The sequence below is a fragment of the Nymphaea colorata genome, chromosome 1, assembly GCF_008831285.2.
Source record: "Nymphaea colorata isolate Beijing-Zhang1983 chromosome 1, ASM883128v2, whole genome shotgun sequence".
NCBI classification, from domain to species: domain Eukaryota; kingdom Viridiplantae; phylum Streptophyta; class Magnoliopsida; order Nymphaeales; family Nymphaeaceae; genus Nymphaea; species Nymphaea colorata.
Window position 1 is genome coordinate 28,888,817 of NC_045138.2, and position 236,513 is coordinate 29,125,329.

Below are 236,513 nucleotides of genomic sequence, written 5' to 3' on the forward strand. Positions count from 1 at the left end.
AGGTTATAGCAGCAGGGTTCCAATTTATTTTATTGTCCTCGGGTAGCTTTTTTAAAAACAAAAAAGCCGGTCTGACACTCATCTAGTAATGACTAATGGGTATCCATCGGGTTGCCGCTCTTTTCAAGTTTTCTGTGTTGTTGAGCCACAAGAGCCCTCCGTGAACTTCTATTTTTAATACTTTGAAAGAATTAAATATATGATCTAAGTTGTTGAATGACATACAAGTGGTGACTTATCTCAATTCTTCAGTAGACCACAACTGCAGGTGCCATCACACGACATTACATGCAGAAAATATGGAAGCATGTAGTTCATACGTATCGTATTAGTGTCCCTTGCAAATACGATACAGAGCGGATTCAGATTTTATACATTTTAATAGTTAAATCAATTAAAATATTTTCAATTAACTCTTTAATTCAAAAATGGAAAAATAAGATGATATGAGCCGATGGTGACAACTGATCTGACGTCAGTGGTGGAGCTAGAAAATTTCAACTAAGAGGCACTAATTGTTTTATTTTCAAGCTTTAGGGGGCACAAGTATATAAACAAAGAAAGATTAGTGAGACATCAATAAAGAAACAAAGGCAACTTTTGTAGACTGGTGTGGGCCACCTGCTTCTGCTATTGTCCGACATTCATACTGTTATTTCCAATACAGCAAATTGAATTTGCATCTTTTATAGCATTAACAAGATTCAACTGGTTGAGACAAAGCAAGGTAGGATTACTAAGCCAAGCATCTAAGTGCCCCAGGTCCCATTTGGGATTGATATATACTGCCAAAGGCCCAACTGAGATTGGGTCTTTCTGGATCCCTAAGACATGGAAGCAACACTAGGTCACAGCCGGGACATGCATGCATGTTCTGAGGCCGGGGATCCCACCCAGACTCAGACTGGACATTCAGAGTAAAGGGACCGTCTCCTTCTTAGATCTCGTGTTTGAGTTTCGCTTAATCCACATAAAAAAATCTCCAAGAAAATCTTTGCCAAGGAAATATTTCACCCCAAATTTAAGGTTGTTGAAGTGTAGAGCATGATCCATACTTAATAGGCTTCCCTAATGAGAGAGCTTTTAAGTAATTTTGTATTTGCCCTAATACCCATGTTTAAGAGGGGTGGTTATTTTTTCTTCTACTCATGCTTTATTGTGAAAGTGAAGAACTCTATGCAGACATAAAGGTAGTAGAACTTTGTCTTTGAACCACGTTAAAATCCTTGCATTCTCTTCTTCGTTTCTCCTCTTGGTGCGTGAGCGAGAGAGAGAGAGGGCCTTATTCCTGACAAATTTCTTGCTTTCTAATGACAATTTCAGAAATACGTTGATATATATAAAGTAGATAATAGGGAGAAAATATGGAAAATGTAAACAATGAAAACGTAAAGCTGTCGTTATCATGTCAATTGATATCGTGATAGAAGTAAGCTTTTCTAAAAGAATGTTGTCCTCAGAGTATGGCCACTGCTATCACATTGGTATTTGGAAAAACTTGCAGTAAAATATCTGTACCATTATGAAAGTACGACGATATTGTGACTATGATTGTCTTCAATTGAATTCAGCCACCTTAAACTAACTTGTGTTTGTGCTATAAATCAAGCAGCAATGTGCTATTTGAGTCCTGCATTAACTTTTGTCTATCATATGTAATCTATCTGCTTGTTGGAGGACTGTTTTAAAGTTAATAGTGCAGTTAAAGGGGCTCTACTTCTAATGTTCCAGAACCATTTAAACAGATTAGGTTTTAACTCATGACAATATCCACTACTTCTACTGTAGGAGTGAACTTTTAATGACAAGACAGATAGAATTAACAGGCAACAAAACTCTCTCTTAACTACCAATAATGGAAAATCAAAGGTTGGGACTCATTCAAAGGTACCTACCAATTTCTTTCTTTTTATCCTCTCTCTCTCTCTCTCTCTCTCTTCGCGTGCATGCTTGCGTGTGTGTATCATACACACACACTTACAATAGATTTGTATACCTACAGTATATTTAACGCCCAAGTAGTAAAATATCTATTTTTTTTGAATTTTCACACACATTTTGATAGAAGCTATATCGCGACTCGTACCAATCCTAATATCATGATAGTAAGCATTAAATACGGAGAAGATGAATATAATCGTCATGGCATTATACTGATCAGATTCACGTTCTAGCTTCTCTACGTACATACCGTGACCGATCCAGAATCTTTAAGCTATGGTAGAAAGTTAGAAAACCATATGAAAAATTCAATTTGCAGAAGGGCACAAAGGCAATCTTTGCCTATAAATATATGTGCGTCACCATATGCTTACAAGTTACAATATACTCAAATGCTTAGCAGAAAAGTTTTTTTTTTCTTTTCTGTGAATTTGTTGACATATTTCTGATGATCCACACCCTTTGTTCTTCAGTTTTAGGCAAGGGTTGCTACACTTCTCTGACTTCAGGACCACAACGTTTTGGAGGATTCATATCATTTCCAAATTGCCCCACGGGCGAGTTCTAAACAAAAGTTTCTTAAATATTTATGTTGAGTAAGCAAGTACGGCACGACAGATGAATCTCGACGATAGTCTTAACCAGCTTCCTTCAACATCATGGAAACAAATATGGCGGTCTTTAGGCGGTTGCACCTACCAAAAGCCATAGAAAAACCAGCAGCCATGAATTGGCGTAGGGAAAAAGAAACTAAATTGGTGGCTGATCCTTCCAAAATTCTAAGGTCTATTACCAAATCTCCATGATTGCTTCGCTCATTCCATAATCAATGGAGACTCCAACTTCCCAATAAGTTAGCGTGTGAAAGCCACCGGAATATCTCTCCAGTATATCTCTTCATGCAAGCCTTCTCTGTCCAATCATCGTAGCCTACAGGAAGTTCCCTTCATTTTTTATTTTTTAATAAACGATCTGGCGGCACGATTCCGGGATGGAAAGGAACAGCATTTTTTTTGTTTGTTTCTGTAGATACTTTCTTTTGCAATATGCATGATAACCTGAAGTTAAGCCTATCATTAATTACAAGAAATGTATACTGCCATGAAAAAAAAAGGATTGCACTAGTATCTCAACCAAACGAGAATTAGCCCCTTTGGACGAGCTAGTTTCTTCGAAATGCACGCTTCTAGCTTTTGTTATAGGAGAGTGTTTAATTTCATTTGTGCTTCAAAATGCACGCTTCTAGCTTTTGTTACAGGAGAGTGTTTAATTTCATTTGTTCACCAAAGGCATTTAGAAGCACGAAAAGAATGACCAGTGATAAGCGTGGCTTCGTTCAAGCGGGTTTCAATGGGTCCGGAATAAGTCCATTTGGCATTTTAAAGAGCTCGTTTGAACTTACGCAATGGGCCGGCTTTGTAAGACAAAAGAAGCAAACAACTGGTCAAACTCAAACTTCTGTGGGCCTTAGGCGCTGGTAGCTGAAGTTCAATGGTTAAAGTACTAAAATTTCAGATTCATTCTTTGTTTCATGCAATTGATCTAAGGCATCATGCAAATTTATGTGGTTAACAAGCCCTTCGAACTTGAGTGATCGTCTTGCATCGACATTCGATCTGTTACCTGCAGGTACGCGCGTGTTGGTGTTCAGTGTTATACATGAATATGTGTTTTTATGTATTTAAACAGGTGGCTTGCATGCAGAGTGCTTGCAGGAAGCATGTGTGAGTGCGTGCATGCAGAGTCCATGCAGGAAGCGTGTGTGTGAGTGCGTGCATGCAGAGTCCATGCAGGAAGCGTGTGTGTGAGTGCGTGCATGAGCACCTGTGGTTGTGTCAAATGAATTCGGTTGAAAACCATATTTCATCTTCTAATTAATGAAGAAAGACAGAGTTTGTGTGCAGGTGTATGGTGCGCATGTGGCTCCATGCGCTGAATGGTTATATATTAAGGAAGTTGTGGCAGAGCTAGAGAACTCTGGCTAAGGGGAGTGCTACTTATAAAATTCTAAAGTTTTAATGTGCATCAATATAATTACTTTCAACTATTAATATGAAAATAACCATTTTTCTTGGTTTGTGTGGACAATTGCCCACACAGTTTCTACACCTGTCTCCGCCCTTGCCAAGAAGCACAAACACTTGTGTGGCTGGGTGGGCCGTGTTTTCCTTTCTTCCTTTTCCCTTTTTCGCTCCTTAAATGCGTTGCATCGAACTTTTTTGCTTTGTTTAGCTTAGGCCCAACAGCAAACTTTGGAAACAAGAACAAACAACTGGCACTCGGACACTTTCTGTTTAGAGAAGGTTAAGCTATTTCAACCCAGAAGTTCAAGTACCATCGCGTTCAATCACAACCCAATAATGTAGCAAGTACTGTGATGGCCTTTCATTAAACAGTATTTTTATAGAAGGTGGAACGTACTCTTATCAAATGGTAAAGCACTAGATTTGGTCTCCTCTCTGTATAATCTGCTTGATCAGCTCATTTACCATGCATCCTTTGGAGATTACCCAAGAAGAAGCAGATGCAACATTATTATCAGGGCCACAACTCCATCCATATTCATCAACGCATGCAGATCAACATGCCCCCGAAGAATATCATAACGCGAGTCCATGACATGACAACTCATTCTGGAGAGTGAGGATGGTGCACGCAACAGATATGCACCGGGAAGAAAGAAGTAGTAAAAGTTGCGTGCGCCGTTATGCATGCACAACTTATGCGTGCATTAAAGGGATAATATTTTTGTAATTTAAAAATAAAGCATGTCATTTGGAATAATTTCACTTAGTGATTTTCATTTTTATCTTACCAAAAAACATGTCTCTTTTATGTGAATGAGGGGTTCTTTTGTCATTAACCTTTGTGGACCAAGTATGCTCATATAACCAACTTCAGAAAAAAAGGGGGAGAATTACAGTATTTTGGGGATTCTTTTTAAAAAGAAATGTCATTTTTTGAATTTTAGCCTTTTTACTGCCATTTTTTATCCTTTGTAAGGGACTCTTCTTTTTCATTGACCGGAAGGGTATTCTGATCATTGTACAACCAACTTGGCTCATTCTATACTTCTAATTTCCCAAAGGCCAAAGAAGACGACATCTCACATGAAAAAAAAGAAAAAAACATTATAAAGAAATCCCAAGTTGCCGATCACTTTCTTCTGTATTCTGTATGCCCCTTTCATTCTTAATGAAGACCTGATCTTGTTGTAGCCTTCAGGCAATGGTGGGTGGACTCAGACGCCCGCCCCTTCTCTTCTCTCAAGAGAAAAAGTGTGAGCACGCCAGTCATGGTGATACAGACATAAAGCCCATAGAGCAGAGATATTCCCAACGGGTCCTTAAATGGGTGGCTCCCCACTTCACCTAATATGCAAGTTATTGATCAACAGCGACTGACCATATAATGTTAGGCACCAGCAATATATGTTATAAACTGATCACATATATAAATGGGTGCATTGGTGCCAAGTGATTGAGTTCAATGATGTTATTTGTTATTATTAATATTTTTTTTGTAGTTTATTTGGTTATGAAGTGAACCACCTGTACAGGGCAGTTGGGATGGATTCAAAGTCTCAGTCATCCCACTGGCGGCAGGGGCATTTGATTGCTTCGGATCTTAGATCAGAGTCTGATTTTTAACGGTGGTCGCCTCTATCTGAAATCCAAAACTGTAGATTTGAAAGTTAGGCATTTAAAATTTTAGATATTCCTAGATTCACGAACCAAAATAATATCACCAAACATATGGTCCCTGCACATTTCAAATAATACAAGATTTCAAATTTTGGTTAGAAATTAAGAATCTTAAATCTTGGGATATAAGACCTTATATCACCTTGTTAGAAGCTTGCTTCGTCTAATTAATAGAAGGAAATTTGAACTGCAACAAATCAAATATAGCCCCAAGAGAACCAAGGTATATATTGAACTCCAGATCTCGATCCCTGGTTCCTTTTGGGGAGAATTTATGGGCAAAGTTTGGTCTTTCTAAGATCATAATAAGAAGAAGATTATGGATTTAGAAGATGCAGTGGAATCTTTCTAATCGAATTAAGGTTAACATGATCAGTAGCTATCTGGTACATGTATACCTTTAGAAAGCATCAAGTTGACCTGGCGACTCACAAGTTGACTTCTAAACATCGAGTCTCCAATTACCAGGATTTAAAACCTTGATTTTTGCAGCTTATTAGCTGTTTCTCTATTTATTTGCATTGTCTCCTCCCCACATACTGCATGTAAACATACTGTATTCAATCATCTTACTGATCATTTTAATGTTGTTTTCTTTCTCTTAGCAATTTTACTACCATTCTTTTGATATTCTTTTCCTACAACAATTGCTTTATGAACCTATCTTTCTTAAGTGAACTTTTTGACACTTGCCTTCCTGAATTTGCTTTCAATCTCATGTCTTGTATCTATTCGGCATGCATCTTGTGACAACGGATAACCTTTGGATCCGCAGTTCTTCTACAATAAAAATTTTTTTATAACTTATTCCATTGTTGATAAACAGCAGAGCTTGTCCAAACTAACATTCCTATCCACAAAAAACTCCACCCAAAAAGAAATAAGAAGAAGGAAATTGAAGTGAAGAAATTCAAAAGGGGAGAGGATAAGCACTATCAAGAGCCTACAGTGCCAAAACCTGTGGGAGAGCCCCTGATTTATTGCATGAAAGTAGCTTGGCTTAGAAAACGATATGCTCGTGTATATATATATATATATATATATATATATATACTTTCCTGGTCTACTAATTTTAGTTGGCCACTGCAAGCTGAGAGCGAATAGTGTATATCCAATTAATCTATAATAATCAATCACCATATATATCATCCATCGCATTTGATGGAGATTCTATCCCGACGGCCCGCTCATGGTTCCCACGTGAGGTGCTCACTACTTCAAGCTAAGTGCGTGTCAACGATATATAATTTGTTAATAAAATGATCATAATTGTCGCTAAAGGCACCATAAACCATTGCCCATCCGGCCATCTGGCAAGACTGAAAATTGTATTTTCATTAACAAAAAATGGGTGACAAGATGTGACCAAGTTTAAGAGACAAGCAGATGTGCTGATTAATTTAACCGGCTGGAATCATCCCCATTTCTGTAAATCTCCAGAAATATGCTCTAGAACAAAGTGTTTTCCGAGGAAAGAAAATTCCTCTCTTTGCCTTAAAAGAAAGGCCCTCCATTTCAATCATGTTGAGAACACAAGTAGGTTCATTTTATTTATTTTTTCCGGTGGAAGAAGTTCTCAAACAGGTTTGGAAAATATGGAGCTGAGAAAGATTCAGTCTCTACATCTTTTAGATGGTACTAAGGACGTAGATGGATTTGATTCAGATCACATGTTTAGTTGAACCGCTTTAAACAAGTCGGAGGTGAAACAAACTTAGCATCCAATTAAGAAATCAAATCAGATTCAGTTTTAAGAATGACATATTGTACCTGATTCGAATTCGAGTTCTATTTTACACAAAGGTTAGATTAAATAACAAACATCAATATAGCCACTTAAGTTTTCCTGGATGCAATGTGGAAGTTGGTTCCCAACATTATAATGCGCGTAAAATAAATAAATGGTGGATCAAAGAACAACAAGCTTCAATATGGCCACTTAAGTTCTCCTAGATGCAATACCTATACATCTTAACATATATATTATAATGTGGATATTTTACCAATTTGATTCGAGAATTGGAATGGGATATTTCATTCGTGAGCTTACAAGTAGGAATCAAATATGATACAATTTTTTCATGTAAATTGGACTTTGAATATTTCAACATCTTATAAATCCGACATGTAAAAGATGCGCACGATTCAAATCTGATCTTGACGTCCCTGGCTAATTGTTTTAACTCGGTGAGAGATGTTCTTTTCGTATGTCGAACTCTAGACCTTCCTCAACTCGGACATTTGTAAACAACAGTCTTAACCAAGTGTCCGGAACCCTAATTACTGCCCAGTGGCCGGATGAATTGTCTATGAGCGATATGGCTGGTGCATAACCACGCTAGGGAGGGCACGGGTCACTGTCCATCACATCCAGCACATCAATCAGCGGGGCGAGACAAATGCTACCAAGTGGGCCATTCCATTTGACGAGCCGTGTTGATGGTTGTTATTGATCAACTGGGCTGTACTAGATCAGGTCACCTAATCTAAGATGGTGATCAGTATAAAAACGATTCATTAATTTCCTATGGAAACAAGTCATTTTTATGATCACCAACACAGCTTGTTTCAAAAATTATTGCGGAACAAATGCATCATGGAGTTTGAATACAGTTAAGAAGTCAGATGTTGCTTGTTATTAGATGCTAAATTCCTCTAATAGACATAGTATAATTGGTCGGATTGAGGGGTGTGCTGTCGAGTTTGTGGGGGTTATTCTTTTGAATTGTAAACAGTAGCATGCACGGCACTTGAGTTGAATGGTGTATTGTAAGGCCACACACGTCCTGAAGCAGCTCTAGGCCGCAAGAGCAAAAGAAAGGAAGAAGACTGTAGCCTCTCACCCACCCGAAGATTAGATGCTAAATTGACTATTCTTTTCTTGCGTTTTACCATCAAAATGATGAAAAAAGGTAGACAAAAAAAATTATGGGAAAATGGAAGTTAAATAAACTTCACAAGTTATGTAATTTTTAATTTCTGACTTGATAACAAGGACAGAACATAAAGCACATTATTGGCTTTAGTTTAATTAAGGCATGACCTTTGTCTTTTCCTTTAATCAATATTCCTTTGATGTAATCATATATAACAAAATACACAACCCATTGCCAGTTGATAAATCATAGAATAAGGATGAATAATTGAGAAATGGGAGGTTGATGCGAAGTGGGCGCAACTTAAGAAATCTGAGAGTTTGAAAGGGCGAAGGTAAGCGCGTGTTGAAGGTCAGCAACAAGGAGTTAATTGCGCGAGAGAGACCCTTCATAATGAGGGCTACTGCTCCATTGCCCCCTATTTATTTGCGTCCCTTTCTCCTCTCCCTTTTTTCCCTTCTCCTCTCAGCTGCCCCTCCAACTTGTGACGTATACTGGCGATGACCCTCTTAAGAAGCAGCGCATACTTATCTTCTTCCGGTAACCTATAAACCCTAAACCCTAAGTGTGTATATATATATATATATATAAATAGGTGGGAACGCATTTAAGCGAAAGCGCATGCATGCATTCGAGCACATATGTATAGCATGCATCTAAAAAGATACAGTAGCCGAGATATGTGTGGGCTGGTGTGGGTGATTGCCCATGCCAGCCAACAGCAGTCCTTGAAAAATTTTATTAGGAAGAAGCTGAACTTGGGTTCACCTAGATGTAGTGCCCAACACTAAACTCACGTCAATGCCCATTAGACACTTTTATTAGGAAGAAGCTGAACTTGGGTTCACCCAAACATAACACCCACACCAGACTCACGTCAATGTCCATTGAGGCACCAAACTCACTAAAGCAACTGCCCTTATGTCATTATGTATGAGTGGATGTAGACATGGGTGCATTCGTAGGTGCGCATATAATACAGATTCACAAGCGTAATAAGTTAACATTCATTACTTACTCACATGAATGCAAATGCACAAGTGCGTGCGTGCATGGGCGACTAACATATGAATGTATATCGACCTTGAGACAGAGAGAGAGAGATGGTGCACACTTAAAGTTATTATCTTCCTAGATCTGACACTCATCCATGGAAGATAACTGGTGCTGTATTTTCTGTAGAAGCTTGTCAATATCCAATCTTAGAAGTGTCATTTGGTGTTCATATGTGATATCCTACAAGCTGTCACTGTAAAAGTTGAAACTTTTACATCCTTTTCTCTCTGTTGTCATTTGAATGAGATTCTTTTGACAAAAAGTTACATGCACCGGGTGCACCTTGTGTTGTGTAGTAAAGGAAGGACATTTTGATAATTTATTAAAAAGAAATGCTCTATATAGTTTTTTTTTTATTTTTTTATTTTCAATTTTGTCTTAAAAAAAAAATTTATTTTCTAGTGTAAACTAAGATTATTTTAGTCATAAACCAGTAGAAGGCATATAACCAAGTTCTTTTTTTTTTTACCTCTTTTGTTTGTCAGCTGAATTAGGATACTGTTCTTTCTCTCTCTCTCTCTCTCTCTCTCTCTCTATATATATATATATATATATATATATATAGAGAGAGAGAGAGAGAGAGAGAGAGAGAGGTTAGTCCGAACTGTCAGGTTACTTTCAATTGTATGGTCCCCAACTTCTTTTTCTGCCAATGGGCGTCAATACCACCTTGTTTCCACCACCAGCATTCTGCCGCCCGAGGGCGGTCGCCTTGGGAAAGATGGAGATCGAGAGAGAGAGAGAGAGAGAGAGAGAGAGATGTTAAGCTCAAATTATAAGCGAGAAGTCCTTGTAGTGCAGGAATCAAAGCCATGACGTAGACAAGACAGCTAATTATACAAAGCCAGCTACGTGACCATATGAGATGTTATGCATCAAAGAGAGCTTTTAGAGTTCATCCCCTCTGTGCTCTACAGACACAGTAGCTAAGAGTTTATTTTAGATTACATGTTTCTGTAGGAGAAGAAGAAAAGACTACGTCGACATGGGAGTAAGGGGAAGAAAGTTAGGTGAGAGAAAGGGAGCTAACAACGTACGCAGAAATTAAAGGGACCGTAATACTGGCCTTACTAAAACCGAGTCATTATGCTCTTGAGAAAATGCAGGTTAGGTGGATGTAGTCATGTAGCTGTCGAGGGAAAAGGAGATAACCACATGTAAGCTAATCTTTGCATCATGTTTACCATGTTCAGTTAATTGAATTTCTTTATGCATTAAGGTTAAGGTGACTCCAAGTTGATACTTTTAGGCCTATGTGATTTCAGGAATCGTCAGCAGACTTTTCTTTTCCATGACTCCAAGTAGAATCTTTCAAGATATTAGCAACAGTTGTACACTTTAATATAGTTGGTAAATTATGTCTTATATATCTCTTTACTTGCACATAAAAGGTAGCAATGAAAAGAAAAACATATGGTACTATGTGTTTCATAGGTGAAAACGTCGATCACACACAAACACAAACTTGGATTTCTCTGGCCAGGTTTTGGCTGGAGGGTATATATATATATATGCAGAGAGAGAGAGAGAGAGAGAGAGAAGGTAGCCCCTTTGAGTTGACAGCAACGGTTTTGATGAAATAAGATCGGGCTGTTGAAGTCGGTAGTACTAGTATCCAGATTTTCAGGTGCCCATATGCTAAGAGGAGAGAGAGATAAAGAAAGAGAGAGGACGACACACTGTATAACCACAAGAAGTAATTACGAGGGGTCATGCCTTCGCCATCTGTTGAGTGCTTTATGAACCGATTTAATCTTACAAATTTGCTTTCCATAGCTTATTTAGTAAGAAATTTTCTTACATATGATGTTTCAACATTGAGTTATACATGGCATTAAAGCATAAAAGCCAGCAAGCTAGAACATGCATCTAAAATGACTTGCATCACAGAAAGCCTTGATAGCCACACGAGCATAAACCATATGTAAATATAAAAAATTCATAATTGATTACATATATATGTATATATAACAACGCTTAATTAGCCTAATAGCAACAAATTAGAAATCGCTAATCAGCGAGAGCTTCATCTCAGGATGTTGTAATGATAAATGACTCTATTGTTTGCACATTTGCACAATGAAATTAAAAAGATGAAGCAGAAGAAGAAGAAAGTTAAAATATTCAGGTTCTGGACAGTTCTTCATCATTCCAGATGAAAAAGGACTTCTTTCACGCAATCTACAACCTGCTGATTCTCTTTCTTACCCAGTTTTTATTTTTTCTCGGAACAACTTTTAGCCATTATTTTCACTCTGTACGTGTCATGAAGATCGGAATCTTCAAAATTCTAGTACTATGAGCGAACCAATTGCGTCATAAAAGATCCCATTCTTAACTGCTTGAACTGAATTAGGCCATTAAAAGTAGAATCATGACCTAAACATATAGACCTACAAGTCAACAAACTTTTAATATCATGCTAATTTATATGAATTCGCAACGAATTCTCTTGAAGTTAAACTATCATTTGCTGGTGAGATCTACATATAGACGTTACCAAGTTTGCAGGACATTTATGAGGTCAAATCTCAAGGGCATGCATCCCTTACTGCAAGTCCGGCGCCGGTAATGATTTCCGGCTACCAATGAAGAAAAAAAGGCTGTACCCAATAGAGAAGGTCCAATTTCACCAAACCAACTTGGTGGCTTTACCAACTTGGGTTCCTGTCACGATCTATTAAAACTAATGGTACAACGCTTTGAATTAGATGAGCCTGCTCTGATTGTGCAGTTGGTGCCAAAGCTTCCCTCATTTCTCAAGCCTTTAAAGTCTTTCAAGATCAACCCATTAAATATAATCACCGCTCCTCCTTTTCGTCGTTTTCAAACACCATGGTGCTCGTACAGTTTTCAAATTTACGGCGGTGGATCACCTGCACAACCGGTGCCGTAATTTGCTAATGTCCATTTCACGATATTCCATTTCATATGTATGTTTCTTACTATGATTGCTAGCACAAGGTAAAATTCTTTGAAGCACTTTGAAATTTCCCAAACTTCTCAAGATCTTGCTAGTTTAATCTGTACTAGAGGAGAAAAACCAGTCACAGAAGCTCAAGCTAAGTAGAGTCACATGAGGTCCACATGCTATGAACACAATCTCGTACAAAGGATATTAACATGTCCATTTCCATTGGCCGGAGAAGGCGCCGGCCAGCCGGGAATTCACCCGCTGCCGTACATTAGCATGTCTTGGTAACGCGCCTCTAGCATTGCCGTGCGTCTTTGCGAACGCAGTTGCTCGTGGAATCTGGCGATGAATTCCTCAGCTTCCTTGTCGACACGATGATCGTCGTCGTCTTCATTTTTAAGGGGGAATGGGGAGTCTGTCACCCTCAAGGGGTATGGGGAGGCCATGGGACTTAGGGCATAGGCCGTCGATGACCATGATTCCCTGCCGGAAAAGCCGGAAGTCAGCATTTCTAGTGCTTTCTGGAAGGCGGCAGCCACGTGCTCGTCGTTGGAAGACTGAGGATATATACAAGAAAGGTAGTCATTTTGGTGGTGGCGGCGGCGGCTATGGTGGTTGCCGTAATGGGGTTTGCGCTTGTTGTTTCTGAAAGGGAAGGTGTAGGCAGGGGTGTTACTGCAGCTGTACTCGTACTCACCGGGGGCGTAAGGGACAACACTAACGCCGCCGGAGCGGCAACTGAGGTCGGAATAGTGGTTGGACATGAGATTTCCAATGGCTTTTCCGGCGTGCTTGCCCTTCTTCATCATGTCGTGGAGGTCGACCATGAACTTCCGCTTGGAGAAGCCTTTCCTTAGCACATAAAGGACTACCTTTGCTATGTGAGCACAAAGGCGTTTGGCGGATGCATGTGGGGACTTTTCTTCCATTTTAAAGAGAGAAAGAGAGAGAGGGAGAGAAAGAGAGGGAGAGAAGAAGAGAGAGATAAAAAGGGAGAGGCCTTAGAGGCTGGGTGTTTAGTGTGAGAAAGAAGGAAGAGGGAGGGCAGGTATTTAAAGGGTGGTCAAGTGGAATCCGTCCAGAAAAATGAAAATAATATTAGTGAACAAGGTCCACAAGATTTTAGTTACTTGCTTTACGATTAATGGTTATAGAGATTATCATGTCTTGATGATGTCTTGATATTTTTAAAGTGGTGTCTTGCCGTAGAGACGGAACAAGGAATTTTTAGTTATAAGAGTCGAACTATAGCTTTTTCAAAATTTAAAGTTAAAAATATAATTTTTTTAATTGTTATATAAATTAAACTAAAGTTTATATATAAATTTTAGTTTTTTAAAAATCTGAAGGAGGGTCATGACCCCTTCCAGCTCTCCTTGCCTTTGCTCTTGTGTGCCGGAAAAAGGATAAGAGGAGAAAGAAAAATGGTCGAGTAGCCATTTCATGATCGAAACTGGAAATTAAGCACTATCACCGTATTTTTTGAGTTTTTTTTTTTCTTACAGATCTTGAACAGGTCTGTATTGAATTTGCTTGGTTAAATTATATGTTGGTATGAGTGTCTCGCTCGTTCTCTCTCTGAAATTTTTTTACCAGAACACGACTTTTCTTCTCCAACCTCAGAAAAGGACCATAAGAACATGATTTGAATACTAAAACTGGTTTAGAAACGCATCTTTGAAACCAACATCAGGCTTCTATAACTGGTTGCCGGCGGGGTGGACGGGATGGTACTGCCTCGTTTATTTACCGGTCAAGATGGTTGGCGAAGAAAGAGTACAGATAAAAGAATCAGGAAACTGCAACTTTTGGCTGCATGTCATTAAATGAATAGCCGGAAAACGGGCCGGTTGAACTTCGGTTTTATCTCATCCTTTTTACCATAAACTTGTGAAAAAATCTATGGCTTGTATCAAAGGAACGATCCTTTTGGAATTTGCAGTTGTTCAGCTCTTGAATGAAACTTTTCCAATTATTGGCGTTGATCATTAATCTCATACTCCGCTACGTGTTCACTCCACGTAACGCGTCTCCAGCTTTCACATTCAATGATTGATCTGAGACGGCTTTTCTCTCTCTCTCTCTCTCTCTCTCTCTCTTATCATATATTATAGAACGCGTTTGATGGTTGCGAGCAATTCCATTCCACGACTTCCCATAAACTTGTCTTCTTAAAGACTTCGCCGTCTTTCACTGAGCTGGACTCTGGAAAAATCTCCATATCTTTCTCTCTCTCTCTAGAAGTTAGCATGTCTAAGCACGCTTTCTCTATATTGCTCATTTGATCTGATTTAATGTTAAGAGTATTGAGATTTTTCTCGAAATAACAGGAGTTTGTTAGGTTTCAGCACCTTTATTTTCTTAGTCAAATTTCCATCTCTTTCTCTCTCTATCAAGCCAACCAGTGCGTAGTAGAGTTGGTCGAACCTCCAGCAGGTGAGCAACAAGACTTAGGTTTAGGTTTGATTGCCATGAAAATTACGTTCTCTTTAGTCATTGTTATATTGTTTTATTTATGCGCAGAGGCAGTTCTAATAAGTTTTTGTCACGAGGCCCAAACTGTAATTTCAAAATTTTAATAGAAACCGAAACACTAATTTTCAAATTTTTTTATATAGGTAAAACTAAATTTTTTTTCCAAAATAATAAGTAAAATCCTGATTTTTTTAAAATCCCAAGGAAGCCCCTACCCCTACCCATGTATGGTGCAACTCAACCCCCTGTTTCTTAACTTCATAATTACTGATCTCATTTTGCTTTTTCTCATTTTTAATCTATTTTAACTATTAAACAGACTAAATAATTTAATAAAAAATGGACACTTGATAGTGATATATGTTGCATATGTATATCGAATATGTCAAAAAATATACAATATACAAAATGAAAAAAAGACTAAGCCAAATAAAAGAAAATTAAGATAAGCAGATGAGATACTAAGGGATGAGCATAAAATTCTACGAGCTTTCGGGACAAGGATTTCGGGCACCCCAGTCTTCTCCTCCCCCTCTTTCTCCCAGGTGGCAACTGTGCCAACTTTATCCTAATAAGTGTGGAGTTGGCTAGTTAAAGTGGAAACTATATTCATCTCCTACAAATTGAGCATAAATATATTTTTGTGAGTAATCTTGCACGTATCGAAGCCTGGGCGTCCGGCTGGGCCGCCAGCGGGTACCCGGTACCCAGCCCGGCCCGATCGAGCCCGAACCCGGGCCTCATGGTACGGCTCGGTGGCAGTCCGGCCCAACCCGTCCCCCATCCTCCCCTTCTTCCCCCTTGCCCCTCTCTCCCCTCCGCCTCTCCTTCTTCCCCCTTCCCCACCCCTCCTCCTTCCTCCGCCTCTCCTTCTTCCCCCTCCCCCTCCACCTCCACTTCCTCTGCCTCTCCTTCTTCCCCCTTCCCCACCTCCGCCTCTCCTTCTTCCCCCTTCCCCACCTCCGCCTCCACCTCCACCTCCACCTCCTCGGCCTCTCCTTCTCCACCCTTTCCCCCTCCGCCTTTGGCCCTCTCCTTCTTTCCCCTTCCCCCCATCGGGCCGGGGCCGGTTGAGGTCAACACCTATGGTTGCGTACAAAAGCTATTCAGAATATTTTCAATTGATTTAAAAAATGAAAAAAATAAAAAAAAAATCCATAGACATGTATCGGCCTTGTATTCTAGGAGAAGTAAAAACGTTTTCTTGAAATTAACCTTTCTCACGCATAGACACTCTGATCTCCTCAATTATCTCCACAGTATTTGAGAGTAATCATCTATCCATGAGATGGATAATTGAAAGAAACTGCCGATGATCCCTGATCCAACCCAGTGAGCAAGAGCCAAAGTTCTCTCAATTTTCCTGCCCTCATCATTCATGGTACCATGGCCCTTGTCCCACCAATCAAAATTTTTTTTTAAATGCAAATTTTTAACAATTGTTTATCTTATATAAAAATTTTGAAAAATGGTATTTCATTCTCGTAAAACATATAAAACTATAATTTGGTCATTCTTGGCTCCACCCCTAATTACTCCGGCATTTTTTTTTTAAAGATCAGATTAGCTGGAAGCGGCACAAAAATTAATGCACGCCAAACCTGAAGTTAAGTGAATGAAAGAAAATAATTTAACTAGAAAATCAATTGGGCGGTATAGTAATCGTTATGAATCATGGCGCCATCTTGCTTTTTATAACAATGCTTATTCATAAGACAAACATTCTGTGTTTTAAATACATGTTTGCAGGGTTTAATATATAATACCATATTTTATTTCAAAAGAAATAATATAGCGTATTGGATAGGATAGCAAGGTGATTCGACTCGTCTAAGAACTCAGGTTCAAGTTTTAGAGTAGTGACTGTCACGTTCTAGTATACTCTACTCTACGAAGACCCGAGAAAGCAGGCACAAGAGGTTGCTACAAGAGGTTGCTTATGAAATTTTCGTAATATAAATTTTGGATAAGCTGGAGAGTTGCTTAGAAAATTTACCTTTTTATAAAGGATTTACAAAGTTCTATCTCATATGGGAACACTAGCTCTCGGCATAGAAGAGGCAGATCTGATAAATGCTCTCGCCGGGTATGAACACATGCTCGGGTCGAGTACCTGGGGGTAAGCGTATGTGTTATAATTTGACGGGTCCCACCAGCAACTAAGCAAAAGGAAGTCATCCTAGGGTGTGGGTCCCCCGCGTTTTTGGGTGGGTGAGTAGTGCTCTTCTCTTGAGTACTAAGCACCGGATGCACCCTCCAAAACCATTATAATAATTCAAAGGGGAATCAATTTCTTTCAATTTAAACGAAAAGGCTTGAACTGGTTTATAATCACATCAATGGCAAATCGATTTAATGTGCTATATTTTATTATTACTTATTATTTTTTGAATATTTAAAGTATTTTATTTTAACATTTTTTTTGGGGGTATGGTATGGCCTCCTTGAGGAATAGTTTGAATGATCATTTTCTTTCAATTTATTATGTAGTCTGCCAGGTGTCGCAAAGTTTGCTACTCTGTTCCATAATTAAATCTGGTCACACTCTGTCAACAAGGTTAAAATAGGAAAATCCAATGGCGGCTCTGATACCACAACTGTTGCGCCTTTCTGGTGTAGACTCTCCTGCAACCGCCAAGCTGGTGCTGCCCTTGGACCTCCGTTGAATGCCGAGAAGAATTAGGAGGTTAACTCCCTTGCAGCTTTGACTCTGGCCAACAGGACCCCGACTTTCTAGCTAGATACCTAGTAGAGTATAAATCAATTCTTGAAATGCCAACCTAGTGAAAACATACATAGCCTTTCTTTGATGGCAGTGACAAAGGCATGTGTAAGCTGATGTGAGTGCCTTATATTGGCATCTATATAATTTTTATTTGTTTATATACATGTGTCTTTTAAATTAAGTTTAAAATTTGGCAACTTTAGGTATCTTGGATATAGAAACCACAAAACAAGGGGTTTTTAATGACATTTGAAAAATGTCACTAAGACGGACTTGAAGCGTCAATAAATGTTTTACTGACGGTTTTTGAAATCCCATCAGTGTATGTGGAAATGTGGTTGAAAGTTTCACTGCCGTTCATGAAAGACTGTCGGTACATGTTGGACATATACTGACGCATTTGGTTGTTATTTTCAATGGTTTACCAATGCTGCTCACCGTCAGTATATATCTACTATATAGCTAAAAGATGACAAATGCCCTTAAACAAAAAATATGGAAAAAGAAAAACAAGCTGCGCATAAAAAAAAGTTATTTTGTTCAACAAGTTGAAAATAGCTTAAAAAAAAAAGTTACCAAACAAAAAATACTAAAGAAGGCCTATGTTTCCTTGTGTCGTGTTTGTATAGGCTAAAACTTGCGGTTTATTGGCGAGAGTTTGTCGTGCTGCACGGTTCGAAGGAGTCGACCCCTGACAGCCTATGACATGTATGTTAAAGTTAAAACGATCAACCTCACATTGTTGTTCGAACCCTTGTTGTTTGTTTATTCTCCCGACTACTTGGGGAAAAAAAGAAAAGGCTAAGTCAATGAGTGATCTAGAATGGTCGTTTTATTTTGCCGTGCCCGCGCCGGTACAAAGATTTGTAAGGGATGTCAAATAATGGGATGTAATGACGAACAACCAACTCATGGACTTTTTGGGTCCATCTTACATCTGGGCAAGCTTTTTTTTTTTTTCGTCCATATACGCAGTTGGATACACCTTGTTGCTGCATCATATTCAGGAATCGACCGATTTATAGTTTTTTTTTTACTTACTCACTTTGTTTTTTAATGAAAAATTGAACGGTAACTCTGGTTTTTTAAAGTTAATCAATCATCTAATTAGGACTGTCCAATCCATAGATGGTTGAAAGAAAAACAAAAAAAAGAAAAGTAATGTACATTTTCGTCATTTAATATTACTTAACAATTTTTTTCTTTCAACCATGCTTTTGATAGACAAACATGGTTAGATGACTAAGTGATTCTTGATAACAAAAAGAATTAAAAGTTCAAGTTCTTTTACTTCTCAATTTGTGATTGTTTTAGCAATAAAATTTTAAGTATTAACAATCCAACAAATATCTCATATCTGACAATATTGGGTTTGAAAAAACCTAATTTTGACAAAATCTGGATTTTCAAAAAGCAGTGAATAGCGTATCCCTCCTCCAAGCTATTTACAAAGTTTGTGTTTTAGGTTTTGTCACTCAAATCAGAAAACCAATTTTTAAAAACTTATAAAAAAAAACTTGGTTTTCACAAAATTGAGTTTTTTTGAAGGTGTCATCCAAATGCCTCTTACGATTTTCCGTCGAATCGAAAATCTAATTACCAGGCTATCCTATTCAAGTTAGTTCTACTAGGATGGCACTCAGATATCCACTGAAAATTGTTCCTAGTGCTTTCGATGCCATTGCTAGACACTTGTGTTTCAGCTAAGCTGGTTATATGCATATTTCTTTGCATGCACAAAAGTGTGTAATGATCGGAATACTCTTGATAAAGTAAAAAAAAAAAGGTTTTAAAAATGAAAAAAAAGATTATAAAAACTAAAAAAATTCCTTTTGATAAAAATTTCTAAATGCCTCAACCGTCTCTCTTTTTCTCCTTTTTTAAGGGTGTATATTTGTGTATTTCAATGCCCGCGGTTAACTTTTTTTTTTTGGGTACAATGAAGTGGTTTAGAACCACATTAATTTACTATAGCACGAGGTGGAGCTACACCAACTAGATCCTCAACAATTAACCGATGCAAATGACCTTGCAGATTTGTAAAAACGGTCACTTTAAAGGATCCTTGAAAGACCCATGAAGCAAGAAAATCAGTACAAGTATTAGTTTCTCTCTACGTATGACATAAGACACACTCCCAATCTCATCTCAGTAATTTTTGGAACTGTTTTACAATCCATAATAAAGGGTCACGAGGCCGCACGCACTACTTTTAGAACCTTATTCACATCTAACAAGGAATATGATTCAACAATAATTTTTTACCAAAACCACGTTCCCAAACTAATTTCAAATTATGAATAATAGTAATAAGTTTAGCTTTAGTTATATAACCCGCACGACAAATGAAGCCAAATAACCATTCTCCATTATCATTGCGAAATAAACCATCAACCGCTAAGTCTCCTGGATTTGTTGTAGCAGCCAGATCAACATGGGAGGTGACATCCATGCAATAAAGGTACGACCTCTTTCAAGTTCTAAGATTTGAAAGGACTATAACATAAAAGCAAAGAGATTGATTTGTGGACTAGAAAATACAAAATGGCAGCAATGAGGCCATGGACTATTCTTTACCACAAGGTGTCCTTTTAGATCTTCTCATACATAGAGAAGGGAGAGAAGTTCTAGTACGATACTTTGATTTGTGAGTGACTACTTGATAATGACCCGATGTTGTTTGATTACAAAATATCTGCACATTTTAATTGCGAAGATGAATATTTAGTCCTTTCATTGCTTATTTTAAAAACTATTTTGGTAATTTTTAAGTAGTCATTTCAGTCCTAATAATTAGATTAAGGCCAAAAGCTCTTCCCCATCCTTTTGGTGCCCGTGTTTAACGTTTTAAGTGAATTTGTTCAAGTAGGAAGGCCTCAACTGTTGCAGCATTTTACAATAGAGATGCCAATATATCCGATTTAAATCAGATATTCGACCGATTCAATCTGAAAAAATCAGATATGAAAAAAAAAAAAATATATGATTAAGAAATCAGATCGGATTCAGATTTAATAAATGACATCCAATCGGATCCGGATATACATAAATATCCGAGTGAATTTGAATACGGATTCAGATAAGATTCATTTTTAGACAAATATCTTGTATCTAATGCTATTAAATTTTTGTAAGTTGGTAAAATCTGCTTCAAAATTCGGATATAAATATAAAAATTAGATTTAGATCAGATTCAGATTGTACAATCGGATTTTGGACTCATATTCAAATATGACTTTCCTTTACTCAAATTTGAATATGAATTCGAATTTGAATATGTGAATGTCTTAAAGATATGATTAAGGATATATTTGATCCAAATCTGATCCGTTGATATTCCTAATTGACAATATCTCTCACATTTTGAACTTCAGATTAATTTGAAAAAAAAGTATTACAAAGAATTTGCAATGCAAAAGATGGAAGGTCAATTATATGATTTAATGGGTCAAAAAGTTGTTTTTCTTTTTATTTTTAGAAAAACCCATGAAGTGTCAAACAATAATTTCGATTGGTAAGTAAAAACTAGGAGCGTCCACCTATGATATATATTTATAAAACCATTAAACACACCGTATTGTAATATATAGCTTGAGTCATGTGATCAATACTTGCAGACTTTGTCACAGGAATGCTTCATTTCATACCCATAACCCGTAGTTCCTAGATTATTTACTAAATTCATTGGATATGGGACAAAATTATGCATGTAGCATTAATATATAGATAAGCAATTGTGTGGCACTATGTGGGCAATTGCCCATACGCCCCCATGAGCAACTCCTCCACTGCTAATGACCAACTAGACGTAGTTAGGCACTGTATTAGATAGGCTTGGTGATCTAGACATGCTTGCAAAGCGTGGACTATCAACTACGTAGCACTTTAAATAAAAAGACCTCACTAGGCTTCACTGTTCATTTGCAATGGGCTCTGCTCATTTTCACAGTGCAACTAAGGTGAAAGGTGAAAAAGACTCGTAAGAGGGGCTCGAGCAATCATTGAGATGCCCAACCGGTCAGGATAAAGCTCGGCCCGTCATCAGAATGAAGCCCGGGCCCGTCGTCAGTTTGATTCCTCCAGGCATTACTTTTTTTTGTTTCGAGTTGAAGGGAGCAACTGTAAGTTCACTCAGATCTTGAAATAGCTTTGAACCCCGGAAACAGGGGGCTTTAGGGGTAGGTACTTTGGCCACTTCAAGGTATCTTCTTCTTCTACCCTCCACTGGAATTCAAATATTATCTTTCTTAAAGGGCCCTCCTTTTCTTTGCTGTTGATATTTGAGGAAGTTGATACAAAGAAAGATCCAAATGAATAACTTTATAGAATTTTAGTATTTTTAACATTTTAAACGTTTTTTAATATTAAGAGCTTAGAATTTTCTCTCTAGAAATTAAAAAATTAAAAAGTTTCCTGTTCTCAACCAAGCTTATGGATTTGGGCATAAGGTTGCGCGAAGGACACGATAACTGTACCAAATCGAGCTTGGTTTAATGGATCATCCCACCAAAAATTAAATATTGGATGACCCCCGGGTTCAGCGGATCAGCCTAAACAATGGCTTGTAGACAGACGGTCGGTCCGTGGCTCGAATCAGCTAGCCCATTTCAATTGATCAATCAGTGCAAGTGCAACTATTTAGATGCATCACCAGTGTTTAGCGGCGCTATATTTCATCTCTATTGATTTTGTTATATTGTTGTTCCTTGTAGTTTCATCTGATTAAAGTAAACTGATTGAGTAGGAGACCATCTAGCCACTTGGTAAGATTACAATTGCTTGTTAAGCCTTGAGGCGAATGTCTTCTACCTGAGAGCCAGAAATATTTGGCTAAAGGATGGTAATTCAAATTTTTTTAAACCTTCCAAATATTGTAATAACTCGATTAAACGACACCAAAAGTGGTCAGAGGCACCGATATGTAAATAAATAAAATTCACGAGACAGTATGGCAATTTCCAAAACCTATATATGCATATTCTAAAGCTCGAATTTGGCCGTCTGCTTGACGGCCAAGACCCACCTGCACTACGGCCGGTCTGGCAGTACGAGTTCGCCCTCTAATGTCGCCCGAGCCTTCAGCTAACCACTAAAGTGAAGAAGACAGGACTGTTGAAAAATGGAGCATGATGAGGTAGGTTTGAGAGAAAAGGTTAGATTTTGAGTGAGTAGATTGGTTAGTTGCTTCATACATTCTCTTACTAACATCTACAAATATATGAGAATTTTATCACCATGTGTAAATAATTAGATTTGCTCTGTGACAAGCATCAACCCTTTGCTCAAACTGAATCAGATATAGACCCAGGGGCCTGGGTATGCTTGGGCATCATGCTGGCCTGACACTCTAAACCCGGGCCTGGGCTTGGCCCAACCATTAAAACCTGGGCTCAACCCAGTTAAATTAAAAAAATATATTTTTAATATAAAGTAATACATAAATGTAATTAATTGTAATATATATATATATATATATATATATATATATATAAATTAATAATATAAATATTAAAAAAATATCAAACCCACACGAGCTTATTACCGGCCCAGTGTTTTTTTTTGGGGCCGAGTACAGAGTACCCGCTGGCGGGCCTGACTTGATGCCCAGCCTTAGGGCTAGGGTACCAGCTTCAGGATTTTTACGCCTTAAGCAACAAAGTTTCCCGGTCTAGATTCGTATACCAACAAAACTTTAAAAAAATTATATTTGGTAAATTCTACAAACTCAATTATGATTCATTTCTAAACTATTTCCTCTTTCTTACTATAGACAATCACCATTAAACATGTCAAATATGGAACGGATTCAAATTGAATATTTGATAGAACCTCCAGAAATTGATTTGGATATGAAAACATTTATCCAAATAGAGCGCCCAATTGGATTTTTTTTTAAAGTAGTTATTCAGCATAAAAACCCCAAAGCCATACTATTGCATCGTTCAGGTTCAGGCTTGCTTTGGAGCGTGGGTCGATCTACTTGGAACTGGAAAATCACATCTAATCTTAATACAGTTGACATTTGGTCGTGTATTTAAAAGTCGAATTCAGATTTAGAAGTGACATTAATTAGAAGTCGGATTAGGATTGTGAATTTAAAAATTAGATGCAAATATGGTGTAGATTTTTCTTTTGTCATTCATCATCCATCTAATTGGAAGAATATGTAAACATCCAATAAATCATAAGAGGGAAACGGTACATCTGGTTCCAATTCAATCTGTTGACATCTTTCTTTGCCGCAGATCATTGGCGGGAGAGTTGTTTGATGTCTCTATCGGGATGAACAAGTGCTCTTGGTGCTGTCTGATCCATGGCCGACAGCAGAGAAGAGGATAAGGTAATAAAGCCTAAGCCAAGCAGGTAAAATTCACGGTCAATGTCACTGTAAACATTAGTTGATGAGGTAAAAAATTTCTAGGTTAGGTTTTGCCATCGAGAAAATATCAATATGTTCTTTGGCATTATATGTCCATGATCTAAGAGACTCTCACAATTCCATTGAAGCGTGCATCGTTGCCATTATACATTCTCTTTTCCAAAGATGCATTACAGTACCTGTTTGTACCTGAGCAGCTAGGTGCATGAGTTAATTAGAGGCTCAACAACTCCACCCACTTGTTAGAGAGAGAGAGAGAGAGAGAGAGAGAGAGAGAGCCAATAAAATGAGAATATATATTAAAATTTGAGAACAAAAACTCTCATAAATACAAAAATTGAGGAGAAGAAGTCTCATAGTTACAGTAACAAACTGCAAAATAGAAGCAAAAGAAGAAATATACAATACAACTCACAAAAAACGAAATAAGAGGGGTGGGAAGAGAGTGAAAGGACTGAACGGCACCAGCCTAAGAGAGAGAGAGAGAGAGAGGGAGAGGTGCTTATACAAAATTACCCATTCACTTATAAGGGCTGTTTGATTTGATTGTGACGCATGGTTGACAGAAAATTAAAGAGAGAAAGGTAATGAATATTTAGTTCACACTTTTTTTTTGTTAAATTTTCTCTCAACCATCCAAGGATGACTCAAACGGCCCACATAAACAAGATGGGTGACTTTGGATAGCCAGAGTCACCATTCAATCCTTTGAGCAGCGTTGGAGTTAGGCATTTTTAGCTGACGGGTCTTAAGCGGCAGCAGCCAATTCTCTCGTTGGTGGCCGAAGGTGCTGTTAGGAACACATGACTGATCTATAATATAAAAGAACTCTAGAGGAACAGTCTAAGTCTAATAGAGGGTGAACAGTTGCCCACACAAGGCCACATGTGACGCTGCGGCTTTCATTATTAACCTACATTGCTTTACCACTTTCATTAACCTACATTGCTTTGTTGGATGCGCGTAGATAGAGGACGAAATTCAAGGAGAAATTATCTCATTCTTTAACGATTACTTCCCGACGCTTGTAAAGTTTTTCTCGCCTTAGCTTGGGATTACGTTGTATTGCACGGAGATTTTGTATATGTTAAAAGAAAAAAAGGTTTTTACTGACGCGGAGATCCAGTCCTTTACTACTTTCTGGTGGAACGTCTTTACTCATGTTTTTTTTTTGGTGGAAACGTCAGTAAAGCAGAATGCTTATTGACAACAACTTTTTCCACGCCTCGGTGAATACCCCTTTCTTTAATGCTATAAAAAATCATAGATCTGGATTTTTTTGTACTGTTGTATATAAGTATCTTTCCTGTGCATAATGAAGTAATAAAGTGATTTTTCCATCTCACGACTTTTTTTTATGGTATCAGACTAAAAAAAAAAAAAAACTTGGATCTAGTTATGCCCACAGGATTCGAGTCACTGTTCTATAGCCAATTGAAAAATTTTTAACCATATATTTAATTTTTTATAGAAAAAATTTTCTAGTTCCACCCTTGCAGACAACAACAGTCCTCGTCTTTCTTCCTGCACCACTCGGATAATCCCGGTCCAGAACTACTATCTAAAACATTGATGGGAGACAATTATTCAACGTAGAGAGTACTCAGTGCCAAGAATAAGTTCAATCACCAAGCTTGCCTCTACTACGAATGCCGACTATAAGGCTTAGTGTCATTGCAACAGCATGGTTCTTCTCTCTTGGATCTTTCATTCCCTCTCAAAAGCAATCGCCAACAGCGTCATGATGCGATCTGTCATCTTAAAAAGTTGATATCTGATCTGCATCAAGAACAAAATTAATCGGCACTTGCATCATATTCTACAATTTAGCATGTACTCGTGGAGCATTCAAAGAGTTTAGTTCCTGTCAGGATAGTGAATAGGTTGATCAAATTTTTAATGGATGTTAATGAAGTGTGTATTGGGTTTCATAGTCAGATTCTTTGTATGAAACCACAGTCTAACATTAATAAAGTTTTCCTCCATGGTTGTCCTTCAAGTCATTCCAAAGCAGGTACTACACTGGACAGTTCTTTGATTGGAAAATTTTTAGTATGATGCATATAACCAGGTTCGGTCATTTTGCCGCTTGCTTGACCGGCCTTCTCAATAATACCGCTAATTTATGACACATGAGCCTTGTTTGACACAACTCTTTCTTTGAATGGAGGCACTACAATTTCTAGATATAATCCACTTGAAGAAATTATGTTTGGTATTATTTGATGAGCTTTTATAAGTGAACACGGGCTTAGCATGGCCGTTCATATTCAAATCCCCAAGCTCAAGGCTTGGAGTTTGAGCAACTACTTAAGATTATTTTCATTGCTCCGTTCATGGTGGCGCCTTCTCCAAGAAAGAGAGAGAGAGAAGATGTAGATATCCAAGATTTTTTGTTCGCTTAAAGGTTCAAACATGAATTTCATACTTTAATTCAATGTCTCCCCTGAACTTGCGTCGAGAACATGATCGGTGAGGGGAGATCGTAAGATCCAACACAATCAAGAGTCGGATCGTAAGATCCAACACAATCAAGAGTCGGATTGAATTCAATACGGAGGACAAAACAAGCGGCCTACAAGGATAAAATGGAAAAAATGCAAAAAAAAAACTTTTTTTCCAATGAGAAATATTAAGTGACCTACATTTTGAGTTACTGGATCACAATAATCATTTTGGACCCTAATCACATCCAGTTAAACATAAACTGGATCGGATAATTTATTTTGAGTCTGATCCAATGTCTGTTGTCCGTGGTGGGACAAACACGTAGGGTTACCCAATGGGAAGCCGCCACGTTCTGGTGGATCACCATTTAACCTTGTGGGGGAGAACTCCCCTGCTCGTTCTGCCATAGTTACCAAAACTACCTAATATTTATTTTTAAGTACACATACGATCCCGCCGTCAATATATATCCATAGAAAATGTAAGAAAAACAAAAAAAAAAAGTTGGTAAAACCTTAATGGTAACAAAATAATGGTAAATCTTTTCCTAGGGTTCATTACGAAAAAATTCAAGCGGTAACAAGGATTATATATATATATATATATATATATATATAAAATGTAGAGTAGTTTTCAGTTGCTCCCTTTCACTTCTTTTTATTATGTTTTTACCGATATAAAAATAACAAAAAAAAACTTTCCTAATTGAATACCATTTCGTCTTTTGCTTGAAGATGGACTAAGGTTAAGAGTTACATACTTACATTGTGGAAAGTGCAAGCTTAACATGATATTGAGTAAATCCATGTCTAAGATTATATATTTATTAAATTATCAAGATAATTTTGTTGAGGACATACTTTTCTTTATATTTATATCTAACTTAATCAGCTGATATGGAGAAGGGTTTTCAATATTTTCTTTCTTCAATTTAAAGCAGATGAGGTTTTTGGAAAAAAAAAAGAAAAGTATGCGGAGCGCCATTTTCTGCCAAGTGCCAAGAGCTCAGCCCCCCGCTTTCGCCAGCGTTAAAAGAGGGTGTTCGGAATTTCTCTGCCACCATATCGGGAACTTGGGCTGATTTTCCGCCTGTCAGTTCCCGTTTTTCTTTCGAGTTCGCGACGCGAGTCAGCCGTCTGCTCCGGCCTCTCTCGCGTCTCCGACCTCTGCTTCTGGTGCTGCCCGAATCCGATTGCTCTCATTGTGCTCTTCTACTGCTTCTCTTTCATTGCCTCGTCCTCTTCTCCTTGTATACGTCATATTGTGAAGTGCATCGAGCTCTGGATAATATTTTCTTGCTGGTGGGTTCTCATTTCTCTTCTTCTGGTATCTTTTGAGCCATAGAAAAGCGATTTTGGAGCAAAGAATTGATGCTTCTTGATTCTTTCTGATCTCTCTCTCTCACTCGTCCAAATGTATCTGCGAATTACTTAGTTCTATTTGGCTGCATGAATAGTTTCAGTATATATATATATATATATATATATATATATATATATATATATATATATATACACACACACACACACACACACACAGATTAAAATCCATGGATTAGTTGCCAAGAGATAAAAGACTATGGACAAATTTTTTGTCTGTTAAAATGTCTGAAATAATATCCACTGTATGTGGAACAGGACAAAAATGCACGGATAAAAAAAAAAAAGTAACTGCTGCATTGTGCAACGTTGCCAGAATGGAACGTATAGACAGATTGGTATCTAATCACTGCAAATCCATTAGATGAATGAAGAGAAAATGCAGGTGATTTTGGTACACCATAATAAAAGCACTTAACAATAGCACCTATAGGTACAAGAGCAAACCCTTGTAACGAACGACATGAAAACAACATATATTGTTAGCTGATGACGAATTGTATGTAAATGTTTAGCTAAACAACAGGTATTAATCTTTCGTTTTGTGTGTTCTTGCTGTGTAAAATGCATAATCTCTCCTTTTCGTGTGATGCTTAAATACACAAATTAGACACAACTGATTTCTCCTTCGCCCATGTGATGCATAAATGTATAAATTAGATTGTCTGCTGTTGTTATCGCTACAGTTTTCGTTCCTTGGAAACCTGCGTAGCTTGAAGTGGCTACATGAAATTTGGAAATGAGAAAACGTTTGGAGTTTCAAAATTATTTCGAATACAGCATCATGTGTCCCTAACTGTTAATAAGTGGAATTTGTTTATTATCGTGCTTTTAATTGCAAAATTCAGATATTATATGCAAGAAGTTTAAGCATATGCTAAAAGATTTGCATGTCTAAAAATGGAATTAGATATTAAGCATGTAACAACCAGTACCTCAAAATCTGAGCACAAACTTTCATATCAAGAAGAATTTGAATTACAATAATTCTCGTTGGTATACATAAAGCAACCTCTTGGAGATCTCCTTTTAGTGAGGTTTTCATGCTAGATATGTCAACAGAAAAAACGATAGGGGTTTATTGTGAGGCTTGGAGTTCCTTCCGTCAACACCTGATGTTTAAAACCCCGATAAACCACCCGATCTGACAGCCTAATATACAAATCAGGTAGATGAAGAGGAAGAGAAAGACGGGGAGATGGGCCGGTGACTTCATAGCATGACAGAAGAAGAGAAAGAAGAAATAAGAGGAATAAGAAAAATACACGCAGGAGCACTAAGGGAACGCAAGATTAGAAAGAGAGAGAGAGAAAGACAGAGAGGAACCAGAAGATGAGCCCTAAGCTTGAGGTTTATGCTGTATCAGAACTACAAGCATACAATTATAAATTTACAACTAGTAGTAATATTAATTTTTGAGCTTATTTAATAGTAATGATAACTAGGCTTGTTTATCCTTGTTTTTCTTTCATTTAATGTTTTTTACACCAGCTGCCCAGCCGCAAAATAAGCGAAAAAAATAATGTCCTGACGAATGTTAGGTCTTCACAGAGTTCTCTGCTTTTATCATCATGCTGATGACGTAGCAAAGTGTTAATGAACGTTCATTTGGTTAGGTTTATTTAATGGTTCAATCTGTAGTGATTTCATCTGTGATTTTTTTTTTTCTCCGTTTGAGAGTACGGGTTTTATCTGCATATACCATTTTGTATTCTTTTATGATATTAGCACTTACTATTGATTAGGACGCCATCATATTGCATTCATGATGCTTACTAAAAACTGCATCTACAATTATGTGGTGCCTTAATATGAAGTTTGAATATCGCCTCTACCTTGTTAAGCAGGTCCGTTTGAATTGGTAGAAGGTGAGGCGTTCTTGTGATGATGCTTCTGCATTCTGCAAACCGGAGTCAGAGATTCAGAGGGTTCAAGGTTAAACATGTTATCAGAGCAATGGCGGTTCTTGCTGTATGCATATGGTTGGTCTACGAGATTAAGGGTTCAGGAGACAGTCCAAAGCCTGAACCAGAGATTAGAGTAACTATGGAGGATGGGGAGTCGAAGCTTCACTTTGGACCGAAAGAGATGGTCGACTTAGATAATAATGCTGCGAGGCTGAGCATGGAAATAGAAAAACCACAAGCTGGCAGTGAAGCGGACCAATGGCAGGCGAGTTTACCTGCGAAAAGTGAAATTGGTGAAGGTGGTGGTGATGTTGAAATTGTTCAGGACAGGGAAGAGGCTGGAAATGGTGATGCCAAGGATCTTAAACACAAAGGGGCGATCATGGAAAAGCAATTCTCAGGCAGTGGTGATCAGGGAATTGAAGAAGTCCAATTTGAGCAACAAAGCAATATTGAAACACCTGAGGTTACTAGTGAGGATGCCAAGGATCTTAAGGATAAAGAGGAAACAATAGAGAATGAGACTGTGGGCCGTGGCGATCAGGGAACTGAAGAAATTCTTGGCCAATTTGAGCAGCAAAGCAATGTTGAAACGCCTGAGGTCACTCATGAAGATGCCAAAGATCTTAAGGATAAAGAGGAAGCTATAGAGAATGAGACTGTGGGCCATGGCGATCAGGGAACTGAAGAAAATCTTGGCCAATTTGAGCAGCAAAACAGCACAGTAATACTGTCATTGGAAGGAGAGAATGAGAAGTGGATGACTGATGTGATTGACATTCCAAACAAGATGAATGACAAGGTGGAACAGGAAGATACAGAGAATACGAATGGGGAAGAGGATGTTGTGAGAGAACTTTTCAGTGAAGAATTTTCTCAGAATAGTCAAACATGGAACCAGAACACAGTGGAACAGGAAGACACAAGCAAGAGGAACGTTGAAGAGGATGATGGAAGAGAAAGTGCCAGTGAACAGTTTTCTCAGAACGGTCAAACAGGGAACCATCACACTTTGGGACAAGAATATGCAAGTCAGTTGAACCTTGAAGTGGATGATGCAAATGAAAGTGCCAGTGAAGAATTTTCTCAGACTAGTCAAACAGAGGACAGTGACATATTGGGACAAGAAGACGCAAGCAAGTTTGAAGAGGATGATGCCAGTGAAAGTGTCAGTGAAGAACTTTCTCAGAATAGTCAAGCAGAGAACCATGACACAATGGGACAAGGAAATGTGAACATTGTGAATAGTGAAGAGAATGATGTTATAGAAAGCATGCGTGAACGAATTTCTGATCAGAGTAACCAGAAACAGGACATAGCACTTGAGCTGAGTGATTCAGATGGTGAAACTCGCACTTTCTATGATGAGGATGGTCCCAGAGATTCTGACAGTTTTTCGCTTCCATTGAACAAAACAAGAAGCAATGGGGCTACAGATATCTTGCAACATGATTCTCCTGTAACTGCAGATTCAGAGGTCCAAACGAAAGTGGACAGCACCACTAGCACTATTGAGGTTTCTGAAATAGATCAAATCCCACAAACTGATGATGCAAATGCGAGTGATGGAAGACTCTCCCTGCAAAATTCAATTTAAAGATATCAGAGAAAGAAATTGTCCTCTTCCTACCAATCAAGACGGGAGGGCCTCTGGTTGAAATTTATCTCTACCATTTTTGTACCAATTCAGGAATGCTGTTGCACTTACCTCCTGTCACATGTTTTGCGTTCAAAGTCTGTTTGGTTCTCTTCGAGTCATCAAAATCACAGGGACTTCGCGGTTACTGTACATAATTTGCTGTAGGTTTTTTTCTACAGCCATTGGCCGATTCCCTGGTTCCCTTTCAAAACAAATTAAGAGAAGGTAGTGCTTGATTGTTCTCTTCTTTTCTGTTTGCAATATTTACCAAATCAGAATCATTGTCTGATTCTGTTGTTCATCAAGAGTAACCCAGAATTTTCTCTTCGATCCAACTTGTTTTTTCGCCGATCCTTTTTCTCTTGGACAGTGGGATTCTAAGCCCAATGTTTCTTGGTTATGAACTTTGTTGGTTCATCTGAAGCACCTAACCTTTCTGCATCTCATTTAAACCAAGTAATGTCCTTGGGATTGAGACTATACGAACTGCAACAGTAAGTAGAATGACTAATAAAGTCTGCAACTCATCTTGATGTATATTGGTCTTTCCACTAATTTTTTATTCATCAAGAATGATAATCAAGACTGATGGATCCTGATTGTATTAATGCAAGCACACACTGTCTTTCTCATTCTGCAATAAAAGTGGAGCAGAAGCCTAAGATGGTGTTTCACACTCGTGAAATAGAGTGAACCTAATCAGCCAATCTCAGCTTTGAAATAGTCCCTGTACTTTCTTAGCTGCATTAAATGATTACTGCCGCCAAAAAGAAGAAGAGAGCAGATGACACAACTGAAATTTTCTTTACCAAAAACTCGATACCACGGAATCTGTAACGCAACTTCAATGTGCATATCTTCACAGTTCACACCAAATTGAACGGTGCGTGTGGTTTCCCCTAGCCAGTTGTTGTATGGGGAATGAAGAACAAAGGTGCAGTCCGATACAAACGCTATCTGCAAGACTAAGTACATTTCAGCCCCTAAAATCTCACCATTTTATGTCATTTTGATCAAATTATTTTATAACAGAAGCAGTTTATATGATTGATTCGATGAAAATCTGAATCATCAAAATTCAACACGTATCTTTTCAACATAGTAAAAAAAAACCGTTCTCCCATTTTAAACGACAAAGTTTTTTTGGTATAATAGGGCGAGTTTTAAGAAACTAGGTAAAAATATGATAAATTTTTAAAATTTTAAAAAGTAGCAAACAATCTAAGTCGACCATCTCTTTCAATTTCAAAAAAAAAAAAAAAACTGCCATAATGACAGATGTTGCCAATTTAGAAAAACATATTAATGATGTGTCAAAGAAACACGATTGAAGGTTGATTACTATCAAATCGACTATATAAATGTCGACATTTGCATGATCAAAATTTGGCCAAAACAACAGGGAACGTTGGAATCTGAAGTGCACTTCCAGATAACCTTTTTATTGGATCCCAGTTGATGGACCACAGCCCCTTCACAAGGAAGGTGGCAAATGGCTCTAGAAACCGCAAAGTGTTTCTTCCACAAAAATTGGTGAAACATTTCATAAGGAAGTGTCAGCCTTGGAAAGGAAATGTGCAGCTGCACTAAGAGTTCGAGCTCGGCTTGCTAAAACTCGATTGAAATGTATGTTTGAAATGTTATACGAGTCGAGTTCGAGTTGTAAGAATTTATTTTGTTTAAACTTGACTCGGCTCCACTACACAATGAATATTGAATTATAATGAGAAAATAATTAAACGAGTAGCAACTAAACAAGTTAATCCAATTAAACGAGTACTGATGCTTGGCTGTGAGTTGAATACGTTAGTTTGTAGCTGTACTATAAAGTTGGTTTTGTTATTTCCTTGAATTTTTGAATCCCTGTGAATCCAGTTTTATAAATATGACTTCTAGGGATGTCGATAGATCAGATTTAGGTTAGTAAGTACCATATACGACTATGCGAACATTGCATTATTCGACTCGAAACAGATTAATAATTAATTTCGATACGCCCAAAACATATTTGATTTTTCACATGTAATAGGATTGAAATGTTCATAAAGATTGGATACTTGCCGCATTGATCAGTAAGAAAAATTCAAACCACGTCTGCGTCAGATTAGGAATAATCAAGTGATTTTTTTTGTCAAATACAACTGCTTGAATACAATTTCGATTCAAAACCAACATCGGCTCATTTATCCAAACTATACCAGTGGTGTGACATGAAGAATTAGGAAACGTTTCGATAGCCCATGATCTAAGCTGCTCAGGATTTAAGAATCGTGGATTTATGATCAGGTTCTCCCTCATTCGATCTTAATGCAAAATAAGGATTCAACTGTAGACTTTTTGGTCGGGCTTAAGATCCTTAGTTTGATGAACCATGAATTTTGCCGTAGATCTTTTGCTACATTAACAAAAGCATGTCACATAAGATCTATAGATTTCAAATGTGAAGTAATCTAACGCCCGCTTTGTCGAAATGGAATTTTTTGAAGCCATGCATGGCGCACACTGCTTGTGTCAACTTAATATTTATTGGCAATTTGGTATTCAACAGCTGAAAGCTACACATAGAATTTGTTAGGATAACTTACTGGCAGCTGAAGCTTAACTCCTTGGGAAATGTATCATTTCGGAGCTCTTTTACCAGAAGTACTGTCCATTTTAAGTCTCAAGAAAAACTGTGCAAGTGTTTTCCATTCAATATCAGTGATAGGGATACCTTCATCATGCTTAATTTTGTAGAAAAAAACGTACCAGATCGCTCAAACCTCACTCTTTCTAAAGAAAACAATAACTATGGAAGCTTAGATTATAAGAAATCTTGGGGTTGGGAAGCTATAAACATTTCATTTAAACCAATTATATATTCATTAATCTAAGGTACATTTCTCACTGAATAAGAAGTTGATTTCGACTGGCATTCTATAGGCGCAGATATTGGACCGACAAACGCGATCAACTACACGCGCTTCTGCCACACAACCTGAAAGGGGACCGAACGGAGAAAGCATCATCCGCCTTCTGCTTGGACGACAAGTAACGCAGAAAATTCAAGAACAGAACGCGTATACATTCCAAACGCGTTGACATTTATTCTGTAAATCTCACATTTTTCGCGAGGATCACGTCCGCCTTTTACAAATCTTCCATCACAGGAGCAGTACTGCGACGACCGCCCTTTCTTCTCCATTAATTCTGAAGATCTTCAGATGCCCTCTCATTTTCAATCACAAAGACACGTATGGCGCGCAATGACTTCTCAGAAAATCCTGCCGCATTTCCCGTTTCTGCACGTTTCTTCGCCTCGGACCTTTCCATCTACGGCAAAAGGGTGGTCGCCGAATAAGATTAGGTTCCTCTGGTGTTGGTTGCGTTTCACTATCGGTTCCACATTAATACATTATCTTGGTCTCGTCGCAGACCAGCGCCAACCCTCTGTCTGTCGCTAAGCAGTGATTTGCTCTTCAATGGAAACGCCTGGTGGCTCGTGGCTGCACACATAAACACACACACACAAAGCTGTTCATATTAAGTTGAACATCTGAGAATCTTTTGGAAATGCGTAACTTGAGAGTGGACTTTTTGCGTCCAAAAAATAACAAAAATTGAGAACAGAAGGATCCAAATATGTCGATGCCAGATGTTGCTGGGTAGATAAAAATTAAAAGTCTGTTGCTAAAAACAACTAAAAATACCATGAATTATTGTCATACTATAGCTAATGCTCATGTGGAAACTTTTTTTAATGATATATTTTAATTTTTAGCTGTCCTTTATCAGCCGACAGATTTGAGCTCTACGTAAGCTCGTACATGTTGCATGAGAAATTTATGTATTACTAGCTTCTTGCTTTTTCATGGATACCCGTAAATTACTTCAGTATATTTTTGAAACTATGAAGAGTTTATATATGCATATACACATATATTAGATAGATAGATAGATAGATATTGAGAGAGAGAGAGAGAGAGAGAGAGAGAGAGAGAGAGAGAGAGAGAGAGAGAGGGGGGGGAGAGAGAGATGCTCAACATTAACAGCAAATTAACTAGAAAAAGTCGCTGAAAGTGCCAAGGGGAAACAGGGGTAGAGGGCCAATGGAATTAGGTACGGTTGGGTTTAGAAAATTGATGCTAGTAAAGATCTTTGTTGTGAAATGATGGAGAAATCTTCGGATTATTCCTCACCTTTCTTGATGTTCCCGTCTATTTCTTGCTTGCTATGGTGACAAAGTGATGAGCTGGTGGAAAACGCCAACACCTTCTCAGCCGTACCCAAACAAACGTAAAGGTTAAAGAGACGCCGACCACTGTGGGCCTTTCTGCTTAAACCGCAGACAAGAAGCCTCAGACAGAAAACCAATGAAAGCAAAAGAAAAGCAGAAGCTTTCATTGATCACCACAACATCTTGGATACAACGCTTATATTTCTGATGTTATAAGATGAAGCCGGGGAATTTTTCATTGCAGGGATTGAACTAAGCGTTTAAAATTTAATAGGAATGGAAATATAATTTTCATATTTTTTATATATGTTAAATTAAAATTTGCAAAATTTACATGTAAATTATTAGAAGTAAAAAATAAGACCCATAAATAGTTGATTTCATCCCCATGTACACATGGCAGAAACCATTCACCTGAATCAGCATTGGTTCTTGCTACAATGATGTGAAAGATAAAGACAAAACAAGAGGTGCCGTCCTATGGTTGGCAGAACCACAGGAAACAAGAGCACATGCAACCCACTCAAACAGGAATATCTGCTTAAGTATATAGTTATTATGAATCATATTTTATAATCGTGATAAACAAAAATGAAAAGACTGAGTTATAGTAATGACATAACAAAATACTAGTATCATCACAAACATGCGGTCATCGTGATCAATTGTGACATTCTCAATGAAAAAATAAGGTTCATAAACTCATTTCATTAATGGAGGGTAGAGGGACAGCTGTGCACACATTATTGTCAAAGGTGAGTTGGGGCCAGTTACATAAATAATGGCTCCTGCATCGAGACGAAGACTGTTTTTTTTTTAACCTTCGCGGCTAATGTTTCTAACTTCGTCATCGCACGTGAATTGAATTTAATACAGTGAAATGAATGAATGCGTCAATTGCCTGCACGTTAGAGACAAATTTAAACATGTAAAGACCAATAAGACAACAGCAACGAACACGTTTTTTTCAAGGTTCCACGCAGGTTCTTCAAAATCAACCAATGTGGCATGTTTTTCTAATTGATTTATATATATATATATTAATTAAACATCTACGTTATATATATATATATATATATATATTGATTGATTTCGAAGGACTTTGGTAAAAGCCACACTTATTTAATTGTTGGGACGACCGTGGAATCTTGGGTTAGAGTAGGAAAGAGGAAGGAGGCCTCATATGCATATGAGAAGATGAGATTTGGTTAAGAAATTGATTTAATAAATTAGTTAAACGACATGACATACATCACATCTTTGTCATCCACAAAAATGACGTGCCCGTCTCTTCCTCTCCTCACTTTATAAAATCTCCCATGGTCTCTGATCAGAAACAACAAGATACAGTAACAGGGTTAAAGAGATCAGAGATTGGAGAGAGTGAGAGCATTTCCATTGCTTAGGGGAAAGCAATCATGGCGTTGCAGCAAGAGCAGGAAGCCAAGTGGGGAGGCAAAGTGAGCGCCCTGGTGGGAGGGGTGATGGCAGACCAGGTGTGGCCTCTGCTGGCGGAGTTCGGCCGCATGGACCGGTGGATGCCCACCGTCGCCACCTGCCAGCTCATAGGCGTGGCCGGGACTCCCGGCTGCCTCCGCTACTGCGCGAGCGCCGGCGGCGACCGATGGGCGAAGGAAGTGCTCAAGAGCATCGACCATGCCCGCCGGAAGATGTGCTACGAGATGACGGAGAGCAGCATGGGATGGCGATACTATGAGGCTTCCGTGGAGGTCGTCGACAGCGCCGAGGAGGGCGGCTGCCGGATCGAGTGGACGTTCAGGATGGATCCCGTGGACGATAGGACCGAGGAAGGTATCGTGCAGTATATCGGTTTTGCCCTGGGGTGCATCTCTAAGAGGATGCAGGAATTTCTGTGTGGTGGTGCTGGCGGCGACAGCGGCGGCGGTTGTGGTAACGATGCTGCTTGAGATTCCGCCTGTAGCGGCGGCGGAGATGGTGACGATGGCCAATGGTGGTAGTTAATCTCCTGCTGAAGACAGTTTACCCGCACTCGCTCTTCATCTCTGTATCTTATTATCGTCTTGCATGATCATCAACTTGTATTCAATAAGCATGGCTCATTTACCAAGAATGCAATGTCCTTCCATCAGACTATTTCGAGAATTAGTGAGTATTGTTTTTGGTAGGATTCAATTTCACTTCAATCGGCATCCCATTTTGTTGAAAGTCATTTGCAAATTTCAAACTCGTTAGAACCCAACCACATGTTACTGTGTTCAGATCACGTGCATCAGTGCATGTATGCCATTTATGTACCACACAAAATATAATATATTAGGAATCAAATGTATCTTATGTGTCAGATGATTGAAACTAAAAATTTGCCACTAAAACCACCACAAACTATTGTTTCACATGCTACCACTATTTTCTAACTACATATTTTTAATTCTTAGTCATCTCACGTTTATATGTGTGTATGAAAAAAAAAAATTTATGGTGTGTGTGCGTGTGTGCGTTTTTTATTTGTTTTCTAACGGCAGAAGGTTTTTATTGGTGCATTCAGGTGTTAGGCAAGCGTACTAATCGCTAAAAAAGGCAAAATAATGACGGCCCCGAGGAATAAACGTAGCTAAAAAAGGTTTTTGTTGGTGCACTCGGGTGTTAGGCAAGCACACTTGGCACTTCGGAAAGTAACCCGAGATCATGTGGTGTCATCTCCATATGGTTTTAATAATGGAGAACAGATCTGTACAAACTAACCGCAAAAAAAAAAGAAGGAAAAATTATTACCATATCTTAAACATCGTAAGTTGGTTTCATTATGGTTTAAGCCTAGAACGCTTCTCTAGCTTATGAATTTATTTTTATACGGAAATAAGATTAATATATATGACCTATTTAAAATATTGATGATAATAAGTTTTAGACCATGAAATTCATATTCATACGGTTAGACGAGAAACCATAAAATAGATTTTCAAAATCCAGCTTCTCTTTTTGCTTTTGGGGTTGCTACAGTTCATCCAATCCGTATTCCTATCTGGATGGCTTTCAGAATCCTGGCACATCAGAAGGATAATTCGTGGAATGGAACACTGTGTTCCAAAGAACATGGTGTACCCATATAATGGGCACCAGATGTTCGCAAATAGAAGGAGATGAAACTCGCCTTTGCAACGGTAGGACAACTGCACATTCAAACGGGTGGGAGGAACGTCGATCAGAAAAGAAGAGAGAATTTTGCGACGGAGTGGACAACCGCACATTCAAACGATCATAATACATCGGCAAAAGTCTGAACCCTTCTGACTATTTCCGTCGGCTGGATAAACTCCTTGTATCAATTATCATACATATAAATCTCTCTCTTTTTATGTATATATATAAAAGGAGTTGAAATCTTCAACCATCTTAAGCTCCTCCAATCACTACCACACGATGCAATGCAATGAGTGGGTGTGTGTGCTGTGAAAGGATCCAAAGAAGAAAAAATCCTTCATCCATATATATATATATATATATATATATATATATATATATATATAGTTTGTGTGTGCGTGCATGTTTTTTATAATGAGCACAATAAGATGAACTTTGTCCAAAAAAAATTCGCTAAGAGGTATTCATTTTATAATTTTAAATTTTTAAAGGACACTTGTATGTTTGAAAAAACAAGCCATCGAAAAGTTTCTATATATAAAAAAAAAAAAAACATTTTCTGTAGATGTAGACCTGAGCAATTACCCACACCACGCCCAAACAGCCTCCGTCCTTGGTTGGGACCATCGATATGTTTTTTCTGCAATAGAAATTCATACAGGTTGAACACAAAGACAGATGCACGACGGCCGAATAAAGGTATCGAGTTGTCATTTTGTTCCACATAAAATTAAAATACAGATGGCAACGTCAACCGACAATGGGCCCCTGTTTTCTGTGGAGTTCTGAACTAGGATACGACAAATGAGCAAAAGAAGTGAATATCATCCGGCTCACGTCATTTCATCACAAACTGATCTTTGTTATCTTGTTCTACAGCTCGAGCTTCATCAACTGTGCGATTAGAATAAGAAGCCATGGCTGAACTCCAACTAATTGTGAATGCCAATTGATCACGATGTTATTTGTGTGATATATGTTTATACAGAAATTTTATGCTGTAATCAGATGGTTGAAAATTAAAAATCTATTATTAAAAGAAAACTGTTGTATGAGCATTAGCTACGGTTTATGATGCAGTCATCAGTTCACGGTATTTTTAGCAAAGATTCATCGCCTTTTTTAGTGATGGATTTTTCAAATTATAGCCATTCAATGCTGATAACCATGACTCTAACATATATTTGTCAAAATAAACAGCTGTTGAAAACGGCCTGAACATTTTGATAAGATGGCTGCTTCTTCATTTTTTTTTTTACTGTTTCCTCACTCCCTGTATTCCCTGACTCACTCCTTCCTTCCCGCCACCATGCCCACCAGCGGCCACTAGGCCTGCCGCCATCGTCGGGAAATGGCGCATGTGGCCGCCTCCCACCCTTTTCCCGACTCTCTCCTTCGCCATTCCCTAACGCCGAAGGCACACAGGCACCGCAGCCGAACAGCAAGAGAGCCACCAGAGAATCGCCATCGGAGCCCAGAATAACCATCTCCGACGATTTTCCCTCTCGCCCGGCCGGGCAGAATCACATTCCAAATTTCTAGCCATCCCTTGACATCTTTCTCTTAATTTCAACAAATCACTGGCAAAGCCAAAAAAAAAAAGATGCTTTGCACAACGCACTGGCAACCCTCTCGCTCAACGGATTCATGAGGCTGTGGATGAAATTAAACCTGAACAACTCTACTCTGAACTGAAGATTTTTGTCAAATTCTAGTCTACTCTCCTCCAATCATGCATTTTGCTTTCTCGGATCTAATGAAGATTACGGACGCACTCTTGCTGTTGCTCCCTTCTTTTTTGTGTGTGTGGCTAAAAAAAACTGCACCCAAGCAGAGGGACTTTGGCTCTCCTCTAACTGGAAGCAAATTTCTATTGCTCTTTTTTCGAATCTTATGGTCAAATTGATCTTTTTATGGCATGAACTCTGCATAAGTAGTTGACAATAGGACTAACTCACATCTAAAATTCTAAATTACTCGACCCATCTCAATATATATTCTGAATTTATTGATACGGTCTTATATTTGGAAATGGACAAGCAAGGACATCTTTAAGTTAAAATAAAAAGTTCCAATTATGTTTTTTTTTTCTTTTTTCTTTCAGTGCTTCAAATCAGAGAAAAAATTTTCATGTTATCTACCTTTCTTTCTGAAATGCCTGGTTTATGTTATTTTTCTTGGACTCTGAGCTAGCTAGAGCAAGATGCATCCTGACCTAGAATATGAGTTCGATGTAACGTTTCCTTTACTATCTACAAAAAATCGGATGTTAATTTTTCTCATATTATGAACAAGACCGACCACATTTCTTCACCAGTTCCAACTTGGAACCAGATAAACCTCTATATTTCTGTTAGAACTGACCACCTAAGAGTTGGATACACCCAAAACCAGGATATAATTCAGATGCTTACGATATGGGACGTTAGTTTCTCTCCTGGAAAAGAGAAATTCCCATCTTCATGCATACTTTTTGTCCGTAATTTTAAAGAGGAGATAGACTTTTTGCGACTTCTCTAAGTACGGGCTACACTGTTTATGAAACTGTCGAATGAAAGCTTGAAGTGAACTTCCCTACGTTACCTTGTGAAATACAAAAATATTAGCTGCGATTTTCTGAAATTAGAAAATCGGTCTTGACTTTTTTCAATTATAGCGAAAGGTAGGCCTAAAAAGAGAAAATTTCCAAAAAAAAAAAAGTAAACAAGAGCGAAGAGGCGCTAGCCAGTAATTGTTTATGCGAGTATGTCACCCATGTGAACAGGGGAACAAAGAGCAGAGTACTTCCACTAGATGTCAAAATTTGCAGATGCCTTCAAGTTACCTACATGGTAGTCGTATTCTATGTGAATTTATAAAAATATTACCTGATATGACATTTCAGGGGATAGATGGTTCAGCATCGAAAATGAAGCAATTACACTCATATAGATCAACAATGCTTTATGTGGTCTTCTAAACTAACCGATCGAAGGAATGTGATTTCCATTTAAAACCTAGAAATCCACATTTGAATCAGTTTATCCAATGTGTAGGTCAAAGGAATTTATCAAAATTTATGACTTCAAACCTTACTGGCGCAGCCAAAAGAACTAATTTGTATAGTGAAATTGCACAAAACCTGCTCTAAGGAGCATGGTTCAAACTGGTGAACTTGGGGTGCATTATGCGGTGCTCTGAGGGGCATAGCTCAAACTGGTGAACTTACGGTGCATTATGCGGTGCTTTGAGGGGCATAGCTCAAACTGATGAACTTGGGGTGCAATATGCGACACCTTTCTGGGTGGGCATCAAAAAGAACTAATATGTATAGTAAAATTGTACAAAACCTACCTTAAGGGACATAAATCAATCTGATCAAGTTGGGGGGCATCTCTGGTTCAGCTCGTCGGAGATTATGTTTCTATTCTGTAAGGGGATCAAGTTGAAGCATGTGGAGATCTCGCCATCTGGTACTAACACAACTTTAGACTCTTTAGACAAGAGAAAAGAGGGGGTCTTCAGCTTTAGTAAGGGGGCCGGATTAAACCTCACCGGTCCGGAAATTGGACAAACCTTGTACAATTGAATAGCAGTGGATCTTAGTTCCGCACATAAGGCAGCTGCCAAAACTTTATGCCAAAGGAGTTCATCTGAGTTCGTCCTTTCTCAAAAATATCTAATGTATGATTTTCCGTAAACCATATAAGAATCAACACGTAAATTGCTCGATCATGAAGAATATATGGTTAGGTCTTGGAAAGGGATAAGACGCTTTCATTGGGACAAAAATATGGGAAGTACCTTCGACCATTGCATCTGTTCATGTTATTTCGAAAAAATGAAATAAGAGAAGGGAAAAAAAAAACCACCACCGGTATTTTTCGAGATCGGTTTCTCCAAGAAGAAACTAGGATCATCTGATGTATGGCCACGTAAAGTACACGCTTAGAAAATGACTAATAAGGAGAGAGTATCTGTCCACGTAGTTATTCTCCACACGTTTAGGCTTTTTGCATGGCAAGTTGCATAAAGCACAAAGGCTCAAACACAAATACATAAAGAGGTTATTGTAGGCACATGATCACTCACATGTCTCTCTCTCTCTCTCTCTCTCTCTCTCTCTATATATATATATATATATATATATATATATATATATATATATATATATGTGTGTGTGTGCGTGCGTGCATGCATGTGTGTGTCTGTGAATGGGGTTTCAATTGTCATCTATGTGATAAACGTGGACCAATCCAGGCCACTTCTCGTAGCACAATTGGCTGCTCTTAAAGTTAAGAATGTGGTGAAGAAGCACATCGAAGCTTGTGCTTCATATGAGTTGACCTCTCATTAACGTCCTCAACCATTCACTGCGAAGGGGGAAAAAGTGTTAAGTTTGTTCGTTGAAACTGGGCTTGAATCCCACTTTCATGCCCAATTCTGGAACTCATCAAGTAACTTATTATCTTGATAGAATTAAACTGCACCACGAATCCTACTTTCTTACTAGATTTATTGAACTCATGTTTGTACAATTAAGTTCCATTGAAAGTAGACCATTGATAGGCAGACAAAGTCAACATGCATGGCCAGCCATAATTTAATAACTGTTTAGTCAAGGTTATTTTCAATACAAGTTCAAGTCAACACATGAACTTGAGTTTTGAACTCTTGACTTCCTTCAACCTCAGGTGTAGTTTTTAGTTGTATTAAGTTTCAAATGTTATGTAACACGAGATACTAAAATCTTATATCTTAAAAGTTTAGATGTTTGGTATCTAAACAAGAATTTGAAATATATATCAAGGATACTATAGGTTTGTAAAGCCTGCACTTTGAAATCTACACATATAGATCTCAAGTCAGAGGTCTTCTATTCTACTTAAGATCCATAAATTTGAGACATACGAGGATCCCAAATTGATGTTTTTTGGATCAACTGTTTACTAGAACCATGGATTCAAAGTAAACCCGGTTGCCTCAAGGGTGTAGCATACCTGGTCGAAGACAAAAGCATGTTGATGGCACATTTCTATTTTGATTCTTGTGGGTATTACTTCTCTATGCCTTTAAAGGATGAGGGCACCCATCGAGCTAAAGACAACTGATTGCTCAAATTAGCCTCGATGCATCCCAAGACCCAGGAGGCAAGGGGAATGGCGGGTCTCATTTTCAGGTGGTGGGTTGTTAACCACCGTGGACGATGAATTTGTTGTCTTTCAAATTTGACATGTATTTATCTGTTAAGCGGTGCTTATGCCTCAAAACATGAATCTGATGTGGTGTATTTTGCTGATATATAGTAAAAGATCCACAGTGAAATTCATAGATCTTAAGTCAAACCCACGATCCATATCTGATGGGAGGATCCGATTAAATCTATGGATCTCAGATCTAAAGATGATGGGTAAGAGTACTAGATCAAAGGTAATTAAACACCCCCTTGTTATTACCATCGAGTATCTTTTTCAGGTTCAACTCTGGCAATTCGAAAATTGGTCTTTCACCAAACGGATCTATAACACATTGTCAAGGTGCATGTTGATGGAAACAGCCTGCAAATTAACCTGACTTTGGAATTTGAAGGTGGATTGGAGCCCATCTCCCACATCATTTTCTCTTCTTCCCCGTGCATCTCAGTATCAGAGAGAGAGAGTCTTTCTTCTTTCATTGTTGTGGTCAAGAGGTCAGGCTGATTCGTGGTTGAATCTGTGCCTGTTAAAATTGCCTCCACACTTTTACAAGAGCAAGGTAAGCACACTAGCCTTTACGTGCACTTGCTTCTGAGTTGTAGAGTGTGATGGAAATGGTAGAGAGGAAGGCGATAGGTGACGGATCACTCTCGATCTCTCGTGAACCTTTTTTCTTCGATCAACTGTGGGGTACCGAGATTGACGTCGGACCCACGTGGCTCCCTGAACGTATCTCGTGAGTTGCAGCAGCCTTCTGCTTCGTTTGAGGGTGAGACAAGGAGAGAGAGCGAGAAAGAGGCACGATTTTGCATGCCGCTTTATCAAATCAATTAATACAGAAAGCTATAGATGCTAAGTCACCTTTTCAACTTGTTCCACTAGCTTCGTGAAAGCAATGCAAGCAGAAATGGCTGCTAGAAAGAGAAGCCAGAAGCCAACTTCCTTGCCACTTTACGGCTGAAATTAATGTAAAAAAGCCAAGTCACCTGCACTTTGCAACTTGGTCCCTGCAAGCGGCGACTGACAATGGCTGCTGGAAATCATGTGGGTGCTGAATCTTGTTGATCAAAGATGGATAATAAATTTTGATGTGCGCATCATATATCCCACTAATATTCGTCTGGTACAACGTTGGTATCAAGCATGTGAAATCTCTCTCTCCCTCACTTTCTCTCTCTAGGTCTCTCTTTCTTTTTGCATGCCCACGTGGAAGTACGGTGACAACGTGAGCATATAAGGTTGAAAACGAATTAGAAGGAAAGAAGCAAATTTTCTACTTGAGGCTAATCAGTTCTCTCAGTTAAAGTACATAAAATGTCAAATTTATGCTACCTGAATTGTTGCATTGTCATGCTGAAATTAACAGTAACCAGAAGAGATGCTGTTAATGGTATTGGTTTTGGTAGTGATGCTGTGAATCTTTCTCTTGTATCTGTTTTTTCTAATTTTTTTTTTCCTTTGTATAGATCCATACAAAAATTGCATGCATGCTGAAAAATGTACATGAATTTATAGCATTTATGTGTATGAGAAACTATTTATACATAGTGTCACATACAGCTAGTGCTTGCCACATTAATCAGAGTACCAGCTACAAATGAGCTATGTTATAACCTTTGAATTCTTCCTCGGAGAAACCTTTTCACTAAAACAGCGAAAAAATGGTGTTTGCTGTGAACAACGAAAAAGTGTGATTAAACAACTCGTAAGGAAATTTTTTCTAGACCGTTCAAGAAAAATGTGGCTTTACCCACATGACACTCTGTTTTTTCCTTTCTGCCACAACTTTTCCCCTCTTATCTAGTTCAGTGCAGTAACTGTAACAAAAGAGACGACAAAGTAACCCACGTCCACAAATTCTACCTTGAGGTGACTCTATATATTACCTCCAACCCATGCAGTTTCTACCTTCCAAGTTTCAACTTAGAAGATTGCATAAGATTATCTCTCTTTCGGGGTTCTCCTCAAAGACCCAACGGCAATTCAATCTTTCTCATTCTTTCAACTCCAAATCCAGTCACACCATTTCATGGCGGCCCACACGCAAGTGTTACCAAATGGGTACCTCAACAATGGCTTCCCTAGGCCTTCTGGGCTGCCAATGGACACCCTTCAAAGGGCTGTCTCTGATCTATCTCTTGAGCTCAAGAAGGAGAATATTGTGGATCCAGCCAGGCAGCTTCCTCCTATATCAGAAGTCGAGAAGGCTGCCTGTGAGTGTTGTGGCATGTCCGAGGACTTCACGCCACAGTACATAAAGAATGTGAGGGAGAAGTACTGTGGTAGGTGGATCTGTGGGCTCTGTGCCGTGGCTGTAGATGAGGAAGTAGGGAGACTTGGAAAGGATGCCATTCATGAGGCGCTCAATTCCCATATGGCAGTCTGTGTTAGGTTTAATAGAGTGGCCAGGGCCAATCCTGCGATGTTCCTAGCAGATGGCATGAGGGAGATCCTTAAGAGGGGCATGCGCGGGAGGTCGCAGTCGGCCCGCGTGCGGAATTGCACCGGCCAAAAGCCGCCGCTGATCATGAGGAGCTCAAGCTGTATTCCAGCAATCTCCGGAGAGGAAGCCAGAGCTCATCTTAATTCTCATTGAAGTGATATAGATCGTCAAGCTTATTCTTCTTCTTCTTTTCTTTTCTTTTTTATGGCGGTTGGCTGTGGTATCGTTAAGCACAGAACTGGCTTCGTTGGTGCTTTGTTTTCTCCTTTCTTATGGAGTTTTGCATAGCGAACTGCCATATGAAGAAACTATAATACTTAAACTTGTTACTTCACTAGTCCTGCTTTTTCTGGTTCCCTGTAGGAATCTTTTTCCGTTTTTCTTTGGGGGGGAGAGAATTTCCCTCTTGTTGGCATGAGTGGATCACCTTCTGTTGGAAGTCCACCAGCGCTGTGTTCCTGTGCATGTATTGAGCTATGTACTCCAGAAATGTATATTTATGCTTTTTAAGTAACAAAGGTAGCTACAGACCCCTTGGTACATGTAAATCATCAGAATCGTTGTCTCAATAAAAAATTTCTTTTCTTTTACTCGATAGTTTGAGGATAAGTGCACTTTGTTTAAGGTTTTGCAACAATCGAGAATTCTTTATTGTAGACCTATCTTTTTTGTTTTTTTCCATTTCTTTCAGAATAAGAGACTTTTCGGTTTTCATGATGCATGAAGAGAAAACGATTAGTTTCTTGAAAATTCATATCTCATGTATATGTCACGAAAAAGAGAAACTCCAAAACTTGAAGCAAATATCGTGAAGATAATTGAGAATTGTTCTGCTTTCATAGTCTTAGGAGCCTTTCCCTCTATGTGATGGACATTCTGATAATCTTATAGTACCGATCTTGAGGCAACCAATCACTTCATTAACTAGTGTATATCAGAATGTGCTTTTGACCTTCTACAGCATTACCCGAGCTGCCGTTGTTGATGGCGGCAGATGCTGCTAGTATCAATAGTAATAAGCGTCAATTATCAGCCGTTTCCGATCTCTTTAGTGACAGGGTTGCCTTACTCGTTGTTAATGTTGCAGTAAGCGAGACACTTAACCTCTTAATATTCCATTTTGAGCTATGAAGCATTGTATATATCAACATCATGAACTCAGAAATTTTCCCTAGAACGACACTCATGGTAATTCTAGCTTTAGGCTTGGGAGTTTCACAGAGAGAGAGAGATAACATGATAAGCCAAATGCATTTATGACCAAAAACCAAATTTTTTTATTAGATCTTTCAAAAACCAAACCATGATTAGTAAGATTATATAATCAACGTATTTTCAGTTACGTATTTGGCCCTTCACTGAAATTTTATAAAATTAGTAGGGTGCTTTCTTTTACATAAACTTCTTGTTGAAAACGACGTAAAAAGGGTATCGGTGCAATATCGGTTTGCTCACCGATACAGCTCACCGGCCAATACTTATAACTACGTGTCGGCTAATTCGCCCACTTTTTATTGAATGAATTAAATGAAATTCTACAATATAATAATTTGATTTAGATATAAAAATTGGAAAAAGTGTAAACCCTTATCGGCCGGTACGCTCCTATACAGAAGGGTATTGATAATACGCTCCTATATATGTCTACCCAGTTCAAAATCTATCATGTATGAGAATGAGGCTTACAAGTTGGAAGGCAGAGCATGTCGTGCCCGAAACACATTAAACTTTCTTTTTTTTTTCATTTCAACAGTTCAATCTTTTCGTCAATGGATCTCCTTTCAGTACAACTGATGTTTTGTTTAGAAAAGGCATAGTTAGCAGCAACGGCACTTATCCGGGACTGGTCATCAAAACTATCATTCTATATTATTAAGAAAAGTCAGAAACATGAGACTCATATCTAAAAGCTATATAAACATGACGATTTTGAGCGGTGTTCCCATTCAACTGTAGGTTAATGGTCAGCTAACTCAAAGGCAATTCAGAAATCCACATTTAGAATATGTCTATAGATAGCATATCTTATACACATCATTTATATTTAAATTGAATGGTGTTTCTTCAGTTCTACTGATAAACTACACATAATTTAACATATAGTAGAAAAGTTCAACACAAGGCTTTTCTTATGAATCATGCATGCTTTGCTTCATACTTTCAAAAAATATGGTCTTGAAGCACTTTGAGCCGCTGTGTTATGTGTGTGTGTGTGTGTGTGTGTGGAGAGAGAGAGAGAAAGAAGACGTACGAATCACCAAAATACAGCGGGCTCAATGGTTCAAGTGGACTAACAAGAGGACCCACAAGCGCAGGCACTGACATCTCGCTAAAGTCAGACACCGTTGACATAGGAAGATAGTCAACATAAATTACTACTTTTCCATCATTTAATCGATCCCTTTACCCGTTTCTCGCGATGCACTTTTCTGCTCCCAATGATTTAAGGGAAGGGTCTGTGTTGGTCAACCATTTATGAAGAGAGATCAAGTCTACGCTTTTCGACGCAAGGTGCATGAACCAACAAGCAATATGTTTGAACGCAAGTTGATCGATCGGACAGTGACTACAAACTATGTAGGAAACGCTGTTCCAGATTCATGCACGGATTCTGTTTCATGCTCATATCTTTTGGAGATCTTCTTCCTTTCTTTTCTTTCCGTTCATGGTTAAACCTCATGAGTTGCTTTGAGAATTAATTTCGTTGCATGTTATTTCCTTCGATTTTCCTTATAGCCAGGTGGGTAGTAGAACTCAGTTGCTATTTGCTTCAATTCAGTTCGTCTTCATCTCTACCCATTTGCAGTGATCTTCCATGTCGAAAAGATGGCTCCCCAAATGATACAAAGTCTAGAGAGAGAAAAGAAAATGGAAATTTCATTGAGAGGTAATGAAAACGTCATGATCGAAGCAGAGAGAGCAAAAGAGTTTTCACTTTCTTTTTTTTTTCCCTGCTCCTGCTAAAGGTAGAGTGCTTCACGAGAAATGATTAGTGCAAATGAGTGGCTTTTTCTGGCAACGTAGCGTGTCGCTAAAACATTCTTTTAGCAGGGCGTCCTCCCTTTCACCAGAATGATATCTGAGCCATCAAAGGAAGCAATTAACCACCAACTACATTCACTGCGCACCAAAGCAGCCCACATGACCTCTAACTGCTAAGGGCGTTCATTGCATCTTGGTACTTGCTTTTTAAGTGCGTACCACGTTTTGCTTTATATATATATATAATTCCGCTCTTTTTTCTTTTCTTCTTAATATCAAACTAATCTTCAACACCTATATCTTTTGTCCTACGCATCTAAAAGCATGTAAAATAGCACATGAAACATTTTTTCTTGTGTGTGCATGCAAGGTTCTATAAAAGACCCATCTTCAGCCGCAACTCTGCATATTTAAGATAGATCAATCTCGGTTTATATGATGTCAAATATGAAGACCGTGTTTGTGGAGCTAGTTCTGTGCAAATTTTGAGAAATCCATCACACTAGATACGAGAATGGTTTGACTTTGTTTTCTAATGTATAAGAAATTAAATGGTAACATCTCATTATTAGAACAACCTGTATAATTGGATTTATTTTTATACTTTATTGAATGTTCATTATAAATTAAATGGTCACCGTGAAAATTTGATAGAGATAGAGATAGATTAAAATTAAGTTTTTCAATAGAAGATCATTATATAAAGTTGGGACCCGTAGTAAAATAAAAGTGTAAAGTGATGATGAGTTGGCGAAGCAACTGGATAGAAAGTGCGTCACTATCGTTTCCCCACACTACTATGGGCACAACAGTGCATAGGTCATAGAGGACACGGGCTGATCTAAGCTCAGTTCATGCACACATGGGCTCCTCCCTCATGCACCTACGTGTTCAAGAGCTCACCATGAGGAGGGCTCATAGATATTTTACACCCATCTACCCTACCTTACTTTACTCTGTAGACTTTCTACTAGCCATGTCTCTCGCTCCCAATATTTCAAGCAGGCAAGAGGATAAATCCCCCCAAACAGGAGCCGGGAGCCGAAGCATTCCTCCCCTCTTTTCCCTTGCCTTCAGGGCCCAAAACTGCAATCGGTAATAGCCGGTGAGATTTCGACATACTTCAAGTCTGTCACAAAAAACGTGTACGTATTAAACGGCAAAAAAAAAGATGGGTATAATACGGCAAAGTTCATATGTCTCGAGAATAAAACGGGAAAAATTTGATAAATTTTTAAAAAATTTTAAACATTTAATATATCTTAAAAATTATAAAAAAATAAAAATTAATAAAAATGGCAAAAAACGAAAAAAAAGTATAATATTTTTTATTTTTTTGATATTTTTTTAAAAAAAACACGTGTTTTAATAGTGTTTTTTTTTTAAAAAACGGCCCTTTTACGATGCACTGCATAACGTGCCCCAGCCCGCCTGTTTGTCTCTCCCAATATTAAAACCCAAAAAACGAAGCAAAACATAAAAACAAAAAAGAGATCTGAACAAAAATATTAGCATACAATCAAGTCGCCCAAGTAAACCAGTTCTTTTGATCATCAAATCGAACTCTATTCAGCAATCGGGGTTATTTAAAAGAAAATTGATTGAAGAGTTCATCATTCCAACCGGCGGCAGCCTTTACGCCGGAGGTGCATGCAACTGAAAGGTTCCCAATCTGGGGCAGCCAAATATAATGGAGGTTGGGTCATACTCCCATTTACTACAATGAAAATTAACAAAAACTCTTATATATTAGCTCGGAGTCTCGGACCCATATGCAAACCAGTGAGAAAGAGAGAGTCCACGTTGACCGTTGACTATTGGGACAATCCAGATTCGGTACAGTAGAAAATGACGAGAGTCGAGACCCTTGTGCCAGACCCGACCCGTTTGGAACCGAACTTTTAGAGAGAGAGAGAGGAAGCCACCACATTGACCGTTTACTGAAAGTTTTGGAGAGTGTGGGCCTTCAAGTGTTTCTGACTGGATGTCTCCGTCTGTTGCTGTGACGCAGCAGGGCAAGTGGATTAACTGGTAAGGTCCCTTGTCAACCCTCAAAGTCAAAAGCTCTAGCTACATACAAACTACTCTGTAAGAGATATTACAGAAACATTACACAAGACAACGTAGGAAACTAAAATACATTTAAACAGAAAATGAATTATTATTCAAACATGACAAATTAGATTGGAGTTCCCATAAATGGCTTAATTTTTCATCTTTCCCATCTTATAAATGGTTTAAAGAGAACAAATATAAAAGAAAAAAAAAACCATCTTAAGTAGGGCCAGTCATGCATAATTTTGATTTTTTTACTTCAAGATATAGTTTCTTTCCAAAGGCTCCCCCAATAAAGGGTTGACATGGAGTTTCTCAATCTAAAAGTGTTGAACTTTTTTTTTCAAGTACCTTCATTGATTAACATTCATTTGTTATTAATGTATGTGACTAAAACAAGTTGATTTTCACACAGATCGCCCCATTAATTCGTAAAAGTGCTCACTCTCTTCCAGCACCCATTTTTAGTAAGCAACGTCCCTTTCTCTCCTAAGCCGCATCTCCAAACCAGACCAATCACTCACGTAGTTGTCAAGGAAGAGATCTTTCCCTTTCCCTCCTGATCGCTACCAGTTTTACATCACAAGCCGTCCAATCTCTTCCCCCTGCGCCTTATAAATAAGAGAATCAACTCTTCCAAAAGCCACACACCTTTCGACAACCATGGCACTCACTCCCGCAACAGAGCGTTCCAGCCCCAGCGAAGGACTGTTCCCTCCTCCAAGGCCGTCGGTGAGTTCGTTAGCATCTTCTTCTAGATTTTATGATCTTGGTTTCTATCTGGACTTCATCTTCCTCATTGTGTATCTATACTGAGTCTTTTCTGATGGAATATGTCGGTTCAGATGAAGAAATCAATAGAGGGATTGCAGAGGTGCAAGTCGGACGTGACCACGAGCATCGGCGAGAAGCTGAACGAGCTGCAACTGAGTCCCATCAATGAGGTGGAGCAGGCGGAGTGCGAGTGCTGCGGAATGAGGGAGGAGTACACGGTGGGGTACGTGGGGGAGGTGAGGGGCTGCCATCAGGGGAAGTGGATCTGTGGGATATGCTCTGCGGATGTGAAGGAGCAGCTGGAGAAGGTGGAGAAGAAGGGGGACATGGACGAGGCGTTGAGGTGTCACATGGCGGAGTGCAGGAAGTTCAACGGGACGATGAGGGTGAACCCCAAGCTCTGCCTGGCGGGGGCCATGAGGGACATCGTGAGGAGGTGCAGAGATGGGGGTGGTGGCCGGGAGGAGGACCGGCGAAGTGGAGGCAGGATTGGCCGGACCAGCAGCTGCGTTTCGAGAATTAACCTGGAGAGGGATCGACTCCACGTATAGCTAACAATTTATCAGTTAGAAAGCAGGTCATATTTATACATAATTAAACAGAGGCCATAGTTATGCATCCTCTCTCTCTCTCTCTCTCTCTCTCTCTCTAAAAACCATGTGGGGTATCTTTATTTTAATTTTTTTTATTTTTTTATTGAAGAAGTATATTTTATGGTATAAAGTAAATATGAAGGATCTAATTTTCATTATATGTATTCGCTTGCGCTTGTCTGTATGTGGAGATCTGATACGAAATCACTACATCTACGTAGCAACGCGATGAAATGTTTGATTAGGTGTGTGTGGAGACTTGATGAACTAGTGGCTGGAGAGATTGAGATTAGAGATTTTCTGACACTTAGAAACTTGTTCCGACATTTTGGTTCACAGTGTTAAGTTGGAGAATCTTTTGAATTGCTTGCTTTAGCTTGATGATGACCATCGCTTTAATTGAACATCAAGTTGTGGCATTTTGTGATTGGGAGCTACCCCAACGCATGATCGAGCGTCTGTGTCTTTGTGACATGCATGTCTATAATTAGTTTCGAATCTGGTTTCCTCTTTCAGGCAAATTTATGGTTTTACATTTCAGAAAGTGAAAGGTACTTCAGAAAATCACTCTTAACGTTGTGGAGCAATGCCAAAAGCGCATGAATCTTAATATTTTAACTTTGACAGCCTTGTTGAAAACTCTTATAGATTTCCGCATATTTTTGTCACTCCACAGTAATTAGGACCTTTTACTAAAACATTGGCAATGCCATTTGCCGCGAGAGCGTCTACCACCATAGTAACAAAACTTGGCGAATCTCTTTTCAAAATTTCACTCAACGAAAGTAATAATCAGATATTTGTTACTGCTTCTCGTGAATAAATTGCAGCGCCGTTTCATGTCGAAAGAGCACTCAGCAACAAAAGTAAAGGGACTAAAAAGTAAAGAAGCAACACCCAATAACTTCTACACGGGAGAAGAGAGGAAGATCTGCATCCCTTTTCTGAGGAAACATAGATGCCCACAGACAGAAAGACTTCTTTTCAATAAAAAAAAAAAACCACCATTCCCATGTAATCGGCATGGTTCTCTCTCTCTCAATCGCTCTTTCTATGAGATATGAGATACAAGTAAATACTGGACATAAATTCACAACTTTTTTTTCCCTTCTTATACAAAACCTTACCGACATATTTTTGCACTCTTATGACCTCTTTTCTGCTTCGCCATAGTCACTATCATCAATATTCACGTCTTCATTGATATAGACGTCAATCCATAGGAAAACTTTTATTGCATCTCATACCAAATACAATTTATTTAAACCACCATGATGAAAGGAATACAAGAGTTTACCCACAGTAGATTAAATTGACATTTTATCTAAACTCAGTACAAGCTCAATTTGCTTTACAAATGAGCAGCTTGACCATTGTTGCATTATTCCATGCTCACACTCATAAATGACCAAACTTGAGTGGCGTTCTTCAAACTCCGCAAGCCTTGACATTTAATTAAAAACAATCAACAGTTTCACAAAAAAGAGTTCTTGCGTTGGAGAACGCTTACCTCGTAAAAAACCCAAGCTCTATTTTATTCATTTATTTAAAATACTTTTTAATTTTTCGAACTTGATAGAGGTGGGTCATCCTCTCAAAGTTGAATAGAGATACATACATGACCGAGCAAGTTTGCCAGAGCCCGCAAGTTCATCCATCTAATAAGCCAAGCTAGAATACTTTAAATCATGCAACACACAACAGAGAACTATAAATAATATATATATATAGGGAGGAGAGAGGGGGGAGAGAGTGGCATCAAATTACAAAAAACAAGTCGCCGTCAAGAACCTTAAAGCCTTTATCTTTGGGCACGTTGCCCCTTTTCCAACTGTCCGAGCGAGCGAACTGGAGTGTCCGGCAACTCAGACGGCTCCGAGGCTCAAAAAGCAGTAAAGGAAATCACTACCTTCCAAGAAAAAGCTAGAAACAACACGACAAAGAAATCACATGGAGATCTTCAACAAGTTGCACGTTGGCCACTTTTATAACATTTTAATGCTGTTGGGGCAGAAGCACTCGTAGGATTCTTGATACCTCATAGTTCCTTGTTAGGTGAAGTTTGAACATTGCCAACAAAAGCGTTCAGACGCACACCTTCCCGCTCCCAACGATGTAGACAAGTTGTTAAATAGCATGTCGACGGAGCAACATTCACATCCCCAACATTACTTCCTGGCTGATATCTCCAGACTGCTCTCTCCTTGGTGTCTTTGCAAACTATTTGCCGTTCGTAACTTTGAGAAATTTACAAGTATCATCTTTGTCATTAAACCATGATCAAAAGCAATACAACAATCCGTATGACATGCACCCTAATAGATATGCATCCCGATTTACAAGTATCAGTAATGATACTAAAGTAAGCTTAGCTTTCTTTTCTTCTCTGATAGAACAACTGAACAAATCTGTCTTTCTTTCTTTCTTCTTCTTCTTCTTCTTCTCTCTTCCTTTTTCTCTTTTCTTTTTTCTTTTTCTTTTAGGGGAACCGTAATCTCACCCGCTACGCATACCCAGTATTTCCTACAGTTATTTTAAGGCTAAGAAAGAAAAGGATGCCACTTTCATGAACAGAATGGTCTAACACTGTTTTGCTTTTTCTTGGCAGGTTGAAGTGGCATTCGACTATGTGGCGATTTCAAATGAAGGACCAATTCATGAACATGAAGCAGATGCAATGGGTGTTCTCTTCTTCATTCAGGACTTTCCAAGCTACTGCTTTCTCAAAAGATACAGGCCTTCCCATGCTCGAGAAGCACATCCCACCTTGCAAATATGTATAACCCTGTACATATGAAGATCAAGGAACACACCATTAGAGAACAGGGGGAACGCTAGAACAGATTTGAGATCAAACTAAAAATACCTGCTGCATTATCTGTGCAAAGTCGGTGCAGAGAGCCTTCCTCCCGTTTTCATCAAATATTTTCTCGAGTGCTATATCTTGTAGTGCAACCAGGGTAGTCTCCAGCATGTCAAGGCCTGCCTGGTTTGCAAAAGTGAAAACTGGCACAGGCTGCAGAAGAAGGTCAAGAGCAACTAGTTAAACTCAAAATTTGGTGGCTAGGATTCTCCTGAAATGCACGAGAAAATAGACCATATGTAGTGGCCCCTATGTGTGTTCAGTTAGACATTTTAAGTAGTTGAATACCAATTAGAGATCCAAGCATTTGATTATCATGCATAACCAATAATGACATCTGAGCTAATCAAATCTAATATCACTACCATGTCAATACTGCAGACCTGTCTTAACTCTTACCTTCACGCAGCAACACATGATAGCATCAGAATAATGCCAAAGTGTTTTAAGGATAGACTCTGTGCCTTCACTGGCAGGCCGAAGGAGATCTGCACCCAAATGAAGCCTGCGACAGAGCAAATCAAAGAAAGTTAGACAAGCAAGAACTAATACATGCTACTAACATTAGTTAGAACTCAATGTGAGACATATTAGAAATTTAGAAGACGTTTATAATATTGAAAATAAGAAGTAGCAAATGCTTTTCTAGAGCATGCATAAGAAAGAGAGAGAGTCAATCCTTGCCTGTAACTATGGCAGATCCAGCGAGCAAGTGTAAGTGCTTCAGGACTGCCAAGTGGTGGTCTAATTCCAGGATGTGCACTGAGTTGAGATGGAGTCAATGCCATGGCCACCCTCTGCACAGATGAAATTACACTTCGAACATACTGGCGGGCCATGGTTGCCACGTTGTGCTGAAGATGCTCCTCATACGTGAACTGAAATGCAATGGTCAACACAGACCTCATGTTGCATGAGCTCCCTGACAGACTGCCAAACATCTTATTGCCAGTTGGCCCAACCTCAAGGGCAGAAGCTAGATCAAGGGTCCTCTTAGGGCTGGAACCATCCTGTTGAATATACATTAAAAAAAAAAAAACCAAACTTAAACCATGTATAACCCAAACTTTTACAAAACAATAGAAGTCGATATTTGGGGAAAAAGCCCACAAACACCATGTTAGTAGAACTTTGTTAACACCTTTCCAGTCTTAAACGGACATGGATGAAAAAAATTATTCAAATCATCAACCAGCTTTAATAAAAGACGCACATGCATAAGAATGGGAAGAAAAACTAACAGCAATTCAAACACAACCTAATTCAATATCATGTCTCTAGAAACAAGTTCACATCTACCAACTGAAATTACAATGAACTAACTTACAACACCAGAATCAAGGGGAATGACTCGGAAGCCAGAGGGCAGAAGTGGTGCATCATCAGCAAATGATGAATCGATCGGCGCAAACACAAGCTCAGAACAAGCCCCAACAGCAGTTTCATCCACACCGCTGCAAAGCTGCCCACATCCAAAAAGATTATCAGCAGGAATGTGTATACAGCTTCACATGAATAGCAAACAGGAGGCAATGAAAACCTGCAAGAGAAAGATGTCTCTGGGCATAATTGCATCTTCTGGACTCTGACCATTGTCCAATTTAATTACCTCCAAGAACTGTTGGGGAAAAAAAATTATGCTTGCAATCAGAGAGACAATAATAGTAATATTATATACAGATAGTCCCACAAAAAAAAAGGGAGAATTGTATAGGGAGTATCTCTCACAATGCTAACAGTTGAGTTCAAATATTCGAAAAAATACTTCAGCTGTTTGTGTAAAACCCAATTATCATATATGCACTTCCAGATTTTCGATTAAGAGAGAGAAGCAGTTTTCTTACAATCAGTTGAAATCTAACTGACACATGTTATCATGCATATGGAACATTATATCTTATTCACAGCCAGAGTTTAACTGTTTTACCTGTAATTTTTCCATAAAAGAGAATAGTCTGACATTTCAACTTTAGTTAAGGAAGATGCAAAATCCATGAAATGTGTGAACTGTGAACTTTGTAAATGCAAAAGACTAATTCCCAATAAAGAGTGGATCTAGAACGGTTCATCTTTTGATATAAGTTTGATCAAATGTATCCTAGTACCCAACTCGTCAAAGGATCAAATGGCTTGGGAAGACTAATTAGATCATGTCACATTGTATAGAGTTCCTACCTACAAGCACCCATATAATCATCTTTCCCATTGAAAAGACAGGTAATCCTGTAGAGAGGATCAGGCCATGTGGTTTTGCAATGCTCTTTCCCACAAGTACTCCCTTAGGAGTTGATGTTCGTAGTCCACAAAAGACACACAGTACTCCCTTATAGGTTGATATACATAGTCCATGAAAGACGGAAACTCCCTTATCTTTCTAAATCCAACAACTCAGCAACAAGCATTCCCCTACAACGCTGAAGTACAGCCCATAAAAGAAACAAAGTCCCCTATTTTCGAAATCCAACATGCAAGCCGCATGCACATGACCATGGAAACAATGAAAAATCTAAAGGCAATATGTCAACTATCAAACCATCATTTGTGACGATCATGCCCCAGTACCAATCATTGTTTAGACCCTGAGAATCCCAAGATTTTGGCAACACAGAAACTAGAACTGCAAATAAATGCCAGTTCCATTATTTTGTATACTTTTTCTTTTTCCCTTCTTCATAGAAGATTAAACCAGACACCATTAAATATAGGTTACCATATTAAATAAGGCAAGTAAGACTAGATTGCGAATTTTGAATTAGAAAGTGAAAGGGTTGGCAGTTCATACCTCTTCACGCTCAAGTGTGTGGGCCAACGGCAAACTAACTTGACTTCCAAAAACACCCATCCGTGATGCAGTTGGATTACAGTGGCCAGTTTTAAGGCCTGCTGTGGAATAGGCATCAAGGCTACTGTCAGCCCATTCGGATCGATGCTCACGCAAAAACCTTATGAGCAAAGCAGGAGGTACGTTCTACACAAACAAATGAAAAAAGTAACAAGTTAATAACCATAATGAAGAAACATACATATATATATGTATGTATGCATGTATGTCTACATGCAAAAAGAAGCAGTCAGCCAACCACTGCAAGCTTCAGAAAGGCACAAGGCAAAGCAGAAAAACAAAACTAGGTTTAAATCTCAAAGAAGAAAAATATAAGAATTAGCACGTCTCTCTAAGAAGAATGGGTCTGTGGAAAGTGAAAACAATCGAAGCAGTTAACAATCTCAGGCTGTTCACACTTATGTCATGCAAATTAGGACCAGAAGATGAACATAAGGACAGCTAATATATTAGGCTTACATTATTGAGAAGACATTGGAAAAGAGAACTACAGAAATATCTAGAGAAATATCTTTTGTCAAAAGCAGAGGAATTGTGGACTAGGTTAAGCCCCAGGAAATTGGAATAGAAATGATGACCATCTTTCTGAAATTAAAGAATGTAATTTGTAGAACTGAGTCAAAAACATCACTAGCCACAACTAATAATTTTTGTGAATATAACCGTAATAAAAGAACGACATTATTGAAGGATGTTTTGAGTTCAAATGAACATAGCCAACGGAAAGATCACATTGTTTGGAAGCACCTATGCATCATGAAGAAGAGAGTATAAAATACAAAAATATGCCATGAAAAAACAATTGTACAGTGACAACTCAAAAATCTTTCAAGATCCCAGAGTAGAACAAATTTTCACAAGATTTTATTGGAGAAACTAACTGAACAAACCTGCAAGAGCATTGACGCTTTTGCACATAATACCGCATTTGTAACAGAAGAAAATCCATTTGCAGATGGAAAATTTGTGCCCATATTTTTGCTGAATGATGAGTTGACAAGGACTGTTATATCATCCATCCCATCATTACTCAAAAGGGACCATCCATCGTCTGGAAATCCATTTACAGCTTCATTGAAACCTCTGCAAGATTACATCTTTCAGATTATAAAATACAATATAACGCTGCAATTCAATGCTTATACTGAAGCTTACCTGCTCAGCCTCAGACCAAGGGCACGCAAAGAAGCTGGTTGTCTGCCCCAACCAACAACAGTCCCATGAGAAACCTCCTGTGCAATCTGCCGTAAGTGACGTAAAGCCTGTCCAAAATGGTTCACAAAATCAGAACAAAAGAATGAAACTGAACTTATACGAGAATGAAAAAGTACTGTGTTCCCCAATCCACAAATAATAAAGGTTCAATGTCAGGTCATTTTAAATATCCGTTAATAAGATACTATGGAATTATGTTTCATTTTTTTAGAAAGAAAAACGATAGAGGATAAGGAATATTTTACCATCATTGTAGTCTTTTGAGCAAGAACTGTTGGTGATTCATACAAAGGACGCAAGACTTCTGGTACACTCCATGGCTGCATCAAAGGGAAGGAATAGAAAACGTAAGCAATCTTCACGTATTTAATTCCAATTTGGAAATTCTGGGGTTCTGGACCCTTACATTATTGCCAAAGCATATCTGTACAAAAACATGTTTAGAAATATATACAGAAATACCTAAAACAAGCTTACCAAAATTGAAACTAAAACTAGAATACAAAGACCAACTTGCAAGTTCCATGTAGAAAGTGTTGTACCTCTAGGTCCATATGATCCACAATATGAATTATCGAGCCACCCCCTTCATATGGCCTTATCAAGTACCCACTTGGAAACATTTCTGCTCGAACAAAATGCTGAACAGGAGGCATACTTGGACCATCTTGGTTGCTTCTCAATGATCTCTCACAGACCTGAAATGTGAACATGAGCCAACCAGTTATAGTGAACAAGTACGTCTACAAGTAGGTGTGGATGCAACATCAAACATATGGATGTGTATGAACATGCAAGGTGTTTGGCAACAAGAATACTAACACAATGTTAGATGAATCGGTCCCAAAGATAAAAGCAGATCCATAAAACACTGGAATTGTAGTGTTCCATGAACTGACTGAATCTTTGAAACAGATTCATGAAATGCTGTGTTAGTGATTCTGTTGCCAAACGTTCCGTAATGTGAGTGCAAGTACATACGGCCCTTGTGTGCAATAAGTATGCCATGAAAGAGTGCCAAAGAAAGGTTTATGACTGAAACTTCAAACAGAAAGAAAACAGAGCATACCACCAAACTACCATCTTCCAGTACAGAAGTGTAACGCAGCAACCAAAAGTCACGAGCAGGTGCCAAGGTTGTCGGTGCATATGTCTAAATGTCCATTAGTTGACAAAGAAATTGTATTTCATTATAGAATCCAAAAGTCATTAGAATTCTACCACTATACTGTACAAATAGGAAGTATTTTGTATTTCATCATAGGAACCAAAAGTCAGTAGAGTTCTAGCAGTATACTGTACAAATAGGAAGTATTAGGTGACAAAATTTCAGCTACCTGCATATATATTAATTCAATGGATCCACCATTTCCAGTAGATAGGGCTGTCAAAACATCCATGGATCGGCAATCATGAAACCACGTAGACCGATCCTTGAGGATTTCTGCAACCTGAAGCGAGAATATGAGCAAACCTCCTAAACTCAACATTTTCTAATTTTTTCACATTATTGAAAGCTGAACCAACTTAAGCACAAAGAAAAAGCATGAATTTTGCATATCAGAAAGCAAATATGGACTCCGGAACATGAAACACAAATACATTGTAGAAAAAGAAAGCAAAAGAATTGACTTGAAAACAGAAAATTCAATCTCACCTTTGCAGGTTCTAGGCCTACAAGACCACAAGCGCGTGCAGCTACCCCTGAGCTACCATGTGAAATAGCAATGATTCCAATGGAATCCGGACCAGGCTAGACATAAGTGTAAAGCCATCAGTTTTTTCATCAATAAAGCAAAAAGAATCTCCATTTCATTACACCCACCTTCATCCCAGGCATTTGAATCCACTCAACAGCAGTTCCAGTAGCCTTTGAAAGAAACTCTGTTAAAGCCTCCTCAGCAATTGAAAGAAGTCTAGAAGATGGGAAATAAAAATAAATTGTCATTATCAGACTTAGCATTCACAGCTATGACAAACAAAAACAACAGCTGAGTAGTGCAAAAAAAGTGAAACATTAAAATATCTATTTTAAAAATCAGCTCAAGGAACACTCCTGAAAGAGAAAACATGAAAATCAGTAATATCAAATGCATCAAATTACAGAAAGCAGTAGATACCCACTACGAAGACAAATATGAACTTAGATCCAAGATAACATAATGCAACAGTCGCCACATTTTCTGAAAAAGAACGACGGCCATGAAGCTAAACGCCTTTTTACCAATCAAAGGCCAGTTACATAAAAAGAGTGAATAAAAATGAGAAGGAACAAAAGGAAAGGAAGTTATATGAAGCAGATGGAACGAAAAGGGAAGGAGTCTAGTTACATAGCGACACAAAATTAATCAAATATGCAACACGGGATGCTAATCTGAAAGGCAAGGTTAACAGAGCGGCAAGACATGTTCACTTACCCAGCTGGACTAGCATCCCTAGGAGGATTTGGTGTTGTCAAGTGGTGTTGACCACTAGTCACCACAGATTCACAGCTTGTATCTGTCGTAGCCACGGATGGCTGCAAGTACCATCAACCAAGTTTAGCGTCTGTAACAATCCTAATATCAAATATTGCAGAATAATAAAGCAAAGTAACTCGTAAAAGTTACAGCAATGAAGTTCAAGCATGCATGCGAGAAAAATGTCCAATCACCATCCCATATTTTTAGCTAAAAATATGGTCTAACAGGAACGACTAATAGTTTCTAAATACATTTTTGCAACTAGAAGTATGCCCAGTCACGTATTCCCTGGTTACTGAGTGCACGTCGTTTTATAAATGCGTGGAATCATTTCCTAAAATTCAGCTGCACATTTCGTCCTTGGGCGGAGGGGAACAGAAGTGAGCGGGACGTAACATCGAATAAAAGCAAACAAATAGGAACGCTGATTTTATTATGCTGCCTGCCATAGTTAATCGCGATAAATGCCACACACAAAATGAAATAAAAGCAAGCAATAATGACGCCTTTAGGAGGGCGGCTGAAAAAGGAAGTCCGCGCTCTGCCTGCTGAGTGCTGAGGCGCCTCTCTAAGCTTGGACCAACGTGTAGCTGATTCCAATGTGCACTCGTGACAAGCCCAGCAAGTTCGCCGGGACACCGATGAGTCACGGTGATGGAACCGAAAGGCTCTGGCACTTGAGGCACAGGACACCACCCAATAGTCGCTAAAGCTGCTACAGTAATAGCAGCCTTTCCTTTCCAAGTACCAAGGCGAGCAGATTTTTTTTCCCTTTTTTTGGTTTTGTCCAAAAGCCAAAAAGCCAGCAGACGATGAGTTGAAGATAATCATTGCGAACGCTGGTCAAAACACCGGTGAGAATTGGCAACCAGTCTCATGGTGCGTTTTTGCAACCACTTTGGCCTGTGAAACCACGCCAAGCTCGTAGATTATTGCCCCAACCTCTTCCTTGAGTACACACACACTCGCAGTCACAGGTCCTTTAGCTGAAAGCAGAACCGCACGCCCAAACGAGACGCAGGTTCGAAGTGGGTTCAAAGAAAAGGACCGAGTTGGAAAAAAGAGAGGCAGCGTTGTCCTTTCTAGAATTAGGGGACCTGGCGGCTGCGATGCCAGGAAAACACAAGTTGGATAGCTATTGCTAACTGGTAATGCTACTCATATAGTTACCATTATGAGTATAAACAACCAACCATAATAGTAAAATCTCATTGGATGCAACCATTCTAGTCCTAGTTGCCCAAATAAAGGGAAATGTTTTGGTTAGAGAATAGTTCGCATTCACTTGGTCATCCGAACGGTTCGCGTTCTTTCTTCCAGATCCTCGAAGTCAAGAAGTTTTGTTTGGAGGGTGCTCGTTTGTGATTTCGTCTCCACCCTTTGAGCGTTTCTCGATGGGAAAACAAAAAGAATAAAAGAAGTTAAGAGCACAAGAGAGGGTGACGAACATTTTGAGCCTGCTGGCGAAAATACCCATTCTCATACACCAATTGTGACACCTGCTTTTGGAGACGGTCGTTCTCTTCCATCAAAAGCTTGTTCATGGCCGTCAGTTTCCTGTTCACAGCCTGCAGACGGGAGGCCTCCTTCCGCTGTTTTTCTCTGCATCTGAAGGAACCAAGACAAAAAAAAAAAAAGGAACTAAGCAACCACTCAGAAAAACAAGATGATAAACCAATCTTCGTACACATTAACACCACCACTTCAGGCGACCAATAAAAAAACAAAGCAAGACAACAAAATAAAAAACGACTAGAAATATACACAAGGAAGCGCCAATCTCGTCGTAAGTGCACATGCCTAAAGAGAACCGGCCTCTACACAGTTGAAGGGAAAGGAGAGGGTGTCCACCGACCCCTTTTTTGTAAACATTCTAAAGAAACTCAAAGATAAGGCGGACAAAAATATCTATTTAAAATTTAGAGCAACAAATTTCTTTCTTGTAGCAAAGATTATGGATACATGGAGAACGCTCCCCTGAACAGGTACGAAGAGAAACCACATACACTTACTACGCAGCAAATACAATTTATTAGGCAGCGCAGTCGACAAAGAAAGCAAAAAAAGACGAAGGAAATGCAAGATTTCACCATTACCTTCGATTCTGAAACCAGACTTTGATCTGTTTAGGCTCGATGTTCGACAGTATGGGACACTCCCGAATCAACTGCTGTCTCCGGATGGCGCTTGGTTTAGGGCACTCATGGTAAAGCCTCTCCAAAGCCTCCACTTGTTCAGGCGTGTAGCGAACGTACTTCCCGGGGTCTATGGCCGCACCTTTGGAATCCTTACAGGAAGTAACGCTCATCATGCCTTCAGCAGTTTCCCTGATCAAAACAGCGGCCAGACAAGATACTCAACCCCTAGACTCTTCCTCAACTCCTCCTTTGGCTTTCGACAAGTTTTCTTTCCTTTTCCTCCCCAAAGTACACGTTCCTTCAGGCTGGAAAAACTTCACCAATGGATGAGATTTTGCTGTACTAATTGCAAAGTGTCACCATCCCTGCGAGTTTTTCTTAAGCTCCCTCTCCTTTTCTCCCTCCAAATCATCCCCTCTTCAAAGTAGCAACTCTTAAATAAAGAAAAGTCCTACAATGATGGTTTTCTTCTATCCTGGAATAATGACTCGAAAACTGAGTACTGAGACTACGAAAAAACACTGAATGCTGCCACCTCTCAGGAATCTGCTTTTTTTTTCTTTAATAATATATATGCGTCGCTAACCTCCAACTTCCTTGTTTTACTCAAGATGCTCGATCAGCATTTACAGGCTTCAGATACCAGAAGAATCGACTAATGCGGTCGCTTTCATCCCCTCAAAAACTTCCACCTTTTTCCGGCCAAGATATCGAAATCTGTCAAATTTGAAACAGCAGCTCTTTGGCCTTAGTCTCCTTTACCACATGCCAGAAAAGAAGCACGGAAACTATAGTCTCCGTCATGAGACCGGGTCCATTAACGGCCACATCTATATAAGTCCCGATTCTTGCCAAGATGACCAAGATATATAAAAATTTTCAAACACGTTGCCAAAGAAACAAACTGTAAATATATGTACCCTTCAAGCAATCGTGATGAAGACGGATGGTTGACGAACTCTTCACTCTGAACAGAGAACTAAAAAGAAACGCATTCTTCAGTTTTTTGAGTCCCAAAGAGAAATTCAAACCAGAAACAGACTGAATTTGGCCAAAATATGAAAACAATACTTTTTAAGGAATCGAGATACACATACTGGAAGGATGACGTCGGAGTCATCTTTCACAGGGCCATAGATCAACTAGGACGCTTAGGAGCAGAATGAGACATAAAGATCTTAAGAGGGACCTGGAGGAAGGGGGAGGGGAATGAAATAGGGGAATACTATTTATGAATGTCTGGTTTCTACCTTTAGTTTTTCAAGTAGAAATCCAAACTATCTAAGTTAGAATCATGCTGACTACTTTCTTTGATCTAAAATTATGAAGTCCGGCAAATTCTCCATTATTTTTTCCCTAATTAAACTTAAGAGACTGAGACTGACAAAACCGTAACCGCAACTCCTTTCTTTTAGGGTCACAAATTTTCTTCGACCAAAAACAAGAGTCGAACCAATGAGTTTCTTCAAACTTAAAAAACACCACAACAATTTTTGTTCAATTTTTTCGTCAAAATTTCACAACATAACAACAAGATATGGACGACAAGCGACCAGACCCTTTGCCGAACCCAGAAACAGATTATTAACTGGGATGGAAAAGCATTAACAGGAAGCATCTGAAAGAGGACCCCCAAACACCTCACTTAAAGCTAGGGACTCAGGATCGGAGATCTTCAGCCAAGCGGGCCAAGACTTAGCCTAGCGAAGGAAACGGACAGGGTAAGAGAAGAATGGCAACGCAGAAACCAGAAACAACACAGATCCTCAACCTAGAACCACCGATCCCTCTCACAACACCGAATCGATTACCTTTTAGAAGCAAAACATAATCGAGATCGCTCCCTCGCCGGCTAACGCCTACAGAGGGTCTTAGACTTTGATCACCAAGCTACGGGAGCCGGACTCTCGCTCATCCCGCGGAAGCTGGGCGTCCGTCGCCGGACAGAGGTTGGGAAAGTCGGTGAAATGAACGGAAACAGTAACAAGAGAAGAAGCAGCGCCTATGAGACGCATCGAGCGGCAGAAGACGTAACTCCGTGTCCCAGAGCTCTCTCCCGTTGCCCAGAGTAAAGGACGTTTCCTTCCTCCTGCCGATGGAGTTCCTCTTCTTCCTTCTTTCCCGAGACGCTTCCTCTGGCTCCTTTCAAGACTGAGTGAGAAATGAACGACCAGACTCTGCTGTAATGACAACACAGAGACTATGGCGGGGAATTTGCTTATATATACGCAGCCCGGCGACGGTTGGGAGCCACTGCCTTGAGCTTACCCTTATCTGATCTCGAAATTTCCATCATGCCATCCCTAGCCCTTGGTCCAACAGCGATCACGTTGACACCACTCTGACACGAAACGGCCATGGCTTCATTGAATCCTGGTTTGATAAGGAGATGGTTTGGAAGTTTTAGTCGTAAATCTGTGGGATGGAATGTCTCACATTGATGTCCACTTGAATTCCGCAAAATCGACATCTTTAGACGGGTAAATTTATCACGGATAAGTTTTATAAAATATTTTATTTTAAATAAACTGTCCCCACAAAAAGTTGGGAACTTGGGGTGTGTTTAAAGTGAATTGGCAAAAATTCACCATGATTAATCGATGAAATAAAGATACCCTTAAAACATAATACATATTCTTATTTGATACGTTTGATGAGATCAATAGTATAATGGGTTCATAAACAGTGTTTGTATACACCAAGGGATGGTAGGTAACCATTTTTTGTTTTGGATGTCAATTTTTAGAAATGGTACCAAGGCAGTGGCGGAGCCAGCGTGGGGCAGGTGTGGGCGCCTGCCCACGCCAGCTCAAGAAAACTCCATATGAAATGGAGTCTCAACCCAACTTCACCCCTGTGTTGCCCACGCCAATATTTGCTTTATTTTTAAAATAACAGAAAATTTTTTCACAAACTATGTACTAGTGCCTCATAGCCAAAAATTTCTGGCTCCGCCACTGTACCAAGGTCGATGCTTTAAGGAGACCAAGTGTTGGGTGGGAGCTTAACTCTTATTTGACTAGTATATCGACTCTGACATGCTTTTCTTTAAACATGGGTTGAGCGAGACCTTCAGCTCTTATATGAATAGTATGATGAAATACTATCCACGCTCTTTTTTAAACATGGGACGACTCTTGTCTTTGTCTTAAATTACCATGGTAAAAAATTACTTTTCACATTGTTAAGAAACTTTTTCAAAGCATAGATTGATTATATATCATAGATTCATTGTATTATTTTATAAAATGATTCAATTTCAATTCTAACACAGACACCTTTCTTCGATAACTGATTTTTTTTTTTAATATTTAACTAGAAAAATTTTGTTTCTAGCATGCAACCGTTTGGGTCACACCCTTACATCTATGTAGTTCTCAATTGTTATAAACTTACGTACGTTCAACTCAAGTATATGATACAATATTCAAAATGCTAATCCCATCTTACCGCCTGGTTACACTAAGGCCTATGAGGGAAGACATGTGAGTGAGGAATGTTAAAAGAGGACGGGTATAGGTCGGCTCGTGAACAAGTTCGAGCTAAGTCATTTGCTTAACGAGCCAAACTCGTGTTTATGAGTCAATTCGTTCAAATAATCAAGTTGATTATGAGCTCAACATGTAACTGTCGAGTCGAGTTCGAGCTTTAATCAAATCAATATATTCAAACGAGTTTATGAGTTTGTCAGAGTTTTAGTCGAGTGGAGCTCGAGCTCAACACGTAACGATGAATATCAATTCTATTCAAACGAGTTTGTCGAGCCTTAATCGAGTCGAGCTCGAGCTCAACTCGTAACTGCTGAGTTGAGCTCGAGCTGCTTCCATCGAGCTATATCGAGTTCGAGTCGAGTCGAACTTGAGGTTTCATTAATCAAACCGAGAGCTGATTGAATTTGGACTCGACTCGACTCTACTCGTGTTCACTACGACAAACAAACGGCACATGAAAGTTGTCTCGGGATGAGAGGGCGGTGTGGTGGTGGTGGTGGAGAGAGGCAGTAGGTGGCAGGAGGCGAAAGGGAAGGCAAAGTTGGAGGGCGTTTTGGTCACGGGAGGAAACGAGGGAAAAAAGCTGCGTGAATTGCAATGAAGGAGAGGGAGGAAGCGTGTGAAGCAGTGCGGGTCAGCGGAAGACAGAATTATGAGCGTTTGCATGCGCCCCGATTTCCCCCCACTCAACCCATTTCTTTATTATTGTTATTTCTTTCGTTTCTCCATCCCCATCCAACCTTCACATGCCATCATCCATCACGCCATGCCATCTCTGCCTAAATGGATCGATACCTGAACGACCGTGCCGACTTCGATCCGAATCTACTTGTTCGTGTTTGCGGGACCTTGCGATTAGCTCGTTCCGCATTCCCGTGGCGTTGATCTCCATGTTCTTTTTCTAAATTTCGTAACAAGTTCAATGGGAAAAAAAATTTTACAAGTTCCAACAATATCAGTCAAGAACTAATGGTTCTTTTCTTAATTATTTTTTCACTTATTATATTAATTTATGAATTTCAAAACAGAAGAAAAAAAGTTTTTTTTTTTTTTTTTTTTTTTTACTTATTATATCAGCTAAACTGCATTCAGACGGAGAACCGAGAGACTTTGTTGTTCAATAAATGGTGTAAAATCTTACTCCTATGCTTGCTTTGGTTTATAGAAGGTTAATAGTCACAATAATAATGCTGAACTAAAATTTTTTATGAGGGGATTAAATTATAGTTTCAAAAAGTTGAGAGGAACTGAAATATCATTTCTAAATTTTTTTATATAAAATAAATAATTTTATTTAATTTACATGTACATTTTAAAAATTTATGTGGAAAGCCAAGACCCTACTAGCCCCTTGGCTCCACCCTTCATAATAACCAAATCAACATATAAAAAATTATTTTTTAATATATGCACAAAATCTGTTGCTATAATGAAATATTTTTTTAGTCGGTGTGAGGCCTTCCCAGTCTTGCTCCAGTCAAGGTTGGTCGGGAGTCAATTTTTGCTCAAGTAAGTCCACTAAGGAGCCTCATTTTATGACTAACCCCAAGAATTAAGGGTGTTTTATTTTTAGTCTTAGGGTGCTTCATTTTCATAACTAGTTCTAAGAGGCTGACGCTCTTTCTCTTCTTGCGGCAGCTTTCCTTTGGGGTCAAGGTCTACTTTTGAACTTAGGTGAGCAGATGGTTACTCCGTTCAACTCAAGAGTAATGTCTACCATTGTTGGTAATTTAGAAACAGAGCGGCCACTGAATCAAACTGGTGCACTAACCCGACCGGCTACGTTATGCTCCTCGCAGAAGCCAAAGACGAGCTTGCATATATCAAAATTTTGTTTTGTACAAATATAAAACATAAAATAAAAGCTTGAAGAAGATCCAAGTATTTCATAATTTTGGAACAATATATAAAGGCTTAAAACGGCTCAATCAAAGTGAAAGTCTAAAAAGAATTTAGGAAATGATAGACAAAAACAAAATTACTGACGCCCTTTTTGCCCTAAATACCAAAATGTGGCCATGACCTCCCCCTTCTTTGCTACATATCTCAATTCTAGCTTTCCAAATATCAAGGTTTCTACCAATGGTAATCTCAATAGTTCAAAGTTCAAATCCGGATCTAAACTGAACTGGGATTGGTACAATATGCGAAACTAAGTTAATAAAAGGGATTAGATGTAAACATGTAAATTAGATAATCCAAATTTAGATGCAAATTGTTCGAAAAATCAGCTCATTAGAGCTAATCGAGACCGAAACGGGTTTGATTCGGAGACGGGCGCTGCTGGTAACGGATCTCGGTATTGGAATCCAGATCCAGGGAAGGATCAGATTGCACTGGGCTATACAAAGTATTCCAAACTATTTGAATATAAAATTTAAAAACCATTGGGATCCATCGAGTAGGTCCCTTGTATAGCACATGTACTAAGGCAATGGACGCGGTTTTGGTTCACGGCGTGCAGACTGCAAAAGGAGCTCTGTCACGCCACTAAAACTGTAAGGACGTGTTTGGTTAGGATTTAGTGTCCAGGCTAAATTTGTCCTTGTAATCCCGCAAACGACACTACTTGTCTACTTTAGGATTATTACTTTTATCCCCATCTACCTTATTGATTTTGTTGGATCTGACCAGGTGCTTGATGAAAACCTGCCAACACCAACCTTGTTTGATCGAATGCATGGGCAGTTGTTTGTTCTCATCTACCAAGAACATATATATATATATATATATATATATATAGTTAAAAGACAGTTGTTATTGAAGCATTAGCAATAGTTTGTGGCGCAGCAATGGTTTCATAATATGTTAGCAATTGTTTTTTAAATTTTAACCATCCAGTAACATCTAAAATGATCGCAATAATGTTACTGATGTCAAGTTGGTGATCGCAATAGTGTTACTGAGGTCAAGTTGGTCCGGTCATCAGGTCGACGCGTTCACATTGGTTGCCCACTCTCGGCTGTCGGGCGCCAGGTGGGCTCGAGTGCTGGGACAGACTGGACATATGGACCTCTGCCTAGGTGTTATCACACAAAATGCCGCGCCTTGCTCGTCTCATTCAACACAGGCTTTGAGCTATGTTTGATGGAAAGTAACGTTACCTTCTTGAATACTGGCAAGCCCCTGCCGAGCTAAGCCCAAGGCTTCTTGTACTGAACTTGTTTGAGCAGCAAATGTTCCATGAGTTGGATCATTCACCCACGCTCCTTTTCTGTCGCCTTTTGGGGATGTGATGCAAGTCCTGCCACGGAGCTAAGATTTTTTTCTTCGGAGGTCCAAACCATAGTCTCTAAAGTTTTATAGGGGCCGAAATTTAGAATTTTTTAAAACAGTGATAAGTTTTTCCTTTTGGCGACGGTGGGTTTGTGTTTGTGTTCCTCTTTAACATATAGTTCCATGAATCTACTATCAATCAGCCAAACAATCAGGGAACTTGTTTTTAAAAAAGTAAGGACAGGTTATGCAAGCTAAAAATGACTAAGGAAATCTTGTCCCTGAATCTTTTAGAAAAAGTAGGGGAGCCAGATATGGTAGCCCCTCAACTTTTTTTTTTAATATATATATTTTCAAATTAATATCTTTAAATATTTACTATGTTATGTATACGATTGGCCCTTTTGATGTGAAAATTCCTTTCAAAAATTTTTTCTGCCACTGTCCAGGAGCGTCGATGATATAATGAGGCAGGTGTGGACAATTGCCACACGGACCCCAAGAAAGTTCTTACATTGATATTGATATTTCTAGGCAATTTTTCTTGTTCTTTAAAAATTTTAAATTCAATATCTAGTGCCCCTTCACAAGAATTTCCTGGATCTGCCCTTCATATGATGATTTCATGAATGAGGTGAGTACCTTTTCGTTTCCTGTAAAACCATGCAAATTTTCAAAGACTATATGGAAGAACAAAAATTGAAGAAAAATACAGGTCAATCGACATTACGCCCAAATAATACACGATTTAAACATCTATGATATGTTGGTAGAGTTCCTTTTTCTTTTGCATGATTCTTTCTTGTGAGAAAGCAACAAAAATATGCAGATTATCTCTTGCTATGATTTTACAAAGCTAAATCCGTATGCCTTTAAAGAATAAAAGAAAAGGTATGCTTGTCTTTCTTACGCATAAAAGAAGAAACATGATTTTTTTTTTCTTTGTCATATTTTAAGGAGGAAGGAGACACCAAAACGCATAGGATTCCACCAAGTTTTGAGTCAAACTGAAGACCTGTCAGTGGTTGATCATGTTTCATCAAACACCCACAATCTCAAAATCCCATTGTCTTAATGTGGTAAAAAAAAATATTTGGTCATTTTCGAAGAGAAACAGTGTTGGTAATTCGTTTATTTACCATCCAATGATCATTTTTTGTCACTGTGATGGTGGTAGAAACAAAGCACGTATTTTCGGCACGGGCCTGCTGAGAAAATGGGCAGAACTTCCATTAAACATGATTCAAGCTATACAAACATGGGATGGAGACAAAAAATTTTAAACTATGAAGAACTTTACCTTACGAGTATATAGACATGACCTACTCGATTTCTTTGGAAAATTTTCACCCTCTATTGCCCTGTGGGAAGGTAAAATTTTTCCAGTTTAGTGGGTACCCTGAATTTTTTTTTCCTGATAATCAAATGTCCCCCCAAAGCGATGCAACCAAGGTGATGATACCCATATTAGTACACCTTCATAATGTACAATTTAATAAGCTTGATTGAGTATGAAGACATACATTATGAAGGTGTAAAAGTGCATTGGACAAGGCGTTGTTCATGTTCCTTGCACCCAGGGGCTTGGTGCACCTGGGTGGGCCAGCGGCTGATACGCGGCGAGTCATTGGTTCAAGTTCTGTAGGTGCCAGCCTATTGCTCTTGCGAAGCGTGGAACCTAGGGTGGGGGAATAGTTAGCCTTGGGGTTTAAAACTCCTGAGTGATCAGCAATCAAGTCTCTCAACCCAGAAATTCTACAGAGGAAAAGTTTGGATGTTTTTTTTTTTTTGGGTCGCTTGGCAACTGAAACACTTTGTTCAGGTTTCATGTACCTGTGCTAAAGGTTAGTTTAGATTTGTGAGCGTCTGGTTCTAATGTTCTATGAATTTGCTCCAATTTTTAAGATAGATTTATAGAATACTCACAAAGTATTCCAACTGTTAAGCAACTAACTTAAACTTCATAATTCACTTTTGTGATGATCAAGAAGAAAAAAAATGATTCCATCTGTAATGTGATTTATCAAGAATCATTACAAATTCTTATGAAGCAACAAATCTCTTTCAAGAAATGGTACTCCAAAGTAATGGATTTCCAAAAAAAAAAGAAAAAAAAAGCAACATAGTTCCCTCTACACACTTGGGTAGATATTTTGATCTTGTCTCTTTCGTGCAATTAGCAACAGACTAGTGGCGAAGCCAGAAATTTTTTGCCATAGGGCACTATTATAGAAATTCTCATTTATGAAGGGGCACAACCTACATAAATAAATAAATAATTGGAAGAAATCTATGTAAAAATATGTAAAAAAATAAAAAATTTGTTGCTGGCGTGGGCAAGCCGACTGCTCGCATTATGCATTGCGAATATTATAGACATCGAATGCCATGAAATGAGGAAGGAAAAAGAAGTACAAGTTTGGAATCATAACTTTTATAGAGAAAACAAACAACATAGACCGATGGACATGCAATTTTCTGAAAGCAAGCGAGGGAGGAGAGGACATTTACAGATCAGAAATATCCGAGTTCCACTCAAACGGCCCTACATTTATGGGCAAAAAGATCGTTTTATATTTCCTTTTCATTGTGATACAGATTTGCACATGTTCAAGACGTCCATATCAAGAAATAAAATTACAACAGATTGGCATCAATTTTAAGGACACGAAGGAAGGTATTATATACTCGGATCTACATTAGCTTTTCTATTTTGTGTAGATTCTAACAATTTGTTCGCATTGAATCAGCAAGCCTTAAAGGGCATAGTATAGCTGGTTGGGTTGGAGCCAATGAAAAAGAAGGTCTATTCCTACGAGTGTTATATCTTTGTGTTTAAGTGGCCAGTGTCTAGTACTTAAGTTGAATGATGCACCAGTGCCATCGCCTATGCTGATGCAACTTATCACCTTAGAGGTACGAGGAACGGAAAGCTGTAGATACATTGAAAAATGCAATGCTGCTACCAGTGATGCCGATGCAGCTCATGACCCGAAGTAGGGAGAATGGGAGGACCTTACAACTTTTCTCATTCTGAAAATTGTATATGCCTATAGAAAATTGACAAGTTTTAAAACTTAATATTGGTCATAGATAAAGGCTGAAAACCACCAGATGAAGTGAAAAGTTGGTCATCCTTGAGGTATCGCTTATGTATGCCAAAAAGATGGAAACCTCCAAGAAGATGCACAACAAAGAGGTGGCAAGCGCTTGGAAAACAAATAAATGGATCAAAATAAGGCAAAATATACATGAGAGAAGCAAAAGGCGGACAGAGAAGACAACAATATGTAGGGTTCGGCCCATCAACAAAGGGAAAAAGGACCACACATATATATATATATATATATATATATATATATATATTACATTTTGAAGTATCTGATATTTTGGTGAAAGGAATGAAGAAATGCAATAACTGTCTCAGCATGGACGATAAAAACGATCAGCGACATTTTGATTGCATTTTACCATTACTGACGTTGAGAGATGTGGGTAAAGGGGAAAAAACGTGAGTAAAAGCTTCACTGATGTCTCTTCTAGCACAAAGGAAAACATTGTGAAGGACATGGTTATGGTAATTTATTAGCCAAACAGGCACATGTAAGTGGCAATGGTAACTAAAAACACTAGAAATGCTCAAAAAAAAAAAAATCACTGAAAGGTAAATCGGCCGTTAAAACATTTACTTTTATAAGACTACAATTTGGTTATTCAACCATCTAATCAAGGTCGTCCATTTAAAGTAGATGGATGGTTGACAGAAAAACAAAGAGACAAAAGTGTGAACTACACCTTTTTCTTTGTTTTTCTCTTAACCGCCTATCATTATGTATCAAATGACCCTAATTAAATTGGTCGAGCAACTTTAGAAAGTGAGCCACCATTCAATTCTCTCTCTCTCTCTCTCTCTATATATATATATATATATATATATATATATATATATATATATATATATATATATATATATATATATATATATAAACATTTTCATTATGGTGGTTTATAGGCGCTTTAATCATTCATTCCAAGACCGGTGGAGTTGGTGATTAGATGATCATTGGCTTCATATGGTTCACATGGGGGAGTACTTGGGTGTCAATCCTTTTGGGTATTCCAATTAAGGCGAAAGAAGAAAAGAAAGAGTATGTATGGAAATAAAGAGGATACATTGGGTTTTGGAGGTGATGCAAGAATGGTGTGGAAAGAAAAGTTCAAATTGGCAACCGGAGCTTAATGCTTTCCATGTTCATAGAAGTTTGAACACATTAAAAGAATCATCGCCACTAAGATCTCATGCTTTCCATGTACCCGACATGCTTTACAACTTTGGGTTTCGCTTTTCGGTATAGATACAGCGCTCCTCTCCCCTTTTGTTTTCTTTAGTCCGTCCATGTTATATACATGCCCTCTTTTATCTTTTACATATTTAATCCAACTCTCTTTCTTCCTCCCTCTCTCTAGATTTGATTTGAGACCTGTAACTTTTGTTGTGCTTCACTTTGAAAATTTGAAGCTTATATCTAAAATTGTTAAGGAATTTAAAGAACTTATAAAAAAATTGTTAAATGGTTGGTTGTTTTTGGTTTCTACTCTTTTTCAAGTTGAAACTGAAATTTATAAGAAGCGGGTTAGAATCCCTCAAACCAAAGACCCAAGCCTGGTGAAAAAGTGAGCTAAATCGTTACACTAACATTGAAACCGATTCAGCACTTAGATATAATGTCTTACATGCGCGAACATGTGTACGACTGTAATGTCTTACTTTAAAAGAGTAGTTTTATGTTTAAATCTATGGAGAACAGAGTTGTTATATAGTTGGTTGTGCTGGTTACTAACTTTTTTTTAAATCAAAATCCAAGCTTCTAAAAAGTGAGTTGGGATCTGTGGCATGGTGGGTTGAGTCGTCACAACTGTTTTCTTTAAATCCATGTCAAAATTATTTGCATTTTTTTTCCTTGTAATCAACCAAGAAATATGGATATCATATTTCTCATAAAGGTTTCTTTTTAGAAGAAACGATACCACAATATTTAGATGAGTTTATCGTGTTGGATACATATGCAATTGACGGTGGAGTAAAAAACAGTGAGAATAAGTTGTGAATTACTACCTAAAATATATATATATTTTTCTAATTATTTATCTAAACTAAATCAACGGTCAAGATTATCCTACACGGGTCGCCTGGCACCAACCCATTCTCATATTAAGTAGGTGTTAGAGCCGAAGAAATAATTAATGGCTATAAGGTTAAAGTTTTTCCAGAATCGTATAAAATTAACGCCACGATGTATTGTTTTCTCGCGGGTACCTATCCAGCGCCCATGGATTCGCCGTGAACTGTGGGCAGATTGGCCGCTTGTGCGAGGAGAGAAGTCCGGCGGGCGGGCCATGGGCCATAGTCGCTGGACACCAACCCGGCCAAGACTCCAACAGGAGCTGGTTAAAGGGCTTGGCTAAGGCCCAGTTCAAGCGCATCCAAAATTTGGGCCGGGCCCAGGCCAGCGCATCCCGCTCGCCCTAGAATAGTCACCTCATTTAATTCAGTTTGTGGGCACCCACAGAGATCGAACCACCAACCTTTTGCCTCACTGATGTGACCTGCCCCCAATGCGCCACACCTTTCGTTACGAACAAACAGTGTTTCCCCTGCCATTTGAAGGTTAACTCCAAACCTCTGGCCCAACGGATGCAGCTTTTGTTGGCTCCAAAAACATCTTTAAAAAACAATAATAAGAATTTTTCTTACCTGAAATTCACCGGCCCAATTTCTTTTAATTCAGAAAAAAAAATGAAAATGACCTTTTTCGATGCCTAGATGTGCTCGTAAAGCTGTCATCTCAGAGTGGTGCAGAAGATTTTAAAGAAATAATGGAATAAGGGTGCAAGGTTGCAGCCATAACGCCAAATCCATAGAGCATCATGTGTCCCCTTGTCTCTTTTTTTCTCGCTCAATTCTTCTTCGTTTTGGGGTTCTCTCATTTTCTTTAACAAGGACAAGCGCTAGCGAGCCTTGATATATATCTCGAAGCAACTTGTCTTGTCTTGAAATGAAAATATAATTCTTCTTCTTTTGTTCATATTATTATGCGCTTTCTTGCGGCCAATAATTTCTCCTTTTTTTTTTTTCAGACTACGAAGAACAAGATTTTTTTATGTGATAGAACGGCTCCCGTTCCCACCCGCTAATCACTTATTTTATTTGTAAATTTAACACGAGTCGCCGTAAAAAGAAATTTATAAAGGACAGCAACAGTAAAAAAGGCCAATTCGTTGCTTTTCCCTAATGGTGCTTGTGCGGCCCCACGAAAAAGAAGAGCATTTTCCTCTGGATAAGCTAAGCCGTGAGATATTCTTTGTTTATTTGGGAAGGCGCATTTCTTCTGGCAATTATTTGCAAAAAGCATGCTTATCTCCAAAACGATGCTTTTTTTAAGGAGAAAACTATTGTGTGTGCCAGCAGTGTCCTTTCACTTTGGTGATGCATATGACAACAAATATCAGCTTTTTGGAAAATAGAAATGATTATAAAAATGATCTTGTGCGTTCAAAAGTAAAAACTCACCAGCACTTTCTTGACTAAAAAAAACCCATTGCAGAAAGATTCTTCAAACACCCTTTTCCCAAAGAATGTTCCTGGGAATTCCCCCTCTTATTATTCTTGCAAAGGACAACATCACTTTATCTCTCTCTCTCTCTAAATCTCTCTTCTTCATGTTCAGCATGCTTGAGAAAAGAATACCCAGGGCACTTAATTGCCCCAGATTTAAAATTCTTAGAATTTGAGAACTATGGATTTAAGACCCTACCCTTTTCCATCCCATTGTAAATCTGACATTTTCTCAACGTACGTAAGTAAGATGATGATTTTAGCTATAAATATTATGCTGGATCTGAGACGCTTAGTTTGATAAACATTACATTTTACCATGAACCTTTAATCACATAAAAGAAAAACATGTTAGATCGGATTTTGACTCTAAAGTAATCAAACACTCCCTTAATAATAATAAATGTTTTGTATAATTTCATTTTCCTGACAATCGATACCAAATTGAAATGGTGACAAATCTGTCTATTCAGCTTCCGGTGGATGCAAAGTTTTTTCGTTTTCTTATACGTTTTTTGAAAAGATAAATGCAACAATATGTCTTGTCGATATCAATTGAATCGACTGCTTGGCCGTTTCGATTCTTTTTCCTATTTTTCAGGACGTGTGTAACATGTGATTGTTTTTTCCTGGTGCGATACCACCAACATCACGAACCAAACGATCCAAATCTATATCATTCTGCTAGGTAAGGCCGTAAGTTTTTGGTAGACAAATGTCTCAGAAAGCTGGGACTTCAATGGATCCAATAAAATTATGAATCTTCTCAGTTTTTAATTGAGTAAATTAGAAGTTTTACATCAATTGGATTGAACGAAAAATCTTGGATCTCTTGCTATCGAGTTATGATATGAGATTTTATCCGATAACATCCGGTAGCCGGCTGATTTTCTATCATACTGCAGGTGTTTTATGCCTTAAATACTTTGAAATGCACATGTAGTTAGATCATACTTTTACAAGTGTCTAAAAACGTTAAGAACATTGATCGTTAAACCCAATGTTATAAATATCGGTTTTCACCTTGTACGCCAAATGTTATAAATATCGGATTTCACCTTGTACGCCATACTGGACGATACAAATTAACTTATATCAGGAAATTTCTGCCTAATAAAATCATTGCTGACATTATCATCATTATTTTTTTGAAATATTGGCTCCTACAAAGCTCTATTGATTGTCTATATTGGTTGATATGTGGCCCAAGTCGGCTCAATCCCAGCCGACACCGGAACGGCGGCCTGAACCGGCCTTTTGCCGGAGAGGGCCGGGGGGCAGATACGCACCGACAACGCTAGTTAAACCCCTCTTTGTGATCCTCCGGCCACATGCCAAAACACCATTTTTGTGCTAATTCTTATTTTTCAGCTGATTTTTTTTAATCAGGGCCGTTTATATGAAACAATGGATGGTTGAGAGAAAAATAAAGATAAAAATATATGGACTGTTAGTCATTTATAATGAATTGAATGCACGTGATTAGATGGCTAGGTGACTCTGAAAAACTAGAATCACCGTTCAACCCTGTCTAACTCGTCAGAACCTCGTTTCAAATGTATGTAAATGATGTGAATCTTTTCCCTTTCTTTGCTCAACCAGAGGAATATATGTTTTATTTACCTGTCTTTTTTTTTTTTTTTTACTGATCATAGATTCACGTAATCCAGTTCAACCTTAGTAAAAGAAAAATCTGGACAGCTTTCCCTAGTATTAAAGTAAATATTCTATCTGGCTCTAAAAAAAAAAAAAAAAAAAGCATGCTCCAGCGCTGGTACTTGGGATGCACGACAAAAGAAAAACAAGGCGTTTTGTGTTCAGTGCTAAGTAAAGTGGTAAAAGTGCAAGTAGCCCTCCCCCTCATGTCATGTACACTAATCATCAAACACTAAGCTTTCTGTTTCCTTTATTTTTTTTCATAGCACACTGCTTTTCATACAAATGTTGGATCGCCAATGCAGCCTTGACTCTTAATGTGGTCACTATTTTATGAACTCATCTGGATTAATTAACTCACTTGATCTAGAAGGGTCATCGGGACAGGCACTGGGCTGGGACAGATTAGGCGGATCCAAACTGAATTGTATCGGGTTGCAAGTGGCCTGGATCTGGTTTCAGATTTTGTCAAATTTTAAGGTGTTGAATTCGATTCTAGACCGACTTCTACGGTCTTGGATTAGATTCGATCTGTTTGCACACCATACTTTTGAGGAGTGTTTCGTAGTCTTAGATTTGAGATTCTAATGATGATTTGAGAACTGTGGATTTAAGACCCGAATCTCCTCCTTTGATCTTAAATCCGGTATTTTCTTGATGATGCAAAGAAGTAAATTTACGGATTTTAAGTATACGGACTTAAGTTGATGAACCATAGATTTTGCATCCATGGATTTCAAACATGGAGTAATCAAACACAATAAGGAACATTTTCCAGTAAATCTGATCGTTTTCAAGAATTTGTTCACATTGGTTTTGAATGAGAACGTTTTACATATTGAGAAAAAACAATGGGACTTGGAGGTCTACGTGATGAGCAACAGATCCAGAATCGGAGACCACCAGTTGAGATATCAAATTTGGATCTGGATGTAGAACCAGAAATGCCAGTAAGATTGAATATTCCACTGATCAGTTTTGAAATTCAAATGAACAACCGAATCTAATTCGGATTCAATTTTATGTGAATATCCGATCAAATGCTGAATTCAAAGTGTGATTGTTTGGATTTTTGACCATATCGAATCGGATCCGCATGGCATCGCCGCGAATCCGAGTCGACCCGAACGGGGGGCTGCCACGTTCGCCCACCGGCCAAGGCGGAGACCTATAGGGAAGCACGAGCGCGGGGCCCACTCTGGTTTCGCTTGGTTCAGAAGCGAGGGCCGGGCAGCCACGTGGGTGGTCCACCGGTGCGGGCCCTACGCGCTGTCCTGGTGGGACCCATCCTTCCCACGCGCTCCACAAAGCGGCAGCCTCCCCCCTCTCAGCCCGAGCGGGGCCCACCAAGAAGTGCGTGCGGGCCCCACGTGTGGACCTCGTAGACTGTGCCCTCGAAAAGAAAGTGAGTGAGAGAGAGAGAGGACCGCCTCTTCCACCGTCGACGCAGCGGCTGCCTCCGAAGCTCCCCTCGGTTCCTCCGCAAACCACGATACTGCCACTCAAGCTCCCCGTTTCCAGCTCCGCCCACTCCTTGGATCCAAAATCACAAGGTGAATACGAATCCCCTTAATGATTGGATCCGGGTCAACCGTTTGGATCGTATCTCACTCTTGACATACCCAGATCCTGCCGTGGATCTGATGCCAAAGAGAAATGTCCGAGATGGACAACTTTAAAGTTTAAACCCATCTACATCCCTAAATTTCCGCTCTATCGTATTCTGTTTTTGGGCCAAAATCCATATAGAAAAAAGTATCTGGATTTTTGTTGGCTACCCAGACGAGCGATTCCGGGTCTGAATCCAAATCCAATATGTGCAGACGTGATAAAGACCACTTAAATTACCTGGATCCGACTAATTGGATATGGGTCTTTTCTGGTAAATATGTTAGGCATCTTCACATCCGATTTAACACTTCATATCCGTCACGTAGATATCAGCACCGAGGGAGTCCCGGTTTAAGACAAGAGTGCATGATTTTTTTATGGGGACGTAAAAGGACGTGTTCTCTTAAACCATTGATTACAACATAGAAAACAAAGAGAATGTCACATTACTTGGTATAAAAAATGCACAACATCTGAAAGATCGAGCCTTGCCCCTCGATAGTGAAACCCAAGATCGCGTGTCCCCGTGATATGGTTTTGCAACAAATTTCTAGAGTCTTTACTCTAAAAAACATGCTCATTTTGCAGTTTTTTTCGCTTTGTTTTATGTTTTTTTTTTTCTTTCTTGGCAGTGAAGTTTTGTGGAATTTTCACTAAGTTTTATCACATTGGTTTCTCAACCAGACTTTGCTTCGTATGTGGAAGGCCCTTTGATTGATCCAAGTTTTTAATTAGGTTCTGTGGGTGGTGAGCAAGAGGTTAATAACTCATCCTTCAGACATATCAGGAGTCTTGGAAGAGAAAAAGAAAAGGAAAGGACTAAGAGCTGCTTCATCTCAAGTGAGTTGGATGTGACTTAACTGCAATGAGGCCACTAGAAAGTAGAATCCAACTCAGATTCACGAATGAGTATTGGTGCAAGCAACATATACATAGTTGTACTTTGAAAGCTAATGTTGGATGTTTCTAGTTCAAAATTATAACACCACGGATATACTCGATTCCTTTTAGTTTGAAGCTTAAGAACTCGAGCTTGATCAGTGTATACGTTTTTAGTCATGTCTGAAATCTCAAAGACTTTAGATCAATGAAATTTTTTTCTACATCTCCGGTTCCTGCTCGTCCCTTGTCACAAGTTGCATTTACAGGCAGATAAAAGATGTCAAGATCGATAATAAGAAGGGAAAATTTTGGCCTGAGGAGAGCATTAAGCTGGCGTTTGATTAGATCCTCGACATAATTTCATAGAGTCATTCGGTTTGAGTGCTACATGAAAAACATAAGTCGGATGATGGAATGGGGAGACCTAAGTATCGACATAATTTCATAGAGTCATTCGGTTTGAGTGCTACATGAAGAACATAAGTCGGATGATGGAATGGGGAGACCTAAGTATCGACATAATTTCATAGTCTTCATAAGTCAAATGACAGAATGGGGAGACCTAGGATGCAGAAGATCGTAGCATTGGTGATTCGGTCTTACATTAATACAAGTTCAAAGGTAGGCACGAATCAAACTTGTGGTTGGGTTCAAACTACACATCAAAGTAGGCATGATACAAGGGATGTTTGGTAATTGTTATGTGACTATTTCATGAATTTGTTTTAAATATTAAAACGAATTTTTATGACTCTGAGTTTCAATTTATCATGAATCTGCCTCAATTTTTAAGATACATTCATGAAAAACTCACATACTGTTCCGGTTACCAAGAAGCTCCGAAAGGGACACGACGCTACCGGCCTTTTTTATGTTATTTTTTTCTTCTCTGCAATATGTGGTGTGAAGCTAAATTGTAGGCAACGTGGGCCCTAAGTAACGGGTCGGGTCAAAAAAGACTTGGTTCTCGGGGCAAGGACCGTTGAGAAGGCCTATGTCAACTTGGAGCCGTCCCATGTGGCTGAGGGCCGATCCATTTGACTGGGCTTGGTCTTCCATACATAGAGACAGGAGACGCTAGCCAACTCGGCCCTACCTGGATATCAGATCGACTGACATCTTAGTCCTAAAGTCAGCTCATGAGCTTCAAATTCACGGCTCTGAAGACCAGTCCGGGCTCGAACCTTTATGGGCATGTGCATAGTCCCAGTTTCCAACTTGGCCTTGGCCAGAGAGGCCAAACTTAGACTAGGTTTGAAGGATCCGTGAACCACAACCCGACACGATCTTATTAAAACCAAGATTTATTCAGCTCCATGATTTCCATGCATTCGATCATGAAGAACCTTATCTGTATTTATATTGCCTAAAGATATTATTCAATGGTAGATCATTTCATCTGTTTCTCTGACAAGGTCTCTTAGATTAAAAAAAAGAAATTTGCAGTACATTCACCAAACAATTTGGAAAAGTTTTCAAACTTCTCATATTTGTTTTGGAGAATCTAGCCGGAAACGAAAAAGACAATATTAGAAGCTTGGCGAAATCAAAATCAGGCATTACAGCTGGGAGTTCATGTACTAAAAGATAATAATCAGATTCTTTGCGCTGTCAGTGTCCCCAATACACTCATCTAAGTTCTAATCAATAATGTCTGCCCCCCATTTTGTGACTTTATTTTATATATACATTGAAGATGATGTTAATCAGATATAAAAGTTTAAACATAGCGAAGATGTCACCCAATGATGAACCGAAAGAAAGTAGGATTGGATCTTAGAGAAGGGTGGAAGCTTCGACTCTTTTGTTCGATTGGCCCTTCCGGCTTACGGGACGGGACAGTAAATATATATAATTCTTAATCATTTATTTTTATGAACATATTTGTACAAACATTTCTGGCCGCCGTCAATCGTGCATTTTCAAAGTTTAGCGAGAAGTGTTTGGAACGGTTGATTGGATGTCAACGGAGGATTAGAATTTGGAGGGACAGAGCGTCATCATACTTGACATCGGGTTGGGTTCGGTTTCTAACACAACGATTCAAATTCGAACAAAAAGATACAAAATCTATCCAAATTTCTTGGTGCGGTTGAAATACCGAGTCAGTCAAAATGCGACACCTATCAACATAAAGATTTTTTTATACCAAACCCGTATCTGATTACTATTTGATCTGAGAATTTCCACGTTCAAATTCAACCACTACGCAGTATTGAACACCCTGGACCGGACTGTCCCGGGTACGAGCTGATTCGGATGATCCGACCCGAGGAGGTTCGGGACGCGAGATCCGAGAAGGAATTGACAAGCCTCTGAAGGAGTCCGTGAGGGGGGAAGGGCAGACCCGTGATATTGTCGCAGTAGAAGATCATTTTCCAAAGGGGTGGGGCTTTTGAGAACATATTTACGAGTATGTCGCGAATAAATAAAACGTGAAAGATGATGTTAGCGGAGGGTCATCTCGCGGTCAACTGATGTTGGTCATCTCACATGCCATGGTGTAACATGCCATGGATGGCATCATGGTAACATGCCATGGATGGCATCAGGCATACGCTTCCGCACGCGCCGGTGGCTTGGGGTCCAAGCGAGCCACGTGGCTTCCACGATGTACGGCACAGTGGGGGCCACATTCCGGTGGGGCCACGAACTTTTTTTTCCTTTCTATTGGTCAACCTGAATGACGTGGCGAAGGCTTTGAGAGTGCAAGGAATGGTGAACGGGTCTGCTGAGATCCGATCACTGACCTGAAATAGGATCCGTTTAGCCATCTCGTGAAAGCTTAGAAGGATCTTTAACTATAATGCACACGAATTTGATGTGGGGTTCGGGTATGCGAATCTGAATTCGAGCCTGAAATCCAGTGAGGATCCAATACGGTCATGCGTGTAAATATCGAGTTCGAACCTTGCTCCTCTCATGTCTGAATTTGGTTCAAAATTTCAAGTTTGCACCCCGGAATTCATTGGAGTTCGATTATGATGAGAAAGGATTCGATTAAATCGGAAACGGTAAAGGTGAATCCAAACATTTTACTTAGATAGAGCAGGGGCTGAGGGAGGGGGCCACCTAGGCCCTTGCCCCACCTCAGCTAATAGAAAAAAAAATTTACATTAAAAAAAAATTGAAATTTTTTATTTGCATAATCTATTTTTTGGATTCAGGTTTAGTTTGGTCTTACCCAGATAAGTTTGTTGGATCGTTTCGCCCACCCCTGAAAAAAATCTTCGCTCCGCCACTGATTAGAAGATTGAATCTTTAGGTGGTAATCAGACAATTAATCTGTCCCTAATTTTTGGATTTAGGAGTCAAAGCTGGATCTTTATTTGCCACCAAGCATCCAAATTGGTAAATCTAATTTAAAGAAAAACTGAGTTGGAAGCATGTAATGTTTGTCTTTGAAATGATTAGGTCAGGGTTTGCTTTAAGCATTTTTTTTTTTTGGGAAGAAGAGATCCTTGCAGGTCATGGCGACTGCGTTATGTTTCTTGATGTCTTTCTTTCAAGTGTTTGGAAGAGCCATAGATCCCAACTTTATCGAACAGAGGTGGGAATACGAATCTTTTGTTGAATTCACGACGCAATGTTGTGGAAAACAGGCATTCTTGACAATACGATGCTTTGGTGTTTGTTTTAAATATCGTGCACGCTATCGTGGAAGTTGACTGGAAAGAAAAGCTTAAGGGGCGTTTGGAACTTTGGATGACACCATATCTAACTCATTTTGTGAAAATTTGGTTTCATAAAGGCCAAAGTCTATTAATAAATTTTGAATACATGGTTTATTTGTGACACATTCAAAAGCTAGCCTTTGAAAATAACCTGGCAAAGGTCAGGCTTTCACACTCTATTATAAAACCTGGATTTGTCAAAACTGGGTTTTCCTCAAACCTGGTTTTGATGGCAGCCAAACACTGCAAAAAACATGGTTCTTGACATAAAATAAAGTTTTGCCTGCAAAACCTGGATTAAAGTGTCACCCAAACGCCCCCTTAAGTACTTGCACTCACAAAAGAAAATAGTCAAATTGAATTTTATTTAAATATGAAGAAAATACCAATTTTCTAGTGATCCAAGTAAAAAAAAAAAATTATATAATATCTAAATCATGCTTTCTCATAGCACAATGTTTTCTTATCAAACGCTCTCCTTAGAGTGTCAACTATAGCAGTTTGCGTGTTCAATGGCCCCAAAAGATAATTAAAGGCACATAAGCCTCGAAATAAAAGTGTAAGTCTTGGTCATCATAGAGATACTTACGATTCAATTCTCAGGATTATCTTTTCTTGTAAAAACCATGCCATAGGTGCACAACATAGCTTGAGGTCAATCCTAAGAGCATATAAGTCCGAGTTTCTTTTCAAAACAATTCAAGAAAATAAAACAAAGCTAACATCATTCGGTTCTATCCAGGAGCTAGGTATGGAAATGGAAGACTCGGGTCGGAATCCACACGCTTACCACCACTTTGAGATTAAGGTCCTATCTCATCTTTTCAGTTATATTCTCGACATCCATAAAGCAATACTACACCTGATAAGTTCATGGCAACCTCAAATTTACCGTCGTCATCACCGCCAATGGATAGAACAGGCATTAAATGGAACGTATCAAACACAAAGTTGCATTGGTTAGTTTGCCATAAGATTTGAAGCTTTAACAGGGGATCTGAGATATGTGGTTGTCAGATCCACAAGAATGCTAGAATTCATGAATTTCATATGATAAAAAAACCTGAGAGTGAGACCCAGATCCACAAGAATGCTCGAAGCCTATGAATTCCGTATCCAAAAAAAGTGGGGTCAGGCCTCACTATCGGATCTCAGATCGGCATTGGGGTTTGGTGGGACCTCTTCCCCATGATGACAGAGACCTCTGGCCAAGGGATTTGATCGGTGAAACCCTCAGCTAGTGTGTTCTTTTGTGATACTCTTTTGTGATACCCAGGCCTCTGTTCACTTCACAACCACACTCAAACATGATAACAACCACTCTAAAATTCGAACACAAGTTCCTATAAGAGGTAGACTACCTAATGCACTACAACAACCAACCCTCAGCCGGTGAAACATGAGAAAGAGAGAGAGAGATCCTGACCAAGGTTTAAAGAGAGGGAGAGAAAAAAAATCCAGGCTCAGTCCAGAACGCCACCAAACAGGTCTTAGGGAAGGCCCTCGGATCTGAGATCTGAAATCCCCTTGGATCTAGATCGATGGATTTCAACTGCAACCGAGATATCACATCTTCACACCACACCTGGAGGAAGAGACCAATAAGAAGCAAGCTGTCCTCCCAGCTTCTGGATTAGAATAAAATTTCAGAAGTGGGACCTGAAAATAATAGGCGAAACTCCATTGTTTGGGATGTCAGAAAGAATTAACTTCATAAGCAACAAGGATTTAAGAGTTTCCAATGCTTCTCTGCCTTGAGCACAGGAGGATGAACAAAGGCATTAAACAAATCACAGTTACGAGCAGATAGTGCTGAAATTCCCTTTTCCTTCTACATCTCATTATACAACCACCACAACAAAAGACAAAAATGATTGAACAGAAATTCGAAGAGAGAGTGAGGGAGAATGGATTGGACAGCCTGCTTAAACAGCTATTTGCTGGATGCATATTCAACAAGACGGCGATCAAGATCAAAATGTTTGCATAACTGCCGCTGCATCATCGTAACAGCAAGAGAACATATCATGAGCTACACACATTTTTTGTTAGAAAAAAAAGTGAACGTAAAAAGTCACCAATATATTTTTGCATTAAGCAACAGAGCTGAGGAAACAACATTTATTTCTGCAACTTGCATGGGTTGGTCCAAGCTTTGGAAAACTGGTTATACAACTGAAGCAAATTATTGACGCCAAGGAGGATCTAGGATCAGCTCAGTTGAATGAAAGAAGGACCAGTAACTACTGGATGACAAGGTTTTCGGTTTTATAACAAAAAGAAGCAATGAAGGGCCTACCAGCATTTGATTTTATGCACAAAGACACGCTATGAAAAAGAAAGGTAAAAAGGACAATTGAGAAGAACCAATTAAAGACGTATAAAAATATTAAACGGCACCTTAATTTATTATAATGCTATTGCAGCATTAAAATGACATCTTCACATATACAAACCTTAGTAATTACTGGTGAGAAGAACCTATACTCATTCTCCAGATCTGGGAAGCGAGCAATTTCAACTGCATTATCAAATAATATGTATGTAGGAAGCTGGCCAGTGCCCACTGCAGGAATAGGAGATTTTGCCAGACAATTAGTTGGGCAGGTATAATCCAGAATATCACATCATGCAAGATCTTACCTCCCAAAGGGATTGAAAATATATCTGCAGCAGTTGGGAACAGCCCCAGGTCTACCACCCCAAAAGAAAGACTTTGATTTGAATATCTAGGAAAATAGATAAAGAGTTAAAAAACCATGCAATTTGAGGCTTCCCCAAGATCATATTTGAAAAACCAAAAGCTACACAAGAGGTGGGCTCACATGGTTGACAGATCGGCAAAGGACTGACTCGCATGTCTGCATCTTGATGACCAAGGACAAGAAAATGTCACCTGCAAACCATTGACACATTTATAGTTCATAATTACATGCAGAAGCAATATTTTTGCAGAAAGGCACAATTTATTACATTTAAACGGTAAGAATCACTAGCGTGCAAAAATAACAGCATTTTATGTAATTCTGGCACCTACTAGAAAAAACAACAAAAGCAGAGCTGGCTACGAACAAAAATGAATATCAGGAAGGATCACAAGAACTTTTCATGTCAAAGATAACTCCTGAACAAGAATACACCATTTGTAATCATGTTTTCAGGTTCAATCTACACCCAGTAGTAATTTCCCGGTATATGGGAAGTTGAGATTCATCTACATTCAACTGGATATGCTTCAACAAGTCTCTCCTTCCTGTATGCGAAATGGACAAATTTACATTTTCTTTAGTAAAACCCTAAAATTTGGACAAGGTTGGATTTGGTCAAATTTGGTTGGGAGCAAATAATGGTGAAACAAAGATCAGGTGCATGGAGTGGACCAGACCCGCCACAGTCAAAGCCTTGTCCAAGCCCCCACCATGAGTCTGTACCTGTGTTCTGGAATGTCACTATGGGCTGTCACTCAAATATTCGCGTCCATATTACATAGCTGAATACCCAACAATTAGGTAATGACAACGTCGAACTAATGATGATGCCTGATACTAGCAAAGTTACTAGTGATCTAACAGTGTGAATATTGATCTAAAAGTATGACTAGCTGTTGTCAGAAACTCTAAACAGTGTAACAGAACTGCATAAAACTCGGTTATGATACTCAGTCCCTGTATTATGTGCCCCAGATTATGGTTTGAAAGCCCTGACAGTTTTACTATGCCAGTGTTGATTTTTCAAAGTCTTCACTGGAGAGCAGCCATTCACCTACTTCATTTATTTACTAATTAACCCTGATTTTATTTAATCAACCAGTTAACATGATGAGACCTTGACTCACAAATCTGTTGGGTTCAAATATAAATGTAACATTGTGAAGGCAGTCATTGTTTACTTCATTGCGGCAAATAGAAAAGTTCATTTTCACTAATATCAATATGAGATCTGGTATTTCCACATTCACAGGATGTGGTAGGTACTTTTCATTTTCCCTGTTTTTCAGTTCTATGCTCTGACCAAATTCAGATAGTTCCATTTTTCAGCATCAGCTCTTACAACCGACTTCAGTTATTCTTCTCTCTCTCTCTCTCTCCCCCTCCCTCCCTCCCTCCCTCCCTGCAATCTCCCTCTCGGTCTCTCTGTCTCCCTCTCTCTTGCAGTTTCTGTGTTCCTCTGCTTCTCTCACATGACTCTATTATGCATTATTGGTTTATATGATTTTAAGTTACAAAATTCACGAAATGTGTTGGTCATTTTTTTATATATATCTACCCCGTAACACCCAAGTTTTTTAAAAATACTCCATGCCAGCACCCATGTGACACAGGTAGTAAGAGGTTGAATTGCTCAGGCCAAGAATGTCATCCATATACTATTGTTCAAACTAATCAATTTAACTTTGAAGAATTGGCGATTCAAACAAGCACCTTATTAAATGCCAACCCATTTGACGTATATCAGCACTTTATGGTCTGACAACAATGAAATTGTCAAAAAATGTGTTTTTCACTGTGTACAACATGGTACTAAAAGCATCAGCAAAAAGATACAAACTAATGTAGGCTGAATAGAAAAGGCAGGATACAAACCAGCCAGAACCTTGAGGTGTTGGCTTCAGCTAGGACTGATTCCAACTGCAATGGAGTCAAATGATGTGAATGACCTATACAAGAGCGAAAAGAATAAGGGAACTCAAAATTATACCAGGGAAACAAGCATTCCTTATGAGTAAACTGTCCTCCATACATATAAGGAATCATTACGATCAGTTTTCCTACTTTTTACTCAAACACTAGACTCAAAATTTATTGTTTTGAAGGATTCTTACTTATTCATTGATAAAATTACGTACTGATGTTCAAAAATCAAATGCAAATGATTCTCCTGCACACAGAGAGTATATTTGCCCTTGTGTGATAATAATGACCATTAGAAACAATGGCTGAACTGCCATGAAAAGAATAGAGAAGACTAAAGTAGAAACAAGTAAGGTACTCCTGAAATTGGTTGATGTAAAATATAATTTGGAAACTGAAACAAATAGTTAGTGTTCATGTATACCTACTGACCTCTAGAAGTCCCCAGCCAAACTGACTGTTTCATAATGTCAAGCCTTTTCATTTTACCATACATGGTGGCAAAGTGGTTTCCTAGACCAAAGTGGTTTGCCTATAGCCGACATAAATAATCACTTCTAGTCATAAAATTTGCATTACATTCATTTCTGCAATCCCGCAAAGAATATGTGCTCATTGCTCAATATTCTAGCCAGTATTGCATCATTTGATACAGATTTAGCTTACTTGTAGGTATAGTTTAGCTTGTTCTGCAACTTGTATATCCCATTGATCGAAACTTATTATACAGTAAGCACTTAAAAAATAGCCTTGGCATGAAATATTTTTGCAGTATTTGTTTCCAGAACCACATTTCACAGCCAGCATCTTTGCAAACTAAATGGATTTCACCATCTCCAATGCAACAGTAATGTTTTTCACGATTCTTGAGCCTGATGCAGCACTAATGTTCTTTCCCAAATTCTGCCTTTTATTGACCTTAACAAGGAGTTATGTTATAGAGTACCAAATGTCTCAACATATTTTTTCACTTTTTGGAGACACTCTATGCTTAAACTCTTTAAGTTAACTTCAAATAGTCTAACACATAGAACATGTACATTTTTTTATTTAAATCTAGATCGTGATCTGTTATCTGATAGGGCCAAAGTTGCAGGTTAATCTACCATGTCAAGCAGATGCTTCACTTAGCATGTGCATCCAGCATTGGCATGATAAAAGCCACATATACTTGGCAAGTTGATGCCTTTGAGTTTTAAATTTAGTAATTTAGAACTTCTTTCCAAGGTTTGTGTTTGAAATCGTATCCACGTCGTGTCGCTTCAATTACAAACCATATATGTGCAGATACCGTCATGTCACCATAGTAACTTTTGACAACTAGGCCACCATAGATCATACCACATGCACTTGCATAGCGTCCCATTTTCACATCCATGGCTGTGAAACAGTTAATCTATGTGGATGGGTTGGTTTAAATATTATGCCCAACTTCCTTGTGCTAAAGAAAATTTCCATATTTTGTGCATGTAATTTTTTTTTTCTGTATATGTACCTGTAGGGAATGGAGCCATTCATGCTTCTGTCTCTTCCAGTAATTTCTGACACCATTTCAGAAATCTAATCCTACAACCTTTTCAGAATAGTCCATTTGTTAGGAATCATCACTTGGATTCTGCTTTTCAACAAAAAGAAGGATGCTCTATGCAGATCTCCATGAAAAGGTTGAGACCTTTGACTTTTAAGCCTTATAAAAACATTCTCACCCTTAGATGATGTAATTGTCAATTTCTATGAAGTCTGGCACCGCGGCACGTAGAACAAGTGCATCCACAGAATCAAATTTCAGAAGAAAAAGGAAGCACACACACACATGCGGATATCTATGTGTCTACATATGCATGAATGTATTTATGTAGGTATGGTATACACTGTCACTGACATGCATGCATATGAACCAAATAATACATGAACGAGATAATAGGTTCGAGCAGTATTTTCCTACACAGGCCTTTTCGATAGAAACAGAAACATATGCACTTAAAACAAATATTATAAGAGATTGGAAGACTTTGCCACACATGGAATGGTCAAATGTCACAATATTTTACTGTTATTTCTCTGAATAAAATGCTAAACCTATATTGTTGCAGAAAATTAGCACTATCAGTCATTTATAGCTTGAATCACTGCTGGCAGTCTCAGGCTTTTGCCTTCACATGTCCGGTAGCATCCAGAGGAAACAACTAGAGATTATTGGAAGAGCAGTAGCAGCAAAAATCAATTTAGGTTCTTTCATTCAACATGTCCACTAAGCATATCTTGAAGAAAATAAGAACCAAGCACAATAAAAGCTAATAACTGAAACACAAACAAGTATCAGGTCAAAAATCTTTTCCAGTACCTGATTCTTGATGATTTGGTTGTTGCGTGAGAATGGTGATAACTACAATGGAGGCAAGAAAAACTTTCTCAACTTCAGCCCACACAGAAAAAAAAAAGTAAAGTACAAAAAAAAGTATGATATGCGTCTTATTTGCTGTGAGACATTCCAAATTATTTCCACAGTAGCTCTCTTTATCCAAAAGTTTACAAGAACTAGATCATCCTCCCTTGCATAACCAACCACATTATAGGAAAAAGTATAGCAGTAAAATATATGTTTCTATAAAAGTTGAATATATTATGCTCAAGGGTCTACATGGAGGTCTAATAATGAATCTAGTCACTCAATGGTCAACAGTACATCCAACAAGAAAGAATCCCAGGGTCAAACACACACTTTCTTTAGCACAAAACAACAAGACCACAAAAGCAATAAAAGAATTCTAAAATATTATTGAACCACATAAAATTAAAAATCTATGGAAAAAGAAAGTGTAGCAAATATATAACTCTATCATCACCACTGAATGCTGCCATTTAGACAGTAAAATACTCAACATGGAGCATCAATAATGCAAAAAAGAACCCATAACAACAATCTCTAATGGTGCCAATAATATCTGCAGCAACACCACACCAATATCCTGACATCGTAAACGAGTTAATCGCTGCATTAGCGCATATATCATTGCAAATATCGTGTCTGACTATAGGAAACAGTCAACAGAAAGGAGAATACCTAAGAATCCTGCCAAATAACAGAAGGCCACGTGATAATCCAATAATGAAGCTAGTCCGACAAGAAGAACCTAACAGAACAAAAGCTGCATAAGTATGGCAATCAAAATATTTAGAAAGAAATCACATACTTAAAAGATGGTACAGGTGCTAAAACAGAAACCAACATCAAGTTACTAAATACCCTCCCAGTTTCCTCTATCAGGAATAACCAGCGACCACACTTACAAGACTAAAAGTCATTTACCAAAGAGTCCAATAAAATATAGCACTGATAATCCAAGTAATTCCAAAAGAAAGACAACAACCAAGCAATGAGTGATAAATAGGACATAAAATGCACACCTTAGCAAAAAGAAGAATATTATCTGTGAAGGCTTCCCAAGTTTCATCTCGAACTAACTGTACAAAGCGTCAAAAAGAAGAAGAAGAAGAAGACCAATAAATATTCAAAGTAAACCTCCCAGAAACTTACAGCATAAAGAAAACCAATTTTAGAACTTACAAATCATTGTTAAGAGATAAATTGAATCATTACTGTATTCGGACCATCCATATGGTCAAACTTAAAAGCCATGCCTATATGCAAGCAAAACAAACTTTTTAAGTGTAACTGTGGAAATGCAGACTGCAGCAAGACCACAGTATCACATGTCAGACACTAATTGGTTGTCTCAGAATCTCAGATAAAGATTCTGCGGTAGAACACCTTTCTAAACTAATTATGGTCCGTCTGATCTGGGACAGCTGGAAGCACATTACAAACATCAAAGGTCTAATCGAGGAATAACAATACTCGTTAAAGAATCCTCCCATGCCATTGTGACAGGACATTATGTAACATCCTTTCAGTAATTAATACAAAGTAATTGGTATTTCAACTACATAGTTTCAACAAGCAATGGTTCCATCCCCGTTTACGTTCTGCCTGCTTTATGCTACAGGTCCTACTACTGATTCCTGTGGATCATGATCTATAACCTGCTAGTACCTGGACCTAACATTAGCGCCATCGACAGGGAAGAAACGAAAGCAACATTTTGGTGCATTATCCAACACAGGAAATAAGTGCAATCCGTCTAAACATTACCAGCATCACACTTGTCAATTGTCATCCCAGTAGGGAAATCTACATTCTGATAGACCAAGTGGATTTCATAATCGCAAGTTTTGGGGGAAAAAGTTGCTTTTGTTTTGCGCCACAGAAGTGCAAGAAAGTTTCATAGGCCCATCAAATTAGTTTCTTGGGGTACCTCCTACTTTTAACTAGGTTTAGGTGTTGCTTCACTGCAGGCATCATAACCAAACATTGATTGCATTAATAGTTCCTATAAAACCTAACAATACTCTAAGCATCTTAGCTTTATTTATGGTGTTCTACACACACAAACACGCGCGCACACACACACACACACAGAGAGAGAGAGAGAGACGTAAAAACCTGTTCACAAATTCGTACTTGAAGGTGATCTGTATTCCCAGATCAAAATGACTGGCCAACTCCATCGTACCACTCAGGTGATTTGATCTATTCCGTCTAGATCCAAACGGAACAGAAGACTTAACTGACAAACTAAATCTATTCACATACTTGAACTAGTTGAAAATTGAGCGAATAATGTAGCAATAGGGATATGATAGCGCACAATACAGAATGCTGAACCAAGAGAAGAAAAAAGTGTTGCCTACCTGTCTAATCATCACTCTCGGCAACTGAAATTCAAAATGCCAATGTGCATGTAGGATCTCATTAAATAATTATCGAACAACTTTGATACTAAATCACGTCGCTGTGGTGGATAAAATATTTTTCTATGGAATTTCTGCATTTTACCCTGAAATATCGTTGATCGGACATCAAAAATTTATTCCAAAGCTATCAAACTGTAAATCATTCTAGTGCATTTCCAGGTTAAAGCTATTCTGTTTAAAGCACAATCATCAGATCAAGAATAGAAAACTAAATCTTCCAATAGGAAAACCAAAAACACCGGAATAACCGTGAATGCGCCAACGCTCAAAAGTGAATTTCTACTTAGAAATCCCCATCATCTTGCTTATGCAAATTCTCCTCACATATTTATACATATCGTCCGGATAAGAGAATTGTTTACCTTCACCGCGACAAAGACAAAAAACGCTAAGACCGCCTGAACTTCCTGCACAAAAATCACCAAAATCGATCAAAATCACTCGAGTACACACGGAAGAACCTAACTCTACTCATGAAAAATAAAAAATTCTCTCAATTCTTCATCCAATGGTCCACCGAGCGAGCCAAGCTAAGAAGCTCTCCGATCCCAGAAAATGCTCAAACCAAAACTATCGAAAGCTGCCAAAAACCCACGGGACCAATCGGCCTCCTCTTCAAACATGGAAAAGGAAAACAAGAAAGAATGAGAAAATCTATAGTTCCGAATAACCTACCCTGCGAAGGAGACGACTCGAGAAGTCCGGCGACAGAGAGGGAGAAGCGGATTGTCGAAAAGCCAAGTAAGAGAAGAAAAGGAGGAAATGAAGGAGGTAAAACGGCTCCGTGGTGAGGGCGTTCAGCCATGAGAAGGTCAAGGAATGCTTCGTCTTCCCCTCCATTGGAAGAGGACGAGGGCTCCTCCGGCTGTCTCCCGCACAGACGCTCTGATGCTTTTCCCGCACTTCAGCACGACCCGCCAAGAAAGAGAGACGGAGGGAGGCAGAACAGAACGACGAGGAATCGGTGCATAAGGGACGCACTCATGCATTGTTAGGTGAGACCGATTGTCCGAATCTTAGATCTGTATCCATATTCGCAATGCTGACACTATTTGGACACTGTGGACTCCAGAATGATGGCCTTACCTGTGGGAAGCACGGGCTTTGTCTCCTTAAAGCGTGTTTGATTGCTGAAGTTATATCTGACAGCCGGGTGAAATTCTTTCAATTTTTCCAACACCTAGGCTGTAGCCATCAAATCAAATCAGGGAAAAAAAATTAGGTTAAATTTGTCCCTTTTTATAAAGACATTTATATTACTTCTAAATTTCAATTGGAATCGTAAGCCGCAGACTATTTTTTCTCAAAAATATTATACACTTCATGCAACTTTAAACACTAGCACAGATGGTTTGGGCTATCAAATGCTATTCAAGCACTATAGGAAATGGATGGAATCAGTGACGCTGGAAAACGTCACAAATGACATTTGCTGACTACGTTTTAGCATTAGTGAGGCCGTCAATTAAAGTAGCATGGGTAATTCATTTAAGGTGACTAAATATACAATCGTCAGAAATAAAACTCATTTGTGATGATGTGACCATCGTCATTGAATTGGACTTAATGACAATCATACTGCAATTAGTATAGATGGAGACCATCCTTAATGATGGTAGGGCACCATCAATGATTTTTGTATTTTTTTTATTAACTTTTTATTGTTTTATAATTTTTAGAATCTATTAAATGTTAAATTTTTTAAAATTTGCTGAAATTTTTTCAAGATATCTCCGAGATATACAAATTTATCATATTATACTCGAGAAATTCCTCGCCACATAATACTCATACAATATATATGCAACAATGTCTGCAAGTATATTTTGAATATGTTGCATTATCAAAGCTTCCATGTAGGACGGACCTGTTGAAGTGCTTGTTTTTTGCAAAGAAACAGGCTTCTGGTTTAAATTGAACTGTTTATGGCTCTCAGAAAATGTGTTTTACATAAATAAGTCAGATTGAGCTGGTTCGCTAAGTTGAGAATATGCGTTCTCCCACTTTTAATCTTGAGACCATGCATTCTTCATGGAAATGCGGTTTCTTCAGCTGAGTTTGTATGGGTTTTATGTGCTTGAGCTTGTCCGTGATTGTTCCAAAAAGCAGTAGAGCTTGATATTTACTTCTTGTTCAGCATGTTAAACCCAAACAATTTTCTGATTCAATTTTTGGTGATTTTTTTTTTACCTGAACTGGCAAAAGTAAATATGACTTGCTTTATTTTGCGTTGTGAATACAATACAATTGTAGCTCACATGTGTGTGTGAAGGAGATGTGATTAACACTAGGTAAATGTGTTTGTTATATTGTTCTTGACTTATATATTTGTTATTTTGGTTGTTCTTTTTAATTATTTTATGGATGTCATATATTTCACTATTTTGATGTTCTAGCTTATGCTTCAATGCCTTGAGGCTTACCTCTTTCGCCTTCAACAACATTGGATTAACAGAATCGTAACTTGGTGCATCGGTCCTTTTTTTTTGCTTTTGATCCATTTATTATTTTGATTGTTGTTAGTGAGGTTGTTATTTCTTTTATTAATCATCTGTCAACATTGTTTTTCGTTGTGATGTTGTGTTCTAAAGTTATGAAGCAAAAACGTTGTGAATTGTTGTCTTATTTGAAGTTTTAAAGTTTTTTTTGTCGTTTGAGAAAGTTCCTTTTTCTTATTCATGGGGTTTTATCGTTTTCATTCCTATTTAGTCGAGAAATATCTTTTTTTTTTTCTTTTGATAAATAAGGGAGAAAATTGGAGATGTGTATATATCGGATTTGAATCGATATTCGACCTAGAAAAACATTCTATATGAAAAAAAATATATATTTGATTAAGAAATTAGATCAGAAAATTACATCCGATCGAATTCGGATTTGAATAGATTTAGACATGGATTTGGATAGAAATTATTTTTTAAACAAATATTTTATGTCTAGTGCTCTTAAAATCAGCCAAATTCGGTTCACGGATTCAGATTTAGATTTGAATCGGATTTGAATTGTATGGATTTCAGATTCGAATTAATTGGTTTTTGAATATCCAAAAAGCAGATATGCTTAACAGTACATTCAATTCAAATTTCATCCATTAGCATCTGCAGAAAAAACCTGTTTGTATCTGTAGATTTTTGTTTCTTCCTTTTGGGTGTTTTCTTTTTTCCAACGCAGTTCCCTTTTATGGTTCTGGTTGCCGTCCAGTACTCACAATTGTTAGTTGTATTTGCAGAGTTCTGTTGTTCAGTGCAGTGTTTTCAGCGTTCTTGCATTGACAAAGATGCTTATCTTAAGGAACTGCTCTCTCCGGCAAAATCTTCCATTCTGACAAAAATGTACTCTCCATGATGGATATCGTCTATCCAATTATGTTCAATTAGTCATGGCACCATGAAAGTGGTTCAGAAATGGCAAAAGGGGACGTCTGAAACTGTGAAACATTCTATTTCTGTTCTATCAGCTATGCCCGTAGTTTCCCCTCATGCTCTCAAACACGCCCTCTCTCAGAGATCGAGTTGTGCATCTACTTATGCTATTTGACTATCTTGACCATAGGGTGATGAGGTGATCCCCTCCCTCTCTTTATGCGTTGTCTCTCTTGCCCATGGCTGCCTACAACCAAGCAACGCCTTCTTTCTCGCTCCACCATCTCCCATCGTCGATCTTACCATTCTTCTTGGCTCTCTGCCATCGATTTCACTCACGAAGCATGCATCTCCCACCTCCGGTCTTGCACCAACTTGTCGGAACTCAACCAAATCCACAGCCAAATGATCAAATCTGGTCTTTCAGATGCCCCATTTTCTACCTTCCTCTGCAACAATGTCATTCGATCCTATGTTAGGCTTGGCGCTCCTCGGCTCGCGTTCTCCACATTCATTCGGATGAATCATGTAGGTGTATCGCCAGATAATTATACTTTCCCGGCCATTCTGAAGGCAACCACACAGATTTTTGCTCTACGGGAGGGCCGAGCAATCCATGGAGTCGCAATGAAAATTGGGTTGGACACAGATGTGTTCGTTGAGAGCGGGTTGATTCATTTGTATGCAAAGTTTGGCGAGTTCGATGATGCGCACCAAGTATTTGATGAAAGTCCTCATAGAAAATTGGGGTCCTGGAATGCCATAATTTCTGGATTTGTGCAAGGTGGTCGCAGCCATGAGGCTCTGTCGATGTTCTTCGAGCTCGGAAGGTCAGGATTGGTGCCAGACGATGTCACCATTGTGAGCGTTGTGCCAGCCTGTGCGAGCTTGGGCGATTTGGACCTAGCCTCTCAAATCCATGGTTGTGCAGTAAAACTGTGCCTTACCGAGTCTGAAGTCTTGACTCAGAATGCGTTGGTGGATATGTATGGGAAATGTGGTCGAATGGATCTTGCTAGGAAGATGTTCGATGAAATGCCCCAAAGAAATGTCTCATCATGGACTTCTATGATAGTTGGCCTAGCAGTAAATGGTCTTGCAACTGATGCCTTAAGGTGTTTTGAGCAAATGCTGATTGCAGGTGTGAGGCCAAACCATGTAACATTTGTAGGTGTTTTGAGTGCCTGTGTTCATGCTGGTTTGGTGGATGAGGGACTGAACTACTTTGATGAAATGGTGCATGGACATAAGATGGTGCCGATGATGCAACATTATGGATGCATGGTTGATCTTCTTGGCCGAGCTGGGCGGTTACAGGAGGCAAAGGAGATGATAGAAAGCATGCCCATGAAGCCGAATGTTGTCATATGGGGTGCTTTACTTGGTGCTTGTGAGAAGCACACAAGCGTGGACATTGGGGAATGGGTAGCCAGACATTTGCTGGAATTGGAGCCGGATAGTGATGGGGTGTATGTTGTTCTGTCAAATATTTATGCTAGTGCAAACATGTGGGAAGATGTTCAAAGTACAAGGAGGAAGATGAAGGAGGGAAGTGTTGCTAAAACCCCTGGTTTTAGTTTAGCAACAAACTCTTCCTATTAGCGTGCAGAAACAACCATTCTGTCCATAATTTGTACTGATTCCTTTGAAAGTCTGTCTAGGCATTTTATGGCAACTATGGACTCATATTGAACCTAATGAGGTTGGGAGCAGTGGGGCTAGCTGTAAGCATCAGTATGCTTATGTTTTGTCTCTTTATAAAAGGTTACACAAGCTTAGGTATTGCAGCAAGGAGTACTTTTGCAGTTGTCAGTAGATTTGAAATAGTTATGGGCATCACATTTTCCTTTTCCTCTTCTTAGTTATTTTTTTGCCTTGTTATCCTTTGTCAAGGTATTACTATTACCAGCCTGTTCCAGTTTCCTAGTAACATTTTTGTTGATACCTTCATTGGGTAACAAAATGTATGTGTTACTTTGTAATTAATTATCTCTCTCACCACAAATCGATTTTATGTAGCAAATACATACTTGTTACAAGTGGGGCAAGTGGATTGGTTTGTCAACTACTTTAAGTTGGACAGTTCTTATCTCAATTGAGATAATGAAAAAAATCATTTCATTTTTTTATTTGAAACTTTTGGCCTGATAGCACACAGGAATCAATAGTAGGACTTGTAGCATAAAGCAGGCAGGACATAAACGGGGGAAGGAATCATTTCTCATTTAAACTGTGAAGTTGAAGTACCAAATTATCTTGTACTAATTATTGAAAGGATGAGAGTGTGTGTACTGTCACAGTGGTGGGGGAGAGGTAATTTAAAGAGTATCAAAAGCTAAATCACCTCAAAAATGGATTTAGTATTGCTATGCCTGGATCAGGCAGGAGCATGATGTTTATAATGTGGTTTCCTCTGTCCCACCTTGCCATGAATATGCGGTCTATTACATTGATGGTGTCTGTTGATGTTCGTGAAGAAAGAAGCCAAAAAAGTTCCATTCAGATTAACCCTAATCTCTTTTCAGCGATTAGTAAAAAAGTTACATGGCGATCCTCCCTCCTTATTACATTATGTTCAAGAAATAAATAAGTCCTAAAATTTTCAAGTAAGTATCAAAAACAAATTAATATTCTCTTCAGCAGTCCCAATACATTTTAAATAAGGATTCAAATTATGTTTTGAGTTTTAAACAACCATTTCTAAGTTCTGTACTTGGCTTTCTTTATGCTGATAAGTTTATGAGAGCTTTAGTTTGAATCTTTAGTGGCCTTTTTATTTCCTTTCATTTTTTGTACAATTAGTTCAAGATGGATCATAGGAAGCCTTCGCAGATGATATTCTTCTATTTGCTAAAGTGTGTATCTATCTCTTATTTGTCACTCATTACTCTGGTTATGCCTTTCATTTGGACATCTTAGTAATTTGATGTTTTGGGCTTTTCTTTTGAATAACTTTTTCTTACATTTACACATTCATTTTTAAACATTTTGATTTGTGGTACTTAAACAATTGTAGCCCAACCAACTATACTATGCCCCTTGAAGCATGTTGAGCATAATATTTAAACCAAGAAACCAAGCCCAGATTCAACTTGGATGAGTAATCAAAGTTCATTAAACTAAGATGAAATTCAACTTAGTGCAACTAATTATGAATTTTAGATTGCAATTAATACAATGAGTAATCAAGCTCATGAAAGAAAAGAGATAAAAGATTGAAAATAACAAAATAAACATGACCATGTTTGTGTAACAGTTCTCACGAACGTTGCCAATTTTATAAAGAAATGCAACATAAAGATGGAAAAAATCGACAGAACGAAAATATCATGCTTTTTTTTTATGTTTTTCCATTTTCAGAAAAAAAAAATGTTTATAATTTGATTTGAAGGAGGTGCTATCGATATACAAGTTGAAGTATCCAGAGGCACCAAACGTAGGTCTGATACGATACTGTAGAGGATTGGCAAATGTATGAGACTCTTCTTGTCATCTAATGATGGAACTAAGCCTTGATTAAGTCTTCAAATTTCATGTTATCCTAATGGCATATGCTTATCACTTGCCGTGGTGATTCCAAACACTAACTAAACTATTAAATTTTCGTACTTAGCTTGTGAAGCAAATTAGCGCACGTCATGTAAATGGATTGGAATCAATTTTTGGGTCCCATAGTATGACAAGCCGAATTATATCAAGGCAGCTGGATTCTTGTTTGATGTATATTTTATAGTATCTAATGTATTGAACGTTCACGTATTTAAATTTGGATTCCAACGCGATTGAAGATAAGTCTATATCATATTCAAATCTGGCTTTTACATTGACAACCGAATTTCAATACAGAACTTCACTATTAAATATTAAAACTAACTTTCGAGATATATGCATATTGGATATAAGATATTTATTTAAAATTAACTCTGAATTTGAATCCAAATCTGACCGGATATTGTTGAATCCAAATTCCTCCCACATCAAGCTATTGCCCTAACCCCTTGGAGAGACTTGGTTTAACATAGTTGATTTAGTTGGATCTTACTTAATCAATTCGCTCTCCAACTGAGAGTAGGTGTTGAATTTTCATCACTGAATAGTTAACCAACAAGACTTTTTTGAAAGGTCAGGACTCATTGCAATGAATACAATACAAATTAAGTCTCCATGTAACCAGATTGGATCTCTATCGGATTTCAGATTCAAATTCGGACTCAATAGTCTGTTATTGAGCTCGGGTCCGATAAAAGTTCGGATTCATTTTTCTTTACCACATCCAATTAAAGGACTCCGTATAAACTCCAACGCCAATACGCATTCAAAATAAGCCAAAGGATAAATCCGGTCATTTTGAAAGTGCAAAGCTACTTTTGACGTCAGCCGAGGACCCTGAGACTGAGAGGCGATTTATATTTTCATACGTCTCATGGTTCCTTATCTCGGGGAGGCCGAAAACCTGCGTATTCCGGCGGAAAATGGACGCCGGACAGCCCCTAGATGTCAGGCCCCTAGCTGCAAAGGTGGTCGGAATATGCGCTGGCGAAGCTCATACGCTCGCCCTCACGGGTGAGTTATCGTTCGGATCTCAGATGAACCAGATCGATGATCTTGGTAGAAAGATTCCCGAGTTTCCGAGAACTAGCTGCGGTTTGTACTGACTGAAATCGTGATTTCTGGCAATTGCAGCCGAGGGAGAAGTGTATTCGTGGGGGCGCGGGACGTTCGGGAGGCTTGGAACTGGCAAGGAGGAGGACGAGACGAGGCCAGTCCGAGTTAGCTTCGTGTCGGGGAAGAAGGGCCAGGGCTGCTCAAATAAGCCGCCGAGGATCGTCGCCGTCGCCGCCGGGGCTTACCACAGCCTGGCTTTGGAAGGTTAGGGTTTTCTAATTTACTCCTTCGCTGTTCCTCGTTGTATTTTTTCGAATTTTTCAACAGAAAACTATCCAATGTTCTAGCCGGGAGTGACGCCGCTTTTGGTCCGGTTCAGCCGAGCTGGCAAAGAGTTTAGTTCCCCTCATAAGAAAACTTGACAAACTAGATATGAGCGACTAATGTTGGTAATAACTAGTGTGATTCAAACTTATTATGTAACAAAATTGATGTAAAACAAGTTCTTTGGCGACTTATTTTTTACAACAAATAAATTTGTTGGGCTTTTTTTTTTAAGCAAATGAGTTTAGAAGTTCTAATTTTGGCGGAAACAATTTTTTTATTTGTTTGAAATGATACCCAGCTAATTCAAACTCCGCTTTTCAGCTCAGTTTTTGTGAAGACATCATACTTAATTAATGAGTTTGCTCCTTGAGGCCCCAATCACCACGCTTTACAAGGGCAGCACCACGATCGTTTTAGGAGAAGAATAGCGTGAGAACGCTCAGAGTGCCAGGTAATACCATAAGAAATCCCGGGATGCAAAATGGCGTCATGAACTAGAATGAGTTTCCTTTTTTATTCCGTTGCGGCCTGTTTTTCTGTTGAGAGCCCAACCTTTACCGCCAGGCAAGCATGCTGTTTTGAAGCCTGACACGTTTTGCCATGTGGTTCTGCATTTGCAGATGATGGATCAGTGTGGTCTTGGGGTTACAATCTCTGTATCCTCTATCTAATGAATGATATATGTTGTTCATTATATATACAAGCTTGCACAGTAACAATACATTCTGTCAGTTGATTCCTTGACATCTACATGGATGGGCAACTTGGTGTGGATTCAGAGAATTCCTTGGTTCCTATTTTCTTGGATGAGTTCCTTGATCTTGTTTCACCCCGCTCATTGCAGAATCAATCAGATTCTCAAGGAAAAGCACAGTTGAAGGTATAATTTAATTTCATCTGCAACTGATAATATTATTCTTGTGCTTACATATTCGTAGAACATTGCAGATTGTTTCAATCATGGCAGATGGAATGATGTCATTTGCAATTGATAATATCGGAGGCCTTTGGATGTGGGGTAATTGTCCTCAACTTAGTAAGGATGGCGATGAACCTTTTAGTCTTGTTAGTATTCCCACTCCACGGCCTGTATGGTTTCTTCATGGTCGTTGTGTGGTGAAGGTAGAATGTGGAAATGAACATGTGGTAGTACTTGCTAGTCCAGGGGAAACAGTTTATGGAGGTGATCTCGTATGTTATGCTTGGGGTAATAACAATCATGGCCAATTGGGTCTTGGCGACAACGAATCCAGGTCGTACCCTGAAGTTGTGAAGTCCTTTGATGTGGACTCACCATGGAGTATCTACGAGATAGCTTGTGGGTCATTTCACACTACCGTTCTGACTCGCAGGAAGCCACATTCCCCTGAAAAGGATGCACAGGAATTGAGAAGAATGAGGCTGGAAGACAGAGCGAGTGTTTGCTGGACATTTGGACTTGGTGACAATGGGCAGCTTGGACATGGGAAGGCGACAAGCTCCTCCTTTCCTGAACCTGTATATGGGTTGCCAGAGGATGTACTGCTCAAGTCTGTTGACTGTGGATTGTTCCACACTTGTGTTGCTTCTGAGGCTGGTGAAGTGTGGGTATGGGGGATGGAGAAAGGACTTGGTCTTTGTCCTGAAGCTACCTTTTCTGGAGAAGATCCAGGTGACGCCCTTATTCCCTTGAAGGTCATTTGCAATGAAAATATAGATTCAAATTTTGCTGCACCTGTACAAGTAGCATGTGGTGCTGCCCATACTGTCGTTGCAGCACATGATGGGTATAGGATGTGGGCTTGGGGCCGAGGTCATAGTGGTGTTCTTGGAAATGGTAGCACAGCCAACAGCCTCGTTCCTTGTACAGTGATGTGGCCGCCACTTCAGATGGATTTTGAGAGAAAGGAAGTACTTGATCGGAAGGAAAGGGCCAAACCCTCTGAATCTGAAAAGATAGCTGGTGCGAAGAAAGGAGCATCAACCCTAGAGGATATACAAGATCTCAATACAAAGATTGCATCAATGGAGAGGTATATAAATGTATTGCATACTTATATACTTGGTGAAAGGTTTGAAGATCTTGGTCTTCCTCTGGGGCCAGAGAATTCGGTGGCTGATGTTCACAAGGCATGGTGGAAGATGTTGGATTCAGCAGACGATGGGAAGCTCAATCAAATGAAAAGATTCTATCAGAGCATGCTATCTGCTGTGGAAGAAAAAATAATGAAGAGAAAGGTGCACGAAATGGTGAGAGAGTGTTTAAGCTCCTTACCTGCAGACATGAAATCATCCTAGAGAATTCATAAACTATGTTATTTTATGTTATTTATAGAGATCAGGGTCCAAGAAAGCAAATATACACTGTTCAGGCCGGATGCAGGGAATGTTGTTGGTCTTGGGAGATGGCCTATGTTTATTTGCAACTTTTGTGCAGTTGTCCGTAAAATAAGTCTTATATGCTTATACATCTAGGCACACGTTTGTGCTTCCCCTGGATGGATATATGTATGTGCAGAGTGGTATTAGTACTATTGACAGTTGCATTTCCTACACCTAGTCATTGTTCAATACTACTGAATGCAAGACATTCTCTGGAAACTCTGTAACGCTTCACATCGAGTTCCTTCCTGCACATACACACACACACTTCAGCACAGTAGTCGCCTATATGAAGATTGAATTAATTGACCCAGTGGCAATTAATTCAAGTTTTCATTATTCTGTTTCTTCTTTCTTCCCTTGCTCTTTTTTACTGATGGAGTTAAAATAATTATAATAGATTATGCAAAAAGATGCACCCAGGTATGACTGCTGGTTTCGATTCAGACTTGGCTAGTATGCAAAAAACTGCATTCATGAGGCATCCGATGTAGCCTATAAAGGCCAAATGCCAGGTCTCTACCCAACAACTTCACCTCCCTTGAAGTTTTCTTATCCTCTTAACATATTTCACAAGTACCTCTATTGAATAACAGTAGAATAAGTTTTAATTTCAATATAACTTTAAAATCTTCCTACCTGACCTCACTACTTTCCAACTTGAAAACCTCTTGACCCTTCCAAACCTTAGGCAAGGGAAGGCAGAACTTTATTCTGCAGAAGCCTATATGAATAATGAAGTTTAAAACCACAACCAGGTCGCCTGATAATCAGGAAGTCTCTATTTATAGAGGATAGACACGGCCTTCAAGGTTAAAGGGAAAGACAGCCCAGAAGATTTTTTGGGTACGCATTGGAAGGGAGAATCTTTTCAGAGACGAAAAATCAGTGTTTGTGTGGAAGGCTGAATCAATTTTTACCACCAAGAAATAAAGTTCTCCACATGTATGATGAAATTTCTGAAAGTTTTGCATATTGTTCGACATGCGACTGCACTAAATGCCTAAATGAAGAATATGATGAATTTTCGCAAAAAATGTGGGAATTGAGCAAAAGAATGTGAACAGTTTATCTGATATAATCGTTTGGGGCAATCTCATTGAGGGCTCCACAACCAAACACACCCGTAGACTTAGTTTTATTGCGACAATGAGAAAGACGAAATCTGTATGTCCATGCCGCCGATTCCTTCTACAAACAGACACAGGCGAAACCATGGGAATGGAGAAATGGCTTTCGGTTTTATGCAGCACGCGCCGCAGCGTCTATTCCTCCCAAATGAGAAAGAAAATGCCGTTCTTAGTGTTTCAGTTTATATGTTTCCATGAATGTTACTGCTATTGACGAAAGAGCTACATTAGATACAGCAATCAAGACCAAGGGGAATACTTCCCCGAATTATCAAGGTAAGACCAACAAAACTGATAAGCAATCTGCTTGGAGACAATGTTTGCCAAAACTGATGAGCAAGCAATCTACCTGGAAATCATGTTTGGCGGGTGTTTGGATGAGACATATCTAACCTAACTTTGTGAAAACTTAATACTTGGTTTACCTGTTTGGGTGACACCTAAAACCTAGTTTTATGAATAACCATCAGGTTTAACTCTTTTATTTTTCCTTCAGTTTTGATGGCACCCAAACATTCCAAACCTGGTTTTAGAGGCAAATAAACCAAATTCAACTGTTCAACACATTTAACAAATAAACCAACATAATGAACCTGACATATTGCCCCAAAACAAGAAGTTTACAACTAGAAGAGAGCTTTTACAACAGCAAGTTCTTCAGTACCTTGAACCTTCTCTCCAGCGGCAGTGAGAACATCGTGTGTAAGCATACGCAGTTCACAGCAGCTTCTTCTAGTTTTCACATAGATCGATGGGATGGCATCAAACATGAATTACTATCAAATTAGCAGCGCATTCCACAATCCGCTTAGCCATATTCCATACATATCAATACACAAAAGTTACTGTTGACCAATCAAAAGACTGGTTTAAGAGCCGATCCATGACAAACAAATAGTTGAGCTTGAACGAAAAGTACTCCATGAGGCCCCTTCATTTTCCCTTGAATCTCGTTTTTGTTTTATTCGTGTTTTGCCAGCAAAAGGATTGATTCGCAACTCCTATTTTCATTTCTCCGTCCATTCTCAGAAACAAGCACCCCCTCAACCTCACTGAGAACCGAAAATACAGATTACTTGATAGATGGGTCTGGCAAATCCTCACCTGCTGGACAAAAAAAAAAAGAAAACCTTAATCTTAAAAAAGCACAAGAAATAGGCAAAAGAAGTAGCATCTGGAATTTTGGACAGTCATGTGAATTGCTGAAACAAGGTTTTGATAGAAAGCCAAGTATTAACAATTTCATTTTCCAACAAAAGATTATCAACCAAGACGCAGAGTATTCATAACCTTTAACATAACTTGTCTTAAACTACTTAAAGCCGCAAACACTATCCAGGAATAAATTGAACTATCGATGTATAAATATAATGTGTGTGTGTGTGTGTGAGTGTGTGTGTGTGTGTGTGTGTGTATATATATATATATATATATATAAGCAATGCTGTTGATTCTATAAATTCCTGTTCATAACAAACACATCAAATCATTGTCCACTATGGCAGTTCCAAAAGGGAATGCCTTTAGTTCCCTTCATTATGGCCTTTTAATTGTTTTCAACTCGACCAGCAGCACTTTCTGCTTTCTTCCAGTAGCATTAATACGATCAGCCAGTTTATATTTTAAATATATACATCATAATTAACAAAGTCAGTTTTTCTCTTTCATGTACCAACATCAATACCATCAAATTTTCAACATCTGTAGCACTATTGTCAGCTACAAACATTTTTGGTACTCCACACACAAACTGGATGCATGAATGCATGTGCAAGCAGATGTGCGAGAAAACAGAATGGCTGAGAAAGAGATCCTCGAGGCCCATTCATATGCATATGAAGCCAATAGAAGTATCCACCTTCCTCTTCGTCCACAAGTGGCTTATGACCAACATCAAGGGGTTGATCTCTGATTAGCAACAAAGACAACTTTACCAATCCGCCAGATTGATAGTGGATCCATGCACATGATAAAAAGATAAAAAAGTAGAGAACAGTTCTCAAATTGACTGTGGGTGTTAAATTCAAAAAGCTCTGGTGAAATCTGCTTTAACACCCAAACCCCAATGGTGATAACGATTTTTAAATATGAAAATGTGACAGGAGACAAGGAAAACAAGGAATGAAACCTCACCTGCCCTTTTCGAAAGCAATCCTGGTTCTGCTAGACCCTCCTTCATAACTTTCCCTCATTGCAGAGCCAGCACTGGCTTTCATTGTGCCCCCACCACCAATTTTATCCATTGCCTTCTTACCCTTCTTCACCTCTGTCAAGAACTGGTCCAGACCAAAAGGATCCGCTTCTTCTGCATCCTTTTCAAACTCAACAGGCCTATCCCTAGGTCCTGCCCTTTCACTGGTACCCGCAAAACTTTTATCTGGCTTGAAACGTTCAGTTTTGAGAATCTTATCCAGTTGCTCATCCCCACCACCGTACATATCCGCATCTACATCCTTCTTGGGCCTGTACAGACTAGACAAAGTGGGCTGTGCATTAAATAGACCCTTGTCATATATATTGTATTGATCATCTGTTGCAAACCCAGAGTCCATTCCTTTCTCCTGGTTAAAGAGCCTTTGATCATACATGACTTCTCCCGTTCTTCCAGCACCAACATTTGCCATTCCAAGAGCAACCTTCTCACTAATATCACGATCCTTGTCTCTGGTGATCTTACTCTTCTTTCCCATGGCAATATCCTTAGCTTCCAGCCTTCTCTCCCTCTCCCTCTCACGCCTTCTCTCCTCACGAATAGCTTCACGCTTCAACCGCTCTTCCCTTTCCTCCTTTGTCTCTCTTGGATTCTCCTTCAACCTTTCAGTTTCTACCCGCCTTTCACCACCACTACTAGAGGGAGCGGCAACAGATGCCATCCGCTCTGAAGCATCAACTCCTGGCTTCTCTACAGGACCAGCACCCGTCCTCTCCAAGCGAGCCTTCTGAGCCAAAGCACGCAGTTCCTGCTCCTTCTTATCCTTCTCCTTTAGTAAGAGTTCCCTCTGTATTTTCGACCGCATCTCAACAGCCTCCCTGGCCTTCTGTTCAGCAACATATAAAGCCTCAGATAGTTTAGCAAAGTTGTCATTGATCTGAACTTCCTGCAACCCTCTGCCATCTGCAGCCAAACGTTTATCAAGTGGAATCGTGTAACCTTTGGGGTTTTTCCAGTTAGAAATGCAAGGTGGTATCTTCCAATCTTGTTGGTCCTTTACAGTGACTGGACGAGGTGGTGAATGGAGGACCGGCACAGGTGGAGAACCAGATGCCTTTGGAACCCTCTTGTGCTTAAACTTGGGTGGCTCTAGAGGGTCAACTGGCATTTCCACCATCCGGATAATCCTTTCCTTGGCACCGGAATTAAACGCAGCCGATTGTTGGGATGGCTTGTATTTGATAAATGTTGGATCAGAGGACTGTACTGGTACATTCTTTGGTTGGGCAGCACTCAACCGAACATTGACAATCTTCTCAAGTGCCTCTTTTGTCCTTTGAGTTGTCTTCTGGATCAACTCATCTTCCTCTTCTTCATTCTCTGCAGCTTCCAAGCCTCCACCCTCACCTGGGAGCTTGGGAAGGAGATCCTTATGCTGAGAGTAGACAATTTTGGACGCATTCTCATTCTGCTTCACAACAGCATCATAGGCAACATTGCCTTCGGCATCAACATTGACGGGCAAGGTCTTTGCATCTGGTTTAGGCTCCCGCCTGCCCATATCAAGAGGATATTGAGCAACATGGATCTCAGGAAAGGCACCGCCATCCCCAAAATCCTCAGGCTTCCGTGGGACGAATCCAGCACGCTTACCATATGGTGGGATCTGCTTGGCCTTCACTGAATGGATAGAGGAATCGGGCTTCGATGCTGGGTCAAACCGATCCTTGAACCATGGATCAGAAGAGAAATCATAGGTAGCCGGAGTGGACGATTTAGCTGGAGGAAGCAGTTCCTTTAAAGATAACATCTTTGCCAATGCAAGAAAGCTAAGAAACACAGCAGCAACAGAACTCTGCAAATACAACAAAAAATTTGTGAATACCCAACAGCAACTAAAACGGTAGAACCATAAAAAGAAACAACGTTGAACAAATACAAACATGTTCTTCTCCCTAATCTATGGAAAGGGAAAGTGGAGAATCCAAAGAAACAAAAACTTAAAATTAAAATCCATAAATGTAAAAAAACAACTTTATCAAACGACAAAAAAGGCCTAAACTTCAAACAAAACGAAAACTCATGATGTTTTTGGCTTCAAGAGGTCACTTCAGAACAAAAACCACAATTAAAAAGAATGTTGACAGATAATCACTAGCACAAACAATAATCCTACTAGCAATAACAAAAATCATAAATGAATCAAAAGCATAGAAGATTGATGCAACGAGTTCGGTTTAAGCCTCAAAGAGACGAATCCCAAATCCAGTGCTGTTAAAGGTGATGAGGTGAAGTTGGATATTGCACCAATCATGAAGGGAGGCATAAGTCGTGAAGTGTTAAGGGCTTAAAGCGTAAGCTAAGGGACAACATGGTGAAATATAAAAAATTTGCAAAAAATTTTGAAAAAAGCACACAAAATAACGTATATAAGTGAACAATAACATTAAAAAAACAATTAACTTGTGTTAATAATCTCTCATTCACACAGTCACTTGCAAAACCAAAGTCAAAGACATATTTACAGTGCAAAATAAAAAAGTACATGCACAATCAGGAAATCATATTGAAAAAGGCTCAAAGAGACATGTGGTCATCCCTAGATGGACCTGTCCTAGCAAAACCTTCTAAACAGTGATATCTTTTTTATCCTTACAATACCTTCCAGGCAAAAAAAAGTCTCATGTACTAACATAGTTTAAATGGAAAATCAAAATAATAGAAGTCAAAAAATATACCAAGATGATCCCCACAAAAACCACACACAAGCTTCAAGCATGCCAACAACTCAATGAAAGACAAAAGAAACAAAAAAGAAACAAGCAAAAAAAGACCCTTATTGCAAAATCAAGATTGAAAAAATCAAAATAGCAATTATAATTACCATGAGACCAATTGACCTAGCTGTAATCCCCAAAATTAAAACCCTAAACACACTAGAAAAGCCAATTTGAGCAAGAGAAAAATAGAGTAGATATGCATAAGAACTGATTTCTCTTTTATAGGCAGAACAATTAGTTCTATAACTAGTAATAACCTGAATAAGGACTGGAACATGTCTAACTCTTGCTAGACAGAAATAAATACGAACACAAGATTGCAGTTTCAAGATTTCACTTGGGGCCTGTTTGATGGGCTGGAAATTTCCTGTAGCACAGGAAATATTTTTCAAATTTTCAAAATTTTTCCTCCTTAACAAACGTGGAAATTGTTTTTGAACGTTGAAGCTGGAAACGGAAATATATTTCCGGAAACTTTTTTCCAGCCAAAGAGGTGAAAAAATTTTTTTGGAAATTTTTTTTTACCGTTACGCCTCTTCCTCCCTCGCTCTCCGCATCCCTTCTTGCTCCACCTCCCTTCTTCCTCCCTCCTTCCCTTCTTCCTCCACCTCCCTTCTTCCTCCCTCCTTCCCTTCTTCCTCCGCCTCCCTTCTTCCTCCTCCCTCCTTCCCGTCTTCCTCCTCCCTTGCGTCTGAGGAAGAAAGAGGGGACGCCATCACCCGTAGCAGCTACGTCTCATGCCAGAGGAAGAAAGAAGGGGAAAGAGGATAACCCTAATCTTTTATCCATTCCGCCCCTTCTTCTTCTTCTTCTCCTTCATTTTCTATTTCTGCGTCATCCATGGCTATGTCCAGCAAACGTGCCCTTGAAGAAGAAGAAGGAGAAGAAGAAACTGAAAATAAACAGAAAAAACCAAATAACTTACCTTTGATTTTCCAGATGGACGGACTCACCGGTGGCTGGAAACTGCCGGACGCCACCGAACACTGCCACAGGCCGGTGATGGTGGTAAAGGAACTTCACGGTTGGAGAAATAATGGAGAGCACAGAGAAAAAGTTGGGGAAGAATGAGCATACCGTGACACATTAGGGCTTACATAATTTTTAAAATTGACTCACCAATTTGCTGAAATTTTCATAAACAGGTTTAAAATTTTTAATCGTTTATTCTAGCAACATATTCTAAGACTTGGTTTACAGAAAAAGGTTTTCTGCATTTTGCTTTGCAATTTCGATAATGCTATGTGTATAATTCTAGAAATGAAATGGGGTTTAACCTTTGAAAAAAAAAATTGCTACTGACCTACTCTCAAGTTTACGAAATTTGATTAAAAAGTGCTTAAGCAGTTTTAGGCTTTTGCACTTAGAAATTTTGTTTATGTTAAGTTGAAGGAATTTGAATGCAGCTTTTTTTATATCCCTTTTATGGATAATTGGATATATAGCTTACCTTCTTACATCTCACTAAACCTAGAAATATATTCGTTTATCATCAAACACAGAACAGTCATCACACACACACATCAAAATGGGAATCGAAAAGATTTTTGTCATTCCTTTAATCCAGAAAATATATTTCCAGAAATATATTTCCAATTTCAGATTTCCAATTCATCAAACAGCCCCTTGAAGAGTTTTGCCAGTTCAAGTTCAATAAAATTACTGAAAGTGAACCACAAAATGATTTGGGTATATTAACATGATGAACAAGCAGTAGACTCCAAGTACTACTGATTTTTGAGACAATCTTGGATGAACTCGGGCACATAACAAAGGTGTTCCACATAAACTCCGGTGGAGCCACGTCAGTTCCATGAAGAATGCATTGCTTCAAGATTAAGAATTCGTGATCTAAACTTAGTCTACCCGCAAGCCGACTAGTTTAGGGGAAAGCACGTTCTGCCAAAGATAGAAAGAGTTCTACTTGGACCTCGAGCCTATTTCTTTGCAAAACTAAGAACTTCAACAAGTCATCCTACATGTAAGCTATGATAATATAATGCTTTCAAAATGGACACGCAGATCAACAATTATGGTTCAATAGTGTAAGAAATTGACCGTCTAACATTGCAAACTTTCAAGAGGCACAAAACAAAACCATGAAAAACCCAATATGGATTGCAAAACAAGAGCGGATCAGGAACTAAAAATCTGCTTGTTCAATTAACTATTTAATTAAGATATGTTTTGATGACAGCCCTCCTTTGGGATCCCAAGTTCTTCTGCCAACGAAACATTCGTTAACTGTATGGGTTTTGGCTTGTGAAGTTATGAGCTTCAAATGAAGAAAATCAGATGACTTACATGTGGAGGAAAAAATCGGAATAGTATTATATTGGAAGATTTTAAATAGAATGATTATTTTACATATGCATAAACTAGATTTCTACCTTGTGTCATGGTGCATAGCTTTCTATGGTTTCCAAACAGAAAATAGAACCACAAAACGTCTTCGAACAATCTACCAGATAGATGCGGATCAGTCCCGCACGAGGTCATCACAACTTGGGGGTTTCTTAAAACATTTTAATGGGCTATCTCTCGTGCCAACTTGCCACCCATTAGAGAAAATGAAAAGCACATATCAACTTTGCTAGACGTATTTGTTTCTTCAAATTTCCTGACACCAACTTAGGAGGCAAGAACAGCGGTGCCGTAACCAATTAGAGGTATCTTCAACTAGAAATGGATTCATATAATAAACATGATTGTAATACTTCTATTTAACAACTACGGCATGCCTTCTATTTTTTTTTCACTCTTGGACTAAGATAAGGAGAGAAATAAACTGAGAGAGACTGAGGGAGGGCGATGGTACCCTCACCCATAGAGAGAAGGGAAGGGGAAGGAGGAAGAGGGAAAGACAGGGAAGGAGGGAGAGAGAGAGAGATACCTGCAAGTGGCCGGCGGTGAGGACCGAGAGCGAGATAGAGGGAAGGAACCCCTGAGAGGGACGCAGAGCTTCGTTTCTGGAAGGGAAGAAACGTGTTTTCTTCGGTGAAACCCTAGCCTCGACGGCTCAGGGACTAGATAGATCCGAAGACGACCAAGAGAGAAAAGGGGGAGAGATCATCGCATAAAAGGGAGGAAGCCTTTGGCGGTGTTGATATTCGCGCCAATAAGTAGGGACTCTGCTGTCAATTTACATTCTTTAAATAATTGAGAACAGACAAACGGATCGGGTCTGGATCCTTCTACTGATTCGACTTAGAATGAGATGATCAGCCGACGGGGCCGTTCCCTATTGCATTTGCACATCTTCTTTGGTTAAATATCATCATTTCAATTTATGCTTCAAATTTTTAACAATAATTAATGTGAAATCCACTTAATCAGAAATCTGAAATTCGGCCTTGGGCTGCTTTTTCTTCCATCTAATTGCGTGACCTTGTATTGTTAGAATAAATAATTTATCATCATAAATGTGTCCATGATATTCTAGATATTATGACGAATATTTTTGTGAATTATGTAATGCGACAGGAAATATTAATCGATATCGCCAGCAATGAATCAAGTACGATTTGCGAATCAGTTTTAGAATTACTACCATGTCAATCAATCCGATTTGCATCTGATATCAAACCGAACAGCCTAAAATAGTTGGATAAAAAAAAATTGATATCCAATAAAAATTTTCATTTTGAAATGACATCCCATTGAGTTCATATTCAGATTTAAGTAAATATTAATCATGTTCCGATTCAGATAGGATATAGTTTTAGATATATATCTTAAACTCACTGACTAGAATATGGTTTGAATTCGGTTTAAAAGTCTGGTTAGGTTCGAATATTAATCTAAAAATCGGATTCGGTTTATGAATTCAGATTCTAGATTTAAGTTGGTATTCGATTTTTCTTCATCCAAATTTGAATCCAAATATATACATATTTGAAAAGAAATGAATATAGAGGTGAACAACGAGACGAGCTACTCAAGCTTGATTCGTGAACAAGTTCGAACCAAGTCATTTGCTTAACAAATCAAGATCGAGTTCATGAGTCGACTCGTTCAGCTAATCGAGTTGGGTTTGAGCTCCACACGTAACTGTTGAGTCGAGCTTGAGCCTTAATCGAGTTTGTCGAGCCTTAATCAAGTTGATATATTCATACGAGTTTGTCGAGCTCGAGCTCCACACGTAACGATGAATATCAATTCTATTCAAACGAGTCTTTCGAGTCTCAATCGATTCGAGCTTGAACTTAACAAGTAACGATAAATATCAATTCTATTCAAATGAGTCTTTCGAGTCTTAATTGAGTCGAGCTCGAGGTCAATATGTAACTACTGAGTCAAGCTCGAGCTACTTCCGTCGAGCTATTCTCGAGATTGATGTTTCATTAGTAGAACCGAGCTCGAGCTGACTGAACTCGGGCTTGACTCGACTCGTGTTCACCCCTAATCCCTTGACAACGATCGTTAAAAATTAAAAATCCATTACTAAAACATCATAAACAGTATGAAAGCTATTGTTGCATCATAAACCATCACTAATGCTCTTGTTACCGACTCTTTTTAGCCACCTGACTTTTCATTTTTTATAATTTTGCCTCCACCATGCCCTCCACGATAAACATTTCTCTACGTACATTCTGATTTATCACACCACCGATGGCTAAGACATGTGTGGGCTGGTGTGTGCAATTGCCCGCACTAGTTCACAAAAATATCTTCATTTTGTATTGGCACTTCTTTAACTTTTTACTTGTTTACATTGGTTGCCCTTTAAAATTTAAAGGTTCGAATTATTAGTGCCCCTTAACCAAAAATTTATGTCTTTGTCATTGCACCAGTGTACACAGCTTTTGGCAGTTTCAAAGGCAACGGTTCGAATTTTCACTCCATGGGATTGCTAGGCAAGGGCGGAGCCAAGATTTTTTTGTCACATGGGTCAAACTGTAGTTTCAAAATTTTAACAGAAATTTTTCAATATATATATATTAAATTTTTATGGATTTATATATAAATTTTTAAAGTTTTTAAAATCTGAAGTATAAATCAAGGCCCCTGCCCTGCCGCCCACCCACTGACCCCCCTCCCTCTACCCCTGTTGCTTACCAATCCACAAAGTCGTTACAATAATTGTGAGGGGCGGGGGCAATCCAGATGAACCAAAACTCCTCAACTTGCATCTGAAATGTAGGGCTGCTTTAATACATATACATTATCAAATAAAGTGGTGTGTGCTTCATTATTTGCAGTGTAGAGGAGTAGCAGTCATAGGAATCAAACCGGCAACTAGTGTGTTTCGCGTTCACCATTCTAAATAGTTATATGCCCTTTGAGGCTTAAAAATATAGGAAATGTATACATTATCAAATAAAGTGGTGTGCGCCTCATTATTTGTAGTGTAGAGGAGTAGCAGTCCTAGGAATCAAACCAGCAACTAGTGTGTTTTGCGTTCACCATTCTAAATAGTTATATGCCCTTTGAAACTTAAAAATGTAAGAACTATATACATTATCAAATAAAGTGGTGTGCGCCTCATTATTTGTAGTGTAGAGGAGTAGCAATCCTAGGAATCAAACTGGCAACTAGTGTGTTTTGCGTTCACCATTCTAAATAGTTATATGCCCTTTGAGGCTTAAAAATTAGATGGGGGAAATGTGTGCCCAATTTAAAGTTTGACGAGATAAGTGTTTGGTGAAATTGTTAAGAGAAAAAAGGGTATTTGACTGTTGCAAGAAGTGCATGGCATAAAAAAAAAATAGTGGGGTTTACACTTTTAGTTGGAAAATTGAAGTTTTCATATTCATGTGATTTGTTTATAAAAGGAGAAATTTAACCTTCTTTTAATGCCAATATTTACGAAAGAAGGTTGTGTTTGATTCCCACAGATATCATATTAGAGGAGATATCATATTAGAGGAGATCTAAAATCCACAAACAGTTGTTTTCAGCATTCATCTATAGATTGTGTTTGATAGTCTCAAATCAGAGGCTGCAATCAAGGGTGTGCATTGGAAGAACCCAATATCTTATTAAAGTGGACCTTAAGTTCATATTACATGTTAAAAACCATGAATTTATTGGGGGGTTCAACTTCAATTCTATTGGTGTCATATCACCATGGATCTCAAATCTGCGGTGAAACAAGCACACATGGATCTCAAATTCATGACGTCGTGTAAAAAACATGAATTTGAGATCCCATTAAAGGGAGGGGTGGGTTTGGACCTCAAAATTGTAGATCTGAGATCGGTGATAATCAAATGCGACCTAAGGTTGCGTTTGATAAGAACCAAGGTTGCGTGTTTTGGAAAATCTAAGTTTAAAGAAAGCAAGTTCCAAATAACACAAATCTTAAATGGAAAATCTGCGATCTCATATCACCGGTGAACTGAAATCAGTGGTAAACAAACACACCAAAATAATTTCACCCGGGCCATCAAACGCCCTCGTAAAGGCCGCCAGACTTTGTTTTGCCGTGGATAACTTGTCCAGCATTCAGAGACGCATTAGTACGAGACATCGTCCGTCTAATATCGGGAAGGTGGTTCTCACCTAACGTCGCATGAGTGCGTCCCTTATGCTCCGATTCCCCATCGTTCTGTTCTTGTTCCCGCCACCGCCGTTTCTTCCCGGGTCATGTTAAGGTGGGGGAAAACAATGAGGCGTCCGTGCGAGAGACAGTCGAGGAGCCCTTCCCCTCTTCCCATGGAGAGGAAGAGGAAGCGATCCTTCTCATGGTTGAACGCCCTCACCAGGGAGCCCTTCTACCTCCTTCATTTCCTCCTCTTCGTCTCTTACTTCGCCTTCGCCAGTCTGCTTCTCTCTCTATCTCGTCCGGACATCTTGAATCGTCTCCTTCGCAGGGTACGTTCTTCGAAACTTTGATTTCCTCCTCCTTTATTGCGGTCCCTTTTTCATGTTTGAAGAGGCCGATTGCATGGGTTTTTGGAAGATCTTCGATGGTTTTGATTTGAATATTTTCTGGAATTGAAGAGCTTCTGAGCTCTCTCTGGTAGACAATTCAATGAAGAAGTGACGGATTTTTTTTTCTTTTTCATGAGTATTGTAGGTGCTTCCATGTGTTTCGTTTGATTTTGAACGATTTTTTATCCAGGAAATTCAAGCGATCTTGGCGTTCTCTATTAATGCCGACGTGAAGGTAAAGGATTCTCTGATCAGGACGATATGTAGAAATATGTACAGGCGGAATTTGCGTAAGCATGATGTCTGGGAATTTTTTGGGTTTAATTGTTCGCAGAGAAATGGCAATTCCGGTTTCTACTGGAACATTTAATTTGTATCCTTGAACTGACGATTATGCTTTAAACACAGTAGCTTCAACCTGGAAATGCCCTAGAATGATTTATACGTTGCTGGTTTGAATCAATAATATAACCAGCGTCAACAATGTTAATGGACAAGATATATATGATTACTGATTCAAATTTGAATTCCTTTAATCGGATCTGGTAAATGAATCTCAATTCAATTGCTTATCAAATTCTGATTTTGGTATTCGTCGTATAAGTGAGTTCAAATTCGAGCATGAATTCATTGTCAGATTTGTACTAGCGAGAAGCACAGTTCTCCTTGAGCTTCACTGGGTATTACAGTGAAAGCAGTTATAAGGCATTATATGAAGTTTCCTCTATATCAGATCAACTTCTTTATCGCCTCTCTAGACTATAACTCTTTTAGTTTCTGATTTTATCTTGCATCATTCTATTTATTTTGTTCGGAAAGCCGGGGATGACATTATGTTAGAAGACGCGCATTCCGAGTCTTAAACTCTTTGCTTCATCAACTTGAAGGTCTCAGATCATTCTCCTTATTCAAGTGCATATTGCGTGACAAGGTGATGAAACGCCAGAAGTCTTATCGTAACAATGCACTCTTCTTGTTTTGAATGTTTGTCCGTAAACATTTCGTCAAAAGAATTGTAGTTTATTCTTGCTTAGTTGCTTGTATCCAGCCCTGATCGATCTTAGGTGATGCAGTTTATGGTTGAGGTGTAGGATGCGTTTCTTAACCGTAACCCTAGTTACTAGAGAATTCTCTTCACGGGAATGCCTAGATATATAATTTCATATGCAACGAAGATAAAGAAGATAGGCCATAGCAAAGGTATATCACTGCAAAAAAAAAATCACTCTCTTTCTTTTTTATTGTAATTGAACACGTAAATTTATATTTGTGCAGGTGGTTAAAGCCTCGATGTTAGAATAATTATGTCGCTCTTTCATTTGAGGTGCTCCCTGGCTTGAAGATGTTTGGTGAATCTGCCTAACACCAGCAGGGTGTTAGGAACAACACACAAAACTCTCTTCTCGCACTTTCAAGATGGGGATAGAAGCAACAAGGAAGAAGACAAAGATTTACGTGGTTCGGAGCAATAATCTCATACGTCCACGAACGCACAGATCTTTCACTATTTACTCTCAGATGATCACAGACATTCTCAGAGAAAAGACAAAAAAAAAACTGCGGCCCCCCTCACAACATAAAGATTAGGGTAAACACGTATTTGTATAAATATTCTTTCGGGGTTAAAGCCCCTGAACCTCTATCCTTACGGGCATATGAGTGTCCAGTATGAATCAAGTTCCATACACCAACACAAGAGTCATCAAAGGCGAATTGAATGAAGGTTAACAATAGCCCTTGATGAAATGCTTTCTCTTTAAATGCGTATAATATTATCCTCATGATCACTGCCAGGGCTGCAATTCGCAGTCTAGTTTCAACCTCGGTGAACGCTCCACCGTTCCAACCGTTTCATATTAGATTAGAAGTTCCATCATTCTCTAGTTTGTCATTTGAGTCTTCATATCAGACCCTTCCATCTTTGATAATTGAATATAAGATCCGAGGGATTCAAAACAAAAAGTAATTTGTAAAAACAACAAGGCATCAGATTCATTTCTTCATTGGTTTTCAATACAATTTAGGTATTCAATAAATCCCACAATAACCTTGCAATTTAAATCACAAATTGTCCTGATTGGACAGTTAAAGCACAAAGTTAAAAAGTTAATGGTGTTGATAAGTTAGTGCACGAATGTTTGTCATGTTGGACACTTTTCTTATTTCACATTTCATGATTTCAACGTAAGCGTTAATTTATACTCGGTTTTTAAAAAGCCCCTTTCTCGTGTATCTAAACTTTGTAGGTGGAAAAGATGTTGGTGCATTACTCAGTCAATGATTTGGTTAAACTGGGTACCAATTTTTAGGCACCGACTTGCTCTAATAAGGAATTTATGTGGAGTACATTATGTTCTCAGAACACGTGTTATAGAAACGCATCATCCAAAAATTCCCTGTGTTTCAAATTTTCCCCAAGTATAATGGGATCATGAATGTTATTTTTAGAACTAAGTATCTAACAGTTAAATGCAGGGCATATTTAAATTACTTTTTTGAAACAAAAACATGTGCACGCCCAAAATGGCGCTTTTTTTGCCTCCAGAAACCATTTTGTGCTTGTTTGGGCACACTCAAAGTGGCGTTTTCAGAAAACCTGGTTTTGAGATGCCTACTCGAACATGTAAACAAATTTTTTTCAAAAATTCATTAAAATAATAATTTTTATAAAACTAATTGGGTATTTGGATGATACCCTCCTCTAACCCAGTTTTGTAAAAACTATAAGCATGTTTGGATGCATGCCCAAAAAAGCATTAGTTTTAGGGTATTCACCTAAAACTAATTTTTATGTAGCCCACCCAAACATAAAAATGATGTTTTTCAAAACTCATTAAGAAATCATTTTACAAAACCAGGTTTTCTGAAACTCAAGTTTTTTAATCAGTTTCAGAAATTTTGTTTCTTTGTTTGGATGACAAAGCCAAAACCTGGTTTTTGAATAACTTAAAGTTGAGTTTGATAGATCCGATGCTGCATAAAAAGGTGTGTTTTGTTAGATCCTCAATTTAAACAAATGAAGATCTCTTAAATTCATGCTACATCTTAAAAATCATGAATTTAAGGTTAGATGGGAGTGGTCTGATCTTAAATCCATAGATCAGTTTCTACATTACCGGGGATCTGAGATCCACGGTGAAACAAACACAACCTAAAGGCTTTTACTTCTTTTTACGAAACCAAATTTTGACAAAACTGATTGGCTTTGATGGCAGTCAAACACTCCCTAAATTTTAATAAAAATGAAAATTTTCAATGTGTTATGCAAACGCTACCATGGCATTTTGAAACATGTGCTCTAAGAATATGTGTTCAAGAATGTAACATTTTCTTGGCAAGCACCATTAAGGAGTTTACATAAAAATAAAACTTTTTTTTTTCCAATGATTCGTCACATTTGATTTATAGTCTGTGATCATCTATATCTATAGACCACTATAAGTTTCCTTTTCACAAAACCTATTAAAAAAAACACAGTTAAACAAATACATAAAATCTTTTAAATAAAAATTTATATAAATTATTAAAGAAGTGCACCCCTACGAATGTGGTTAAAGGTAGGGGCCCAGGTCCACCAACGACAACGTCCATTAAATTTTGTTCATTTTAGCCTGTGCCCATTCACATGGGGAACCAAAATTTCCTGTTCCGCCACTTTGCTTGAATAAACAAGTTCGACCTGACTTATAACTACATAATAGGGCACACCATCTCCAAAACCAATCACTTAGATTCAATATAAATGTATGTCTAAGAAGAGCGTTGTCTTTTCAAAACATATGTTCACATAACGCATGCTTCAATAAGATTGTTGTTATTTTAAGAAACATAATGTAATTATGTCCTGCGTCTATTTGTCGAATCTAAAAACAATGTCAATAGTCCACAATATATTTCACTATATAGAAACATAGTGTTTTAGATACATGTTTTGAATTAAAATATGGGGCTTCAAGAACATATGTTCTTATCAAATGCCGTCTACAAGCCCACTTGAAATTCAATTTGAAAGGTCAACATTAGGTTATGAAATAAGTCCTGAGCCCATGTTCAGTTCTAAGCGTAGTAGTTTATGTAGTGGGGGCGGCGCATTGGCAGACTGATAAAAGGTGGTTTGAGTATATTAAATTATATTTTTGGCCTTTTTCTTAAATAAGAACGACATATAAGTGATTCTCATGACTTGGATTTTTAATTCCGACACTGCTATCTAGTAGGTATATTCAATTAAGGGGCTAGGTCGGAAAGCGAATATCATGTCAATGTTTTAATTCCGTGTCAAATACTGACAGCAAAACTATGTCGCAATCAGACGCCAATGTTGACCCTATCTAGCCTTATCCAAGAGAGGCACAGCACCACGTTTCACACACTTGTGACATGTAACAAGTGGCAACATATTCCGCTACTTGCGACGAACTTCATATTATTCCGGAAATATCGCAATTTGTCACAGGTTAATATGTGAGAAAACATCTGCTTTTCCTTTGTCAATTAATCTATAGAAAAACTTTATTTTTGCCGGTGTAAAGCAACATGCCTTAGCTTATTGTTTTTTTGCCCGTGATATATATATATATATATATATATATATATATATATATATATATATATATATATATATATACACATAAAGGGAGAAAGAGAGGAAGAGATGCCAAAAGGGCTGTGGAAGTCCATGAGGCAAAGCATGCACCCACGCCCTTCCCCACATGAACAACTGTGGAAGAACCTTACCAGTTGTAATGTTGTGCTGACCAGCTCCACTGGTGGACAGGAAAATTTTCTAGAGGGGCACTGATTCACAGGTTTTCATACGGCACTAGGTTTTCATACGGCACTGATTGAGGAATTCCATTTCCACATTCCAATTTCAAGGTACAGCAATTTATGCGGCCGGCAATACGTGTTGTCTATATGTATATGTGCATGTGTGCGATCGGGAATCTATATATATGTACCATGACTAGGCCACACACACACCACCCAAAAGAAAAGAAAAAAAAAACATGTGAACCGTCACTTGTCCGCGACAGTTTTTCTGAATCTCTAAAATTTCTTGTGTTATCGAAGAATAGTTTGTTTGATACAGATTTTTTGTCGTAGAGTTTGCATATATTTATAACCAATTTCAATACTCGATACTCGGGTCAGTGACCAGAACCGCTTTGTTTTCCTAAACTTGAGGGCCCTTGACAGCACTCAGCCCGGTAAAGTGATCGACGTACATATGGTTGTCACTGAGTTGAATCCAGAGAACTTTGTGTGGAATGGATCCAAACGTTATCAAGAAAAGGGTCATGCTGAATGCTGCTGTCCCATATTATTTCATAATGCGCGTCCGATGGCAGACCAGGATGGCCCTGACCTTTTTGCCTTTGCATAATCTTGTCGCTTCCCGAGATCGTTGAGCTTCCGCATGGACCGTCGGAGTTCTATGCTCTTGTACCAAGCCAGTGGTGGAGCCAAGATTTTTCATCCGTAGGGCACTTGCATTGGCAACACAACTTTGCGGTAGGCATTTCATAAAATTTTTAAATTTTTGAGTCATAACAATGTGAAATGAACACAATATAATGAAATTTTTTATGGATTGGCGTGGGCAGTGGCCCACCCAAACCAACGAGCAGCTCCACTACTGCACCAAGCAACGGTTTGTCATACCAAACAGGATAACTTAACACAGTGATCAATTACAGATTGTAGACCCAAAGAAAACATAAGTTTACTTGGGACATGTCAAGTTTAAACATATAACAAGAGTAGTAGAAAGCATAAGTTTACTTGGGATATGTCAATTTTCACATAGTTTATATATATATATATAATTGTGTGTGTGTATATGTATATGTGTATCTGTGTGCATGTATAAATGTGTACAGAGGCTTGAACGACGAAAATCCGAGTGCGGAACTGAGTAAGTCTTGATCATAGAGGCCTACCAAATACTTGTACTTGGTGAAATTGGATCTGACAAAGACTGAGATTTATATATGGTTCCCAGATTGATCAAATTGATTGACATAAAACCTTGATGAAACTCGGGTCGAAATACAAAATGTACATTGAAACTCCGGCCGCCTGAGTTTAACCGATCTCAAAATTATTCAGTTTAGATTTGCAATATTATCAGACCCGGGTCCACTGGCACTGTCCACGTACGCTACGGAAACAGTTGCAAACTTGGCTACAAACTAAGTCTAAAGTTTTGAACTTTAAGGAATCCAATTCAACACGGGCTTTGTATTAGTACTTGTTTTGATAAATTACGCAGAATGATTAGTGATGTTATTAGCTAATTCATTCCATTGTTTCTGTAAATGATATTCTTTCACAGGAAGTCAGGGTTTGCTCCTTCCATCAATTCTTCATCGGAAATGGTAGGTCTTAGTTATCTTCTTAAATTCAACCAAAGTTGATCTTCAGCTGACAGAGCTTTAAATGTCACACGTTCTCTTCCTTTATAAGTAAATAATCTTCGTTTACGTGTGTGACTGCCTACGTGTATGCGTGTGTGTGTGAGAGAGACAGAGATGTTGGCGCCAATTATGAAAATTACGGGATTCTTGAGGCAGAAACCACAGGTGCAATTGAGTATTTGAATATGTTTGCCAAGACTTACATATTCGGGCCAAACATCAAAATAACGTTTTCTCTTCCTTCCTTTCCTAATTTTCTTCTGAAAGAATTGTGTTTAATTGTTCATCAAATTTTCATTGGTCACAAGGAGTCGGTGTTTTGAAAACTTTCTCACTCATTGTATTCACATGATACAAACTCAGTTTTCAGCTGACAAATGGTGTGGCCCATATTGTACAGGTATCAGATTTAAATTTTATACAAACTCTATATATATATATATATATATATATATATATATATATATAAAGAGAGAGAGAGAGAGAGAGAGAGAGAGAGAGAAAGATGAGTAGGATAGTCAGTTGGTCCGCCTGCTAAAAAGTAGAGATTAAATAAAATTACTATTACACTGCAACATAAGAATGGTTGTTTTTTTTTTTTAGTCATGAGCTATTCCGGAGGTAGTTAATTAATCCTCTCATATGATGAATTGTTCATTTAACTGAAAAGTCTATATATTTATGCCAAAAGTGGCGTCCTTTTCACCATGAATGTCCATCACTCTCCAATTAAGAAGATTAGTTGGAAACTCAACTGGAAGTCAGTGTTCTATTGGCATCAAACCAACAGATCAAGACAGATAAATGAAGTTTGCTTGTCGTATGGTCTTTGTTAAGTTGATTTTTACGGTAACAACGACTATACCACACTGAAGATAAGGTCGTTGCAAATATGGCAACTGTTTCCATCTCGCGGAGTTCTTAACCGTTCTTATTTTTCCAAGATAATCCTGGTTTCTATGGGGCAATCTGGTTATCCGGATATGAAGATTGATTGTTGGCTACGTAAGTCCCTGCTTGTTAACCTGTCTTATATATCTTAATGACATCAGAATTGAATCTGAGTTTTGTTTTCTAGAGATCGCATTGCCCGTCTTGGATGGACGACGTACTATTGATCTGTCACCACCTTGTACTGCTATTATTTAAAGAGAAATTTATTTGGCTCATTAAAAAGTAGCGTGCAGCTGAAAATTAATGCTTTCATTAAGCATGTGCTCTAATACTATGTATCTAGAGCACATATCATGAGTGATAATTTTATGAGTAGAAAAGGAAATACAATTTCTGGTCCACATGACATGCAAATTCACCTCCTTCCTCCTTGCCTTTAAGGTGTAGGAATGCTTCGGGACTTGGGTAGATTTACTGGATACCTTTCAACTGGAGTGATACCTTTCAACTGGAATGTTGCGCATGCCACTGTTGGCGGCCCAAAAAAATAGCACCTATCAAAATTAAACAAGGGATATGTTGTCTCTACTCGCCTCTTAGACAAACCAGTTATGCTTTATCCCTTGGAGCGCAAGTTCTGGTCCTTTGAGAGTCCTTTTTGTAATATTAAGATAATGCATGGCATTAACATGTTTTTTATGTGATTTGAGTTGTTTATTAAAATAGAAATTAAAAAGAAAACGCAAATCTTTCAATTTGGAAAACGTTGCTTGAATCTTTTTCCAAGGTGTAGTTTGTAAGATTTTTTTTTTTTTTGAAGTTTGGAAATTGTGTTGGATTTGGACCAGTGCCTTTCTTTTTTTTAAGTAGTCAGATTCCCCAAGAATGCTTTTCAAATCTGGGTTTCTATTCAGTTGGATATCTAACTTGGATCCCAATCAAACCGATGCCTGCTTTTCAATTTCACATCTCATAAATCGAATGTTTTCCTTGTAATAATGCACATAAAATTTCAAAACTACCGTACAATAATGGGAGGAATGCATCCTGTAACAATTCAATGATAAGAACTATGCTGCGTTAATGTCACGATAACAAGTATGAAAAAATATTTTTCTTCATCCTCACGATTAGTTGCTCGTTTGTGAAGTATAATCTTCGTCTTTCGAATTTATTCATTTTCTTATATTTGGAAAAAATTCCAGATTCATGGGAAGTGAACCCGGAATTTCTCGACCGCAATGAAGTTGCGGTTTGATCACAAAGCGGTTTAGAAAGCATTTGGATCAGAACCTCTGTCCACAGATGTGTGGATCCGAAGTGGACCCGAAATAATGATGAAGGATGGCCGGCGGTCAGGCGAGTGAGTGACCGTCGAGGAAAGGGGTTCCCCGTCGCCGGTGCACCCACCTCCTCACAGTTGGCCACGTGTCCTTGACCACCGCTTGTTAAGCCTTTCGACACGAGCAACCTCACATGCAGCGCCTGACGCGATCACATGCGTGCGGGCCCCACAGAAAACTCTTATTATGAAAAAGCCCATAATTTCCATTCGCTTTTTTTTTCTTAAAAATAATTAAAAAAAGGGAAAAAAAAAGGAAGAAAAGAGTGAGAAAACCTCTACGCCAAGCAACACCGATACCCCGGCTTTTTCCCCTTTTTTTTTTTTTCTCTCCCCTTTATCTCTTTTCTTTTCACCGTCGCTTTTAATCCAAGTAAAAACGAGAAAGGAATGATGAGTAAGGTCGTATGGCCAATAAAGCCCCCGGATCTTTCCCAATTGACATTTATTTCCCTGGTTGTGGTGGGTGCATTGCTAGGCTGCAACGGACTCGGGTTGGTTCTAAGCCGTCTTCGAGTCGCAGTGTGGACTTATAGACTTTTCTGACTCATTGAGCCAGCCGAGCAGAGACTAGGTTAGAGACACCGTGAATCATGCCCCTAATCAGGCCAGACCTTCGACCTTGGCCCGAAGGTTCGGCAGGCGAGAGCGACCTGTGATGGGCATGATGACAAGAGAAGAATTTGGTTGGGCTCGGCCGGGTTCCTGGCACGTACCACAAGTCAAACATGAGGTCCGTGAAATACTCGGCTTGGAGTTACACCAGGTTGGACCGAGTGGGGTTCGGCGAAGGCCTTGGATGCCATTGTTGTGGACAACGCAGGGCTTGTCATTATGCGCGAGGTTTCCACTGCTTGAAAACGGAGGTCGTGTCCTAATGTAAAGGGTAAAATGGTCAACCAAAAAATACAGGACACGTTGATGTTATGGATATTTTAATGTCCGAAATCGCTTCACATAGACGAGAATGACGATATTCTCCTCAGGGGCAGAAGCGTCAACTCAGTAACTGGTCGTGGAGGCCACAATCCGGCCTTTGCGATCGAGCAAGCGAGCTCTTCACGTCTTGACTCTAGGGGTCTCAAAGGTCATTCTCTGAGAAGATGGAGGACATGTGCGCCATTCCGGAGGACATAGCTGACGTCGCCACGAAAGGCGGGGCCCGCTTGGTCACCATTGGGGGCAATCAGGTCTCCGGGTCCCACGCCGCAACGCGCTGTCCGGGCCTGCCTGAGGAGCGACCGGGTCCCCCCTGGTGCCACGTGGCGCACTCTAACATGGTGACAAGGCGGTAAGTCCTCCACGTGGGACCATTCGCTTGAGGGAAAAAAGGGCACCAATCTCCTCCTCGTTGGCAACGTGGCAAGATCCGGGCCGTTGGAAGCCGACCAAGTCGAGCTGTAAGCGCGGTGGGGGAACGTGCGTTTTTATTTTTTAAACAAAGAAAAAGTGAAAAAAATCCTAGCGCAATTGCCGAGGGCCGAGTAGAGAAAAGCGCAAAAACAAAAGGGTTAAAATCATTTTCTGAAAAATCAGGACATAAGGAGAGAGGGTGACGGAGTCGAGCTGTAAAACTAACGCACGATTATAAGCGACAAACCAGGGTGATAAATTACAATCATGTCCTTAATTTCAGTTATCGATACCAAAAATAACTTCCCTTCTAGTTTTTCCATTGTGGTGTCCGGGCCTATCGAGTAGTTTGGTCGTTAGAAGACAAGGTCTTCCGGTTGTTCTCTTTTATTTATTTTATTGTATACAATTTAAGTAAGAGATAATGTAAATATATGAATTTTTATTTTAAATGAAAATGAGAAATCAATTTGACAATGCTTAAACGCATTTACTGTTGCATCATTAAACACACGCGATCATAATAATGTATATACATATATTTTTTGAAATAAGTGAGCTGGGATTAGGCAGGGAGACTCAACTGAATGAAGCAGCGTCTCGGAATGAGAGAAGGGCATATTCGTAGTTAAACGAGAAGGTGGCGCCATTTACTGATGCCCAACAATTATGGTGACATTTTTTTCTGCTTTTTAACATATTTTTCTTGACCCTCTCTTTTTTTGTTTATTTAATTTTTAAAATTTTTTCTCGCTCTCATAAGATGCCTCTCGAGTCTCCACCTTCATTCCCCACCATTTTAGCTGTCCTTGTCTTCCACCCCTCACCTTCCTTTTCTCTCTCTCTCTCTTTCTCTCCCCTGTGTCTCGCTCTTCCTTCTCAAATAAACCCTATCAGAACCCTCATTTCTGCACTGATTTCTTTCTCCTGAGAGCTCTCAGGTAGCGGATTCTTCAGGGACTCTTGAAACGGAATGGATGAGCCGGAGTTTCTCCAGGCAGGAGGTTTCCGAGCAGGGGTACCTCAATTCTCGCCGGAGAGGAAGGTCTGCGACTTCAAGAATGTCGATTTCTTCCCTATCGAAGACCTACTCGACTTTTCCAACGAGGATGTCTCTGGGGGCCTGGAGACTGGCGGGGGCAATTCTACCGACTCCTCCACGATCACCGCTGGGGAGACTGCCGGTAGCTGCAACTCGTCCTTCTCCGGCGACTGCGGTTATTTTGGAGACTCCAACTTTGCCGGGGAAATTTGCGTTCCTGTAAGCAATTGTTTTTGTCTTGCTTTGTGCGCAAAGCTAGGAGGAGTTTTTGTCTGATTATGTATGCTGGGGGTTTCTATTTCTTTGGACAGTATGATGATCTAGCTGAGTTGGAGTGGGTTTCCAACTTCATGGAGGACTCGTTCTCCAGCGAGGACTTGGAGAAGCTTCAGATAATCTCGGGGGCAAAGTCTGGGAACGAGGCCCCAGGTGCGACGGAGAGTAAGTTCTCAGCCGCCGGCGACTCGTCGCCGCCGGTCGAGGTCGCGCGTTCAAACCCGAGCTTCAACCCGGATGCACCAGTGCCAGCCCGGGCGCGGAGCAAACGCCCCCGATCGGCCGCGTGCAACTGGACGTCTCGGCTCGCGGCGCTCTCGCCGATGTCTTCTTCGTCGGAATCAACCGAAACGATGCTGCCTGCTCGGAAGCTTCCAAAGGAATCGGGGAAACCAGCGAAGAGAAGGGACGTCGTCGAGCACCCGGAGGGCCGGAAATGCCTGCATTGCGCGACGGACAAGACTCCGCAGTGGCGAACTGGTCCGATGGGCCCCAAGACGCTCTGCAACGCCTGCGGCGTCCGGTACAAGTCGGGCAGGCTCGTGCCGGAGTACCGCCCCGCCGCTAGCCCGACGTTCGTCCTCACCAAGCACTCGAATTCCCACCGGAAGGTGCTCGAGCTCCGGAGGCAGAAGGAGATGCAGAGATCGCAGCAGCAATTCTTACAGCAGGCGGGCGGAGTCTTCAATCTCTCGGCCGGAAACGATGCCGGGGACGAGTACTTGATCCAGACGGGCCCCGGTTTCCGGCACCTCATCTGAAGAACGAGATGCCGCGCCATTCTTTTCTAATTTTGCCTCTCGATTTTGTTGTCAGAAGGATTTAGGTCTAGCTTAGGCAAAAGAGGATACAAAATTGGAGTACTTACAGCGTAGCTCGAAGGAGTCCTTGCTTTTTTCTCTTCTCTGTAAAAGAGTCGAGTTCTTAGTCCCTTCCATTTCTTTCCCCCCATCTTTTCTTTTCCTTTCTCCTTTTTTCCTTGCTTGTATTTTTTGAATCCGGTTAGGGTTTTATTCTTACGGTTTTCCACAATAGGGAAATGAAAACCTACAAAGAATTGGTTCAACCATATTTGTTTTCTGATAATTTGCGGAACTTCTCAAGCATCCTGAAAGAATATCACACCGAATTTGTTTCCGTTCCATGAATTCCCTCCCATTAATGGAAAGAAAATGAGAAGAAGCAATTCTCAGAATGACAGGGTCTCTGTCTTTCTCTCTTTTTCTGGCAGTATCTCCGGCAAACAGTCAAGCGGTGAAATTTCGGCTATTTCTCCTCCCTCTCCTTTAATTTGTCGGCAGAAGACCACAACTCTCTCTCTCTCTCCACTTCTTTCAAGCGCAAGCTAAGTCTTCGGCAACGACAAATTATCACGAGACGGTGCTACCGATGAGACGGCTCCTTGAGTTTTCCGGTCCCTGGCGGAAGCTCTGAGGGCCGTAGGCCGGGCAGTTTCCGGGAACTCCGTCTCCTGGCAAAACGCCATGCCGTTACGCATGGGTTTCCGTTCTCCCTTCCCGCCCGAATCGGGACCTGTAAGGCACGGAATTTCTCGTCCTGGGGATTCGAAGCCTGCGGCAAATCATGCCCTCGATTCTCGCGGCAATCCGTATCGATTCCCTGGACGCTGCCTCACTGAGTCGTACGCTACTCAATGTCACCACACCTCACACCGCACTTTCCAACATGAATCGGGTTCAAACCGAGTCGCCCGATTAATTTTGATCGCTAGTCGTACTTGCTACGGATTGCCGGCGGTTCACTTTATCGTTGGAGGGGGGAATTTCCCGACTTTCCGTTATTGTCCTCAAAAGATTTCTGAAAAGACACGAATATACTCTGCGTAGTCAACTCCTCCTCCTCTCCTCCCCATCGCTCCTCTACCGGTCAAACACTGCACCATATTTTACCGCACTATTGGTTGAAGCACAAAAGACCGGTGGGCCCCCCCAGCTTTCTTCCAACGACCTTGATGTCCCAAACGCGGCGGCAGCATTCCTTGCGAGTGGAGGCCATGATGGCGGAGACCGAAGGGCGAAGAAAAGTGAAGGACGGTTTGGCGAATAGGAGAAAAGGAAAGGGACAGTTTGGTAAGTCAAAATGACGGAAACGTCCTCCGGGAAGTGCGGTTCTTGAAGCGGCCTAGGCCGGGGGATGTGGGTGCGGGTCATCCGCGCGGACATGCCTGCACGAGAGAGCACCGAGTGGTGCGCGCACGCAACTTCCGGGCTGGGGGTCAAGCACATGGGGCGGGGAAGGTGGTGGGCCGCACATGTGGCTCACGTGAGGCAAGGAGGCACGAAAGAGGACGTCGACCGCCCCCGGGATTGTCGATAATGCCTTGTCTCTCCCCGCCGACGCGCCCAATAAAGAAATCGCCGCCTGCGCCCCTCGGTCGCACCAAAATCAAATCCATGTGCCGGGGATTGGGAGGGAAGACCAGGGGCATTTCCGTCATACCACTCAAGCCTGAGTTTTCCTTGGAGTGTAGTGGTACCGAAGTGCTTGTTCACGTGATGCAAATGAATCCAATTAAGTGAATACGGAACGAGTCCAGATCCCCTGATCTGGATCTGGTATCCAAACTCACGTCCAACTCTGGCTCGTATTCGGATCCAGCCCAAAACTGGCTCTCCATATATTTAGTGAATCACTACCTGCATTTCGCTTCTTGATAAAGATAGGCGCACAATGGATATTGGATCCACTGCAGGCCTTCTTCAGCCTTGTTTGTATACCAAATCAGATTCAAATCCAGCTCTCAAGAATTTATACTAAATCAGATTCATGAGAAATGGACGGCGACGGGATTTCTGGTCCCGGCCGGCAACTTCAGGATTTCGGCGCCACCGGAATCCTGGATAGTTAAATATGGTGTAGACTGTAGACTGATTGATGTGTCCACCCAAATCAGACGCAATCGTATTTATGCAAGATCTACCAACGTTGCTTAGACGTCACAAGGTCTTTTTTGTTGCTTAATAATTGTACCATGTGAGGATTAGAATACTAACTAAGCCAAGCATAGGTGCATTATATTAGTGACATTATATTAGCAGGCACATGTGCATGGGCATTGGATGACAACCAGTGTGGTTCCTCTCTCAAACATCAGCAATAATAATACATTGTGGTTGTCCAGCCACCTTAATCAAGACAGATGGCCCACAATTGTCTGATATTGAGGCTGCCGTTGGAAAGCGGACGCCGCCGACAATAGCATGGCTGATTGCAGCACAGATTATGGTCAGTGTCGGAGTCAGAAATTTTTAGTCGAGAAGCATTAATACTTCAAAATTGTGAATTTTTAGGGGTCGTTTGGCCTGGATAATAAAATGTTAGTTTTTCAATGCCAAACAGTTTTTTAAGGGATAAATTAAAAAAGAATGAAAGAATGAATATCAAGCTATTGTTGTCATGTGCTTTACAGTTGCAGACTTTTCAGTAATTCCAAAGCACCATGGCTTATCCAGGGGTGGGGGCAGGTGTGGGCAGTTGCCCACATGGAGCCAACAAAAACACTTAATTTTGTATATTGACACTTTAAGACAATTTTTCTCATTTACATGTTGATTCCCTTAAAAAAACATAAAGTTCATTATTAGTGGCCTCTTAACTTCACATGTATCACCATTGAACTAAATCATACTCTTCAGCCCAGAAACACCTAGCACCTACTGAATCCAAGGCTCCCAAAGAGCTTCTTTCCCACTTTTTGAATCATATTCTCCAGAGTAAGTCTGGGATAAACATTAGAGTGGTAAATACCACCCTGCACTACATGACCTATTTCTTCCCACCTCCAAAATAGCAATTTCCACACCTAGGAGTAGTTTAGACTATAGTCACAAATAACGTTTCAGAATTTTAAACGGTAAGGTTTTTCTCGGATATAATACAGCGAGCTTGAAAAAAATGAGAAAAAAAACGGTAAATTTTTAAAAAATTTAAAAAAGTAAAAATAAGGAGAAAATAAATAAGTAAGGAACTAATAACACAAACATAAAAAAAGATAAGTAGATTTACAACTTTAGACCCACCCCCATCTGCAGTGGGAAGACAAATATTAGGCTAACTAGATACGAACATGACATCTTCTACCAGTTTCTGAATCCCCCGACACACATCAAATGCACAGTTTTTCAATCTCACGAATTACTTTCAATGGCAGTCTGAAAACTAAGAACCAGTAATTAACAACTGACAAGGAATGAAAATGTTTTTTTCCAACTTAATAATTTCTTCATGATTTTACTGCACAGCATCTCGGAATTACCATGGAATAGGAGCAGTCCAAGGTAGTCGTTTGATTGGCAAAGTTCCCTGCATTCAGTATCATTAATTTTAAAAGGAAAGAGCACCGATTTTTCATCCTGCCCTGGATTCAAATTTCACTTAACACCAGCAGTAGCCTGCTGATTGAGGAAGTGTCTGCATTTTGCTGAAGAGGACAATATCATCAGTGAAAAACAGTCCGGGCCCAAGTCTGTCATGATCTCTGAACCTTGGAATCTTAATTCTGCTATCAGCAATTTCCACCTTCAATGTTCTTGATAACAGTACTTCTGTCACCGCCAGAAAACGAAGTGGGGGACAGTTCTGTATTCATCTTGTCAAAATCATTAAGACACCATTCCTTATAACTCCATTCACTTTTAAGAGAATTCTCCCTTTGTTATTGTCATTTTTAACTGCTGCCTGGTAGTATCATGTGTTTTCGACGCCATTTGCAACTAGTTCACACGTCGATGCCCCCACAAGCCGCAAAATCAAGGAATCCAATATTTTGTCTATCATCATTCTGATCTCCCCACAATCTCAACAGTTCTCCAACCAACAATAAAACGATCGAGCTAGTTCATCAGCCTGCCGTATATTAGAGAAAAACATGTATTCCCTACAACTTATTCGCCACCTTTCAAAATTTGTTCCATTCATCATAGAGTCAAGGAAGAAAATCACATCAGGATTACCCTCACCATGCTCGGACGTTTTCTGATCTTTTCCAGATTTCTGCACTGCCTCCTTTCTTTTCCTGAAATCTCTCTGATAAGGCACCCTGTTTTTCAACTCTTTCTTCCTATCTCGGCTTTAATGTAGTGGTGATCAGGTGTGTTTTGTTCTTTCGTCTCACCTTCCCTCATTTTGGTCATTCATCTCTCCCAAAGATGGATGGTCCAAAGAAAAACAAGGAGGAGGAGCATAAGTTGTTAATTAATGGTAGATGACTCCAGTGAATTAACGTCTAGAAAAAGTGTGTGGTCGACAGAGAGCCTGTTCTCAAACACAGTGTTGGTGGAAAACATAGAAGCAATGGTTCTGTGAGAACGCAGGTTTCAACTCATTAAAGCTTGAAGATATTGGTAGATCTATAACATATCAAGCAACATTATCTAAGCCGAAGAAAGATGAATTTCATCACTTGGATTTTAAGCATATCCTAAAGGGATCATAAACGCGTTAGCAATGACGTAAATTTCCAATTTGATAAGCAATTTTGCTCAAAATGACTTTGGAGCATATGGAGAGAGGTCATATAAACAGAGACATTAAAGAAACAGTACTCGTGGAGTTTGAATTTGGATTCACGTTCAAATGTAAGAAGATGAGATAATACGGTGTGACATTCATTTTCATGCACATCTTATAGGCTAATGACATCTTCCAACCATTTTGGCTGTTGACATATATATATATATATATATATATATATATATATATATATATATATATATATATATATATATCTTTGATATATGATGTGAAAGTAGCAAGAGAAGAATGTCTCTGAACCATGTTCTTTTGTTACCCGAATTTTCTTATAGCGTTGTCCCACAAAATCACCTTCATTATGCGGAAAAAAATTAAAATTACTTGTAAATTTCAAAGATAAGAGCCATTTGTACGTCATGTCATCTGCGAGGGTAAGCATGGAAAAAGAAAATCCCGGACAGCACCATACGCGCCCATAAGTATGCCCTTCCTCTTGTTTCTCTTGTTCTTTTGCTGTAGCGACCGAGCAAATCGAGGGGGAAGAAGATGACAGCCCTAGTCGAGAACGGGGTCCAGCATGCCAACGGCGAGCGGTCGGAGCTAGGGCTAGGGTTTCATGCCGCCTCGGAGAACGGCGCGGTCTCGCAGAAGAAGTTGAGGGAGAGCGAGCGGAGGAGGAGGCGGCGGAAGCAGAAGAAAGAGAAGGGCCAAAAAAATGATTCTGAGGGGGCCGACGGCGAGGGCGTCACGGACGGCGAAACTCGCCAGAACGATCAGGTCGGTTGATGCCTACGGGTTTGAAACCCTTCTTTCTTTTTTGTTGGTTCGTTTCTTTAGTGATGTCGTGTCCATGTTTCAGTTGTTCCTGCTTTCCCGCCGCCTGAGTTTTGTGTTTGTGATTCTGGTGAAATGTCCCCATGGAATTGTTGCACTATCTTGTGGTGTACAATTAGTTATTTTGTTTGGGGATTGCAAATGCCTCTTATATGTTCTGTTGATTTTGGGGATTTGGTGTGCTTCTGTTGCATTTGCGCTTTATTTGTTGGTAAGAACAATTTGGGTTATGGCATTTGAAGAATGGCTGCGGTTGCTCGTTACTCTGGAAAGTTTTAATGATTTAGAGCGTATTTTGTGTGGATATTATGTGGTTTAATATGTGTCTTGGCCATCCAACCTTTTTTATTCTGGACCTGGAAATCATCTTTTACCGAATTCAAGTTGCAACTACGTTTTAGGATTATTTTGTAGAGCGTCTGGAAGCTTTTGACTTGGAAGTTTATGCGTATTCGTGCACTGGAAGTATGTGGAAGTGAAAGGCTCCGCAATTTCTATTTTCTGGGTTACTAGAAGTTGGAACTTGGTGCATCTTCATTGTCCTTAGTTTTCCTTTATCAATTGCTTCCCTTCTTTCCTTCTTTTGTTTGTTTACTTCTTTTGTGATACTGTCTATAACTATGTTACCGTTTTCACAATTTATGCTTCTTCTTTTTTTGTCGACTCTCTAGTCGAATCGGTGGTCGCTGTGATCTTCCTGAGACAGGTGTTCTCCTCAAGTTTAATGGTGAATCTAAGCTACTGTGTCATCATGTCTTCCCTCTACCTGTGTAAACTTGGCAAAGCGAAAAAGAAAAGTGGGGGAAATAGCCTATGATGTGAAAGGAAAACTTTTCATTGCAAATGTTTTTGCTTTTATTGGCTGCCATTTTTGCTCCATGTACAAGTACTTGTGTTATATAACTTTTTGTATTTACCCAGTTTTTGCCTTTTTTGCCTCCTGCTGTGAACGGGAAATACTGATCGCTTTGTGTTTATTGATACTTCGTGTTCTCCTTGATGAATATTATGTTACTGAGATGTGTTCATTGTTAGGGTCTGGAGAAAGTTGAGGTGGAATACGTCCCAGAAACAACTGATATAGATGATGATCTGCTGGATGATTTCAAAAAAGTATTTGAGAGATTCAGCTTCTCTGAGGCTGGCATAGCTGTGGAGGTACTGATTAGCTGCTTGTCTCTCAATTTCAGTAGAAGATCTGTGATAAAATTTGTTCCCTTTTTTTTTTTTGGTGGTTGAAGCTTTCCTACAAAGTTACTTTTTTACTTGTAGGATGGTGAGAAGAAAGATGAAGCTGCAAAGGATGCAGCTTCCAAAAAGAAGGTTGACTCCGACTCCGAGGAGGATGAACAGGACACACAACAGAAGGAGAGGGGAATTTCAAATAAAAAAAAGAAGGTTTGGGCATTTTTAGAATGAAGTGGTAGAAAATCTATTGTCTGCTCCTAGCTTGCTCTCATTGATTGTGCTTCTTCTTCTTTTTTTTTTTTTGCAGCTTCAACGTCGAATGAAGATAGCTGAACTGAAACAGATATGCTCAAGGCCGGATGTGGTTGAGGTTTGCTTTCTGTGTTGACTTTTCCTTGTCACGTTCTTTTTCAAGTCTTTCTTTTTAGTTTCTGAGTCTCTGACTGTAGTTATTTTCTGGATCAAATTTCGTAGTCTTTTTCTTTACTTCAGTTCAAATTATCTCCAAGCTTGGTCAGTCAGGGATTAGCAAAGCATGGCACTGTCAGGAAATTTGTATCTATCTAATTGAGAGGAAAATGAGTAAAGCAGTGGAACCTTGGAGTAGCATGTTATTGGAAAAAATCAGAGAACTAGAAAAATACAAACCAAAAGTATAATGTGCAAGCTGAAGATGGTGTATTTGAAAAAAAAAAAAACATCAGCATATAAGGTGCAAGCTGAAGATAGTGTATTTGAAAGGACATCAATAGTACACTTATATTGAATGGATAAAGTTTGAGATGAACTAGTGGTATGTTGTGATGACAATAAAAACGTATTACTTCCCCACTAGGTTGCTCTAAATCAACCCTGCTGGTGCTTGAGATGCCATAAGAAGAGAGAATTTTGTCTATGGATGTGCACGTGGTAAGATGATTTGTGGAGTTAACCGGATGCCATCACATTTCATCACACTACCATATGAGTTGCACTAATAAACGAAATGTGGTTAAAACTTAATTATGGTCATTGGTAAGAAAGGCTAGCTTGATACAAGTTGATGGGACTATTGAAGAAGGAATCTTGAGATTATGTCAGCAGTTGTAAAGTCACAAGTAAAAGGGGTGCAATGCCATCTATGCCATATTGTAGATGGTTCATTGTAGTTGAATTTAATAAAATTGCCTATGACCATATGGTAATGAGTTTTCCTGGACTTGGAGACAGATCTCTGAGATGATATGGCAGTTATAAAGTCATCAAGTTTATAGCTTTTGGAAATAAGATGCAGAAAGGCAGGTTGTTTGATAAGGATGTTTGCAGTTGTCAGCAGCTTCATGCTATTTTTAGGGCACCAGGAACATTGAAAGTGGATTTGAAAGAAAAAGATCTTTTATTGCTTTTAGAAAGTGTTTAGGTTTCTTTGTCACATGGGTACTGCTGTAAAGGCAGCGTACCCGTACCGGTCAGGTACGAGACCGGTGCTGGTACTGGTACTGTCTCAGGTGCCTCTTGGGTACTGGTCAAACAATACTGAATTCGGTCAACGTACCCAGGACCGTATCCGTCCGATTAAGACTCGATCAAAGTTGACCGAGTCATTTCCTATCCAGAATTTAGGATTTCAGTTTTGTTCTTTACACCATTTACACTCAGGAAATACATACAAAGCTGCGTTTACATTTTTTTTTTCAATAGTTTCTTCTTTAAAAACTATAAATTTTGAATAATGAATGTGTTATTTTGTTTGAATTCTTATTTGAAAATAGTCTGAACCAGTACCCGTACCGGCACCTATACCCGTACCTATGTGACATAGGTAGGTTTGTACTCTGTCATATGGATGCCGGTATGGATGCCGACATGTGTGTTGGTATGGACACTGGTGCTAGTGCAGGGACAGTGTATATGTATGTATATACACGTCGATTCATTGCTGCCATGTGCTGAATGTTGCCAGCTGGATAAAATTTGAAACTTTGTTGCTAATTAACAGTCAACTAGATTGTGATTAGCCAGGTTTATGGTGCGGCGATGTTTCTAGGTGGTTCTACTGATTATTTATGGTCTTTGTAGCGATGTGCCTTTTAGATTTTAGCTATTTGGCACATGGTGGCATTGAATTTTTCCATATATGTATATACAATATTTTAAGCAAATAAACACATAAGATTTGTTGTTTGTATTCATAGAAATATATGTTACTGAACAAAAAATACTAAATATATCAAAACGTATAAAACATACTAAAATATAGCAAAAAGTACAAAAGAAAAATTAAAACGGTTGTGTCCAAGCTGTGTCCCATACCTGGACCTATGTTGGGTTGCGTTGAGACTGGTACTTCTGCCTTCTGAAAGTGTCTGTGTGACTTAGGGAAAAAGGGACGATAGAACTATTTCTCCGTATCCTTCAATTCTTATATTTTTATTTGGAGGCTTTATACTGTTTCTGTGGCTACTAGGGACTTGGTCTTCCTGAAGTACAGATAAAATTTTATTAGTTGTCTCCTGGCCTTCCTTTCTCTTTCACCTTTTATCCCTTAAGTTCCTAGCTTGGAGTTGGTTGGTGCTGTTATGTGCTATGTCACATGAGTGTGGGGTGCGAGTGCGGGTGCCGGAGCAGCACATCTCAAAAAATTTAGGTGCGGCGAGGGTATTTTATTATTATTACTATTATTAATTTATTATATATATAACAGAATAAGCATGTATATATTGTAATAATAATAATTTAGTTATTAATGTATATAACATACTTGCATAATTATTGCATATAGGAAAATATCATAACAACATATATTACATATAATAATTATATATAGTAATTTAGTAACATGACATACTAACAGTCTAACATAAAACATAAAAAATTGATAGAATCATAGAAGCATAAATTAAAAATTTGAAATTAAAACTTCAAAAGAACACACTAACCACAGCTGGTCGGCTGCATGATGCATATATAAAAAAGCTTATATTATATATTATAAGTTTATAACATAACAATATATCACCATATCAGTTGTAAAGTATATATGCACGGCTGCATATGTACACGACTGACAATATATATTTGTTAGTTGAACTTTGAAACTTTTATAGTAGATTCAAGAACAACTGAACAAACATCTAAAATAAAATGCTAAAATGTATACAACAATAATACCAAATAATGGTACACATTTAGACCGGATGCGGGTTGACCGCACCCGACTCGAGTTTGACGCAAGTCAGGTGCGTGTCAGAAATGGACAAGTATAGTCTGGTGCGGCTGACCGCATCCGACTCACATTGACTGGGCTCGGGTGCGAGTTGGAGCCGCACCCATGTCCGGTGCGCACCCGACTCGACGCGACTTGAGTGCGGCAGTAAAATAGAAGAGTCCGTGTGACTTAGGGACTATGTCACATAAGTGCAGTTCCTGATGCACTATTTTTTGAAAAAAATGTAAAACATGGGTGTGGTTGCAGCAAGGATATATGCTTGTATGTAGCTTGTTTACGCAAGTGTAAAAGAAATATAACAAAAAGTATATGCATTTGATGAGAGCACAAAGTATAATAACATCAATGGACCCAAAGTACATCTGGTGCACCTGTAAACCATGTGCAGCAGCCTATCTGCAGCATTGATGCGACATAGCATAGTCCAAAGTTCTCCAAACAGCTTTTACTAAGAAGAGAATATTTTGCTTCTCAACAATTTTAACAGTTTCTTCCACTTTACCAGTCCGGTCTGTTACTTAGCATATGACAACACCATGAAATACCCCAAATGTTATCAACCAGAGATATATGCATCCAGATCAAGAGTTGAACTGTTAACATGATAAAAAAACTTTTGAACCCATGAACCATTCTACACGTCACATAAGTGTAGAATTGATTTCATAAGTACTTCAACTTCCAAAGTTATGGAATTTCATTGTTGTTTGTTTCTGTCTTTATTGGGAGGGGCAGCACATAGGTTGGTTGTCCAGGAGGGAAGGCATGGCTACTGGTTGGATAGCTAGTAACATTGTTTGCCAACACACACTAAGTCTGTACTAGGGCAGAATGATTTATTTATTATTAATAATGATTCTTCTTCTCGTTTTTTAATATGTTGGATTAGTTTGGAAAAATTTTGTCTGCTGGATGGTTGATTGATATGGTGCCTGGTTGTGAGCATTTTGGCATCAATTGCTTCCATACTCGGTCCTATGTAATTTTAGTTGAAAGCATAACATGTTTGCAATGTAAAGTAGTGTTGGTGTTCTTATTTTCTTCTGTTATTTTAGTTTTTCGCTACTGATAAGCATATAATTCCTCTATTTAGATCTGGGATGCAACAGCTTCTGACCCGAAGTTGCTGGTGTACTTGAAATCATATCGCAATACTGTTCCTGTGCCAAGGCATTGGTGTCAAAAACGCAAATTCTTACAGGTGAGGGAGATTCCAAATTGCCAATGCAGTGTAGATGTTTATATGCCTGAATGCTTGAGGGGTGCATATTACATTTTGAACAACAGGAGCATATAAGGGGGTGAGGGAGGATAGGGATCTATAAGCTTTCACCCTCTTATTTGTATATCTGGTTCTTGCAGGCGGACACTGATCACCAGCCATACAAACCATGGAGCCAGGAGTTATCATTGTTCACAAAGGGAGAACCTTGATGGTTTCTCTCTTGATAATAAATGTTAGGGTGGGTGTGGGTCTAGTGAGCGTGTATCATGCATTTTGACGAAATTTTCTTGTCACAGTGCTCATATCTGTTGATGGTTTTGCATTTGGGATAGTGAAATTTTGTCATGGAGCTTGGATTGAAACTTCCAGTTCTCCGCTACTCGACTGAATCAATTCTTTTTGCTATTGCAGAGGTTGTGGGCTGTCATCACCCTAAGATTCTCTTTGTAATGGGGCATGATGACTTGAATGGGCAATAACTACAGTTTATATCTGTTTCACAGATTGAAATCTGATCCTCATCATTTGTTGATTATTTTGCAGGGAAAACGTGGTATTGAGAAACAACCGTTTCAGCTTCCTGATTTCATTGCTGCAACTGGAATTGAAAAGTTAAGGCAGGTGGGTGGTCGAAATCAAACATGCAACTTTTTTATTTAAACCTACTTCAACCAACACCCCTTCTCTCTTCCCCACCCACCCTCCTTTTTCTTTCCTTTTTTTTTGGGGAGGTTTGAGGTTTTATCTCATCAAACTCTTGTGCAGGCATATATCGAGAAGGAGGACAGCAAGAAATTGAAGCAGAAACAGAGGGAGCGCATGCAGCCCAAGATGGGCAAGATGGATATTGATTACCAGGTATTCATTTTTTTTGGCTGTATGTTAAATTTGTTGAGTAAACTTTGGCCCTGTCAGTCTTGCATTTTCTTGACCATACTAACGCAGACTATCTGTCTGTCTGTTGCTATCTTATTTGTGGTTGGCACGGTTGATGCTAAAGATTTTTTTTTCTTCTTTATAGGTTCTTCATGATGCCTTCTTTAAATATCAGACAAAGCCAAAACTTACCACCCATGGAGATCTTTATTATGAAGGAAAAGAGTTCGAGGTGAGGCATTCATGCTTTGTTGTTGGTTCCCTGAAAGCTGCAGCAGTATGTTATTAAATTCCTGCCCTTCTTTTAGAACACGAAATGGATACAACATTTTTTTTTGTCCCTCTCCTATTTTGGGGTTTAGTTTAAAGATAGGCAACCCTTTGCAATAGGAGTTAACGATAAAGACAGGTTATTGAGAACAGCATATATATATATATATACTCAGGTTGTTGTAGCCAAGGTTGGAAACTTTCTTTCTTGAGGAAATATTGGAAATTCAGAAAATTATGACAGAAAAAAGATTAAGTGAATTTGAGTTTTTCTACTAATTTTTTTGCACAAACATTGTTAAAAAGTTAAAATGGTTGCTAAAATGCTAAAACAAACTTAAAAACTTTATTTTTCTAGAAAATGCAAGAGTATCACAATTAAACTAAAAAAAGTGTGATGTTTCATTTTTTTTTTTAAATTTTTCCTTATTTTCCATGTTTAGCATGATATTTTAAAAAATGATGATAAATCATGATCTCTGTTGCAACTATATATATGTACATACATATATATAGGAGGCTTGGATTTCTCAGTCTAGGTTTGGATGGAGAAATCCTCTGGCCTCTCACAGCACACTGCCCCATGCAGTGCATTGAGCGGCCATGATTGGACTAGTGTCTAGATGGCCGGAGATTTCACCTCCTCTCTCTCTCTCTCTATATATATATATATATATATATATATATATATATATATATCCACACACACACATATATAATTGCTCTTTCTAAATCTTGTCTTTATTGATTTATGTTGTTATTGTTGTGTGTGCTTTTACAGGTAAAACTAAGAGAAATGAAGCCCGGTATTCTGTCCCAGGAACTGAAAGAAGCTCTGGGGATGCCTGAAGGTGCACCTCCTCCTTGGCTTATCAATATGCAGGTAATAACACTGTCTTTCTCACTAGTCCCTTGCATGCTTCTTGATGAATGCACTGTGACTTACCGATTAGGCTGTCTTTTCAGAGGTATGGCCCTCCACCATCTTATCCACACCTGAAGATTGCTGGACTCAATGCACCCATCCCACCAGGAGCCAGCTTTGGTTACCACCCAGGAGGTTGGGGAAAGCCTCCTGTTGATCAGGTGAGCTTTGGTTTTCATGATCAACACTCCTTTTTTCTGCGTGTGTGTGTGAGAGAGAGAGAGAGAGAGATCCTATTCATGCAATACTGCAACATCTTGTTTGGCCTTTACATCAATTTTCTTTCCTATGTAGGATGGAGTTCCGTTATATGGAGATGTTTTTGGAGTCTATCAGCAAGATCAACCTAACTATGAGGTATCCACATTCATGATCTCCTTTGAAGAGTCGGCTCAAAATGTTGCTCAGATTATCGTTTCTTTCTCATGAGGCTTTAATGCAAGTTGTTCTGAATAATGCCTGGATGTCTGTTAGTTGATAAACTAGGGACTGGTCGGACCAGTTTGCTGCCTAATCGGGTTAGGCACTAGCGAGCCGGCCAGTCCATCCCCAAGTTGGCTTGACCCATTTGAGGGTTAGTTGGTTGGGTGGTCAACAACTGGTGATGAAGTGACTGGGTACTTCTGAAAGAGGAATGCCCTTTTAAATGTCAAATATGATTTTTGTTTTGTGTATATACAAATTTTTCAATTTTGTATGTTTGTATTTCTGTATATTATGTATTCTATACGTACTATGTTTCTATCTTTGTGTGTGTGTGTGTGTGTGTGTGGCTATACACACACACACACACACCATATTCTGTCTCTCTTTCTCTAGGATGTGAAGCTTCAAGTCTATGATTTTAGGTCTATATGTGTATTAATTTTATTTTAGTTGATCGATTTAGACCAACTCAACCAACTAGTTCCAGCTAGTTTTTTTAAGGTCTTGGCCGACCTGATTCCAATTTCTTATTTTTAACAACTAAGAGTGTCCTTAATGGTTGTAGGAAGAGCCTGTTGACAGAAGCAAACATTGGGGTGATTTGGAGGAGGAAGAAGAGGAGGAAGAGGAAGAGGAAGAGGAAATCGAAGAGGAAGAACTGGAGGCAGGCATTCAATCCGTGGACAGCCTTTCTAGGTGCAATACTATTTTTCTGGTGCATCTTATATTGCCTGTTCTGTCTTTGTATTTATTGCTGAATTATATTCTCTGTTCAGCACACCAACTGGTGTGGAGACCCCTGATGTCATTGATCTTCGGAAGCAACAGCGCAAGGAGCCTGAGAAGCCTTTGTATCAGGTCAGTACATTGGGCAGATTTTTTTGGCGTTTATTTTCGAGTGTTATAGTATATTTACCGTTATTTCTTTCTTTGTAAACAACAGGTTCTTGAGGAGAAAGAAGAAAGGATTGCTCCAGGAACCCTGCTTGGTACAACACATACGTAAGTGCTCACCCTTTAATTTAAGGGAAAAAAAAAGTTAGCCAGTTTTCGTTCTATTTTTCTGTCTATTCTGATGTTGGAGTTGTAATTTGTGACATACATTTCTAATGCAGGTATGTGCTTGGTGCTGCAGACAAAAATGCTCCTAAAAGGGTAAAGTATTTGGTCCATTATATGACAATTTTTTTTGTTTTAACGGTGCCTTTCCATAATTGTAGTAGAAAAATTAAGTTCCAGAGGAAAGGCATTAGACCACTGGATCAGATAATTTTACAACTTTTGGCACTTAAATTCTCTGTTTCTGAATCTGTATGTTCCTCATGAGAGCAGGTTGATCTTCTACGAGGACAAAAGTCAGACAAAGTGGATGTCACCCTCAGACCCGAGGAACTGGAAGCTTTGGACGATGTTGCTTTGGCAGCCAAGTAAGATATGCATCTCCATTATTACGGCGTTGCTGGTGAAAACGTGATTTTGGATTATGTTAAGTGTTAACTATTACTGTTGTCTCTGCAGATACGAGGAGGCAAGGGAAGAAGAGAAGCTGCGGAATCAAAGAGAGGATTTCAGCGACATGGTGGCAGAGGTGCGTTTCTGAACAAACATAATATTAGGACATACTAGTTTTTGTTTTGGCTTCTGACGGTGTTTGGCTTCTGCAGGCTGAGAAGAAAAGAAAGCGGAAGATGCAGGAGAAGGAAGGGAAGTCGAAGAAGAAAGATTTCAAGTTCTAGAAAGAGGGGAAATGCAGCATGGAATCATCTGGATATGGATGGTCCATGTCGAGCCTGGACTGGATCATTGGCGACGGTAGCAGGTCTTTAAAATCAGATGCATATGGCTTTTTGGAGGTCGAGTTGTGTAAGCAAGGCGTATGTCAGTCGCATCCCCTCCACGGGTTACAGCCATTTATTGGCATGCTAATATTGTTTCCCATAATCTTGTTTTGCTGGCACCCTTTAGTACCGTAGCGTAATGACCATTTCTAGACGCTGTTCCATGTACGAACGAATGAGGATGTGGAAAAGCTTTTACGCCTGGGACGTGCTGCCCAAATGTGGATTACGCCGCCATGGTTTTCATGATTGAGATTTGTAAGGCATGAATTGATCATTGGAATGAAATCTATGGTGCATTCGGCGTTGGTAGAATGCCGTTGCTATCTGGTTGAATCGGCTGATTTTTCTTTTCCCGCCCAGTGGGTGTATGCCATTTTATTGAGAGAAAAGCCGTTCAATTGAAAGGCAAGGATGAATATGTCTTCTTAACCGCCGCGACAATGAGAGAAAAGAAAAATAGTGGTGTTAGATTTGGTTTCGCTTGTTTAAACTTTTCACCTCAAGTCTTCCAACGTTCACTAATTCGTCCTTTCATTTCATCATAATTGCTAGGTACAGGTGACATTCGTGTGGTGTTTGCATGGCTCTGATTGTGATGTGGATGATGGGATCACGAGAATTCACTGGGTGTCCAGTGAATCCATCGCAAGTTGCAATTCTCTTGATGGAATTTTCGAGGTCCGCGTATTTGGATCTCGTTCACCAAAACATCAAGCTTAATTACATCCTGCACCAAAGGGGCACCTTGCTTTTGAGACTGTCATTATCATGTGGGTTTTGCTGCTTGAATAGGACCTGGAATTCTTGTGGATATGGCTGTTTTCAAGAATTGTGTAGTAGGATGCCTGCTTCCACCCATTAATGATTTTACCAGTTTTAGCTCGAAGATTCACATCAATAAGCGTGTGGTTGAAAACGCCAAAAGGAGTCGGCGCAGTGGCGCTGGTTGTGGCTGTCAGACAGGCAATCTCGATTTGACCGCTGATGCCAAGGAGCTGTCTAGTTGAGTGTCTGGTGGCTGTTCTCAATAGGGTTTCAGGTTCGAGTTTTACTTCAAAATTGCTTAGCACTTCAAATTGGTGTGAAATGGAGTTCTCTAGATTCTCTACATGATGGCAGGGAGGCAGGTGTGAGTACAGTGTGGTTAATTGCCAGCACAGACCAACAAAAATGTTTATTTTCATATTCGTACTTCTTGATAATTTTTCTCCTCTGGTACCAAATTTAAAATTTCATAATTAGCCAGAATTTTTTCGCTCCGGCGGATTGGAGGATGGGACATGATTGTCAAATGAATGTGCTCATACATAAAGCTGCTTTTAAAGACAGCCCGAGATCTAGAAAAATTAGAGAAACGGGAATGGAAGCCTCTGACATTTGCAGGACAGCAGGAACAATTTGTTTCAGCAGTGGGGGAAATTGGCAGTAGCCAGACTTGCAGGACGCCAAAGAACTAACCTTCTTGTTGGTCTGGTTTTATGTTCTTGAAATTCATGGAATACATCGGAGCTTGTCGTGTAGAGGAATGCATTGCTCAATTGCTGACGGGATTTCGACAAAGAAATTGGCTGTTCTGTTTCTGATTCCAACTTGAATCTCCATGTGAATCGTCTGTATATCCAAGTTCTTTTATTAGTTCACACCGCATAGCTGATGGAAGTTGAAAGGCTGCCCTTGATCATTAACAGCAGTTACCAGAATAAAAGCAACAGGAAATTTTCTTGCCTGAGATTCCTTTTTCTCTTTTGATGGTTTCCCATGAGAAAACGAGTCACGTGTTTTCTAAAGCAAGAACAACTTTCCAACTTGAGAGAAAACGACCTACTCTTTCATTTTCGGGTGAGAGCTTGTACAGGTGAATGAATATACGAACTCTAGTTTAAACGGTACCAGAGAAACTTATGATGGAAAACTATAAAGTACAAACTCCAAGCTCTCTCTCTCTCTCTCCTCTGACATTGAAGAAAAGGTCATGGTGGTCGCTTGCCAGAAGCTTCCTTGGTCTCCCAAGGATGTCTATTAAAATGCCGACTTTGGAATTCAAATTCAAATTAACGTGCTAAATGCTCTTTCACTCCTAAAGAAAAGGTTACACGAGGATCTTGGGGGACAAGGCATTACACTATCAACTTTGGTAGTTTTGCTTTATCCCTCCTCTATTTAAGTCCCAACCATCCGTGAGCCCATTACTCAATTCCACTTGCTTCCGAGAAGGAAGAAGAAAAAACTAAGGCGTCTTCTTTTCATTCTCCCTGCTGTTGCTCATACAGAGCAGCTTGCTGCTCCCATGGATTCATTTGATTGCTCCCTCGAAATGGAGCCAAGGACCTTGAGATCTGTGCAATTGGATGTGGCAAGGGTGGGTGAGCCCTCTCTGTCTCTCTCTCTCTCTCTGCTTTATCAGTTTCTCTTCTTGTTTCCTCTAGTGAAGGAAACCACCGAGTTTTTAGGAACATGTTGGTCCTGCTAACTTGTAAGATGCGTTTTTGCCACTGTTTCTCGCTGTCCCTAAGTTTGAGCAATGTTGGTCATAAAATGTTCTGTATCACTAGATAAATTCATGCTTGGCTAGGCTACTTCAAGATTAGTAATCCAACTGGCCGCATTAGTATGTTTCTTGTCTGTGTCTGTCATGGTTCAATCATATAAAATAGATATAAATGATAAATCTAATGGAGCTCATTTGCGTGTCTTTAGTCATGTTCAATGACAAATTAAACAGCCGTTTTCGACATAATCATGTGACAGCAATTCAAGCTCCACCTGTATATCTTTTTGTTGTACCTGATAATAATTGGTAGTTCGCGACGATATGTGTATGATTGGAAGATCAGCTGCGTTAATATATGAATTATTTGCTAAGGATGACCAATATATGAAATATAGCCTAAGAATTATGTCTCTTAATGGCAAAGTGCATGCATGATTTTATGATCTTGCGGGTGCTGAAAATTCTCCACTTGAGTTGTCAATGGAAGACTAACGCTGTTGATCGCCATGATTGGAACCATAGTGATATGCATTTTAGTGAGACATAAATTTAAAGAATCTCTATGGTCTTTTTGAGTTGGTGATTGCATGCCTCATAAACGGAAAGCCAAACGACTATTTTTCTTCTACCAGAGAATAACTTCTTCCTGAATGTAAAACCCATGCAGGAACAAGCAGCAAACGTCCTCAAGAGGGAGACACCTGAAGACGCAACGAAAATCTTCACTAAGGTAGTCAAGCTTCGCCCAACTTGGGAGATTTTTAAACTGTTTGGTTTTAATTGCAAAAAGAAAACCAGTAGAGTATGAGTCCTTCGAAAAGGTGCTGAAACGATGAACGGAATCTTCTGTTACTTTTGCCTGAAACTCACGTTCAAGGAAGAAAAGGTCTTACTCATCTCTCCCTCTACCTACTACACAATGACAGCTTCTTCTTGAAATGTTTGGTTGCCTGAGCCTCTGCCTACTCGGAGGGAGAGCAACCTTGGTCACTGATTCGCTCCATTTGTGGGATTCGAACTGTCCCTTCAACTTGGTGATGTTTCTTCTAGTGTCTGTCAAATGGGTTAAGTCCTTGCAATCTTGGGAATTCTGTCTAAGTCTCTTGGGTGATGACAAAACCGTACTCACAATATTCAAATCTGCTAGCACCAACCAACTGTTAAAACTCTTTATGGAAATTGGCGTGCAGGGAATGAAGCCAGTGGAGGACATGGGAAGGGAAGAAATGCTGGGACAATTGATCCAGAGCGTAGAAGGGAATACCAATGTACCCTGCGAGTTGTATGCTTCGATTGGTGATGGTGGAGAAGGAATCCTTGAGAAAATCCACATTGAAGAACCCCTTACTGCTCCGTTCTGAGATTCCCCTACCTTCGAAGATTTGTGAAGTCTAGACGACACGGTAGATGTAAAGCTCCTGTTCATAGCATGAGATTTGCTTACAGTTTAGATGTCAGAATTGGTACATGTAAGAGTTTGTGTTGCCACAGTATAAAGGTTTTAGTCTTTCAGATTGAATGATGAGCAACGTAGGTCCGGAATTTTGTTTCCCTATCGGAAGTATAATCAGTATGCTAAGTATTCTAGTCGTGAAATAAGCACCTCCCTCTGTTATGCACCAATTTTTCTTCTGTATTGCAATGATGAGACTTAAAAATCTGTTCTTCTTTTGGAGAAAGTCATGCATGTTTTTGTTTGGTTTGAAAATAAAAAACATAAGGTCCTTTGTTGGACCATCCAACGATTTGGTTGGCACCTAAGACTTTTGCAAATGAAGTTATATTTTCACTGTATCAAAAGCTTCAATTTCGTTGCACAGGGAAGGTGACTGAACTTAATACTATATAAAAGCTTCAATTTCGTTGCACAGCGAAGATCACTGAACTTAATATTATATAAAAGCATACTAAAAACATCTACATGGCTAGTTCAGGCTTTCATGCATAGAAATATAGCCGCTATATTTAATTTGTAAAGATGAACAAGATAAGACACCAATGACTTTCAGTGTATAAAAATTTGGTACTTTACGCAATCCTGATTTTATTAAGAATAAAAATCATTGGATAGAGCATAATTTTGACAAAGATAACCTGTTACCGTCTGATCTCGTGCGTTTATTTTAGCCAAACTAAATTATAACAACAGCAATTTCAACAATCTAAATTGTTTTTCTTGTTCTATTTTTCAAGCAAAAGTTTATTGTAGAACATTCAATATTGAAGATAGCGATGAACTTAGTCTTCAATGTGCTTGCATTCGTATAATCAGCATTTTGTTTTCCATATAAGACATATGAATGTAAAGCCCCTAGTTATCGATGTCGACATGCTGGCTACCCGGCCCAATGAGGCTTGGGCGAGGGCCCAAAAAAACCAGCTCCGGCAGGCTTGGGTCGGCTCGATAAAATTTTAATATTATTTTTATTTTATTAATAATATATATTTCATTATTAAAAATATTTCTTATATTAAAAAAAAATTATACTTTAAAAAATATTTTTTTATTTTAACTGAGCTAGGCCGAGCTCAGGTTTTGAGCATGGGGTGGGGCCTGGGCTTGGGTTTGGTACATTGGGCGGGCCCGACCTGATGCCCAGGGCCTAGCTGGCTAGTTTGTTTACTGGCTTGTATGAATCCAAGCGTACCTATGAATAAGAAAAAGTCAAAACTCATGTATATGAGTGAATAATGACTGCGGTTATCTAGACCTAGCCATCTAACTCATCCATGCACATGGATCATTAAAAGAAAAAAAAATGAGAAAAAGTATAAACTAATATTAGAAGATAAAAATGTCCATCACTTTTTCTCTTTATTTTTTTCTTAACCATTCGTCATGTTTGATCGGACGGTACAAATTAAACGATTAGATGACTCTAAAAAGCTAAAATCACCATTTAATTTTCGAGTGAGTAAATGATGAGCCCAACTATCTAAAGTCACCAAGCCATAACCAAGGTAGTTCATTTAAAGCAATGGATGGTTGAAAAAAAAAAAGTAAACTAATCTTAAAAGATGAAAACACCCATCACATTGTTCTTTTAATTTTTTTTTTAACTGTTCATCATGTTGGATTAATTTTTTTTTAACTGTTCATCATGTTGGATCAAACAATACAGATACTGATTAGATGGTTGGATAACTCTAAAAGACTAGAGTCGTCATCCAATTTTTTATATCTCGTTTATTTTCTTATATCTCCGTTAGTGCTGTTGGTCTACATTAATCATGCGCGTTGAAGAATCAAGCAAGAGATGCTAGAAGGATGAGCAAGTTCGGGCTTGATTTGGCGTTAAAGTGAACGTGGCGAAGTTGAACGTGGACCTCATAAAAACTTCGAGCATCAACACACGCTCCCTGACCCTCATATCAAGGTAACCCAAGCTCCATAACCATTTAAGTTACGTTTTCGCTTTCAACAAAAATAGGCTGCGCAAGCCAAGCCAAAAGAAAGCAGTTGAAGGAACTGGAGAGAGAGAGAGAGAGAGAGAGAGAGAGAGAGTTATGCAAGCCCATCAAAAATTATTGGTGTGATTTCATAAATTAATTCAAATCATTTTTTATTTCACTAGGTATATGAAAAAAAATTTGTTAATCATATAATCTAACTTCACCGCTACCAAATGTATTCGATCAGAAGACCTTTTATCCTCGTTTAACATCTGTAGTCTCCTATGTTGATCAGTTGACACGCGAACCGACTCCTCATTGATGGAGTATCACCTCCAAGGTTTGCTATCATCTTCATCTTCATAGAGTACTTTTCCTTGCTTTTATAAGTTTATCAGAATCCTTCCTCCTAGCCATTCCGACAATGAAATTGTCCAATGTCGATAAACTAAAAAAAGAGGAGCTTTGCTCTCATCTACTGCAAAAAAGGCAGCAGTCAAATAACTCCGCGTGATCATACAATATCTGAATCATCCTCGCTGAAATTCACCTAACGAGTAAACAGATGACGTTCAAACGCGAACAAAGTTCGCTCCCTGTACCTCGTTCCAGTAGGTTGGAATTGCCTTAGGAACATGTTTACTCAATGCAACTCCAAAGTGGATTAGCAGCCAAGACAGTTGGCTGCATAACCCCTCCGCATATAGAAAGATCCAACCACTCGTCCCATTGAACAACATATCACCAGTAATCCCCGCAAGAACATATGCCATCAATGAAATGATGGAATCGATTGGTGTCTCGGATTAGTATTTCTCGCGCCGCAATTCTAGATATATATTTTGCAGCAGCATGGCAATCACCGCAGACTCTCAGGTTCTTGAAAATCCTAACTGGTACTGGGTGTGTTGTAGAAATCAATCCAAATGCAATAGCCAATTTTTCACTGTGATGAAGAAGGCATTGTTCTTTGGACTCATCATCAACATCATGGAGCACAAAGCTTAAATCAGGTATGTAACCAGCCATCTTCATTTGTGGCATCAGCATGTCCAACTTGTCATATATCTCCTCCTTAAGAGGATGAAACTTGTCATCCGCCACAAATACATGAACCTTGTCTCTGACCTTTATCCAACTGCATCATGGCTCTTTCTCAAGATCCATTTCTTTCATCGAAGCTCTTATTCTTGTCACATCATCCCATCGATCCCTTGATGCATACATATTTGACGAAAGCACGTAAGTTGAAGGTTCAAATGGGTCCAATAGTAGACATTGATCAGCTGCACGACTGCCAACAACTGTATCCTTGTGGAGCCTGCAAGCAGAAAGGAGAGAACGCCAGATCAAAGCTTCAAATGCAAAGGGACAATTCTTGAGAAATATCTCTGCTTCATTTAGATGGCCAGCACGACCAAGAAGGTCAACCATACATGTGTAATGCTCGATTGTTAGTGAAATCCTATGGTTGGAGACCACCATGTCAAAGTATTCACGTCCTTTTTCAACCAGACCAGCATGACTGCATGCAAAAAGTACACCAATGAGGGTGATGGATGTTGGTATTATGCCAAGTTTTTGCATCTCTTCAAATAGATACAGAGCTTGCTCGCTATGGCCATGTTGAGCAAAACACATTATCATAGAATTCCACGAAACAACATTCTTTTCAGGCATAGTTTTGAAGACCCTGTATGCATCTTCCAATCTACCACACTTCGAATACATATCAATAAGAGCACTTCCAACATATACAGATGATTCGAGACCGGATTTTACCACATGTACATGGATTTGTTTCCCCTGTTCCAATACTGCACAACTAGCTGATGCCTTTAAGATACTGCTGCATGAGAACTCATCAAAGTTTTTGAACACTCTATGCATTTCACGGAAATACAGGACTGCACTGTCCTCCCCACCGTTGTGCACAAATGCTGATATAATTGCAGCCCAGGAAATAGAATTGGGGACACCAATACATTGAAAGGCCCTTGATGCATCATCTACCAACCCACATTTCGAGTACAAATCCAGCAAAACGTTGCCAACTGACACATTAGAATCTAAACCAATCTTAATGGAATGAGCATGAAGTTCACTACCTTCAGCCAATGCTTTCGACATAGAACATGAAGAAAGGAGGCCAGTGAATGTATAGGGGTCTGGCCTTATTGGAATCTTTTGCATTTGACAGTAAAGATTCAGGGTGTCTTTATACTCCCCTGCAAGACTGTATCCAGTTATGAGAGCATTCCATGAGACCAAATTCCTGTACGGCATCTCTGTATATACTTTCTCTGCATCCTCCACTAGCAAAGACTTTGCATATGCATCCACAAGAGCTGTGCCTATATAAACATCTGAAAGAAACCCACTCTTGATCACTAGTGGATGTAAACAGTTGCATAGTACACCATCTTCCAGAATGGCCACTGCCTTCAGAATGCTCACGTATGTTATGTTGTTAGGAATAAAACCTTCAAGGACCATTTGGCAGTAGAGTTCAATTGCTTCTTCACCAACACCATTCTGTACGTAGCCACTGATCATGGTGTTCCAAGCCACAATATCTCTATTGGCAATGTTATCAAAAGCTCGACGGGCCTCCTGCAAATTCCCACATCAAACACATCCAGATCAAAACCCATCTTCATTATGCAAGCGTGCACACTACTACCAAATTTTACGCAACCCAGACCAGCACAAGCCTTCTGGACTGTAGCAAAACTATAATTATTGGGTTGAACATCCCCAACCAACATTACTAAAAATAGCTCAATTGCTTCTCTGCTAAACCCGCTCTGCACATATGCAGCAATCATCGAGTTCCAAGCAACTACATCCCTCACAGGCATCTTGGTGAACACCTCCATTGCACTATCCACGCAACCTAAGCCCGCATACATGCCAATCAAGCTGCTCAAAACAAAGACATCACTGTAAAAGCCACACTTCACAACAAGGCCTTGCAATCCTCTCCCCAACCCCCCCTTGCTCAGTTCAGAACATATAGTAATCACAGTAGCAAAAGTATTCGCATTGGGTTGAACTCCTTCCTTCCTCATCAATCCGAAGTACCTCAAACCTTCCCCTTTTCGACCTTCTCCACCAAACGCAGAAATCATGGCCGTCCACAACACAACACTTCGTTCAGGCATTCTGCCAAACACGTCGAGGGTGTCTCCGAGACCACCACATTTGCTGTACATGCTGATTAGCGTGTTCCTCAGGAACAAATCCAGATTCACTGCATTTCTCATCAGGCAGGAATGGATCGACCTGCCTTCCTGGAGAGCATTGGCGCTAATGCATCTCCTCAAGATTCGAAGGCACGTTTCGTAATTGGGCCTAATCCCTTGCTTAGCAAGCTGGTCCAATACTTTCGTCACTTTTTTCATATCACCCTTCTTGCACAGCCGATGCAGATCATCGATGGTGGCCTTCCTAGCCCTGAACCTGAGCTCCCAGGGTGGAAATGAAAAGGAAAAACCATCTGGGTTGCGGCCATTTCGACGGAAAAAATCCCTCTTCTTCACGAAACCGGCTAATCAGGACGGTTTGAGCATTTAACAAGGCTCGCATGAGTGATGGGGAGGGTTCAGATTTCAAATTACGGCTTATAGAGAACGAGATACAGAAGGCAGAGAAGCAAAGAAAAAGGAAACGAGGCTTTAACTTTTTAAGCAACTGAAATATGAATCCTCCTCGAGTCTTAGTTCAATTTTTTGAAACTGTTTGAACAACCGACTGTCTGGAGCGTGACGATGGTGCGGACAGAGTGGGAGGTAGTCTTCTTCGTCGTATTTCTCCAAGTCCATTCCAGTCTTCAGTTCTCATCCGTACTCTCAACCAGGCAGGCCATGGCGTAGTCAGCTCCTTGAAGGTATCCACTTCCTAAAATTGTATATGGCAAAGCAAGTGGTGTGAAATAATATTCTGATGTTAGCACTGATCTACTGCATATATGAAGCTTGCTATTATTTTATAGAAGGATTACAAGTAACGTGGTGACGACTTATGATGATGTTTAAGTTGATTCTGCGTTACATTCGCGAATTACTTTCCATGCAAATAAGAGATTTTTTTGGGTAAGCTGAAGGATAATTCCATTGATGAAATGAAAGCGAAGCCCTCTTTCCCTTTGCTCTCCAAGGTCTAGGGCGGTATATGCGAGGAGACAACTTGTGTTCATCTTGACACTGCAGTGGTATAACCAGCCCAACCAGCTAAACTGGGCATGCATCAAAGTGATTAAAAATAAAGTTTTTTGGAAAAAGAATTGAGAAGTTTCACATATAAAATAACAACCTTACTTTGGTGACTCATAAAATTTAAATACGTATCTGCTTGGTAAGTTTGTTGTCTAAGCAAAAGCTGTAAGAGCCTCAAACCCCAATGTGAATCACCGTAGAAATGCATGAGTTCTCTTTCTGCAAAGTTTGTAATAATGACAGAAAAAAATGAGGTGAATGAAAAAGCCAAAGTCAGAAATTTGTACTTTTGTAACGAGAAAGGGCAGAAAGGCCTTGAACCTAAAATTGAACTGCTATTGACTGAACCGATTGACGGCCATGTTTATCAACCCCCAACCTGTTTGAGATAATGAAAAGTACGAGAAATTGAAATATCCGGCTCTATCTAGAAAAACCAAGTTTGTCAATAGAAAAATATAAAAAGAGGCTTCAAGCGGCGTGGGATAAAGGTATGTAATAATTTGATTTGGGTGCTTAGCGATCATTGCTGATGTTAATACTTTTAGGGGGCGTTTGCTCAAACATTTTAAAAAAATAATTTTAAACATTCGTAGGATGATTTTGTCTTTTCATGTAAAACATGGGAAGGTTTCAGTAACTTGACCCCGTTGGCAACCCGAACACCAACGGGGGCTTCCCATAAAATTCTTTCCCCTATTTCAAAAAACCAAAAAGAAGGAAATTTTTGGGGGGAAACTCTAAGAACCCTAATCTTTCCAACCAGTTCCCCCCAGTAAATCTTCTTCGTTCTAGATCGCCTCCCTCGATCTGCCATGCGATTTTCGTGATACTATAGAGAGAAAACCATCGGATAATCCCCGGAAAGTTTTGCTTTTGGTGCAGCTTCTTGATTCTTCAAGGTTTTGAGCCCAAAAGGAACAAAAAAAAAAAGTTCGGTTTCCGGGGATTTATTTATTGTTTCTTGTTATTTTTCATTCAAGTGAAGTTTTGGACACCGCGTCTGATCAGTGCGGTGCTTTTTAGTTCAAAACCGCAGAAAAGCAAGATCATTGTTCTGGGGTTTTTCCAGGTTTTTGCTGCTTTGGTGTTTTATCTTCGTGATCGGAGATGAGTACGCAGTTTCAGAAAAGCCCCAAGACTGGACGGCAGTCCTTGCTTTTCAGGGATCTAGCATCGCCCGTCTGCCAGAAAGGGAAATTCTCGACCCCTGGCCAGGCAGCCGCGGTATCTGCTCTGTGGAGGGAGAATTTCGGGGGTGCAGACCCTCCGCCGCCTCCGATTTATACTTTGGAAGATCGAGTCGACTTCTCGCCGGAGGCTGGAGTCGGAGACTACCCTACGTCCCCTGATTTCAAATCGGAGATGAGAACCCCTTCGAGGGATTCGATGACTCCGTTGAAAGGGAAATTGAGCTTCGGTGCGTCGACAGATGTCACACCTCCTCAGGGGCTTTCGGCGTCTCATAGCCCCGGTAGCTCGAGCTGGTGGTCACATGGGAAGGGCATTGCAAATGGTGAGGAGCAGAGGAAAGGATCACCGGTGGATGGAATCGTCCAGCACCCGGAGACAAGTACGGGCCTGCTTATGCTGCCGCCACCCAGAGAGGTTGCTAGGCCAGAGGTGCAGAGAAATAGCTTGCCTTCTGGTAGCTTGGATGAAGAAGAATGGGTTACAGTTTACGGGTATCTTCTGTATCGATTTTTAGTTTAGAAGATGGGGTTTTCACATTTAAATTTCTTATAGCCATTTTATACAGAACCCAAAGTTCATCACAATCCCCACCGTTGTGGAGTTTGAGAATAGCATAATAGTTATTTTCTCATGCTTTCAGTTCATACTGGCCTCTCCGTTCAACATTAGGGGTTGTTTTTATTTTAGTTCTGCAATTGATGATAGGGATTAATTGCTCACCATTCGGTATTTGGATCATGGACTTGACTAGCCATAGCGATGGAATCTCTATAGTGCTCTTTTCAGGCTATTCGGAGTAGCACAATATTTGGTGGACATTGCAGTCTACACTTCCGTTGCTTTGTCCTTCACACTCTTCTTAATGTTTCACCTTTTGCATGAGCCCGTAGGTTGATTTATTTCATTTTTTTCATGTAAATCTTGCTATGGTTATTATGTTAAATAAGTAGAGATTGGCATGTCGGCGCAGCATGTATTTATTCCTGGCTGGAAATTTCAGAATAGATTTACCATTAAATGTTTGAGTTCTTGCTGGAGGCTTGCATTTAATCAAGTGACTAGTTGACCATTTTAGTTACTGCAGAAGTTTATTACTTTAAATGTTGGATCTTGTTCGAAATGATCCGGTGAATTCATGAAAACTGAAATATACTGATCTTTTCTTGCTTCATTGTGAACTTAAATTAGATCTGAGGGCATATTTGTTGTCTTTTGTAACCTGAAAGTATCATGTGATGTCGTTCAATCTCTTTTGGAATCTCAAAGAAGTCAAGAACCATGTAGTGTTTTCACTTCTCTTGTTGGTTCTGTCTTGCTTTACCTTAATCTCATACAAAATCCAATGTTTTATTAAATAAAATAAGTGGGGAGGGAAAGATATGAAAGGAAAAAAAAGTGAAAAAAAAAAAGAGAAAAGAAGAACGGATGGGGTCAGCAGCACCCGATTCGGTTTGACCGAGTCGGGTGCCATGTTGGGCCGCAGTGCACCCGCATCGGTGCGGGTGCGTCACATAGTTGGCGCACCCGTGTGACTTAGCTTGGAGGCTGAACCTCAGCAATAAGCAGATAGAAACCACCAATTCACATCATGAAAAGGGAAAAAGAAATGAAAATTGTAATAAACAAGCTTGATTCAATGCGTTGTATATGACTATATGCCAGCTCTGTATTCCTTCTGACTTGGGGGTTCATAGTGAAAATTATCCTAAATAGAAGGTGAAGCATGATGCATCCTGTCACCTTTTTGTCTCTTGTAAGAACAAGTTGTTGCTAGGATGTAAATGGTTTGATGTGGATGTGTGTGAATATGTTGTATAACGGATCATATTGAATTTGGTACAGCTGAAAAAAAAATCATCTCCTGCAACCATAACCTAACCATTTATATCGTTAATTGTTTCATAGTGGTATGGAGCTTTCCAAACTAACCAATTCATCACAGAACTAGATAGACGAATTTTTTGTGTATCTTGCCTATAAATGATGATGGACTATAATGATCATGTTGTCATGTTGTCTTTTGATATATTAGCTTTGTTATTTTCCTACTTGTCTTTTCTGCAGTGATGCTTTGTGGATAGTTAAATACTTCATGGATATATTATTGACTGACCCTGGGTTAATGCATATGTTTTTGTTTTGATCATTCTGTATATTTAGCATATTATACATGTTAGTGTATTGATCAAAATTTTGACATCCTCAGGTTTGGTCCAGGGGACACCAATCTAGTATTAAGGGAGTTTGAAAAATGTGGTATTATATTGAAGCATATCCCTGGTCCAAGAGATGCAAACTGGATGCACATTTTATATCAGGTATTTTTCTCTTCTATTCGATGATAACACCTAATTTCATGCTCCAGCCCCTTGTATTCTCAAGGTTTCTGGAGGCATAAGGCTTCATAAGCCACTCCCAAGTAGGAATGAGGTCCTACCCAAGATTACACATTTGAACCATTTCTACTGTCAAATCAAAAACGGTCTAGAAAGGTCTTGAAAAGAATGTTTATGGAATATGACTATATAAGGAACAAGAAGATATGTTTTTCTTTCTAAGTAAATAGAAATGGCATGGGTTAAAATTGCTATCTCCAGATCTTGTCAGTGTACTTAGAGCCTGGAAACTCCTTGTGTGCCTTGTAGCATTCCCATCTTTCATATGTTATGTGGATCAAACCCTTGACGTTGTTAAACTTAAGATATATACTGGCAACTTGTCTATGGGTGCTAAATAGTTGTGGCGTTAAAACTTCATAGTATTTATGAATAAGTTAATAAAACCTTAATGTAATTACAATGACAAAAGTTCTAAGTGCGCAAACATCATGTAATATTGTAATGGTTATTTTGATAATTGTATTGGTCAGTTAATTGGTTGATTTAATTTAAAGTGATTTAAACATAAGAATACCACCGACGTTTAGTGATCAACAATGCAAACTATGATCATATGATGCTTAAGTAACAAATCTATATCTCATAGGATGGTTTTCAGTTGTCCTTGGTGCAGAGGCCCCTGGTATCACTTCCTCACTCATTTTCATCCTTATATGAAGGAGCAAATATATATGTTGCTGCTTTATGGAAGAACAGTTTCCGGTTCTCTTTTTTCCAAAGGCACCTGGTATCACCACCCCATCGGTTTTCTTCGTCCGATGAATTAGACCTCCTCCAACCTGGAGACGTGAAGGGAAAACCCATCTAGACAGGTTGTGGAGCCCTTCTGGGCAAACGTGAAAAATGCTTGTCACAAAAAAGGAACTAGATCATTGATCAAGTTAATGTGTCAATGTTGCTGTGAAGCAGGAGGTTTGTAAAGAATGGTTGATGGTACATAGATAAAGAGTTGAAATAAAAGTTACCTATTCGTCAAATTGCTGTTTGTGTTGGTCCAAATTAGGGGTTTCTTTTCCTCTTTGTGAATATTTTTCTTTCATGTTGCAGAGCCGGTTTGATGCTCAGAAGGCTCTTGCAAAGAACGGCTTGCAGATAAATGGCCTTCTTATCGTCGGGGTGAAGCCTTTGGATCCAATCTTGCGTCATTCCCTGAGCAACAAACTCAGCAGTCAAGGTTTCATGGTTTTACCGCCACCATCATCTGATAGAAGCTCAGGTACAAGTCATTTGAAGGCTTCCCCCCGGCCATATTACCCACAACCTGAAGATAGCAGCCGCAGTTCTGTTGGTGCCATTGCTTCACCTTCAAAATCTGTTCTGTCGAGAATTGTGGATTTGATGTTTGGCATTTGAGTTGCTTCTACAATCTTGATCAAATTCTGCTGCAACATTTTTGTTTGTGTTTGGCATATATTGGTGGTGCTAATTCTATAAATCTTTCTTTTCCTATTGCAATCATTATTTTTCTGGTTCTTCTGCAAGCTTTGACAACTACCTCATTTTCTCCGTTGTCCAAAAAACTTCTCTTTTTCCTCAGAAAACTGTATCCTTGGGCTTTCCGAAGAAGGCTATAACTTTTGTTCGCGGTACTTTCTCCAGAATCTCCACCTTTAGTTCTGTTGTTTCTGTTTGGGGTTGTCTGGAAGTCGGGCTGTTTTTATGACAAAATTGGACATAGCAAGGCGATACTGTACTGCTAGTGGAGCGTCATGGTGGTCCTAGCCATTCTTCTCTTTACACTTGACTGGTTCATCTCCTCTCAAAGTTTCTGCAACTCCAAAAGTCTGAGCAATCCTTTCATGTGTGAAGCCTTGGAGGAATCAGGCCTCACATTCTGCAGGGTATAGAAGAGCAAATCTCTAGACGGATACATATCATAACCGACACTATAGGAATGTTTTGATTTGTCATACGGGGATTGTATTGAAATTTGCCTTTTTTCACACTGTTTATTGTGGGATCTGGTCCTAACGCGGCTTCGCACATGGATGGTTTCCAAATATGAGAGCATCTTGTGGGATGTATATTCTTTTTTTGCTTGGAATCCAAGCAAACCGGGACAGCGGTTGATGCTCACGGTCTTCCGCAAGTGGCAGGCCAGGCTTATATTCTTGCAGTTGGTGAGATTCTGAGCTAAGAAAGGAGAAAAAGCTGCTTGTTCATGCGACCAACTTCAGATGTAAGCTGCTTGTTGTAATACGAGTTGTTTGTGTTTCGCCTTCGTACTTCCAATGAAGTAACATGAGTTCCGTCTAAATTAACGGATTAATGGACTCTTAGTCTTATGATGACCTTCAAGCTGAAAAAGCTTAGGAGTTTATATGAAAGAAAAAATCCATGATACTGATAGAAAAATAAAAGCAAATTTCTCCGGTTGCACTAATTATGCCTATGTGTCTTTTAGTTGACAAATGAACACGGGAGTTGTTCAAAATTGTCGCTACGAAAAGACGATTCCGAACCCAACCGTCCATTTAATACACAAAGTTGACAGCCATTTGCCACTACAAAGTCTACGAGAATTTCTGCATCATTTTCTCCTTCTATTTCTGTAAATTCAGCGACAAGAGAATGGCAATGGGCGCCTTTGGTTTTGAATAACTTGAGAACCATCGATTCTCTCTCTCTCTCTCTCTCTTTAACGCAAAAACTGAGATCTGATTGCAGGTTTTGGTCTGCAAGTGAGTCCATGTGTGTTTTTGGAGACATCTGATAAAATTGAAACGATATAAGAGCTCATTTGTCTCTCAATGGGAATGGGGAGAGGTGGGTTTCCGCCATCTTTTCTCTAGGCTGTGATGGGAATTGTAAACCTCTCACTGAAAATTTACTAAAACAACTGTCCATCAACATCAAAGTGACCAATTGTGGGAACACAAGTGTCGGTGTAAGCGCGTAGTGTGTTGCTTACAGATTGGAAAAAAAATGTGTATATATATATATATATATATATATATATATATATATATATATATATCAGAGTAAACCAAAGCTGCAACCATTGACTACTGTTAGGTCGGTCTTGTGACCAAGCAGAACCATAAATTGCTGTTCTAAGACGCCACAAGCGTGAACCTCAAATTTAAACGGGTCCCAACAAATGTTGTAAATATCGGTTCCTACTTCACATCAAAAACTTCAAAAAATGATATTAGAGAAGTATTTTGAATAGGCAGCCTCTAGGGAGTTGTATTATACAATTTTTTATTTTTAAAAATTACAATATTTAATAGAGCATATTCGTTTTTCTACACTCAGTTAGCATTATTCCAGTTTGTGACTGATAGGATAAATATCAGACGATACGCCGCAGATTTTGACAACTTATATGAACTTTCTCATGTTTCAATGAACTTGAGAAATTTCTAAAGCAATAAGGGTAGAATCCTGAGAAAATTCAATAACATAAGGCGTTGAAAAAGTGAAATTAGATAGAAAGACTCATATCTTGGAAAAAATCAATGAAGTTATTCATCTATATATTTTAACAATATAAATTGTACAAATTCAAACAGTTTGAGAAAAATATAGGCAGGAAGTTAATATGTCAATAAATGCCAATATCTTAATATTGGTCCACTCTTTGAAAATATCGGATACTTGGCATTTCATCGACTCAGGAGAACAACGAAATAAGGTCACTGTATTTTCAATAAAAACTGGTTTTCTTTCATTTCAGAAATCTAAACGACTGGATTTCCTGAATAAGATTTGTTTTCGAGAGCAAAAATCGAAATGATCACATGCAGTACGTGACCATTTGTGTGTTTAAAAGTATGAAAATTAAGAAATCCGTGATAATATCGAGATGGTACCGGCCGGTTGTTCACTGATTTCTAAATGCAGAAAAAATAGCGATATTTTCATGTTTCTGCAATCGTCACTGCGCATCTCAAAGATGCCTCCTCTTCGTCTCCATCTGCTTTAAAAATTTCACTTTCCTCTTCTTCCTTTTCGTCCTTCTCTTTCCCCAAACGTTCGGCAGACTACTAACCTCGATAACCTATTCGCGTTTTTAGTTCCTGTTTGTGTTTTCTGGATTTTATTTACCACTTTTGAGTTCTATGGAGGAAGCGCACCCGGGGCTCCATGAAGGAGCTGCAGACGATTCGTGTGGGGAATGCCTTGATCTGACAAGCTGCCAACTCCATGATCTCGATGGGATTGAGATCCCCAGGAGCCTGGTGGAATTGGAGTTGACGGCGAATCGACTCTCGGAGTTGGACCCAAGAATCGGCGAACTCTCTCTGCTGAAGAAGCTCTGCCTCCGCCAGAATCTCTTAACCGACGAGAGTGTTGAACCTCTCTCTCGATGGGCTGCAATTTCCGGGCTTCACGTACGTGTTATATTCGATGCTGCCCTTTATCTCGTTTGTTGATGTCTATTTGACCTCTTATCGTTGTTTGTATGGTTGAAGTTTCCTTTTTCCCAGTCAGTGAGGATCGTATTTGTGGTTTTTAGTGGAATTTTGATTGCTAAGTATATGATTTTCATCTCAAGATTGAGATTTTCAGAATATTGGTGCTTGGGGATTAATGAAGTGCGATAAACAAGTATACCATCCAAACTAATCCGCCCAGCTTCCCTGTCAACGGACGGCCTATTTGGCATTTCACTTTTCGAGGCTTAATATGTCTTTCTTTTCCAGTTGATTATTCTCAGGTTCCATGGTATTCGATATATGGAATTAGTATGTGTACGTTTTACCTGGGTTTATCGATTTTATGGATAACAAATGATGGTACGTGCATCTCATATGATTCGAATTCATGTGGTTCGAAAATCATGTGATTCCAAATGGTGCCGTCAAATGCAGCCTTGATTAACAGGAGGAGCATGTAGAAGTGGCTGCTTGTGTGATTCAAAATGATTTCTCTGAATTTCCATGCTTATGTCGTTACAATAAGTTGAGCACTAACTAGAAAAATCCTAACACATTGTAGAGAGAATGGTTCTATTATGAGAGTATGCTACTTCTGTCTTCTAGAGGTAGGTGGCTTAACTGCTACAATATTGTCCTGGTCTACACCGACCTAGAGTCAACTAAGTGTTGTTTCAGACAGAAATTTGTTGATAGTTTCACCCATCCATTTCTGTTCTGGCGATATAAGAACTTAGCTTAAAATTTGTTACTCAAACTCTCACCGTTAGTTTTTCTAGCTAGAACGAGACGTCAGTTCAGTGCCTACTTGCACATGGAGACTTGTGATGCTCCGTTCTGCATCCGGCTCTTATCATTAAGGTCCTTCGCATCAAATCTGTTCTCTGTTGATACTTTTCTCTGTCAAAAGGGGGAAATTTCCCAATAAAACCCATCTTCTGATTTTACCTTCCAGAAACAGCAGTTGATTTTGTGGTTAAGTTTGTGCCAATCATTTTCAACCTTGCAACAGCAAAATTGCTTTCCTTTTTATTGTTAATGACTACTATTCCAAAAAGAGCAGTTTAAATTTTAAACATTAAAGGACTGGTCATATGAACCTTACAGTTAACTTGAACCAACAAGTTAGGTCCTTATCTTTCCTTTTTGTCAACAGCACTAGTCTTAACATTTCTATAAAAAATTGCCTGTTCCTGTCATTCAGCAAAAGCATGTCAGTTATACTGCTCTCTCTATTTCACTTGATAATTATATCTTTTCCTCGTATGTCATTGCCATTATACCAAAATAAGTTTTCATGTTTGTCTGTCCTGAAGTCCCAAGTGTCGACTGGTGGTTCTGACAAGTGAACTTGTTACTCCTCAGAAAGTGAAACACAAGTGAACTTATTAGTTATTACTTCGCAGTTGATCCTTCTGACTGCTTTACAATGTAGGTACCTATAGTTCATTTCCATGACTGTCTACTCTATAATTTGACGTCCTATTTTTAGCCTTGATTCAAACTTCTTGAGTCTATTCAAATTTACGTTACCTTAAGAAAATCTAACAATAAAAGTATAATGAAACTCAAGTGAAAAAAATCCATCATTCTTGCTTGAGCTAAAATGTCTACTCTAAAATATGTCTTGCTTAATGAAAGAGCACTTGAGAAGACCTGCACTTCCAAGCAAGCAAGTGATTAGACTATGTCAGTAGCAAGCAGTATTTAATTTTCTTTTTTATTAGTCAAGGAATCAACTGATCTATAAGAAAGAAAGCATATAAAAGCAATCTCGCTTTTTTCTGTTGTAAAGTTTAACACCAAAAAATAGAGGCATACTTTTCATGGGCAGCCTCTTTTTTATGTTTGTCTAATTATATGTGTTGGCATTTAGCAGTCCCATATATCTTATTTGCATGTCTAGGAGACTAGGAACTTCATCCAGTTCACTGTTATGTTCCTTTATCGCAATGCCATTAGAAGAGGGCGCTTAGAGCTTTCATAAAGTTTCATTGACTTATTTTGTGGATTTTCTCGCATCTCTCTGAAAAGAGAACCTTTTTTTGTAATGCTGCAGGAGCTTGTTCTAAGGGATAATAAGCTTACAAAATTACCGGATGTCAGCAATTTCAAGAACCTTCTGCTTTTTGATGTGTCGTTCAATGAGATATCTTCCTTGAATGGATTATCTAAAGTATCAAACACGCTTAAAGAGCTCTATGTTTCCAAGAATGAAGTGACTAAAATGGAGGAGCTGGAGCACCTGCATGAACTGCAAATTCTTGAACTTGGCTCAAATAGATTACGAGTAGGAACTCTCATACTACTTGAATTATAAACTTAGAAATCATAAATCATTATTTTGTCCTTCCATGCCACTGCTGAAACTGACATATTGATTGATGTTCTATTTCAGGTAATGGAAAATTTGCATACTCTGAAAAAATTACAGGAGCTTTGGTTGGGCAGGAATCGAATACGTGCAGTAAACCTTTGTGGGCTACAGAACATACGGAAGCTAAGCTTGCAGAGCAACCGTTTAACGTCTATGTTAGGATTTCAAGTATGCAATTATTGAAGTTGTTTGCTTAGAAGATCCCCTTCTTTGTTTTCTTAAAGAAGCTGATGTTCGTATGCATGACTTTTAGAATTTAGTTGACCTGGCTATTTGCATTACTTTTTAGTTTGACTAGAAACTGTTTCCAAGTTATTTTGCATGACTTTAATTTCATCTCCAGTATCTCTTTTTTCTTTTTACTTCTTTCCTATCTTCCGCTCTGGGAAATCCTGTATTGTCTGAATCAAAATTTGGTCTCATTATAAGCTTACTGGAGAAAAAGGGGAAATTTGGGATTTGAGATTCTTGACAGTGTTGTTACAAACGGTTTAAAAGAAATGGAACAGCGGAAACTTCATAATTGTTGGTCATGAAATTCATGGACATATTATTATTTTGTGAAAACCAATCAATGTTGTGTCCAGAATTGCATAAAGCTATTCCGAGGTAATCTATTTGCATTAAAGCTTTGCCTATATTTTGTTGGATTACTTGCATCATGCTTGTGGGAAATCAGAAAATTATATTGGTAAATGTAATTAATTTTTCTGGAGGAAGAAATTGCACAAATCATTATACTCCCAAAATTCATGAAGTGGCATCTTATTGAGTGGATGGATTGTTTTTACTTGTGTTTGTGATATCCTTGTTATATGTTTTAAAATGTCTGAAATCTGCATAATTGCAGTCTGATGTGATTGATAATATATGCATCTCTACAGGAGTGTATTGCTTTGGAGGAGCTGTATCTGAGCCATAATGGCATATCTAAGATGGAAGGATTATCCACATTAATTAACCTCCGTGTGTTGGATGTGTCGTCAAATAAAGTCACAGAAATTAGTGATATTGAGAAGTTAACAAGGTAGGAACATAAGATCATCCGATCTTGCAAGTTGCAAGTGGTATAATTTTGTGCGTTTGACTGACACTGACACTTACAGATTGGAGGACTTATGGTTGAATGACAATCAAATTGTCTCGTTGGAGGGCATTGAGTCAGCAGTTGCCAGCTCCAAAGAGAAGCTTACGACCATATACCTTGAGCACAACCCATGTGTATGTCTCCTTGATCTTGGTTACAATTCTGTTGTAGTAATCCTCATTAGGGAACGCTAGAGTGCAAAATTGATTGGCTCAACTCTTCCAGCAGTGGGTAGCTCACTGATTAAGGAAAGCAACCTTTTCTTTTTTCAAAGGCTGATTAGCAGGATTTCATGTGTGAGGAGCAAAATTAAGTTAACTTGCAATCACATGATTTGCACTGATCCTCTTGGATAGAAAATCATTAAAATATGGTGTTTCTTGGTTTGTACAGGCCAAGTTGCCGGACTATGCAAGCATGCTGAGGAATGTGTTTCCAAATCTGCAGCAGATTGATTCTCATGTGTTTTTGTAGGATTTGATTGTTTCTTATTAGTTATTTTGCTGAACCAGTGGATTTTACTTGTTCATGTGGTATACCTGATTGTCATGTACTTATAAATTTTGTCAACTATTTAATGGTCCTATGTTTTTGTTTCGATTTTGGACGAAAGTCTGGAACGGGCAGTTCGTGGCAGCATTAGTTGAGACTAGGAGACAGTTTTCGGACTAGCAAAAAGAAAAGGTGCTACACTAAAGCATGTACATCATTGTACATCACTGACGTTCTGCTGTGTTCAATAGTGTGGGCGAATGGTATATACTCAACCGCTGCTTAACTGGGAATAGGGACCAGACAAACTGTCCTGGTTAAATGTTTGTCTATTGCCTGCATGGCGGAGGAGAAATCCCTTTTTCTAGGAAAAGGGACACACAGAAAACCACAATGCATCCTGTTTTCTAATGAAAGCCACCTGTTCTTTCCCTGGATGAGGCATTTCACCCGCAACTGTTAATCTCTTGATCTGGGAGCTGTGTTCAGCTAGTGAGAGTGCTTGAATTTGTTCATCAAATTAGTTGTATGAGTAAACTGTGGTTTTTCTTATCCCAAAAGCGAACGAATCGGCTTCCCTTTTTGCTCCTACACTCCTGTTTTGTATTAAAAGGTCAGTTTATTGTACTGAGCTTGTTTATGAGATGTATATGAAACAGTGAATATTTGTGAACAATTATTTATTCTCAATGAATGAGCCTGAATAAGGCCAGCTCTTGTTTGGCTTGTATCGCAGCTTGCTAAAGTCCATTTCAGGACATGGGCCCTACTTGTATTGTTTCTCTTTATGGGCCCAGACCACTCAAACTTTGTCTTAAAACTATGTCTCTCATGAATTCCTGTGGAAAAGGATCTTTGAATGGGGTTTCCCTGACTTGCGGGCGCAACTTTCCCTTGGTAACTCTTGCAAATGGGGGTTTGCAAAAGCACACTATCTTACAGTGGACATTAAAACCATGAGCTTAAACGCCAGGTCTCCCACTTGGTTTCACCGTCATACCGTACAATAATTGGGCATATTTATCTCTTTGATACCGCTATTTAAACATGTATAGGACAAATAGTCACAAATAAAGAGCCTAAACGGCTGAATTTGGTGAACTCGGGCTGTTTATGTTAGACTAGTATCGACTGTTTATGTTAGACTAGTATTGACGCACAATAGTTTTTTCTAATGTTTATTTAGGGAAACAGCCTTCAACCTAAAACCCTCAAGATCATAGCCTTATGCCTTCAAAGTTCTTGTTTATTATGGGGCATGGTAGACTTACGGTACACTATAAGCTCGGTTGTCGTGCTTACCACAATTTGCAGCACAATAAAGTACCACACTGGAGGCGACCATTAGATTTGAATCTTGATGCTTTCACCGTTGTTATGTGCACGCCTTACTGAATGAAGTGACCTCTCCCGTCACTTTTTAAGTGTCGCTAGAAGTCCCACTAAGCCCTTCCAGCTTCCCCAACCCAACTTCTCTTCAACGACTAACAATTCTTGGCATGTCTATTACAAATGAGGACAACCGATGGTCTTTCCATTGTTTCTTTGTTCTAATAAATTCCTTTCTTTCTTTGTTCTAATAAAGGCTGCCAGCTCGCAGCTTTTCTTTTTTCCTTTTTTTAAAAAAAAAAAATTCTAAGATGCTGTTAAGTAGATTAGTTTTTTTCTTGATATTCTTGCTTTTGACATAGCTTGCTTTCTCCCTTGTTGTGAGATTCTAATTTTCATCATAGTATGCCATGTGTGTCCAAGTAGTCCGCTATAAGAAAAGTCATAATCATTTTAATTTTCTTTTCTTATTTAATTTTTTATTGTTTATATGTTTTGATTGAATTCATGTGATTTTCTATTGTATAGTGTGTCAGGTAATAGTTTATTAACTGTTTATAAGCTATGAATGGTCAACACGAGGTAAATATGTTTTTTTATATTATTGTAGCATATTAATTGTTGTTTTTCTTTTTTTATATTATTTTATGAATATTATATATTTTGGTCGTGAATCTTAGGCTTCGCTTGGCCTCATCTCATCTAACAACATTGGCTTTTACACCATGGTCTGCACTCATATGCATCAATGTCGATGACATTGCTGAAAAGAACTCTGGTTTCAAGCTCATTGCATCAATATCGATGGCATTGCTCAAAAGGATACTGGTTTCAGGATCATTAAGATTCGTACTCCGGGCAATTATCCAAAAGTCGACTCCGTGAAAACAGAAAGCCCAAGAGGAAGAGATGAACCAAGACGGAGAACGAAATTGATGCACGTAAAATGCTCAGCAGATGTTCTGTTTCTGAACCGAAGCCGTACCCAAGAAACAGGGATACGCATTTGAATCTAGAGATTTGCTACCTGAAGGCTCACTGTGGCATAAAAGGCTGGGTTTTCATCCGAAAACGTTCTCATGCCGTTAAAGAAAATTCACCAATGGGTGCAGTGTCAGATGATGATGTTGGCACTCACCAAGCTACCATAACTGCCCTCAACAAGAACAAATTCAGTCATCTGCTAGATCACATTCCTAAACAGATACGCCGTCGGATGATCTCGCCCACCAAAAAAGGCACGTAAACTTGTACCAGAATGGCGAGTGTCCATCAAAGGAATGAACAGCAGGAAAAAATGTGACTTCTCAAACAAAATGATCTGCTAATCTCGGCATTGGATCAGCAATAGCATACTGTGAAAGAACCAAAAGAAACATTCGAAATTTGAAAAACAATGAATACTACAAGAGACACACTAGTTGCATTACCCTGAAAAACGCCAGCTAAATCAAACCTTTAAGCTCATATGAATAAAAGAATCATCAATCATCAATCCATAAAGTCCCCAACATTCTACTATCAGATCAGCCCATTTAATGGTTCAGGCCAGTGCAAGCTGCAACAGTACCCAACATATGACCCGCTAAGGAGCTAGCTCTTATATGAATAAAAGAATCATCAATCCAGGTCGACCCCAACATTCAACAATCAGATATACCCATATAGCAGATGGTTCAGGCCAGTGAAAGCTGCAACATTCGCCCAGCAACCAGCTACGGGACTAGCTTTTTTCTTTTACAAATGTATCAGGTGGCACAAGGGTTGGTGAACCCTTCAGGAGAGTACCAATACTTTCTTCTAACTACATAATACAGTAGATACACACAGGACTGCCTGTGAACCTTGTAATGAAGGCAAACACTGAACACTACAGTTTCTTTGGCAGGCCGTAATTCTTTTTGAGGAATTTAGTAGCTGCTTCATCATTCCGATGACAGAGAACCCGCAGGACTGTGTTGGGGTCTGATGGAGACCAGTTATCAGGAGTTGGAGGGAGAGGCAGCTTGGACATGGCAGGACCATAGGCCCGTGAAACTACCTGCTTAAACCGATCAATCACTTCTCCTGTCTCAGCACGGAAAAGAGGAAGTACATTTGTTACAGGTGTTGCCGCCTTCTCGACCAACTCTGGTGGCAACCCATCACCGTCAGCCACATACAAGTTTTTGAGGGATGTGAAATCTTCTTCTATTAACTGAGAATCACGGCGGGAGAAGGCACGATATGGACCACCAGCAAGGAGCACCAGCAAGAACCCGTCAAAGGAGACTTTCATCAAGGCAGTTAGAACACGACTTCGGACTTTGTTGTGCACTGTGCTCGCAATTAACTCAAGCTTTGGCTCTAATTCCTTAAGGAATTGTTCAACCCTTGAACTTGCTGGTTCCCCAACATACAGACCGTCCCAGAGAACATGACTCAGATCATGGAAAACAACCTTGTATGCAGTTGCCTCAGAGAGTTGTTGAATTCCTTCAAGACAACCAGCAAGAGAAAGCTCAAACTTGGCATCCTTCCCACTTGAAATGGACATGGTAGTAGATTCTCCATTTCTCAAATGAGAGATTATTCTTTTGTCAAGAACCTCCAACTCCGTCCGGATCTGATGAAGAGTATTCATACGGACACAAAGCTGTGGCAGACCAAAAGCATGATCACCGTTTGCTGTGCCCACCTGTGATTTCTTTTTCATAGGCAACTTCTCTTTTTTCTTAAAAGCACCCAACTTTGAACTAGTCGTACATCTAGTCAATGCTGGTAGGGTGGGTAAGTAACTGCTCTTTGTTCCTACAAAGAATGGAAAAAATGAATCAGATTATTGCAGAATAAACATTAAGAGATTTTGCAGACTTAGTTCATACCGCAACCAGATTTCGTCTTTGATACATAATGCTGAAGACCACGGTCTAGGCCGGATACTAGATCTGGAAGTAAATCTTGATGCATGGGAATTGGTAGCTGAAAGAATGCCTCAATTGTCTCATCCATCATTTGAAGAACTTCCACGACAGAAGGAGCAAACCTATCCTTGTTTGCCCTTGGATCCCACACCTACAGAAAAGCTGAATCCTGTTATATCATGTCAGCATGCTTTTCTTGGGCAACAGGCAAAACTTCACTGGCACATAGTTGTCTAAATCAAAAACTAAAGCTGCTCATTGTTCGTTGACAAGAAACAGCACAGTAAGAAGATGAAATAACTTACAGTGCAAATGCTACAGATTAGATATAAAAGGATCAAAAATTGTTGACTATCATTCCTCAATATACCTAACAAGCCAAATTTTGCACCAGAAAAGCTTTTGTTTTGGTTTCTTCAGAAACTCCAAAGAAAGTAAATTATCAGCACTTAGTACACTCAGCAAGTTAATATCTGCACCAGAAAAGCATGCCCCAAATTTTCTCTTCAGTATAGATGCCCGTTCATGCAAAAGACTATTTCAAGTAAGCAGAACAATCTTTTCATGAATGGAGATTAAAAGGATAGGTTCGGAAGCAGTCGACACTAGCTGCCCATATCATAGTCCATTATCAGAACCAAAATGCTTATTACAGCAAAAACATCAGATCTACAATGTCCAAAATAACTTGTGAGATATGATACGATAAGTACCTATCGCTGCCATTAAGAAGAAACACGTAGCAGTTAATCATACAGGTTATTTTAGGCTTTTAACTATTGCTGCAATGAAAAAATGTAGATTTGTGTACATGAACAAGGTCATCAAGAGTGTTACAGTTTACCTCATGCTGCAAGTTCCTGTCAACCCATTCCCTCAGTCTATCAACTCTCAACTTTATCCATATTTTGGCCAGATTAGCCATTGCAGATTCAGCCTCATAAGGAGGCATCTCACGAATAATCGCCTTTCCGCCATCCTCGCTATCAACTGAGTCTTCTACAGCAATATTGACTAGGTCCTTCTCTAACTTGTCTGCTGACTTTAGGACTTGGACAGCATCAGGAGTCAACTCAGTTACACCCGACATAAATTGCTTTAGCTCTCTTCCATAGCATGCATGGAGTGTCGCCACAGCCACACCAGCAGACAAAGGATGCCACTTCTTGAATATAGGACTAAAGATTTCTTTCTCATATTTTGCAAGATCACCTATGTCTCTTGCAAGAACAGAAAGAACTGGAGATGGGTTCTTACTAGAACGCCTGTTTGAATCAACTTTTTCCATTTTCTGCATTCAAATAAATGTTATGATGAAATTAACTCAATTAAAACAAGAACTAATTTTCCAAAACAAGGTAATGTTCTATATTGCTAAACATGGAAAAAAGCGCAAATATGAGTGTGATTGCAAACATGGAACTAATCCTTGTCTCTCTTTTCTGCTTCCTTTTCCAAGAGGAGGATGACATTTCTCATTTTGCCCTTATTAAGAGACAGGCTGATGTAAGGGAACAGTAATAAAAAGGGAAATAAGAGGCATCTGAATCTGATTTTCCCTTGTAGGTCCCTTTCAGGGGCCACAAAGAAAAGACAGTTAACGTTCCTATATAACTTCCTCCCTCCCTCCTTCTTATTGTCGACCCCCTGTTGCTTTTTTTCTTGACTGAAGGTTGAATTGCCTCAAATGAACATGGAATTAGAGAGGTAAAGCTTTAAGATAGTCCAACCTCACAGATCCAGCTATTACATTAGAACAAATTGCAATCTGCTTACCTGTGCAAAAGCTGTTCGTAGAGAAGACCTGATGTAGGTCTCAATCCTGTTGCGAGCAACATCAACTTCCCCCCTCCTTTTACGCCTATACTCAGTTGAAATATCTTCAACTAGTATCTTTGCAGCCAAAACACCCAAAGAAACAACACTCTGCATCAACTCAATGGTTTCAGCCTGAAAGGTATCATGATATGCCAGAAGCCTCTTCTCAGCCCAACCAAGAATTGAAGACAGTGTTGAATTCAAGATTTTAGCATATAATGGATCCTTTGTCGTTTTTGCATCTTTTTCAACTTCTGCTAATTGATTCTCGGCAGCTAGTAGTAAATCATTTTCCACTTGCCCAGTTGCAACAAACCGATGAAAGAGAACCCAAGAAAAACAAAGGCTATGGAGCATTTGATTCATTCCAAGGATTGGCCACGTCTTTTTTATGAGATCTAATACCTCATCGAGCTCCTCAATAATTGTAGATTCATCATTACTGTCAAAACAAGCCTCTAACAGCATCTGGTAGAGTATAAGATTAAAGGGTGATCCATCCGCCCAGTGGCATGTCTCTGAGGGAAATGCATCAACTGATCTGCATGCAAGAGGCATGATAGCACTTCTCAGCACTTGCATTGATTCCGAATTTTTTCCTGTTTCTATTGACCTATCAAAGGCACCCTTTAGAACTTGACGAAGCCTCGCTGCACCTGAGTCATTTTTTTCCAGAGGTGAAACAGGATGCAGAAGAAGACCAGCTTCAATTATCTTCAAATTTCTGACTTTCCAAGCCTCATATTCTTCAGCGTCTGAGAAGTCAGAAGCCTTGAACTGCTGCAAGAATTCTAGAGGCAGAACAATTGCTTCAACACGCTTCCCAAGCTGTTACAGGCAATGAATACAGTTCAAAACTCATAATACAAAAAAGTACAAAAAGGAAATTCACAGAAATAACAGGCTAGAAGTTTTTATTGAATGGGCAGATCGGATCTTAACTTGTGAAGAATCCTTAAGCCATAAAGACACTGTCGGTAATTGGACCTTAAGTCCTTAACCCAAAAAGAAAAAACGAGCGGGAAGAATAAGATTCATTTTGAAGGAAGAATAAAGACCGTCAAGTTGCTTGATCTGTTGAGCGCCAAAATACAGTGATTGAGATATGAAACATCTTGGATATGTTCTCTGAAATGAAACTATACATGCTCTTGATTCATTCTTGCTTCTCCTAATAGAAGTTCAGGGTGGTGCCTTGGCCACCTTTTCTTTGGGAAAATTTTGATAAGATCGGTTTCTCTTGTCTGTTCATACCTTTTCAATCTAAGTATCCAATTTAGAAAAAAAAAGAGTATCATTGACGTACGACAATTCCAAATCCCAGAATTTCCTTGGCCTTTGCATATCAAACCAAGAAAGGTGTCAGCAGTTATTTCACCTAACCAAGCATTGCTTTAGGTTCCCTCTCCTAAACAAAAAAGGACACCATACATTACAAAGCAGCAGATGGACCCAGCACTTTTACATCAGCAAGCAAATTGTGAAGGTGGATTTCATTTAACCAAAATACTAACGCACTATATTATTTTTTCATCTAGCTGAGGATCATCGATAAACACTTGAGACACGAAGCAGTGAATTAACCAACTAGTAAATGAAATAAAGAACGGTAACTATGCCGTTGAAATTACCAGTTTAAAACACACGACAAGGAAAAATCGGAACAATTGGGCTGGATATTCTTAAAACCCACGACTAAGAAGCAGGATGGTAAGTAGGATTACGTCAACAACCAATCACCAGAAATTATCGGATCCAAAAGCCAAAGAAAATTTGCCCGGAACTATCACACAGTTCCAGTAAGCTAAACCACAACCAGAGGTGGGACTGAGTAGCGGCAGAAGCCATTGAAGGAACACTTAGACAAACATCTCGAGCGATACAAATGCCGATCATCAATCATGCCACATGTTTCAGAATCATAATCGATTCGCGATAAGTGGTACTTCACTGGATACAACACCGACAATTTTCAAAGCAATTAACGACCAAGTAAACCAATCACAATGGCATGGCAGCCAACATAGCTAAGACCCAACCAAGCTATTCACCATAGCATGATCAGATCTGCCGAAAAAACAACCAATAAATCAATAAAAAACCATAAATCGAGAGAATCCATCAAACAGAACCAAACAACCGCCACAAGCAACAAGACCAAACAATTGCCACAAAAAAAATCTACAAACAATCAAAGATCAAACTTTTCGGTCTGACTCACTTGTCCAGCAGCAATCCTCAAAAGTGCACGGCGAATTCGACCGTCCTTCTGCTCAGAGATCTTCATTTGAATCCTCATCAACTCTCCAACCGTCATCGGTTTTTTTGACGATCTCGACGGGCTCCCATCATTCAATGGACTCTTCTTCGAGGACTTCAACCCTAAGGCCTTCTTCATCGTACTTGCTGCAGAGAAGGTCAATGATCTGTGCAAGGGAGATGAAGAAGAAGTAGAAGAAACGGATAAGGCAGACGGAGAAGACGTCAGCGACCTCTCCTTTTCACCACTCCTCTCCGATTGAGAAATGTACGTCAAAGGTTTCCCTCCCGACGGTCTGCACGCAGCAACGAAGATCTCGTACGCCGTCTCCTTTAATTCTGAGGGCGAGATCTCCACACCCAATTCACCAAAAGGTGAGCCCAAATCAGAAGCACCGTTTTCTGGAATACCCATGTGTCTCTTTGACCCCCCAAGACTTCTCTCTCTGAAAAAGGGAGCCATCTACAGAAAGGGAAGAAGAAAACTCTCTCTCCCTCTGCCTCCTTCACTCCCTCTCCCTCTCGCTCTCTTTTCTCTCTTTCTACTGTGCTTTTATTTGGTAATATTTTTTCTTGAGTATTGAAGGAATCCAGCTCGCCATAGCTTCGATGAAGACAAACGTGAATGGAAAGGAGAAAAGGAAATAAAGGAGAGTTGAAAAATATTGAATGATGGGGAAGGAGAAAACGGGCAGTGTGAAAGCAAAGCTGGGTCTTGAGGTTTAACACTGATCTGATCTTAACGAGAGGCTTTTAGGATGGAGATGGCGAAGAAAGGTAAGCTTTGAAGACTCTCTGCAGAGAGAGAGAGGGAGAGAGAGAGAGATGCTTAGACTGAGCAGATCCCCCATCAATCTCTGCTGGAGTGGGGTCACAAGGAAGAGTACTGAAGATGGAAGTCCTCCCACTGATTGAGGGAGTGGAAAAATCTGCGGATTTGGTTCATATATTACCGGTTGAAAAAGTTTTTATCATGCTTTCTCTCTCTAGATTCTGCCCAACGCCGGAACCTTGCACCTGCAATTTGCAGAAATGAAAATGGCATAATTTGCTTGGTATGGCTTCTTCTAGATCTAAATCTCTGCATGTAATAAACAGTTGATGGCTGTAAGGTTTTAGTGCTTTTGAGAATTGGAGGTTAAATTCTGTTCAACTTCAGCAGCCTGCATGACGTGTTCATGCGTGGCTCGTTTTGCTAAAAGTTGCGCTTTGAACATTTTAGATCGTCGGCACATCATAAGAACCTTCTTTTCGTTTAATTTTCACAGATTATTTATAGATAATTCCATGTTTTACTTTCTAATCCTTTTTCCAGTTCGATGTATTAATGGTATTAAACGCTTTCTATCCTCTATATGCTCGCATCGCAGCAAATTTAGAAACACCTTGTTTGTAAATCATCGCTGCTGAGAATTGTGTTCTTCCATAATATAAACGTAATCCCTTGAATTGGAAACTTCCCTCATCTATGCCAATCTTGGACTATTTTTCTTGAGTCATGCATGGAATGGGTTCAGCTCACGTAGGTAAAGCCGTTGGAGCTAAAAAGGGTTATGTGCTATCGGATTTTGCTTGAGGTCGAAGTCACGAATAAAGAGTAGCAAGTCATGCTCACAACAACACATACATTTGCATCTCTCTCAACCTAACATATATTGACAACCCATTGTTAATATCAACCAAAGCTAGTAATATATATACATATATAAAAGAAAATTGAATGGTGTCTTAGTTTTTCAAAGTCACCTATCCATCTAATCAGTGTAGTTTTATACATACATATATATATATATATATGTAGAGAGAAAGAGAGAGAGAGAGAGAGAAAAAAAAAAGAGAGAGAGAGAGAGATTTATCCTCTTCCTCTCTCTGGTGGTATGGAAACCTTTTTTTTTTCCTAAGTCGAGTACGGGATCCAAATGAACCACTGAAGCCACTGCAGATAACAAAGTTGCTCTGCACTGCAGCTTCTCTTTTAGTTTCTTTCTATGTGGCAGTTGAATGACAACATTATTGGTCTTCTTTCTCCCTCGGACATCTCTGATATCGATTGGAATTATTGTAACTTCAGATTTGGCTCGTTTGGTGCCAGAAGAAAGATAAACAACAAGGGGAAAGGAAATTATGGGAGGATTTCATTATTGGCTCTCTGTCATTTACCAGAGGCAAGAGACTCGGAGAAGATTGCCTTCCTCCCTTGCTTCTTATTCGATGGAATTTCTGTCCTTACATTCTTGGTTGGTTTTGCCTGCAAATCTTTCACCTTCTCTCAGACTCTTGTTGCGGGCAAAGGACAAAGGAAACCGATGATTAAGACAGTGGAACAGCTCACAACCAGAGTAACATGCAACTACTGTACACCACAGCCAACCAAAAACCCTTTCAAAGCAAATCATGTTGCATGTGAGAGAATTTCCAATTAGAGCAGTGTCATTTGTCATATATTCCATCAGGAATCATATATTTTCTAAATTCATGTCTCAAAACCGAACTTGCCAATTATATACACCTGAACATCAAGGTTTTGAGATATATTTTACGGTTAATGTAAGTATACTACTGTTGTACTTCAATTCTTAGATTTTTCTTCTTTTGTTTTTTGTCTTTTTGTGCTTGTGGCTGCAAGTTTGTCGAACAAAACTTGAGATCTTAATATCGAAAAAAAGTGGCATTATTAGCTAAAAAATAGCATGGATTTAATTAGTACCGGTGTCGGTAACTTTTAATTTAATTAATGAGAAAAAATTTGGATGATTCTGAAACGTGCTCTTGGTCAAGTGAAGTTTATAAATTGATTGGCAGCAGACAGTTGAGTTGGATGTCGGCAATGTGCTTTTACAAATCATAGTGCCGCTTTTGCAAAACTTGAAAAATATGAGGACTCCAAGGAAAATCTTTTCCGTGAATAAATTATCATCCCACCAACCAAATAATGCAAAAGAAGCAATCCTTTTGACTGCGTCACGGTATTTACTGATTTGCCTTCTTGTGGTCCAATTATGCAAATTGTCTTAGATAATTATTATGATTTGTTATAGTCTATTGTTTTTAATTCTCAACAACTTTTCATTCTTCCATTATATTTGATATAAATTTTGAATGTATCAGCTATCTACTAATAAGGTTTTCCATCGAATTATGTCATTTAATTTCAAATTTATATGTTTTCTTTTGTTTGTTGTTTGATTGAAAAAATTATATCTGAGTTATAGGGCTTTGCTTTTGACTTGCCGTGACATGGGACTTTGTTGTTCGACCCGATAAAACCCCAAGGTTAGCACCCTCTGTAAGGTTCTATCATCTATGTCTGCTCTCTGACTTGTGTTATGATACCTATGAGAATCGAACTAGTGATTGGCCTTCTACCAGTTTGATGGTTTAAATCAAATTAATCACTTGGGACAACTTTGGACCTACAGTTGAAATTAGTACCTACAAATAATTTTTATGAAATGGACTTCGGACTTCATGTTCGGAAACTTTCAGCATATTTTTCAATTTATGTGCTTGTTGAAAAAACTTTTTACATAACTTATTTTAAACATGAAATCATTTGTGCATGTCAAAAAAAAAAGATGACCTAATGACTCGATTGTAATAAATTGTTATTGTTTTATAAATCTACTACAAAAAAAATGGGGCAGACTCATGGAAAATTGTGTTCAACTGTTTAATAAATTTACTCTAATTTTTAAGGTAAATTCATGAAATAGTAACAGTTTGTTATGGTTTTTAAATGATACCTAAATATTGATTGTTAAGTCTTGGTTGTAGATATCAATAAAATAAAATATAATATAATAAAATAAACATCATTGTGATGAAAATAATAATAATATCTTTAGTATTAGCAAAAACCATGAATGTGTAAATAATAATCTCAAAAGGAAATGATATAGCCTCGATGCACCAACAAAAAAAGTATTTGCTGTCCTCTGATCAGTTGGAGTGCTCACATGATCTCCACTCTAGTTGAGGATGCTTTTAATATTTTCTATAAAAAAAGCGAGGAATCTTGCAATAAATAAACTTTGCCATTGGAAAAATGGCATCACATGATTAGGCGCTCTGACTGAGAATGCCTAATGATGCTGAACACCAACTGCTCTTCACTTTTCTCCTCCTTTTCCTTTTCTGCAAGCCAAGTAAAACCTCTCATTATTGAATGTACTTTGGTAAGCCCATAACTGGTTGGACTGCTAAAAACTTCTGCAATGCTTTTTACTGGAGGAACATGTACTCTGACCCTTGATTTTGTAGTAAAATATTTCTTACTCTAAACTCGAAACCATATTTCTTGTGATTATTTCTTCCTGTTCTGCTTGGTAAATGAAGACAAATTGTAGTGAGGCCTTAATTTTTTGTTGTTGCCAACAATTGCACCACATTGAGTAATAAACAAGATTTATGCAACTAGAGGCTGATAAGTAAATTGAAGAGCAGGTTTAATTTGGTATTATTGAAGCAATGTCTTCTTCTGATCTGTTGTTCAAGTAACTAAAGGAACAGCATGAATGTTTTTCGAGCTACTTCGCTGGAAGGAAGGAAGCCACATGTATAAAGTTCTATATTTTCATATTGATGCATTCAATATTTTGCTTGTTTATGTATAATGATATTTTAATAAGCAGTTTGGCAACAATAACACATTGCTACTGTACAATGAAACTGCCTAAAAAAATATAACAGATATATCGAATTTTTGTTATCGTGTTTTATGAATCTGTCTCATTTTTTTAATAAAGTTGATGAAAGAATAACAAAGTGTTGCTATTGCGGTGTATTCTCAACGTCAAGGATGAAACCTATTCTCAAAGGCCTCATGAATGACTAATATTTCTATAAAAAAAATCTACTTTTTGTGTGTGTTTGAAAGTGTACTTTGCGATGAAACGTCTCAAAATATATTTTACATACATTTCATCTAAGTGGTTCCTGCAAATTGTGACAACTTGTCGTGTATGTTCCAATATTTAATATATTATAACGTGATGTCAAGGGTGGTGATAGAGAACGATGGAAGCCAAATTATACTAGTAGAGTTTATTTTGGAAAAATTCAGAGCACTAGCCCAAACATGGGACAATAAAATCCAGACTGTTTGTCCAGATTGAGGAGTATACCAATTGGGCCAATCAGTTAAATGTCATTGGCAATGGTGAAATTTGGAGTTCACATTGATTCATGAAGAGATGTTGATTATAGTTGCAGAAGTTTGTTGGGAATTGAATAGATTAATACATACATGCCCATAAGTCCAATTGACGTTGGTTGATGAAGAGTGATGATGACTTGTTATGGCCTTGTATTATTTATTGTTCCTTGTGCAACTAACCAAATGGAGCCAAATTATACTTCAAAAGCATATGGATTAATGTGATAGGTATTATTGGACACTGATGTGCCCAATAAAATATAATAAGACTATATATATTCTTATATATTAAATTGTGCATAGCATGTGCTTATATATCTATTTTAATGCAGTCCACTCATAAGAGTTTTGAACTCTTCAATTTATTAAAATCTTATTTGTGCGTCCAGCTAAGGTGATCAATAGCTTTTTACAAGTTTGGGCTTTTCAGGATGGGACCCGCCTGATTGGAATTTTCAAAAAAAAAAAAAATACTTAAATTATTTTTATAAGCGTAACGTCGTAACAATTAATGCAATTATATTACGCCCAATCTAATCTCCTACTTTGGGAAAACCATCCGAATTTTATGAAACATTTGATTAAATTTATATGAAAATTTGATAGTCTGACCTTTAAAGGCCATTAATGGCTTGGGCCTGAGTCGACCCAATTGGGCCCTCGAATTCTTAACGGCTTAAGGCTTGGGTTAGGGGTGAGTTGTAAATTGTTGAGATTGTTAAATGCATTGTAGTTTTAAATGTATATCGAATTTGTTTCACGTTGTAAAAATATTTTGAGTTTAAAAAATAATTGGGCATTAATTAACAGCACCAGATATGTTTTTTTTTTTTCCCGAAAAACAATCAAATAAACAAATTTCCCTTTGTGAGTTGGATATTGGACCCATGTTTGGTATAATATCAGGTTTGACCAGGCCCAAACTTGAGTCACATTCATAAGGGGCCGTTTGATAGCATGAGATTTGAGATCCTCATAATCTGAGAATCTAGGATTTAAGATCTGATCTGTCTCAAATCCAACTCCTTTTCAATGCAAAGGAGTAAAAAAATAATTTCAAGTGTGGATCTTGAGTCTAACATAGGATCCATATAGGGGCGGAGGGAGGGGGGCCCGCCTGGGCCATGGGCCCGGGTGAGCGCAGGAATTTTTTTTTTTTATATTGAACAAATCAAATTTTTTTAGTTTGGCCCGACCCGTCGCTTCTCTTAGCCCGACCTGTCGCTCCTCTTGGCCCGACCCGCGGACCGTTTGATCCGCCCCAAAAAAAAATCCTGACTCCGCATCGGATCCATAGTTCGATGAACCATGGATTTTACCATGTATCATGAATTCCAAATATAGAATAATAAAACATCCTAAAAAAATTTGAGATATATTTATTAGACACTCACAAAGTGTTATTGCTGTCACATAACTCCATAAAAGACTACTACCCGATTCCTGATTCATGTGAGTGTCTAAACCTACTTTGAATTAGATTCAAGCCGAAATCTTCAAAAGAAACCAAAGGTTTAATAGACTTTGTGCATATGTGTGTGTATGGACATGGAGGAAAATCACATAATATTAAAATGTGAAGCTGTTTCTTTTGCTGATAAAACCTTTGTCTCCTTTGGCCAAATACAAACCTTGCCACAATAAATAACATTAGGCCTCTTGGAGACCCTTTATGGTAAATAGTATGGCTTGCTTATATAGACATAAAACATAAATTTCAGATTCATTAACTTGCAAACAATATATTTATTTAACTAGGGAGAGCATATGGTAAGAAGCAGTCATGGTGACTGATGTGGGTACTTGTTCACACCAGCAGTTTCTTAAAAGTTTTTTATTTTTAAATAATATATATATATATATATATAAATGCGTCACCAGATTTGAGTATTTTTAAACAAGTGTTCCTCCAATGGTAAGAAGAGAATGCGAAACTAGGAAGAAAAGTAAACAAGTCGACAGGATCCAATACGAACTCAAAATTGGACTCATGTAATGCAAGTGAATTATAAGACTTCATAAATAGTATATGGTTTACGTATCAGAATTTGAATTCGAATACATTATTTTATAGGAATGCCACCCGATAATACATGAAAGTCGCCAATGTTTCGAATCTGAATCTGATTCACTTACTTCCTGTTCTTGAGTTGCCTGTTGCCTGGATCTGTGGATCCACGACAGTCGGGTTCAATCGGTTCCTTCTCGCTTTGAAACAGGACGCACACGACTCACACCACCAACCAACCAACTAATTCCTCCCTTCTCGTGAGGGACATTCTAGAGCCTTCCACAGCCAGACAAGATTGCCCGTCCTCTGAGCGAAGATCCAACGGTTCACAATCGCCCGAAGTTTCAAGAAACCCTCATCTTCTAAACCCTTAACTTCTCACCCTCAGGAACCCCCTCGAAGTCGTTTCTGTACTCAGCCGGCCACTCTATCCACTCGAAAGTCCGCTTCCATCCATCCTATCTCCGAGGTATCCACCCTCTCACCTTCCCTGGTTAACCCGCCTATCTGTCTCGTCTCTTGCCTCTTTCTAGTTTTCTGACTGGAAATCTTTATATGACCAACATGTTTTTCTCTTTCTGTAAATGGGTTTCGACCATTTCGGTTTTTAGTGGCCCTTTTGGTGGATTTCTGTTCATATTTTCTAGGATCGGATGGTTTTCTTCGTGTTTTCCTTCCGTTTGTCTTGTGGGTGTTCGTTTGGCAACGCCAACTTCATCATTTTTAGGATTAACACTTCGAAAGGATGGACCTTGCTGCTGTTAGTGTCACATGGACGGGACAATTCAAGCTTAAAATGAGTAAAATTTGTTTGTCTGGGCTGGCATTATTGGACAGATAATTGTTGTTGTACCGTATAAGGAGATGAGCCTTCTAGTGGGTAGTTTATTTTGTGATTGAGTTTTTTGGTATGGAGCGCTTTGTGACTGCATTTGTTAATGTTGAGCTGCACTTATTTTTTGTGTTTATTTTAAGTTGGTTCGCTGCTACTCATTTGTGGGTGCCTCTGCTTTACTATGGTTTTTTTGGCTGTTCTTCTAAACACGCATTGAAAAATAAAAATTGGTGAATTGGGTTTTGAAATACTTGTTTTGTGTTGGGGAGGAAATGCTGCTGTTACCGCTCGAAGAGGAACTAAGCCGTTATGGCTCAGTTTGAAAGAGCTTATTAGAATTTGTGGAATGGGTTCTGCAAACTCGGGCCAAGCATCAACCGTTCAGCTCGTATAAGTCCGTTTACTGACAAGTGCTTACATTTTTTTCGCCTAGTGTTAAGTTTCTGGTTTGCATATAATAAGACCAGAACTCAGATTCTACTGCTTACTACTTTGAAGTCTTTTTTATTGATGGGCTCGACTGATGTTGGCTCAGTGATTAGTGGCCAAAGTCTACTAGCTTTAGCGTCACAAAAAATGTTAATGAGCCTACTAGAGTTTCCTCTCGTTACTCTTCTCGATGCGATGTCTATCTCTCACTTTGGCTTGTTTACCGGCCCTAGCTGCAGTGCCTCAGTGACTCTCTTTCGCTCTTGTATGTAGGGCTATGATAGTTGGTGTACTGGATTCTTGTACTTCTAAGTTCTAAGTGAATTCGGTTTTGCGTTGGTGTTTTCTGCTTCAACTTTTCTTTTCTCTTTTGAAAACTAGTTTTCCATCTGCACTCTCTTACTCACTGCGTGCTACCTTCCCTTGTACAAAGGGAGGACAATAGTTTCTACTTTCTCGCCTTTTCTTTTGCAAGAACTAGTTTTCCATCTGCACTCTCTTACTCACTGCGTGCTACCTTCAATTGTACAAAGGGAGGACAATAGTTTCTACTTTCTCGCCTTTTCTTTTGCAAGAACTAGTTTTCCATCTGCACTCTCTTACTCACTGCGTGCTACCTTCAATTGTACAAAGGGAGGACAATAGTTTCTACTTTCTCGCCTTTTCTTTTGCAAGAACTAGCTTGTTAGGGAGTATCCGTGGCATTTCCCCACATGATTTGCTATTAGAGCTGGTAAAGGAACTCTCTAGAAGGGAGTCAGATAGGATTGTTGGTGATTGAAACTGGATATATATATTTTTTTGTCTCGGATAGACATTCCTTTTGGCCGGAGAGGAGTTTCTGTCTCTTCTTGCTATTTTATTTTTGGGTACTTATTGACTATACTCATATGTTAAGCTTCTTTCCTTTTATTATATTTCTCAAATAATTTAATTGACTTGAGAAATATGAGGGATTGAAAGTTTGAAGGCATCGCCAACATTTATGCATTTGTGTTGCCATCTTTGTTTCTGTTGGGTGTGGTCTGGTTCTTGGTTTGATGGTGTATAAAAATTGTGTTTGTTGTAGTTTTAATCGAGAATGGCATCAGCTTTCAGCACCATGTCTACAGTTGGATCTTTGGTGGCTCCTGGAAGCCTTGGAAGGGCCTCTTCGGATAGGTTCTCGTCCCTTTCATCAATATCTTCAAGTTCCATCTCTAGTAAGGGGCAGAACTTACGGGCGCAAAGGAGGCGATCTCTAAGAATAAACTCAATGGCTAAGGAGCTTTACTTTAACAAGGATGGATCTGCTATTAAGAAGCTACAGGTGTGTCATACTTCTTCCTTGTGATTCTGTGACAGTATTTTACTTTGTTTGTGAGCCCAAGTTGATTATGGTTTTGGTTGCAGACTGGAGTGAACAAGCTTGCAGATCTTGTTGGAGTTACGCTTGGTCCAAAGGGCAGGAATGTTGTCCTGGAGAGTAAATATGGTTCGCCCAAAATTGTTAATGATGGAGTGACTGTTGCGAGGGAGGTAAAATGTCGTTTGTACACAAACCCAGGGTCCCAGAGTGTTCAATGCTATTTGAGCCCCTTGTTAACTTTTTGATCTTTTTGAAGGTTGAGTTAGAGGACCCGGTTGAAAATATTGGTGCAAAGCTTGTAAGGCAGGCTGCTGCAAAGACCAATGATTTAGCTGGTGATGGGACAACTACTTCAGTTGTTCTAGCGCAAGGACTAATTGCAGAGGGTGTAAAGGTATGTGGTTATGTGCATTGTCTGCCTATTCACAGTCCTTGATGGATTTTGGAACTTACCAGCATTTTGTTTGCTTTTGTATGTTAATGACTGATCCATGGTTTCTCTGGTGCATCATGCAGGTGGTTGCTGCTGGAGCAAATCCTGTTCAGATTACCCGAGGCATAGAGAAGACCGCAAAAGCACTAGTTGAAGAATTGAAACTGATGTCTAAGGAGGTCTGTACTCCTTTTCCTTATTTACTTTTGATCCTTCCAATTTTGAGATGTACTTTAACCTTCACTGTTCAGTTGGCATGAAATACTTAGTTGCATCATCCCTTTGATGGTAAAATATCGGTTGCAGGTGGAAGACAGTGAATTGGCTGATGTAGCTGCAGTCAGTGCTGGAAACAACGATGAGATAGGAAATATGATAGCAGAGGCCATGAGCAGGGTTGGAAGGAAGGGAGTTGTGACCCTTGAGGAAGGAAAGAGTGCAGAAAACAATCTTTATGTTGTAGAAGGAATGCAGTTTGATCGCGGCTACATCTCTCCTTATTTCGTGACAGACAGTGAAAAGATGTCAGTCGAATATGAGAACTGCAAGGTATATTGAGACAGTAGATATGTCAATGTTGCACATAACATAGCCTCCTGTGTATTAAAGTGAAATTAAAATTTTGGGGGTGCTTTCATACAACCAAAATTTGAATTTCCTTTTTTTTTTTGTAAAAATATAGCTAATTTTCTATCCTCTGAAACAAAAAGTTTAAAGTTTTATTATCATTACGCTGTTTGAAAACTTCAAGAAGTAAGTCGTACACAGTGAAAATTTATTGATTTTGATACCATTTAAATATTAAGAGTAGTTTTAAGTGGTCAAAGTTAAATATTTTTAATGGCAACATGCATTTTGTAGGTTACGTATATTTTTTTATTTCATTTTGTTTATCCAATTCATTATCATAGCGAGATTTTTTTTCTTATTTTCCTTCTGAGCTTGTTTTTGGTACTTTTTTATTTTTATTTTAGATGATTTTTAATATTATGAAATCAAATTGCAATTTTTTCATCACCTTACGTTACATTATGCATCTTACTTTGGGTCCAGCAGACGGAGTTAGTTTACGTCTTTTACGATGTTGGGCTATATACTTGATAACAGTTTGCCCCATTTACCAATTTGTGCTTGTACTTTGTTCATGAGAATCTTGCCTTGAAACTTGGATGGTTTTTTTGTGAAGTTTTCCTATGCTAAATCTGAAGGAGACATGTTTCCTCTTTTACAGTTGCTCCTTGTCGACAAAAAGATCACAAATGCCAGGGATTTGATCAATGTTCTGGAAGAAGCAATTAGAGGAGGTTATCCAATCTTGATTATTGCAGAAGACATTGAGCAGGAGGCTCTTGCAACTCTGGTCGTCAATAAGCTGCGGGGTGCACTAAAAATAGCTGCACTTAAAGCTCCAGGATTTGGTGAACGGAAAAGTCAGTACCTTGATGATATTGCTATCCTCACTGGAGGTTAGTATTTAAATCAGCAAAGCTATTGGAATGACTCATTATTGTGTTCGTTTGCTGTTCTAAGGAAATTGTTCTTGCAGCAACTGTCATCAGAGATGAAGTAGGTTTATCTCTTGATAAAGCTGACAAGGCGGTTCTGGGGACTGCTGCCAAGGTTGTTCTCACAAAGGACGCAACCACCATTGTTGGAGATGGAAGTACTCAGGAAGCTGTAAATAAGAGAGTTGCACAGATCAGGAATCTCATTGAGGTTGCTTCTTGCAGAATGTGCTTGCTTTTGTGCATATGCTTCCTGGTTGCAATCCATCGCAATCCATTGTCTTGCAATGAAACAGCATAATAGCTGCACCATACCCTTCTTTTTAACATGTTTGGCTCTGTTTTTCTTTTTGCCATAGCTTCTCTTATGGATCCAGTCAAAAACCATGAATCTATCAAAAAATGATATTTTAAACGTATGGGTAAAATTTCTAAGATTTTAAAATCAATGTGCTCTGTCTTATTGTCTGCTTCAAAAACTCGTCTTACATTCTAGAAGACATGATTTTCTGTTGATATATATATATATATATATATATATATATATATATATATATATATATATATATATATATTCTCTTCCTTTGTCATTGTTCATGTCTGGAAGATTGAAGTGCATTTCGTTTGCTTTTTATTATTAGACCTTGTCATGCACGTGCTAACCTATGATTTAATATGATTTTGCAGGCTTCCGAGCAAGAATATGAAAAGGAGAAGCTAAATGAACGCATAGCCAAGCTATCTGGTGGAGTTGCTGTCATTCAGGTATTCCTAAACATGCTGCATCCACTTTTGAGAGAAAAGAATTTTCTCCATGCTGACGTGCATTAAATGTGCAGGTTGGAGCACAAACTGAGACGGAATTGAAGGAGAAGAAGTTAAGAGTAGAAGATGCCTTAAATGCCACAAAGGTACATTAGTCAACCTGATATCTCAACAGAGTGCATTTTAGAATGATGTCGGTGTAAGCTTTCATGAATATCTTGATGTAGTTGCTCGAACTATATGAGCTCTAATTACCTATTTGTGGTTTTAATCTTCGCAGGCAGCGGTTGAGGAAGGAATTGTTGTGGGTGGGGGGTGCACCTTGCTAAGACTGGCCTCCAAGGTGGATGCAATTAAGGATTCACTGGAGAACGATGAACAGAAGGTATAGATTTCACTGGTCTAGTTCCTTGTGCATTAGCAGTACAGGGATTAACGACTGGGGCATTAAATTCTTTTCTGCCTTGGAAAATTCCGTTGTTGTAGATGTCTTATTGGCCTCTTCTTGGCTGTTCTACAATTAACAGATCGGAGCAGAGATTGTGAGAAGGGCGCTAGGGTACCCTTTGAAGCTTATTGCGAAAAATGCTGGTGTCAATGGAAGTGTTGTTATTGAAAAGGTATGTTTATGCGTCTCTGTCTGTCAGAGAGATTGTTCGGTGCAGTGTGCTTTTGAATTGGAGACACGCTGTGAGCATGGGCATGGTCAGCCTTGAAACGTAAGCATGGTCTTGGGCCTGTGCTTAGGTTCTGTATATCCTTACAAGGTACTGAGCCTGTAGGAGCATATCTTGAGTTTGCATCCATGAGCTCTTCATCTTTGCAAGGATGTGGTTTGATTGCCATGGTTCCTGTCTTCATGAAAGACTAAAAACAACTTCCTGTACTACTTAATAAGAGTTGGAAGACGGTTGAGTTGCCTCATCTTGCTCATTTGTTGATATGTGAGCTTCCCTGAACTACAGGCACATTCACCGGGCTCAAGTACAGTAATTTATTTTCTCCAGAGTTAGCATCTTGCTGTTGTTGAGAATTTCGTTAATCTTTTTCGTTGTTCAGGTTCTGGCAAGTGACAACCCAAGGTTCGGCTATAATGCTGCTACTGGGCAGTATGAAGACTTAATGGCAGCTGGAATTATAGACCCTACCAAGGTATGGTGTGAACCATGTTTCGGTCTAAATATTGATAGAAGCAAAGATTGTATCATCCCCCATAGCACGCACCGAACTGAGGTTGAACTGAGGTTTTGATTTTTGTAAACTGATTGGTGTTTCACCATGATTGGTTTCTCTACTGGAATCAGGTGGTTAGATGCTGCCTGGAGCACGCTGCTTCCGTGGCCAAGACCTTCCTCACATCCGATGTCGTAGTTGTCGACATCAAGGAGCCAGAGCCTGTTGCTGCTGGCAACCCGATGGACAATTCAGGTCCGGCCTCACTATATCTAAGCCTTAATTAATTGCCTTGCTATGTATGTGGTATGTGAGTTCGTGATTATAATCACTTGGTGCATGCTACTCTTGTGATGCAGGATACGGGTACTAAATAGGCTGGGTACCAGGCTAGCAAAGGCGCCACTAAGGGACTTCCCTGCGGAGGAATAAGATCCATGAAAGTGTAGATGTGGGTCCATCTTTTTTATTGTACACTGGATTTGCGCAAGTGATTAGGCTGGTTATTACGATGGTGGTAGTGAGATTACAATTTTGGTTGGGTTAGCTAAGCCAGAATCCGGCGGAGGGAAAGGCATGGGAGAATTTGTTTTGTAGCTTGCTTCAGTGAATGAAAAAAATGTGAGAGTTGATGTTCTACTGGCTTCATAATTTTGTGTCCTTGAGATTCGACGTTCTACTGGCTTCAACGTTTTATGTGTATACCCATGAATTAATTGCCCCTTCTTTCAATGTTTTTTATGTGTTTAAATAGTTATGATATTTTACAAAAAGGAAAACTTCTGAATGAAACAAAATAACGAGCGCGGGGTTAATCTTGTTCCTGCTTAAATTGCACGTAAAAGACGCGGTTAAATGAAAGTAAATCAAACCGATTGTCTTCCTTTTGTTATATCACCAAAAGGTTCTGTATTTTTAAAATTATAAGAGTTCTGTACGAATTCTTGTACGAAAACGTAAGGAAACTATAAAGATTCGTACTGGGATGTGATTGTGAGTGGTTGAGTGAGAGAAATGAATATGAATGAAAAATCTAGGATGTAACAACGTGGAAAATAAATGAACTAAATTCACGAACAAATTTAGCACAGAAAGACCGTGATAAGGCCGTACCATGCAATGTATCATTGTGAGGTAGAAAGCTGGTAATGAGATACGAAATGGAATTGTAGGTTTAGACTGGGAGCTCGATCAACTCTTAAAGCCTAATAAACACTTACGCATAAGGCTGTGGACAAAAGGCATTTGAATTTTAATGTCAGAAGCTATTCTAATCAAACATGACTAAGTTTGGGGCAATCTGCAAGATTTGACGGAAAAAGGGCCTCCAGGTCCTACCCTCTTCATGTAAACAGAAGATGTTTTTACCTTAATTTTGACATTTTTGTGATTACCAGATTGTGAAACTGAAACAAAATCCTATATACCCAGCATAAAAGCTGCGAATAGGAGGATAAATTTGATTAAAACAGCTTAAAATATTTTAAATGTATTAAATAAAAGGTTCGTAACGAACTTTACGCGGCTATGTCAATTGATAAATTAGCTTATTTATATTTACTATTATATAGGGTCTAGAAATGCTGAGCCATGAGCTACTTTTTAAGAATATGAGAATGAAGATTATACTCCTCTAACCAATTTATTAAATTACTCACGGAAGTGACTTTCAATGACTAAAAACTCTAACAATCTCGTAACATACCAACAACTTCTACAAGTGGCGAAATTTGAGATTTTGTTTTCCATGGCTTCTATCGATTTTGATTTGAATCACAATCCACATTTTTTTGTAGTTAGACAATTGAGATCCGACAGCTCCTATTTCCCATTTTAAGAATAATTTTAAGAATACAAGCCCAATTGGAACCAGAATATTTTATAGTAGAAGTGGCTAAAACTACAAAATTTCTGCTTTTTTGCTGTTCTTTCACCGGTTAATAAACCCAGAGACACCGTCTAAACCCCGTTACAATGAAAGTAACGCCATTTTTCCAGTTACCAAATACCAATGAACCGTCTTGTTGTCGACTGTCTTCCCCTTACAGCCTCCGCTCTGTAGACTAGCCAAAAAACACCCATGCTCGCACGCCTTACAAATAGAAACTGTAAAATCACGTTCCAGTAGTCCACGGAGTAATGGCTGCCTTTTCTTCTTTTTCGATCAGGGCGTTCCTTTCTGCACTCAGGAAATACCATTTGAGGATTTGCGTTACCAATCCTAACTCCATTGCTCTTCGCTGTAAGCTCTCACTTCCCCCATGCCTTTGCAACACTGTTTGGAGTATTTGTTGGCAATAAGAGACTGAAATGAATGTTGTTGATTGTGTTTTTAGGTGTTGGGTACTTGGAGAGAACTTCCGTTTCTTCATTTGCGTCCAAAGTTAGCGAGACCAATTATGCTGGTGTAGCTTCAATCATCGGGACTCGAAGGATTTGGACCTGCCCACCAGTTTATATGGGCAGGCGCTCCAGCAAAATCGCAACTAGAAAGGTACCACGTTCTTGTGCAAATTTAGTTCAACGGGAAAAAGGCTTTTGTTCTGTTTTTGTTTTTCAATTTTTTTTTTGAAAAAAATTTTAGACTATGTAGAATATTCAATTTTTTGGTTGTTCATCATTTCCTTTTTGTATTGCAATATGAATTAGTCTACTTATAGCGTTATTTCCTTGAAAAATATGTAGTAGTCTTCATTAGCACTTCAGGGCTGTCACTAAGGTTATTCTACAAGTGAGTGTCTTACGTCGTTCTTGCCAGTAATTCTGTTGGTTTCATTTCAAAGTGGCATTAATGCCTTATAATTTGAGTGCCTGACGGGTTTTAAGGGAGCAAATGAAGTTTGAATGAATAAATATACGAGAGTTTGGGACTCTGGAACATAGTACCACTGGATTAAGTTGATGAACTACTCAGCACATTGGGACTCTTTAGTAGCTTTGTGGATTGTCACTGGAATAACAAGCAGTGATGGCGCCAGTTTTTAATCTGTAATGAAGTGAAAGGCAAAATCCACATATAGAATTGTTGATGTTAAAGCTCATAGAAGCTTGCATTTGATCGAAGGGAGAAGCAGATCTATTAAAAGAGGATTGTTATACCCAATGTAGCTTCTCCAACTCCTTGACCAAGCTGAGTGGCCAGCTGTGTTGCGATATAATCCCCTGGTTAGTGATTTTTGAAATTTTTATCACATCTCTAATAAGTTAGCCTACTGAATTTTTTGAAACCAAGATATTAGTCCTTAACTAGGCCTCCATTCAGATAATATATGGAGCGTAGAAAAGGTGAGCAATTTCTACCTGTGGCTCTTACTTTTCAGCAGTCTTCTTGCGAGTGTTGTTGTTGGTCAATGCATTCCATACTATTTAATATTATTTAGATAATAAAAAAATGCTCATGTTGCATGGCTTGGTTCTGGCCAGACACACGGACAGAGCAGTTGATGCTTATATGGTCCCACCTTGATCCTAGGAAGAGCTTGCATTGGGAGGCTGAGACAAAGACTAATGTCTCAAGGTTTCTGCACAAAGTTGGGCATCTTCTACCTGAAAAGGTTTCTGCACAAACTTGGGCATCTTCTACCTGAAAAGGTTTCTGCACAACGTTGGGCATCTTCTACCTGAATCAACAAGTGGAAAGTGTATTTGAGGCAGAAACCCTTAAAAACTGTTCAAACTGGCGGCACTGCCTCACTATGTATTATTTGGAGTTTCAGTACTAGACCCCAAATACTGAATTATACTGAGGGCACCTGCCTTTTCATTCATTGTGGTCCAAATACAGCTGATATTTTAATTTTATTTTCAATGACCATTTGTTTGAGTTATTTGCTTTGTCATTAGGCTGCTACTAGTTTTTCCAAATCCTGTAAATAATGTGATATTTCCTTTTTTTTTTCTCCGAAAAGCTTGCTTGGAAATATTGAATATTTTCTTGGGACTTGTGCAAACTTTTTCAATTGTGTTGGCACAACAACAGGAGGGACATACTCTGTCAAATCGTTGTCCTTTCCCCTTTATCATGTTGCTGTCATGTGCATCATGAAGAATCATCTTCATCTTCTGGTTATGTAAATTCTTTTAGAAGACTGTGCCTTTAGTGATTGTTCATTTATTGGAAAGGTAGTGAGCAATTAAGCTGCTTGAAGTTGATATATCTCATAGGCTATCATACTAGTGATGGTATTGAATGTAGACTTCATGCAAATGCTTATATAGTTACTTGAAATTAAGCACTTGATGTCTGACCAGTTTGGCCTTGCGTTCTTCATAGGCTTTTTGGCTTCTTGTTAATGCTTTTCTATATTAATGCATAGGAAAAATGCATTAAGCATTTCATCTGAAGTCTTGTGCTGGATGCAGGGAGCACAAGATGCAAAGAAGGCAAAGCGATATGGGAAAATTGGGAAGGAGATAGTATCTGCGTCAGTATAAGCATATGATTAATTATTCATTTGTTTTGCTTTTCAGATTTACCATAATAGCTGTTTTTCATCTTTATAGAAGTAAAGTTATTGTTTCATCAATTAAATTCAAAACATCCAATTTTTGTTGCTAAAATATACGCTCTATATGTAGCTCCTATGTTTTATAATTATATTGTTCTTGTTTAACTTATTGACTTGAGGAAAATATTTTTTGTGAAATTTTCCAGCGATATTTGCCTTTCTTCTGGTTATCTTTCATTAGTTGTTGCTTTGTTGTCTTACTTGTCACATTGTTATCAAGATGATTGAAACACCTCTAATTGGGATAAATTTCCTCATGCATAAATTCAGTGTGAGCAAAGGTGGGCCCAATCCAGTTTCAAATTCAGTTCTTGCTGCTGTCTTGGAAAAAGCTAGAGAGCTTGATGTCCCTAAGGAAATAGTGGAAAGAAACATTAAGAGAGCTTCTGAAAAGGGCCAAGAGGCTTATATCGAGAAGATTTATGAGGTACAAACTGAACATGTACCTTAACAATTTCCTGCCAACATATGTTACTTGCTTGCATTGTGCTATGGCAGTTCCATGATTTTTTGTTTGTTCAAGTGATATGATGGACCTTCACTAAATTCATTCATATTCAGGTGTATGGTTTTGGTGGTGTTAGTATGGTGGTTGAAGTCTTAACAGATAAGGTAAACCGATCTGTGGCAGCTGTTAGAGAGGTTGTGAAGGACTGTGGTGGAAAGATGGCAGATCCAGGATCAGTTATGTTCAAGTTTAAGCGTGCAAGAGTTGTTACTATAAAGCCCACTGATGTTGACAAGGATCAACTTCTGGCCATTGCCTTAGATGCAGGGGCAGAGGATGTGATGGAACCCCCAGCCTATGTGGATGCCGCTGATGACGACCAGTCAGAAAAGTAAGTTTGTTATCCATAGAAACTTTTGCTGTAAATTGAGAGCTGTAATAAATTTCGAGGCAAGTGCTAAGGTACTTCAGGTTTGGAGGATATCTTTTCTGCTTTCCTGAGTTGATTTTATGGCAGCTTGGTCCTTAAAAGTGAAGGCGTTTTTCTTTAACGGATCTTGGTCAAGTTGTCAACTATGTCAACTAAAGGATGCATTCAAGTACTTGTTTGTGCACTGTCATGATTTCTTGTGCATAATGACCTTCATAAGAACATGGGAATTGACCAGTTGCTGTCTGTTGTGGTGGTACCAAATGATTTCACTTTGAGAACTATTATGGAAGAGGGAGAATAGAAGTACATGAAAATTGCTGGTGATTAATGCACCTTAAACACGTTTTAATACTGCCTCTGCACATATTTATATCATGTTTTTCATGCATGTTTGCAATTACTAGAATACAAAAATTGCCATGAATCTTTTTTTCAATACAAGTGTTAGCATGCGAAGGATCATGTTGTGCTCAGGAGAATGACATGTAGTTGTAATGATTGATTTGGAGCTCATTTTAGTTTTTGATTCCTTTACATCCACATTGTCTTGTACAGTTGCAATGAATTCACAAGTTTTATGCTCAACTCAGGTGGGAATATCTTGGGAAAATTTGCTCCTTATAGGCTAGATATGCTCAATGGTCTGAAAAGCTTAGAGGTGAGATAAAATATAAAACCACCAGGAACTGAGGCATAATTAAGCAACATGGAAAATGACTGCACATTAGAAATTTGTGTAGATATGAGAGAGGAAAAACCTTCACATGATAAGTAACAATACACAACCTAAATCAGCTCGTCTTACATTTACAGAGCATGATATTTTCAAAAGTATTGAACCATAGAGAATTTCCTTGAATGCAAAACCTTACTCCTTTTCATCTTTGGAATCTTCTTTCTTAAGAAGCCTAAGCGATTATGATCTGTCATCTTATGTTTCTTGGTTATAACTGTAACAGCTTTCTTGCTTGTAAAGGTCTGTCAGTTTTAATTTATTTGTGCCATCACAAGACTTGGTTTATGAAACAGTGACTTAAAAAGAGGAACAAGTCTAATAGGACCATATTGCCTCAAGCAGGGTCTTGGATGGAGTCCCTTTGTCATGCTTTTCAGATCTGGAAACTTGACGTGAGATCATTTATTCTTTTCACCAGAATAAATTTCTGTATTGTGAATGTAAAGTTCCCTTGTCTGGGATAATGTAGATACAAATCAAAATTTTCAGATTTGATGATTTCTCCTTGCAAGCTCTTTTTTATTTTTTTTTGCAATTTTAAATTCCACTTTTAAGCTTAATCTTGCCTGCTTGTGCATGCATTGAAAAATCAAAATCAGCTTCCCATCACATCAATCCTTTGGAGAGTAATTGTTTATGGTGCAAACAGGTCTCCTACTTATTTCTTTTTCAAGTTGAAGATGATCCAGAGCAATATTGAACATGCTCTTGTTCTGAAAGGATGGCAATGAAATTGATTCCACCTGTTAAACTCAGCCAGCAGGTCCTGCAGTAGATGCTTAGGCCACTAATGTTATTAGTTAGGATTAGTGGCTGTTTGAAAACTGTAACGTTATGTTACTGTCCTATGCATCTAACCCAAAAATAGGTTAGATTCATTGGACACTTTAAAAAGTGGTCTATGAATCTACCCCATTTTCTGGGACAGATATATGGAACAGTAACACAGTAGCAGAATCTACCCCATTTTTCTGGACAGATATGTGGAACAGTAACACACTGTTACTGTTCCCAAACAGCCCCTTAAGTACTTGCAAGTGGCATACAGATGAGGGTGAAAAGATGGTGAATCTGATTTTCTTTTCATCTGATCTTGAAAGATCTGGGGTTTAACCCCCCAGTGTTGAAATTATACAGTGATGAAACACACAACTTTGTCTCTGTACGGTGCATGGCCTTTTGTGTTCCAGGGCTTCATGCAGACCGCCTGAAGCTAGTGCCTCATCTTGAGGTGCATGATTCAGGACTTTGACTCAATGCTCTTACTTTCGTTGTCTGTGCGTCATCTGGTGCATTGTAATATAATATAATTATTCAATATTCATAGATACTGACCAAATGCCGACCAAAATTTCCTGGCCAACACACAGCTGGGCAGCAGCTACTTTGATGGAGCTGGCAACTTCCAGCAGGTGGACATGTCTACCTTGCATTACTTATGGTATTCTAGCAAGAGGATTAAACTCGTGCACTTCTTCATATTTGAAGGCAGCCTTCACATCTGCCAAACTTTCTGTATAATGGATTCAGGAGTCCAATCGTGTTGGTAATATTACTTCTCTAATAGACATAAACATAGTTCCAATGCGGCCCTAGAGCTTGTTTCTTTTTCATTGTTTTGGCAATGCCAGGAATGGAACACTCAGGTCTGGCGTACCCAAGAACAGAATGAACATTGTGTGCCAGGATGGTCCACATTTGCATCACCCTTAATGGACATTATTTGTATAACATGGTGGATCCATTCTTGGGAATAAGATGTTCCATGGGAATGCTGCATTGCCGAACCTCGTGTGCCAGTGAGGCCCATGGCAGAGCACTTCACAGGCACCTGTTCTCCTTGATGGAACGGGATTGCAGGAACATCTTATGTTCTTCAATCCTGACAACAACTGGAAAATTGTGGTTATTTTTTGGGCTTATTTCTGTAGATATCTTAAAAGGAAATTGTATCAGCAGCATGAATCAGGTGATGTGTCCAACTCCAATATGTCAAATACAAAAATTTGCTTTCAGTTGGCCTCTCTCTCTCTCTCTTTCTCCTGTCTCCTTTTTGTCTTAAAGTAAATGTTTTTATATTTTTATTACCATTTCCAGGACTAATTTTTAGTCTTTCTGTAGCTGTTACAAGATCGTTAGTTCAGCAGAAAATTACTCAGAAATATTGGAGAAATTGAGAGATCAGGGAATAAGTTTTGAACCAGATGGGGGATCTGAGCTTTTACCACTATCTACAATTGAGGTAATATGTTTGCTGCCATGTTACTCTATTGCAATGCTCAGATCAGTAGTTTTTGTCATTTCAGAGCTTTTGAATTTCCTTCGAAGAATTTTCAAAATTTTTGACTGCCAAACCAAGTTGGAACGTTGCAATCCACAGTCAGCAATTAACTTAAAGCCAATTAGTCAAGTTCTTTATCTTAGATCTAGAACTATATTTGTAATTTTTCCTTCCCTAAATGGTCAATGTTTCCCTCCCTAAATGGTTAAACTTTTGTCTGGTTGACTAGTGATACTAGGGCAGAACGAAGTTAGAGAGGATTGGCTTATAAAGTATCATGCGTATCCTCTCCATTTTTAGTGATCAAATGCTTGATGTTGACCTTGGGTGGAAGTTCGAAAATCAGTGACTTAACAACCTCGATTATGGGTGCAGGTTGATGATGAAGCCATGGAATTGAACAAGGAGCTTATGTCCAAATTACTTGAACTAGATGATGTTGATGCTGTTTATTCTGACCAGAAATGATAGATGCCAAACGTGCTCTGAAGCTTACAGAATTGGATGCCCTTCCATCAGCATTCTACTTCCTGATTCAGGAAAGGTTTTTTAGTTATGTTGAAGAGCAATGCCACTCTTATCAAGAAAGGCAACTTGGGGTAGAAAAACCTGAGGTGAATGAGTTTGCAATAATATAGGAACCGGTGCTAAGTAGTAGAGAAATATCATTCTCTCGATGCCCAGATCCTGTAGGGTCCAATTTGTATTTTTATGGCAGCTGCGTCAAATTAATTGACTTCTGATTGAAGTTTTAAATTCATTCAATGCCATTTAACTCTTTGTTTTCAAGTGACATAAGGTAGTAAATTTGATACGTATGGTGTTCAGTTTTTTTCCTGGAAGATAATTTATCCTTGACATTTCTACTACTGGCATCACTCTGTACGAGTTTCTGCTGAAAGCTTCAAGGTCAACTTGGTTTATAAAAGCTAGCAATAGTTGATGCTAAATAGTTATATGGTGCTTGAGATACAAGGGAACACAAATGAGGGATTGGATGCTTGCTCCAAATCATCTTATATTGAAGTATAACTGCTTAAGTGATTACTTTATAGTTTATATACACAAGCTCTTGTGCATCTGGCAGCTGAAAGGATATTGCTTACATTTCTCACTCTTGTAGTTATCTGCTACCCATTACAGAGCTGTAATGTTCATATGGTGATCCGAAGTGATCTGATCGGCTGTTGAGAATCTCTTTAGTCATGGGTAGTGAATGACTGGATGCAGATTTCTTCTTCATGCTTTTGAAATCTAACATCTGTGGAGGCCATAAGGGAGACCATTTGGAGACCTTGGCCCACTATCTCTTGGAAGGTGGTGCCATCAAGTGACAGTGCATGTCCACCACCAGCTTCATTACTAACCATTGAAATGACTACTGCAATATTCATTCACGCAAGTTCTCATGTGGAGGGGCTTGTGCTTTATACTGTCCTCTCTATTTCTTAAAAATCTTCACCATTCCACGGTTTATTGTTACTATCTGAGGCAAATATAATGACAATCATATAACATGTTTAATTGGTTGAGACATAACATCTGGCCGACTGTAGTAGAAACATGCATTGGTTCTAGAGGAACTCTGATTTGTGGAAACGTGCATTAGTAGAAACTTTATTTATTCACCTATCAACATACGATACGGGGTACACAGCTATAATTTTCAGATGACACCCAAGTGATATAGTTGGCCATGATAAAGCTCTTCAGGCACGGTTGGTGGATGCAGGTTCTCTTCATGTTTTTGGTATCCAACACCCATGAAGGCCATAAGGAAGACCATATGGAAACCTTGCCCTTGCTATCTCTTGGAAGGTGGTGCCATCAAGTAACAGTGCATATCCACCACCATCTCCTGCACTGACCATGGAAATGACCACTCCTGCAAGATCTCAGTCATGTAAGTTTTCATATTCAGGGCTCATGCGTTGCTTATTCCTTTGTCTTCAAAGAAACATTTTATTGTTACTAATTGAGACAAAATTTTGACAAACATGTATTATTCTTAAATTGTTTAATCAGTGGAAAGTGGAAACATAAAATGCTGTTGGCTATAGTGAGATATGCTTGTTATCTTTTAGAGTATCAGACGTTTGTTCTTTCACGATGCACTGTGATTTTAACTGCTTACCATCGTCTTCTTGGGTAGCACCTGGTCTAGCCACGAAGAAGGGCTCAGATGGAATGCCTCCTTCCTCATGCCAACTGATGGCTTTCTTGCTCTCAAAATCAAGCTGACACAAAACCGGGGAAAAAAAGAACATGAATAATTCAGGCTTTCTTTAATATAAGAAACAGCATAATTCAGGTCTTATTGTTCTTGGTTATTGATTACTGTACTTTTGTGAGTGTATTTGGGAAGTAACAAGGTCGGTGGCCACCACAGGAGTAGGCATATCTGTATTTCTTCCCCAAATACGCAGTATTGAAACTGCACATGTCCATTGCTCTTCCATGTTCATTGGGGTCTAGTGCGTCCTCTAGCTTCCCGATGAGGCTCCCATCCAAGGGAATTGTGAAACGACCAACTCTGCAATAGTGGAATGAACAAACTTCAGAAGATCTCTGGTTATGGAATATGTAAATATTAAACAGCAAGCTTGTGGTCTTGTGTCAGTTAGGAGTGGTAAGCTAAGATAAACATGGTCGCTCATACCTTGGATGCCGATCAAATTAAGCACTTTGATTCTATAGTAAAATGTCCTGGGCTGGTTAGGGAGATCAGCAGAGAGCGCAAAGGCAGACTTAAGCAAATGAAGTTGGAAGTTTGCAATAATGTTTAGCCTTTCCAATCTGGCTGTTGACTGGAAACCGTTCCTCCATAGGGTTCATAGAACTATTATATGTCCAGTATTTCCATTTAGAGAAGGAACATGAATTCCTGGAAGTATGAGCCCTTGTCTGTTTTCTTGTGTTTGAAGTGATTCAAAAATTAAAATTTTAGTGATAAAAGGGAGGCTATTTTACTGTTAAAAATTTGAATTTCGTCCTATAATCTAATTTTGAAGTTCTTCGCTGTTTGTGAACATCTGGTTTTATATATTCTGAATGCTGCAGTTTCTTCTGTTACAGAAAAAATATATGGAAAGCAAAGCTTTTCTACTTCTCATGAATGGTCATGACAAACAAAAAAACGGGAGGAATGGAGTTTGATATGAGAGTAGTCCTTGTCCTTCTCATGGGCAAGGGATGAAATCATAATCCCTAACAGGAAGGAGAAGAGAGGTACCTAGCATTGGGTAGCACATCCAAGCCATGAGATTGTCTCAGGGTCTGCAATCTAAGGCCGTCCAGTATGGAGGTATCAGCCCCGTGCTCGCAGCAATCAGCAATGACGTGTGTGACCCTGCCCTCCTTGTCAGTTTCTTCATATGCATTGATGAAATGAAAGGTTACATACAATGGCATTTCTACGCTTGCCACCTGCATGGCCAAAGAGTTCTTCAAATTTTCAGCAAAATAATACAGAAAAGTAAAGGATGAGATTACAGGGTATAAGTAATACAGAAAATTAAAGGGTGATCAGATGCAGGGTATAACTGCAATGCTAATTAACTTCAAGACAGGAAAAACTCATTCCCAGCGTGAGTAGATTATCCATCCATCGCAATTAGAGTCGGTTATTTATCGTTTTTCCAATATCTTTTTGTTAACGTAGATCGAAAGTCTCAAGATCATCTTAGACAAAAGCCTTGATTTTCCAAAAAAATAATCTCGCTCATTTTTCTCACCATGCGTATGGAGATTATCCATGTGAAATGTATGTATGTATCTATCTAAAGAGTCAATGAATGTCACTTTAGAATTAATGGATACCAGGGAACACCAAACTTGAGCCAAACGCTAAACTTGAGTAGTCTGATCCATCATGTTGGCAGGGTTGGGCCCGGCCTGAGCTTGGCTCTTGCCTGGCTAAAATCAAAAATAATTTTTAAATACAAATTAATTTTTTAATAATAAAATATATATCATTATTAAATAAAAATAATATTAAAAAATATATCTGGCTGAATCGGGCTTTGTTGAACGGACTCAGGCCAGTTTTTTCGGGTTTGATACCCAATGCCCAGCTCTGCTGGATAACTTTGACTATCTAGAGTCATTATATATATATATACTCACATGCATAAGACATAGTTGCAGAGAATGAGCTTAAGTTCGATTCTAGTGGGGGAATGGGGAATTAGGAGAGGGAATGGGGAATTAGGAGAGGAGACAGAACTGATCCACTTTGTTTATAACATCTCCTTAATCATCCTTAATTTCAAGTTCGACACTCTTTAATATCATCTTAATTTTAATTTTAATATCAAGAGAACATCATAATAATGAAGAGTGTTGATATCTAGAGAGAGAGAGAGAGAGAGAGAGGTGCTTACCACTTTGCCGGTGGCCCTAGACATGACATGCATGAAGGCCTTGGACTCCGGATGCCACTCAAATGTGTAGAGTGTTGTCGGCTCAGCCCTTAGCAGGTTCCGGGTAGAGTACCTGAGCGGCATCTCCGGCACCACCACATAGTTCTCCGTCACAGGAAAGGAATGTACCCACCCAGGGGACGGCCTCCCTTTGCATGCGACCCTCCCCACCACCTTCCTTTCATTGCTCCCCGGCTCCATCCTCACCACCAAGTACCCAGGGTTCAGCAGGTCTGGCAATAGCGTCAAGAACTCATTATCAGTCACCACTGGGTGCGCCGAGTGGATCAAGTACCCCAGGTTGTCCGTGTAGACGAACCTTCCCTTGGTTTCCAGAGTAACTGGATCTATCTCGATGCTCCCTTTCATCGTCTCGGTTAGGCATATTACTCGTCCATCGCCGAGCTTCACCACGCCGGTGTTCGAGTTATCGGTCAGCGATGCGCCGGAGAAAAGGCTTGCCAAATCGCCGACGTATGAGAGGAAGTTGTCTTGCTTGGGCACCTCCGAGAACTCACGGTAGCAGAGCTTCTGGTTCTTCTTTGCTGCCTTGTACGCTTCAGAGTTGATCTGGCGGTGGCCGGCGATTAGTCGTCCGTCCTCGAAGTGGAGCCGGACGATGGTGGCATAACCATCAAAGAGGTGCCGGAAATTGTAGTCGCCGATATTCCATAGGCCGGGGCCATTCCTCAGGTACGTGCCATTCTGTGCGAGTGCGCCCACGAAAAAGGATGATCCCATTTAGCCATTTTTTCAAAAATTTATAAGCTTTTAGTATTTCACGAGTACAATCCCTAACATTTAAACTTAATATTCACCGCTTAGTTGAATAAAGTACCTCTCTCACAAAAACACATAATAATTATTTACACAAAAACTTAGTAATATTGTAAGAATTATTTTTACAGAAAAACTTAATCACTGGTATTATTGTTAACAAGCGTTACTACATACATAGACAATCAAGAATTATTTATACAGAAGAACTTGATCAAATTGTTAACAAGCGCTACTACATACATAGACAATAACGATTTCAAATGGATGCAGAGTGTACATTTTAAATTTAAAGAGAAGGCGGCCCTACCAGCCATCGCGGGATCTCGCCTTGCACTTCCAGTTCACCTTCCCATCTCTCCTGCCTTATACTTTCCCATGCCGAACATTTTCTTTCGGCGTCTTTCCCCGGCGCTGGCGGAGTTGTAGGCGCAGAAACACTCTGAACGAGCCCGCTTGAAAACCGGCCTCGGGCGGACGCGGGAAACAAGGCGTTGTTAGCTTGAGGGATTTCCTTTCCAGCGCCAGCACCAGGCTTGCCGGACTCCGGCGGCAAAGCCGGAGGCGTCTTCATTCCAGAGGGTCTCATAACAATAGATGCCATGGAGGTGAGCAGAAGAAGCATATGGGACGGGGTGAGTATGATCACTAGAGTTGAGAGTCCGGTGAAAAAATACGAGGCATGCGAATGGAAATATATAGGAAGGGAAGATTGGTCAAGTAGGAATCTTTGAGTAGCAGCGTTCCCTCCACTTGGGGACAATTATTACTACAAAGAACCTTTGCTGGGAGCGCACATAGGGACAACCCCTAAGATGCCTCTTCCAATCATCTTATCCCACTTTTTAATTCTCTGTCGACCGGAAACTTTGTTGTTGGATCCTTCACCTTCTTTCCCTCACTTAAAATTTGATTAATATTTTTTTTTTTTTAAATTTAAAATATTTGTTTAAAAAAATCTGTCTTCAACTTAAAACTCTCAAGACCATGCATTCGATTATTCTTACAGTATACTTTTCAATGAAAAGTCTGAATAAACTTATGGTATATAGTTCAACGGAAGGTTTATATAGGCTTACTGTGTATCCTTCATCTCAATACTGTGCTTGCCACCATTTATAGTTTAAAGATAAAACATATGAGCATGACAGTGACCATAAGATTAAAACATTGAGCTTTTGCTAGCTTCCTTAGAGATGCGTAGTTGTCGGTTTTCTTCAAAGATTTGGGAGGAAACTGGAGTTTCGATGGATTGGATATAGAGATTGAACCCACAACTAGTTTCAAGAAAAACGATGCCCAGTTCCTCTGATCTTATTTTATTTGTAATAAAATCAGGGCTTGATATAAAGGCGTTTCTCACTGGGAAAGAGAAATCTTATAGTATTAAGCAAATTATTGAACCAACATTTTCTTTCAACTTATTCCTTAGGTGCCAATGGATTAATTTTGCAGTTTTTTAGACTAATAATTTCTCAGTTGACGTCAACCCGAAAGTCTCAGTTAACTGTAGCTTCAATCTTTGTTGCCAGTATTACTGCGTATCGGCAATATATATATATATATATATATATATATAACGTTTAACAGCAAACTCCGTTCCTTGGGTGCTTGACCGTAAGCAATTTTTAGCTATTGATTTTGCCTACAGTAATCCATGAGAGAAAGGAGAAAAACAAGATATGAATTCATACTAAATGTACAAGTAAAATGATTTATCTTTTTTTTTTCTCTTAACCATTCATTGTGAGTAAATTAATGGTTTTCTTTTTGATGAATCTATCCCCAAATGATCGTTTCCATTCAACCCTGCTGAGGGATCCCTAGAAAATTTTTGTTGCAAAAAAAAAAAGGAAACAATATACCAAAAGCTGAAAAAAGAAACTCTACCTCAGGGAGAGAGTTTCCAAGGTTCCCCTAAAAGCTGAAAAACAAGGTCTTAGGAGGAAACAAACAACCTGTAATTCTGGGTTAAATATTTAAGAATATATATGAATTTGTACATCAAAGAAGTGCCATCTTCAAAATCTAGAGGGGCAAGTGAAATATTCTGACATTTGGAGCACCAGAATTGAGAACTGATGATGAGTCATATTATGAGTTCTATTCAGGGGCAGAGCCAGAAATTGTTAGCTATAGGCGCATAACTATAGTTTCAAAATTTTGATAGAGACGGAAATTTAATTTTTTGAATTTTTTTTTGTATAGGTTAAACTAAAATTTTTAAATTTTACATTTAAAATTTTAAAAGGTCTAAGGAGGAGCCATGGTCCTACCGGCCTTTCTTGCCTCCGCACCTAGCCATATTGGGTGTATTGGGTGTCAGTTCCAAGAAAGAGCTGCTGGGAAATAGGATTCCCACCTTCATTACCTAAGTTTAAAATGCACATAAGGAATTAAAAGGATGCATAGCTCACAGGTAATTACACATCACATATTGGGAATCAGTTTTGATATCTCCATAATTGGAAAGAATCCTCACTTACACCATGCGTGTAAAGTGAGTGAATATTTAAATTAATATTTCCATGGATTACAACAATTCAAAAACAATGATATACACTTGGTATGTACTAATAATAATTTGAATTTAAAATAGACATCCTCTTGTAGCTGATGATTCAGCACTCATGACACTTGTAGCTGGAGTTTTGTCTTCAACGGTTTGAGAAAGAGGTAATGTCGCCCTCCTTACACTCCTAAAAAACTTTTTTGAGATTCATTGAATATACTTTGAGACCTTTTTAAGATCAGAGCCCTTCAAAGTGGATCGCATTGCCACCCAATTGCACTATAGCCCTTAAGGCAATTGAACAAGTGTCCCTTTGATAGAGCATTCTGGCACCAGTAGAATCGATTGACCGTGAGAATTTTGGATGATGAAAAACTGTTTGGTGTACACATGTCCATGATTTTGCATTGCGAGGATAGTGAAATCCTCGCCCGGATGCTCAATGAATCCCTCAGGCAGAGTTGCTACGGAGAACCACACTCTCAGCTTCTTCATTTCTGGTGTCCTCATCCACACTCTCAGCTTCTTCATTTCTGGTGTCCACATCGTCTACCCCCCACTTGCAGCACTTCCAGACTTTCTCAAAGCATCCTATCTAAGGCAGCAGAAGAGGCAATCCATGAAGCACTCTATTTCTATGTTTCCACAAGAGCCCCACCACCATGGGCTGTCCCGCAACCATCCAACCTCTTCTAAAAGGCTGAAGTCTCTCACTGCAGGAAGTTGGTTTTGTACACACCCCCCTTGTATGCACAAGGGTGTGCAATGACCTAAATCACATGGGTACGCAATGACCTAAATCACATGGATACGGGTACTGTTTAGGTATGGGTATAGAGATACAAATTTGAACATAACAACTTTAGAGAAAATGTGAGTATGAAAGTACACACACACACATATATATATATATATATATACACACACGTAAATTAATATAAAAATATCAAAATGAAAGCGACATTTAAACAAACATGTGATTTTAAATAAAAAATTGCATGTTAATGAACAATAACTCTAAAAAGGAAATGAAACTTGAGTTGGAAAAAAACTTAAATCACATAAAATTAAACGATTTGGATCCGTTTTCTGTAAAAAGTATCTAAGTGTGTTCAAGTGCCCATTTTGGGTATGGGTACGGTGACACAGGTACATGGATCATATTGAAATACTCATGTGACTTAGGTAATGACTAGAATATCTCCATTAAAGTGAAAAAAGAAGACTTTTAGAAGGATAAAATGATGATTATGAAAATATTAAAAGACTAAAATGTATATAGCATTTAAAAAAAAATTCTAAATGCCACAACCTCATTTTTTCTTTTTCTTGGTGCATATTTGTTGCATGCAAGTTGATGATTAGACTTTCACCGGCCCATCAGTCCGACCAACTATACTATGCTCTCAGGACAGCCGACACAGGAGGAGCCTTACAATGCCAGAAACTTCCCTCCAATTATCCACCAGGTGTTGCACTCTTAGGAGGAATCTTCCCTCCAATTATCCACCAGGTGTTGCACTCTTAGGAGCTTAAAGACATGCATGGAGTTCTAGCACCTAATGATTTGATACTTACCTGCTTGACATGCATTTGAGTGCATAAAAGCCAGATCTTTAGGTGCTACAACTATGAGCAAGAATTTTAGCTGTTGTTTTTTTTTTTCACATTAACGGTAGAGAGGTAAAAGAGAACAAATTCTCTATTTGTTTTTTCTTCAACCGTCTATGTGTACTAAATCTATGTACAAGATTATTCATGAAAGATCTAGCATGTAAGGGTCTCGGCATCTATCCATTATTATATAAGAAAAATTGGTAGAAGCTAGATCCATAGGTTCTAGGCAAATAAGGAATAGTTTATGCTATATATCGAGTTTTGTCCAGTGACGGTTGAGGAAAAGGAGGAAAAAAACGAATTAATACTAAATGTCTAATTAAAATGTTTTATATTCTCCTTTTCCTTATTTTTCTCCCAAGTTTCTATGTTAATGGTTAAAATTATGCCTGATGAATTTATCACCTGTGGATAAGTGCCAGACTCTTAAGCAGGAGCTAAATTCATACGAATAATTTTAGCAATTGCATTTAGTTCTCATAGAAAGTCACCATGATATGGGAACGTATGATCCTATGAAAGCCAGTGCTAAAAAATTTCTCGATTGCAAAGACCACGAAGATTTGAACATCTGCATTACATGAAGGGACTAGGGAGAGAGAGCGAAAATATATAGGACAGGACTCCGGATTGATCTCCGACCGGTGGAAGTGGCCACGGGACGAAGCAGTACTCCTGCAACAATTGCTGCCACTCGATCGACGATTCCATTTTCACATCAACTCAAGGAAAAAAGCAAGAACGCATTGAGATGAATATAATACTATTCAATATAATAATGAAATGAATATATAATATTCAATATAAATTATTGAAGTGGAGTGGGGTTCTGTCACATTGAAAGTGAAGAAAGCAAGAATGTGAAGTGGGTGTCCCAGTGTAGTCAGAGGCACTGTTTCCCTTGGACAGAGTTCCAGCTTGACTCGCTTAGCCGAGTCTGAGCTATCGGTTAAGCTCGTGTCTTTTAATATATATATATATTGTAATTAAATTTTTTATATTTTTATTTAAGCCATTTTAAGTTTTTGTTTACAAAAATAAGTATTGCTGTTAAACGAGCTTAATTTAATTTAGTCGAGCTCATGCAACTCGGCTTGTTTACAAACTTGAGTAAAAGTTTGAATTCGACTTGCTTAACTTATGAGTGGAGCTCAAGTCAATCTTAACCAAGCGAGTTCGAGGAAAGCTAGAGTTAGCTCTACTAGTTCAACAACATTCCTAAGAGTAGCTTATTGGGGAGTGCCTCAAAGTCTATTTTAAGAATCATAGCTTGCATTGCATTGTGGAGCATCTTTGCCAATCACGACAGCTAGCCAGCACACAGACAATAAAGCAGCAAGCAATAAACAGATTCCTCTCATTCTTGGTCAAGGGAGAGCAGGTGGGCAGATTCTGAACTCTTGCTTTTTCACATTTTTTTTGCACTTTCACGAGTTCTTTCTTTTCAAAAACATTTTTATCTAGTTTCTTTATAGTTCTTATTTCATTTAAAACGACATAACTAATTTATTTCAATAATTTTAAATACCAAAAGTTAGTTGCTTTTCGAAGTTCAGGTCCGGTAGTCATGTCCATGCATGCCTGTCTACGAGGCAACTTACATAAAATGAAAATTATCACGACTTACGGCAATTGAATAAAGTAATGTTTCTAGATGAACATGTTCGGAGTTGGGTCCCTAATCCGCCGTAGGCGTTGAGGAAAAGAGGATCTAATAATTGAACCAAAGAACGCTTTTTCTCTTCCTTGCGAATGCAGTACTGCAGTCGATGATGAGCAAATTAACTCTCTTGCTGTTGAAAATCTCTAGTTCGTTGGATGAACTAGTTGGTTATTGGCCGAAAAGAAAAAACAATACTTTCAGACGGATCACAACCCGTATACCGCCGCGTATGTCTTCTTTTCAAGTATTTCGTTAGATTTTTCCTCGAATATCCGGCTTCTTCCAAGTTTATTTATTCACAATTAGTTGGCTATTTGGGTTCTGTCCAGCAACAGAACCTATTCTATTTGGTATCTGATGATGCATAGACATCCAAAGCAAAGCTGCTGGGGTTGGTTCCCTTCACATTTTTATTAGAAGGAATGAAGCAATCACAATCAAATACAAATAACATAAAAAGCATGCCATCAATTCGATTTTCATAGATGATACTAAAAAACATGCCATCAATTGTACACTGCAAATGGTAGAGTCACTGTCATCAACATCCAGAAGCATGCCCTCAATCCTAAGGACAAGAGAAGCGTTTTGGTTTCTCGGGTATCACCTTTAACACCATTTGAGCATGAAGGAGGCAGTTTGCTTTGTTGTCTATTGTATTTTTTTTTTTTTCTTTTTGAAGGACAGTTTTCTCATTTGAAACAATGTATTTTTTTGTAATTTTTAGAGAATCTCAAACGATCTTGGCAGCGGACACGTGTGCTGCGTCACCGTGTCCACGTCCTATCGAGGCTCTGAGTGCCCGTGAACGCAGAAAGGTGTGATTCCTTTCACCTCAAAGACGAGATTGTTCGTTGGTAGTCTTGTTCTTGCATGGACATAGGTTTGTGCATCGACATATAATATTATACAATATAATACAGTATCAGATTCAACAATCGGTGTGAGATAGAATATGTCAAACATCTAAATATTATATTATGGGCTCGATTTCCAGGCAACTGTATATCAAAACCATTGATGCAAATTGTGGCCAATCGCTAGAAAAGAACAAAAGAAAGTGCACAAAGACGCCATCTCCACTTGTTGGTGTCATGGAAAGATAAAAAATCATCGATTCAAAGAAAGCCCGTGTGCTTTTTGGGCCACTGGATACGAAGTGCAGTAAATCGAAGCATCCAGACGCGTATGGAACATAGCTAAATGAGATGAAGCAGATTTTCAGTAGTGATAAAACATCATGGAGGTGGCATTGAAGAAGTCATTACGTAGATCTTCAAGAAAAGTTGTGTGTGAAGCAGTTAGGAGTTTACCTCTTGTATGTCTTTCCAACGATATGGCTAATAAAAAGCGAACGTCCATGGTTGCAGATTCGTGAAAGTGCAGTCACAAGAAAATCACATATAGTGTGATGAAAAAATACATAGTTTCGATTCATGATTAATTAAGAAGTTTAATGGACCTAAGACTACACAAAGGCCAATCTAGTGCAACCCAAATCTCAGCTTGAAGAATTGATGGTAGGAGCTGGTTAGGTAACTAAACCTATTACTCCAAGGGTCATTGCTTTATGCTAAGCAGATTCAGTGGAGAGCGCATACTTCTGTTGATTGCTACAAACAGTCCTGGAAGGAGTAGAAACGCATGAAAGCCACAGGTTTTCTGGCTCAGGAATTCCAACTGAGGCCGTATCCCCGTTTGTGTGGTTGCCATTAGTAGCAGGCTTCATGGTAGAAGAAGAAGAGTCTGCTGTGTCAGCTTGTGTTGCAGTTGTAGGCTTCATTGAACAAGACATTCTGTGTTCCTAGCGGAACTACAGCGGGCCGATTTGATGAAAATAACACATCCCTTGATCATTTGATCCTAAAAAAACCGTTCTATGGTACATGATTTAATACAATCATTCATAAAATTGGATTCATTATCATTTCTCCGTCTGTCTGTCTGTTAGTATATAGGGATTTGGACGTTCATTTGTTAGTATATAGGGATTTGGACGTTCATTGTATCTGGTTTTGGAGGAAGAACAACATAAATTTACCATGTTAAATTTTTCCTGCGCATCAAACAGGATTAAATTTACCATGATAAATTTTTTCCGCCCATCAAACAGGGCCTCCGATTGGAGGAGGGAGAAATTTCATCATGTAAATTTCCATGGTAAATTTACCGCGCTAAATTTCACCTGCCCATCAAACGAGCCTTAAAGTAAAACATTTACACCTGATGTGTAAAACAAATTGCATAAAAATTGTCGGTTTAGAATGAGAATTGATAAAATCCACGTACACATGAGACTTGAATGAATGTTTCTTTGAGCATAGCAAGGTCCGTCTCATATAGACCCAAGAACGGCTGTGTGCTGGACTAATGTCACAGTTTGATGTTTTTAGGAATGGTCTTTTGTAGTAACGGTTGGACCACAATTCGTGTCCATATAAAATGTAAGAATCCAACAAATAGGATTCGGATCCATACAACTGGATCCATGTAAAACTAAAACTACAAAGTAGGTCACTATCCACCTGTCTTAAGCTTCATTCGAAGATAATTCAGATTGGGAGTTGAGAATAGGAGATTTAGCGTTTCCATTAGTGTGTCTATTTATTTTCAATTTCTTCCTTTATGTAAGTGAATCACTTACAAAGCTTTCTTTTGCTGCATTTTTCTTTCATTTCAGTTCACAGTATTCAAGGGCAGAGTCAAAAATTTTTCATGAGGTGGGTTGAATTAAAGTTTTTAAATTTTGACAAGGGCTGAAATACCATTTTTCAAAATTTTTTATATAAAACAAGTGAATTTTTTTAAAATTTACATGTAAATTTAATTTTTTTTTGGAGGTGGAGCCAAAGCCCAAGCAGGCCCTACCTTGGCTCCGCCCCTCATAATATTGGACTGCAGAGTTAGGGTTTGAAAATCCTATTCACCGCAAAACCATGCATTTCAAACAAAAATGCTAAACAATTGATGTGTAAAACAATCAAATAAATATTTTGGGATCACCATATATATAAAATCCAATGACTAGATCAGATTTGAATAATTTTCCTCCAACACACACACGCAATAGTTTTGGTAGATTGACATCCTTGTAGTTGATTTTACGGGAACTGACCACATTCCAACTGAACTGGCCAGAGAGTAGTGGTATATATATATATATATATATATATATAGAGAGAGAGAGAGAGAGAGAGAGGGAGCCGGCTTAGTTCAGCCATTTTCAGTTGGCTTTTTATGAATGAATCAATCATATATGTATAAGTACTGCATAATGTCCAAAAGTACTATCATTAAAGTCCATGTATCATTAAGATTAATGGTCATAGATTTCTCAATTTAAATGATCTAATCTTTAATATAACGTTCAATTACATAGTTAATTTTCTGAAGAAGGAGAAAAAATGCACTGTACATTCATAACCCTATTTGAGCAGCAGACATAATCCAGCTTAGGTTCAGCAGCTCAAATATGCTTCAGACCGTCCAAGGGACCTGAGTGCCTACAGTACCTGTGTTGTGGAGAACACAGCTAGAAATTGTGTTATTGTAATCAGACTTTATATATACATTTAGCTTGACTTACTTTATAGAATCGAAGTTTAATTAATGTTGTGATATGAGGACATAAAAGTAACAAATTTCAAATGTCAAAATTTGACACATTGTGAGCCATTCACTTTTCAAGTTATTAATTAAGGTATACTCTGCCAATCAAAATATAATAATAGGACATCCAATCTACGCTAAAATTTACATGACCTAAAACTTATTTTCTATTAAACATATACATAAAATCCTTTTTTGAAAAGAAAGTCTGTACTTGAGTGTAGGTGCTCCTCTCCGAACACTGAGCACCCACACCGCTTAAATTTAATATAAATTTAAAGAATGACTTGTGCCCTGCCCTTAGATTTTGTAAAAAAAAAAAAAAAAAAAAAAAAAAATCAACATCAGATCCAAATAAATTGACAATTTGAATCAGATCCAAATTCAATTTTTAAGCTCACAACTCAACCTGAATCTGACTTCTGAATACAAAACTGAATTCAAACCACATTATGATAGGTTAAGAATCCACTTTGAAAATATATAGATATTGGATACAAGACATCTATTTAAAACTGAATTCAAATCCAAATTGGATCGGTTAGTTGCTTAAAGCTGAATTCAAATGTGAAACAGATTATCTATCATTCTTAAATCGAAACCCAATCTCATTTCTTATTCAGATGTTAAATATTTTCTAATATCTGACTAGAATCCCCAAAATTGGTAGTTCTTTTAGATGGGGGCGTTTGGTAACATGAACACCGTGTTCTTTGGAAGACAATGTTTCATGAATCTGTCAAAATCTTTGTGACACATTCATAAAAAGCTGGTTCCAAAGAACAAACACTTACCCGATCATGCCCCCCCTAAGCCTAGCATACCAAATTTCACAAGGCTAAGATTTCTCTAATATGTTGAGTTATGCAGCTGACAATTTAATGCAGTCAATGCGTGGCGTCTTCCACTTTCATCTTGCTGTTGTTTGTGATATTAGTCTTATGCGACAAACTGTGAACATCAAAATTAGGGATGTCAATATATCGGATTTGAATCGGATATCCGACCGATCCGATCGGAAAAAATCAGATATGGATAAAAATTTAATATCCGATTAAGAAATCGGATCGGATTCAGATTTAATAAATGACATCCAATCGGATTTGGATACGGATTCAGATTGGATTCATTTTTATACAAATATCCTCTATCTAATACTAGAAAAATGGCAAAATCCGGTTCAAAATTCAGATTTGGATTCGGACATAAATATAAAAATCAGATTCGGATCGGATTCAAATTGTAAAATTGGATTTCGGATTCAGATATGATTTTGCTTTATTCGAATTCGAATTTGAATCCGAATCCGAATATATGAATATCCGAAAAAGTGGATATGATTAAAGATGTATCCGATCCGTTGACGTCCCTAATCAAAATCGACAGTCGAAATTAATCTGCAACAAAAAACTGCTGTCTATGCAACAAAAATTAATATGTTTATCAGGCATTGGGCTTAGTTGCTGGCACACCTACTTGAAGGGTCCAAATTTGCTGTAATTGGGCGTTGTGTAATTGGGCGCTGTCTTCCTGGGCATTGGGCTGGCCTGGCTCGATAAGAGTCAGGCCTGGTAGGCCTGACTAAATAAAAAAGATTTTTAATATAAAATAATTTTTGGAATATAAAATATATTTTTAATAGTAAAATATAGATGATTATTAAGATACAAATAATATTAAAAAAACATGTAGGGACGAATTGGGCCCTGATGGGTTGACCCTGCTTGGCCCGGTCTTTTCGGGCTTGAACCCAGACTCAATCGGGCCAGATACCAGGTACCCGTCGAGTACCCCGCCCCATGCCAAAGCCTAGTCTTGAATAAAGACACAATTCAGTTCCCATAATCATCATTCTTTGCGCTCAGGAGGTACACCTGGGATGAGCTCGGTTCCTACTCATTGAAGAAAAGAAAAAAAAAAAAAAAGAACAAAACTAAGTTCCCACTAGTTCGTTTCGAAACTAATCTGAAAGCTATCTTTGATCACTTGGTAGATCATGATCTCTCTCAGCTGAAGGGGTAAAGGATCATATTCCAGAAAAAATTTCAAATTCATGATCTGGACCATTTCTTCCCCCCTATACTTTGAGATAAATTTTATATCAAGTTCTTCGATGCATGGTACTGCTTCTTTGTTAGATTTCAAACCGTATAGTTCTCTATTTAGATAATCCAACTATAGTGTTGCATAATGGTTAGAGATATCATCAACTCTTTTCTTTTTTTATTGTGGATTTGAAACTTTCAACATTAACCAACTTCATACAAAACTAACCAAACGCAGAATGTCAAGAGCAATTGTTGTATCATTTGACAAATCTAGCAGTTTCTTCATCGCCACCACATAACAAGCGGGCAGCTTGGGTCCACGCCATTAATCCAGAATCCAATCTAAATTATTAAAGTTGATCATCTTTGTCCTTCATATTTAAAAAGGGCCCAGATTGACCATCTTGGTCTAGGTTTGGGTTTACATCATCTTTACGAATGCGATTGAAAAACTCTTTGAACGCAGTCGCAGGAGAAAGAGACCCTTGCAAAGGGACTCGTCCCTTTCACACATAAAAAACACTGTGCTCCAAACAAACAAGTCGGCGAGGTTGGCGTGCGTCGCAATCGAACAGCCCATGCAGCTTGAAATAAAAGTTTCATAAGTGTCACGAAAATTGTGACACATCGAAACGGAGATCGCCAAACTTAGGTGAATAAAGATGGCATGCGTATTAAAATGAGCTGAACATTTTGTCAAATTTTTTATGTATGAATCCAATTGTACTATCTTCTAATATGTTTAGTTCTTTCAGATCTGAACCATTGGCATCCCTAGCGGCGGATTCTTTCCGGCCTCCCCCTGACAGATGGAGGATAACGATTGGTCAACTTGTCGCGCTCCAAATCTATCGGGGCCCTGGACAGATACCCTGTCATGTCGAGTGACAGCATGTCGCGAGGTCGGCAAGGCCCGGAGAATGACTCATCTGCCTCTAATCATGGTAGGAATGATGGAAGCTGTTCTAAAAAATTTGGTAACCAAAATGGAAAATATCCGCCCCTTATATATGCATGTAAGTTGGATTCATGGCAGTGTCAGTTCTTTGGAGCCTTGATAAGTACTTCATACTGAGTTTCAATTTGATCTCAATCAGGAACCAAAGCCAAGATACTGAGTTTTTTGGTTGCTTTGTGCTTATATGGATTCAATCACAGAAGACATCTAGAGTGTTTGGTAGCATTGAGTGCTTCAAGAAAAGAGATTTTGGTTGGAGCTTAGTGCTGCAACAACAAGGGATGTCGGAGGATTGGATTCAGACTCGGTATTGGACGGATATCTGGATATCTGGATCTAGACTTAAAAAACAGCATCTGATGGGATTTACATTCAGAATTGCCTTCAAATCCATATCCACCAGATTCAGAATTAGATTCTAACTTGGATTCAGTTTCAAATATATGTCCTACATCTATATTGTTTGAAAGTCGGTTCCAAACATATCATGATGCGGTTCACATTCATTTGGTATCTAAAAGTTGGATTTGAAAAAAAGTACATCTGATTTGAAACTGTTAACATGTGATAAATCAGATACTGTGAAAAGTATATGGGATTCGAATCTGATTTGTGATCCCTAGTTCTGCCGCCTGAAAGTGTGGAAAAGCTTTCAAACACCCATTTAAGCTTTATCTAACAAGTTGAATGAAAATTTTACAAAATTTCACCGAGCTATCAAACACTCGTTTAGGCTTTATCTAACAAGTTGGATGAAAATTCTTATGTAGCTAGTGCTAGCTCATCAGATCAATCAAGCTCCTGCTTCCAAAATCAGGTGGTTTCAGCAATTTTAAATGAGGAAAGAAATATTTCTTAATTGTTAAATTTAGATCACACAACTAAATACGAGTGTAAGAAATTTTGCTGAGACGAGCCTGTCTGTATATATATGCATTGTGCATAGAACAAATGAGCAATCAATTATGAGAATAGAGAGTTTTTCTAAGGAGTGTACCGAACACCCTCGAAGAATTGCATTTGTTTGTTTGAGATGGAACAAATGCGCTTGCTGATCAAGTGATTACTGAGATGAACATTGTTGCTTTTATTAATTTATCTCCTATATTAAGAAAATGGCTGAAGATCTATGCGGCTGACTCTCTAAGGAGGTTTTTTTGTGAATGAATACTAAGATATCCTTGATAAAGTGGGAATTTTTTTTAAGAGAATAATAAGAAGAAATTGTAAAAATACGAAAAGTCTAAAAAGTACGCTTCATTATAAAAAAATACACCAACCCTCCCGCTTTTTAGCTGGGTGTATATTTGTTGGGTGTATACGAAACTCAATCTCGTCCGGACATTCAAAAGCATGTGATTCTTTTAGGATTATTTCATTGTAGAATTTCTTATATGATATTAAAATTGTTGTAGTGTGGACCTTGATTTATACTTAATAGACTTTTCTAATTTTTGTGAATCCATCGTAAGTACATTTATATACTTATACCTTTTGCAACATTAACAATGAGGACATTCATTCAATACCTATAATTTTTTTGGAGCACTTACATGTATAACAATCAAATATATCAAAACATTAACATATATATTAAACTAAATTACCATGTGTCTACGCTTGCTTTATAAGTTTGCTTAAGAAGGGAATGATTTCTTATAAAGCCTGTGGACATATGAGAACTTTTTTTCTGAAATCTAAACCGCATAATCATCCTTGCATCTTGGGCAGGTTTGGAAACTTCCACTGTGTTTGCGTGGCACTGAAAACTGGGTTTTTGATAAACGAGTTTCGAAAGGACGTTTTTTTGATGGTGAGGGACGGTGACAAATCGTAGAGAAAATTAAAGCATTATTTGAATGGCATCTCAAAAGTAGTTGAGCCAGAAAAATTTACTAGCTGACTCACAAATTTTCTTATCTAAAAGGACACTGACATATATAACAGAGTAAATATTTGATGAACTTAATATAAAACATAAAAAAAAATTGAGGGGCTGGTGTGGGCGGTTGCCCACACGAACCTATATGTGTTTCTCTAATAAATATTGCCAACTCATTAATCAATCGTCAATAAATTTGTCTTCATGGTTGGCAAGAGCTCTCACTTACACTTAAATTTCAACGTGCCCTTTTGTGATCTTTCGTTGTCGGCGCAGCTGGAACAGATACGTTCATTTAAATGGAAAATTAATTTCTAAGAAACTTATCTGTTTTGCTCATAAGGTGAATCTTTTAATGCCTATATCCCAAGTCGAACTTCATCTTAAAAAGTTCAATACTCAAAATCTCTTGGTTTTCGTGTTGTCATCCAAACACAAAAACCAGGTTCCAAAAGCTAATTAAAAATAGAAAACAAGGTTTTTTTTGTAAAAAAGTAACTAAACGTACATTAACTTAGCAACCAAAGTAGTAAGCTGCAATTTCACAATATTATTCTCCACAAGACTATATTCTCACCCTTCTTCACTCTTATCTATTCCTAATGTACCACAATACGAAAACAATATTGAAAATGATTGCACTTTTATTTTTTTTATTTTCAGGTGAATGAATGCGCCTTTATTTGACAATTTCTTCAACAAAAAGTATTTGTCAATACGAAAAAAATCATATAAAGAGCTGTTGTTTTTTAGTGTTAGAAGCAAAAAGTAATCCGGAAAATGAAATCTTCTTTCACATTGTGAAGAGCTAATTAAACACAAGAGGAAATTCAGTCTTACCAGAAACCACCCTCAACTTTAAAATATTGACATTTTCCTCCTAATAAATGTGTCCATGAGGGCCGCCCTCGGCAATGTAGTAGGGCTTTGAATGCTGCCTACTTTAAGAAATTAGAATCCAAAGTTCTCTCCTCCTCATCTTACTAAAATTGTGACCCAATCTCCTTTGACTGGTTAATTTATGGCCCTATAGAAACATGTGAACAATACAATTATATGCAATATTTTAATGTGTCCTTCATAAATTTTTGCAGGTAATTAACCATGACCATAAATGAGAGGGTCATGAAAGGGTGAATGACATATATGCAAAGGGTTCAATTACCAGGTTTTACCAATTCCTTTTTTTTTTTTTTTCCTCACCCTCTATTTGAATTGGTAAATTTTAGAAACAAAGCAAGAAGCAAATCAGTCAGCATCAAAGCAAAACTTAGAAAAGGAAAGTTGGGATGAAGACACTTTTCCATGTATTTGCATAAAAGATTGGGGCAAATTCATGAACAACGTATTATATTATATTCCGTAAGCAAATAAGTGAAACAATATGTTACTGTTCCCATTTCCAAACAACCCTTTCATGTCCATCTGAATTAGTTTAACTTGCTTGTCGGTTAGTTTTGAACTTTCGACATTCCATGTGTGTTCATATGAGGAACCGACGTTTGGTTGAAACCCTTTTGGAGTGCCAATTTTAACCATCTTGTGAAAACACAGTTTCGACAAAACAATGCTTAAGGAAGCGTTTGGATGACACCCTCTTCTAACCCAGTTTTGTAAGAACTAGGTTTTATTAAAACCAAGTTTTTTAACGAGTTTTAGAAACTTTGTTTTCCAAAACCTGCTTTTTTAAATAACCTAAAAGGGACCAGTTATTTCACTCCCTTTTACAAAACCCGGTTTCGACAAAACTGGGTTTTTTCCAAAGCTAGTTTTGGCACCCAAACACTCCAAAAACAAGGTTTTCAAAGCAAAACCAGGTTTTGGAGTGCCACCCAAACACACCCCTTAAATGAATAGCTTGATCTCCCGCCAAAGTGTTAGATGTATCATCCAAACACAAAATCCAAAATTCAAGTTTCAAAAATGATAAAAAATGATTTTTTTTTTTTTTATATAAAACCTCATTCATGTAAACTGTCATTTTTAGGGTGTTATCCAATGACTACCTTTACTCTCTCTCTCTCTTATATATATATATATATATATATATAGCCCAATGGGATGTGGAAGAATTTAATGTTGGACTGGGTAAGTGGTAGAAATTGCCGTGGAAAACAAATCCTGCTGGCTGTTTGCAGAGGACTGGATATGAATTTATTGGGGGATAGTCGTTAGGTAATGTAATATGTACGGTTGGTGGGATTGGTGGCATAATATAGTTGGACCATCCTATATGTCTCCTTCTCCTTCTGTTTCTTTATGGATACAAAGACGAGGGTTCACTCCTACTGATAAGCACAAGTCAATTGTGCCTCACCTAGGGAGGGACGTCTCCTTTTATTATTCATAGTGGTCCGTATGGCAGCGAGTCGGCCGATACTTATCACATTGGGCCGATTGCGGGTTTTAATATATATATATATATATATATTTAATTGGAGTGCACATGCAAACCTTACAGCACCGACTTTTTTTAACAACATTCCTCCCAATAGGCTTTTCTCTTCGAGTTTTACATATAGTGATATAAAAATATATGAAAGTTTCACACCCAACTCTTTGTCTGTCGCTAAGACATAAAGCTTGTTGTTCATGTTTGAATTATCTTTTGTAACATAGAAGGTTGATGCTCCTAACACTCGAAATGAAAGCTGGCCGCTTAGTAACTCCACATCAAACCATTGCGAACACCCTCTAAGGCAAGCAGCTAATTATATAGTAAATGGTTACTAGAAGCCTTAAAATTAATTATAATTGTATGCTTCTTTTGTGCTTGGAGATCTTGCTGCTTTTGTCATGAAAATAACCTGACGTGATAAAATCTTGCCTCCTACTTTTTATGTTTTTAAATCGCACAAGTTTTTTTCTTTTTTCTTTTTGGGGTTTTTCTTCTTTTTATACGACGCTAGAATGGGTCGAATTGTACACTTTTTTCTAGTTGAATAGGACATGCAAATTTGTTCTAAATGAAGTCCAATTTGTAATTGGTGATGAGCCATGCACAATCTCCATCTCTCCACATGTCCAGGGAAACAAAGTGACAGCTTCAACGGTGGGATCGCCTTGCACGCCATTTTCATTCAATTTGGATCTACCAAACTCGGAGCCATGAACAGAAATCCGAATTCGCTAGGTGCATGTCGGGTTTAAGGGGGGCACCCAGTCCACTTTTTAACAGAGCAGCCATTACCTTGATCAAGGTGTTCCCCAAATTAAAGGGACATGGCCGTGGGTATGTGTAGGCAGTTGCCCACATGGTCTAATAAATAAATCACTTATAATATAACATATTGGTGTCTATCAATCATTAGATTATGAAGTTTTTTTCAATTAATATCTCTCTCCATCAAAATTCTGAGTGGCAGTTGCATGAGAAACTCTTGAGACTAGAAAATTGATCCAAAGTTCATGACCTTGTCATTTGAATCTTGTAGATCAGCAAGCCGGACGTTGGGTCCCGATAAACTTGGATTCAGATAAAAAATTCAACTTAGGGGTGGACTTGAGTCCAAAAAGTTTTAGATAAAGGGGCACTGATCCATCTTATTATTGCAATTGATTAGATGCATATAAAACTAAAAGACATTGATCTGGGTGGTGTGGGCACTCCATATGGCTAGGCCTGAGTCCATTAGACGGTAAATAAAATTTTTACAAAGGTTGAGATAGGCTGGGGTGGGCAGTTGCCCACATCAGCCCCATGGTAGCTCTGCTACTATCGATGGGCTGCATGGCGGCATCTTAGAAAACCATGCCAGTCTTTGGGTCTCTGTGGCTGTTGTGGGCAATTGTCTGTCTACTCCAATTCAAAAAATTTGTCTTGTTATCTTTGCTTATTGTGGATCTGAGAGTCGCGGTAATTTCCACGGTTTTGAATTCCGACCTCCCCCCTTACCCCTCATCAGATCTCCAATCCATGATTTTTACACTACGTCATAGATTTGAGATCCAAAAATCCACAGTTTGATGAAACTGTGGGTTTCAACTATCATGAATTTCAGATCTCCCCAAATCCAATCAGGTCTACAGAGAATCAAAGGTGCAATGTTTTCTGGATCTCTCCCTACTTTTGGAACCTAGTTACTTATGCCTATGCCGTGGTGGTGCATCAAATTTAATACCCCAAGTTAGTTCTTATTTAAATAAAAAACTAAACTTTTTGTAAAGATAAAAAAAAATCAAAATAAATAAATAGACTTAAAAGATATTTTTTAAATAATTTTAAAAATATATATTTTTATTTCTTTTAACATATGTACGATACGTGTGTTGCATGCACCGAACGGTCCACACAAATATCCGTCCTTTAACTTTTTTTTTTTTTTTTATTTTCCTTTCCACTTTTCCCTTTCGATCCGCCGCAAAGCAAAGCGGGGCTCGGTTCGTTCTTCCACTTTTAAAATAGTTATTTCGAAATGGTCGGTGAAAAAGGACCATTACTTACAGTTTCAAAAATAAATAAAAAAAACAAATGGTTTAAAAAATTAAAACATCAAGAATGATAATAATAATAAATGAAAAAAATACGAAACGTGACGCAATTGGATTTCATTTAAATCTCCTGATTCATTGATCGACTATTTTTCTTTTTCCTTGCCATCGTTCGGACCTCACATGGTCGTTCCATCTGAGTTAAAAAAAAAAAAAAACACGTGTCAATCAATGCATATGCCGACAGTCGCTTTCTCTTTCTTGTTGGTTCTTTCTCCGTGTGAGCCCCACTCTCTCAAGTTGGCGGCATAACAAATATCATACAACAATAAATAGTGAAAAAATTATATATATATATATATATAATAAAAGCTCATAACAAATTTAAATTTAGGAACAAAAGTTCTTACATAAAAACAAACAGCAAAAATAAAAATAAAAGACAGAAATATACAAGCACAAATAAGAGAGAATGGAAAGAGAATCAATGAGATGGAAGAAAACTATCCTTAGCAAGAGTTTTTAAAGTTGTGCAACGCCGAAAAGGCTAAGAAATTACGAAAAATAAGAAAAGAAAAAGAAACCAAAATCAAAATAAGTACACCTAAGGGTGGTTTTAAATGGACTCTTCAGCTAAAGCGGAGTTGGAGTAAGACAACGTAATTAAAATGACAAAAAATTTGGTTTTTGTAACACAAATGCAAAATCTCATTTTTGTTCTTTTGTCCAATGCCAAGAATTTGGGTAAGCGCCTTTAAAATTACTTTTTATTTTAAATATTTGAAATATTAACCAATCACATGCAGGTTTTCCCTACATAAAATCACTCACTAATTCAAAAATTTTAAAATAGAACCTGGCACATGTATGTTTGCCTCTTATAGGTGAATAACCCTTAAAAAACTAGATTAAGCTTGGCCCACATGCAAGATGCAAAAACTAATTTAAATGCACACTTAATTGGGACCAAATATGTTTGAAAATGATTGGTCTGGACCATGGGATCAAGTGGGCTAAGCTTGGTCTCCTCCCCAGGTAAATTCTAGGTCACCTTTATAGAGTTCAAAAGGCTTGAGAGGCACACTACATACAGTCACTTTCAATGGCCCGAGATCCGAAACCGATGAGCCGTCAGTGACCTGCTGGCAACACGTGCCCGGGGTCCATTGGTTCCAGACCTTTATTTCGCGACACCAACCAATGGCGCAGGTCCATGTGTTCCACGACTAGGGTAGCATATGAGTTGTATCATCTCTTATGCAAGTTGGAGCTCAAAGCAACTGGACCACATTGGATGCTGACCAAGCTCTACCATCACCTTCAATGGTGCAACCAATTTCAATCTTATGGGGGGACCAAATAAAACCAATGCATAACTTCTAAATTTGGAAACAATTACTTACATTTATGTTTATTTAATAATTCGAACAGCCGAAATCAGCCCCACAGCCAACGGCGGATCGCGATGTGTCGGCGAATATGATGCATAAATGTGCATCCAATCTTGGTAAAAGTTTTGCTTATGAGTTTCGAACTCAAATTTGATAGATTGGGGTAAGTAAAATGAAGCTAATTCATATGAAGAGTTTTCAACCAGCAATTGACGCGCCTCGGTTTTATGTTGCTCCAAGCACAAAGATGAGCTAATTTATATGAAGAAAACAAGATTATCACTCATTTGAGAAGAAGATGATTGATTTTTCCTGTTTTTATGTTATATTCATTCAATGTTGTCTATTAGGTTGCATTTTGCATGTGATTGTAGTAAGAAATAGCACAGGATCAGGAGAAATGAAAGGAAAGGGACTACAGCGTCGCGTAGTGCAAGTTGTGGGAGCGGTGAACGCATTAATAAGCAGCTAGGAGAAGCCAATGATTCAAAGCGAAACGACTTGGAATTGAGCTTCATGCAAAACGTGAATGGGGTTCGCTAGAAGGTCTGTGGCCACCAGTTGCTCAGTGTCTGAAGGGGGGTCATGACCATACAAAGATTCTAACATAATGTTGATTATATCTTCGGAAATCTCACCCGAAAAGTTATGTTGTCTTAAAACTCCGAGGCCAGTACCACCTAGTTGGACTTGCGCTTAGAACGGTCCAACCAAATGACCGGCCTCATACAAACCATTAGCCCAACCAGCTACCGTATGACGTCATATTCATTCAATTCCTCCCGCAAAATTATCGAAAAGATTGACATTGGGAGTTCGATCACTTTCTCTTTGGTGATTAATTGGTCCACAAAATTAAAAACAAAGGGCTAGCCCTTAGGGTTTGGGGCATTGGCTCGGATCAGTGGCTGGTAGATGGTCGGTCATTAAATTAAGAGCGACATGGGTCTCAACCCCTTGTGCAAGCCTAAGTGGTCCTGGACCTATGGGGCAAGGCGCTGAGGATTAGTTGTTCCTTTTATCAGTTGTAAGATTAATATAAGATTAAGCTGATCATTAAGGTCGATCAAGTACTGATCATTAGTAGTGCATATTAACTATGCAAGTTAGATTCTTTCATTAAGAGCAGATACAATTTCCTATAATAAGGATGCATAAATTATATACTTAATTCTCATGTTCCCACATTCCTTCTGAAGTTTATTAGCAATGTTGTGCTAAACGTTTCTCCCTCTCCCTTTCCCCCTCTCATTTGCCTAACTTTTTCACTTTTGTTGGTGAATGAAAACTCCTGCCGTGACTTTGAGGAAACTTAACTGATTTCAAGAATAGTATTTTTAATGTTTGATAAAGAAATGTCAATATTTTCCTGAGAAAGTAGCAGATTTCAGGAATGGGTAAAACGTACAGCACATAGACCGAATGCTTTGGTCCTTTTCCTATAAAATAGAGGCACTTTTTGTTTTTCCTTTTTCAAACAAAGAATCTACTTTTGAAGATGGTAGACTTATTGGCACTTGTTTAACTTGTGGTTGCCTTCCTACAGCGCACATAAAACATTTAAGATTTTTATTCATACACATTCTTGCACAATAAATAAATAAATAAGTAAATTACACTCACATTTTTATCTCTAGTTCTCATTATCTTCACGCAAGTTCATGTTTTTGCCTTGGAAAACAAAATTTAGATAAAAGATAGTGTAGTGAGAGCGAGTGATCTCTCGTAGCCTCGGGAGGCATGGAAAAGCCTGTTGTGCTATGGCCAATGAAACCGTTAGTTCAATTTTCAATTTTCATGGAGTGTCTCTATGCCAATGGGGTGGGAGTATTGCATTAGTTGACCGACATTGGACATATACTAAGCACCAATGCAGTCCTGAACCGTAGGGATAAAGGCAATAAGTCTGTTTTATTTCACTAACTACTCATTTGCATTAATGTTATTATTTGAGAGCAATTGTCATGTGATTTCATTACCCAAACCAAATTTTATGAGAGCATGAATTCACACACACACACAATATATATATATATATATATATATATATATATAGAGAGAGAGAGAGAGAGAGAGAGAGAGAGAACCGAACATACTTTTGGATATTGCAAGATTTTTTGAGGTGTGGATTTGAGTTGCAATGAAAAGATTAGAAAGCAAAGGCAATGTGGACAACGGCTAAGCTACAGTACATGAATAATTGCAGTCTCTCAGATGGAGCATTAATTTCATGACATGATATATACCGATACTATCTTGGAAGAAGCAGAGCAAAGATGCCTTCACAGCCCAAACATTAAAAAGAAAGAATGAACACCTTTCCTCCTTTATTGAACACATGCGGGGGGTTTTGTTACCAACACTTTCACCCACTGTCCGTCTCGAAGCAAGTTCTCTTCTTTCCCTGTGTTGGCCATTTTGTCCAAGGAATACCAACTTAGACTTAGACGCCTACCATTAGGTAGACAGAGTGAACTGAAAGAAACGACAATCAAAATTTAAGCAATTAGATGCTTCTCGTTTTAACTGCGTACCTCTTATATTATAATGGCTGTCATCACGAGGACATGGACGAAGTCACGTCAGAGCGAGCATGTAACCTCAACACCGTGTGTGATCTCCTTTATATCTCCGTCACTTTGCTTTTTTGTACGTCCTCATCAAAATGAAAATAACATATGCATAGATTTGTGTGTTGCTCGCCAGCTTGAAGCATTTAATTAGCATGTCATGTCATGTAAATTCCGCATTCACGGTGAGTAAGGAATATCAAATCATGTATAAGTTGGAGAATTGAAATAAGCTGGCTGACAGATGGCCAACTGTTGAAACCATTTCATAAAAACATCATAAACTATCATTAAGAGCACTATAAACTGTATATCCTATAGCATGCTGTATTTAATTAATGGCAGTTTTTTTAATATATTTTTTCATCTCACAACAATGGCAGCCGCTTTTTTTGAATTCCACCCAAGTTTTTTTTTTTTTTTTAAGTGAAGCTAATTTTATGGTAGGAGAGAAGGAAGAGTATTTCATCTTACATTTGAAGCTACCATCATTCATCCAATCTGTCGATTAAGTCTGTTTTTGGTGACTCAAGGTTCTTAATTATTTTTGGGTATTGGATAGGTCTCTCATCCGATGTTATATATAGGTGCCCATAACATATAAGTTTTTATTTTTATTTTCTCTTCTCTTAAATCAATTTAAAATAATTTGAATTATTTTGTGAAAGTCATGTAATACAAATAGAGTGGTAACATATATATGACGATTTTTAAGTATATTGGCCGGTAGCAAACTGATATGACATTAAGGAAACGTCAAACCTGTCTTGTCCCATATAATTGTCACATAGTTAAAACTTAAAAATTAATTGCTAAAAAAATATGCAGTGACTGTCTTCTATTCATAAAATCTTAAATTTTAATGTTTCGGCAACATCCGGCACACGGCAGCGCATGACACTAACACCAATTTTTTTGCAACATTGTTCTCTTCTCTTTAAAAGGAAAGCAAGCGGTAACCATACAAATCCTGAGCACCATACCATGGGAAGGGTTACATCAAACCCCATGTTACTGCACTTCTACTGCATTTTCTAGTTGGCATAAATAAATTAATACTAGGATATCTATATGAACTTTCGACATGCATTTAAGTCACATCTTTGCTAATTTGGAGATATATTCATGCCCCCACTTCCCAAAAAGTTATCGTTGTCCTATTACCTACGTGATTAGTTTAATTCCTTCCATAAAATAATTAATTAAGCCGACGATATGCCACGTTAATGCGTTCATATAGGAGTTCTTTGACTTTATTTAGAAGCAGATGAAATGTCTGCATCCCAATGATGTAGAAAGCCGCCTGCATACATGTCATCGATCATTAGTTAATATTTGATTAATTATGTTTCAGGCTGGACTAGTTATGATTTGATCAATTATGTTTCCTGCCGGACTCTAAGCTCCCAATTAAGTTTATAGAATCCAGTTCCCTGACATTTCATGTTTGAATTAAGAAAAACTAAGTTCATTAATGGGGTTGATGTTGATACTCAAGAAACGTTGAATTAAAAAAAAAGAAGAAGATCATTAATGGGGTTGATGTTGATATTTATCAAATCTGTGGGCCTGTGGAAGAAGAATACAGATAGTGTGAGCGAAAGGATTGCGACTCACCACCGAAAAGGAGTCCGAACGCCCCCATGTTAAATGGACGCCTCTTGTGGTAATTGTGGAGCTCAAAAAAAAAAAAACAAGAAAAAAAAACAAAAAAGTCGGTCCCAAAATATCTGTCTTTGCAATTTCGCTTTTTGACTTATTGGCAGCTCTAAGATCATCTGTCCGGCAAGCTCTCAGACTGCCTCCTCCTAGAAGAAATGTCACCGTCTATATATATATATATATATATTAGTAGTTACATGTTTTATCCATGTGCTAGCTGCTAAGAATTAAGATGTAAACTCAAAATTCAAACGTCTTTAACCAAAACAAATTGTTGTGTGATCTTCCCAAAGAATTAATGAGTTAAGATTATATATATAGCATTTAAAAAAAACGCATTTCATGACATGATTTAACTTGGGGCCTCGAAGAGCGTACATGAATACGGTTGTTTTTTTCTTTTTAAACATTATGGTTCATTGACTCCCATATGGGAAGTTCTCCAGTACGATAATATGTTGACATGGTACTAGCGAAACACATTCACTGTATTAAAAGGATTCAATGAGTTCCATATTATATGTCTATGCTTATGAGATTGAAGAGCATATCTTTCTTATTATATATGTTAATGACCTAACCTCAGCGTCGAGTCACTATGGCATGGAGATGCATAAATTTCTTACTGCATTTCATTTTATGTGCGTGTTTCTCGTTGTAAGATTAACAAATATGATGAGAACTATTGTTATCCCATTTAGTGTCACAATAAAAAAAAAAAAACCATGAAAACTTTTCTCCGAATAATTCGTGAGAACTATATTCTGCAAGCTTTATTGATCTGCTGAATTAAATAAACGGCGTTGTCCTATTCGAATTCTTTATTGCAGTTCGTTGCGCTTTCCTGTGGCGATGAGCAGGCATACGTGTTCAATTCATGTTCTCACGTGTTTTCAATATTGAAAATCAACTCAAATCGATCGATACCTTGTTTATACAAGTCCAATCTTGTTAACATATTCAATTAAATATTGCCATAAGCAAAATAAAGTCGAGGGAATATAATGTTCTTCTATTCTTTTTCTAATATTATTCAGAGCAAGTTAATGAAAATAACTTGACATTATTATTCCCTTTGAAATTGAAAAGGAAAAATAAAAATCCTAGCAACTTCGTGGTTGGGCATATTCCATCAGTGGTGTTCTCTGCCAACTACAGGGGGCATTGACAATGGAATCTTTTATATCAACGTGCCTTTTGTTAATATTGCTTCCGATCATTGACAGCCACACCAAGAGTCGTCGAGTACCTTTTGAAATGGACTTCTTATTCTATATTATATTAATAAAAGACTTCATTTTCTAGCAGCAGAGGATTCCCCTTGCGCAACAAGCCACATGTTTTGTTCTAGTTAGAACCGTACAATTTGATAAATATCTGCCACTTGGATGGAAGAATGATGAAGCCAAGAAAATGATTTTTTCCTCATCAATGGTTAATCAATATTACAGTTTTGTTATTTTGGATAAGCGGCACGCCACCCCATAGGCCGAAGGAAGGCTCAAAGGCCTCTCATTCACCTTGCTTATGAGGTCTTGGGTTGCGTCGGGACTTGTGTGAAGTAAATATGCCATTCAACTTGAGTGTCATGATCCTACTTTTTACGGTTTAGGAGAGTAACACCCCACGAAAATTGAATAGGCGATGTGCTTTTTAGACATCCATCGAACCAACCAGCTATACTGTTTTGTTATTATTTTTTTGCAAAGAAATGACAACCAGGTAGTAAAAGTACCCACTTTGCAGGAGAATGGGAACGGGAAAAAGAAAAGCTCTTGCAATGCATGGTTTTTTCATTTTTAATTTACAGCTCAAAGATTTCTGGAATCGGCCCTTGAAAGCTGAGACAAAAACTGATGCTTAATTTGTTTCTCTTTACTAGCATTTTTTCACATTCGTAAGGGGTTAGTTGGCCTGAAGAACCGTGTTTTATGAATCTATCACAAATATTGCAGCAAATTCATAAAATACTTGTTCAAATGGTTCATGAATGTCTATTTAGTAAAGATTCATGAAATACTCACACAATGGTCCTCATACCAAAGGACACGTAAGAGGTTGTTTGACACAAGTAACAAATTGTTACTTATCAAATGAAACTGCCTCAAAAATTGGGGCTGATTCATAAAGCCCTATAATATATTGTTTTATGAATTTAACTAAATTTGGCAATAAATCATGTGATAAAAACAATCTGTTATAGGTGCCGAACGGCTTCTAAGGTTCATTTTTTAGGAAGCTGGTGATGATATCCAGAAGGGCTTTGAGGTAAACAACTTCTGGTCTACTGGAATCATTTTTTGAAGGGTATAGAACTAACCCCCATGAGATGGATCGCTCAATGGAGAGTTTTGAGTTAAAAGAGTTAATTTAAGTGTTGTGTTCCTTAGACATCAGCTCCATGTCATCCCCACAGAACAATGGTAATAATAATAATAATAAACAGTAGAGACTCTACTTCACTTGCGGAATCTTTAGGTCTTTACCAGGCCTAGAGGTTAGAGGTCCATCTAATTATTTTTATATAAGGTTACTGCCCTACTCCGTATTCATGTGAACGTAAGATGCTTGCTGGAGTAATATATTTAAGAGGGAGTCACCGTCAGTATGCATGGCTTTTACTCATCTGGGAGGGGCAACTGATCTTGCACGTCACCAAGTTGATGATGTTTAATTAAACTAGTTTCCAAGTTTAAAAAACTTAATTTTGCCCTAAGACTGAACCTGGAGTTAATTAAAATGTACGCTCAGATGGACCAGATTTGATGGCAACATTTTTTTCATGTTCTTTATTTTTATTTTTTTTGCGGATTCAATTCATCTATAACAACTCCTTAATTTAATTAGCCAGATGATGAAATTGGGGTGAGACAAATTAAAATCAGCCGCAGCAAGATTACAAAGTCAGATTGTCTAAATAAAATCCTGTACAGAAGGTTTTTAGGTGAGTAGAATAAGTATTTCATTTTACCGCTGAGAAAGTAGCCGAAGCACTCACTCCAACCCCTCAAGATTACATGATATGCTTTCAGTGTATTGGGGTGCTGTTTCTGCGTCAACATGCATATCAGTAGCCCTTCTTTTGCAATACAAAGAGTCTTGATCAAATAAAAACCAAAACCAAATAATAAAAAAAAGGCACACATTCTAACATCAGATCTGGATTCTTGGGGCGGAGTCAAATTAAGATTGGCAGGTGTTTCATTGACCATTCCTTGTAAATTCCACGTGGTCGCTGCTCTCTTTCTTACAATTACCACTTGGGAACTTCACCTGATTGTAGTTCAGCAATCAAAGCTATGACCAATCTTTTTCTCCCCGTCTATTCTACCGTTTCTCTTGCTGGTCCATACAAAACACTAAGAATTTAGAAGCATGACCAGCATGTTTATTGCTCCTCTCTCTCTCTCTCTCTCTCTCTCTCTCTCTCTCTCTAAGAGAGTCCCAAGTCTATCATATCTACAAACCCATATTTGGGTAAGTAGGCTTCGAAGTTGTGATTAATGCATGGACCAAGTAATGCAGCTAGCGACAGAGCCAGAAAAATTAGTTGGAGGGGCACTTGTTTAACAACATTTATATTAGGGGATATATATATATATATATATATATATATATTGAATTTGTCAATATAAAAATGAAGAAATTTTAAAAAGCGGTGGACAACTCAACCCACTTGTGGCTAGGCCATTGACTGCTGCAGCAAGAAGGGATAGTCCACTTGCTCCTGGGTGGACGCCGCTCAAGCCGAAAATGCTATTTTTTTTTTTTTTTTTTTGCAGGCGCCAGGAAGGTTTTCTCAAAATTTCTATACATGTAAGTTTGCAATAATTAATGTGAATAAACTCTTTTACATCTACATCTTTGGTAGCAGGCCCGCAAGTACGGTGCTTTAATGAGGCATCCAGCTTTCTCCACAACTTCTTTCCAGTCAAACAACCCCAACCCACCGCATTCGTACTCATTGCATGCATCTATGTACACTTTGCATATATATATATATATAAGGTTTCTTTTTATATACATGTACAAACACATATTTTTGTTGGAAGATTGTTAGAGAGTACTGAGAGAAGGGCAGAGAATAAGTATATCCAACCTTTACTGGGAGGACAGCAAAGAGAGAAGCTTGCGGACAGGGAAACCTAGCGTGCTGACCCAGGGGTGGAGCTAATATGGGGCCGGCAGGGGTCCTAAACCTCTTTAGTTTTTTTTTTTTTTTAAATTTACATGTAATTTTTTAAAAAACTTATTTACCATATATAAAAATTTTAAAAAAATGATATTTCAGTCCTTGTCAAAATTTTCAAATATAATTCTACATTTTTCATGAAAAATTCTTCATTCTGCCCTTATGCTGACCCCTTGCTGGGAGGAGCAACCATTGTTGGCCAGTGGCGGAGCCACACGCCCACATTAGTCTCTTAAAATTTTTTTATTTTTAAATAAACATTTTGATACACACATATATATATATATATAAAACTGTCTCACCAGATATGAGTATTTTTAAATGAGTGCCCATTCAGCCAATTTTTCTAGCTTCGCCACTACTATTGGCCACAGCAAGCTGCGGCTGATTGTTTATCTTTCCACGTCTTTATCGTTCTTTACTACCATTTTTCAAGGGAACCTTCCACATCTCGCGAGGGATTTGTATATATCAGGTTTTTCTTATTCTAAAAATGAGAACGTAAGGCCAAGAGTGACTACCCAACTTCCACAAATAGTAAGGATGCCCAGCTTATTTAATTCAATTTAAAAGGAACCAAACAAAACAGATTTCGCGCATGGAAAGGGAACATTGTCATTGCGTATCAAAAGGCAGCTCCCCTCATTTGTCTTCCATTTAAATTACTATTTGAAAAATGGTAGGTGAAGATATATTGCTTCCCCAATTCGTTCATTATTTTAGCCTTATGAGCCAAGAAAAAGAGCTACCCATATTAGCGGGCAAGTGTGTTCGCAAATGTTTGCTGGTTAGATCTAGCAGGACAAGACATATTGGAGTGGTTCAGTCCTTGACACAGGACAAGATAAGTTAGGTTCGGCATTTGCCCAAGTAGGTTCTTTTAATTTGTGGTCAGGTCCAGGTCCTGGCCATACCGGCTGGTTCGATTCCAATGGCACTGCTATACGTTGCTGTCCAAGCCATGAGGCACTTTAAAACATTGAATTTATGTATTGATTTCGGTGAACTTGGTTCTAGTTATATAAGGCAGCCCTACAAGACCCAGGTCGGTGCTCCAAGTCTAATTGAAAATTTGATAATTATGTATTTAATACCTCATAAAAATAAAAAAAATTCTAGCTCTGCACCTAGCACAAACCTAGCCCAATTATACACCACTTAAATCACTTCACCTCTTCGTCCCTTTCACTCGCTGACCGTCATACTTTTTTTGGATAGGCAAGTTGGGGTTAGGCTGACACCTACCAGTTTGGTTGCAATATTGAATTCTTCACCTCCATTTAAAGGGTTTTAATTCTAACCCCATAGCCCTGTGGCTGGTCGATCAATTCAGGTATACCCATTTGCTTGACAGGCACATCCGACAGTACATTTACTACTAGTTATGCGCATCTATTGTGTGTTACCCCACTAAAAGTTTTATGTGACAATAGAAAACTAATATAACTTTTTTGTTGTGCAGCAAAGCAGCCCTAGACCCCGAAGACAGGAGAACTCCGTCTCTTTGGAGTATTTCTCTTCCTGCGCACCACATGTCACATCCACAACCTCCTCCAATGAAATGCCCTGTGTGAAAGTAGACTGCCTGAAAACCGAAGCATTGATTTAGAGATCAAGCACTGAAAGCTGAATCGCGACACCTGTCTGATAATTATTTTTTTGGGATACCCTCCACCTCCTCTAGATATGTGCATTTAATGACGCATGCACCACCTAATTATTGGTCTCTAAGTAAGGCAAAGAACTTTATAATGAGACAAATGATGGAGTTGACGACTAAATAAAAGAAAAGATTATAATCAATAGGTGGTGGTTTGAAATGCAACCTGGGGAAGGAAAACTGGTTGAGTGGTGATGGAATTTTCAGAAATAAAAGAATATTTTAGGTGTGAAGACTAAAGTATTTGGTTATATTGGGGTTGATGGTTATGGAGGTTGTTTGGAAAAATGCAATTGAGGAGAAGATGATAGCAACTTCTTGGCATGCCATCCTCTCCATATTCTTACTAAACAAAGGATGAGGGAGAAAGTATATTATATATTGTTAGGAGAAGGAAGGTAGGGGCCGGAAGAGTAACCGGCGGGTATAACCCCCCTTCTGGCTATGAACAGCTTCAAGGAACAAGGATTGCCAAAACTTTTTTGTTTCTTAAACATTTAATATTGACAGTTACAGAAACCGTGTCCAATAAATGCCCAAGTTGGCAAAGGGGCTTCTTTTTAGCATTGCCAGCACATAACATTTGCCAATTTATACAAATAATAATAATAATAAGAACAGCAATTCTCTCTCTCTCTCTCTCCCACATGAAAGAGACATACATAAGCACAAAATATTTCTGCACTTAGCATTGACCACAAGCAAAGTATAGTTCATTTCTTCTCAGTTTCTTCCTACTGTGAAGATTTAGGTACATGTTCTCTTCAATTGGTCTGAAAGAAGGAAGGAAAAGAAACAAAGTTAGGCAATTTAAGAAACATGGATCCTGCTATGTGTCTGGTTGTCCCTGCACACCTGTGATCGCTGGTCGTCATGGGACTAAATTAAGTGAAGATGGTTGTTGTCTTGGTGATCGTTCTATGGGCACCAAGATGCTAAAATGGAAACAAAACGTGAACTATGTTGCATCTCCAACTTCTTCTTCTACTCACTTGTTCCATTATATATGTAAAATTCTTGCATTGATACTTTAGCAATTTGCATGTTTCATATTGCATCTTTGACTATTAATTCTTTTGCTTCTCCCTGATGTATTTCTTCTAAAAGACGATAATGGTGCTTCTAACTTTTCCACAAGCAGCCAGGAAGGCGTCCTCCTCAGGCTGGCCCTGACGCCTCTAATTAATGGTTATGGACTTTATCATCCATTTTATTTAATGTAGGCGTAGGAGATGAAGTGCAGTAAATAGTGCTGCGCAGGAACAATAATTCGCAGTACATGAGGGACAGAATGTCGTTGGAGACCATTTTGCTCGCAGTGACTGCCGTATATGCACTTAACTTCGTCTAATTTCCAAAATCACTGTAAAAAATTTATGTTTTATCATTTTAATTTGGGGGAATTCATGGTGCCCATTGATCTGTCTACTCTCATCAAAGTGTACTTTCACCTCAAAATCTGGTAATGAGAGTCGTGGTCTCTGCCTACCGCTCTTATTTCCTTTGATGTTAACGTGAAAAAGTGAAGAAAGTCTTGGATTTTTTTCATCCGGGGTTTGATTGCTCCAACTACGATCTTATATAGTGAGTCTGTATCCTGGAGATCAGTGTAGTTGGGATGATCAGTGACAGTAAATAAAGGGCGGATAGTGACTGAAACTGTATTAGGTGTGGACTACGTGGTCTTGCAAGACTACCCATACTCTGTACCTTAAAGGCCTCTGTCCTCTCCGTAGCTTTCTTCTCTGTGCTAATTAATGGAGATCCCTAGTACAGGAAAACGAAGGCAAAAGGAGATCCAGATCACCAAATTTCACCTTGAACTCTTCTTTCTCGTCGCCGAGAAGCTTTCTTCCAGACTTGAGATTGACGACCTATTTGATCATAAGATGTGTCACCAAGACACGTTTTCCCTTTTTTGGAGGTACCCATCAATTGGCTCATTGGGAAGGCTGTTGAAAGAATAAACAATTGTGGAAGAAGAAGGGTGAGGTTGGAGATGAGAGCTTGGAGGGATGTTCAGTGGTCTGGAATGAATTTATTATCCAATTGACTCATCAGTTGTTTCTTCCTTCAGGTTGCGAGGAGGCAACCCGGGTTGAAGAAGAAGGCTCTTTTTAAAAGGAGATGTAAATATAATTGAGGTCGGATAGGGCAGCTATCGTCCCAACCTGTGTGTAGAAAAAGGACGTACGTTGTCTCTTTCCAGGCCGGAAAAGCTACAGTTTAGATTTTCCCTCATCCTTCAATATTTAATTACCACGCTTTCTCCTTCCCTTCTCCTTCCTTTGTTTCTTCTGATTTTATCCATGGCGGCAAACGATAAAAATATCCACCTTGACCTGCTTTGCATCTTTTTGGATTCACGCTCATGGCTCCCACCGCACGTGACTCTCTCTCTCCTCCACACAGCGACTTCTTTCTCGCCTGTGAGATTGTGTGTATGTGCAGATACGGGAGGAATAAAAGGCAAAAGTCATACACACAACAGTTTGTTTTCTGCTCCATCTTTCCCAGAAAAGAAGCAGTGGGCTGGTTTTTCTCGAAATATTTATTCTCAATCTCATGATGAGATCTTCAAAGGCCAAGAAAAACG

At 38.8% G+C, this 236,513-nt stretch overlaps 19 protein-coding genes and 1 pseudogene across 25 annotated transcripts; 13 read left to right on the forward strand and 7 right to left on the reverse strand.

The window, feature by feature from the left end:
• Positions 1-12,547: 12,547 nt before the first annotated feature.
• Positions 12,548-13,508, reverse strand: LOC116267546 (uncharacterized). The gene has a single exon (XM_031649336.2). The coding sequence runs from the start codon at positions 13,418-13,420 to the stop codon at positions 12,746-12,748; it is 675 nt and encodes a 224-aa protein (XP_031505196.1). The 5' UTR covers positions 13,421-13,508; the 3' UTR covers positions 12,548-12,745.
• A 14,094-nt stretch (positions 13,509-27,602) lies between these two features.
• Positions 27,603-31,771, forward strand: LOC116245630 (uncharacterized). The gene is made up of 2 exons (XM_031617089.1): positions 27,603-27,819; positions 29,745-31,771. Exon 2 carries the CDS (start codon positions 29,782-29,784, stop codon positions 31,399-31,401), a length of 1,620 nt encoding a protein of 539 aa, XP_031472949.1. The 5' UTR covers positions 27,603-27,819; positions 29,745-29,781; the 3' UTR covers positions 31,402-31,771.
• Positions 31,772-36,984: 5,213 nt separating this feature from the next.
• On the forward strand, positions 36,985-37,769 carry LOC116264847 (lachrymatory-factor synthase-like). The gene has a single exon (XM_031645274.2). The coding sequence runs from the start codon at positions 37,078-37,080 to the stop codon at positions 37,585-37,587; it is 510 nt and encodes a 169-aa protein (XP_031501134.1). The 5' UTR covers positions 36,985-37,077; the 3' UTR covers positions 37,588-37,769.
• An 8,116-nt stretch (positions 37,770-45,885) lies between these two features.
• LOC116246045 (uncharacterized) lies at positions 45,886-46,716 on the forward strand. The gene has a single exon (XM_031617730.1). It carries the CDS (start codon positions 45,986-45,988, stop codon positions 46,550-46,552), a length of 567 nt encoding a protein of 188 aa, XP_031473590.1. The 5' UTR covers positions 45,886-45,985; the 3' UTR covers positions 46,553-46,716.
• A 5,383-nt stretch (positions 46,717-52,099) lies between these two features.
• Positions 52,100-52,761, forward strand: LOC116245906 (uncharacterized). Its single transcript, XM_031617518.1, has 2 exons — positions 52,100-52,168; positions 52,282-52,761. Exons 1-2 carry the CDS (start codon positions 52,100-52,102, stop codon positions 52,759-52,761), a joined length of 549 nt encoding a protein of 182 aa, XP_031473378.1.
• Positions 52,762-54,691: 1,930 nt separating this feature from the next.
• Positions 54,692-66,518, reverse strand: LOC116252800 (homeobox-leucine zipper protein ATHB-15-like). 3 transcript variants are annotated; one of them, XM_031627369.2, is made up of 20 exons: positions 66,135-66,518; positions 65,244-65,290; positions 64,282-65,040; positions 63,634-63,793; positions 62,141-62,241; positions 61,549-61,639; positions 61,381-61,476; positions 61,061-61,174; positions 60,793-60,876; positions 60,266-60,421; positions 59,969-60,043; positions 59,664-59,770; positions 59,399-59,591; positions 58,449-58,634; positions 57,207-57,284; positions 56,994-57,128; positions 56,351-56,676; positions 56,066-56,171; positions 55,670-55,819; positions 54,692-55,588 (listed from the first exon to the last, which is right to left on the reverse strand). In XM_031627369.2, the coding sequence occupies exons 3-20, from the start codon at positions 64,494-64,496 to the stop codon at positions 55,442-55,444; spliced, it is 2,520 nt and encodes an 839-aa protein (XP_031483229.1). In that variant the 5' UTR covers positions 64,497-65,040; positions 65,244-65,290; positions 66,135-66,518; the 3' UTR covers positions 54,692-55,441. The 3 variants fall into 3 exon arrangements, with proteins under 3 accessions (XP_031483229.1, XP_031483204.1, XP_031483221.1); XM_031627344.2 differs by having other exon boundaries at positions 65,244-65,302; XM_031627361.2 differs by lacking the exon at positions 65,244-65,290.
• Positions 66,519-87,162: 20,644 nt separating this feature from the next.
• LOC116246280 (uncharacterized) lies at positions 87,163-95,963 on the reverse strand. 2 transcript variants are annotated; one of them, XM_031618067.2, is made up of 10 exons: positions 95,591-95,960; positions 95,278-95,322; positions 93,509-93,565; positions 93,165-93,234; positions 92,445-92,486; positions 90,053-90,126; positions 88,295-88,365; positions 88,113-88,198; positions 87,926-88,035; positions 87,163-87,465 (listed from the first exon to the last, which is right to left on the reverse strand). In XM_031618067.2, exons 1-10 carry the CDS (start codon positions 95,753-95,755, stop codon positions 87,403-87,405), a joined length of 783 nt encoding a protein of 260 aa, XP_031473927.1. In that variant the 5' UTR covers positions 95,756-95,960; the 3' UTR covers positions 87,163-87,402. The 2 variants fall into 2 exon arrangements, with proteins under 2 accessions (XP_031473927.1, XP_049931625.1); XM_050075668.1 differs by lacking the exon at positions 92,445-92,486 and having other exon boundaries at positions 95,591-95,963.
• A 2,045-nt stretch (positions 95,964-98,008) lies between these two features.
• Positions 98,009-100,342, forward strand: LOC116248797 (pentatricopeptide repeat-containing protein At1g77170, mitochondrial). The gene has a single exon (XM_031621772.2). The coding sequence runs from the start codon at positions 98,497-98,499 to the stop codon at positions 99,877-99,879; it is 1,383 nt and encodes a 460-aa protein (XP_031477632.1). The 5' UTR covers positions 98,009-98,496; the 3' UTR covers positions 99,880-100,342.
• Positions 100,343-102,655: 2,313 nt separating this feature from the next.
• Positions 102,656-105,743, forward strand: LOC116246245 (ultraviolet-B receptor UVR8). Its single transcript, XM_031618008.2, has 5 exons — positions 102,656-102,840; positions 102,961-103,146; positions 103,830-103,865; positions 103,965-104,089; positions 104,158-105,743. The coding sequence occupies exons 1-5, from the start codon at positions 102,750-102,752 to the stop codon at positions 105,484-105,486; spliced, it is 1,767 nt and encodes a 588-aa protein (XP_031473868.1). The 5' UTR covers positions 102,656-102,749; the 3' UTR covers positions 105,487-105,743.
• A 1,523-nt stretch (positions 105,744-107,266) lies between these two features.
• Positions 107,267-114,702, reverse strand: LOC116255248 (SNW/SKI-interacting protein A). 4 transcript variants are annotated; one of them, XM_050077550.1, is made up of 4 exons: positions 114,526-114,702; positions 112,558-112,618; positions 108,834-110,707; positions 107,267-107,807 (listed from the first exon to the last, which is right to left on the reverse strand). In XM_050077550.1, the coding sequence occupies exons 3-4, from the start codon at positions 110,660-110,662 to the stop codon at positions 107,801-107,803; spliced, it is 1,836 nt and encodes a 611-aa protein (XP_049933507.1). In that variant the 5' UTR covers positions 110,663-110,707; positions 112,558-112,618; positions 114,526-114,702; the 3' UTR covers positions 107,267-107,800. The 4 variants fall into 4 exon arrangements, with proteins under 4 accessions (XP_049933507.1, XP_031486891.1, XP_031486886.1 ...); XM_031631031.2 differs by having other exon boundaries at positions 112,558-112,649; XM_031631026.2 differs by lacking the exon at positions 112,558-112,618.
• A 14,596-nt stretch (positions 114,703-129,298) lies between these two features.
• On the forward strand, positions 129,299-130,906 carry LOC116247606 (GATA transcription factor 9-like). Its single transcript, XM_031619802.2, has 2 exons — positions 129,299-129,780; positions 129,873-130,906. Exons 1-2 carry the CDS (start codon positions 129,493-129,495, stop codon positions 130,596-130,598), a joined length of 1,014 nt encoding a protein of 337 aa, XP_031475662.1. The 5' UTR covers positions 129,299-129,492; the 3' UTR covers positions 130,599-130,906.
• Positions 130,907-135,827: 4,921 nt separating this feature from the next.
• Positions 135,828-146,448, forward strand: LOC116267772 (uncharacterized). The gene is made up of 18 exons (XM_031649666.2): positions 135,828-136,107; positions 137,200-137,322; positions 137,437-137,562; positions 137,660-137,722; positions 141,654-141,761; positions 142,329-142,406; positions 142,551-142,643; positions 142,807-142,893; positions 143,713-143,814; positions 143,898-144,017; positions 144,151-144,213; positions 144,848-144,978; positions 145,059-145,140; positions 145,226-145,284; positions 145,398-145,437; positions 145,615-145,709; positions 145,801-145,870; positions 145,947-146,448. The coding sequence occupies exons 1-18, from the start codon at positions 135,877-135,879 to the stop codon at positions 146,016-146,018; spliced, it is 1,743 nt and encodes a 580-aa protein (XP_031505526.1). The 5' UTR covers positions 135,828-135,876; the 3' UTR covers positions 146,019-146,448.
• Positions 146,449-148,313: 1,865 nt separating this feature from the next.
• On the forward strand, positions 148,314-150,243 carry LOC116245893 (uncharacterized). The gene is made up of 3 exons (XM_031617496.2): positions 148,314-148,482; positions 149,282-149,344; positions 149,805-150,243. Exons 1-3 carry the CDS (start codon positions 148,411-148,413, stop codon positions 149,973-149,975), a joined length of 306 nt encoding a protein of 101 aa, XP_031473356.1. The 5' UTR covers positions 148,314-148,410; the 3' UTR covers positions 149,976-150,243.
• Positions 150,244-152,451: 2,208 nt separating this feature from the next.
• Positions 152,452-156,065, reverse strand: LOC116249246 (pentatricopeptide repeat-containing protein At3g24000, mitochondrial-like; annotated as a pseudogene).
• An 852-nt stretch (positions 156,066-156,917) lies between these two features.
• LOC116245696 (nuclear pore complex protein NUP35) lies at positions 156,918-161,272 on the forward strand. The gene is made up of 3 exons (XM_031617205.2): positions 156,918-157,909; positions 159,625-159,736; positions 160,865-161,272. The coding sequence occupies exons 1-3, from the start codon at positions 157,335-157,337 to the stop codon at positions 161,168-161,170; spliced, it is 993 nt and encodes a 330-aa protein (XP_031473065.1). The 5' UTR covers positions 156,918-157,334; the 3' UTR covers positions 161,171-161,272.
• Positions 161,273-163,612: 2,340 nt separating this feature from the next.
• Positions 163,613-168,885, forward strand: LOC116246311 (protein phosphatase 1 regulatory inhibitor subunit PPP1R7 homolog). Its single transcript, XM_031618134.2, has 6 exons — positions 163,613-164,154; positions 166,259-166,489; positions 166,598-166,744; positions 167,461-167,603; positions 167,683-167,797; positions 168,057-168,885. Exons 1-6 carry the CDS (start codon positions 163,882-163,884, stop codon positions 168,135-168,137), a joined length of 990 nt encoding a protein of 329 aa, XP_031473994.1. The 5' UTR covers positions 163,613-163,881; the 3' UTR covers positions 168,138-168,885.
• Positions 168,886-170,930: 2,045 nt separating this feature from the next.
• On the reverse strand, positions 170,931-177,544 carry LOC116257399 (protein unc-13 homolog). The gene is made up of 5 exons (XM_031634115.2): positions 176,427-177,544; positions 174,164-175,033; positions 173,232-173,678; positions 172,349-172,538; positions 170,931-172,274 (listed from the first exon to the last, which is right to left on the reverse strand). Exons 1-5 carry the CDS (start codon positions 176,925-176,927, stop codon positions 171,355-171,357), a joined length of 2,928 nt encoding a protein of 975 aa, XP_031489975.1. The 5' UTR covers positions 176,928-177,544; the 3' UTR covers positions 170,931-171,354.
• A 6,398-nt stretch (positions 177,545-183,942) lies between these two features.
• Positions 183,943-190,755, forward strand: LOC116263716 (ruBisCO large subunit-binding protein subunit beta, chloroplastic). Its single transcript, XM_031643461.2, has 15 exons — positions 183,943-184,099; positions 185,964-186,203; positions 186,287-186,412; positions 186,499-186,636; positions 186,759-186,854; positions 186,982-187,224; positions 187,907-188,141; positions 188,222-188,391; positions 188,868-188,945; positions 189,020-189,091; positions 189,226-189,330; positions 189,473-189,565; positions 190,005-190,097; positions 190,250-190,373; positions 190,478-190,755. The coding sequence occupies exons 2-15, from the start codon at positions 185,976-185,978 to the stop codon at positions 190,489-190,491; spliced, it is 1,815 nt and encodes a 604-aa protein (XP_031499321.1). The 5' UTR covers positions 183,943-184,099; positions 185,964-185,975; the 3' UTR covers positions 190,492-190,755.
• Positions 190,756-192,114: 1,359 nt separating this feature from the next.
• On the forward strand, positions 192,115-199,313 carry LOC116244934 (probable transcriptional regulatory protein At2g25830). The gene is made up of 7 exons (XM_031616728.2): positions 192,115-192,360; positions 192,455-192,612; positions 194,481-194,542; positions 194,897-195,053; positions 195,188-195,465; positions 198,365-198,485; positions 198,900-199,313. Exons 1-7 carry the CDS (start codon positions 192,258-192,260, stop codon positions 198,990-198,992), a joined length of 972 nt encoding a protein of 323 aa, XP_031472588.1. The 5' UTR covers positions 192,115-192,257; the 3' UTR covers positions 198,993-199,313.
• An 816-nt stretch (positions 199,314-200,129) lies between these two features.
• On the reverse strand, positions 200,130-204,389 carry LOC116244921 (carotenoid cleavage dioxygenase 8 homolog B, chloroplastic). The gene is made up of 6 exons (XM_031616723.2): positions 204,033-204,389; positions 202,907-203,650; positions 201,757-201,950; positions 200,868-201,057; positions 200,659-200,761; positions 200,130-200,409 (listed from the first exon to the last, which is right to left on the reverse strand). The coding sequence occupies exons 1-6, from the start codon at positions 204,345-204,347 to the stop codon at positions 200,264-200,266; spliced, it is 1,692 nt and encodes a 563-aa protein (XP_031472583.1). The 5' UTR covers positions 204,348-204,389; the 3' UTR covers positions 200,130-200,263.
• Between the last annotated feature and the right edge of the window lie 32,124 nt (positions 204,390-236,513).

Excerpts from the sequence above, each read along its gene's own strand:
- LOC116267546 (XM_031649336.2), bottom strand. The coding sequence starts at position 13,420 with ATGGAAGAAAAGTCCCCACATGCATCCGCCAAACGCCTTTGTGCTCAC.
- LOC116245630 (XM_031617089.1), top strand. The coding sequence starts at position 29,782 with ATGATGCTTCTGCATTCTGCAAACCGGAGTCAGAGATTCAGAGGGTTC.
- LOC116264847 (XM_031645274.2), top strand. The coding sequence starts at position 37,078 with ATGGCGTTGCAGCAAGAGCAGGAAGCCAAGTGGGGAGGCAAAGTGAGC.
- LOC116246045 (XM_031617730.1), top strand. The coding sequence starts at position 45,986 with ATGGCGGCCCACACGCAAGTGTTACCAAATGGGTACCTCAACAATGGC.
- LOC116245906 (XM_031617518.1), top strand. The coding sequence starts at position 52,100 with ATGGCACTCACTCCCGCAACAGAGCGTTCCAGCCCCAGCGAAGGACTG. Across the intron at positions 52,169-52,281 it reads TCCCTCCTCCAAGGCCGTCG|ATGAAGAAATCAATAGAGGG; the intron begins GTGAGTTCGTTA and ends ATGTCGGTTCAG.
- LOC116252800 (XM_031627361.2), bottom strand. The coding sequence starts at position 64,496 with ATGATGAGCGTTACTTCCTGTAAGGATTCCAAAGGTGCGGCCATAGAC. Across the intron at positions 57,285-58,448 it reads ACACACTTGAGCGTGAAGAG|TTCTTGGAGGTAATTAAATT; the intron begins GTATGAACTGCC and ends TTTCCCCAACAG. Across the intron at positions 55,820-56,065 it reads TCATGTGTTGCTGCGTGAAG|CCTGTGCCAGTTTTCACTTT; the intron begins GTAAGAGTTAAG and ends CTTCTTCTGCAG.
- LOC116246280 (XM_031618067.2), bottom strand. The coding sequence starts at position 95,755 with ATGGAGGGGAAGACGAAGCATTCCTTGACCTTCTCATGGCTGAACGCC. Across the intron at positions 92,487-93,164 it reads TTATTTGGCAGGATTCTTAG|TTATCACCATTCTCACGCAA; the intron begins GTATTCTCCTTT and ends CCTCCATTGTAG. Across the intron at positions 87,466-87,925 it reads TCTCACCAGTAATTACTAAG|CGGCAGTTATGCAAACATTT; the intron begins GTTTGTATATGT and ends ACGATGATGCAG.
- LOC116248797 (XM_031621772.2), top strand. The coding sequence starts at position 98,497 with ATGCGTTGTCTCTCTTGCCCATGGCTGCCTACAACCAAGCAACGCCTT.
- LOC116246245 (XM_031618008.2), top strand. The coding sequence starts at position 102,750 with ATGGACGCCGGACAGCCCCTAGATGTCAGGCCCCTAGCTGCAAAGGTG. Across the intron at positions 103,147-103,829 it reads CCACAGCCTGGCTTTGGAAG|ATGATGGATCAGTGTGGTCT; the intron begins GTTAGGGTTTTC and ends CTGCATTTGCAG. Across the intron at positions 103,866-103,964 it reads GTCTTGGGGTTACAATCTCT|ATGGGCAACTTGGTGTGGAT; the intron begins GTATCCTCTATC and ends ACATCTACATGG.
- LOC116255248 (XM_031631026.2), bottom strand. The coding sequence starts at position 110,662 with ATGTTATCTTTAAAGGAACTGCTTCCTCCAGCTAAATCGTCCACTCCG.
- LOC116247606 (XM_031619802.2), top strand. The coding sequence starts at position 129,493 with ATGGATGAGCCGGAGTTTCTCCAGGCAGGAGGTTTCCGAGCAGGGGTA. Across the intron at positions 129,781-129,872 it reads CCGGGGAAATTTGCGTTCCT|TATGATGATCTAGCTGAGTT; the intron begins GTAAGCAATTGT and ends TTCTTTGGACAG.
- LOC116267772 (XM_031649666.2), top strand. The coding sequence starts at position 135,877 with ATGACAGCCCTAGTCGAGAACGGGGTCCAGCATGCCAACGGCGAGCGG. Across the intron at positions 141,762-142,328 it reads AAAAACGCAAATTCTTACAG|GGAAAACGTGGTATTGAGAA; the intron begins GTGAGGGAGATT and ends ATTATTTTGCAG. Across the intron at positions 144,214-144,847 it reads AAGATCAACCTAACTATGAG|GAAGAGCCTGTTGACAGAAG; the intron begins GTATCCACATTC and ends TAATGGTTGTAG.
- LOC116245893 (XM_031617496.2), top strand. The coding sequence starts at position 148,411 with ATGGATTCATTTGATTGCTCCCTCGAAATGGAGCCAAGGACCTTGAGA. Across the intron at positions 148,483-149,281 it reads TGCAATTGGATGTGGCAAGG|GAACAAGCAGCAAACGTCCT; the intron begins GTGGGTGAGCCC and ends AAACCCATGCAG. Across the intron at positions 149,345-149,804 it reads CAACGAAAATCTTCACTAAG|GGAATGAAGCCAGTGGAGGA; the intron begins GTAGTCAAGCTT and ends ATTGGCGTGCAG.
- LOC116245696 (XM_031617205.2), top strand. The coding sequence starts at position 157,335 with ATGAGTACGCAGTTTCAGAAAAGCCCCAAGACTGGACGGCAGTCCTTG. Across the intron at positions 157,910-159,624 it reads GAATGGGTTACAGTTTACGG|GTTTGGTCCAGGGGACACCA; the intron begins GTATCTTCTGTA and ends TGACATCCTCAG. Across the intron at positions 159,737-160,864 it reads GGATGCACATTTTATATCAG|AGCCGGTTTGATGCTCAGAA; the intron begins GTATTTTTCTCT and ends TTCATGTTGCAG.
- LOC116246311 (XM_031618134.2), top strand. The coding sequence starts at position 163,882 with ATGGAGGAAGCGCACCCGGGGCTCCATGAAGGAGCTGCAGACGATTCG. Across the intron at positions 164,155-166,258 it reads CTGCAATTTCCGGGCTTCAC|GAGCTTGTTCTAAGGGATAA; the intron begins GTACGTGTTATA and ends GTAATGCTGCAG. Across the intron at positions 166,490-166,597 it reads TTGGCTCAAATAGATTACGA|GTAATGGAAAATTTGCATAC; the intron begins GTAGGAACTCTC and ends GTTCTATTTCAG.
- LOC116257399 (XM_031634115.2), bottom strand. The coding sequence starts at position 176,927 with ATGGCTCCCTTTTTCAGAGAGAGAAGTCTTGGGGGGTCAAAGAGACAC. Across the intron at positions 175,034-176,426 it reads TGAGGATTGCTGCTGGACAA|CTTGGGAAGCGTGTTGAAGC; the intron begins GTGAGTCAGACC and ends TGCCTGTAACAG. Across the intron at positions 173,679-174,163 it reads TACGAACAGCTTTTGCACAG|AAAATGGAAAAAGTTGATTC; the intron begins GTAAGCAGATTG and ends ATTTGAATGCAG.
- LOC116263716 (XM_031643461.2), top strand. The coding sequence starts at position 185,976 with ATGGCATCAGCTTTCAGCACCATGTCTACAGTTGGATCTTTGGTGGCT. Across the intron at positions 186,855-186,981 it reads TGAAACTGATGTCTAAGGAG|GTGGAAGACAGTGAATTGGC; the intron begins GTCTGTACTCCT and ends TATCGGTTGCAG. Across the intron at positions 187,225-187,906 it reads TCGAATATGAGAACTGCAAG|TTGCTCCTTGTCGACAAAAA; the intron begins GTATATTGAGAC and ends CCTCTTTTACAG.
- LOC116244934 (XM_031616728.2), top strand. The coding sequence starts at position 192,258 with ATGGCTGCCTTTTCTTCTTTTTCGATCAGGGCGTTCCTTTCTGCACTC. Across the intron at positions 195,466-198,364 it reads GATGACGACCAGTCAGAAAA|CTGTTACAAGATCGTTAGTT; the intron begins GTAAGTTTGTTA and ends GTCTTTCTGTAG. Across the intron at positions 198,486-198,899 it reads TACCACTATCTACAATTGAG|GTTGATGATGAAGCCATGGA; the intron begins GTAATATGTTTG and ends TTATGGGTGCAG.
- LOC116244921 (XM_031616723.2), bottom strand. The coding sequence starts at position 204,347 with ATGCTTCTTCTGCTCACCTCCATGGCATCTATTGTTATGAGACCCTCT. Across the intron at positions 203,651-204,032 it reads GCGAGATCCCGCGATGGCTG|AATGGCACGTACCTGAGGAA; the intron begins GTAGGGCCGCCT and ends GCACTCGCACAG. Across the intron at positions 201,951-202,906 it reads CTAGGGCCACCGGCAAAGTG|GTGGCAAGCGTAGAAATGCC; the intron begins GTAAGCACCTCT and ends TTGGCCATGCAG.